Below are 288,358 nucleotides of genomic sequence, written 5' to 3'. Positions count from 1 at the left end.
TTATTGCACACATTAGAGATTCCAGATCATTAGAGATTCATTTTTAAATATTTTTATTCTTTAGACTTATATTGAATGCCTATAAAAGAATAGTAATAATAAATATTTGATGTTCAGTAGCTGTCTGTCAGGCACTTTATAAAACACTTTATGTAAATTAACTAATTTGATTTTTATAATCCAACTAAGAATAAAATTTTCCAAGGTCACATTATTTTTAAGAGGAGGAGAGGGACAGTATTCTGGGTGCTGATAATTGAGTAATGGGTGAAATGGAGAAGGTTCCTTTTATTAGAGAGTTTATGGTCCAGGAAGAAAGCAAATGTAAATAAATAACCATGATGCTGTCAGATGACAGGTACCGTGAAGAACACTAAACATGGGCATGTGGTAGAGAGTGACTGGGGGAAACAATAACCTTTATAAGGTGGTCAGGAAAGGCCTCTCTGGAGAGGTGACTTTGTTGACCAACCAGGCTGCTTTCAGCAGCAAGTCTGAGAAACTGAACACAAAATAGTTTAAACAACAGAGAATTGTGTTATTTTACATAAAAAGATGTCTTAGGTAGAAGGGCTCTAGGACTAGTTAACTAGAGTAATGGATGTGAGAGAATATTCGTTCTTACATGCCTGTCGCAGAATGCAGATGAGTTACCTCCTTGCTTGTAAGATTGTTGCATCACTTGTAGGTATTTCATCTTCCCACACCTTAGGCAAAGTTTCTAGGTAAAGAGAGACAGTGTTTTCCCCATAGATCTTTTATTTTGCCATCAAAAATCTCTGTTCCCAGCAGGCTTTACATTATATCATATTGACCAAAATTGTGTCACATGTATGGGAAATAAAATTACCATGATAGCCCTAAAGTCTAAGACTTAGATTGATAAATTCAGCCCCTTGAGCTTTGATTCTTAAGTATCAGGATGACCAAAGATTAAACAACCAAAACATTAGGGACAAAAGAAAGATAGGTTTGGATACAATGCCCTGTGTCCTGAGCAATGAGAAGTGAAACATATGAAGATATAGGGGAAGAATATTCTTGGGAAGGGAAAGGCAACAGCAGGTGCAAGTCCTTGAGAGCAGAAAGTAGCTCAGTATGTTTAAGAAACAGAAAGACGTGTTAGCAGTTGGAGCACAGTGTTATGAGAGGTAGTGGGTGGGAAGAGGTGTGAACGAGCAGGTGTAGGGTTTAAGAGTGCAGGCTGAGGACACTTTAGAAAAAACAGAAAAAACCTAGCCTCTAGTGCCTCGGTTCAAATGACAGACCTGACACTTAGTATCGGCTTTGCACAAATTACCTAACCTATCTGTGTTTCAGTTTCTATGTCCTCAAAAAGGTTGTAAATAATAATACACAACTCATGGAATTACTGAAAATTAAAAGAAAAACAAGACATAAACAACAATTAGAACCGGACCTGGGACATGTAGATGCTCAATAAATGTTGGCAATCATTATTATATTCTTTGTTTAGAGTGTAGGTCATGCAGGGTCTCATAGACCATAGTAAGATATATTGATTTTATTCAAAGTCAATTGTGAAGTATTGGAGTGTTCCATGAAGGGAGTGAGCTAAAGTGATTTGAATTTTTAAAGAATATTTTTCTCTGGCATGTATAGATTATAGTAAGCGGCTGGGGAAGAGCAGATGCAATATAGTTTGTAGGAATTTGCAGTGACTTAGATCAGGTAGATTTGACTAGGGTGAAAGCAATGGCGAGGGAGGTAGAGCTAACAGAACTTGTTGACAGCTTAGATCTGAGTTTGTAGCTAAGGGAAGCAAGGGATTCTGCATATTTGACTTGGAAAGTTGGGAAAATGATGATAGTCTTTGTTGAGATTTGGAAAGGAGCCCATAGGATTCACAAAACCATCAAAGGGATCTATGAAAAAAAATGCTGTGAACCTTGCCTTAATATTCTTTGTTCATCAATGTGTTCTTTCACATTTCTTTTTTTCCCCCTCACCTGAGAATATGTGTATTGATTTTTAGAGAGAAAGGAAGGGAGAGAGAGAGAAGCATCGATGTGAGAGAGAAATACTGATCAGTTGCCTTCTGTATGTGCCTTGATCCGGAATTAAGCCCATAACCCAGGTATGCTCCCCGACCGAAGATCGAACCTGCTATGTTTTGGTATATAGAATGATGTTCCAATCAACTGAGCCTCCTGGCCAGGGCTGTTCTTCCACATTTCCTAATGAGTTTTTTTTTTAAATCTTTTCTATCTTTTGGGGAACTCACTTTACATCAATTGATACACTTGATTTGTTAATAGACGATTTGTGAGGATGATCTTTGTCAAACTGGGTTATTACAAAGCAAAGTGGAGCATGACGAATTTATCACTCTCTTGTTTACTATGTCCCAAGACTTTCAAAGCCCAGCTCTTCAAGTTTAGTAAGTGATTCTCATGAAAAGTGACTTGTAGTTCATCTTCATTTTTATTTTCCCTACCCTTCCAGCTGCTAGAGCCTATTTATTTCCTGTAGGTAGATAATTTTATTTTATGTTCTGTTCTCAGAGTCATGTTGAATGGTTAGTTTTCACCATTTCAGTTTAGCTCTATTGCATTCCTTTGACACGGTCCAGTTGGCCCTCAATGATGGGTAGATACATTCCCCTTTCCCACACGTCCCTAGTCCCTAACAATGTCCTGTGAAAATACAATGTATGTAAGTGTCCAGCTTTGCAGATCATAAGGGTTTTTCTTTCTTACATGTGTTACTGAAAACTAGTAACACTTAAAAAAAAAAGTTCTTAAAGCTCTTACAAGTGACTCAAATCTTGTTGCATTTTGATGACAACTTAACAATAGCGAAACTGAAACCTTTTAAATATAATTGTTTACTGGCAAGGACCACTTGGTCTTTGTTTGGCTCAGCAAGTACTGTAGCTCAGAGTATATATGTAGTTGTATGAAATAACTAAAGATGGTATCATGGATGCCACCAGCATTCGGGCATTTAAGTTGTTTTTTCAGGAGTGATGTTGATAAGGTAAACCATCAAAGGGTAAACCCTTTCCAAATTTTCTTCCTTGTGGTTAAAATTACTATTTCAGTCAGGACTTTTGGGTTGTAAAATACAGAAAGCCAACTTGAACTTTATGGCAGAAAATCTAGGCTTAAGAATCCAAAGAACAGAACAGTTGAAGACATTTTTGCAAGGCAAGGCACAGTTCCAGGAATCTTAAGGACTGCCATTTGAACTCTGCCAGGGTTGCTTTTCTTTCTATTTCTCATCTTTTTTTCCCACCCCTCAGCAGAACGCTGTCTACCACTGACAACGTTAAGGCTGTATTTTTTCCAATTTGAGCATCATAAAAGAAATGATTCTACCTCCTAGATGTACATGGAAAAATACTAAAGAAGAACACTAGTCAGGTTAGGTCAGATGCCCACCATCATCAAATTGCTATGACAAGGGAGTCAAGGATACATAGTATGAGAGTGGCCCCCAGATAGGGAATCTAGACAGGGTGAAGGGGCAGCTCCCCCAAAGAATGGGGGATGCTGTTCTCAGAAGAAGAGAAGACTACTAGACAAAAGCAAAACAAAACAATCAAGAAAAAACACAGCAGGGGTTCACTAAAAGAATTCATTTGCAAGATGGCTAGTGAGAATTGGATGGTAACTCAGCAACTAGGGAATAGAGATTTACTGGTTCAGGGGTGGCTCACGCCTCTTCTTAGTCTTCAGTCCCAGACAGTTAAACTCACTGGGTGATTTTATTAACTGAGATATCTAATTCAAGATCAACACTTTTTCAGCAATCAAATCCCATTGAATTGTTTTGCTTTCTTTAAGTCTTTGTTTTAATTTAGAGAATTTACTTTTTTTCTTTGTCTATTGTGCTTCAGGGACTTTCATTTCAAAGGAGTTGTTTAGTATATAACTTATCTCAACGACTTTGGGGGTTAACCAGTATTTTCTTTCTATACCAATAATTGGGAGATTGAAACAAATTTATCTGGAATACACACCAGGCATATTTATATTTGGGGTAATTCCCATTTTGTAGACAAAATTATATTCACAGAAGGTAAGTTATTTGTCCAAGGTCACACACTTATTACCCAAAAGTCTAGTATTAAAATCCCCATACCGCTAGACATCCTTAGTTTTGTCATTTCCACTGCATCAGGCTTGGTGAAGAAAACGTGAGAATAAATTTAATAATAACCAAGGCAAAGATCAGATTGGATCATCCCGGTTTACTTTAAAGAACACTTTCTGCCCCTGGGACTTAGAATATGAAGTTGGCCTGATCCTTAAGAGGCCAGGAGGAGCTGCCTAGAAGGGAGATGCTTGTCTCCCTCCCACAGGCAGGATCCTCAGGGTTGGGAATGTTTAGGCAGCATAGGAGAGCTCTCAGAGGAGAGAGGTTCATAGATTCTTTTCTCTCCTTTCAATCAAGGTTCAATCAGATTCTACTCATCATGTACCTCTCCAAGCAACCCTTTTTTTGCTCTGCCACGGCTGCAGCTGTACTTCTGGTCCCTTGTTTTCCCTGCTTCTCAAACAGCCCCCTTCTAACTCCTCATCACCATAGTGATCTGTCTGGATCACATCATGCTCCAGATTAAAATAGTTTAAGGCTTATCCCTTCGTCTGACCACACAGAATAAAGTTCATTTCCTTCACCCTGATATTCCTCTTGGACCCTTCAACTTCAGTTCCTGCCAACATTGGTCCTTGACCAGTCAAGATTTTGAACTGACCTAATAATTAGAACTTCTAGAGGTTAGAGCTGTGAAGCCTTATTTATCTTCATGTATCTATTAATGCACAAATATTTATTGAACTGAATAAATAAACTGAATATTTATTCTCTTTAGAATCTAGGTCTAAACATCAGACAAAACAAATCTACTTAGTGCATAAGTTGACGTTTTGTAGACAAAACTGTAAATATAAGTCATTGCCCTTGTATTTTACTTCTTTGGTCTCCTGAAACTAGATTCATCGCTATTGTAATATTACAAGCAACTGATTCAGTAACAGCATTTGAATTTTGCAATCTGATTGAGGTTTGAGGGAATAGCTGGGCACTTCAGGCAAGGCTAAACTCTAACTAAATCCAGGCACAGAATTTTTCTTATTTGATTTTTGAAGACTTTTTTGCCTTTTTGAATCTCTTCTTATGTATTTCTGTTCCAACTTCAGTTTTGAAAAAGAGTGAATGAAATGAGAAAAGAGACAATGCAGAAGACAATAACGGGCAGAAGACTATAGCCCTGATAAACAAACAAATCACTCCTGGAGGACAGATGTGGTTCTCTTAGTGCTAAAATGCAAAGTCTTTGTGCCTTGCTCAGTTGTCCATTAGCAAGTTCAAGCTGAGGCTACCCTTTCCTTTGAAAGAGTGGTGATTATTTTGAGATTGTTAGTGAATGTGTTTCTTGAGATATATGAGAAATTGGAGAAATTTTGTATCACTGTCCTCTTCTTAGATCCCCCTTAAAATAGTATCCATTAAAGATTTATCTGAGTGGTTATATGTAGGGAAGTTAAGAAAAAAAAGATGGGCATACTTAGTGACATTAACTCAGCTCTAGGAAGGCTGAATTCAGGAAAGTTCAGCAGCTGTCCAAACTGCAGTGTCCTCAGGAGACCCATGTTTGGTCATAATCGAAAAACGCAGTGGAGGTAAACTTGGAAACCTGGGTGGAAGTTTTGACTGTGGACATATCTCGGTATCAATGTCAAAACATCAGGTATCAGCTTTCCCACAGCAAGAATGATCCTGGGTCCTGCCTCCCTGATACTAGTTTCATTGGTCTAGATGTCTCTGGACTTGGGCAGAGTTGGGCTGTCATTGTCAAGCATTAGTGACTCTGAACAGGTAGGTAGGAGGCAAAGACAGGTCCTTATTTCCTTTTCTCTGTCCCAGTTCCTGGACTATGCCTGGCATACAAGGACACATTATAAAAATTTATTGCATAAATCATAACCATTTTTGTCATGTATGTAGTTTGGAAAACAGGTAGAGCTTGCTTTATAGAGATGGTTTCTGAGAAATTTTTTGTTTTAAGGCCTTTCCTCCTTTTCCTGAACCTGCCCCCATGGGCTTCTGTTGGTTTAATGTCTTCTGGTTGTGAGCACTTCTAAGCTCTAGTCCTTGTCCTCCGACTCTCTAGATGCTTCTACCCTGATGACTCCCACACACATCAAGGTTGGTGGTGCTGAAATTTGCTCCATTCCTCATGTTTCCACAGGCACACGCATATCTCAACCTGTTCTGTGTAATTTTCATCTGGCTCTCCTCTTCCTGGACCATTCTCTACACTTCTGGACTGTTTTTGTTGGGACCCATGGTTCTTTTCAAGCATCCAGGCTTAACCTTGGAATCTTTTTCCTCATTAGACATTTATATTTTCCTATATCCAGGAAGTTAATATGTCTTGCCCATCTTCTTTCAGACTCTTTCTCATTACTTTTTTTCATTTTTATTCCTCTGTAATTACCAATGCCCAAACCCTCTGAGCCTCATTATTGTCATGTTTATAGATTATTACAGCCTCTTATAAGTTTTTCCTGTCTGCAGTTCTCCATCCACACTTCATCTGGCATTTTGATGTAGACTAATTTTTTCTAAACAGGTTTTCTCAGGTACCAGCTTGCTGATTTATATACAGTTTTAGAACTCACTATTTGGTAAAATGTTTTTCAAGCTAATGGCCTCATTGTTCCTGAAAACATGTAAAGGAATCCTTTACATGTTCGCAGGATCCTTTTTCCATAACTTGGTTTTTGATAAAGCTCTGGGTCTGGAAACTCTTACCTTTGCACTCTGCCACCTGTCAGCGCTCAGCTCAAGCATGTCATACCACTTTCATAAAATTTTATGTGGCTCTTCCACTCTTAACTGATATCATTTTTAACTAACTGCAGCCTTTAGAAGCTGTGCTGGGTTTTTTGGGATGGTTTACTCTTGTCTTACCTGCAGTAATATGCTGTAAGTTTCTTGACATTAGAGATCTTGCCTTGCATGTTATTGGTTATCTCCTCAGGTCAAGTCTAAGTATATACAACATCCTATGAGCTTAATAAATATACCCTCTGCTTAAAACAATGCTATTAGTAAATTTATTTTGGTTTGTCATTTGTCGTTATCAAGTACTAGGTATTGAAAACCCTAACAATGTACTCACTTGTTGTTTGTTATTGCTTTGTAGTCCTCGATTTTCAGGGTATGTTTGGGTCAGCTTCCCGAAGGACAGAATGGCTAAAAAGAAGGGATTTTCTATGTGTTGTAAGAAACTATTCTGTAAGCATGCCAGGTTAATATTAATTCTATAATGGCTGCTAGAGAGAAAAGTTTAGTAAGGATAAGTCAATATGCAGAATATTTATAGTCATCACTTTTATCTTGTATTTCTATGATTGAAAATGAACTTGTTATTGATGTCATATGTGGAGTTTATATTGCTCATCTTTGGTCACTTACTGGTTGAAGTAAGGAAGGAATAGTAACAGTAAAATTAGTAGATGCAATAGCACTAGTAGAAATAGCAGTAAATATCTACCATTTATGTATGTATTGTGTACCAGACACTGTGCTAGGTATGATACATACCTTGTTTCATTTATCTTTATAAAACTTTATGGGGCATTATTAGTCACCATTACAGAGTCACTAACTTTGCTCAAAGAGGCTAATAATTTGTCTAAAGACTATAGTTAGTAAATGCTAGGCCTGGAAACCAAGCTCAAATCTGTCTAATTTCAAAGCCAGATTGCTGTCATATTACTTAACTTAGTGAATCAATGGAAAAAGTTTTGTTTTTTAATAAAAACTGTACTATAGAGGCTTTTACACACATTGGTTGGAGCCTTCTTTTATGATGTGTCTACATGAGATTAGTTGAATCCTGAGTGTATGAGGGACAAATGTACAGTCTAAGCAAACTTGGGAGAGTGAATTTGAGCAATTTAAAGATCCACTACAGGAAAATCAGCTCTTAAACTCCATTACCCCTTTATCAGACATTTAGGCTTCAGTTTTTAGATATTTCTACTCATGTAAACCAAATGTGTAATATTCTTGAGTTTATATTAATCTTGACTTTCTCGGTCTGAAATAATAAGTTCACTCAAAAAATTATGTGAAATTCCTGGGCATTCATGATATAAAGAATTTACTACTTTTTTTTTTTTGCTCATATTAAAGACTGAGACAGTGCAACTCACGTTATTTTATTGGGTTAATTCTAGTATTAATTTTCCAATCTCCCTTTATTTAAGATTTTAGTCATAATGCTCTCTTTGCAGTGCAGCTGCTGTGTATGTTGAAGTTGTAATGTGTGAGGCTGGTCTATAGTTGAACCAGTTGCTGTCTGACAAGTCTTAAGTTATTTGTGGTTTATATTGTAGTTCTATATGATGTGTGAATGATTTGCCCTTGGCATTGATTCAAAGGATAAAAAACAGGAACATTTAACATATAAATAAAAGCGTATTTTGTATTTGCCTTTTGCAAGCTTTAAACTTGCTTAGCTTTTTAAGTAATATGTACATTTTGTTTTCCACCAGACAACACTGGTTAAGAGTTGATCGGGTACGATGATAGAATTAGTGTTTCTCTGACTTCACCTCCCTATAATTGTGAAGCCTTCAATTCCCCTTAAACAATTTTCTAGGTGGTATCTCATGATAGTTAAGAACAATCTCTCTTTTGAGTGTTGGTGCCATGATGCTGGGGATGGTTCTAGAGAACACCTGCGAATGGATCATTGCCATTGCCAAAACTACAGCTTCCAATATTTGTGGATGCCAAAGCCACAGCTATGAGGAAGTCAGGAGCTGTTCCAGTTTTTCAAAGCAGAGCTTCTCATGCCCTTCCATTGTGCCATGTGTCCTACTAAGTGGAGAGGCATCGTCTTCTGGGATACACACTCCCCAGTCTCAGATCAGAGCCATTTGTATTCCTGATGGCTCACAGACACTTCAGTTTAGTCACAGTCATTTATCTTAGACTTGGGCCAAGTTCATGGGCTCTGGGGCTGAGGACATATCTGCATTTGAAATTGCTCCTCTTCTTCAGCCTGAGGGTGGCTCCCTCCCAAGAGGCATTAGGTCTTCCTGCAAATTAACCCCTGGATGACAGTTCCAGAATCCTCCAGATTTGTCCTTTGGATATAGCTGTCATAATGCATTTACAAGTTATGTCTGAACTATTTTTATATGTTATTGTCAGCTAAGCATTCCCGTGCCTTATATATGTTAGCAAAAAGTATGTTTTTTTGTGAAATATGTAGTCATATGTTCTAGTTATTGCAAGGAGAAAATTTTAAGTATATTTTATTGATTATGTTATTACAGTTGTCCCAATTTTTCCTCCTTTGCCCCCCGCCATCCAGTTCCCCCTTCCCTCCAGCAATCCTCCTCTTACTTCATGTCCATGGGACATGTATATAAGTTATTCGGCTTCTCCATTATCTATATTATTCATAACATCTCCCTGTCTATTTTGTACCTACAATTTATGCTTTCTAATCCCTGTACATTTTCCCCCATTCTCCCCCTTTGCCCTCCCAGCTGATAACCCTCCAAATGGTGTCCATACCTATGATTCTGTTCCTGTTCTGGTTGTTTGCTTAGTTAGTTTGTTTGTAGATTCAGTTTTTGATAGTTCTGAATTTGCTGCCTTTTTAATGTTCATAGTTTTGATCATTTTTTTCTTAAATAAGTTCCTTTAATATTTCATATAATATAGGCTTGGTGATGATGGAGTCCATTAGCTTTACCTTGTCTGGGAAGCACTTTGTCTATCCTTCCATTCTAAATGATAGCTTTGCTGGATAGAGTAATCCAGATTGTAGATCCTTGCTTTTCATTACTTTGAATACTTCTTGCCAGTCTCTTCTTGCCTGCAAAGTTTCTTTTGAGAAATCAGCTGACAGTCTTATGGGAACTCCTTTTTGGGTAACTGTGCTTTTTTCTTGCTGTTTTTAAGATTCTCTCTTTATCTTTAACCTTTGGCATTTTAATTATGATGTGTCTTCGTGTGGTCCTCTTTGGGTCCAACTTGTTTGGGACTCTCTGTGCTTCCTGGACTTGTATGTCTATTTCCTTTGCCAGATTAGGGAAGTTTTCTTTCATTATTTTTTTTTCAAATAAGTTTTCAATTTCTTGTTCTTCCTCTTCTCCTTCTGGCATCTCTATGATTCGGATGCTGACACATCCCACAGACATCTTACACTATCTTCATTTTGTTAAATTCTTGTTTCTTATTTCTGTTCTGGTTGAACGTTTTTCTTCCTTATGTTCCAAATCACTGATTTGAATCCTGACTTCCTTCCCTTCCCTGTTGGTTCCCTGTAGATTTTTCTTTATTTCACTTAGTGTAACTTTCATTTCTTCCTTTATGTTGTTGTTGCACTCAATGTGTTTTTTGAGCAACCTGATCACCAGTGTTTTGAACTCTGTGTCTGATGGGCTGGCTATCTCTGTTTCATTTAGTACTTTTTCTGGGGTTTTGTTCTGTTCTTTCATTTGTGCCATATTTTTTGTTTCCTCATTTTGGCAGCCTCCCTGTGTTTGTTTCTATGTATTAGGTAGAGCTGCTTTGACCCCCTGTAAAAGGCACCTGTAAAGTGTGTGGGGTGGAGCTGTAGGTAATCACCAGGGTGAAGCAACCCACTTCACTGATTTGTGGCTCTGTGTTGAGGGGTGGGCTTGGAGAAGGGACTATACCACTGCCTGGCTTCTGGGGGGTTGCCCAGCAGTCACCCTTTTTCTAGTCACTTCACCCACTCCCTGTATGGGACTGGCACCTTTCCAGCTGTTGCCCTGGTGCTGAATCCTAAAGTGGGTGTACATTTGTGTATGTTTTAATACCACGAGGGCCCTTTAAATGGAGTTTCCTGAAAATGTTGCAGTTCCACCACTCCAGCCGCCACTGGTTTTTATAAGCAGAAGTTATAGGGATTTATCTTCTCAGAGCCGGAACCCTGGGCTGAGTGGCCTGGCCTAGGGCTGGGATCGCTCACTCCTAAAGTATCCCTCCCAGTTTTTATTTACCACATGTGAATGTGGGACTGCCCTTGCCCATTCCACCACTGCCACTGCCTCTCCATGCCACATGGTGTCTGCTCATCTCTCTGCCCTGTCTCTGTGTCTCTGCCCCTCCTACCAGTTTGGATGAATTTGGCTTCTTTAAATCTTTGGTTGTCAGACTTCCATACAGTTTGATTTTCTGACAGTTCTGGGTGTTGTTTTGAGATTTAGTTGCAATTCTTTTTGTGGTTGTGTGAGGAGGTGAAGTGGGTCTACCTATGCCTCCATCTTGACCAGAAGTTGCAAGAAGAATTTAAGGTAAATTTGTTTTAAGTGGCCTTAACAATAGCTTCCCCCGCTTCCTTCCCTCCCTCCTCTTTTCTCCTTCTTTATTTTCCTCCCTTTCTTCCTCTGTCCCTTCTTTCCTCTCTCTCTTTCATTCTTCCCTTTCCTCTTCCCGTCCCTTCTCTCCTTTACTGCCTTCCTTCCTTCCTTCTTTCCTTCCACTCTCCTTCCCTCCTTTCCTGTGTTAACTTGGTTTCCTTATGTGGGAATTGGGGTAAGCTTTCAGTATGTCCTAGTTTATCTGCCTGCTTTGCACACAGAGCATTGCTGTATTAGAGCTCTTGTGATCTTTGACTTTTGCTTGGCATCTGGTGATGACTTACACTGTTATTGTTTCATATCTATGACAATCAGCTTTGTAAAAAATACTGTCCATGCTCTGTGAGTTATTATAGGTCAATATTACTTTCCAGTTAAGGTTGATCCATCCTTGTTTTTCATTGTAGTCAGGTCACACACCACATTATGCATTCATGTTTTTCTCTGGTGATAATATTTGGTATTGTGATATGCTGCTTTACCACTAATCTTTATTTCAGTCAAAAATCGTCATTGGGAATCTGAAGAGTCTGAGTTATGGCATTTGGTGAATATTTATCTACAAATTTAGAATGTTTTTGACAGACAATTGACTTAACTGAACATTTGCTATTGAGTAATGAGCCAACTTCATGTGCAGACAAAAACTTATGTGTCAGGTGCTGTTCTGGATGCTGGTGCACAGTGGGGAGCAGATGAGCCCCAGAGCTCACAGGGCAGCAGGGAAGACATTCATTGGACAGGTAGCTACCAGCACTGTACGTCTTGTGTGCACAGAGCTGGAGGACCTAATAGAAAACTTGTCCCCTTCTTGTGAAACCTTAAGGGAGAAATAATGTGGACATACTAACTTTTATCTAGTGGCAAATATAAATGTTTGGATACATGTAGAATATCTGAATCATAAGTACCATGAAATATAAATTATTTTCAGATTGAAATGCAATATTTTCCTGAAAGTACCTTAAATTTTCTGTATTAATTAATCTATCCTTTTTAGATGGGCAACCACATCATAAAAAACAGCAAAACATGAAGAGATGAAAAAAGAAAAATAAAACTAACTATAGAATGAGCTATGGGAGAATAATTTTGTAAAGGCTTATTATCTAGTCTCATCTCTGCCCCCACTTTCCATGCTCAGTGGCTTATTTTGGTTGCCTGGTATTTAGTGAGCTCTGAGAGAAACTTAAAAATGATAATATAATCCTTATTAAATACACCTAATTTACAACTAGAAAGGGAGCAAGCTTAGGTATCTATGTGAGTACCATATACGTATGGCTGGTACAACCCGATCAAGTCTTAAGTTTTGGTGGTGTTTAGTGTAGCCTGCCACCCCAGTGTAGCATTGTCCCCTGGGAAAGAAGCAGGAATGGGTCTGGCTATTTGAGAAAGCCATTGAAAACTTGGTGGTGGTCAGGTGGAATATGGGAAGAATAGGAATAGCCTACTGAAAGAAGGTATTATTCTTTGGCAATTCAAATACAGACTATTGTACAGCTTGGAGGTAGGGGTGCCACCCCCTGTGCAGTCAAACATGCATGTATAATTTTTGACTCCCCCAAAGCTTAACTACTAATAGCCTATTGTTGACTAGAAGCCTTACTGATAATGGAAACATTTGATTAACACATATTTGTATGTTACATGTATTATATACTATATTCTTACAATAAAATAAGCTAAATAAAAGGTTATGAAGAAAGTCATAGGGAAGAGAAAATACATTTACAGTACTTTATGCATTTATTTAAAAGCACACACACAAAGTTCAAACCTTTGTTGTTCAAGGGTCACCTGTATAGCCAGCATGGCTCAGTTTCAGACTCTTTTACCAGGACTACTTAAAAAAATCCCTGCAAGAGAACAGTACAATTTTTGCCTTCTTTTGGAAAAATGCCTTACAAAAGAGATGGACTTTGCCTAATGCCCTAGACTGCCAGCTCATTCGATGTTTTGGACCAGAAGAGAAAGGATTTCAGAGTCCTACTACCTTTACAGAAGAAACACTGTTTATAACCTTCTACATCCAATTCTAGAAATGTTCATCATGTACAGGGAGGAGAGCATTGCAAGGTCAGCAGATTCCAGTCTCGTCAGGACTGCACAGGTTCATGAGTAATACTTGGAAGTGCACCTGGAGGGAAATTTTTGGCAGGCTGTAGGGCACAGGTGTGAAGCCAATACACTACACTAATTTAAACCTTTCAGAGTTATTTTCAAACACGCTGCAAATTTGAACATTTTATCACATCAGACCATTGCCACTTATATTAAATGATATAATAGATGTAAAGATTTTCCAAAACAAACAGCACTAAACAATTAGGGGCTATTATGATTGCTATCTTTGTGTAGGTAATTCAAATATTAGTTGCAATTGTTTATGTCTAGGAAGAAGCAACATGAGAAGGTAATGTTCTTATAGTACAAGAGTGCATTTGCCTGATTAAATTAATTTGTGGGTTAAATTAATTTCCCCCACCCCAGCTCTTTCAGAAGCTTGGATTGCATTAATTGCTAGTGACTGCAACTGTAAAATTTTTATGTATCAGGATGAACCACATTTGGTAATCTGGGAAAAATGTGGGAGTATATGAAATTAGTTTTTTTAGATGGGGCAACTGTGTCTAAGAACGAATGTGTAATTTCCGTGTGTTCCCTTCCCCAGGGAACAGTCAAGTAGGAAATGGCTCTTTCTGGGACCTTCCTATCCCGTATCTTATGAAAGTTTGCAACATCACTGTGACAGGCAATGGCTTGGATGTGAGAGACAATGGAGTTTAGTTTACAGCTCTGTCAGCTCTGTCAACTATTGTGTCTTTTGGTAAGTTATTAACCTTTCTGGGCGAGTTGACTACTGTATATAATGGAGCCTGAGAAGGAGCTGCCAGATGCGTAGGAGGAAAAGTGAGACAGGATGGTGTCCCAGAAGCCCTAGCAGACTGTCTCCTTGAGAGTTGAATCCTGCATCTTGACTTTCTTAAAGATGCTAATGTCTGCTCTATACAAATTGTGTCAAATGCTGCCAATTGGTTGAGGAAGCATCAATCAAATGCTTGATCATTGAGGAATGAAAGACAGAAATGAGATGAATGCTGCTAGGTAGGAGGAGCCAAAGGAAGTGGGTCCCCCCTCTTATGATTGAGTAAAAATGGCTTCATTATATTGTACTCAGAATCAATCAATAAACAGGGAGGAAATAATTGGTGATACCAGAGAGAAGTGGACAAAATCCTGGAATAACATTCTTGAATAAGATGTTAGAGGTAGGGGAGATAAGATATAATGTTCAAGAGAAAGTGGAAGTCTTTGCCTACATTTTTCACAATCTGTCCTGAAGTAAACTTACCTTTCTTATATCTAAAGCACAGTTTCACCTCCATGCTTCTGTGGTCCCCATTTCCCATGTGTAGAATATTTCTAAGGTTCATTCTTGAGGGGTTACTATGCTTTCAAAACCAGTACTAAGTTTTCTCCTCTTAACGAAGTTTTTTCCAACTGCCAGAGACCCTCTAGAATGAACAGCAGGTAAATGCTACCAGACCCCTCTGATGATAACATTGGAAATGAATTTGATTTTAGATACTTGTCAGTGAAGGTGACTAGGATGTCATACTCACATAATTTGTTTCTGTTACAAGAAACCTCTTAAACTCCACTATTTATATTTAGATTTATTAAAATGAAATAAAATTAAATGCTCATTTCTTTAGTCACACCAGTCACAAAAACACCACAAATAGATAGTGTCTACCATTTTAGGGAGTGCTGATTAATAACGTTTCTATTTATTGGAGAAGATGCTGATGGACAGCACTAGGATTGACTTCAAAATAGTCCACACTGCTGTTTCACAGTGATGCAGAAACAGACCCTGTTCTTGCCCTCAGGGAGCATATAGTTCACTAACGGAGCTAGACATGTAAGCATGATATAGACATAAACATAGACATGTGTGAACACAGGGCTGCCTCTAACTGGGAAACTAGAAACTTCATAGAGAATGCATTTGAGCAGAATTGTTACGAAAAATAAACTTAAATTGTTGAAGGGAGAAAGAATTCCTAATTGAGGAAATAGCATGAGCAAAACATGAGAACGCACATGAGGAAGTGAATGTGCATAGCATTCAAGGTGGTCGTCTGCTGCTATTGAGCTGCATTACGCAAAAAACAAAAACAAACAAACAAACAAACCAGCAACCCTCCTCCCCCCACAAAAAAGGAAAATGCCCATATTCAGTCTCAATTGGTTATCCTTTCCCCTTGAAATTCCAAATGGGATAAACAGGATGCAAGATGTCATTTATTAGTTGGGTTACTGCCAATGCTTCTTGTGCTGACTTCTGATGAGGCTCATTTTACAAAACAGCTGTCCTGAGTATGGAAATGTCCCCATATTTGGACTTGTGCAGAGAAAACAAGCAAAAAGGCCAAGGATAATCTAGCTTGTTTTCTCTGCAGAAGTCCAAATATGGGGACATTTTCATACCCAGGCCAGATGTTCTGTAAAATGAGCTGAAGCGATGCCAGCCTCGTTAAGCACACAGGGAGATGAGCTAGTTGGTCAGTCTCAGCACAGGAAGGAAATCGGAAGCAGACAAGTGGGTTGTACCTGGGTGATGTTCTTTTCCCTCATGCAGCGACCTCACCCATTTGAAATCATGACGCAAGCAGTGTTCTAGCATTTGTATATGTTTTTTTATATATCAACAACCTCGTTGAAGTCTCATAAACTCTGTAACGACTAATCATCTATTTACTCATGTTTTTGTGTAGGTGATTGTACAACCTAAAAGGGGAAGAAAAGAAATTTGTATCTTTCTCTTCAGTCTTTCTATCCTTACTTCTTTTTTTACAGTATTGTTGTATTGGCTAGAACATCCAGTACAATACTGCATAGCAGAAGTGATAACGCAGGCTTTGGGTTTTTTTGTTTGTTTGTTTGTTTTGTTATAGCTGAAATGTTTTTAAAGTTCCATCTTTAAGTATGATGCAGGGGGAGAAAGGAATTTGTATCTTTCTCTTCGGTCTTTCTATCTTTACCTCTTTTTTATGGTATTATTCTATCAGCTAGAACATCCAGTACAATACAGGACAGCAGAAGTAATAACACAGGCTTCAGGGGATTTTTGCTGTTGTTGTTGCTGTTATAGCTGAAGTGCTTTTAAAGTTCCATGTTTAAGAATGACATTTGTAAGTACATTTTCTCAGGTAAAGACAGTTTCCTTTTAATCCTAATTTCACACCTTTTTATAAACCAGGGACGAATAATGAATCTCATGCTTTTGGTCTTTAAAAGTATATTTAGGTGTTAAGATGACTTATCTCCCTCAATCTATTGATATAGTGAATTTTATTGATAGATTCTTCTGATTGCTTAATCACTCATATCTTCCAAAAATTACATGTTTATAAGTATATTTTTAACATGACTTTATTGGATTTGATCTGCAAGCTTTATTTGGCTACTCAGGTATATTTTATTGGCTGGTGTGTGTGTGTACTCTGATTATTTAAATATCAGGGATTTGTTGGCCTAATAAAATAGGGTGAGTGGTTTTTATTATTTCTTATTTCTCTGAAACAGTTACTATGAGGTTGAGATCCTCTGTTTCTTGGAGGTTTGTCAATTATGTTTTTTGAACCTGCTTTCTTAGTGAGAAGATACAGACAATGAGGTGTTAGGAGAAAGGGAATATTTGCTTCAATTTACTTATTTGGTTATTGGTATGTAGATTTTCTATAGCTTTTGGAGGCAGTTTTGGTAATTTTTGTTGGTTGACATAAAAATTGGTATCACTGGCTTTCTTTAGTTACTCATTGCCTAGTACCTCTTTCTTTTTCTGACTTTAAAACATTCTGTGTCATTTTATGTCACTTGTGACTCATAAATGAAACATAATCAGATATTTTGAATACAAGTTAAGAATACCTATATTTTCATATGTTCCTGGGCCCTCTGTACATCCTCTTTGGAGAAGTGTCTGTTCAAGTCCTTTGACCATTTTTTTTGATTGTGTTGTATGTCTTCCTGGAGTGGAATTATGTGAGTTCTTTATATATTTTGGAGATCAAACCCTTGTCTAAGGTATCACTGGCAAATATGTTTTCCCATATGGTGGGTTCTATTCTCATTTTAATGCTGTTTTCTTTATCCGTGCAGAAGCTTTTTATTTTGATGAGACCCCATTTGTTTATTCTTTCCTTTATGTCCCTTGCTCAGCATCACTAGCCATCAGAGAGATGCAAATTAAAACCACAATGAGATACACTTCACATCAGTGAGAATAGCCATCATAAACAAATCAACAAACAAGAAGTGTTGGAGAGGATGTGGAGAAAAGGAACCCTAGTGCACTGTTGGTGGAATGCAGACTGGTGCACCCACTGTGGAAAACAGTACGGAATTTCCTCAGAAAACTAAAAATGGAACTGCCTTTTGATCTGGAAATTCCACTGCTAGGATTATATCCTAATAACCCTGAAACACCAATCCAAAAGAAACTATGCACCCCAGTGTTCATAGCAGCACAACTTATAATAGCCAAGTGCTGGAAGCAACCTAAGTGCCCATCAGCAAATAAGTGGATCAAAAAACAATGGTACATCTACATGATGAAATAGTATACAGCAGAAAGAAAGAAGGAGCTCCTGCCCTTTGAGACAGCATGGGTGGAACTGGAGAGTATTATGCTAAGTGAAGTAAGCCAGGCAGAGAAAGACAAATACCATATGATCTCACCTTTAAGTGGAACCTAATTAGCAAAACAAACAAGCAAGCAAAATATAACCAGAGACATTGAAATTAAGAACAACTGACAGTAACCACAGGGGAGATGGGAGGGGATAATGGGGGAAAAGGAGGGAAGGGTTTTCAGGAACAACTATAAAGGACATATGGACAAAACCAAGGGGGGGTGTTATCAGGGGTGGTAGGAGGGATGGCTGGGGTGGGGGGAAAATGGGGACAACTGTACTTGAACAACAATAAAAAATAAATAAAAAAGAATACCTATATTTTAATCCAAAACTTTTAACCCCCTCCTTTAAACGTTATGTCCAAGATATCTGGGAACTCCTCAACTGTACTTTATCTGCCTTGGACATCATTTTTCTATGGTTTATATTAAAGTTCTTATTTACATATTAAAATGAACAATGACAAATGATTACTACCATAATTAATACTACTTCTACAGCTATAATTCTAGCCTCTATCACATCTTACTGCTCTATATAAATTCATTCATCTAATTTCACAGTATGTGAAATATGTACCCCGAACCTTATTTTACAGATGAGAAAACCGAGCCATAGAAAAGTTAGACAGATTGAACAAAATTACAGTGATAGCTTATCTTATATTTGAACTATCTGTCTTAAGTTTCATGCTTTCATGATCCAGATGATTAACTAAGCCCAGAGGCTAATGATTTTCTGAGAACACTGAGGACAGAGCCCGGATGTTCCTGAAACACTTTAGCCTCTCCTTACTGAGGGACATTTCTTCTACAGATGACCAATCTCTTTAATTACACTTCGCCCAATTTCATTCTCAGCATGCAGATTTAAAGTCATGTGGAGTATCTTTCTTCTGACATCCCCATCTGCCTTACCAGAATACCTCTGTAAGCACAAGAGGCTCTTGCTCTGAAACAGGAGTCTGGAGGGAAAGAGATGAAATGGGTGTACTAGTGAGAAATTGGCAAGTGACAAGAGGTCAGGCAAGGAAGTTTATATGCAGTAACTGATATATTCTTAGTGAAGTAGTAGCAAAAGTCATCCTTTTTGCTCTGACAGTGAAAATCCCGTTTTAAAATCAGTGTCTTTAGTGGGTGGTGTCGATGAAATTTAGATGAAGCAATGACATTTGTAGAGATCCAAGAAACATTCACAAAATCTACTTCAGTAATTCTTAGTGGCTGAGAAAGTTGGGAGAATACCAGTGAGTTTATGAAGATAGAGGTGTCCAATATGCAATAGATATTTGTCCTTTGGTTCAGAACAGATAATTGGACTGAATGTGTTTGAGAATCATCTGCTTGACCAGTACTCGATACTTGAAGAAAATATAATGTGTGAAGACAAGTCAGAGTGTGTAGATCAAGAAAGCAATAGGGCAGAGTGGAATCCTGGGGATGGGTAAGGGTTGGACAGGGAATGAGTGGAGCACGTGAAGATTAAGAAGGACCAGTGAGAAAGAGGGAGGAGCTGCCACATGGGAAGACTAGGAAATCAGTGTTTAAGTTGTTGTGCGTGGTCTGTGTGTGTCTGATTCATCATTTTATGCACCTTTTAAACTGCACACACACCTAGTAAATACTGGGGAAATAATAATATTTTCTAATGCATTCTTTAAGATTTTTAAGAGGCAGTTTGGTAAACATGTATAACGTGTATAAAACGCTGAGTTTTACAGGTAGGAGCCCTAGGTTTACTCTTAGTTATTAAATATTCTGTATGACTTTGTGACCTACTTTCTCTGAGCATCAATGCTTGTGAAAGTTTTTTTTATACACAGAATGGCACTTTTAAAAAGGGGATTATTGTTTTCTAAAGTTGTTTAATGTAATAAGCTTAACTACTTATATTTAAACTGCATTATTTAAAAATTATAACTTGCGATGGGGGAAGATTTTTTAAACTGTTGTCTCCTAGGCTAACATGTGGTATAAATAAAATGACAGTGGCGATAAGTTCTGTCCTAAAATCCTAACTAATTTTCACATCTATAAAAGTTTACTTCATATATAAATTATATTTAAGAGAATATTTTATTCATCACTATCAGGATATTTCTTAATGAATTTCTGTCTATTTTTGGCCTATATTTAAGGCAATATTATGAGGTACATTCTGGAGTATAGTCCTGGGGAACTATCCTACATTAATTAAAAGTAGTTTTCTTTATCTGTAACACGGCTTTTGCCTAAAATCTCTTTGGCCTGATATTAATATTGCAACAGTAGCTTTTGTTCCTTTAGCGTTATCTTTATCTTTGAATACTTACTAAATGTAATGTTTCTATATATTTGAGTATTAAATATGTTTTGTGTAAACAGTAAATAACTTATTTTTTATTCTATGTCAGATCTGTTTTCTTAGGGTTGAGATTAAGCCTTTTATATTTCTTGCGATTGATCATTTGGATTCATTTTGACTATCTTTATCTCTTCTATTTGTTTGTTTTTGCTTCTCTGTTTTTTTGAAAATTTGCTTTTAAATAATTATTTAGCTTGTATAAAACTGTAGACTAAACTGTAGACTATTTTTACCTTGTCTCTGGCCTCTATTTTTGTTGATGTGATATCTACAATCCTTCTAATTGTTATTTCTTTATAGATGATCTCCAAATTGTGTTTTGGATTTTCTCTTTGTCTTTGTATTCTAAAGTTTTATTCTGATGTAACTTGATGTAAATTTATTTTTTTATTCCTGTTCAGAGTTAACTATTTTTACTTAAATTATGGACTGATTTTTGTTCTGGAAACTCTCCACTATTATTTCAATGTCTGTGTTGCCACCATTTTCTTTATTATTCTTAATGAAACTCCTATTGGAACTATGTTAGACTTTTTCAAGTTATCTTCATGTTTTAACTTGATATTCATATTTTCTATTTTTTATAGCTCTGGGTAATATTTTCCAGTTCATGTATCTTCTCTTTGGCTGTGCTGATGTACTGTTTTACCCATTTCTTGTGTTTTTGATTTTGGTAATTTGTTTTGTTAATTTCTGGAAAAGTTTGATTCTTTTTCTAATATACCTTTTCAAATAGTGTCACTAATTTTGTTAGTGCTTTATTTCACATTCTTATATTTTTAATCACTTACACTTATTTTGAAGTCTTTGAATACTATTCTAAGAGTTTAGTTAGCATGCTAATTATCCTCTTCTATTTGCTGACTTTCTCATAGTGATCTATTTCCTCATATGGCTGCAGTTTCTTGGGTTAAATTCACCTTCGCACTTACTTACTTGTGGGAGTTGTATATGATCTGGGTTGTGTGTGGTATCCTTGATGTTTGTCTTTTTACTTCTGTGAGAAATACTAGTTTGCATTGATCTGGGATCAGTTTTTGCTTTTTAAAGTTTATTTCCCAGGTTGAGTGTCCTGCACCAGTTGGATAGTACACATTTAGATCGCACACCTAATTAGACATACAATTTAATTGCTCTTGGAAATTAACTCACCTAACCAATGCTTTCAATAGACTACAGGCTGCCTTAACAAATCTAGTCCTTTTTTCATAGAAAACATGGCTACTTTATTCTCCTAGATTTATTCAAGTACTTTATTTCCATACCTCATGTTCCTGGACAGGAGTTAAAAACCTAAGCTTTCACTGCCAATATCTATATTAGGATCTGATGAGTTGTTTTCTTCTCAGCAACAGAAGTATGAACTCTTTTATTTAGTCTTTCATTTATGAACCTACTGTTTTCTTTCCTTTTCTTTAAGATGAGTTTTGTATTTTTTTATTTCATTTTTTCTATAACAAATAATTTTATTTCAGAATGTGAAATGTATTTGCAAAAGTATAGTTTATGGCCACTTTTAACCTGACATTGTGTACCTGAGAAAATATTTAAAATGTGAGAAATTCACTTTGGTGTATATTATATGACTCATTATCTCTATATGTCTATTTCTAGTCACATTTAATGCCTTGAAGAAGTCTTGATATCTTTAGATAATGAATTTTCTGAACATTGAGGAACCGCTTTCATGCAGAGACAAAATGGTTGGTTTCTGTTTAATACAATACTATTAAAATTAATTATCTCTGAATTAGGAGGGGTTTTTTAACTTTTTTTTTTTATCATTGTTCAAGTACAGTTGTCTCCATTCTACCCCCACTCCCCGGACCCCAGCCATTCCCACTTCCCACCCATGATCCCATCCCCCTTTGGTTTTGTCCATGTGTCCTTTACAGATGTTTCCGAAAACCCTTCCCCCCTTTCCCCCATAGCTTTGTATTTTAAAAATGTTATGTTGATGAAGCATCCCTCTGTATGTATTTGGAGTGGAAGTAGAATCTGTGTCATGGAGCCTGTCCTATTCCCAAAAGAGACAATATACATTATGTAAATTTTAATTCATTATCTTTAAAAATAGATATATTTTCAAATATTTTATAATTCACTACCTGTATGTAGGTAATTTTTCTTTCCAGCCCAGGAAAGAAAACATAATGTAGCTTAAGAATTTTGGAGTTGGTTTCAGAATTACATACATGGCATTATTTTAAAGCAAAAATTTCCTCCTTGATAGAATGTTACAAATCTTACATTAAAATTATATACCTTAGCGACCCCATGTGAGAGAAGGTATCATAATCCTTCTGCTATTGTTTTTCAGGTCTTATCTCATTGGTCCTTACTGGGAAGTTGACATTGCTACTTACTCCCTTTTCTGTTTTATACTTGTAACACAAAATCGATAGGTCATATTCGTCTCATTTTACTGTTTGTCACGTACTTGACTGTTGCTGTTCCATCTGATTGGACTTTTGTCCAGCCTTGGTGTCCTAAACACTTGTACCCGGCTCCACCCCCTGGTGTATGGAGCTGTCTTCAGAGGGTCAGCAGACATAGCTCAGGTAATTTCCTTCAGAGGGTAAATGAATGGATAGAAAATGTGAACATGAGCAGTTGGGATTCCTTGGAAAGATATGTTGAAGTCTTAGCCCCCGGTATTTGTGAATGTGACCTAATTTGGAAATGAGTTCTTTGTAGAGTTAAAATAAGGTCATTAGGGTAGGTCTTAATCCAATAGGACTGTTGTCATTCTAAAAAAAGGAAAACGCCATGTAATGACAGAGACACATAGGAAGAATGCCCTGGGATGACAGAGGCAGAGACTGGAACGATGCAGTTACAATGTGGCAAAGAATGCTAAGGATTGATGGCTACTTCCAGAACCTATGAAGAAGCCAGGAAGGATTTTCTCCCTTAGGCTTCAGAGGGAGCACAGCCCTGCTGACACCTTCATTCAGTCTTCTGGCTTCAAGAACTGAGACACGATAAATTTCTGTTGTCTTAAGCCACCTGGTTCATCGTACTTTGTTATCTAAGACCTGGGAAACTAATACAGGTTCCTTTAGGGAAAGCCTTCATTTTCTGCATTCATGAGTATTGGATTCTTCCTGAAGCTTTTGCACATGGTCAAGATCACAAAATGTAGTCATCAGACTTGAAAACCCATTAAGATTAATACGTATCAACTTCTACTTTTGTTTCCTTTTTGCTCATCACTGGTCATCTTTTCTTTTGCTGTATGAGGAAATGAAATGCCCACACTTCCCTCACTCAGTCTAGACCACTGCCAAGGAGTTACTTTGGGTTGCTGCTCCACCTGCCCCACTGTAGCATCTCTCTACCTTGCAGCCCTGGACTTTAGCCTGAAATAAAATGCTGAGACTGTCAGAAAAGATGAAGCATGTTATTATTTTCTTCCTATCAAGTTCCGCCTTAGATATTCCCTAAGATATTTTCCCCTGTCTAGGCTATATCCATGATGAGTCAACAAGAATAAACACCTGCATTTTACTTAGATTCCACCACCCCTATACTTTAAAAAAAGAAAGGATACACTGACCTTTCTGAAACTCTTTTTGTAGATAACAGCTGTATTATAGCATCTCCCTACCCTCTGGTAAAAGTGAGCCCTTACAGATTGCTTTAAAATGACTTGGAGTGGGAGAAAAGTAGATTCATCCTGCTCTATTGTAAAGGTCAAACTGACTGACTGCCTCGAATGATAACAGTTATTTTACTTACTCATTTTTTTCAAGCAGGTATGAATATATTTCTGATTTCTTTTTTTCTCCAGTGACCCCCACCCACCCACTTTCCATCTTTTCTCCCAGCGTTTTCTCTATGCTGCGTTACCCACCTCCCTACCTCCAATTAATTTCCAAGAGAAAGCTTTGCATAAAGGAGGTGCCTGTTAATAATTACACGAATTGCACATGATGACATGTATGGGAGGAAATGAAAGCTATTTGTCAAATACGAGTCTTTTGGGGGTGCCAGAGAGGAAGAGTAAGTGCCCTTATATCTCAGCGCATGTACCTTCTCTGCCTTTAAAAAAAAAAAGATGTTATGTATTTATTTTTACAGAGCAGGGAAGGGAGGGAGAAAGAGAGGGAGAGAAACATCAATGTGTGGTTGCTTCTCATGCATCCCCTACTGGGGACCTGGCCTGCAACCCTGGCATATGCCATAGGCTGGGAAACCAACCAGTGATCATTTGGTTTGCAGGCCCACACTCAATCCACGGAGCTACTCCAGCCAGGACACCTTCTCTGCCTTCACTTTACTTCAGTCCTTCCCACTTAATGCCTTGGCAAGGGCTCATGGCCTTAGAACGAAAAAGTTAGAGTCAGGCTCCCCTACTTCTTACATTTTCTTCTGATGCAACCTGTTCCCATTATCCTTTTTGAGAAGTGTGTATTAGTCTTTTATTCTGTGTCCCATGTGCTAAATGATAAACAAATTTATAGGGTCTGCTTCTTTCACATGAGTTCAAATTCTGACTCTATTAGCTGTACACAAGTACGTAACTTCTTTGAGCTCCAGTCAATTTTGTATGTGAAAAATAGGAGTAATGATACTTACCTTGTTGAGTTGCTATAAAAATTAAATGACATAATATTCATTCTTGGCCTTGAACCAGCATTTAATAAAACAAATATCGATGGTACTGATGTCATTTGGCTTTGTGCTCATTTCCAATTTCCAGCTGGCTGTCAATATTCCCCTGTGGAACAGGTTCTTATGTAGGTCCATCAGGAAATGGAAATCTTTGTCTGCATATGAAGAATTGTGCTGCTGCTGTCTGAGATTTCTTAGGCACCACCCTCCTTGAAGCATTGAAGGAATGGATGACAGCTGGTTCCTTCTGTGGCCTCTTGGTCTGGGAGCCTTTGTTGAAATGGGAGTGCAAATACCACCCTGGCAGGCAAGGAGGAATCAGGCTGAGATGGGCCTGGGGTCGAGGGCAATGAGAGTGTAACCATGAGAAGGCCTTACTGAGGAGCCTTGGGAACACACAGCACAAGGGCTTGTGTAGCAGGGCTTTGAAGCCAGTTGCTTATTAATGCATTTTTCCCCAACTCTTTCTTGAAGTTGATATTAAACTAATTTTACAGATGGAGACCCAAGGTGCTGAGCTTGCGTCCTCCAAGGTCAGTCAGCCAGCTAGAGGGATGGAAAAGGTAATACCTAAGGCATTTCTTCCATCTTTTCCCATAAGGGCAAATGCTAATGGTGCTTAAATAAATGACTCTTTCTAAGTAGCAGCAAATTGAATTGAATAAGATTTTCATTTATACTGAAGTGGGGGAAAAATCTGTCCCTTTAAATTGGAAATTGAGAAAATGATAGAGATTCATGAAATAAGTTTCATGTGTTATTTATTAGTTGGTAAGGAAAAATGACAATTAAATAAATTAGTTTGTATGGCCCATAGTTTATTATTCAGTAATTTTTTTCTTTTCTTTTTACATTCCCTTTTCAACATTTGTTAGCAGACTCTCAATGACTTTCTCCCATCCCCCCCTTTAATAATACTGTTTTGGAAACAAATTAGAGGAAAAAGCAAGTAAAAATTTCATTTTCATATGTTTTCTTTCTGCCTCTATTTAATCAGTGGTTTGCTGGTTTATTAATTTCATCTTGTCATGGAATAAAAGTGAAGTAATTCTTTATAAAATATATTATCGATTTTACCTAGCTCTAAAAGTGAATGTGAAAAATTTGATAACCCTTAAATGTCCTGGGCTTGGAGAAATGCCAGGGGAAAATTCACGAGGAACAAGGGATATATTGAATTCCTCAATCTCACTGTCTCTCTCTAGGGCACTGTGGCCAAAAGAGCGTGCAGTTTGGAGATAATTGCCCTGAGTTTCAGAGCCACCCCCTGCCAGCTATGAGAAATTGGGAGTCATTTAACTTCTCCAGATTTCAGCCTCTTTCAGCCAAAATATGGTAGAAGATCTAACTTCTATCTAATTGGCTTATGAGGATGAACAAAAGAGATAACATATGTATTAGAACTTTGTAGATTGAATACTGTTACAGTTAATTTTGTGTGTTGAACTAGCTAGGCCACTGTACCCAGATGTTTGGTCAAACAGTATTCTAGATATTTCTGTGAAGGTATGTTTTAGATGAGATTGACACTTAAATCAGTGAACTTTGAGTAAATTCTATTACCCTTCATAATGTGGTTGGGCCTTATTCATTCAGTTAAGGCATTAACAGCTGTCCCCAACTTTTTTGGCATTAGGGACCTGTTTTGTGGAAGACATTTTTCCACAGACCAGTGTTGGAAGAGGTGGGAGACAGGAGGCGGAGCTCAGGTGCTAATACAGGGGTGTCCATGGATGGGGAGGAGTGAGGCTGGGGACCCCTACCTTAATACAAAGAGTGACTTCTGAGGAAGAAGAGGAAATTCTAACAGCCAACTTCCTTCAGATTTGAACTGCAGTTCTTCCCTGGCTCCCAGCCTGCTGGTCTACCTTGCAGATTTTGGACTTGCTAAGTTTCCCAATCTATGGGCCAACTCCTTAAATCCCTCTCTCTACCTGTAATATACACACATTCTGTGGGTTCTGTTTCTCTGGAACCCTGACTAATATACACACCATTATACAAACGGAAAATATGTTTGATAAACATTTTTTAAAAATTTTTGAAAAAACATTTAATTTTCTTCTATTTCTTATTTTCTACTTCTGGAAAGGGCATAACTTCTTGGTGAAGAGAGCTTTTATATTTTTGGTTGCTTTACTGATTAACATACAATAAGCTTCATCAATTTTGTGTCCGATTTGATAAAATTTGATCATTTTTACAGTAACACCACCCACCAGCATTGTTACATAGGATGTTTCTATCATATCAATATTTATAGCTGTCCTTTTGGACTCAGGCAACCATTGGCTGGATGTAACAGTATCAGTACAATTGTGTTTTTTCTAGGATTTAATAAAAAATGAGTTCACAGAGTGCATAATCTTTGTGTTAATGTAATGCTTTTGAGAGACATCAATATTGTTGCATGCATTGACACCTTGTTCCTTTTTCATTGCTGAGTAGTATTTTATTGTAGGAGAATCATCCCATTTTGTTTATTCACACATCAGCGGCTGGATATTTAGATTCTTTCCATTTTGGGCTATTGTGAAAGAAGCTGCTATGAATATTTGCATACAAATCTTTGTGTGCATGCTTTCATTTTTCTGGGTAAATGTAGGAGAGGAATTGTTAGGCCATAAAATATGTGTATATTTGTTTTTATAAGAGATGGTCACACTTTTTAAAGTGTGTTGCCATATACAATGTATGATGGTTTAAATTGCCTCATGTTCTTTCAAGTACCTGGCAATTTTAGCAATTCTAGTGACTGTGTAGTATCTCATTGTGGTTATAATTTGCATTTACTAATGGTTAATCACATTGAACATTTTTTCTCGTACTTGTACCTCTCTGTTGCTTTCTCTTTTAAAACCTCTTACTCATTTAAAAAATGGGTTGTTTTCTTTCTTCTTATTAAATGTATATGGAACCACAAAAGGTCATCAGTAGCCTATGCAATCTTGAGAAAGAACAAGAAAGCTGGAGGCATCATCCCTCCTGATTTCAAACACTATTACAAAGAATAGTAGTGAAAACAATATGCTATTGGCATAAAAACAGACGTAAAGGTCAATGGAACAGAGTAGAGAGCCCAGATATAAACCATGCATGCATACAGGTCAATTAATTTTTACAAAAGAACCAGGAATATACCATGGGGAAATGGTAATCTCTTCAGTGATAGACATTTTTCCAAAAAAGACATATAAATGCACCAAAGGTACATGAAAGGATGCTTACCGTTACTAATCAACAGGGAAATGCAAATGAAAATCACAATGAAATATCCCCTCACACTTGTTAGGATGTCTATTATAAGAAAGATATAAGATGAATGTTCGCAAGGATGTGGAGGACAGGGAAGCTTTGTTCACTGCTGGTGGGAATGTAAACTAGAAAACAGAGGTTCCTTAAGAAATTAAAAATAGAACTTCCATAGGATCTAGCAATCCCACTTCGGGGTGTGTATTCAAAGAATACCAAGTCATTACCTCAAGGAGGTATCTGTACTTGTGTCTTCAGAGCAGCACTGTTCAAATGGCTAAAGTATGAAAACAACCTGAGTGGTCGTCAACAGATGAATGGCTAAAGAAGATGAGATGTGACATATACACAGAGACACAAAATGGAATATTATTCAGCCATGATCAGTTATGAGAAAGAAGGGAAATTCTGCCATTTATGACAACACAGATGAGCCTGGTGGGCATCATGGTACATATAAACCAGACAGAGAAAGACCAGTACTACAAGGTATCATTTATATGAGGAATCTTAAAAAGAAACAGTTGAACTGATAGAAACAGAGAGTAGAAAAGTGGTTGTCAGGGGATGCGGTAGGAAAAATAGGGAGAAGTTGATAAAAGAGCATAAACTTTCAGCATACGATAGATAAAGCCTGAGGATCTAATGTATACATAATATGGTGACTATAGTTCATAATACTGTACTATTGAATCTTGCTGAGAGAATGGAACTTAAATGTTCTCACGTGAGCACACACAAGAGGTAAGTATGTGAAGGACAGATGTCTTCATTAACTTGATGGAGGGGACCCTTTCCCAGCACGCATGTATATCAAATAAAGCATCACCTTGTTCACTTTAAATAACTTACAAATTTATTTAGTCATGCATACTTTGTTAAATTTAATATTTTTTTATTTTATTGCAAATGCTATTTTAAAATAAACTTTATTTTTAGAACAGTTTTTGACTTAAGGAAAAGGTGAAGATAATACAGAGTCCCCTTCAAGCTGACTTTTCTCAAGCAGTATCTAAACTGTTGCTAATTTCATTCAGTGTATATTTTTATTCCAGATGTTGTCTTTTTCATCTTCAGACATTTTATTTGAGCCTTTTAAAACCAATCTCTTTCTTTTCTTTCCTATATGTATTGTATTTTATACTTTCTTGAACATGTGGATAATATTTTTAATAGTTTTAATATTTCCATCTGGTTATTCTATTATCTGTTTTATTTCTGGGTCTCTTTTTATTGATTGATTACTCTCCTGGTTATGGGTAATATTTTTTGCTTCTTGGCATATCTGATACTTTTTTATTAGGTAGCAGACACTGTGAATTTTATATTACTGGGTGCCACATTTGTTGTATCTCTTTAAATAACATGGGGCTTATTCTAACATTCAATTAGGTTTACTGGAAATCGCTTAGATCATTTCAAGGGTGCCTTTAATTTGCTATGGAGGGTCCTCAGCAGCTTACAGTCTCGGGTTAAATGTCCTCACCACTGAGGCAACATCCACCTGAGGGATGAGCCTACCATCCTGTGTATCAGAGGTCTTTCCTTTCCAGCTGGCGGGAGCTCACATGGTTCCTAGGCTTTGTGAGATTTGGTTACTGTTCTTCCTACTCCATCCAGTGATTCTTTTCCCAGTTAGTTTCTTCACATAAATGGGCTGATGAGAGCTTAGCTGAAGTTTGGAGGGCTCCCCTCTGTATATCTCTGGAACTTTCTTTGTAATTTCCTACTGTTCAGCATCCTTGTCCACAAGTGCTAGCTGCTATAGCTTTCCTTAACTCCAAACTTGATCCCCTCAGTTCTGCAAGGCAACTGGGTTCTTTTGCAGTGCCCCTCCCCTCCATGGCTTGGAAATTCTTTTGAGACTATAAGTTAGAGCTATGGTGCTGTTTACTTCATAATCCCATGGTGCCTATTGTCTAATGTCTAAAACACTCATTTTATGTATTTCACTCAATTTGCTAGTTTCTTAATGTGGGAAGATGAATCTAGTCCTTGTTATCCCAATATGGCCGGATGTGGAAGTTCCTAATCATGCTTTTCTGACATTCAGTATTCAAGAGTGTCAGCTTACAGCCATAAAGGAACAAACAGACAAGCTTACCGCAGTGTCAGTGTGCTTGAATTCCAGTCTTGGTTTCTCTATTAATAGCTGTGCAATCTTGGGTAAATTAGTACCCCTGTCTGAACTTCAATATTTTCTTCTATGTAAGGACATATTTCAATGTGACGCTTTTCAGATCACCTCCGTGTGGTTCTAAAGATACTCCAAAGCAGAGCCTGCAGTCTGAGGACACAGGAGTTACTGGGCTCTAGGAGGCATCCTGAGAGTTAGAGGGGACAGGATATTTCTCAGTTGATGTGGAGAATCTCTGCAGAAGACACAGGGAGGGCACAGAATAAAGTCCTTTGCTTTAGTGACTTATGCAAGGGTCCAACTCTTAGTGTCACTCATGTTCACAATTCAGCTTCAGAAGAGGCTATTCAATCAAAACTATGTTTGTTATTTTTGGATTGGTGCAGCACAACCCCTACTGTATTGCATGGCAGACCTGAGGACACTGGGCCTCAATGAAGCAAAATTCTCATTCAGTTGGTTAGAACCTGGACACAAAACTGGAGGCAACTCCCATCTCAATGAGCATGAGCAAGCTGAAAAGTCATTATCCTTGTTTCCTCTGGGATAATCAGCCAAACTCAAGATCACTGAGGTTCGAGAGTTAAAATGCAGAAGGAGGGGCATTCTTTGGAAGTGCTGGCAGAGAACTGAGCTAATTGTCTACCTCTTTGGAAGATGAACCATTGTCTGAGGTCAGCACAGGCCTTAGAGTCCAACCGTACAGATCTGACTCTTGGCTTTGCTCTTTTCTCACTGGGTGGTCTTAATTCCTCTATGCCTCAGTTTCCTCATTGGTGACATGGGTATAAAAATAACACTTTCACCATGTAGTTGTTGTAAGGAATATGTATATGAGTTAATATATAAAGGAATAAATAAATATATAAAATGAGCTAATACATAAAATAAGACTTGAAAGAGTATCTGGCACTCCCAATACATTCAAATGTTAGCCTTTTTATAGTTATCTTTATTTAAAAACTACTGATCATCTATTAGGTAGGTCCTGTGTGACCTCAGGAAGTAAGGAAGTTTTCCCTTGGTTAAATCTTGGTTTACCTCCATTATCTGGGCCCAACCCTACAAAGCTTCACTGTTAGCTAAGCTTCTAAACTGCACATTGAATTAGTGAAATAATCCCTCACTATTGCTTAAGATGTTTCTCCTCCTAGGAACATTTGCATTTTTATAGGAGACTCTGGAAGGTACCAAAACTTCCTAGATCTAATAAATGCTGTTTCAGTCCATTCAGGCATGGCTGTTATACTGAACAACTCCAGGGGGTGCCATCCTCAGCAGCCAATGAAGAACATAATTTGGTATAGTGCTTTTTAAACCTTGTTCACTGCAATCTCTGGAATTATGGAGGGAATAGAGAAAAAGAACTCAGAGAACCCTACCTCACCTAATAATCTGTAGGACCTTTTATCTAATTTCCATATTGGACACTGACTGTCTACTCTATAAAGAAAGATTGAAGTCCAAAGGTTTTGAGTAGAATACTTAAAAAAAAAAATAAATGTATTGATAGAATAGAAAAAATATTTCTCACCAGGAAAGTATCTAAATCCCTGTGGCTTTGACAAAACCAGCTTGAGTTGGGGTAATGAATGAGGTTTTTGTGATCAAGTAACCTGTTATGTTCACAACGCACACCTTCACCTCACCTTGGGCAGGTGATTGTAGCCGATGAGGCCAGGTAAAAAACAAATGTCATTGTGTGACGGACACAGTAAATATTGAGACAGCTGAATTCCTCAAATGCCAAGGTCTCTTGAACTTTTTATGCACAAATATGTTTATAGGAAATCCAAAGGGGTTTACATAAACATTTTTATCCGATTATGGAAACAATAAAACGAAATTTCTTATAGTCTCTTTATTCTTTTCTTTTGACATTTAGGATCTTACCCTTCGATCTTTTTAGGGTCTTACCTTTCCATCTTTTTTCTACATTCCCACAACATGCACAGCTTTTAAATATGATCACTCACTATTATACCTGGAAGAGGCCTTATAAAAGGCATCTTGAGTAATCTTCTACCAGGGACAGATTTCTCTTTATCATATGTCATAGAAGCAAACATTTTAAAATGTTACAAATGGAAATATTTTATAAAATGTCTTTCAAATACAAAGCACATCCTATAGGGGCTGGCATCTGAAAATTGCTGGAGTTAAGTTACATAAAATGCATGAGGTGGTATAAGGTAAAGGTTGGGTCCGCAAGTGAAAGTGAAAGAAATACCAGCAGTGGAAAGATGGCAGAGTGCTACCTGGTATATTTTTCCTTCCTGTGTGAGTAGAACTAATCCCCATCTGCTTTTCTCATTCAACCAATTATGTTTACTGCTTCTGATATTTTCTGTGCTTTACTGGCTTCTAGTCATGAACCATTGACATGGAATGCAATGAGCCCCAATTCATACCTGGGGACAGGTGGGCAAAGAGCTGAGTAGGTCATTGGTTGTGCTTTAAGGTGGAAAGAGATCAAGAACTGGCTGTGATCTGGTCCAAAACTGGCCCAAACCCGATCAATCTGCTAAACAGATTCAAAAGGAAGATACACAACGGGGATATTTGGGGTAGTGAATTAGGTTGGAGTGTGCATGGGCTATAGGACATTTTTTGTCTGTTCTCCCAGTCTTTGACTAAGAGTGGGACATTTGGGCCCCTTACTCTTAGATACACACTTTAGTTTGATCTTTTAGCTAAGTCCATAAGAGATGGCTCCTTTGAATTGGAGATGGCCCTGGGTTTATCTTAATAAATATTCTCCATGGTGTTACCAAGAAAGAAGCAATCCAGAGTGGGGCAGTTGTCTGAGATGAAGGCCAAGAAGAATAGACAACCTGGACACTTTTGCTGTGACAGTTTTTGTTCTTTACTCTAAACCTCTACCATAGAGTACAGGGGCTGAAGTGACTCTTTGCCTTGACCCAAGACAGTATCCTCTTTCAAAATGGCACAAGAATGAGGCTATTTGGCCTAAAGGCCTAGAGGGTGAAATGTGCAGCCACCATAGATCAAGTTTGTGTTCATATACAAACTCAAGGCAGTATGGTCAGATAAAGGAGATGGCCGAACTTGGACTATACTTCGGTGCCTTCCTCCTTGGGGCTCCTGGCCCTTTTCCACCCACCTTGCAGGCATTTCAGCACTCTCACACACTCTCCCTCTTGCTCTTTGTTTGGTTCTATTAGCTTAAGTCAATTTGTTATCTGTTGCTCTTAGTTTACAAGTGAGTTTTGCCATGAAAATCACACACAGAGAGGGCCTTCACAGTTATTCTTTGTAACACTTTTGAAAAAAGATTAGTCTTCCACAAGTTATTAATAAGTGTTCTAAGAAAGAGGGCTCTGTGGTCAAATGTGTTCAACAAAGCTACATTCTACATCTCTCCATGCTTTTTACTGTTAAAAACAATTAGGACCCATCTCACACAAACTTAAGCAGAAGAAGGAAAAAAGGAGTCGTGGGTAATTGTTTGACATAACTGGGAAGGGCAGACTGGGGAGCTGGCCTCAGGGACTCCACCAGGAACAAGCTATGTCATCAGGTCTTCTTTTGTCTCTTCACTGGCACTCGTACCCGTGAATCTTGCAGTTGTGCGTGTATCTGTGAATTTTGTCATTTTCTTGTGTGGAAGGCTGTCTACTTTGCACTGGAGTGGAGGTGATGATGGGGCATGGAAAGGAGGACATTCACAGATTTTCAGGCTAACACCATCCCAGTTTCATGACTTTCTAGATGAAGTACAAAGCCTTTCTAACCACAAATATGTATGTAAAATCCCACAACATGTTCTCATTGGCCTGAGTTGAACTGTAGTCTAAACCCAAGTCAATCAGCCCAGCCAGCATTAATGGGGTATTGTGATTTGCCACAATATGGATCCAAGGCCACCTCTTGTGATCAGGGAGTCAACTTATTATGATTGACAACTCTACCAGGATTGGGTAGAAAGGATAAGGGCAGTTTCTCAGGGGAAAGAGTTTACTGTTGACAGAAGTGGGAGAAGGGATGCTGTGCACATAAAAACAGTGGCTGTCCCTAAAGACCTTTGCACATTGGAATCACTGGGGAGATTTAAAAAATACTGTACTGACGTCTTCCACCCCCAGTGAGTCTGATTCAGTTTACCTGGTATATGGAGTGGGCATTGGGGTTTTAAAAGTGTCCCAGGTTATTCTAATGTGCAGCCATAGTTGAGAAATCCTTGCCCAGTTGCTTTTCCAAGTCATCATTTCACAACATTACCAAAGATTAATCCTTCTAAATCTCAGCCCTCTGTTCTAAACGAAGCCCAGATTCCACATTAATGTATTCAAGATTCATTCCTACCCTATGATCCAGGAAGTGTGGGGTTTTGCTGGTTCCCAAACATCTGTAAAAGACCTCTTGTTTCTCATATATGGTTACCCCATCTCTTCCACTGAGATCAGAGTTGTCCAATGAATTTTTTCCAGTGATGGAAATGTTCTCCCACTCTGTCTAATATGGCAGCCACTAGACACAGATGGCTATTGACCACTCAACATTGTGGCGAGCGTGAGTGAAATTTTATTTCGGTGTACTTAAATTTAAGTAGCTGCATGTGGCTAGTGGCTGATCAGACAGGTAGAATGTTTTATTCAGTGCATCTCGGTCAACCCTCTGTTTAAATTTACATTTTGCGTAACCACCCTGTCCTAAAGTTTTCCCTGAAGTGTCCAGGTGAAAGATGTCTCTTCCTCCTGCTAATTACTGTACACTCTATTGGCCCCCGTAAGTGGCACTTAACCTATCCTGTCACATATTGTTCTTTCCGTCACCCCTGCTCCCACTCCAGATTTTAGAATTTTGTTTGAGAGACAGGAATGATTAGAGGGCTTGTGTTTAATAAAAATTCAGTGAGCACGTGCTAGGTAAGTGCAGGCAAAATCGCACCAGCCACAACTGGCTGTATGTACATAAACCGCAGAAACACAAAGGCAGACTCATCACGAGGCAACAGATACACACACGTTGAGTTTCACAAGTGAGAAGGCACATGCCCTGGCTGTGTGTGAAAAACTGGGTCAGTAGAATAGGTGGGAGAGGATGACTAATCCCAAAAGTGACCACAGGTGTTAGCCTATTTCTGTGGCTTGGAGGCACAACTAATGGCGAAGATCGGAAGTCCTAATGATGTTTATTAAAGTAAATGAGGAAGCGCAGCCGCTCAGGGTGCCTTCTAAACTAACCCTTCATGAAAAATTCTGCAAACAGTTCTACAAAGTAGTTAAAATTCATCCTGAGCCATGCTTTTTTTTTTTTCCCCCAGAATTGGTTTATAAGATGATGAGCTCTCACTTCCTAAATTTTCTACAAATGCTCCTGTTGCTGAGGAAATGCCACTGTTAGAGAATAGAAAATTATTATTCCAAAGAGTTTTAAGAACTGACTGAATCAGGTCTGGGACATTATGGAAATGGTAAGATAAACTCAAGTACTTTCTGATAAAAGAAAAATTATTTTTAAAAAATATGGTCCCTTCTGAATTCTAGCCAAATGCCACTGAATCATTTTCAATGAAACTTTATCTATTAACAGCGAGGAAATGGGATGAGGCTCGGAGCTCCTCCCGGGGGCCCTGCAGCTGAGGTTTCTCTCCCTTGAGATCACTGGGAATGGAAGCTGCTGAAGCTGGAGGTCATTAACATTTTGAGAACACGGCAAACTGACACTGTGTAATGTTATGACATTTCATCTGAAGACATTTAATCTCTTTTAATCAGTGTTTACGTTGGTGATTCTTCATAGTTCTTAGCTTCCGCATAAAAATGGAATGCTTTGGCAAGTTATTAACAAGAGACTAATTTACTTATTACTCATTGCAATTGTTTCCTTCCTCCTGTCCTTTCCCCTTCTCTCCTTCCAGTCTCTTTTTTCTCTCTTCATTGTTTCTGGGGTTTGCTTTCATTTGTGCTATTTTTCAAAAGTGCTTTCAATTTTTCCTTTTGCTGATATTCTTCCTGGCAAGTAGGTGGTCTTGGGATTCTCAGGCTACCTTCTTAGTAAACTTTAAGTAGAGAGTCTGGAAGAAAAACAGTTTCACCTTTCTGAAAATTTCTCATAGTCCCCATTGTCCCTGGTTAGATAAACAGCTTACTCTCCTCTGAATGTTGCTCCATGGATGACTTACCTGCAGAGTTTTCTCCCCTGCTGTCATTTACTTTGGATATTGTTGCAGGCTTTGTCAACAAAAGTGCGCTGCCACCAATCTAATGTCAACAAAGTTTCCAAATCCGGGGTATGGAAAGAGGACAAGCTTTATTCAAGAGAAAAGTTTGCAAACTGGAGAAACAGCATCTAGTGGAAACTGAACTTACGTTCCTCTGTGACAAAGGGGAGGCTCCTTTTTATAGAGAAAGTTCCCACCCTGGTTCCTGAGTGGCCTATTTTATGCAGATGAGGAATCTAAATTTGCACAGTCTGATTGGTCAAAATAGCACTGTCCTGACTGGTCACTTTCATGCATTCTCATTGGTCACATGGTCTGTGTAGATGCAATTGAGGACATAGCTGCACAGTTCCAATTGGATGGTGTGGGTCTCAGCCCATTGGTTGAAAGATGAGTTCAGGTACTCCTTTATAAGTGTTAGCTCCACCACCAGGAGCACAGTTTAGGAAGCTTGGCAGCTCAGCCTATGACTTCCCTGCATTGCACTGTGCATGCAAGTCCTCTATCAGAAATGGCTGCTAGGTTCGTTATGAATTTGAACTCAACCATGAGGAGTACTTCTTGGCAGATATATTCCTTCTTGAGGTTCACAGCTTCTAGCATCTGTCTTCATGCCTTCACTACTCTCTCCTCTTATGTGGAGGACACTTTAAAGCTACTTAAACTTTTCTTTCCCTCTCAAAACCTTTTTATTACATTGTTGATTATTTTATATTAGAGATAGAATATATTCCTTAGCATTACCAAGTATGTTTCACATTTCAATAAATAAACAATTTCTACTATTAGTTTCTTCTTATGCCAAGTGGTCAAAACCTAATCTTAGTTGAGGGAAGTATTTCTCAACCTTGACACTACTGATATTTTGGGTTGGGTAATTCTTTGTTTTGGGGGGCTGTTCTGTGCACTGTAGAATATTCAGCAGCATCCCTGACCTCTGCCTGCCAGGTACCACCGGCACTTCCCAGCTATGACAACGAAAGGTATATCCAGACATTGCCAAATGTCTGCTGGGGACAAAATAGCCCCACATGAGAGGTACTGGTTTAGTGGAATACCCCTCCCTTGCTCTGGGATTATGTCTAAGTTCTAGGGCAGAGATTTAAGGAGGGGAATACCTTTCCTTGAAATCATTTTTCACTCACATAGACTAATTTGAGGGGTCCTTATTCTCATTGAAACTTTGAGCCCCTGGTGCATCTAACACAATCTGATGAAGGGATCTCTGAGTGGCTGTCTCTATTCTTTTCTCTCAGGCACAAAGGCCATTCCTCCATTATTGAAAGATGCTCTGTGAGGTGGCCCCAAGCCTGTCGTGGGAGCCAGGCCGAAGGACAGAAACAAAGGGATATTGCTGGCTCCAATCTCTCCTCGGGGGCTAGGAGCTCCATTCTGTCAGATCTTGTATTTCCTCTGCAGAGAACTTCCAATAGGACACTGAGCTCAACTTTGTGTAGTCTGAGGATGTGCTGGCCTGGCTCTTAATCTGCTTTTCCAAATACGATGTTTTATGGCCTAAAAGTTACATACTTATGCTTTCAACACCAAAAAGATTTTCTCTGCTTCCTGCTATATTATCCCTTCCCTAAGGCAATTCTGCTGGATGAATTGATAGAAAAAGATACAACAAAATGAGAGGGGAAAAGTCTATATTAAAATGTCAATTTATTAAAATATTGTATAGGAGGATGATTAGAACTATGGGAACCAAGAGATTTTCAGGGAAACAGAGAGCTTAGGTGATGGTGGGCTCCAGCGCTGGGTGTCCTGTGGGCAGGACTTCCAAGATGGGATTGGAATCTGAGATGACATAGTATAATTCCATCCATGGACTATGGCTTTGCTTTGTTAGCCGAGGGATCCTTAGTAACCCTCTGCCTTTCCGGTTATCTGGGGGTCACTGGGTGTTGTACGACCTCTTGTCCACTCCTCTCTCTCAATTTCCCAACATATTTTTGGTTTGTATTCTTCTCTCTTAAAGCATTAATGTAAACTATGTTGTGTAGTTTTAATATGTATGCATGGTATTGTGTTTTTTTTTTCCACTCAGTACTATATTTAGGGTCTGATTGGCCTAAAGAGCTATCTCTGTTTTGTTTTAAATTGCATTTCTCTGATTACTAATGACTTTGGGCACCAATAGTGTATTTTTTAAAACCTTGGAACTTCTTTGGCTAATAATTGACTCAAATATTCTTTACCAAGTTTTAAAATTTGGAATTTTTATGATTTTTTTCATATTCATGGGTTACTTGTATGTTCTAGATAATAATTCTGTTGTGTTTTTTTAGATATGGCAAATATCATATCTCTGCAACATCTTTATGTTAACTTTATTTGAAAAGATTCTTAATTTGTAGTGGCTCCTATAGACCCCTCTCCCCACTTAATTTGATGTAATTAAATCCATTAGTGATACTTTGGAATTTTGTTTAAGAAGTTCTTCCCTTACCTTAAGGCACATTATCTTCTACCCTTGTTGTTTTATTTGGTTTACTTCTTTAATACATCTAGATTTCATCTTTGTATGTGGTAATAGGCATGGGTTTTCCTCCATAATGATCAGTTTTCTTATCGTTTACTAAACAATCTGATTTGCGGTTCCATCTTTTTTATGTAATAAATTCTGAGATATAAGTCTATCTCACAGAAATCCTGGTCTGTAGTCAATTTGTCTCTTCTTTGTATTGATGTCACACTGTTTTAATATAACAATCATGTAGTAAATGTCAGTAATTTTTAGTCCAAATGTCCATCTCATTTTCCTAGTATGGTGATACTGTCTAGAATCGTAACTCAGGGTTGCCTGTAAGCACAAAACACACTGACAATCCAGTGAGTATTCCAGTGGGAAACCAATGGAAGGAGAAGTAGCAGGAGGTGCTGAGCCTATTGCATTCTGGGGAAGAGCACAGAACTTCAGTAGCAATCAACATGAGACTTGGGGAGGGGACTCTACTTTAGGCTACATGGTTTTTAAGCCACATGTTTAAAAAAGCACTATTTTCTATAAATTCTAGGAAAAAACATAATAAATTAGTTTAAAGCTTAATGAAAACACTTTATTGGGTAATAGAAGCAAATAAATAGAAATCAGTGAACTGTGATATAGATCTTTAAATATCCTACAAAGCACAGAAGACAGAGAGGGAAAACATGAGATGTTGATAAACGTGGAACCTGGATAACAGGGGCCAACATGTATCTAATAAGTGTTCCTAAAGGATAAACTTCATATAATGTTGCCTATATAAAATAATAATCATACTAATAACAATGTCCTATGTGTGGGATAAAAACAAAGCAACAAAGAAGTAATTGGGTAACAATAGCTATAAACTGGGAGGAAGTGATTGGAATGATGTCTGAAGGTCCTTGTATTGTTGAACAGAGGGTAAAAATACTGATTACTGTTCAACTTTGCCAAATACGCATATTCAAATTTCTAGATAATCACTAAACAAGAGAAGTTGAATATGTGTATTCTGAAGATGTAAAAGGAAAAATGGAAAGCCACAGGGAAAAAATTTAATCTAATAGAAGTCATGAAAAAGTGTCAAAAGTTTGAGAGAAATAGAAAGTACAAAATAAAGTAATAGAAATAAATCCCTGTATGAGGTCTGTCTGGAAAAATTCAACCATTGTTAATATATGGTTTATGTGACATTAATATAACCTGGCAGGCAAGGAGAGTGGACTAGAATGTGCAAGAATGAACAATGACAACTTCACCATACTAAGCAGTTGGGGGAGGGGGTGGGGATGGTAGATGTCTTTGAGTGAGCGTGTGTACTGTGTGGCCAACACATGAAAAATGACTGAGCAAATAGAGCAACAGATCTGCATCAAATTTTGCATTAAGCTTGAACATTCCTCCGTGGAAACTATTTGGATGATTCAGCTATGGGCAACTGGTGATTGGCAGCTTCATCACAATAATGCACCCGCTCATGCATCACGTCTTATGCAGAGTTTTTTGGTGAAACATCAGATCACCCAGGTGACTCAGCCCCACTACAGCCCAGATTTGGTGCCCTGTAACTTCTGGCTTTTCCCAAAACTAAAAACACCTTTGACAGGGAAGAGATTACAGACCACTGATGAGATTCAGGAAAATATGATGGGGCAGCTGATGGTGACTGGGAGAATTGTGTGAGGTCCCAAGGTGCCTATTTTCAGCAACTTTGATGTCTGGTGAGATCCCACTCCTTCACAGATGGCCTTCTTCTCTCTGTAACCTCATGTGGTAGAAGCGGTGAGGGAGCTGTCTGGGAATTCTTTTAAAAGGCTAATAACCCCATATATGACCCAATTATCTTCCAAAGGCCCTACCTCTTAACACCATCACTTTGGGCCTAGGATTTCAACATAAGAGTTTTGGAAGATACACACATTCAACCTTGACTTACTTGCTGTCATATTCCAGCTGGATTTGGACAGTGGGAAGCCCTGGGAGGAGACTAGAGTGTGGGAGGAGAGAGATTGGGGAACTTCTGTTACCAGGGAGATCCAAGATAGGGGGCTCCACCTCCTCGGTTCTTGCCTTGCTTGCAAGAGAAGACTTCAGTAGAGAACATATACAGTGGAAATGAAACAGTAAGTTTATTTATGAAATACATGTGAGCATGAAGCTTCAAGTGGGCACCCATCTAGTCTGAGTGCCCCTTGTATAGTGGAAATAAGGTAGTAAGTTTACGTATGAGCATGAAGCTGCCAGCGGGCACCCACCTAGTCTAAGTGGTCTGACTGTTGGGGTTTTAAGGGTTTTATGCTTATAGCCACCTTCTAGATTCCCTCGCTTCCTCCCCTTTCCAGACAGTGGGATTGATGCACAGTTTCAAAGGCTTTCTTTCCCAAATAGTGGAAATGATACAAACAGAACTTCAAGGGCTCCCCTTCTCTTGTGCTAGCATGGCTTTTCCTGTGATGTTTGGAACACCTGAGAATCTCATCAGGCTGGGCTCAGGACTGCTGTGTTGATTGGTAAGACATGCCTCCCTTTTGTTTTCAGCCTCCTGTTTTAAGTTCTTTGTTAGATTGCAATGGGTGGGAGGTCCTGTTTATTTCCCCTCCAGCTACCCAGTCCTAGCTGCTACCTAACACTTCTTTCCTCAATTTCCTTGTCTTTGGCAGCATTTGTATCCCTAGTGACTATAGCTTCTTCCAGGAAGCTTTTCTTCCCTTTTTGAAAGTCTCGTTGGTTTTTGTAACATTATGCACCCCCTGCTCATTCAACATTAGATGTGGTAATGGCTTCGCACTGTCCCTGGTTTCAGGTACCTCACTCAGCTTCCCTGGTTTATGTCCTAAACATTTCGCAATATATTTAAGTAGCTTTTTCTTTATAACCACTTGATTTGTGCCATCTGGGGTAAATTTTTATTCCTGCCAGAACCTTAGTCACTGCTGTTTCCTCAACATCTAGGGTAATATAATACATAACAGAGTAGAAACAACAACAATGAAATCAGAATGACTCAGCAAGATAGACTCATGGTAACCTAGAGTTTGAAAGGACCTTAACAGGCAGGTGGTCCAATTTTTCTTGTTATAGATATGGAAATGGAGCCTTGAACAGGCCAAGTTTACCAGAGAGGAAGTCTTGGCTCTACCCACTGGGCAGTGTTAGATGCCTTCTTGAAGAACAACACACCACAATTATCATATGATTATGTTATGCAGCATCTGATTAAGCCAGGACCGGGAAATTAACTCCAGGATTATGGGTCCACCTATTGTCTAGTAGTAGCCCATGAGACATCTGGCGTGAGACTTCGCCCAAACAAAATGATCGTGACTAAATAATCCTCACCAGATTCTCTTCCTTGGAGAATTTGAATGTGAAATACAAGGAGCATATTTCATTTGTTAATGAAGGCTTGTGCTAAAAAATATACAGAAGTTAGGTATCAGAGACTACAATATGGCAGTGGTCACAAGAGACCATGAGTTGCTGAGGCTGTGAAATCATTCAAGTTCAAAGCACAGATGACATGACTCAACAGAAACTGAAGGGTATCCAGCATCAGAGATAGAAAGAAGAGCTAAGTAATAACACTGGGGTGAGATTGGCGAGAGATTGTCTAACTAGGGAGTGACAAGTTAATGGAGGGAGTACAGTGCTTTTGGATTTTAAATCATCTTCTAACTCTAAAAATGTGTTCCTCTCCTTTGAAGTCCAGAATACACCTATTACTGGGTTAGCAAAAAGTTCCTTAGTTCTTTTTTCCCATAGATATTCTTGTAACACACCCTCATTACCTGAAGTTCTAGCAAATGCAAAGGTAGAAACACCAAAGCTATGGCTGCCAATTTGGTATTCTTTCCATCACATGGCTCTCACTGAGTTAGTTATCAACCAGATTGGAATCTCATCTATGATTCCTTCCAATTCCAGCCTAGTTCAGAGAAAGTTCAAAAAACCATTCTTTGATAATTTTATCACCCTCTGATGGCTGCCTAATGTTTTTCTTTTGCATTATTTGTGTGAGTTTTGGAATATATTGACAACAGCCAGAAAGTAATCCAGAGGGTAAGCTCAAATTTCAAACATTATTATATGTATTTTTTACAGATGATCTAAATTGTAAGTGGACAAATAAGAAAATAGAAATGTCTGGGAGATGACAGTGAGAAGGATTGTGTAAAAGATCAGCAGTTTCGTTCTTCTACAAGTTCACTCCTAATATCCGAAATCCCAAGCAGTGCTGCTCTGAGCATAGGGTCTCCAGGGGGAGGCAGCTCAGCAGGGACGTAGGGCAGGGAGTGAAGCGGTAACGCGAGGGTAACTCGAGGGCAGATTGAGCCCTGGGGGAGCAGACAGAGCACGCAGGGCAAGTGCATTGGGTGTATGAGGAGCAGCCTGGCACAGAGGAATGCGTTCTTTTGAATGATTCTGAAAGGGGTGATTAGTATGAGAGAAATGTAGGGGTGTCATTTATCTTGATTGTTCCAAAGCTTTTGACAGAATATTTTCTTGAAGATTCTTTCACAAAAAGTGAATTCAAATTGCTTTGAAAATTGGCTGAGTCCAAAATAAAGAAAAGTGATAAATAGCAAATGCATCCAGTTTAAGGAAAGTAGTTGAAAATGACAAAGAAATTGATATCATTTTTTTTAGTCTTTCCACATTTTGAAAAGTTACCTGAAGGTAGTTTTAGAAAACTGTGTTCTGAGTTTAACTTACTGTGTGTTAGGGCTGTGAGTACAGTGGCTACACATTCTGAGCCAAAACGAGGAAGGGTTTAAGTCGCTTCTAGGTGCAACAGGTGGTGAGATGCTGTTCGGAGGGCAAATTTATTAGGAAGTCTGGCATGTTCATTATTGTACATAGAAATTTTAGAACAAACTTTTAAATCAAGATAATTCTAGGAAATTCTGGATATATACTATCAAGCAGGAAGTTCTGTGATTCCTGATAATAAGGAGCTTAGAATCTAGGACAAGGGAGTTGAGTCATACTCCCACACACCTTGTACAGGATACGAGGGATCTGGAATCTAGAGCCAGCCGAGTATATCAACACCATGTCTGGTTTCTTCGATTCCCTTTTTCTCACCATTCTAACATTTTGTAACCCCTTTTCTCTTCTCATAACTTGAGGTTTTAAAATATAAATTGGATTATGTCAACCTCAAAACCCTTCAAGGACCTTCCATTCCACTCTGCAAATAATACAGAGATCATGTTAATCAGTATTTTTGACCTGCTCCATCACATATGGGTCTGGCATGTTGTAGAAACTCAATGTCTGCTGGAAAAAAAAATAGAATGACTGTGTAAAAATATTGCTAAATATTTAACTTGAGTTTTCTTCTGTGGTGCTTCTTTCTAACACAGTTACAGAGATGCAGTGACAATTCCTATCAATAAAATGATGTGGCTGACATAAGCATGGACTTTACAACATCACAACACATTTTTAGTGTCTGTGTCTGATTGGCTCACCAAACCAAGGATGCATTTCATTTTGAACACATTATTATATCCAGCAGCACACTATAAAAAAGGTTATGCAAATTGTGATCTGTAGGGTATTCACGGGGGTTCTGAGAACTTTCACATATGTAAGAAACCTGTGAGTTTTTAGCACCTTGGAAGTAGGTATTTAACTTCTTTTATTCTCCACAGTGTCTATTATTATACTGAAGACTGAGTTGGGAATTAACCCATATTTATTGGTTTAACAGAATTTAAAAATAATTCTGTCTTCTCATGTTTTAATTTTGAAATAACTGCAGTTTGCAAACTACTATTTTAATAATGCATAATCAGTCAGTTTATTTTAAAAAGTCAAACAGAATCATAAAAGTGATTTCAGTATACCTTAAAAATTTTAACTTTTAAGACATGCAGTGTACATTTACCCAATTCACTTTTCAATCTTTTGAGATAAGGCCAAGACCTGTGGCCGTTCAACCATATTCTTGGGCTTACTTATAAGAGTCATAATTTATCTTTATTACATTACCACAGCATAAAGTATGACTCTAAATTTCCATACTCTTGAAAGTAGAGGGAGAAGTTAGATACTTCTGACACAGTATCAATTCAGAATCTTTTTAGGTTTTTTATCTTCTTTCCCCTTCACCTTATACAATTGTCCACACTCATTCGAAAGTGCAGTCTTAAGTGAGTCGCCTAGTTTTGAATCTCTCCAAACCATTCAACTTTACATTGATGGAAACAACAATTCTGTTTTTCCCAGTTACATTTAATTAGTTTATTCAATAGTAAATTAAATTGTATGTTTAATTAACCATATAACCAACATAGATAGAATGGGAATTGATATTAACTCTTAGTAAGCATATCACAGAGAATGGATATGTTACACTATTTATATTAATCTTAGTAGATATTGAATCCATCTTGTTACTCTAACCTGATTTTTCTCTTGCATCTAGAGCTTGAATGTTAAAAGCTTTTTAACCCTGGCTGGTGGGGCTCAGTGGATTGAGTGCCAGCCTGGAACCAAAGGGTCACTGGTTCAATTCCCAGTCAGGGCACATGCCTGGGTTTCAGGCCAGGTCCCAAGTAGGGGGCACGTGACAGGCAACCACACATTGGTGTTTCCCTCCCTCTCTTCCTCCTTGCCTTTCCTTCTCTCTAAAAATAAATTTAAAAAAATTTTATAAAAGTTTTTAAAAGTTTTTTTTTAGTATACTTTACAGTTCCCGAGATTCCATTCCTGTATGAACCTAGGAAGTGGCCTGCCCCAAGACCCTGGTTCAAGGTCATATGTGAAACCCCAGATGGTCAACTCAAGAATGGTGACCATAAAGATCCATATCAAGTCCTACAGGAAGACGTCCTCCACAGCCTACACAGCCTGTGCATCCTACACGTCTGGCACACCCTATATGTCCTGCACATGCTCTATTTTCTCTCCCCCTCTTTCAGCCCAATAAAATCTCCTCGACCAGAGCTGTTAAGATGGGTTGTGGGACAAGAGTCCTCCATCTTATCAAGTGGCTGACACTTGAAAGAATCGCTTTACTTCACACCAGCACCTGTCTCACAACTTTGGCTTTTATTGAGACAAGCAGCGGAACGGGTATTTGGTTACAGTAAGAACAGAATGCCAACATTCCAGAGATGTTATTAGTGTGACCATTTATCTTGCAACAAAAAGTTGTTGGGTCAGCAGAATCTGTTAACCTGAGGACAGTTGGGAGAACATCTATTGCTTTGTAATAGCAATTAGATTGTAATTACATGATTAACAAATAATGTCTAATAATGCATGTAGTCTGAAAGAATAATCACAGCATATCCTAAAGAGCTTTAATATTTAGGCTACAAAGGACTTGACATTCTGATCTTAACTAATTTAGGGTATGACTATGGCTTTAATATAAAAGAGAGCAGCTATTATCTTTGTGAATCAAGATCCTCTGTATACCATTCACTTAAGAAAGTGTTGATTTCAAAAAGTGGTAACTGGACATGGTTTTCTAGAGCAAAGAGTGGAAGTGTAAAATTCAAATATACTTGTGAAATTCACAATCGTTTACACTTTGATGCTAATGGTGTTAATGAAATGACTTTTGCACATAGCACATTTAAAAGGGTTTTCAGGAACATTATCTCATTGGAACCTCACACCGCGTGAGCTCAGTACCCTAGCTTCTGAGATGAGGGAGCTGATGCTCAAGGAGATCAAGTGATCTGCCTGAGTTTTACAATATTCATACACAACTGTGACTCAAGTCACATCAGCTGAACTCTTGTTTTTACTTGCTAAAGCTTGTTGTATAATAAATTGTTTAGAGCAGAATAGATTGTCTTTCTTCAATAGCAAAAGTAAGCAATTCATTATTATTATTCTTTCCTTAACTCAATTACTACATGCTTACTACCATAAAAGTGCATTTCTCTGTAATAGTTTGTCTTCCCTACTAGACTGAGTAGTGATCGACTCCTGTCTGAACGTCAGTTCTCCTTGTCCAGCACGTGTCTGGTGACATAGTGATTTGGCTAAGCTGAATTCAAAGAGATGTAGCTTTATCCATTTTAGGAAGAACAATATATTTTCTGAGCATGTTGTATTATTTCTAAAGAAAATTTGGTGTCTTGTTTTGTTTTGTTTTGTTTTGTTTTTTTAAGAAAAAAAGCCTTGAAGATATTGGGGGTGTTGGGAATACTTGAGTGCAAAGTGAATGTGTTTCTTCTTCCAAAAATTCCTTTTGCAGGAGTATGTCCTACAGAAATGATAAAAGTTACAGAAACACTTGAAGAAACATGCAAAGATGTACGTCTCAGGGATGACCACTGAAGCATTATTTGCAATAGTGGAAATCTGGAAACTAAATAAGAGTCTTTCAAGAAGAGTTTAATTTTTAAAGGTTTTGTATGAGGGGGACCCCTCAAAAACTAGCATTGTCTCCTGGATGGTGGGTCCTTTGTAGTATAGGCTTCCCCTATACTACTAGGTGAGTGTTCTAGGAACTTACCTGTATCAGTGTACCAGCTGGCATTGTTGTGAGAGGCTGTGTTCAACTTCAGTGAAATTTTTTTAAAGACTATTTGAACACATTTGTCTGGTTCATGATGGGTGATTTACAAGTGTACCTGCCCCCCACACCACGCTGAGTGTTCAGCAGTTTTTGACCAAAAATGGCATGGCACAGTGCCCCATCCTCCCTATTCACTGGATCTCAACTCTAGTGTCTATTTTTTTGTTTCCCCAGATGAAAAAAGTCCTCAAAGGGAAATATAAACATTTTGCCAATGTGGAAGAGGGGAAACAAAAAACGGCAGAAGCACGAAAAGGCATCAAAACTGATTAGTGCAAAAACTATTTTAAGCAGTGGAAAAAATGTCCCGATAGGTATATTGCATCAAATGGAGAGTACTTTGAAGGTGACTGAGATTTAAACATGTAAGGATAAATACACAACATTTTATAAATAAACCCTTGTTTTTTTAGGTCCCCCTCATATAGTCATATGTTACCTGTTAAAAGCCATTTTAGAAAATAAGATAGATTATCTATACTTATAAGAAATTATATCAATGTATTATTGACTAAAAAATATTTGGCAATGTTTAACAGAAATCTTTATTTATGTATGGCTTTAAGTATGTCTTAGTTGTTTTTTTTTTTAAATCCTCTCCCAAGGATATTTTTTTCACTGCTTTTAGAGAGACAGGAAGGGAGAGAAACATTGATGTGAGAGAAAAGCATTGGTTGGTTGCCTCCCATAAGAGTCTGGACCTAGGGCCAGGGATAGTACATGACTGGACTGGGGGTCAAAGTCCCAACCTAGGCATGTGCCCTGACCTAATTGAACCTGCAACCTTTGGTTATAGGATGGCATTCCAACTTTGATTTATTCTTTTAATTGTAAATTTTCTGAGAGGGAGTGTTTGCATGTTTAAAAGTCTGGCTTGTTTGCTTTATATTTCAATTTTATTTATGTTATAAATAAGTCAGATCATTAGGAAAGATAGTCAGATCTTTCCTAATGATCTTTCCTAATGATCTGATTTATAAATTTGCTAGGGTATTGAATTCTAGATCAAGAAAACTTATCTGAATTATTTGTCCCTTTTGATATCTGTTGATATTTTTCTTGAAGCTTAATATAGGCTCAACTTTACAAATGATCTACAGATATTGCACGATGAATTCTCTATTTTTATAGCAGTGTGCATAATATGTACCGTATATATTATACATTTATATACCCACATACTTTTATTTATATCTGTATATCTATATATACCTATATATCTATGTCTGTTATATTTTGTCATAAAATAAATGTAAACACATATTATCTGTATATATATTGCCATAGATAAATATATATATGCACATATAAGAGAATTACTATGTTACTCAACCTAACCCTTGAATTCCTGTTATGTGAAGCTCCCAAGATACTATTAAAGCAGATTCCTTGGCCCCATTCTTAAAAATCCTTGTTGGATGAGTCTAAACCCAAAGCCCCTCTATGGTGAGCATGCCCTCTGTTGAGTGGGAGATTGAAGTGACTTGGAGGGAAGCCCTTGTGCATTCCGATTCCTTGTTTGACATTTGGTGATGACTTACTCAGCTCAGTTAACTTTTTTTAACAACAACACAACTGACTGCATCCTCTTTCCTCCTCATTTCTGATCTCGAGGCTGTTTGTCAGACTTATAGGTGTTATGATATGTTAGCACTCTGTGCTCTGTCTTAATTTAGTTAAAAACTTACTCTTATGTCATTGACCATCTGTGTGTCTTCTTTGGAGAAGTATCTATTCAGATCTTCTGACCTTTTTTAAATTGGGGTTTTTTTTTTTTTGCATTGAATTATCTTTATAAATTTATTGGATGTGTCATTGATAAATATCTTCTATTCAGTGGATTGTATTGACAACATGGATGGACCTAGAGGGAATTATGCTAAATAAAATAAGTCAGATAAAGACAAATATCATATGACTTCATTTATATGTGGAATCTAAAGAACATAATAAACAAACAAAATAGAAGCAGACTCATAGATACAGAGAACAGACTGACAGTTGACAGAAGGGAGCAGGTTTGGTGGGCGGGGTGAAAAAGGTGAAGGGGTTGGGAAGGACCATATGGGAGTTACAGAAGAGCCACAGAGACATAAAGTACAGCATAGGGAACACAGTCAATAATAGTGTAATGACTATGTACAGTCCCAGGTGGGCACTCGAAGTATTGGGGTGACCACGCTGTGAAGTTCATGACTGTCTTACATTATGCTGTACTCCTGAAACTAGACAGAGTAATACTGAAGTAATCCTAACTGGAAAAATGAGATACAAAAATAGTTAGTCAAATTTTAAAAAAATCGTTGTTTGTGTTGTAACCGTTTCCTAGTTTGATTGGGCATAGAATTTTCTCTGTTTGGCACTATTTTGCTGTTTCCATGGTTATAAATAGAGATCATTTGCCCATCTTTTGCAGAAGTTCTTCATTAAAATTTTCTTCAATTCTGTAATTTATCCTATGCAGCCAGTGGTTTTATCTTATTGTTATCTATTGCCTTACAAAGTCTCTATTTGCTGGGAATCCAGAGTCCTGAACTGGCAGGACGTAATAATACAATTTCAGGAAAAGCATGGAGTTTTTTAGATCTACAGGTAATACATAAGCCTCATTTAGCCAAAGTGCTTACTATTCCTTGCTTTTATGGGTCCCTCAATTTGTAAGCTTGCAAATTTCTCTCCCTGCACCTTCTCTGGGGGAAGTGCACACGGACACCATAATAGCCAAAAGGCACTCAGCCAGAGAGAGCAGAAGGAGAACAGAGATATGAACTATCCACAAATGGAACAATCAACCTCTGGACAATTGAAGATTAAGTAGTATCATGATTTCTTTGTTCATTTTCTAGGAAATGTACCCAAGGCTTTCTAGGAATAATCTAAGGTAGGGTAATTGCTTTGTAGCTTTTGTTACAGACCTACTCTTTTAGGTGCCCGCTAAAAATATGATTAATTGATCAAACATTCTGTTCAATTTTTCCTTTTCCATCTAACTGAAGTTGATATTTTACCAGGGCACAAGTAGGATCATGTTTCAATTGGCTCAGGGAAGCAAACAGAGCGTTTTGCTTCCCTTTGACTCAGTCAAAGGTCAGTTGTTAGGATTTTTTGTTCATCCCCATATAGTAAGGTATTTTTCTGCCTCTTTTCTTTTCTTTTTTTGTTAACGATTTTGTATTTATTTATTTTTAGAGAGAGGAGAAGGGAGGGAGAAAGAGAGAGAGAAATATCAATGTGTGGTTGCCTCTCATGTGGCCCCCACTGGGGACCTGGCCTGCAACCCAAGCATGTGCCCTGACTGGGAATCGAACTGGCAACCCTTTGGTTTGCAGCCCATGCTCAATCCACTGAGCTATGCCAGCCAGGGCTCTGCCTCTTTTCTTTAAGCTTTTTTTAACCAATATGAGACAGCTCAAGTTCCATAAGCTATTTTGCAGTGATAGATTTTTGTAACAGGGAAACATTTTTTCACTGCATGAAGATTTGAATTTACTCAGGCTTGTGGGGCACCAAACATTGGTCTCGAATTTTGTTTGAGAGAGACTTGGGAAAAATTTAAAAACCTACTCATATAACTGCAAATACAGCCTAATACTCGCAGACAGCCAGGGTTGGCAGATACAGGGTGTCCAACCCTGAAACCTGACATGGCCCATTGGTGAGGCTCTCTTCACCATGCAGTGCTCACAGCAAACATCCAACTTTCAAATTCTTTTCAAAATTCCACAGGCTAATAGCATACTCCATACGGGCAAAATCAAACAATCCAATAATGCAAGTAAGCAAGCAAAAGACCTTGAATAGAGCAACAAACCCACCAGATAGGACTTACACTTCTTGACTTTTCCTGTCACGTACACCAGAGCTCTCCACCACCCTGAACTTTGCCACATCGTTTAGCCTCTTCCTTTATTACACGCACAAAACTTAAATAGTTGTAACTGTACTGTTTAGAATACTGAACAGAAGTAGAGTATAGGGTGTGTCGACCTGTCTTGAATTTGGCTTCCTGATTTTGGTTGATTTGTCTGATTTCTATTATTCCATTTAGATTTCTTTTGGCCTCCTGGTCCTTGTCCTCCACTATGGGGATGCTATACTATAAAAGCAACTACTATTTATTGAGAATCCACTATGTTTATAGGCATATTAGATCATTATCTTTAATCCTCCCAAGCACCTCAACAGGAATTTATAATGTTCCAGAAATAAGTTGACGTTAACTAGAAAGTCATGGAACCTCTACAGGAACCTGTGATTTGACTCAAAGGCCCATGTTCCTTTCAGTACTCTCTCAATCAAAGTAACCACGGAAGTGTCACTTTATATAAAAAGAAGGATCTTTATGCAAATAAAAGTTTCCAGGGTGGGTTTCGACAGAATACCCATAAAACTACCCCACACAATTTCATTTTAATATTTTTTCATATAGGTTCACATTGGTTTTTGTCAGCTTCTCTTGCTTAGGTGTTTGCTTTGTGTACCACCTGTTTCTGTGTAGCACGGCATGAACAGAGCAAATTAATATTCAAAACTCAGTAACTCCTCTATCAATATCTGGAGATATCATCTCCAGATAATACAGGCCCCTATGATTTTAGAAAGGAGAAACAGTGAAGCAAAGTTTATGTAAAGAGAGTTAAAGAAAGTTCCCTAACTTCAAAAGCAGAAGGGCTCTCTCTTATCTTTATAAACAAGAATAAAATGTTGAATAGTTCTTAAATTATAAATCTACTCTCTCCTGTTCCCAGAAAACACATGGATTCTCTTTCCAGTGGGTGACCAGCAATGCACAGATTAGTCAATGCTTCTTTTTCTTCTCCTTGTTTTCCATTTGTTTCTGCTAAGAAATTTACAGTTATTTGTATTTAGAGGTCTTCCCTGGAATGATGTGATATCTGACATGGGGAGTTAATAGGGAAAATAAAATTAACATTGAGAGCAAGTGAAAGGATTTGCAGAAAAGTGAAAGAACTACAAGTGGCTTTATATCCCTACAGTCAAAGATCATTTTAAGAAGGGGTGATTAGTGGAGTCAGATGCTCTGTAGAATAACAAGAACTGAGAAAAGGGCCATTGGTTTGCATAGTTGGGAGGGCAATAATCCTTTTAAACAATAATTTTAGTATTTGGTGATGGAGCCAAAAACTGGATTCAAAGGGTTAAGAAGAGAGAAGAAAAAGGGTCCACCCATGTGGACTATGGTTATATTTGTTCTATTATTTTATTGTCCTGAAATTCTTTCCTAATGATCTGAGTTAACATCTGATCCAAAGCTGATTTATGAACATATGTGGTTACTGACACAGAGATGATTTAAAATGAGTTATGGAAATGCCTTTTCTACTAAGGTTAATTTTCCCCCCTCGAAGCTAAAAAGGTTGAATTAGGACCATTTTGCTGAGAATTTATTATACATGACACAGTCTCGCTGGGTTTGCTGACTCAGTAACCTTGTTTAGAAGGAAATAGATGTCAGTTCAGATACAAGTGGTGGACTGGAAGTAAAGAAAACAGCAAATTACAAATAAGATGCATTAGCTACTTTGTATTTTTTTCTTTTTCTTCCTCCCTATATCTATAAATATCTATAAATATCTTCCCCAAATATTTATAAAACACAATGCGCATAATAAGATTAGGTATTCATAGTTCCCCGTTATGGACTATCAAACAGACCAGACCTAGAAGTTCTGTAGCTGTGGACTGATGCTTCCGAATAAGGTGGCTGCATTTCTACAGGAGACAGTACTGATCACACCGCCTGGAAATGCCACGTGAACCGCTTCAGGGAGGTGGCAGTCAGACCCCCAGAGCATCCACTGTGGAATCACCTAGTTAGAAGTAGGATAACAACAGATAGAGAAATAAAAATGAACTAAAATTGAGACTTTCTGAGGGCTAGGAGAAATTATTACAAATCAGCAGGGAGTATTAAATCTAAATCAGATCTGAGTTCAAGTCATGATGTCACCGGTGTGATTTTGAACATGTTACTTTGCCTCTTTGTGGGTTTTTTCCTTACACAGAAACACAAGGACATAGGACATCTGGACTGCCACCTTACAGAGTCTAGAGAGGGCCAATGTCAGTCCTCAAGCAACTACACATCAAGATTCTTATTTTTGATATTTATCTTTTCATTTTCTCAAAGCTTGCATTTATATTTGGCATTACAAATATGTTCTGCATAGGTCTGCAAACCCAGAAAATGTTAGTGCCTGAGAATTCTTTAGAGGTCATCCTTTCAACAAATACATCAGAAACAGAAACAAAAACCAGAAACACAACAAACCCACAAGCAAATTTAAAAAGCGAATTAAGAAAGAGATCATTTGTACAAGTAGTAATTTGTACAACAGAAAACCATATATAAAACCACATTTTTGGACTTAAAGATTTTTGCACAGTTATATAGTATCACCAAAGCAGGTACTTATTATTAGTTATTTTACAAGAAAATAAAAATAAAGGCCATATTTTTCAAATTATGTCAGAACCATCTTTCTGTGAAATGGACCCACCTTCTTATGTGTTGTTCAGAGTGGTAGTAGCCCCCTGCCCCCCTTTCTCTTCTCTGAAGACGACTATCCAGCTGCAGCAGGAAGAGCCAGATTGTGCCCTTTTCCTGCCCCTAGAATAGGTCCCCAGAGGAGTGGATGCTAAGAAATGCCCTGGGCATTTACTGTCTGGATTCCTAGGGTGTGAAATGGTGCACTTGTCAATGGCCCTGTTGCCTGCCTTAAATTTCTAAAGACCTAGAGAGGTGATTTGGATTCCCCGCTTGACACGTTGGTTAGTATGTGGGCTTTGGGGTCAGCTGAACTGAACTTGAATTCTAGACCTCCATTCTCTGGCTGGGTGATTCCAGGAAAATGATTTAAAGTCCAGAGTTTCAGGTATGTAATCTGTATAATGGGATGCATAGTCCTTAAAAGGTCTTTCTAGAGCTTAGGTAAGACTCTGGGATAAATGCTTACACCAGGGCCTGTACACATTAGACTTAGTAAATAGTAGCTGCTAGGATCTCATAGATTTGTGGATTTAGGGGGAGCTGGAGAAGAAAGTATTCTTTCTTGGGTACTACCTGGCCCGTTTATTTTCCTGAGATCTTTTGGAGGCTTAAGTGCTTTGTAAAGGCATTGGGAGGGGGCAGGTAATACGGGGACAGAGAGGGGCTCTGCGCCTCCACCCCTGCTTCAAACAGAATGCCTCTTTCCTCTGTCATATTATTGGCTTCCTGGTGTTAAAAATAATATAAGGAAATAATTCTGAAAAAGAAAAATAAGAAAAATAATTTTAGTACAAGTTTACAATTTTATAAATGAGGAAACTGAGACAGTGAGTCAGGTGATTTGCTCCATCGCCCATTTATTAGATGCTTCTGGTGGGTACACAAATTCCTTGTTACTATCAGCAAGACTGCTGGGTGTTTGTTTCAGGTCATTGGGTCACCTTCACAGGTAATTCCCCCAGATACAAGCTATAGCCCAGAGTTGCTCCAGTTTGCTTTGCCCATTCTGAACACCAGAATTCGACTGAAGTTGCTAAGGGAGTCCCCCGTCAGATGCATTATCTGAAAATATGAAGACAATGTATAGATAATAAAACAGGGCGAATGGCCATACCCGTCCTGTGAAATAAAACTCTGTACTGTTCTTGCAAGTTAATTTCAGAATAATTAAAAACTAGGAACTCTGAAGGATATAAAGCAGGTTTTGAAATTAATTTCCCATTCTTACTGGAAATTGGTAAAATCCTGAGTCATGTGCCATTAAGGGAATTGTCTCTGTTATGGTCCAGTCTAGATGTCTCTCATCATTCATGTTCTGCTGATATAGTTCATATCCTACCCCAGACTGAGATGACATTTTCACTTTCTCCAATCAAGCTTTAGTCATAATTACAGTGAAATCTTAGTCTCTGCATCTGCAATTGCTCAAAGATTATACTGTAAATCAACTGATTTCTAAGAGAGCTTCGATTGTGAAAAATGCCTGTTGCCGGTTAGGAAATGATCACGATGAAGATGACATTAACAGGCACTGTTTATTGAGCACTGCATGCTGCAGCCAGGTTACAGACTGACAGGAAGGGGCCATGCCCAGCACACTTATTGCAAGGTTTGATTAAGCTCCTGATTCAATTAGCCAAGGATGTAAACCTAATCAGAAGGGAGGTGGCCACCCAGGATAAGAACAGAGGCAGCACATCTCAGCAGAGCTTCCTTGGCTCCCCCAAATCTAACAGGATCCCATAGCTGCCTGAGGCAGTGCCCATACAACAAGGACAAATTGTCATTTGTGCCATGCCACTGCCCTTTAATAGTCAGGATTTATATCATTTTCTGGAAGGACTTATGTAACAACCTATTTGCCTCTTGAACTCAACTCAGTGTCTGCAAGATTTCATCCCCCACCAGGGAGTGAGGAGAGCCAGAGGCTGGATGCTCTGGAACACAATCTCTGACTGAGTCTCTAGGATGCTGGGAAGGCCCATTTTCCAGTGACTGTTCATCAGGTGCCCCCACTCTGTGATGCACTTTCATGCAGTGCCTCATTAAAGTCCCAACAAGAACTATTATAAGTTCACAGTCATTATCCAAAGCCTTTAGGTTCATATATGTTTTTGAATCCCAAACTTTCAGATTTCAGATAGGCTATCGGGTGCATATGACATAGCTTTAAGCTGTACCACCCCCAATGGGATCTGGGGCAGCACCACATAAGTAATCACATTATACACTGGGTAAATAAAGGCTGTGCATTGTCTTATCTCAGTTCAGTCAGGATTTGCTGCAAATTAGTTTTTGCCCAACATATGAAGAATCATTTGGTTCTCAGAACATCTTGGATATTGCAATGTAGATTAGGCTTTGTTTACCTATATTATTATCTTCATCTTGCTATAAGGGAATTGAGGCTTAGAGAGTTTAAGAAACTCGCCCAAGGTCACAGCTAGTAAGTAGGAAGGTGAAAATTCAAACTTAAGTCTGGTAAATTCCAAGCATGCTTCTTTAATAAGAATACCATAACTCAGCATTGGCTCTCTTTCAATTTGAGACGCTCTTTTATGTTCTGACTTTTTTCAGTAAGGCCTGGAGTAAGTGGAGAAGAGTGAGGCACTCACCTGGGTGCAAAAATGTAGGGGGCACTCAGTAATCAAGATGAGGAATTTTTAAATGCAATATATTTACAATGAAAAGTAATACAAAAAAATCTCTGATGAACAAAATATTAAAAAATTTAGATGAAGATAGCGCTGGTGTTACCCCAGTTTCCTCTGGTGGCCCATTTTCCAATTGCTGTGTGAGTGGTGCTCATTCTCATCTGTTCTCACTGCACTGAGAGAAGTATGATGTCCCATTCCTTTTGGGTGACTGCAGAGTGGGGCCCAGGGGAAGCAGTTCTCCAGTGTACAACATTCATGGACATCACTATGTTTCCTGATTACCAGGATTAAAGATGCCATCTGGCTACAGAAACGTGGATATTGTTTCATCCCAGCCACAATAACACTAAGAGAAGGGACATTTTTATAGATATTTCAACAGCATCAAGGTATTGGCATGGCAAAAGTCCAAGCTGGTGTAATTTCAAGTTCCAAATTAACTCATTGGAAAAATGATGTTAGAGGAGAGCTCTATGGGTACCCTGGACCACTAAAAAAAAAAAAAAAAAAAAAAGGAATATGTGGGTCTTAGAACAAATTAAGCCTGAAATATCACTGGAGACAAAAATGACAAAAATGAACTTCTCCTACTTGGGCACATCATGAGAAGGCAGGGTTCTTTGGAAAAGACAATACTGCTGGAAAAACAAGTCAGTATAAAAAGAGGAAGGCCATAAATGAGTAGGATTGATCCCATAAAAGAAGCCATAAACATGAGTCTCTACAAGCTGAGCAGGGCTACTGGGGACAGGACATGGTGGACATCACTCATCATAGGGTCACCAGGAGCTGACTCAACAGCATGTAACACATACATGTTCAAGTTCACAATTATATCAGTCAAGAACCAGGAAGAAACAGAATTCACTCAAGAAAGAAAATTTAGTGAAGGGGTGACTTCCTCAGTTTGGGAACAAAATCTGTATTAGTTACCAAGAGAGAAGCAACAGCAAAAGCCAGTATTGCTCTCTGGTCTACAGGGAAAGAGAAAAAAACAGGGTTTTTGGAGTCAAAGAACTTGAACATGGAGGGGGGACTTCCAGGCAAGACCTGTAATTGTAGAAGATGCCATCCCTAGGCAAGAAGAAGGCACGTTTTCCCTAACTTTTCACTCCCCCCATCTCCTTCAGCCTCTTGAAGAGAGGGCCTCCCACTGGCTACACTGACAAGGAATAGCTTGAAGAGAGCTTGGCTGGGGCAGTGGGCAGGGAACAGTCTCTTTGGGCACAGGGGAAAGGCATCAAAGGGTCAAACAATAGCCTACTTTTCAAACTCCCTTTTGGTAGGGTTGAATACAATACCTGAAGTCAATATAAGGCCTTATGTAGACAACACTATTCTCTTTTTTTAAAATAAATTATATCAGATAAAGAACATACGTATTTAAAAAGTAGTTTGCAGGCTATCTACCTTCTTGGTAAGGTTAGTTTTATACTGATACCACTATTTGCTCCTTTGCATGGATGCTTAACCATATTTTAATGTTTAGTTTCTTTTTCTGTCTTTGCTTTTCTCTTTCCACTTTAATAGAGAGAGAATCTAGGACAGGAATAAGCTGGAAAAAAACCACACACACAATGAGTTTTGTTCATTGATTTTTACAAGCTAAGATATCTATCAAGGTACTTCAGTCTGTTTAGTTACACGGCTAAAGGAGCTATATAAGGAAAGCAGGAGGAATGAAGATAGTTACCACTTAATGTTATCACTATCACTTAAAATTAAAATAAATACTCTCATAAAATTGTTATTGATTACACAGTATTCTTCCCATTGTACAAGAGAGATAATGATTTCATCCTCCTTTTTTTTTAAATCATAAGAACATTTAAATTGCATACTAAAGAGAAATGCTAATGTTGGTCCTTGGCAATGTCTTAGATTTCTTTATTCTCATATCCAAAATAATAAGACAAAGATGAGAAAAGAAGGCATTAAAGATTTTAAACACAAAACAATCCTGAATCAGCATTCAAAGGCAATAGAAGGACTCTGGGGATTTAAGTAAATTAGTTATTGTTGTGAATAGTTGTAAGAACATGGTTCAGGGGTGATGGTCATTTATTTGGCATGACTCATGGCCACTGACGTGGACACATTCTTTGAATACATGAGAAATCTAACCTGGGAAAACAACTGATTCATTTTCTATACACATAACCACACTAGGGCATTATTTACTCTAGGATTTCAATGCGTAAGTGGGGTGAGGAGAATGAGAACAAGTCTATTTTCCCCTGAGGACCACCAAGGAGAGAGATTTTGCAATGGCATCAGAACCCTTGGCTTTGGCCTCTTTTCACATTTTCAAGTTTTCATATCATAATTCAAGGCCAAACTACCTGGTTGGTGTGTTGTATGGCCATGCTCCTTTAGCTGCTGCTAGACTCAGTGTCCCTCCCGGGTCATCTGCCGAATCTTAACCATCGCCCACTTTTCAACGCAAATTCTCTTTTGGTAGAGTTGGTTAAAGTACTTGAATTCGATACGTCATCGTGTAGAAATCACTGTTAAATTTATTTCCCGTACATTATATCAAACAAAGAACCTACATATTTTAAAAAGTAGTTTTCAGGCTACCCATCTTACTGGTAAGGTTTAGTTTCATACTGATACTGCTATTTCTTCCTTTGCAAGGATGCTTAACCACATTTTACATATTCAGTTTCTTCTTCTGCCTCAGCTTTTCCCTTGCCACTTTAATGGAATGAAACATTAGCATTTTTTTATCTTTGTTTTACTTTCAAAGACTCACAAGGAAGAGATACCAAGTCAAATTTTCAAGATAAATTGGTTTGGGGAGGATAGTTATTCATTCAATTATATATAGCCACTTTTTCTCATTTATTCTGTAAATAACATTGGGTTATGTGCCAGGAATTTAAAGATAAATAAGGCTTAGTTGCTTATTTTCAGAAATGTCAAGTCTAATGAGGGAAACAGACCTATAATGATGATTTTATCTAATGTGTTAAGAATAATAATGGAAGTATAAATACATTTTCCTAGATACAGGCTTTTTGAGCCAACATTCATAAATAATTGGTAAGATAAATTTAAGTACTTGTTTCTTTCTTACTTTTCCCAAAGCATTTATTTCTAAAGCTACTTTTTTTAACCTACTTTATCAGTTGTGCAGTGTGGTGTTATAGAACGAATCTTCGTGTTAGGGACACTTGGGCTGACAACAAAATGATGTGTCATTTCTGTGACATAGAGATGGACACTTGTGATTGCCATGTACATTTAAAAGATAAAACTTTGTGGCTGCTTTGGAATTTAACTCAGAGGTGATGTAGTTCAATGCTCAGGTTTGGAAGTCTGAGAGTCCGAGGTTTGAATATATTGGTTCTGCTTTTACTAACTATGTGCCTGGGCAGGTTATATGAACCCTTTGAGGATAGATCTTTTAATGTTCAAAATAGGGATGAAATACCTATAAAACAGCATAGGAGTGGTGATTAGGTAATATAACATACATAACATAACATAATGCCTATCACAAAAAAATCCGATAAATTATTATTATTATTTATTGACTCCAAAATATTATTTGCACTATATAATTCTTCCTTCTAAATTTTTCTTTTAGGGCACCACAAGGATCATCATTGCTCAATTAAATGGAGTTTATAAAATTACAAACTCAATGTAAACAAGGGTGCAATTACATAATCATCGATTTTTTAATAGTGAAACTGACCCTGTTTTGAAGATAAAAATGCTAAGATTTAGATGGTTGAGTCAGTTCCTTAGAGAAGGCATGTCTGCTAATCCTACACAGTGCCTTGCACTTCAGCTGTCCTCTCTCATCACCTCCGCCCATGATTCATGTGCATCGTAAACATCCCTCCTCACAAACATTTCTGATCCCTGTTCCTTTGACAGTGAGGCTGCGTTGTTCCATCACTGATGAAGTGTGAATGAGATACTGTTACCAATACAAACAGAGGCACGCTCTGGGTATTATGCATTTTTCAGGTCACGCATCGAAATGTGAAACTACGAAAACAACCAATGAAAAACAAGATGAATATTGTGAGCTAAATCAATGCTGTCATCTTCCCCAAGTGTGTCTGCCACACGGAACGGTCCAACGGCAAAAATAGAACAAGTTGGGAACACGCGGTTCCACAGTATAGAGGATTTGAAGCATAGACTTATTTTCCGATGTGTTAAATTGCTCAACTGTCAGTGGTGAATGATGATTAGCCTGTGATGACCCCAGAAAAATACACTATTCTCCTTCCCAGTGTTTCTAATAGAATTACACCATAAAGCCACACTAGCCACATCAACAAAATGAATCTGCGTTTTGGAGCCTAACCCAAGATATTCTCTTGGCCTCCTGCTCGCCCACTGGCTCTAAGAGTTTCAAAGCCATCATCTCTTTTCAGTGCCCAAATATTTGTTTTAGCTGCCTCCTCAACTGTGCTTCAGATGGAGCTGAAATACCAAATCAAGAAAATATACTGCTATGCAATATCGTTGACACTAAATAATGCTCTTGAGAGTACTAGAATTAGTATCTGTACCTGCTAAATTCATTTTACCTCCTCCTTAAGTTAATGCCATCTTTTTAAGTGGTTCATGCCATTGTGGTCAATGCTTCCATAAAGAAACACTCTAGAAATTCTGTGTGCTGGCAGCATGGCGGTGAGTAATGGTTTGCTCAGTCACCTGGAAAGTTGCTTTGGCTTGAGGGCAGCGGTGATTCGACTACTGTTGATCGAAGGTAGTTTTGCCATAAAAAAGTGGGTGGGAAAGGGCTGTCGATGATCCATCCCTTTTTGTTCTCTACTGTCTAACATGTGTCAGTGAGGCTGAGATTCTGCTAGACAAAATCTGGGTGAGAATAGAATATCTTATGTTCCTAAGATCAATGTACTTGGTTACCCAAGCTGATAAGCCAGCTTCTCCTGGAAATTCTGTCCCCACCACACATGCAGAGAATTCTGGCCAATGAGATTAACCCAGATGCCAGAAAATGCACAGTGACCACGACATGCTGACTGGCTGAGACATTCTGTCACTCAGGTCACAGTGATATTTTGCTTGACATTCAGGACTGCAGAGTATAGATTCCATAAAAGAGAAGCTTTGTTTAAGCAACTGATGTGAAGACATTTCAATGTTAGTTGGCTTACTATTTTAAATTCCAAACATTTTTAACACTTTATTTGATTTGCACTCAAACTTTGGAGGTAAATAAGATATAGTCTCTGGCATCCCGATAGTCACAGTGTAACAGGCAAGATATGGACAGGAATTGACTGAGTGAGAGATACTATAAGGTCTGAGGGGAGAGAGAAAAGGATTCCTTAGTGAAGGTTGCAGGGGCCGAGTGGGGAGGTACCTCAGAGCAGGTAAGACGGTGATTGGCATTTGAGCTAATCCTTGAAGAATGAGTAGGAATGCTCAGAACCGGGTGGAAAGGTCTTAGAAACAGAGAGAATAATACATAAAATGGAGGCTATAAATGGAGGCTCTGATGAAAATGGTTGCTTTGAGGGCTTTTGAAAAATTTAAGGTTGGCCATTTTACTATGTGGTATTCTTCATTTATTTTACATAGAAGAAAAGGAATTACTACTAGCATGTGAAAAATAAGAAAAATAAAACACAGCAAAACATATGTTCCTTCAGTCCTTTGGGCTTACATATGCCATCATAAAATCTTTACATTCAGGCTTGAACTTGAAAAATGACTGAGACATTTTCTGAAACTGTTGAAATATTGCAGAAATCTCATTGACAATTACCATTAAGTCATGATTGGAGATTAAAATTTATAAAGAGACTTTTATATTCTGATAAAAGCATAGATGTTTATGCTACCTCGCAACTGCACCACCTTTTCAAATACTATTCCATTACTGTTATTTCTTAGGTGACTTTGTGCTGGATATAATGGATATGACATTTCAAGCTGAAACTCCCTGATGTGCTTCTCATATAACATGTGAGGTGCCTCAGAAGGAGTTTCTAGTCAGTAAGCCTGCAAACTTATATATTGCAGAAATGAAAAGACCAGCTATTCTCATAGATGATATTTTTAATAAGGAGAAATAGAGTTAAGTCCTGGGTCAGTGGAGTACAGGGAATATAAATTCTGGGAAATTTCTCTGATAAGATACAGATACCCAGCCTTAGAAAATTTTATTGAAAAAAACTAGCTATAAATGCAAAGATAAAGTGTAGGTTCTACATAAATAAGGGTCATAATGAGAAGGTTCCCCATTCACAAATCCTGAAAATGAAGCCTTCCAATGGGGCCTCTCAGCTGTTCACATCAGTTGGCATTAGACATCCTGATCATTAACAGGGAAGCCTAGGAACTGCTTAGCTAACAGCGTTAGGGTGTTGCGCTGTTGGTGAACACATCTATAAATAGCATGGGAGTATGGATATTCAGTACGGTATATCATTACTTTTTAGAGATATCTTTCACAGCATTTCTAACAAGACTATTTGCCAAAATTATTGGAAGAACTATGTGTTCTTCAGCAATTTAGCACCTACTGAACATTTTTCATTTTGTTCTATATGTTAGGTACTGCATTAGCTTCAGCACTGCAAAGGACAAAAAGAGATACCGTCTTTGTTCTGCGCAGAGTTGCTGAGCGCAAGTTCCTGAGGCCAGAACTGTGTTTTGGGGGGCTCTTTTTACAACCAAGTTTCCCCCTGTCATCATAAATGAATGGGAAAGAAGGAGAGGATTCAAAGATGAAACCACTGCTTTAGGGGAAAGAATCTGGAAGGATGGAGATGCTGTTAAATGAGAGGAAGACAATAGCAGAGCAGGCGTGAGGTGAAGATGGGCTATTTGTTTGATCATGTTACGTTTGCAATGTCTAGTGCATGTCTGTGTGGAGATGTGAGGTGGGAAATTGCATATGGGTCTGTGTTTCAAGGGAGAAGGCTTTGCTGGACATATTAACCTTCCTGGTTACAACACAGACGAGGTTCTTTAAAGCCACAGGACTAAAAGTGATCACCAAAGAATTAAATATTGGAGCATTCCAGTATTTAGATGTTGCAGGAATGAGATAAAAAAAATTGTTATACACAATTGAAGTAGTGTTCCTAACTATGTCCACTGGCATCAAGTAAAAGAAACCAAAGAGAGTAGAAAACTTCTAATGAGCTGAGTGGTAAGGTGAAATACTTTTTGGTTACATGGCTAAATGATCTAACCTAAATAAGGAATCTATTTAATATCTGAACTGAACAGTAACTTTGCAAAAAGTATGTTGCTTTTAAAAATACTTAAAAACAGGCAGAGTGAGCCATAAAAAAATTCTTAAGTCCAAGCAACAATGATTATTTCCATAAGAAAATGGATTAGCCCTTGGACATAGACAATAATGTGGTGAAGGACAAGGGGGGATCATTTGTAATGGTTTCATCAAGATTAATAATAACAAAAAAAAGATTAGCCTAACTTACTACTATTGTGGCACATTAGAGATTAGCGTATAAGAAAAAATGAAAAATGTGCTTAACTATGTCTTTAATTTTGTCATTATAACTTGCCTGATCACAAAATTTTGTTAAGGACTTTTGCCTAATAATAAACCCATACACATACACACTTTGTGACCATGGATTAATCCTGGATTTTGTTTTTGCTCCACTCGTAGGTTTTTCACCCCATATCCAACTCTGTTATGCTAACTCTCCTGCAAGTTTTGATCTTAGAAGAAGCCCCTGATTTACCTCTTCAAAAGAAGCAAAGCCCTTCATTAACTGCATAGGATCCTAAGTTGACTTGTATCTCATGTTTTTAAGAGAAGGGTAGCTGGCAATGAGAAAGCCAGTCAATCTAAACCATTAATGATTTATTTTCTGCTCATCAAGAGTCTATTTTGACAGATCGATAGTGTTATTTATTACAGAGGGCAGTTGACACACTGTCTACGTGATGTGAACCTTTTCCTGCAGTAACTGGCCAGAGAGCTTTGGTGTAAATTATATTTAGTGGTCTAAAGCTATTTTAAAAATAAACACATGGCAGCGTATCCTCTGCCTGCCAGAAGACTAGGAATAAACCTTAGAAGCCAATTGCTGTTGCTGAGAAGTGACTAAGCAGGAACTTTTGAATTCTGATCATCTTCTGAGAGTAGTTGGGGACCCGTTGAGTCCTATCACAAATCTCACTGGCCTGCAAAACTCGAAGTCCTGTAGTCATTTATGAAAATCAATCACCAAATATTGTTTCTTTCTCGTTCTTTCAGTATTTATTTATTCATTTAACTTGCTTGAGTAAAGAGGTTACAAGCAGGAATCTTAGGCCCAACATTACCATCACATCTCCATCGAGAAAAGAAAATATATCTGAGAATGAGGGGCAGACAACTATAGCTGTCCTGCAATGGAGTGGTCCAAAGTTTCTTTCCATGTTCAGTGATAGGAATCAATCAGTCCTGCTGACTTTCTTATAGAGCTGTGTCTACAATGGACCACAGTAATCTCTAGCTCAAGCTTAGCATTGGTAGTAGAAATAAGACGTGACTTTGGGGCACCTATTCTTCACTCATTTTTACCACAGAGAGTTGGGGTTCACTGTTGAAATACTATTGTTTAATACTTCTATTAACTGAGGAGGAATGTGAGTCCACAGATTTTGTAGAAATAATACTGATAACCACCCTCTAATAAAATCCAACCTAGGTTTGCCCCAAGTTTTTTTTCATCTGTTTCCTGTTTCACTACTATCCAGCCCAAAATCTATGATAAGAGATTAGTATCCTCTAATATGGGGTTCCAATTTATACCCAATTTGTCCGCCACATAATATGTCTTAGACTTTACATATATTATCATTTTGGCAGTATGATCACTTCTTACACTTTTTCAATAATTATAGGCACTTAGGAATGGAAATATGTGAAGAGTTTGTCTAATTTCTCATAGTTTCAAGGACGGGTGGATTTAATTTTTTCTAGGGACACATCCAGAGGAATTCCCAGAACCTCAGCCAGTAACCCAATTTCCCTTAAAAACAAAAGACCCCTTATGTTAGAGAAATCTTCCTCATTGTTGGCTCCTTAGATAAGCTCTGATTGCCTTAACCCCAACCCCATTCAGTTCTAAAGAGGTGGCTGAGATGGTACAATGAAGGGCAAATACCAGACCACATTTCCAAGAAAGTAATTTCTTTTTGCATATCATGGGATTTATTTATTTTCATTTATAGGAAATTACTCATTACTAAGTTGAAGTGCTGATTATATTTTAAAAATATATATTGAAATAAATGTATAAATATTAAAATATACTTCTGCCTTTGTACCACCTAAAATTGTCTTGCATAATGGAAAACAGATCTATAAAGTGTTAGTCTGGCCATGCCCTCTGTGCATCGATCTTTGTAGGATCGCTGTGGATTGCCAAGTTCAATTTTTTAGCCCCTAAGTGTTATATCTTAACCGTAAATGTCTTAGTTATAAAGTGAGCATGTTGGACCAGATAAACTGTAAAGTCCCTTCAATCAGTAAGATGTTCAGGTTTTCTATTTAGTTTAGTCTTAACTGAAAACAGTGTTCAGCAGGGCTGGCAGGCATGTGCACAGATCTGAATTCCATGAATGTGCCTTCTCTTTAGCCTTCTCTCCCCTAGGCTAGGTGTCCCAGTTAGCACTTTGTTTTGTCTTTCACATATGGTGTCCCAGCTTTCCCCGTGACACCTTTCTGGCTGTACTTGGAAAGGAATGGTGGTGCTGGAGTTGACGGCCAGCATGGTGTAATCACCTGGGCTGAGACCCACACAGCATCTGTGAATGGAGAGCAGAATGAGCAGGTAGATGTAACTGAAAGGATGGAAAAACCCCAAACGGGTTAATCTCCAGCCTTTCTTTTCCTACTTTAGGGTTCCTTTTATTATTTATCTTTCTTCCCCATATATTTATCTTTATGTTCCAAGATGTGTGGGATTCTTTGGCAATTATGGAACATGCTTTTTTGAGTCTGCCAGAAAATATCTTCTGAATTAATTTTAAAAATCTGAAAGGTGGACCCTATCCATCCAGAATGCCTTATTAGCATCATGAAATCCTCAGCAAGATCCTTGGAGCAGGTCTGATAAAAAGAATAGGGGATGTGGATTACACGATTAGTTTGGACCAATGGAGTCAACCTCACTTAAACTTTTGGACTTAGGCCAGGCTAAAAGCAAGCAGGATAAACAGGAAAATCAAGTTCCTTGTTTTAGATCATGAATTACTTGGCTAGAAAGTTGTCTTGTTAAGATGTGTTTACATCATCTAGTTTTTAAACTGATCTCACACAAAAGGGAAAGCTGTAGAACTCCAACATTTTCAGCAAAAGAGAGAGAAATGAAGGTGTTACCATAACGACAGATCCCATGCCTAATTGGTTAAGACCTAACACTTAGTGGAGGACTATATTTTCTCATGGACCTGGCACATTGCATGCTTTTCTCCACAAGTGGGGTATGTTAGACCAATTATCTCCAACCAGGGAGATGTCCGTGGTGTTTAGAGCTAAGCAGGTAAGTGCATCATGTTCAGACACATGTCCCACGGGAGTGTGAGTTCAATGTTCTTACCGAAATTCACTTCTGCCCTTTGTCAGCCCATACACACTGACCTCCTTGGTTACTGCAACTTGCTGCATATAAATAAGGATTTTCAGCAACTGGAAACCACTGTGATTTTTCAATGTTTAAGCAATTATAAATTCTTTTCTAAAGGGGAAATATTCACCTAAAGTCCTGCCCAAATTGGCTATTGTTTCCATATCAAATGTACGCAGTCAAATTTATGTTTTCTCTTCTTCCAAAATATATCTCCTCTATATTGCTCTACTACAAAGGAATTTAAAAGGAAGGAAATTATTCCCCACCTAATATTTTTAGATAATTTATTTATTCATTTCTTAAACAAATATATTTTTTAAAAACCAGTTACTATAAGTCAAGCACTGTTCTAGACATTGAACAGGCAGTGGTGAACAAGAACAAGCATTCCTTACCTATAGGCCTTAATTATCATTTGGGGACTCAGGTCATTAACGATTGTTCTGAGTATTGCAATTAAGCTAGCCTTCATTTATTTCTAAACACAACTACCTATGAGGATATTAATGGGCACTGATTGTTCAAAACATAATTTTCTACCATGCAGGATGCTATTATTTATAATCTTATGGTGTGTGTGTGTCTGTCTGAGAGTTTAAAAGGAACCGAACTGTGTGGCATATATTATCAACTATATTCACAAGACTATGAATTTAGGTGAGGATGTTCTACTACCCTTAAATTCCAGCAATAAATTCATCTCAGAAGCCCAGAAGATGCAATATATACATTCATTTTATGAGAACCTTCAAGAATTATATGAGTAATGGAATTAGGTGAGAAAACAATAACTTCTAAGTAGTGAATGAAGTGGATTTCAGCCAGCAAGAATGGCAGAAGAGAAATTTTATGTTTAGCTTTAAATTTATTGTAGGAAGCCAAGAACTCACAGTTTACATAGCTTTCCTTTATAATTTTATTGGAATAACTGAGAAGTCACTTGTATATTTGACTATCCCAGGGGAAAGACATTTATTAGATGGTAACATTATAGTTGGACATCAACTGAATTTCTTCAAATTTTAGAGAAAAGGAAATAACTACCAGACTAATAAAAAAATACCCTGACATTTTAGCTCTTGGGAAATCTCAAGTGAACTATGAGACCATAAACATTCACTAAAGTTGGTAATTCAGCAAGTCTGCCTGTATAGATTTGTGTCAAAAGCATCTCCTTTGAATTAAAACACTGACTGGAATCACATTTATTTATGAACTTTAGGACTAATACTGATTCCTGCATAAACTGGGCTTGTGTGTAGTAAAAATGTGCAAAGCACAACATTAGAGGAAAGAAGGGGGCTCCTGGCTTTTATGTGCATATGGAACTGTTTTCAGGTGAAACATTTAAACATCCGAGATATCTTTGGGTGAAATGGCCAAGTTTGAGAGTGTTTTCTCATGTCCTCAACTGAGAATGCAAACTTTGCTTTAACTGGGTAGAGGCAGGAGGATGCAATTCAATGTGCAGTAACCGTTTAAGTATGGAATAGAATTAAATATTTGCCTGAAATGAGCTATATTTGTATTATTAATTATTATATTAATTGAGTTACTTATAGACTATGCAATTGTGATTACCTTTCTAAAAGCTGTGCTTTTGGGAAAAGATTATCAGATAGGTGTACTAACCCTTTGTGATCCCAAGTTGCAAAGAAAAAAATAGGTGCAGTAATCACTTAAGTATGGAATAGAATCAAATATTTGCCTGAAATGAGCTATACTAGTACTATTAATTATTATACTGAGTTACTTAAAGAATATGCAGTTGTGATTACCCTCCTAAAAGCTGTGCTTTTGGAAAAAGATGATTATCAGATGGGTGATAAACCCCATCTGTGATCCCAAGTTGCAAAGAAAAAAATAGGTTGATCGTATTCAGTGTTATTACAGGAGAATGATCTGGTGACTGTGGTAGTCAGATTCGGATGGGAATGACAGCTACCACCGAATGCAAGGCTGGCAAATTTAAAATTGATGACCACATTACATATTATACAGAAAGTCATACATTATACTCAGTGAAAGGAACCATGCAATACAAATAGGAAAGCCACAGTTTCTGCTGACTCCTCATTATATCTCTTTTTTTCCATCTGTTCCTATTCTAGCACCTTAACTCATTCTAATAGAATGAGAGAGACAGGTTTCTATAGGACTTAGGAGTCAACTTCAGGGCTTCTAAAGCTATAAAGTGCAACACATACATGAGATAGAAAATTTGACCACTGTTTATTGAAGGGTCACAAGGCCCATGGAAATATGAGATGTGAAGGCTAGTGCAATGTAAGAAGAAAATATATTTCCTGCTCCAAGATGTTAACATGAGATTTTTGGTTTTGATATGCCAAACACTGTTAGGAAATGGTGAGTTTGGAGTAGAGACAAAATTAACTCTTCACTCAAGAATGGAAAATGGTAAGCTCAAATATTTTCTGCAAAAGGAACAATATTTTTTCCAAGTCCAAAGCAAATAATCAGATGGCTAGACCAGGCACTACAGATAGGAATCAATGACATCACACAATAGCTAGTGCTTGCTGGGCAAAGAAGGGCACCTATGGCTTGGGTATCAAGGACAAATAAGCTTTGTGAAGACCTAGTGTTAAAGAAAATGAGAAACTGTACAGAATCATTGGTTGATATTACCCTAAAATGTTTTGCTCTAAAGAGGAGCCCTTGGAAGGTCATAGTATTCTCTGTGCTATTTGCCAAGATTTTCTGTAGGGCAGGGTTCATGTCCTTAATCTCTCCTCAACCCTTGCACCACAAACATACACACTTCTTTCCAAATATTTTAATGATTTTTTTCTTCGTATGGTATTCCTTAGCTTTCCCTTTATTCTGGGACTTTTTAGGTATCAAATCTGGCCCCTTTCGCCTTTTCAACCTTCCTTTACCTTCACATCAGTTGTGCTTATAGTTGTAGAATAATCTTGTGTTTTCTGCCCAGAACACCTCTTCTACCTCTTCTGTCTGACCGCCCTGTCTTTCAAAGTCCACTGCGAATGGTCCCTCCTCTGTGCAAGTCTTCCCCTCTTGGTTCATGTAGGCGATGGTCACCTTCCCCGTAGCCCCCCATGGCTCTTCGTAAACACTTCTTTTATAACACTTACCACGGTTTGTTGAAATTCTGTTTACATTCCTCTTTCTCTACCTAGATGATAGCTCTATCGTTGGCGAGAGGAATCTTCTCCCAGCACCTGATTCAGTGCATAATATGTAGTAAGCTCTTATTAAGCAGGAAATATTTATTGACTAAAATTTCAGCATTCGCTGACTAAAAGAGTGCATGACAGTAAAAAGGGTTGATTTTGTGATAGCTCCAGGGCCATACTGATTAACCTAACTAGCCGAACTCCATTAATAACTGGGATATTCATGAGAATTGCTATCACATTTTTCAAGTAGGTAATCTCCTTAGAAATTTGAGGAATAAAAGCAGCAAATCAACATTTGAGAAGGGGTAGAGGCTACAATTTCTTCATAGTAGAATGCATATAAGTCTGAGTCAGAAAAAAAGTTATAAAATTAAAGAAGTGACCTGAGAATACATTTAGCTAAACTTGCAGAGAAGATGTAAATGAACTTTCCCGTGGCCTCCCACAGGGTCACTGGCAGAGCACCAAAATCCAAGCCTCCAAACCCCCGATCCTGGGGCATTTCCTCTGCTGTCGTGGTTGTGACAACTCCATTTTCAATGCTGGCATCCAGCACAAATGCAGATGATGTGTCTCTCTTCTTTTTTGCTCTCATGAATAATTTTCAGCAGCTCCCCTCTGCCGATTGCTTTCTGTTGCCCTGCTGGTTTCACCTTTGAAAAGGACATCTGATCATATAGCGAAGAGAATTACCCAGTATCTGTTTCAATATCCCTTCAGTCAATCAGCCAACAAGTTATTTATTGAGCAGTTGCTGATGTGACCAACACAGGGCTAATATGATAGAGTTGGCTGCTTTTAAGCTCAGTGCATCAATTAAATAGCACTTTGCATGATTTTGACTTGGCATCCCTCGAAGGACAATATTTTTCAAGGCCACTGTGAACTCAGTAGTGGGAAGGTCACCCAGTAATTAATTTTACATGGAATCATGCATTTTGGCCTGATCCTCGGTATAGGCTTTAAGGCAATCAGATACGGAGATTCCAGGAAAAAATTCTGTCTTCAGATGTTCAAAGACTATGTCTATCTGGTCTTCATATTTTACAGTGGAAACTGAATACCCAGAAAACAATACAATGAGAAAGACATTCTTCTTTATATGAAGTTTTGAATGTCTTATTGCACTGATGATTGGAAACCAGGAGTATGGTGGGAGTGAGAATGACCCTTAGGAGGTTGTGACAATTTTTACTGATACTTTGATGGTTTTTGCTGAGATGTAACTCAGGCTTCAGTTGACATATAAAGTGATGGATTAAACCATTTGGAGTGGAGGCTTTCCTGTAAATCAGTCCATTACATCACACTTAGACACTGGACCTGAGGAGTTGCTACCGCAGGGACGCTGGCTGGCTGAGGAGCAGCAGGGACAGAGGAAGGGAACGATTTCACAATCTTGTAACTCTGGAGTCTGAGCAATTCTTGGGATCACACTGGTGATTAAAATGGGCTCTCGACTTTGCATAAGGTTGTTCCCTTCCTGTTCAGTGGACAGCGTTAGAGAAAGAATTAAACTCAAGAGGGAGTTGACAGAGAATATACAGCACACTCAGTTAAATTTGAATTTTAGATAAATAACACGTAGGTTTTTAGTGTAAGTATGTCCAAGATATTACATGGAATGTACTTTTATTTTAAAAGACTGGGTTTACCTAAAGTTCAAATTTACCTGAACATCCTATATTTTTATTTGCTAAATCTGGCATTTATAAATCAGGACTTTGAGTACTTTCAGGCCAACCAAGAAGGAGCTTTGGGTGTTGCAAAACTGTAGATTCCATCCTGCAAAGCTATGTGAATTAGTCATACCTGATCTGACAGTAGAAGTTTAGCAAGGTCAGTCTCTTGGGTAATACATGGTGGGAAACTGCCTGGAAATAAGCAGTAGCGACACGATTGCATACTTGTTACGAAAAATAATTCGGAGTCAGGTGACATGTGTTTGAATCCTGATGCTGTCACTACTAGTTATATGACTTTGGATAAATTACTTAACCTCCCAATACCTTAACTTCTTTATCTGCGAAATGGAGATAATAATACCCAAGTTAAAGTTGTTGCAAAGATTAAGTAGATTGATAAACATGAAGTGTTTGGCACATCAAAACTGTATAAATATTAATTATTGATTATAAAACCCATGTAAATGGGTATGTTTTAAAAATTAATCTTAGACCTCTTATACATAATGTAAGGTTAAACTTGCCACCCATTTAAATTAATTTAGTGTATAAAAAGGATACTTGACTTAATTACATGTTCTTGAGCATTTATTTGTTTAATCAACAATGTTATGTGTATTTTAGTTGCATGACTCTGTACATGGAATCACTGGAGTCTCCATGTCAATCAAGTTTTGTCAACTTCTACTATAATAACACACTAGAGGAATTAAATTGTTCCATGGCAAAGATCCAGGGACATAAAGTAATTATACTAGGTGTGTGCCTTCCTGCTGTCCAAATAAAGCTTATATCCAACAAGGTTATCCTAAAAGGAGTAGTTACCTCCTCAAATTGTCAAGAAAATGTGTGATTAGTATGACATCAATGTAGGATTAGAATAAAAAAGTGAAATAATAAGTTCATGAGCTTTTAATAAGGAAAGTACACCCAAAATTTCCTAGGAAAACTCTAGACATTTTAGATAATGTCACAACTCTGATTAAATATAACTATGTCATTCAATTGAAAAGTAGAAATATAATTTAGAATTCTATCTTTGGTCTGTGTAAGAAAACTCATTTTACTCAATCTTTTTGTTTTTAATGAGTCAGACAGGGTGGCTTTTTCATCTTCAATTGAAACAAATAAAAATGAAAGTAGATTTCATTTACATAAAATGAAATTATATCCAATTATAGAGTGGTTGCCTCTTGATATTGGGAAAAATAAGTCATTTCAAAGGTTTTTAATAAGAGAATTTTGAAGACGACCTATTTGGAATTAAGGTACAATAACCACTGCTGAATGCTTTTATAGGTTCGGTCTGATGTTTGTTGCGTGGTTTGAAACAACTTTTCTGAACTTGGCCCCTTGTGATGGTGTTTGCAAAAGCCCTCTCAGCATCGTGTGAGGGGACTGTTGAAGTCCTGAGATCCCTGGTGGAATCCCTAGTGATAATTCATCTGAGATGGCTGGGCTTCCTGGTGCTACTCTAAGAGCATCCAGGCAAATATGTAGGGAAGCTGGAGTTGTCCTTCCCCACTTCCAGAGCACCTTTTAGATGCTGAGTCCCATGCTAATCACCCAAGAGGCAGAGTTGCTTGGATTGAGAAACTAACCACTTAAAAGGGGGTAAGGTTGAGATAAATACAAATGAAAACACACACATCACATCAAAGAGCTCATTGAAAATCTGCCTGGTACTTTATTCAGTGCCTCACTGTAGAATTATGTAACCCTTTATTTTCCATTGAAATTAGTTTGAATATTTTCCCTAATAGGTACTTTATTTGTTTCAACTCAGTTCTTGAACAGAAAACAACAACAAAGAACCTTAACATATATAGGTAAAGTTTCCTTTGACCCTTGAATAAAAAGTTTGACCTATTTTAGGTGTTAAGAGAGAAAAGAATGAATAGTTAATAAATTCCTTTTTTGTCAGTTCTGATATTTGGAATAGACTGGAAAACAAAGTTTTAGCAAGTTATCGCTTATAGGTGGATAAATGCAACAATCTAATTATTTGGTTTTATCAAGGTTCATAGAAAATAAAGATGATTATCTTCTGATACTCTCTGGAAAACTTAGACAAGTTCATTGTTTAATTTCTTTTTCCAAAGCTCATGGAAACTATATGTACATTTGCTTATGACCTTGTATAGCTTGTATGCAAAGACGATGACTAAAGCAAGAGGCAGATGCTGCAGGCCAGACAGCTAGGAAACAGAGCAATGTGGCGCAAGTAGAGGAGAGGGCTCAGAAGGAACTAAAGCTGGCATGGTTGTTCTAGTTGATCTTAGTGAAACGCTCCAAGAGATGGCCTTCAGAATCTAATGCATTTCTTATAGTTCACTATACATAAGACTGTTAGGAAACATCTCTTTTGTTCCATTCTGTAGAACAGGGGTGTCAAACTCATTTTCAGTGGGGGCCACATCAGCCTTGCAGTTGCCTTCAAAGGGCCGAATGTAAGATCACCTCCTTAACAGTTAAGGAGTAGTTACATTTATACAGTCCTAAAATTATTTCAGCCCTGAAATAATAATTACTTCAGACTGAAATATTTTCAGTCAGGTATATTTAGGGACTGTTGGCTAAAATATAATTAGGAATAATTGCTTAGCAATTGAAAATAGAGGTAAGTGTACAATATATTTATACCATAGATTTATAGTCCAAAGGAAAATTATGGCACTTTCACTCAAAATCTCCAGTAGAGAAAAACACAAATTATACTCCTCATAACTTTTACAAAACTACCTGCCATATTTAATATTAAAAATGACAAACTAGTACAAGTGTTAGTGACATATGACAAAGGGTTAATAGTCTTAATATATAAAGAGATTACATACAGAGACTTCTGGCCAAGATGGAGTCATAGGTAGACACACTGTGCCTCCTCGCACAACCAAAAGAAGGACAACAATTTAAAAACAAAAAACAACCAGAACTGACAGAAAATTGAACTGTAGGAAAGTCTGACAACCAAGGAGATAAAGAAGACACACTCACCTAGACTGGTAGGAGGGGCAGAGAGGGGCGGCTGATGGAGAGGACTCTTGGCAAGGTGGCAGCTGGCAGACTCATTGAGGTAGCAGATTGTAGAGCAGGGTGGGCAAAGTTGCAGCTGGCCAGTGAGGCAGCAGCTGGTGAACTGGGAGACAGATCCACAACCCAGGGCTCCAGCACGGGGAAATAAAGCCTCAAACCTCTGACTGAAAACACCTGTGGGGGTTGAGGCAGCAGCAGGAGAAACTCCCAGCCTCACAGGAGAGTTTGCTGGAGAGACCCACAGGGGCCTAGAGCATGCACAAGCCCATCTACCCGGGAAGCAGCACCAGAAAGGCCCAATTTGCTTGTGGGTAGCGGGAGGGAGTGACTGAAAACCGGCAGAGACTGGAGCAAGCGCTATTGCTCCCTCTCAGACCCCTCCCCACATACAGCGTCACAGGGCAGCGACCAGTGTTACCCCGCCTCGGTGAACACCTAAGGCTCCTCCCCTTTAGGTAACAGGCACGCCAAGACAAAAAAAAAAAAAAGGCCCAAATGAAAGAACAGATCAAAGCTCCAGAAAAAATACAACTAAGCAGCGAACAGATAACCAACCTATCAGATGCACAGTTCAAATCACTGGTAATCAGGATGCTCACAGAATTGATTGAATTTGGTCGCAAATTAGATGAAAAAATGAAGGCTATGCTAAGAGAAACAAAGGAAAATATACAGGGAACCAACAGTGATGGGAAGGAAACTGGAACTCAAATCAGCAGTGTGGACCAGAAGGAAGAAAGAAACATTCAACCAGAAAAGAAGGAAGAAACAAGAATTCGGAAAAATGAGGAGAGGCTTAGGAACCTCCAGGACATCTTTGAACGTTCCAACATCCAAATTATAGGGGTACCAGAAGAAGAAGAGGAAGCAAAAAATTGAAAACTTATTTGAAAAAATAATGAAGGGGAACTTCCCTAATCTGGCAAAGGAAATAGACTTCCAGGAAGTCCAGGAAGCTCAGAGAGTCCCAAAGAAGCTGGACCCAAGGAGGAACACACCAAGGCACATCATAATTACATTACCTAAGATTAAAGATAAGGAGAGAATCTTACAAGCAGCAAGAGAAAAGGACACAGTTACCTACAAAGGAGTTCCCGTAAGACTGTCAGCTGATTTCTCCAAAGAGACCTTACAGGCAAGAAGCGGCTGGAGAGAAGTATTCCAAGTCATGAAAGGCAAAGACCTACATCCAAGATTGCTCTATCCAGCAAAGCTATCATTTAGAATGGAAGGGCAGATAAAGTGCTTCTCAGATAAGGTCAAGTTAAAGGAGTTCATTATCACCAAGCCCTTATTATATGAAATGTTAAAGGGATTTATCTAAGAAAAAGGAGATAAAAATAGGAACAGTAAAAATGACAGCAAACTCACAGTTATTAACAACCACACCTAAGACAAAAACAAAAGCAAACTAAGCAAACAACTAGAACAGGAACAGAACCACAGAATGGAGATCACATGGAGGGTTATCAACAGGGGAGTGGGAGGAGGAGAGAGGGGGAAAAGGTACAGAGAATAAGTAGCATAAATGGTAGGTAGAAAATAGGGGGAAGGTAAGAATAGTATAGGAAATTTAGAAGCCGAAGAACTTATATGTATGACCCATGGAATGAACTATAAGGGAGGAATTTGGGAGGGAGGGTGTGTGCAGGATGGAGTGGAGTGAAGGGGGGGGAATGGGACAACTGTAATAGCATAATCAATAAAATATATTAAAAAAACAAAAATAAATAAATAAACACTGAAAAAAGAAAAAGAGAGATTGCATACAATTTCCTTGTTAACCCCCAACCGTTTTCCCCAACTCCAGCCCACTGTCTGGCACATTGCAGACAACTAAAATTTGTTGAATGAAAAACTATATTATTGAAAAGGTGAATATCCCAATACAAAGAAATGGTAAGGAATTTAAAGAGGCAATTACAAAAGAAGTGTAATAATTCATAAATATATGATGAGTCCCTAACTTCACTAATAATCAAAGAAATTCATATTAAAATACTATAGCTTTTTCTTCTAAGTTGGTCAAACTTGACATTTTCTAGTGTTTGAAGAGAATGACGAACCAGGTGGTGAGATGATAAATTGTTACACATCTAGAGGTTTAGTTATATGCATCAAAAACTTAAACATCTTTATCTTTTGATTAAGAAATGCATTTTAATGTAATAAGCAGAGAAATATGTTATACATTGCTTATAATTTTATCAAAAGTTAGACTCAGTCTATATGTTCATAATGTAGAACTATTTAAATTAATTGCAGTGCATCTATAATCTGAAATAAGCAGCAGCCATTAAAATTATTTTAGAGATTATTTAGTGAAATGAAGAAAAATTAGGATAGATGATGTGAAAAGAGCAAGTTAAAGAGAAATTCTAATCATTGAATATTGTTTTCAAGGGTGTTTATTATATCATAAAATTTAAATTTATGAGCTAATTCAGTTCTGTGCAGCTGAGTTGAGTTCCAAGGGGGCGGCAAAGCCATACATGCAATCTTACTCTGTCTAAAGAGTGCATTATGTATTTCACAGAGACAGGCTGTTGGGGAATTCACCTAAACAGTCACAGTGATTAGTTACCTCTATGGCATGAGATCAAGGGTGGTTTTATCTTTTTAATACTCTGATGTATTTTTTAAAAATCACCTTGTCGTGAAGTTTCTTCTCCTTTATAGAGTAAACAGCTTATTTTAAATAAAATTTGAGTTCCTCTAGGTTGCCTGAGTGCTTAGTGGAAGGTTGCAAAATCTTCCGGGGAGAAGTAAGGCACCTCAGAGATAGAGGCCCATTCCCCCAGAGAAGCAGGGAGACAGAGAAGGTGGGAGAGGAGCCAGTCCACCCGGGTGTTCACCTGAGAGGGAGCAGGGTTGATGTGGGGCAGGGCAGCAGGGTGGGGAAGACACCTGGCAGGGTGGGGGTGTTCTGTTCTGCATCAACCCAAGCTCCAGGCACCAGACTCCTTCCATTTCCTGTAAAAACAGGGGAGCAGGGCAGCTACAAGAGCAGCGAGAGCTGAGGGTCAACGGAAATGCAAATTCTTCTCCCAGCAGCCTCACCCAGGCAGAGGAACCAGATCCTGTGAAGTGGCTTGAATAGTGTTCACATTGCAAAAAATGTGTGTCTACCTTGACCCTCATCATTCAGCCTTATTTGGAAAGAAGTTATTTACAGATGTAATTACAGATCTAAATGATGACATCAGCAGAAGAAAAGGAGAGAGGAAATTGGATACAGAGGCATACAGGAAAGAAGGCCTTATGAAGATGAGGGTGGAGCTTGGAGTTATCCAGCCATGAGCCAAGGAATGCCTGGAGCCCCCAGAAGCTGAAAGAGGCAAGAATGGATCCTCCCTCGGGCTTTCAGAGGGAGCACAGCCCTGCTTAAGCCTTGATTTCTGGCTTCTGGTCTCCAGAACTGTGATAGAATTAATAAATGCCCAGTGTTCCGAGTCACCCAAGTTGTGGCGATTTGTTATGACAGACTCAAGAAACGAATGCATGCTGGTGAGATGTCGAGACCAGACAAAGTCTAAAAAATGGGGGGACACTCCTGAATCTGCTCATGGTGAAGTCCCTCATCATTACGGTTGACAAACAGGAGGGCTCTGCCCAGGGCTCGGCCTCTGCCTCCCTTTCTAATGTGTGTGGTGCTTTGTGGATGTTGTCTTCATAGGCCGCGAGTCTTAAATTTAGTGATCTCCCATGGCAGGTTAATGCGTGTTTCTGAATGCTTACCTCCTGCATGAATTTGAAAGATATTCATTCGAGACGTTTAAACTAGGCACCAGGCACAGAGATTGTCTCATGGTGTTTTTGCCCCAGGAGCTGGTTTTCCTGTTAGTTTTGGTGAAATGTTTCTATGTGGCCTTGGGGAAGAAGTAAAAGGGAAATCTCTGAAAGATTTTTGTCTTTACAGGAGTGGGGTGTGAATGGGAATTCTGAGGTCCACTGGCCTTTTCTGATGCTCTCTGACAAGGTATGCCAGTTGGTGAGAGAAAAAGACTGATGCTCCAGTGAATGTTATAAGACAAATTTCCATGCAATTGTAATACCTTGGAGAGAAGACTCTCTACATAGGAATTCTCCCTTCTCTGCAATGTTCTTCCCATTTTTCACAGTAAATTCCCAAACGAGACCTGACGTATTCTTTGGTTTGATTAACAATTCTAGCAATACAATATTTCAGAAAATTCTGATGTCTGTATTTAGGGTTCATCACCTTAAAAAAATCGTAGTGAAAAACATTGCTTATAGTATAACGGAACAGTAACACCTGTAACTTGGCCGTGGTGGTCACTGATACCCACTGGATCCTGCTGCTGGTAGTTTATTTTTGGCTGTGCTATCACTTAGGCAGAACACAGAGAAGGGGCTATTGCTGTTAGTTATTAGGCATCAGCACAAAGGGTTAGGAGCTTTGGGGGCATTACTCATTGACAATAATCTGTAGACCGCTGTGAATAGTGCTGCATGCTGTGCAAATATAGCAGGAGTGCTTTCATAAATAATTCCAGAAGCAGGAGCTGTGCCAAGGCAGCTAGAATATGTTGATGGCTGGCTGATGTGCAGGGCCCCTGGGTTTGCTTACATGTACGGGCTGACTTACCCTAAGCAAGTGAAGAGACTGCCTAGCTCAGAGCAGGGTTTGGGCTCCATCATCTTGGTCTTCTGTCCCCATCTCCTTTTCAAAAAGCAAAACAGAAGTTTATATGTGAATCATATTTGTAGGGGTTTGAAGCCTTTGTTTTACAGAACTGCTTGTTTGCTTCATCTGTCTCCTTCCCATCTTTGCTCCTAGAGAAGAGGGGGTCAACCATTTATAACTGTATACTGGCATCTGTTATAAGTGTGAAATATTTCTTTCCTCTGTTAAGATTCTGAGGAGTTATTTTTTTCTTTTATAATAAAAAAACCCTACCTTCATCCAGAAAAAAATAGATCCTTCTAATAATGATGCAATTGGCTTGATGCTCACTGAATTTTATCTTCTTACAATATACAGGGGCATTGTCCTATGTTGGTGATGAGAATGGAATATGTTTTCTCTTCTTGTAATTATCTTCTACCAGCAACAGAAATGGATTTTTAGCCTGTCCAGAGATGCCGATATCTACTTATTTTTAGGCTGTTTGCATGCGCAGACAGTGGCAGTCTAAACCCTTTGTGCTATTTATGCAAAATAATGCTATTCACACCCTCAGGCCAGAGCCCTGAGATGGGAACATGAAAGATAAGATTACTTATGGGGAATTTCTCTCCAGAATGTGACCAAGTAGCACATATTTGAGAGAGAAGGGGTTTCTATGGGATTATCCAGAAGAAGGGCAATTTGTCCCCAGAATCATACTAAATAACAAGGTGGGAGGCAGAGGAATGGCCCCCAAAGACACCCATGTGCTAATTTCTGGAGCCTGTGAATATTTTGCAGGTTACAGGGCAAAAGAGACTTTGCAGATGTGATTCCATAAGAATATTTAGATGAGATTATTCAGCTAGGCCTAATGTAAGCACAGGAGTCCATATGAGTGAACGAAGGAGGCAGGAGAATCAGTGTCGGACTGATATAGCAGGATAGAGACTCAACTGGCCATGTATGGCTTTGAAGATGGAATCGGGACCATGAGCCAAGGAATGCAGGCAGCCTACGCAAGGTGGAAAAGGCAAGGTAACAGATTCTCCCTTAGAAACTCCAGAATGAATGCAGTTCTCCCAATACCTTGATTTTAGTCTCCTGAGACTCCTGTTAGGCTTCTGACCCCAGAACTATAAAGTGATAACTGTGTTATTTTAAGTCACCAAGTTTGTGAAAATTTATGGCAGTGATAGGAAACTAATACAGAATAGATGGGAAATAATTCATACTGACAACTTTATAAAAAGGTGATAAAATTTCACTCATTCAATTACATTAAGAAAATATTTTTAAAACAATATTTACTGAATGTCTACTACATTGTCCTTTGGCATTAATGGTGCATCAGTGAATGATATGTGATCATTCATTTATTCTCAAAATACTTATTTACTACCTACTATTTGCCAGGCACTGTTCAAGGGGGCACATGGTGCAATAAGGCAACTTAGATTCCTGTCCTTCCATACTTGTGTTCTTATATAGAAGCAAGCAGATAAGAGCAAGTTGTATGAAGTGCTGCAGAGAAAGTTGAAACAGGGCAGGTGATAAAGATTAACTGGAGGAAAGCTCCCTTTGGTTATCCGGACAGGGAATGCCTCTCTAAGAAGGAGGAGGTGACATCTAAGATGAGACCGAAAGGTCAAGAAGGTGGCAGCCTTGATGAGCTTGGACATGGAACTGAGGATGTTTAGGGACAAGTTTGGGCAAAAGCCTTGAGACAGACATAGCTTACTTAGCAAGTGAGAAGGACGGAACCAGGCATGTGAACAGGGAGTGGTGTGAATGGAGAGCAGGTTGTGGAGAGAGACCACTCAGTGTTTTCTAGGCCCAGATAAAGAATTTGCATTCTATGCTAGGAGAAGTGGGAAGCCAGTGGAGGCATTTCAGCAGTGTGTGGCATGAGCGAATGAATGGTACAGCTTATTAGATGACCTTAACATAATTAAAGTGAATTTAGAAATCAGATAGCTCTATTCTTCTTTTTTTCTTTTTCTTTTTCTTTTTTTTTTTGCATTCTCTTTATGATCTACCTCTTAAGGTATTATTAATTTTTGAATTAGAGATTATATAGCTTAAGTCTCTCTTCTTAATGGAAACTGGTGCCTACATTGATTAATTCACTTGTCTAGAACACAAATCTGTCTCTCGTCTCTAGTTCATATGCTTTTCACTCTGCTACCCACCACCTACACACAATTCCAGTAATTTTTCTTCAGTATCAACTGTCTCCTGTCTTCTTCCTTTTAAGTGAAATCACGCAGGGACCAAGATCTGTTGTATAGATAATAAAGAAATTCTTACAGCTAGTGGAGCTGGACTCCGGAATTAAAAAGAAAACTTTATAAGAGATAGGCCCTTTACAGTGTTCTGCACTGTGACCTTAAATTCATGAATGGTTTATCCCAGGTCATTCATATTGTTTTATGAAATAAGTTATTTTTAGTAACAGCCTGCATAACCTCTTGATTTTTTTTCTTTTTATTTGCCAAAGAGAGAAAAGGATAGCGCTGAAAATTGGATGGTTGCAGTTGCTAGGCACCAAGCAGACATTCAGGAAGTGGCAACGAAACACAAGGAGATTTAAAAATAAACAACCATTTTAATCTTTAACCACAATTCCAATGAAGCAGACTAAGTTATCTGATCACTAGGAGTCTCCAAACAGACATTTGGTAAAAGAAATGGCGTAATAGTTTTGAACTTGCAGTGCTTTTGTCAGTGGTTTCTACCTAATACAGTTATTTTTCCTTCTAACATATATGTCAGGTTCACTAAAATTTATTTATAATTCTCAGGTTTAGCGGTTGGAAGGGTGGACAGTTGTGGGCAAAGCAAAGTAAAATTGATGCTGTTTAAATTTCAGTAGAGTTGGCTTGACTATTTCCCTAAGGAAATCCTTGTAATCTGGGTAGAAATGGAGTAAAAAATTTATTCATTTCATGATCCCTGGTGGTTTTTTTCTACCTTCATGTAGAGCTTCATGCAGAGAGGCACAACGTCTCTCCTAAATTCTGTGGGGCCCCTGTAATCGCTGTTGCAAATAGTGCAGCTTTGTGTACTGAATTTTGTATCATAAACTACAAGAATAAATGAGACAGACCCAACCCTACTGGAAAGAGCAGTAACACGATAATATGTTACTTTGCAGAATTAGCAACACATGCTGATGGATGACACAGGGCAACACTATGTATGGTTCAAGGAAAGCACGGCTTTCAAAGCCAGAGTGCCTGGGTTTGAATCTCGCTCTGCCATTTACATGCTGTGTAACCTTAGCCAAGCCGTTTTCTTTCTTTGTTCCTAGTTCCTCTTCTTTAAGAGGCAAAAATAACAATACTAGCTCATTGTTGTTAAGATGATTAAAAGGGATAATATTTGTAAAGCGCTGAGGAACATGTCTGGCATAGTACATAGTATGGAAGTTACTTGATAAAGTAAGATGCAGATATGTACATGGGAATGATCTCTCATTAGATCCTGGTATTTTGTCCACTTTTTTTCTGCCCATCTTCTTAAAGTACACCTAGGAAAAGGAGCTATTTGTTTCCAAAACACAGTCCTTACAAATAAAGAAATAAATACAACATCCTATTTAGAGCAAGTCAGTCTTTGCTTTGCACAGTTCCCATATACGTGAGCCTCGGTTACTGTGGTTCGGTTAATACCAGTCCTTCAAAATACTGTTCAAATTTTAGTTACCATGGCGTGTGAACTAAGTGCACAGAGTGCAAACTTCCTGCAAGCTCTGCATGCCACAATCACTGTGCCAGCCACAGATGCCTATCGTGAATCCTGCCACTTCTTTTAAAATTTGCCGGTGACTGGTCACGGCATACCTGTTATTGAGCATGCAGTTGAGTTGCTTCTGTGTCTCCCAGTGATAGATAGACCCACATGACATTGGACACAAACGGATAATCCAGAGATGAGCTGGTCCACAAAGATGGGAGTACCATGGGGAGACAAATGGTACAAAATTAAGGAACATAAACGGAGCTATCGAAGACACAGCTGACAGTGGGAACATTGACATTGACCCATTTGAGAGACTGTGAATATGTAGCCAGAGGAACTTAGTGAAGGTGAACTTATTTACATAAATTGGGCAAATGGTTGTGATAAAAAGGATAAAGCTGCCCTAGGGAAAGTGACTTCACATTAAAAGAACTCTTAGAGATGTCTTACAATATCTCTGAAAGCACAAAGACTAAAATGTGTGACGCTGATCAAAACTTAGAAAGCGCCATGACAATTCCCCAAAGCAAGAAAGATGCTCATTTTGTATCTTAAGTTCTACAATGCAAAGAGAAGGCAAACACTGCTCAAACTACTCTTGTTGAAAGTACAAAGAAATTGAATTCTCAGCCATTCTAATATTTTAAATTTCAATCTACAAAGTAACTATTTTTTTACTCTTTAAAAAATTTCCTTATACATGTATAGACTATGGGAAGAGAATTTTTTTTAATTTTGACAAACATTTTTAAAGGTCATGGAACAACTGTAATTTTCCCCATCACTTATTAAGACCACCTTGCTTGGTCGTTTGTATGGACCTGCACTGCCTTGCAAAGTGGGGACTACACGCACTATTTCAGAGGCAGTGCCAATCCAATAAGGGAGGCGGCAAAAAAATCACCTGAGCAAAATGATTCTGCTGATTGGACAAGAACCTTGAAAACAATAAATGTTTTATTTAAACACAGCAAATTATTTTATCCTTGGGGTTTTTTGACCCAGTGTTTAATCACCATTAAATAGTGTCACAAAACCTTATTTATATGGAGTACTCAGAAAGAAGGATTCTTTAAATAGATCAAAATACCTGAAGTCTGCATTTTCATTTCCTGGCTCTGTAGTTTTCATGGGGAAGGAGCAAAAGAAGTTTTTTTCTTTTTCCTTCAGCAGTTCAGGAGAGCGTGTCATTGGACATAAATTACACGCTCAATATAGAACTTGAATTGTGTAAGATCCCACACTAAAGGGCGCTGAATGTCAACGTTCGTCTGAAATAACAGAGGGAGCATTATAGCCATTTTATCCAACTTGAGAAAGAACCCCACAGTTAAGGTTTTGTAAGTAGGCATAACTATCATTTTGACATTTATAGACTTCTAATGTTTTTAGATTAAAAATAGGTCTAAATAGTTGGTTCCTCTTTTTGCCAATGATGCTTAACACTTACATATCATAAAATCTAATTGAAAACCTGTAGTTTAGAATTTCTGCACATTTTAAGGATTGCTGATATACCAGCATTCTTAAGAATATTTCTTTTGGGTACAGGATCATGTAATACTAACTCTGCCCTTGTCGAACTGAGCTGCAACCAAGGAGAAATTCCCTCTGCATTTCTTAGAAGGGAGCCTCTGTTTATGTGTTCTCTGCTAAGAGAGGAAGAGATAGTACTGGAGTCATAAGACGAACTTCATGATTATCACTTTTCAAGTTGGCAGCAAATGGTCAGCAAAATGTAGAAGAATCAGAGAACTGTAATAGTCTGAGGATCCACAACCCTGTTTATGAACTACCATTGCCTCACATTCTCTTTTCCTGATTCTTTGGCTTGAGAAGTTTCTCCAAATTTGTTCCACTTTGGAGGCATACTACTTGATTTCTTAAAAAGCCAGTAAAAAAAAATTGCCACAGTATTCTACATTCTAACATATAGCAAACGCCTATGATTGCAAGTAGCTCACAATCACAACACTCGTATTTCTGACCAGAGGAAGAGAAATGCAATGCAATCTATTTTATCATCAACTTAAAAGGCAAATCTCAAAAGGTAGACAGCATGCCTTGTTGGTGGTGGCGTAGGAAAACAGCCTCCCTTAATTTTTTGTTTCTGGGAGTGTAAATTGATGTAAACATGTACATGAGAGTATACGCCTGGGACAACATCAATTTGGCTATATCGCCAAAAGTCAAAATGGGGATCCTTTAGCCATTCATTCCAGTTCTTAGACCTAACATATTGAAATATATGAAGTAGTGTATGTACAAAAACTTTCACTGCAAAATCATTTGTAATACTAAACAACCGAAAATACCATGTAACAGGATGTTAAAAATGACATTATTATTAAAGTGTCAATAAAGTGAATTTCAAATATTAAGTCTTAAAATAGATTTCTTTTTAAAGGACTTACAAAGAATATGTTATGTATATGATTTTGTGACTCTTCAATCCATCAGCCCAGGTCAAGGATGATAAGGAAGGGCTAAAGATTGGCAAGGCTCTATAGGGGCATTATTTCTAAGAGACAGAAGGAAAGATATGAGAGCGCTCCAAGCTGGGTGCTCTGGGGAAGATGCTTCATAAATGTGTTCCTTGAAGTTGAATGTTGCAGAGAACTCGGTGTGTGATTTTACCGAAGAAACTGAAGTGCCCTGTGGTAGTGCGTTAAAGTGACTGAATTGAGATCAGCTAGCGCTCCATTTGTCAGTGCAAGAAAAGCATGGGTATTGCCTATGGACAGATGTGGCCTATTGGATAGTAGGTATAGTAGGCAGAGTAATGGCCTCTTAAACATGCCTATGTCCTAATCCTCAGTACCTGGGAATACGTTAGGTTACATGGCTAGACAATTAAAGCTGCAGATAGAATTAAAGTTGGTAACCAGTTGATCTTGAGGTGGAGAGATTATTTTGGATTATCCTGAGCCTGATGTGGTAGAGAGTGTGCTGAAATATAATGAGGCTCTGTGAAAAGAGAGTGAGTGTTTGGAGTATGCCTGGTTGTGTACTAGTCAGAATATTGTCACCCTCATCTACCAGGATTGGTGTTAGAACCTCAGAAAGAAGAGGGAGTAACAGCACAGTCTCAGACAGCTTGTTGCTAGTGTAAGGCATTCTAGCACTTCAACAGGGTGATTTGTTTGTGTCAAGGAGACAAGGCAAGAAAGCAGCAGGTGACATCGAGCAGTCAGTATCTGGAGCAAGAGACAGCTTGGTGACCTCAGCATGCTCAGAGCCCATAGCAGGGTAGCAGAAAGCTTTGGTGGCAAGCTGGGACTGGGAAACCATGGACAGAGGCAATAGAGGAAAAGGAAGGACATGAAAGCAGGGGCGGCCCTGGCAAAGGATCACCTTTGCCTACTCAAAGTCAAGAAATTCATCCATCCACAGATTCAGAAGTTTGGGGGAATTTGGAGTTGTTAGGTATGGCCTTCTGAAATTCTGCTGGAGAGGACCGAGTTAGAAAAATGTGTTTTAAACAATAATTCAAGCATTTACTTTGATTTGAAAAAATATAGGTAAAATTACATTAAAACCAATCCACACTTTATTTCTGTCTTCCCTAGCAGCAAAAATAATTTTCACATTAAGAAAAGTTGAGTCATTGTGGTTAAGAAAAATATCAAATAACAATATAGGAAAAGAGATGATTATAGCATATTTATCACATACTGAAGAAATTGCTGATAGGATTGTGGAGACTTTATAAACTATCTTTTAAAAATTATGAAAAGTAGAGACAGTTCCTTTTTCTTCTTTCTTTTAACTTTTCTAAGAGGAAACAAGTCTATTCTGGGGTCATAGATGTGACTTAAATGCTTAATACACTTTCAAAGAGGATTATGAGGATGTTTTTTAGATCAAAAAGAGCTAAGAGATTCACCAGGAATATGTAATGTGACTTGATATGCTTGGTTAGAGTATGTTTGTTAAAGTCTCTAATTTTTTTTCATTAATGAGATGGTGAAAATGACTTTAATCATAGCAATAGAATGTTTGCCCTCAAACTAAGTATATGACCCTGTGCTTTTCAACACTCTTTATCCATAACTTGAATGAAGATAAAGTCAGCCAATTTATCCAATTTTTGAGTGATACAAAGATCAGATTGTTAAAGATGAACATTCTCGAAAGGGTGAAATGATGGGTTAAAAATAATAAGATGCAAAGCAACAGAAAGGAATGTAAATTATATGTATGTTTAAAACAACAGTGCAAATTACAGATTTGGGGAACTTTTCTGTAATTAAAATTAATGTAAAGTTTTAATTGGCCAGTACAAATCGGAGTGGATGTGGATGATAAAAAGGCATATGAAAATTTTTTTCACATACATGTTAGTACCCAGAATGAGGAAAGTAAAACTCACTGTTCTCTGAAGAGAATAGACAATATCAAACACGGATTTAGTTTTTTCATGTTCTACCAACATACAGGCACATTAGGGCATAATTATGAAGGAATGGCCAGAATCAGAACAATTAACCTGGAAAACAGAAAACTGTGGTAATACACAGTAGCTGCATTTAAATATACGAGAGATGGTTGAGAAGAAGAATTATTAGATTTGTCCTCTAGACTTTCGATGGCAAAAATTGCAACATGGTGGTTAGTTGATGGCTAGGACCTGAGATAGTGAGAGATGAGGCCGGATGATAGAGTCCAAGGCATGAAGACACAAGCCAGGTTAAGGAGGGCAGAAGGTGAGGAAACACGGAGGGTCGTTGGCAATGGAGAAACAAGAGCCAGATTTTATTTTTGGAGACCTCCTGGGCTGCACCATGAAACCAGAAGCTGCCATCAAAAGAAAAGGTTTGAAGAGGGGAGGTCTGGGCGGGTAACTTTCAAGACTTGTGGATTTTACCTACAAAAGTACAACTTGGGAGAAAATCAAAATACTTCTTGATTTTCCAGAATTATCTTACAGTCACAGTCACTCTTATAATTAACTGATAGGCAAGGTTTATATTTCTTGAGAAAATTTCAAAATTTGAATCTAGAAATAGTTCATAGAAATACAGTGAATGAGAAAATAAACACTGTTATAAATTTTAAAATGGGATCTAATTAGCATACAACAGTTCAAAATTGGCTTTCTGGAGACAAGTTTCAGTTTCTGAAGCTCTAGAAAGTAAGGTTACTCATATATAGAAAAAAAATGGAGTTGAGATATTGTTACTACCATCATTGCCATCGACAAAAAGAATATAAACCCCCAAATTGCCATGAGCACTACCAATATGGTTTATATTGTTTTCTTTCAAGTAGATAACAATTAAAACTTAAGGGATGGTGGATTCAGAATCTCCAAGATCATGTCTTGGCAAAGGATGGGTCTGTTTGTTGCCTACTATAAGGAAGACTATTTTAGTCTCTGCTTAATAGACTGAAGAGCAGAGAATAAAAGACTAAAATTTGTTAAGTGGGTTCTACACTTCATTTCTCAATGAGAATCATATCCCTTGTTGGCTTGAAATAACCTCATTTTCTTTATTAACTTTATTAATGATATGAGTGAGTGTCTACATGTGTGTGATTTTTCTAAGCCTTTAATTTTATAGCAAGAATCTTGATTAGTCAATATTTTTATGCCCTATTGAGCTAACAAATGGAAATAGAAAGGCATGGTAGAATGAGGACAAGATTAATAGAAGGCCCAAGGGAATGAAGTCACGGTAAAGCACGGGTGCTCCGGAATCAGTGGGAGTGGACCAATCTTCATTCTGCTGCTTACAAAGCTATGTGACTTGGTATGAATTAATCTTTCTGTGTGACTCTCTCTTTCTGTCTAATCAGCTATTAAGACCTTCATAGGATTGTTAAAAGGTTACAAAAGTTGAAATAAGCCTTATCGTTGTGTCTTGTATATGATAGGTAGTCAAATGTTGTTAGCTATGAGTCCTGGCTCTGGCTCGACTAGTTATCATGGAGATCAAGATTATTAACTTCCTCAGATTTAGTTTCTTCACCTCTAAAATGAAAGTGTTGGACTAGATGCTGGCAAATGATCTCTTTAACTAATATGGTCATTATTTCTTTTTATTATTTTCATTTATCAGTTATATATTGATTGTCTATTGTGGACAAGGAATTATACCTTGGGTTAATGGGTTATATGGATATGATATTGGCCTTCAAGAGTTTACAATTTAAAGGAGATAAAATATAGAGGTGTAATCCGAATACAGATTCCATGGGGCAACTTGCTTGCACTCTATATTATGTATAAGGCTCAGAGAGAGCAAAAGAGTAGGAAATAAGGAGAAGAGTATTTGTTCAGAGGTAATAGAGAGAGTAAAAACATGTAGGTGGGAAAGGACAAAAAGTATTTAGGAATGGGGCATACACCAATTCAATGCAGTTCCTATAGTAAGAGTAGAAGACCAGGCTGGAAAGGGAAGTTGGGCTACATTGTAGAGCACATTGAATGCCTGCCTGAGAAGCGTGGATCATTATGTAAGCAGAAGGAAGCTGTTGAAAATTTTACAGCAGAATCATGGTTCTGCTCAAAGAAAAGAGAAGAAAGCTGGAGAAGGGAGAGTAGAAGCTTAGATGAAAGGTAGTACAACCAATCTACCCTTGACCTGGGGATTTGCATTCTTCTCATGGACTTTCTTGACATTTATCTAGATTTCTACTCAATATTGGTTTCTGTGTACACACATCCTTCATTTCTCTGATGTTCCATTTGGATAGGTTTTCTTTCCAAAGATCTGAACTTTCCATTACTCTGTTCCCCTTTCTGATGCTTGAAAGAATTGGGAAGACCGGCTACATGTATCTTTGCTGCTGCAACTGCTTCTGCCTCTGACGGTGTGCGTTGGTGAACCCTCGCCTCTACTGGACTTGTGCCTCATCCAAGGCACCTACCATTGTGCTTATGTGCTGATTCAAGTAAATTTACACCTTTTTCTACCTAAGGGCTTTGTTTTGAAACCTTGTTTGCTCTCTGCCCTGGAGAACTGAGTCAGGCAATAGAGAAACCCCAAGTTCTTTTTTCATTTCCCTTGAAGTCTTATGCATAGCTAAATTGTTTTTCATCTCTGGTCCTTGAGTAGTGTCAGACTTCCAGGGCCAAAGGCATATAGCAACAAAAGGGAACACCTTGCTCCAAATCTTACCAAGGGAAGACAACGCAGGAACAGAAAGGGTGATTTGGTAATTCCTTGATTCTTTCCTTCCAAGGTTCCAATGGCTAAGCCTGAGCAGGAGTTTGCTGAGCATTGCTGCTGAAGACTCTTTTAGGTTCTTGATGGAACTCTTATATCTATATATCCTGAAGAGATTAGAGTGGCAAGTCAGGTGAATGGAACAAATGACATTCTATTTAGGGCTTGAATTGAGGATTCAGACGCACCTGTCTGGATTCAGGTTTTAGATTTACCACTTACCTGGTAGCAAATACTTCTCTAGACCTCAGTGTTCTCATCTGTAAGTGGGCACAATGCCTCACAGGGTTGTTTTGAAAACTCAATATTTCTCATGACCCGTGGTGCCTCTGGTTGATTTATCAATTTTAACTTGTGGCAATCTGTTATCAGTTATTTTGATAAGGTCTTAAAAATAATATTTTAATAGTAAAATAAAATGTCTTATTCCTTATTTAAATGCTCCAAGCATCTTACCCTTTTAAAGGACTTTTGAACACTTTGGCAATCAAAGCATTCCAGTAATCACTCATTTTCTGCCTGGTGATCCGCCCATTCTTTAGGAGCTATCTTCTCAGGCATGTCTTTTCTCTGACCTCTCTCCTCACCCCTGGTAAGGTTAATCAGCATTTTTCTGAACCTTCTTTGAAGGATGCACACATTCTATTAGAACATGTGCCTCATGATAGTATGTTCATCTGTGATATGTCTGCCCCCTTCCCTACTGAGGCCTCTCTGTGGGATGTCCACTGAACATTGATTCTTCCTCTTGGGCTCTGATGTCCTCCTCTTCTGTCTCACACTAAGCATTCAGTGCCCCCATAACACTCTTTGGCTTCCAAGGTCTCCTCTATGACAGCCCTTCTACAGCCCTAATCTTGTAGAAGGTTCTGCATGCTTTTGATTATTCTACATTCTTTTTCCTTTACACTTCTGTCTTGTGACCCAGTTCTAATAGTCAAGCTATGTAACTAGCAACCAGCTAATTCAATTAAACAATTCATGCTACAATGTTATCAGGCATGTGTTTGAAATGTATATTGTATGTATTATATGATATATGCTAATATTTGCCTTAAAATGTAACTACTGGAGTCTGTATCAGACATGGAACCTGGCTAAGGAGACTCTCCATCTTAAACATCATCATATGATATAGGGCAAGATCTGAAGCCAAATTACCTCAAATTAAATATGTCCCTTTTTATTTGTACCACCTTGGACAAGTCATTTCACTTCTCTGTGCTTCATATATAGAGTGAACTTCCTCATACCTACAATGGGGATAGTAAGAGAAGTTAGTTTCTATGGTTGTCCTGATGTTCAATGATTCAATACACACAATGTGGTAACAAAGTACCTAGCATGTAACAGGCTCTATACAACTCTAAAGTCTAGCCTACTGCTTGCACATGAGCCCCTGACCACAGAGTGGTAATCTGATAGAGTGAGAGACTTCAGAAAATATTTCCCTAAATCCACTGTTCCATAACCATGAATTATATGGGACAGAGGACTGGAAAGGGAATGTATTTACACTGACCCCCTTTGCTACAATATACAGACACACGCTGGGCGTTGTGTTTGAAAGAACGCTGAGTTAGGAGTGAGGTGATGAATGGGCGTGTTTTGGTACATGCTCAGAACCACGGGTACAAACGTGAAGCTTTGGAGCTGCAGTGCATCTAGGAAAAAATAGAAAAGCCTGCTTGCTGAGCTCACAGGATGTTGTGGAGACCAAATGGGTTTAAGAAAATCTATCCTTTCCTAAATTGTAAAGCGCGGGGCCGACAGGAGGTGTGCTACCTACCATTAGACTGTGAGTTTTTCTAGGGGAGCGACAGCCCCTGTCACGGTGCCTGTCAGACGAAAAATGCTCGCTGGTTTGTGCAATACGAATTCTTGAGGAAAGGCCGTTTGTGCCAGACTAGGAGAATATTTAAAGTGTACAAAACTTGGCGTGAATATAAAACAGAACTGTTAAGATTTTATGCATTCTTTCTTTCCCTGGTGTTTGAAAGGAGTTGTTTTCAAGAATGGGGAAATGGTTTAAGGGGAGTTTTTACTTACAGTGTTACCTACGCAATGTCCTAGAGTCATGTGAACGCCTGTCCTTGTCGCCTTGCAGTGGCCTGGGGCTCTCATCCACCTCAAACCGCTGCAGCGCCCTGAGACAGCGACGCCAGCAGGTGCTTGCGGAGTGAACAGTGGAGTGAATATTTCCCACGTTCAGCTGAATGTACAAAATCCTGAAGTATTCAAACCTTCATCTCCTTACTATTCATTTTGTAATGATTTTTTTTTTGTTTTTATTTTTGTTTAAAGAAGTCCAGCATAGAAACAAAGTCTTTCCTTAGAGTGATTGCCATTAAAAGTCTTTTATATCAATTGTGATGTTAAATTCACAATGTTAATTGCTCATTCTTGTCTGCATAGTCCCCTAATGACCCCACCAGAAACACACAGAGGATTAGATGCTACCTTAGATATGCATGCGCACGAACCTTGGTAAACTGAGGGGAGAAAAATGCATCAGTTAAATTTCATGTTAAGAGCAAAAAAAAAATGAAACAAGGATAACATCAAATACATATGACTTAATCAGCATTGATTATTTTCAAATTCAATAGATAAGTCCATCTTCCTAAAATCAACTGAAAATCTAGTAAGTGCATACTACACATAAGTCAATTGTTTCCCTTTATAAATGTACTTGAACCTAGCTTCATATTTACAGATTGTGGGAGAGAGCTTCATGGTTTTTACCTAAAAATAATTTGCATGCCCAGATACTTGGAACAAAATTTTTAAATGCCATTTCAAACCAAGAACATGGCATCAATTCAAGTAATATTTATCTTCTCCTACAGGTAAGGTCATATTAGCAAAATTCTACCCCATATGAGATTCTTTCTAAGTTTAGAAATTACAGTCTGCATTAGCATATATATTTTTAATCTTCATACTTAGAAAATGTGATTAGGTGTGTGGCTGCTGTCTTCCCCGAGGCTGCCTCTGGGCACCGTGTCTTTCTTTCTATTTCCGAAGAACCACACCAGGCCATTGCAGGATTTCCCTGTCTCTGTCCCTAAACTTTATGCCCTCTGGTCCAACTAGCTCTTACGAGATCAAGATTCCCAAATCTATATTTGACTGTGCCAGTCCCATGCTCAAAGACTTTTATTGACTCTTCAACTGCTTAATAAAATCTGAACTCCGTCACTTGGCACTGGAGGGGCTCCAGGGTTGCGATATCGTCTGTGTTTTAAGCCCTAAAAGTCTCTGAAGTGAACCTGACATGTCACCCAGGGGTACTGTCTGTCCTATGCTCCTCCGCTTCCTTGCTTTCATATCATTTTATGCCATTTCTCCACATTACAATGGCCCTTTCCCCTCCTGTTGAAATCCCTTAAATAGGAGTTTAACCCTCAGATTCACGGTAGTTCTGCTCCTCACCGTAACATCCAGAAGAGATCTCTCTCTCCTGAGAAACTTGTTCTTCCAGAAGAACCTTCCATAAGATTCTTTGTTAAAATGATTGTCATTATCTTGGAATATTATTGTTGAGGAGTGTTCATGATTCCTCTATTTTCTTAAAGAATGTATGTGTGATTAGGGTGATTTCTTTTTCAAACGTCTGATAAAACTTTGTGAAGCCAGCTGGACCCAAAGTTTTTGTTTTGTGGTTAGATTTTAAATTAAGATTCAATTGCTGTGAGAGATTAGGTTTATTTGGATTTTCTATTTATTCTACTTATTCACATTTCATCTAAAGTATCAAACTTATTGGTATAAATTCATTTTCCCAGTATGTTTCTTTTTGGAGTCTATCTATTGTTTAAGTTCACTGATCTTTAATTGGCTTATAAGCTTATCCAGTAAATTTTTTATTTCAGATATTGCCCTTTTGATTCCAGAAATTTCATTTGGTTCTTTTTTTTTTAGGTTCAATTTCTCTTTTCATTTTGTTCATGATTTCCTCTAAATCCTTGAATATATTTATCATAGGTGTTTAAAAACCTTGTTTATTGATTCTACCAACTCAGGTAATTCTGGGCCTATTCTATTGATTGCTTTTCCTTATGTTTATAGGCCATATTCCCCTGCTTCTTTGCATATATAGTTATTTTTGTTAGATACTGAACATTTTGAATGTTTATCGTTGATACTAGGTATATTATTGTCTTCCTTTAAATAAAATATTGAGTTTGTTTTGGTTGGAAAACTACTTATATGGGAATCAGCTTGATGTTTTGGACATAAGATTTTTGGCTTAGTTAATGCTGGTCTAGAGCATCTTTTACTGCCCAGCTAAGTTAGGCCTTCTCCTGAGTCATGGCCTTTGTCTGATCTCTACTGAATATTCAGAGTGTTCACTGAGATCTCTTCACTCTGCGTGGTTGGAACTTGAACCTAGTCCATCTCTGTGCAAGCTCCAATAGTTGCTACATTTATAGTTCCCTGGTAGTTATCTCAACTTTGAAAAGTTTGCCTAGTGTTCCTAGGCATTGACAACTTTGTATTACACCAAAGAGTTTTAAAATTTTTTAAAAGATTTTATTTACTCATTTTTAGAGGGAGGGGAAAGGAGGAGAAAGAGAGACTGAGAAACATTGATGTGAGGGAGGAACATGGATAGGTTGCCTTTTGTAGGTTTCCTGGCCAGTCTTTGCCCTGGACAGGAATTGAACTTGTAACTTTTTGCTTCTAGGGATGATGCCCAACCAAGTGAGCCACACTGGTCTGGGCTATTACACCAAAGCTTTTTAGGGTAAGTCTGTGTACACTCTGCACTCCCTTCTCTCCCTTTCTGTGTTTTACTGTTCCAAACACCTCAGCCTCTCCAGACTCTGATTAGTGAGATCTCCATGCTCTGCATGGATTCCCCTCCTGCCTGTGCCTCTGCCAGAAATCCTGGGCCATCACAGGGATCGTCTTTTATATATAATTATATTATATTATATTAATTATATATTTTTTAGCTACTAACTGTGTACAGCAGGAAGACTAGTTCAGGATCAGTGGCTCCATAATAGCCAAGAGTGAGGCTTCATACTCCCCAAATACCATTATTTTAATCAGAATATTTTGAAGCAATATTCTTCTAGAAATGTAATTTCCGAATCAATATTTTTATTAGCACATGTGAACACTTCTTTATTTTTAAGTGAACTTATTCTTTTGAACAAGTTTTCTGTATAAATTTTAGAATTGATGAGCCGATCCGTTGATAAGATTGGTGCATATTAAATTTCACTGGTCATAGCTTCTGCAATCTACCATACTAATTTGCTCTGGCAAAGTTTACCAATGACATAATTAAGGGCAAAGACAATGTTATCATTTAGCCCTCATCTTATTTAATTTTGAAGTTATTTTTTGCCTTCCTTTCTGAATCATGACTCTCTCTTGGTAGTCTTCTTTCCTATTTGAAAATTCTCCTTTGCTAATTTTTCTCCTTCTAATGGTGCCTTAAGTGTTTGTGTTCTCCAGGCTCTGCTGTTGGGACTTTTTCCTCCAAACAGTCTCTTTCAGGACCAGCTCCTTACTCTCTGGGTTTCAACAACCACCTATGCGGATGACTCTCAAATCTGACAAATTCTTTTATCCATCTCAGGCCTCTCTCTCCTGAGCTTGAGACTTATGTATCGCAACTGTCGGCCAATGAGATGTGTCTCACATACCTTACGGCATCCCCAAAGCTGGCCTCAGCATCTTTCACAAACCCACCTTTACTTCTGCCATCTTCATTTTATCAGGCTGTTCAAACCAAAAAGCTAAGAGTCACCTGAAACTTGTATCTTTGTTTAGACTTGGATGGATCGCCATCACTAACTCCTAAAAATTATATCTTCTTAAATTTCTGCTTCTCCAGTCTTGATTCATGCCCTTCTCATCTCTCACCTTGACTGCAGCAAAGGTCTCCTGATAGGTATTTGTCTGCAGTTTCACGCTCTCTCATGACATCCCTCAGCTGCTGTCATCGAGAATATCTGAGGGAAGTGTGACTATCTATCTAAGGAATATGTGATACTCAACCTTTCAGAGTGTATAAGTTTTCCCCTCTACTTGTGGCAAAGGGACAGAATCCAAATTCCCGGGCAGGCCACAGAAAGCCGTCTACATTTTGTCTCCCCTCCTCTTCTTGTGCTGCAGAGAAACCAAGATAATCACCATAAATGGCAGGTTGTTTCACCTCTCCATTCATTGCTACTCTCTGCCTGAAGCATTCTTCCCATTTCTGTAATTTTCTTCTCTTTACCCTACTCCATCCCCAATACATACCGATAGTCCCAGCACACAAGGAGGTATGCAGGTGAGCGAATGAGAGAAGAGATGGTACGGTAGAATTATCATGAACATTCAAAATAGGCATTGAAACCTAAAGCCTTGCTTTTACGCTTTCTTACGTGTGAACATAAATATCTTAACATTCTTAAATGCTGTCAGATTTTTACTAGTAGTTCCACTGGCTTAGTCTCAATTTATCCTAATATTTTTATTAAATATTTGGACACTTCAAATAAATTTAGAAAGAATATTTTTCACCTACTATAAAATGCCATTTTGTTGGTTTTATACCAGAGTAGCAATGGGAAGAGAATCGTTTACCACATATCGCTTCTTACAATATCCATATGCATCACCACTTCTAATGAACACTTTGCAACCTCCGGTTTATTTAAAGTTTCTGGAATCATTCTGGAGCATTTACCTTCCACTTTAGAATTTAAAAAATTCTGCGCTTGTGGTACATGAGTACTTGGTTACACAGTAGCCAAATTGGTATTATAAAACTTTATTCAAAAGATTTGGCAGATGATTTGATCAGAAGAAATGAAAGAACATGTTAAACTTAGTACCTTTCTTTTCCCCATCTTTCCTTTCTCTTCATTTATTTATAGGCGCCTTGTTTACTTTCTCAGAAATGCTTTTAGAATAAATATCTGGCATTCCTCAACATGAAGCTTCAGGCCTTCATTTTAGAAGCTATCACATATGCTGGATGGAAAAGCCGGCTTAAATAATCAAATAATTTTTTAATGAAAGGCTTCCCTCCTCTTGATCCACAGACTGAGCATAAAGGAAATTCTAAAAGGGGAAAACAGAGAGAGATGCACAGAGGACTGACAATATCAAGGAATATTAGTATTCATTCTCAGAGAGCAGGAAACTAACTGCAAACAGACAGGTCAATTGCTCAGTCAGTTCTTGCTAGGAATATATTGGCTATTTGGAGATCAAACGTGAAGAGCAATGTACTCTCAGGGTCAGTGTGAGCCATCTGGAGAATCACCGATGTGCCCTGAGCACACTGGTTAATTATAATTAAAGCTGGTCCCACAAATACAGAGGGAGACAGAAAATGAGGGTGAGAGAGAAAGAGAAACAGGAGAACGCTCACCTCCTGTTAGTTATGTAAGAAAGATATTTGCCTGAGCATTTGGTTCTAGTGTGCAGTTGTGTGAAGGAAAGGAAGGGAAATTATGAGATTCTGGCGTGGCGATCATTCCACCACATTAGCTGAACTGAAAAGGAGGAGTGAAAGAGAACAGAATACCAGTCCCCTTCCTTTTAAAATGTGTTGATTTTTCAGAAACACATACACAATAACAGCAGGGTACTTTCTAAAATGAACAAAAAGACAACTTCTTATGTTAGCCTGGCTTACCCCGTGATGAGCCATAAAATTCTATATTAAAAATGAATAAAAGTCATGATACTAAATCAGATTCTCTGCAGTAGTGTTTTGTTTCTCAGACAGACATTTTTTTAAACAAATTACCAGAGTCCTCCAAGTGGGATAATATTTTCAAAACAGTCACTTCAAGTAAAAGAAAATATAAAAAACAAAAATACAGAAGTGAGGCTATAACCTTGACAATAATCCCCTGAACAAGACAGGTCTCCAAGCTTGCATGCCCCTGCCCTCACTTTACCTTTCAAACTAGACTCACTGTTAAATCTCAAGGGGATTAACCTCCAGCACAGGGAATAACTCTCACACTAACTTGTTAACTGCACAGCCAATAAATCTTTATAATGGTTATGATAGTTGCAACTTTTTTGCTTTGGTAAGGAAATCAGGAAAAAACATAAGGAGGTGACTACAAAACCAGCAGAATATGGTACAGTCTTTGAGCCATATGGACATTTGTAACTGTGGTTAGTGGGGAGAACAAAAACTATTATAACTTTGTAATAGTAGAAGCGATTCTCATTAATCGAGTCTATGTACTAAGCAACTGAACTGCATGCTTTGCATACATTATATCCTTTAATAGAGGTCGGCATTGTTATGGATGCTTAACAGATGAAGTAACAGGTTCAGAGAAGCTATATAGATAAGGGATCTTGGTCGATAAATTGGGTAACTGGGAATCAAGTTCAGCCGATTCAAGCCTTGAGTTCTTGCCTTTACAATACATTGCCTCTTCTCTGAATCTTGTAGAACACGCACAATGAACCAAGATGTCATATTACATGAACTTAAATATGATTATGAAATTAAACAAATTTTGAGGTCTAAAGGAAAACCAGTATTTTATATTAATATACCTTTGTACAGTTTCTGAAGACTTTAACAGAATTAATATTTTATCTTAATATATTATTTTACAGTTCTGAAACATTTTTACAGTCCTTAGATCATTTGATCTTTATAATATTCCAGTGATATGAGCAAAGCCATCGTTCTTTCTACTTTACAGAGGCAGCACCTGGAACTCAGGGAGATTGCATGGTTTTTTGGTGATTCTAAAACTTGCAAAATGAGATTTGGATGCAGGTCTTAAGATTCACAGCCAAGGGGCCTTCCCATTCTATTGGTGTCCTGGTTCACCACAGAGATTAGAGTTTTACAATAAATTCCCTAAAATGGCACTGCTAAGGTATTTAGTCTAAGTTTCCATTTTAGTATGTTCGGCTCATGTGTCCATCTCTCCTTAGCTAATCCAATTTTCTTCAAAGCTCAAATTGCAGCCTACATGATAGCACAGGGGTTGTAGTGAATTAAATTATTACTAATAATCATTACTAATTGATGACCTCTGGAAAGCATCGCCTGAGAAGCAGGAGTGCTGTATCTCCAATAAATGCAGAATCACTTAAGATCAAACCAAAAATTCCCTGGATATTACTGAATATCTTCAGTATCATTCTGTATATACTTAATGTGAAAGGGGTATTTCCAACATCATCAAATGGCTATCTCAACAAGAGGAGAAATTCCACTTTAGCTAGTAAAACCCAACTGTTGGTATATTGTGGACGCTCAGTAACAAATGATGCTGAATAAATTTAAAAAATAGATGTTAAAGTAGCCTATTGAAATCACTTCCTACACCACCGTTAGGAGTTTTGCTATTTTCCAATGAAGTAATTTACTCTATTTTTAATCTTATCAGAAGTCAGTACATTAATGAAGCTATTTGTATGTGTATGTGCAGGATATATTAGTGAAGGAAATGAAAGATATAAATCATTCATGTTATCGTGAGAATATTGATTATATAAAAAAATTGTGTGTAATATAAATAAACTACCAAAACACACAACAACGTAAATAACTTGAGAACAGATTATCTGGAAATTCCTTTACTTGAAATAAATAGGATAATGCAGAAGCGTGGAAATTTACAAAGTGATGTCACAACATTGTGTTTTTTCCAACCAAGCACTTCTAGGAAATAAGACACGTTGTAACAATACCGTTGGCCAACAGAGGGGAGGTTGGGCTGGGGAGGGGATGAGAATGGGAGATGTGCTTGAATGGGTTGCAGAGATGGGTCTGACCTGTACCTCTTCCCCAACTCCACTCAGAGAAGATGACTTTGCTTGTATTTTACTGTATTTAAAATTATAGATGTACTAATGGGAAATTTTGTTTCATTAAGTTGTGGCTTATGTATGATATGTTACGATCTTATAACAAAGATGTTAGTTAATTGGCACTTATTCTGAAATACTGGCCTACATATTCCATACATGCAGAAACTCCACTTACATCTTTATTAGTTGGAAACTAAAACCCACCCGGAAATGAATCTCAGTCCTTTCACTCACAACTGTACAATCTTGAGGAAGTAACAGAACCATCCTGTTTCTCAGTCTCTAGGAGAATTGGCATAGTTTCACCTCTCACACGGTTCTTAAAAGCCTTCAGTGAGAAAACAGGTAGACTTGCACAGAGTACTCGCTCAGTAAAACAGTGAAGCGCTGGCTCTGCCCCTCATCTCACTCGGTTGCCCATGTTTTAGTCATCTTTACTCAGTGGACAGTCGGTCGTTCCATTTCTGCATTTTGTTTACTGTTTAAGACCTGAGCTGGGGCTGGGGGTTCCTGAGCAGAGCTGACCCATGGCTTCTCTACTCTAATGGGAAAAAGAGCCTTCCAGGGAACAATACAGGCCCTGGAGCTGGCACAGAGGGTCACAACGTGGCTACTGTCAAGGGGAAGATCAGAGGTCAACACTCTTAGGCCAAGGCCAGGTCTGCTCTGCACGGCCTCATTGCCATCTTTTCCATATTTTGCTAATCTTTGCCATTATTACTTTTCTCTTCTCACATATTCTACCTGAAAACAAGCAGGTTCTCAATTCAGGACATTTTCCTTCCATTAGTCATTTTTTGTCTGTGAGAGTCATGCTGTTTTGACCATTTCCATGTTAAAGGGCCACTTGGGATATGGGCACACACTTGTGAAAGACTGAATTAGCCTTTCCTTTACCAGGGAAGAACAGAGAATTTAGTTCCCTTGCTAACCCAGCCACCTATTACAAGGAAATATATGTCAGGATCAACTTTTCATAATTTTGTTAAATGTCCTTGCTTTGAGTCAAATATTACTTTTTAAAGTAGACCTTGTTTCTTGATTCTTCCCTGGAGCCTATATCTGCTCCCCAATCTTCAAACAACAGGTCCTTGGAAGATTGCCCCTATTGTGTCAACTTGGATTTTTCTTTAACCTCAGAATTTAGCTTTTGTGCTTGTCTATCCAATTATCTACTTCATGTTTTACCTTCCTTGAAAGAAGCAGCGTGATCTGAGAGATGTCCAACTTTAGGCACAAGGGCAAAACTATTGATTCTAGTTCACTCCTTAGCTGTTGGGATGTGGAGATGTTACTGACTTGTTCTAAGCCTCCTTTTCCTTGTCGGTATAGGAAGGATAGTAATTTTAGTATAATTGCCTCCTTTTAAACTTCCAGCCTGGACACTTTCACTACAGTCCAATTGCAAGGGACATTCTGTCTGGGGCAGTGTGACTCTCAATACTCCTCATCTGGGTGGTGTTTGCAAGGTACATGGTGAGCAGCCTACAGATACTGCCCGTAGTACTGCTGAGTGACAGCCCTGGGAACCCAAAGGGATGGAGGTGGCTGAGTAAGTCCTGCTGTCTCCTCATTCAGTGAGGGCCCTGGGGCTAATCTGACCACCAGAACCACAAACAGGAAGGGTCTATGGGTAGATTGTTGGCTCTGGATCACTTCAAAAGATAAAGTAGGAATTTAGTTGTTTGGATGATATTAAGACTTGGCATTCCAGAGTATAGAAGATAAAATGGCCATGTCTAGTAATTGCATTATAAAGTAGCAATAACCACCTCAAGATCGTTCTAGGTGTGAAACTGATTAAGGAAACAACCAGTTATAAGCAACTTATAAATACTTACACTATTATAGTCAACCTTTAATTCTCTGTATCTGTAAATGACCTCTTTCTCAGGACGTCGATATGAATCTTACTCCCCTGTAATGAAAAAATAAATCCTTGTCCTCATTCTGCTTTGTAAGGAACTTCTTCACCCTTGTCTATGTTCATCACTCTATCACCTTTGAAATCAGCTTCGCAGGACAACTGTGACCTTTCCAACTGAAGCCAAACATCTTCCTTTTTACCCACGAGATGTTGTGGCTTTTGGTATAAAATTAACCAAGGCAATATATTTATTAATTTTCACATCTTCAGACAGACTCACCCGAACCCACCTAACTGCCAAGTTCCCAGATAATAAAGAAAAGGCTCATTTCAGAATAAAAACAACTTCAGATGTAAGCTGAATGTGCTTAGAGAATGTTGATTGGTTCCTATCAGATCACTCACTTTACAGTGCCTTCCAAGTCTGTGGTCAGAAAGTATGGTGGCCTCAGTCAGATAGAAGAGAACCGTAAAAAAACAGGGGCCGCCAGCCCTGGCATTCCACTCAGCAGCGCAGAGAACACAGGCACTAATAAACCGGCTTTGGAATTGTCTTTCTGGGAGTATCTGTGTGCTGCAGAAGGCTCGTTCTTGCTGCAGAATCTTCTGTGCTTTCCTGTGAGACGGCGATTGAAGCAGGGCCTGCTGTGTTCTTGTGCTTTAATCACTTGTGCAGCAACACAGGGTAATATTATTGTATCATCCAGCCAGCTGACAAGAAGAGATTAAACATTATTTCAATAGCAATACATTAAAACTCCAAATGACTCCATGGAACGAGGCTGACCTCCAATGAACCTTCGCTATATGACTCAGAAGCAAGACGCGGCCAGGTTGTGGCCAAGATGGATTTGGAGAAAAGGCAAATCTCGACTTTTTCTGCCTCACTGGATTCAGCATACGCTGCTGACCCAGAGCTATTCAACACAGAGAGAAAAACTACCAGAGTCTCTTAAAACGAGGTTACTAAAAGGGCTGAGAGGACACTTATTTTAAATGGAAAGAATTACTGCTCACAGTGATTTAAAGTCCTAGTGGTCACCATGGGTCCCTCCTGAATACCACTTCTTTTGTGGATCATTTACTGTGAATTGTCAAAACGGAAATGGAAACCCAAGGCAAAAGGGCCACCTTGAAATCCTTTGTCCTTTGTCCTTCCAAGTGGCAGATCGTATTTTTGTAGTTTCAGCTCAAGTCTGCCAATTTGCATTAGCATATTATCTGCCTGGTTACCAAGAAAATGTGCCTGAAGAAAAAATCAGCGCATGTTCACGGTCATTAGGCTCGATCGTGAGCATGAATCAGCAGTTTTGAACCACTCAGCTGGGGAAGAAACAGGCCCATGAGCCAGTCGAGCACGCAGGAAAACTCTTCACTGCCTGGGCGAGCTTTGCCACATTCGTGGTGCATTGCATCCGCTCCTGACTGTGTCCCGGAGGGGCTGGGACACGCGTGGGGCAGAGCTCCTCGTGCCGGCAGGTCTGCATTTTCCTGACTCCTTTACCGAATACTGACCAACTGTAAGGACACAAAATGCATCTGACAGTAGTTATGTGGGAATCTATGTATTTAAAAGAAGCAAGTGAAGGCAAAAACGGTGAAAATCCATTTGCTCTGATTTGCTTTGCACATTTGATATCATTAGGTAGTGGAAAGCAATACTAGTAGTATGGCTGATTTGTGCCAAGCACAGTAAATGCCCAAGATATGTGAAATGATTTTAAACTCCCGTAATGCCAGCAATAAGGTAGTTTATGGATTATTTATTCCCTCACAGAACACCCTTGAAATCTTCATTTATTAGATGGGGAAACCAAGGGCCAGGCAGGTCAAGTGACTTATCCAACATGAGGAGTCACTTGATAGAAAGCGAGGTCCAGAAACTCATGATTTTTCAGAGCTTTCTCATCCTACCCCAGTAACAAGGCTATTGGTCAAAAACTCGATTGGCTACCTGTCAGCACTTTGGGCTAAGGCTGCTACAGGTTTGCATCTCCTGGAGAGTCTGTGATGAGGGGCACAAGATCATGTGACCCCATCATCAGTCTTGAACGTCTTAAAGAGTTTTTTATTTCATCAGACTTTTTTCTCAGGAGTCAGAAAGTTGCGAGCAATCACCTCTAGAAGTAGCATCTAAAGGAGGTGGGAAGGGCTGGAGCAGAACAACTAATACTATCAACCTCTAAGGGTAAGAGGGAGTGCAGAATGCCAGCTTGTGTGTGAAAGCCCTTTAGGAATGTAGAATGCTATGCAAACGTCAGCTGGCTTTTCTAAATAGGGGATGAAGAGGTTAGCATGGTCTTGGCGGTCTACCCTGCCCTGATGGAATACAATACTGGTCCAGGCATGAGAGAATTCTCAGCATGAAGATTAACTTAAACATACCTAATGTGCGTGCGTGATCTTCACATGATCTGTAGAACTATAGCAAAATTCTTTCACTTACGTGGTGGTTAATGAAAAAAATCAGAAAATCTTGGATACTGTCCATGTAATCTTAAGTCACACAGCTGTTCTAGGCCTTCTTTTCTTATTTATAAAATGTAACATTTATATTGGAGCACATTACAAGTTGTAAAAGTGTGAAACTAAAAGCAATGTGATGAGCCGACCTTCAAAAATTCAAAAGATAGCTTATTTGATATAGTTTAAGGTCTGATAATAATCAGAAGAAATAATTTAATTCTGCTATTAAAAAAATCAACGTTTTCAAATGAAGAATATGATCCTTCCAGAAGAAAGGAAGAAGCAGAAAAGGGACGTAGCACCTTGTCATGCAGTTCCTCAGGGAGGACATACATTTTGTCTGAAGAGACGAACGTTTAAATCAAACTGCACTGCATATCTTTGGAATAGTTACCTTGGTGAGGAGGATGAGAACAAGGTGATCTAGATTTTATCTTTAAAAAACAATTAGCTCTTGGAAAGGAATGTAACCTCCAGTTACGAAACATTAGACAGCATTTAACCGTTAAAAATGGAAGTGTGATTAAGTACCAATCATGATATGTGCCTCCTGTCTCACAATTCCTTCGGCTGAATTCAGCACCTCCCCTTGGAAGTCCATTTGTTTCCTGTCCCTCAGCTGTAGCTGAGCATGTGGGAAGAGTCAAGAAGAAAGACATGGGTCAGCCCACTGTGATGTGAAGACACAGGAAGAGCAGTTATTAACAATCCAATTATAAGACACACTTGGAGACAAAGTCTTAGAGATACATACTCACTGTTGAAAGGAGTTCGGGTAACATTCATCTTTTATTAACAGAGGTGGCTGTTCACACACAACTCCACACTATCTTTGTCTTTGTCTTCTGGATCATTAGAAAAATACAATATTCTAATCTGACTTGTTTAAATGTTTGTTTTGGTTTTGGGTTTTTCAGTGGAGGGAGGAATAATAAAGGGTAGGAAAGAAAAAAATAGTAAATTATTTAGAAAGAATGTGAAGGCTAGAAATAGTCTTTGTGGAAAGAACATCATATGATATGTTTACAAGAAGGTAAATCTTGTTGCAAGGGAAATGAGGAACAAATCAATAGGAGGCAAAAAAGGTGCCAAATCATAGGAAAGAGGAGAGCCGGGGTCATATTTTTGGACTTGTCAGAAAAAAACAACAACTCATTATTGTACTGTCTGTGCCAAAGTCTTAAGAGTCAGTGTATTTATTTATGTTTGCTCCTCAGAGCATTGCTATTTAGTCTCAGGATTCACCTCTCCCTACAGACAAGCATTGTTTTTGCTTCTAAAATAATTTTTATACATAATGCCCAGATTATATTATAACTGGGCATACTTTCCTATAAGTAACTGACTTTTTGGTTTCTCCAATCTTGTTTAAAACCTTTATTTTTCTAGCACGGACTTTGAATTTTTTCCCACGTATTTGGAGACCACACGTGCAATGCCACAGTGTACCAGTATACGGTATACTCAATGTCAATGCCCTGGCTGCCTGAGCCACTAGAGTTAAAAGAAACCGCACACAAAGGGCCGATGTAGGAGCGAATCTCCAGCTCGCTTCCCTTGAGAAGTACACTGCAGATAAACGGACAGTATTCTTCTCTACAAGTATAAATGGGCAAGGTGCTTCATCACCGGGCTGTTTTGTACTTTAGCAGGTCTGCGCCCAAAGATAGCTCTAAATGTACATAAATGACTCAGGCTCTATAAACCAGAGAGGATGACAGGACAGAGAGAGATCACTCACTGTCTCAGATAGTTGGTACCTAGAGGTTGGAAGTAAAAATTGAGAGAAATTATCTCTCTCCAGGTCTAGATTTAAAAAGAACATCAGTAAGAAAAGAAACACTGAAAATTCAGAGTGCACATGTTTAAGAGAAAACCATCTTGGCGGGAGGGGGGCATAAAGGGTAAATGAGAACAGTCATTTCTTTACATTTGTTGGTGTTACTACATTTTTTTTTTTATTGCAGATTGTCCCGAAGGAGCTAAACTATGTATCTTAACATCAAACGTTAAACAGTTAATAATAATCACGTCCTCTTGTGCATAGACAGACTGAGGTTACTCGCACTTAGTCAGACTACTCTGCAGGAAACAGTGTCTTCCAAATATCCTTCTTAGCTTCTTAAAAGAAATTTCTATAAAAAAGTAATGAAGTTACTGCTCAGAATCCCAAATTTTATAATGAGGTCTGCATTCCGTACTACTCATTCAAGAAATTTGCCCTGCCCAGGTGGCTGAGTTGGGTCAGCGTTGTCCCATACACCAAAAGGTGTGGTTCCATTCCCAGTCAGGACATGTACCTAGAGTGCAGGTTCCACCCCTGGAAGGGGTGTGTGTGAGAGGCAACCCATCAGTGTTTCTCTCTCACATTGACATTTCTCTCTCTCTCTCCTTTCCTTGCTCTTTCTCTAAAAGTCAATAAACATTTCCTTCAATGAAGATTAAGAGATAAATAAATAAAGTGAGTTTGAAAAAAAAATTTTTACCTCCTCTTGTGTGTTGAAAGGTTTCTAGTTTCTTGGACCTAGGACCCTCCAAGAAAAATACTACAGTTTTAGAGATTTCTTTTTTTTTTCCAATAGACTCTTCTCTATAGACCTTAGACACATAGCTGGCTGGCGAGATGTTTTAGTCAACACTGTATTTGTAATTTAAGTGTGATTAGTTTTTAGTTGACCCTCCCAAAGTTAGGCTGATTGTTCTCTGACTGACAGGTTACACCGAACACACTCAGGATACACCTCACTGACCTCAGGAGAAAGGGAACCCAGTGTCCTAATTCTAGGACAGCCTCAGGCAACAGAGAACACAGCACCACTAGTTCCTGTCTGCTCTCCAGATAAAAGGGAACTCCTCTTCCTCAAGGACCCATGAGTGTCCAAAGTATTCCACTCTCCTTTCTCAAATGTCAACAGCAGAGTCTTCCAGGGAGAGGTGAGGAACTTGAACACTTTTCTCTTTGACTAGAGAACTTACTTCTCTTTCAGGAGGCACATAAGTAGCGTTAAGGCTTACTTGTGTTTTATCCATTCCTTTTTGAATCTGAGTCTCTGTGTGAAGGGCCAATTGCTTAGGAAAAATGAAACCTGTTCTAGCTCTGTTTACTGAAATAGATCAAAGTTGTTAATTAAACCAATAGACAAGGAAATAGTACAAATTTCTAAAGAGAAAATAGGTCTGCTGCTTGAACAGAAACTTGCATACTCCATCTACTTTTAGGCACCAAAAAGGTTCTATTTCATCTTTCGCAGTCCCCAAACCCTCCAGTTTACACTACAAAGTATATGTTGGTTGGATGAAAAGTAAACTTTAAAAAATTGTGGTTTTCCATTGCCTTTTTTTGTCTGATTGAGGACAATTACCTCGTGTTTGATTCGCTCAGTTTATCTTTCAATGTGGGCTTCCATCCATATCGGTTGTTGTGAAATCTCCCAAGGTTATCAGCGGAGCCCAGCTTTAGAAGATGCTTCCTTGACTTAATAAAAAGGAGGAAAACAATCTGTGCTTAGGTATTTAATTCCGTTTTCACAGTGCACTTCTTTCAAAGATTTTGAAGTGGAGATAGGAGACTTGCAAAATAATTATTAAATCTGCAAATGTTCTTGGCCATGGGAAATAAAATTGCAGGAAAAGTATCCATGGAACACGGAAGGATAGGACAGAGGAGGTGTAATGGGACGAGGCTAAAGCATGGCATTCTTGAGTCTCCGCCCATGCCTGTATTCACCAAGCCACCTTAAGCAATCACAGCCTCTAAGGAAAATGAGCGGGCTTACTGTGCAAACGTGACTTCACGACAATGCCCAGCCTCGCTTCCAAGCATATGGCTGCCTTAAAGCCTATAACATGTAGAAATTCTTCATCTCTTTTCTTATGTTGTTGTCATGATAAATCTTGAACTCAAGCATTTATACGTGGATACTATTAGCAATGATCATAGTAACAATTGCACTGGCTAAGCACTTACTTATGTACTTCCTGTAAGTGCATTTAAGTACTTACTATAGGCCAGGTTTTGTTAAGGACTTTTTGTGCATTATCTCACTTGTTTCTCACAGCAGCACTTTCATGGAGTAGATACGGTTATTTTTCCCTTCAAAAGGGTTGAGAAAATGGAATCTCAGCATAAATAACTTGCTCTAAGCCCCACGGTGAGGGACAGAGCTAAGCGTGGCTGAAGGGAAAGCCCGAGTCCGTCCGTACCCACCATGCCATAGTACCAAAACAGCAAGGAATATTTGAGTTTTTAGGAGTCTGTACACACGTCAGTTGGATGGCTGCCGGGAAACAATATATGAAAATAGCTTGGCTTGTGCAGGGCAGAAAAATGTTCATTCCATTTCCTAGGATGTAGGCTGGTGACAGAAAGGACACCCTGGAGAATAGAAGCACTTGGTTTCAGATGAAATATCTGCATTAAATATTCAGCTTTCCTGCGGCTTTATGAGCACACTAGCAGAGGAATGGATAAGCTGGCAAGAGCTCAGGCTGGGCACGAACAAATCTCTACCTTGCCCCTAAGAAAGGCCTAATACATTACCAAGTGGTGGGGGCCAGAAGGGGGGCCAGGAGCACACAGTTGTTGGGGACCGTTGCTGGTTTGCGCGCGATGTCAGTCAGACCTGGGCTCTGGGTTGGTGTAAACTGATGTGGGTTAGTTTCATACAGCTTTCAAGGTGAGCTGAGTTCTGGCCCTGGGAGCTCAGCACCTTTGCTGTTGTTTGCATAGTAGCTGGGTTTATTTGCCCTGTGTTATCTGGGCAAGCGCCAAGGTCCAGGCCTCTGGCTAGAGAAACAGAGAGAGTCGAAGGGAAATTACCAAAAGGCTGGCTCCAGCGAATGGTTCCTGCCAGCAGATCCTTGATCATTCCAAACCTAAAGAGGACGAGAAGAGCCAAATTCACTTTGCAACTGGAGCTCTTTGGGTGTTCAGTCTCTTTGTAATATACTGTTAATATGATTAAAATGGAGGCATTTAGACTTAAATGGTTGTTGGAATAAATTAGAGACATCAAAATTGGCAGAGTTTAGGTTTTGAAGAACTCCATTCTGTCAGCTCTCCCTGAAATTTAATCACTCCAATATCAAGAAGGTTTTTTTTTTTTTTTTTTTTACCATATGAAGTTTGGCAGTGAGCAAAATCAACAGGGTCACAGCTCTAAAGACCAATCTGCTGCATTTTGGCAAAGAAATGAAGGAGTTTCTAGCGTGGAAGCAGGCTTCTTTCAAAGGACTAAGAGAAAGCAGCTGCTCACTCTTTAAATCACTGAAGAGGGGGTGAAAAAGACGTGTGTGCATGCACGCGTGTGTGTGCATCACTTAAGTGCATGGAAACAGAATCAGAGAGAGACAGAGAGCATGCAGAGAATGCGAATGTGAGCGATGCAGCTGTATTTCCATGCACACGTGGATGTGTGCACGCTGACGTTTCGGTTGCCTGGGAAGCAAGCAGAACGCGACTTGAAAGAGTGGAGTTAGCCATGGCCTGAGGATCTGACATGTCTCAGGCAGTCCTGAGTAGCTTAGAGCAAAATCTTTGAAAAAGGCAAACTTGAATGTTTCTTTGATAATATTTATACCTCAGACTTCAGGGTTTTTCTTGGTTTTTCTGTATGTCCTCAGACTCCTTAAATCGAGTAGGGAAAGGGCTAGAAAATAAAGGATTACTGGCTGGCCTAGAAATGAATGATTCTCTGGACCAGCCATTTCCCAAAGAACACATCTCCTGTCCCTCCCAATGCACGCACACCTACTCGGGTTATCCACTGTTCTCTACATGTGTGTCTACCAGGTAGGAGATAGCACTCATTTTGGGGGCATTTTAAAGATTTCCCTGCAGGTTATCCAAACAACAGCTGTGGGGGGCAGGGGGGGGGGCGGTGCATAAATGACCTCAATTCAAGTTGTCTTTTGAATGATGCTCCGGATGGCCATGGAAATGAGCCTCTCCCCACATGCCTGGGGCAGTACTAAAAAAGAATCAGACAGTGACCTTAATGAAAATCCAGTTTGGGGACTAGGAGAAATTTAATATACGTGCCCTTTCTTCAAGGTCCTGACTCTATCCTCAAGAAGGTTATAGCAAATAATATTTAGGGGTAGAGAGCACCAGATATAAAATATCCCCTGGGAGGAGAGCTGTAACTCACACTACTCCTGCATCTGCTAGGGAAGAAAACAGAGCGTTAGTTCCCATGGTGTATCAATACTGGGGTTTTGACTTGATCAGACAAAAGGCAGAATGAGCTAGGGTCTGGGACCAGGTTCTCTCCCTTTTAGGCCTCCATTCTGTCTAGTTTGTGATTTCGGCTATTCAGGATTCTCATCCGTAAAATTAGGATGAATATATCATCTGCCATAGCACTTTCGTTGAGAGGAACAGAGAAGATTCTTAGATGTCAAAGAATTTTGGAATGAAGTGTTTTATAAATATAAGCCGTGATGGTAGGGATTTACACAGAGGAAAAAATAAAGCATGCAGGCAGAAAGTGCAGCGCTTTCTCCTAGTGAGGAAGAGGCCACGTGGGGAAGAGGCTCCTGGAAAGGCAGGCGGGCCTGGCTGACGTTGCTGAAGGTGTGTGGCACGAGAGAGTGCTACCAGGGCCTTTTCCATCTCTGTCTCCCAAGTGCCCACTTGGTCTGAGTACCTTCAAGGTCAATTTGAGTTGAATGCCCAGTTTCTTGATGTGTTTTGATGTCATCGTTGCTGAGAAATTTCTATTTCCCTCATTGATTATTTGATATGCTTTTCTATAGAGTCTGAGTTCCTGATTTTTCCCCCCTTTTAGTGCTAATGTGATAAAAACAAAATTATTTCAGCATGATTCAAAGCCCTCGTTGATTCTCCAGCTGACTCTAATTGTGAGTCTGACCTCAAAATCCAAACTGCAGTCTGTCATTGGTGGTGAATCCTAACAAGAGCAGAGGAGAATGGGAGGACTTCAAGTAAAGCAGACCTGACTTTAATTGCTATGAGGCCTTACTAACAAGGGAAAAGAGAGTTACTCCCAGACCTGAGATACTAATAGGAACAAGATTCTTCCTGGGGGGAGTGAACCTCAATGTTCTTTCTAAGAAGTTACCAGCTTTTTAAATTACTAGTTTGAAAACAATCTAGACAGCAGTGTTTCTATAAATAGCTAATCTCATTACACTCCTGTTCATTCTCTTTCTCTGTGGTCTTGTACTTTCTCCTCGCCTACTGTGCATGGATTCCTGGGCTCCGAGGCAGTCCTGCATTTTCATCCTTTGGCATAAGCAGAGCATAAGGTGGGAGGGAAGAGGATGAAAGTAATGACTCCTTCTCTCTACCCACCAACACAATGCCCTGCATACTAACTGTCCCGATGGCCCCAAGGGGCCCAGATAAATAACAATTTTGTCAAAAATGTAACTGAATTATTTAAAAAATGTGAACAACCTAGGTAAATTATAAAACTTAAATATGTATGTGTGTATATATGTATAATATGTACATTCTGCAATTATGAATCCATCAGAAACTTTAAATAAAAGGTGAGAAAGATAATGAGCACCACCTCGTGGAGATACCTACCATCACATTTCCCCCATTGTCTACTTCCAACCCTTTTTAACGCCAAACCAATATTCCTTGGAGTAAAAGTTTTCTTCCTACATTCCCAAGTTGTTCATCCAAATTGAAGTGTGTTCACGACATAAGCAATGTGTGCCAGGGTACCCCTTAGGGAGTGAGTTGTGCTCCTGGAGGTGGGTGTTGGTGAGTCAGTAGAAAATGCATCCACCACCGACCCCAGCTCAGGCACAATTTTCAAAATGACAATTATGATACATTCCAGGACTCACAGTGTGTGATCGGTGGTGCTGCCTGTGACCAGGTGATGATGTGCAGCCACCACTCCCCATAATGCAGTCATAGTTCATTGTTTATGCTCTGTCCACGCTCAAAAGCCCAGCCGATCACAAGAGAAACGTTTTTACTTTCTCTTAATAAACTAGCATCACAGTCTAGTAGCCTGTCTACATGGCTAGTCCTAGCAGCAGTAGTAATGCATGGTTGGGTCAGTTGCCCGAGATACAAGGGGAAATGCTTATTTCTTCTCTGTTGTACCTAGGTATGTAGAAGAAAGTGAGCTCTTTTTTAGTGCAAATGGTTATACGTTCCAGGGTTATAGGTTCACATATGGGAGTTGAAGGCCGTGAGAATCTATAAGGAGCAGGGTTTCTGCTAAATGTTACACGAACACAATGAACTAACAGAAACTCATCATTCAACAAAGGTGAAGGAAGTATTTTTGTAGGGAATGGACGAGGGTAGCCATATCAGGGTTTCTGAGAATGAAGGGGAAAGGGACTCTAACAGTAAGAGTAGTTTTTGTGTATCTTTTCATTCACCCACTCAGCGAAAATTATGGAGTAAGTTATGTGCGCCCAGTCTGCCCTACAGGTAATGCAAGAGACCAAATGGACAAGAATTGACACAAGTCCCTGCTCTCAAAGGACTTGCATTTGAGTAGGAAATAAAGATAATAAGTAAATAAAATATGCTCTTTGTTAGAGGGTGATAAAAAAGAAGGAGGAAAAGAAAGCAGGGAAGGGGAAGAGGGAACATTGAGGGGGAGAAGGTTGCAGCTTTACATAAAGTGTTAAGAAAGGCCACATTGAGAATGTGTCATTTGAGTCAAAACTTGAAGGAGGAAAGAGCAAGCTTTGCAACCAGGGGCAGAAGGGGCAGCAGAGCAACAATCCTGAGGCCGACCTGTGCCTGGCAAGTCAAACCAGATTTCCGAGCACCAGGGGCTGGGTTAGGTGCTTTTCCACATTTTGTCTCCATTAGGCTGTGAGGTAGAATCCGATATAAATTCCATGTAAAAATGAGAAAACCAGCACAGCAGGAGGTTGCCCAATGTGTCAAACCTATAAGTGGTGGGCTTGAGCTAAGACCCAGTCAAGTCCTGATTCTGAGGTTTGTGCCCACCAAGCCCAGTCGCAGATGAGATGGGTCTCCCCTGGCGATCAGAGAGAAGGGGTTGTGGTGGCTCAAAAGGAAAGGCTCTTGTTAGGAAGAGAGCCTGCAAATACCTAAGGAAATAGATTTTTAATTTTGCAAAAACCAACTGGTACTTCTCTTACAGATGTGTTTCTTTCATAAGTCCAGGTATAGAATTTCAGTGCCTAAGTACATCTGATTTTTTCACATTTTGTATTTAAGTTAGATCTTATAAATAAAATTAAATGCTCTAACAGCATATGGACCCTTCAATTACCAACTCAGTGATGGTCCACCTGGGTTCACGCAGTCCTTGAAGGAAAGGAATAGGGAAAATAAAGTAACTGTGCCTACCATACTACAGAAGGATTGACCCTTGCCCCACCACACCAGCTGGTCTGGGTATTAGATTTATGCTCAGTGTGGAGAAGAAACAAATGCCAGCCCAGCAGCACCTGCTCAGAGCAGAGACTCCACAGAGCAGCAATGGTCTCCACACTCCATTCACTGGTACTGTGTTGCCGCTCCCACACGGCTCACATTACAAGCCCTTTGGCTTCCAGGACAAACTGCACAGCCACCACCACCAAGCACTGCCTGCAGCTGTCCTGTCTCCTAGGAGGGATTTGCTTTTCCCAGGCCTGGGGGCCAAATAAAGAGGGTAGTGGCTGAAGTAGACCTTTCGTTTCATGTAGGTGCTGCCCAGTAAAGACTGCATGTGACACATCTCTGTTCCAGGGCAGGGCAGGGCCGAGGTCAGCTTTCTGTGGTGGGCGGGACCAACACAGATTAGAACTGCTTAAACGTGGATGCACATTTTTGGGTTTTTTTTCCCATCATCCTGCACTCACCATTGAATACTGTTCTCATTCCTTGGTAGTGTCACCTGGCTGGTTATCAATGGTATCAATGAACTCGCCTGCTGACAAAGTTACAACCAAAAATCACAGGTGAGAATCGATTCTAGGCTGGAGTCTCTCTGAGATGTAATAACCTTCTTGAGCTCCCATTTCAATATTTAAAACAGCAATTGAATGTTTCTTTGGAACCTAGCTTAGATTTCTTATGCTTTAAAATTTTTTTCTCCTATTTTCAAAAATAAAGAATGGTTATAATTTTTTAAGTTAATCCATTGGCTGCTTAAAACCCATTAAGTTGTCCTAAGGAATCTGGTTTCACCTCAAAGTGAGGTTGAGAAGTCACATTTAATGTTTCTGTTATAAAAGGTGATATATGTTATATATATCCTGTTCTTTCCTAGCTTCTCTTTGCCTTTTCTCCCCTGTGGTTCTCATCTAATTGGCTCCTTTCTATCTCTCATAAAAGAATCCTTTATTATTTAAAGAATAGACACCCATTTAAAGGCTCATCCAGAATTTTAGCATGGAAGATTCTACCATAAGTATACTTTCAGCCAAATGAGATGTGAGTCGCTTTAGAGATGGGACCTCAGAAAAGGCTATTGGTGGCCCCCTCCCCAAACTGAAGTAGCTTCTTTTGCCTCCCTTTCTGGGTGGCATGCTTTCCTGCTCCACTCCTCGGGGCCTCCTTTCCTCTGGTCTTTCTTTCCTTCCTCTCTCCAAATTTCCGATAGTAGTACTAATGCCAGCCACCATTACTTGAGCATGTTTGACAAACACATTCTATTATTAATCCTTATAAAAACTCCGCGTAGAAGAAAAGAAATGCGGAGATCAAGAGATCTGTCCAATTTACACAACCACCTAATGGCAGAGCTAGAAATTGCACTCAAATCGGGCAGAGTCTGAAGGCCGTCTTTCTTCCTTGCTGTGTGAGCACTCAGTGTCCTAGAGCCACTTGCATTTCATCATGGTCACTTTCAAACAGTGAAAGGGTAGATTCCAAAGTCAAACCTCCAGACCCTGGAGAGGACAGGTTGAGACAGGTCCCTAATGCAGTGTATCTGCCCTAAATCATGTCAGTTCAACCAGCGTTTATGATCATATATGTTCAACCAGCCCATGTCATCTGCCGGGTTCTATGCTAGGCTCTAGGAATGATAACATGATTGTCTTAAACCACACTTCCCTTTTCTCTTCCTTAACAATCTACCATTTTCTCTGGAAAGTTCAAGTTGTGGAGCAATGTCCTTAGGACCTAGTTCTTCTATTTTACATTAAAAATAATTCTCACCCTGCCTTGGCACAGTCGTATGATATTAGCTATGAGGGACGTTTAAAGTTTTCATTTCCTTTCATTGTGGACTGCATTTTTGAAATCTGCATTTGGTTTCTTTATTGTTTAGAAAACAGTAAACATCTGACAAATAGTATTAGCATGCCTGGTATTTAGCTTATATGGAATTAAAGAAAATGAGAGAGTCTGGAAATGTTCACCAAGCAAACCAGTAGAAGCCTGCAAAGGGTCACACACACACAAAAAAAAACCCACACTATATCTCTAATGTGGCAAAACTATTCCTTTTTCTATGGACATTGAGGCCATTACTAGGGCAGTTTTCTTGTCTTTCAACTTTGTAATTATTTTTAACCTAAAGGACACATACCCAATTTCTTCTTCTGTTCCCTGTGTGACTTTTAGACTCTCTACCTTTTCTGTGACTCCCCTGGGTGTAGTTTACTTGTATATTATTCTTCTCAAAATGCCGTGTTCAGAGTTAAAGACAGTGTCTCAACCAGGGAGCTACAAGACAAGAGTTCATGATTTTGTTTATCTGAAAACCAATTTTGTGCTGGCTTAGATGGCACCTATCTGTTTAGCAGTTCTCTCATGAAACTGGTTTATATTGAGCTAACCCACTCCGATCTTTTCCTCACAAATTCCTTTAAAACCAGTCCTTCTCCATCTTTAAAATTAAAATTAATCAAATTCAATTAAAAAGGCATACATTTAAAAATCCTCTAAAATAGAAATTTCTACTTGTGCAGATGAAATTTTATCTTGTTAATATCAATGTATCACCTTAGCCTCTTGAGATGTTTTGAATCTTGGTGGTGTGGGGGAAGCTAATGATACTGAAGAAACAAAATTGGTCATGTGATGAAAATGATGTTAAAAGACGGGTACATAGAGGCTCATTCTACCATTCTATGTTTTGCATGTGCTTGGAATTTTCCGAAAGAAAAGGTAGAAACAAAATTGCCCATGCATTATCTTCTCGTTCACTCTTATCCTTCCCCTTCTAATCTAACGGTACAGCAGAAAATTTGCCCAGTGTTCTGCTAACGTCAAAATACATTTGTCTAAAACACTCCTCTCAGATAATTGTCTAGCAAATGATCAGAATTTTTCTAGAAATTGTAATTAAGCATTACAAATTAAACAACAAAAAAAGAAACTTTCAAAAATATCAGAATCTCAGTTAGTTTTTTCCAATCTTGGCCATTAATCTGTTACAATATAATGATACTGTCTTGCTACTTCATCGCTACTGCTGCATCACAACCTGTCACTTATGTATATTTGGTACGTTAGTTATTAGCAGAGCTGAGTTAAAGGGCAGGCAGCCCAGGGCACCCATCTATGAGGACAGCTAATGTCACTGGGTGCACAGACATCAATAGGAATATAAGTAGAAGAAATCAAATTCACCAGAATTCCTCTAGGGAAAGGAATGGAAGGAATTACTTTGATAAGACTCTGAGGGCAAGAGTAGAGCCTTCCAAGACTCATGCTCAGGTTACAAAATGGAATTTCCAACCTGATTCTGAGGACAGCGAGTTGGCTAAGGGCAAGGTGTATGCTTGCCGAGCGATGGTTTAAAACATCTGGGATCTGGACGGAATCCCTCAGCACAGTTCAGCACAGCTAGCAGCAGCCCTCCTCCTCAGCTTTGCCCCCAGAACATACAATCTCTCTCCTTAATACATGCTGAACACATATTTTTAAACCATCGTTTTTGAAGGGGCAACAAATTACTAGGTCAGCCCTGAGGACTTCACTTGCAAAAGTTAAAGTTATAACCAGATTATTTGAAAGTGAAAGAATATTTTGCCATCACTTTCCTAAAGATTTACCTCTCAAGATGATTTTGCTTAATTTTGCTTTTGAGTGTTCCGTAAACAGAGTCAGACTGCCTTAACCCTTTGAAGTTCAAAGACTTGATGGCGGGAGTGGGGGTACAGAACATACACCTAAGAAGTGCAATGCCAAGGGAAATGGGCTGAGCCGCACGCAGCTCAGGAACACTACCGGGCACCCCCAGGACAAAGAGAGACTATGCCTAGGAGGACTTTCCAACCCCATGCTGCCCAAGTAGCTACAAGGACTGTTCCTACAGTTTTCCATGATCACTGTAGATATCATTGTTGCCGTAGAGAGCATCAAATTCAGCTAACCACCTGCAGGTTAAGAGCAGGGCAAAAACAGTCACAGCGGTGGTTAGTAAAGTTTAATGCAGTTTTTTCTTCCTTTTTTTCTTTTACCTTCCAGAAGGCAGAAAGGTGAAAGCCATGGCCTTGATGGATCTCCACCTCTTTTTCATCAGGCTGTGGAAAATTAGAGACTCCTCTTATTAAGTAGGAAAGGTCAGCATTCAATAATGAAGGGAAAGGAATGTTAATGAAGGGAAGGGACTCTGAACAGATAAGAGCCTTGTCCATACTGCCAGCATTTGGACCATCCCAAATTCTCTGATTGCTTCCCAGAAAGTCTGTTTGTGAGATATTGTTTTAAGCAGAGGGAGGACAGGGACAACCACACCGACCAAGAACCACTATCTCTTTGAAAGAATGCTAAAGCAATAAATGAAGAGGTGCTGCTTTGCAATTTTATGGGGTGTTACAACAACATACTATGTTTCCCCACCTGGGTTCGATATACTAATCCTCTGGTAGCTGAACTTTAAAACATTTATGCCATTGTGGACATTATCGTAAGATTCAGCTCTTTGCTGTTCGTGCTGCTGCTCTGTAATCTATATTGTTTTATGCCAAACCGGCTCATAGTACTCATATGGAGAAAAGCTCTGAGCTTAGTGAACTCCAGGAGGGAATGCAGAGAGGCTAAGCTTTTTCTGATGGAGGCATTCATTTAACATCTGTCTGGGTTCAGAGTTATTTCAGGCTGGACAGTTAAAAATCTATGTTGCCTATATTCAACATTTTCACCCCCTTTTATGTCTCTTCTCTTGGGAAAATCTTACCCAACATCTCCAATTCCGTAGGAAGTACCATCAACATAGGTCATGATTAACTTCTTTCATTGCTCCCTGACAACATCCCCTCCACATTTACTGGGCACAGATGTAATAAACGACTTCTACCCTTTTTATTTTGGTGATTGTCCAAACGGTGAGCTCTTCTTCCTCTGTCCTGTGCTTTCCCTCCTATTACTCAGCTTTTCCCTTCTCCCCTTGCTCCCCAACTTTACTCTGATGCATGTTCTTATTCTATATCCACAACTATGCCCTCAGCCTCTCTAGTGAATATTCCCAACACATTCTTGCCTTAGCTGATGCCCGACTCACCCTGAAGACACTGTTTTCCCCTAGTGGAGGTGGCCCAATTCTCCACCTCCAGCAACTTGGGCAGCATACTCCTCATCCTTAAATCTGCTTCCAAGCCCTGAGTACTCCTCTCTCTCATGTAAAAATCTTTATTCTTCTGAGACTTGGAACATCCAACTAACTCACCACCTCTCCCCATCTCACTTCTTCACAAATCCCTAGCTCTTCCCTTCATTCTTACCTGGCTTACAGCCTCGTGCTCTTCCCAAAGCCTCATCCCCGTTATGAATTACTCTCCTGTTTATGTGGGTCACCCACACAACACTGTCACCTCTTGAAGTTTTGATCTCCTCAGATCCAATGACCTCCCCCTTTCCCCGCTTCAGCTCCTAATTCTCATGACCCCACGCTCACCAAGAGCCTTCTCCAATCACACTGTTTTATACTTTCACCCACCTCAACCCATGAGATCCACGCCTTCTGTTCTTCAGCCTCATCAGGAGCTTCCATCCTTCCACTATTCCTCTTTATTCCTCTTTCTGTCCATCAACCTCCTCCCACCTTTACTGCTTTCTCATCCAACTTAGACTCCGTTGTACATCACTTCAGTCACTTCAGTTTGATGTTCTTGTCTGCCTGTCCTCCTATTTCACCTGCCCAGCTAAAGGCCAATCTTGGATCACCCTAGTTATAGAGCTTCTTAGTTCTTGCCTCTCACAACTGATGATTCTGGTGAATATTGTGCAGCCAAGTGTATTCATGTCACTCAAATCTCATGGCCTATACCCCTATTCTTGTCTTTTCAGTAGTTGTCCTAAATGTTGACTCTCTTACCTCTGACTTCATGGTAGGACATTCCTGCTTCTAATGAGCCTTTGCGGGGGCGGGAGTGGGGTGTTGATATGAGTCTATCCAGCATGCTTGTCAGTTCCTTTCACCCTTCATGAGAAGAGTCCCATTTAGAATTTCCCTCATGAAGGGTGGAAGGAACTGACAAGCATGCCAGACGGACTGATAAACAGGGAAGGCTGGGTCATCTCATCAGAAAAGAGGAAGTTTGGATGATACATAAGCACAAGACCACTGACTTGAAAGCATATTTTTGCTTAACAGGAAAGTTTTTGGAAGAGAAACACCATCCTATTTAATAGTTTTATTTCTTTTTGTAACAGAAAATATATTTAAACAAGCATTTATCAATTTAATCAAAAAAATCTGGAGTCTGTAACAACGCGTGGTGCACATCAGAATGCAACAAGACCAGCAGCATTTCTCACTTAAACAAAACGTACCGTCCTGATTTTAATGCCGCAGGTTTTAAGCAAAACGGGCTGTCTTAAATTAGAACTGCGTCTCTTATAAAAGAGCCATAAGACATCATTATCCACCTCTAAACTCTTGTATGCCAAATCCCTCACTTTGCTTCCAGAGTTATTTTTCTAAAGGAACTCTCCTCCTCAAAAACATTAAGTGGCTTCCCACTGCCTTGGGAGTAAATTTCTAGCAGTGTTCCAAATTCCCCACGATGTAGCATCTTTCTGTTTTTCTTGTTTTATCACCCAGAGCGCCAAATGAATTAATCATTAACCTCCTTCCAAAGCTTTGCTCAGTCTGTTCCTGCAGCTTGTTTTGCCCTTCCCTGCAGCTCTGCATTTGAAGATCCTTTACTCCTCATTCTATTGCACCTGCTCCCTGAATCCCCTATTAAGATGCCAACCTGCAGTCCTCTGTCCTTCTGTGGAACTTGTCAAGCTCTGTCACACTCAGCTACTACATACTGCTTTGGGTAGTAGCCATTTGAATTCTCATCTGATCTTCACTGCATTGCAATCAGCTTATTTAATACTTTCTTGATTCCCTACAGCAGTGATTCTCAGACTTTAGCAAGCATCAGAATCACCTGGTGGGCTAGTGAAAGCACAGATTGCTGGGACCCAGAGTTGTTGATTCAGTAGTTTGGGGAGGGACCCAAGAACCTACATTTCTAATCAGTTCCCACATGGAGCTGGTGCTGCTGATCAGGAAACCCTGTGCTGTAGGTTCTAGCACAGTACCCTAAACATAGTAAGCTCAACAAATACTGGATAATTAGGTAGGTGATACAGCCATACTTGTGGTTGAACATTAGGTGTTCTATTAAGACTTTTAGCAGGGTGTCTAAGGATATAAATACTATGGGTTTCCATTTAAGAATAGGTAGGAGAAGTGGAGTTTATATAATCTCTAAACGTTGACAGATTTACATTTAAGTGTTGTCCAAGCAGTTCTGCTATGTATTAGGACCTTGAAGTTGGGTGACAGAGCACATGGTGAATGAAGATGTATCTCTAGGAAACTGGAAGGAAAGGAAACTGCAGATTTCCCTCAGGGACTCACGGCAATCCATGTGATCTCATCACATTGACAAGGAAATGGGTGCGCACCAAGTTCACACCGCAAGGGTGCAGCAGAATTGGAGTTCCCTCTGGGCTTTAGTATTCCATGTTCCTGTGGCTCCTTCTCAGCAGCAGTAATATCCTTCAGTGAAACTGAATAACAAAATATTATGACTAGTAACAAAATATCAAGTTCGAGACCAGGACAACAACTGGAAAAAAACCCTAATTTATTTTGAGTGAGTTGTAATGAATAGGTGACAAATATGTGACACCAAGCACGTGCTGTATGTTTCTAGGTGGTCTCTAGATGCTACTCATTTCACGCTTCCTAAGCTATGACCTTCTCTCTTTGCCTGGCCAGATCTAAGGCTGGGTGGTACTAACTTTTTTTTTTTTTTCCCCAAACATGCACATGGCTTTTTTCTTCCCTTTTGGAAAATGGGAGAGATTAGAGTTGCTGCCACCCAGAGGTCAAAATAAGTCAATGAAACTGATAAGTTACCAGAGAATGAATCTGCACGTGGGTGTAGGGAGAAAGGTTTTAGAAGAGAATTATGAGTTTCTAAACATCATGTACCTGTTGTAAGAGATAACAAAAAAGGAAGATCTAATCTTCCTCTATGACAGTCACCTGGGTTATTCCTAAGTCCAGACATCCTTCTGGTGTGAAGGTGGTGTAGCGTGGAGGGCATATAGGGTGAAGGGAGACTTTTGTCCCTGGACCGAGAGCATCCGCATTATCTAGGAACATGTTGGAAATACGATTCTCAGTTTCTGTATCTACGACACACTGAATGAGAGACTCTGGAGCTGCTGTGTCGAAATCTTTATTTCAACAAGACTGCTAGGTGATTATGATGTAGGCTAAGGCTTAGAAGCACTGCTAGTGCTTGATTATCAATAAATTAGGCAATCCCGCAAACTTTAATGTTTTTTTTTCAGTGACTATCACCAAATCATAAGCAAGTAGTGCTTCAGGCCAAATTCTGTAGACATTCCAAAGGTGTTTTCACATTAAAGGGTCTTCATGTTTGGAAAGATTTTAGAAAATGCAAACGTTTGGGGGTGTATTGCTTGTGTTTTTCTTTAAAACTTTGTTTTGTATTGAATGTCCATTTGAGAACAAGCATTTAAACCATAAGAGGGAAAAAAGCTTTGTTATAGAAGTTTAGAGTTGAAAGATCACTTAAACATCAGACCTAATCCTTATTTCAGAGTTGAAAATGAGGCTTGAATGGTTGAATTCCTGGGACCCCAGAGCACTGTTCATCCTGTTTTCTCTGTCTTCCATGAGGCACCCCACTTGCCCTGGGATTGTGCATGAGGAAGAGAGGTTAAACAATAATAGTAGTATTAATAAGCAGTGTTTTTCATTTACCTGGTCACCACTTACCTTACCCTATAAAACAACACCTAGGTTTAAAGTCTCCATACAGTAATTTAGAGTCTCTTTCTCTTCGGATCTGTTTGGGTTTATAGTTTTTACTCAGTTTTATAAATATGTTGAAGTCATGAAGTATCCTTTGAGACTCCTATCCTGGAAATATTCTCCTCACCCAATACACACACCACATCCACGTACATTACGTGATTCTGTATCCAGTTGCAGAATTCCCCCCATGAACCCTCAGGTTCTACAGAGCCCAAGCAAGAAGTTCTGCTTTCACGGTTTCTCATTCAACACCAGGGGTGAAGAAACACCCTTCCCAAATTGTCCTTTGCAGGTAAAGACTTTCTCTAGGAATCCCGTGTAAATACTTGCCACCTTGTCATCTCTGAAGCCCCAAACTCAGCCCTGTGTCAGCAGCAGTGTCGAAGAGGCTGGTCCTCCAGCTTGCCCACCATAGACATTCTACCTCCTCTTGCAGAGGGACTCCTGTCCTGCCACCCCACACTGGCGCTGTCGGTATTATTGGAGGGTGGGGCAAGTTCCGAAGGCAGTTTTCTTATGCCTCAGTACACCAGAGGTAGGTGGAACCTAGGACTCACTGCTGCGGGCTGGACATACAGATGCAGCAGAAATTTTATGCACATTTGCAAAGCGTGCTTATTTTAGGATTTTATTTAGAAATGAGTCACTTGAGTTGTTCTTTCTTGCTCGCTTTCTCCTTTGCATCTGTCTCTCAGAATGATAAAATTTCCAGCTAGTCGCCACAGAGAGCAGGTTAGTTTAAAAAGTGTTCTACTAAAGAAGCTCGTCCACTCAAAAAATGCCAAGGGACGTGTCACAACAAATTTACAGTTTGCGCAATAAGGAAAGAGCTGAAGAGGCCAAACAGGCTGGAGGAGAGCATCGGGGATGCCCTGGAGCGGTGGGAACGGAGGGGCCGCAGAGTCAGTAAGTACGGAGAGGACAGTTAGAGAGCCGACAACCTCTGTTCCGTAGACAGATGAGGGGGTTCAGACATGGGTATCAAGAGGTCTCGGGTAAAAACGTGAAAGTCTTACTTAGGTGTACTTACTCTAGCATTCCTTAGCCTAGGTTGACTGAGCACGTAAACCGCAAGTCAAAATGAAACCCATTCATCGCGGATTCAGAGGTTTGAACTGGGGTGTGTTAGGCAGCTGAATGGAGGAAGGAGCCGCCTGCGGGGTGCGGCTGAGAGAGGCGCAGAGGCGGGCCCTCGGTTGGACCGGGTCAGAGGCGGTGGCAGGCGAACTCAGAGGTCCGATGAGTGAGCGGGGAGGACTCCCCAAGCCCGCTCTGTTTATTTTTTTCTAATGTTCTTCCAATTTCGTGAAACATTTTTTTAAGAAGAAAGTGCCATTGCTAGGTAGGTTGAGAAAAAGATCTGGTCCTCCTTGAAATCCTTTTGTGGAATGCTCAGAATGACCTGGCAGATCGTGAGTCAGTAGGTAAAGAGGGATTTTAAATGAAGTTAATAGTTTGAATATGAAAATTATTTAAAAATCTTATTGACAGCTAGAAGATCATTTTTTAAAAGGGCATTTTTTGAAACAGAGTTATCATCCAGAAAAATGGCACTGGTTCCAAACACAGGTAAGCGTCAGTACCTGTGTTTGGAGTAACGAATGGCTCGCGTGCTCATTATTCCTGACAACTGCGCACGCACCGTTTTAATCTTCATTACCCTCCACAGACATTAGCTAATTCATCTGCAGCCCGGCTCCTGAGCAGTGCGGTGTTGTTCTGTTGTTGGGCGGGCAGGGGAATTAATGCAAGGTGAAAGGCCTCGATGCTCCAGGGTCCCATTTCTGAACATTGATCCGGCTGAAATACCAGACAAATGGCTGCCGGTGAGCAAATACAAAAGTAAAGTGTTTGATTGAACAGCCTTCGCTGGTGTTTACTTACCCAGGAAGGGTTACGTGAAGGAGGGACCTGGAAACAATGAAGAGCCCCATCTGCATTTCCACTTGAATGCTCCAGTCCTAATGCCAGAATCTTTGCTACCTGTGGAGAGCACCAAGGAGTTCCCCCTATCCTTCCCCCTAGGGACACAGAGGCAGCTTGCCTTTCCTGAGAGATGCCCCATTCTCGTTCTACTTCAGTCCTAATGAGACCTCCTCAAAGTGAGCATTCTCAGCCTCAGGCAAGTTTGTGCTGCTGTCTCCCCAGCAAACAACTTTTAGTTGTTCTTTCCTCCCACCCCCGCAGGCATGCGAATCTCTTTTGTCAAATGCATTCAGGATAACGGAAGATCTGGCTAGCTTCCTAGCTTCCTAGGACCAGTAAAACTCTACTACCCTCTTTTGGTGATCTATTTTTGTACATTTTTATTTGGTTTGCCTACAAGTGGTGCTGGTTTGAGTCTTGGCTCTGATTTCTTAGCCAAAACTCAAGGGCCAAGGGCTCACATCTGGTGCCGTTAGCATTAACACTAGCAGAGAACTTAATGCTTACCCCATGCAAAGTATTAAACAATTGTGAACTATTAGTTCTTATTTCATAGCCATCATAATTTGATTAATAAATAAAAAACTGAATCTTTTTATCAGGCTAGCAGATTGCTTTGAAATTCATGGAAGAATGCCCACAATTTGTTTTATTTTCTACTCTTAGAAAAATATTAAAGAAACTGTAACCTTCCTTATTAACAAATAATGGCTTGCCTGTGGGTGCCTAGAACTACGGGAATTTTGATACCAGTGGTAAATCAGCATGTCTCCAGATTTATGCCACTTCTGCCTGTTCTTTCTTTTCTGAAATTCCCCTTCAAACAACTACTGCCACTTTCCTACATCTTCCCCTCCTCTTTCACGGTCATCTCTCTGGCTGACCCTGGACTTCATCACCACTGCCTTTCTGCCATTTGCTTATAGTCCATACAACTTCTGGATGCTAGAAGTGGATAAAAATGGAACAGGTCTATCCAACCAGAGATTATAATAATGATTAGAAGAGAAGGGGAGAAATAGTTCATTTTGATCCCGGCAAAAGAGAAACGATCTTCAAAAGACTACTACCTTAAATTTAGCTTAATTCTCCTCGGCTTTTCTTCTTTTTCCTCATAGGGATAATTCTTGTCTGAGTGATTTCTCTTGAAATGGTGTCAGCAAACAGGCACAGCTGTGGTGAGACTTTTATTGACTCTGGCATGGGCCTGTCCACAGGGCAGAAGACTCTTTCAAAGCTAGGAAGCAGTCAGTGGTTGGAAAAAATAGATATTAGATCTGGGAGGGGAGGGGAAGAGGGCAAGGGTATTGACAGCCTGCAGGAGACGCGGTGGAGTCAACTCCAAGTGACATCTTCCGGGGCAGTGCAGACACAACCAGGGACTTTGCCCTTTTTTATAAGTTGTGTTTGCTCTCCTGTGACAAGCTGCCAGAGTAGCCTATTGGGAAAGCTTCTGTATTCTCTTCCATTCCAAAAAAGAATATAGACATTGATATTGTTGTTCTCAACTTCAAAGCAGTAAAAGATCACTTGTGAAATGAGCTGGGTGCTCCGCAGCCTGTGCCCGGAAGTTGGACAGTATGGAAGAAGAGGCTGGATGGAGGGAGTAAGTGGCTGGTTGGGAAAGTTGGTTGTTTTGGGAATGAGTTCTGTTTGGGGGAACGATTTGCCAATATCATTTGAATAAAATATCCTTAAAGTTTACATTTGAGTGTTTTTACGATAGGAATGACAGAGAGATCATGTCATTGAGACATAGCCAAGAGATCAAACTTAATTTAATCATTGATGAGGGTGATAATGGTACAGAGATTTCATGGAAGAGCATCATGTTTTGGGGAGATGTACTCTGAAATATTTATAGGAGTAGTGTCATGATATCTCCAACTTACTTTAAAATGTACCATGTATATGTTATATATGCATGTATATGCACATATATACATATACAATGCCACATTATTTATATATACACACATATTTAATGTGTATATGTGTCTAACTCTATATATACATGTAAATATGAGTCTCTCTGCTGCTTTATATATGTGTGTATATATATACACATACACATATATACACATGTATATGTCTCTATATATCTTTATCGTTTACATAATCTCTTGTGTGTGTGTATGGCATGCAAATGGAGCAAATATTAAAAATCTGTGACTATAAGTGAAAAATGTATGAGAATTTACTGTACCATTCTTTCAAAATTTTCAAAATAAAATGTTTACTGTGTAAATAGTTTAAAGTAAAGTACTTATCGCATCACAATACTATGTCTATGCTTGCTCTTTCTTTTATTCTTTTTTCGATTATCTTTTCTTCTTTCTTCCTTTTTCCTCTGCTAAGGTTGTTCACTTTTCCCCAGTCATAATAACCCTCATTATAGTTAGTTAAATATACCTTGGGTCTAGTTACATGGCCCTAAAAAAATAGTTTCTGAAAAAGCATAAAGCACAAAAGGGCAGAGTGCTGTAAAAATGCCAGGGGTGGCGATAATTGGCTGAGCTCAGGAGGCTGGTCCGTTCTCTGCAACGGGCAGTGCATGGTGCCGCATGTTAAATATTTTGCAGACAGACTTAAGAGGAAGGAATCAGTAGTTACACAACAACAAAAACCAATGCCCAAAACTGGTATTGTCCATAAATGCCAAAATAGATAAATATTTTTATTTCAGAGTGCTGATTCAGTAATGCAAATACCAAGATTATCTTTTCTTAGGGCTTTCCTCCCCAAGGTGATAGTTTTAATGCCTGTGGAAATAATGAACATTTATTTGGAAGTTGCCTCAGGGGCCTGAATTATGGGCACAATTAATTATACACCATTGAAAGCTATTCCTGCCAAGCTTGCTGGTCACCTTACCCAGCAGCTAGTGTGTGTCTTGATTTTTAGGATAAAGAGCTCAGGGTTCTCGGGTATTTTTCCTTTTGCAGTGCTTACTTTACCAGTTGAAGTCTGGGATGGGTACAGGAAAGAGACAGGTCTGGGTGCCCCTTCCAGCCATTGTTCTCTTGAATTTCACTCCTCTTGGTGACTGTAAAATGAGTCCTTTTCAAATTCTATAAGTAATCTTCATAGTTTTCCTGATAGAAGGAAGGGAGTGGCAACTGTTTATCATCCCGAACTATAAGTCAAGAAAACTGGAGGTCTGATGGAGAAATTATTTTCTAAAATTATGCAATAAAAACTCTGTTTACGCATCTACCTTTTTCACTCCATGTTCATGAAACCCTAAATGAAATACAGGAAGACGTGAGGGAAACAAGGGTTCAGGATGTAGTTTCTGCTAATTAAATAACAACGACAATGTGAGAGTGTGAGTGTGTTAGATTGCTACGCAAACTTTTGCCCACGTGTGAGCTCTGATTACTATTTTATTCATCAAAGTTATCATCATCATTTTCTACTTCATCATCCTCTATATTTATAATAGCAGAGTTCTCAGGAATTGAGAAGGAAGAAGAAGAATGATTTACTGATCTTGGACAACTGATTATAAGCAAGTGTAGAGTGAAAGCCATCATTCTGAAGATTTTCAAAGACATCCTTGAGTAAGAAGCAGGGCAAGTGTATTCAAATGGAAGGTGTAGCATGAGCAAGGAGGTTTGAGGAAGAGGACGACAAATAAAACTCTTTGAAGGCAGCAGAGTGGTAAAGTAATAGGAAACATGACAGTCAGGGTCGAGATCAAATGTGGGAGGATGGGAAGTCCAGTAGCCGGGAGGCAATAAAGCCTGATGTCTTAGTTTGTTTGTTTTTTTTTAAGATTTTATTTATTTAATTCTAGAGAGGGGAAGGGAGGGAGCAAGAGAGGGAGAGAAACATCCATGTGTGGTTGCCTGTCACGTGCCCCCCACTGGGGACCTGGCCCACAACCCAGGCATGTGCCCTGACTGGGAATCACACCTAGTTACCCTTTGGTTCACAGGCCAGCACTCAATCCAATGGGCCACACCAGCCAGGGCCCAACATCTTAGGTTTTCATGGGATTCAGGATGCAGTAAAGAACAACTGTAAAATTCTATAAATGGAAATATTGTGACAAAGCACTGCTCAGGAAAATGAAGTCTTTTCAAGTGTTTTGAATAGACTGTGGACCATTGAAACCCAAAGAGGAAGGAGGTTTTTAAGATAGAGCAGATTCAAGGAAATAATGATCTTGCTTTGATTAGCCATGTTCAGGCCCAGACAGTAGATGTTTAGGGAGCACAGCTGGGACGTTCTCAAGAAGGAAGGTTTTGCTAGATGTTAGGTCTGTGCGGACAAAAGAGGCTAAAATGGTCCTAAAGTCAGAAAAGACCCCCCAGAAGGCCTGGGGAGAAAGCCGGACCTATGTGAGACTCAAGAGTGTTAGACAAGACCGAAGACCAGATTAGCATAAAAAACCGGGTCTGTGAAGATCTCGTCACCCCCAGTCACCATCAGAAAACTGATCACTGGCTTCTGCTCTTTAGTTTGCTCTCTTCCCAGAGTTGCTGTGAAAGAAACTTCTCTCCATCTCAGAGCAGCTGGGCTCTAAGCAACCTGCTGGTGTCACGGTTCTGGGCTGAGCACAAAGCCAGGGCCCGGGCTGCGATCGTCAGCTCACCGAGGCAGGCAATCCTGTGGTTCAGTTTGGGAGAGTTCCTAACAGGTGATTTTACAATCATCCGTACTGGCACACAGAGAAGATGCAGGGGCTGCTCTGACTCCCTGAAAGTGCTGTCCCTCTGTGGTGCTCACAGCCTCGACATGAGGTCCCACAGTTTTCCCTCCCTGACTCTCAGTGTTGTGGTGAGAAAGAAATTCTAAAGTCCATCACATAATCTTTTCCTCTTTATTATACTCTGTTAGCACCCAAACAGGACTCCCTATACCAACATATACATTCGTCATGAAATGACTGTTAGTGTTTTATTTAAGTCCATACATAAATCTGTGTGACATACAGTAACCTCTGCAGTTGCATGGAATCTTTGGAAATAAAAGATGCTATGCTTATTTAGCCATGTTTATATAGTTCTTATTATGTGCTATGCTCTGTTAAGTGCTTTATTTAAGTCTTGTAGCAACCCAAGGAGGGAGCTACAACTATTATCATCCTCACTGTTTTTACATGTGGAAACTGAGGCGCAGAGAAAAGTAAGTAACTTACTCTACATTAAATAGGTAATAAGTGGGGAAGCTGGGATTCATTTCCAAAGATTTGGTGCCAGATTTTTGGTCTTTTAACTCCTATGCTGTACTGTCTCTTGAAATGAAGATGCAGATATGTGTATCTCCAGGTGACATTACTTACATGCAGATTAAATCCTGTGATTTGTAAACTTGAAAAGAAGCCTCATATGTTGAAAGGCAGCGAGGCCTCTGTGCTCGCTCTATCTCCCCCATGTTCGCCCACTTCCACATTTCATCTGGCCACGGGGCTGGGGTAGCCGAGGCACTGTGGATATTCCTACACATTCCCAGGGCATGGGTAAGAGCTAACGCCCAAGGCCCTCCCCCACAACCCTGTCCTCCCTACTCATAGAGTATCCCCAGGATACTCTAGCTTGGCTTTTTGTGGATGTAAGGAAGAGAGACAAGATATAAGGGGAGTGGAAGAAGGGCCATCGTCCTGTATGGTTTCTCTGTCATATTGTCTTTGCTTCCTTTCGCTATCTCATGACCAATCTTCAACCCAGAGGTAGCTGGTATACATAATTTAGCGAAGGCAATTTATCTTGGCAGAGACTGTCATGCCAGGACACCATAGTGGAAATTGAGTGACTTTAGAGTCACTTTGCCAAATCCATTTTAACCAGTGGCTTACATCCATGCAATTTTTTTTTAAGTGGTGGCAGCGGGGATGGCATTGGGACTTTCTCCCTGAGCAGAAGCCTGTGAGCTGGGCAGTTCCAAAGGTGTCTCTGGATATGGCACACCCTTTGACCTACATTCCAAAACACCTCTATTTGAGCCAATATGTGTGCTTACTGCACGCCAAATCTACTTTACACTTTGTTACTCATTTTATTCTTTGGTTGATGCCTGCTCCGCCATTGGTGGTGTCTATTCCCTCACTTCAGTGGCCTCCATCCAACCTATCCCTGAAAACTCAATTGTCGTTGTCCAGGAGGGCTCCCATGCTTCTTCCAGCTGGAGGTGATTGCTGTCTGATTAGGTGCTCCCATGATGTTTTAATGCATGCATCATTTTTTGGTATTTATTATTTACTGCTTTCCATAGCCTACTCATGAGTCCATATATTATACACTCCTTAAGGCTACATAATATGTGGCTTAATAAAGTCCTGTTAATTGAGAGTCTTTCTCCTCTGAGAAATCACTGGGGTCTTGGTTACCCTTTGTAAATCAGTACCCTAAAGAGCTGCCCATTCCTCTGTGGCACAAGTGTTGTAGAAGCGTAGGAAGAGCAGCCCATGAGCAGAACCCTACATGTTAACCAGGGTGAAGGGGACAACATAAACAATTAAGGGAAAAATATATCAGAGGAGGCTTTAACACAGAGATACAATGACTTTAATTACCTAGTTTTATAGTGGGAGGACGTCAGACCCCCAGAATCCAAACCATTCCAAATCAAGTCACCAAAAGGCAATGGAGCTAGATGGGTGGATTATCAGAACTCTTCTGCATCCTGAAAGCAAATATAAAAAAAGACATTCACGAGCTAGAACTTCCATTTTAAATCTAAGGGGAAGCCAATGGTTATCTTAGTCTGACCTTTAGCACAAAGTCTATTTCAGACTAAATGTTATTGTGGGAGCACATTCTACAACATGCTTGTAGTAGAAAACAGAATCTAAGCAGAGCTGTCAGCAGCCCCTAGCTCCAGCAGAACTAACACCAGTCCGAGCGAGAACCTGGCTTGGCGGGCATGCAAAGGGAAGATGTGGTGGAACTGGAAGAAGAGAGAGCGCCCAGGGTAACTCAGGGAGTTGCCAGGCAGGCACGAGTTGGCTGCATGATGAGACTGACAGTGGTTAAGTGGTTGAATAACTCCCTGCATTGGCAGCGGGAGTTAAACAAATGCTGCTTTTGAAGCCTATCAACAAAAACGTAATGAGAACCCAAGTAGCTCAGTTATACTAACTCAAATCAGAGAAAACACAAGAGAAAGAAATGGTTTAAGAAAATAATTCTTTGAATTAAAAGGATTGACATTAAACTATTCTATTCTTTCCCTAAGGATCCTAAGAAACAATTTTTTGAACTGTAAGCACATTTGCTAATAAAACCCTTCAATTATGTGGTTTATTTTCATCATCACATTTGATAGGAAAAGAGGATAGGAGTCTTGCAGTCATTGTACAAAGAGTAAGATATAAAACTATAAAAAGATAAAACAACTTCCTCACAGTTAGGCAATGAGTCAGCATGGGTCCAAGTTTTGGAATATATAATAGATCTCTTGGCACCAACTCTGGGAAAATGCTTTCAAACTCTAACATCTTATAGAAACAAACAGAACAACTACCAATAAAGGCTGTTTGCCTTTCATGTAGTAAGCACTTCACTCATCATGTTCAATTGACTATACACAAAGAACTACTTTTATTTCTTTTTCTCTCTTTAATTATTTTATTATCTTTTTTCCCTTTGGGGAGCATCTGTGTTTCATATAAATTTCAAAGTTTCTCCATTTTTATGCCCATATTAACCATTTTGTTGATTTCTTATGTATCCCCCTTAGAGCTAATCTATGCACTGATAAGCTTATATGTACAAATACTTATATTTTGCACATTATTCTGCATTTTGGTTTTGTAATTAATCTTGTACCATATAAACTTGCACATAGTTGTCTGACATCTTGTCCTTCTTAGATGTCATGACATTTTATTGTACATATTTATAAGTTGAAGATATAGGTATATTTAATAGCCCTGTACTGATGCCCATTGAAATTGTTTGTTTTAATTTTTTTTTGCTATTACCCACAGTGCTTCAGTTAACAGCTTTATTCAAAGGCATTTTGCATGAATGGAAGTATATCAGTAGAATAATTTCCTAGAATTGGAATTTAGTGGGTGAAACAGTGAAGTGCATCTATAATTTTGATGGATATGACCAAATTACTTTCTAAAGAACTTTGACCAACTTATATGAACAACAACAAAGGATGAGAATGCCAGTTCCTCATGCTCTGGTCAAGGAGCACTATATTTAACATTTTAAAAAATTATTGCCAATTTAATTATGCAAAATGTTATTTTTCATTTTATTTTTTCCTTTTTCTTACTTTGAGTTAGAATGAGCATCTCATATTTATATTTAAAAGTCAGTTTTCTTTCTTTTCTTGAACAGCTAGCATCAGTTTTAAATATGTTCTCATGTCTTTTAATTATTTAAATTAATGAAAAATTAAGAAAATTAACAACAGTTCAAATAGATCCATAATTTATACCTTGGTGATATAAATTCTCACATTTGCCCTTGACATCTCATAGTTTCTTCTGGGCTTCTTCATTTTTCTCACCCAAAAGTAGAGAGGGCTGTGTGTGTGAATTGCATCGCCAAGGTGGCTTTTATCAGCATATCACTGTTGTGACTCCTTTGGCAAGCATATATATCTGTCCCTTTGTTATCTGTCTTTAAGTGTCAAAATATACATGAGTATAGCCTATATGGGTACTTTCACCAATGAATGACTGGATTGGCATCAATGAGGGGAAATGGCAGAATAAAGCCAAGAGTTACCCATTTTTTCCTTTGAAAAGGATTATAAAGAGATTAATAGAGATTTTTTTTCCTTGTGATGAACACACTTTACAAATTCTTTATGTGACTTCAATTCATGATTAAACCTAACTTCCCAATTTCATCATTGAGATTCTTCTCTAGTTTCACAAAGGGGAGGTAGATAGCTATCTGAATTTTTTAGGAGGTTCTGAGGTCGGTACGGGAAACCCCATGTCAAAGGAGACGGCTTTTACCAGAAAAGGAACTGACTTCATCTTTTCATGCGGGAAGTCTGCCCTATGAATGACAACGGCCTACAGGAGACGTACAGGCAAGTGATTGATGCCATCCCTCATGCGTGCTGAAATCTCCCCGGGTTAGTGCAGGCTCCATTTCTCTAATCTTATTTCGGAGAAAACGCCAGGAGGCAGTGATAGCCTCTATCTGGCAACACTCGTCTGTGTCACATGACTTAACGAGGCAGATGGGAGGTGGGCAAAGGAACTGGGCTGGTCTCTCTTGTCAGTTTTATTGACAGAAAAATGAGTCATTAAAAAAGGGCATCTGAAATTACAGACTTAATTTAGTTCCTGTGTATTAACCAGCAATTCAATAAAGCCTGGGAGCAGTCTTCACTCACCTGAAGTAGCTGAGTGTAACTGCCTTAAAAATCCGTTCAATTTATTCCCAGGAAAAGTCAGAACCTGCCAAATTTCCTCTCCCTCTCTGAAACATATTGTCTGCAAACCTGAAAAACACTCAGCCGTATGAAAGACGGTGCTAGCATTTCACTACCTTCTCAACCTCTTTCTTTAGGTGCAATTTTGGAAAAACAAGTAAATTAGAGTCTTTTGTTTCCCTATTTAAGGATTTGGTTTTATCCTTTGACATGTTGTATTAAAATCTTCAATTTTTTAACTTTTGATACCACTGTAGGAAAAGGAAATTTGTTTAAAAAGTCGCCCATTTGGCTTTAATTGTATTTTCTATTGTTACCACAAACACTGCTGGTGAAATTACTATTTAATGTGGAAATAATTAGGCAAAATTTAACAAATTTACAAAAAATAACCCTTAAATGCCTATAAATTGTAAAGCAACTATACTGGACATATCAGCCTTCACACTTTTTTTTTAAAGCATGGATGGAACTGGAGAGCATTATGCTAAGTGAAACAAGCCAGGCGGTGAGGGACAAATACCATATGATCTCACCTTTAACTGGAACCTAATCAACAGAAGAAAAAAGCAAACAAAATATAACCAGAGACACTGAAGTTAAGAACAATCTAACAATAGCCAGAAGGTAGCGGGGAAGGGACAGTGGGGAGAAGGGTTTTCAGGAACTACTATAAAGGACACCTGGACAAAACCAAGGGGGAGGGTGGAAGCAGGGGAGGGAGGTGGGTTTGGCTGGGGTGGGGTAGATGGGTGGGGAGAAAATGCAGACACCTGTGATTAAACAACAGTAAAATAATTTAAGAATTTAAAAATTTTAAAAAAAGAAAAGAATGTCTATTAGTAACATTTTTTAGATCTAAAGGCTAAAATCAAATTGAGAAAATGAGGAGTTTTTTCAATGGAATGCCTTTTATACAAATATATTTTAAAAAATAAGGAGTCATGCAATAACGTGGAATTACACTCTAAGTTTACGCTGCACATTTCCAAGACTGTGATCAGACTGATCTGTACCAGCCCTCCCTGCCTAACACTCGGAGGCCTTTTTTGTACCAAAGTTCCCTGTGCACTGTACCCCATCCCTTTTCATGGGTTTCTCCCTAGGAAACTTGGTATCTGTTCTTGCCAACAGATCTTTTGGTCCTTTAGGATGCAAGTTACCAAACTTCAAATATCAGCGTTCCTCAGTTCCTCAGGCTTCCCTGAAGCCTCTGGGATTTTCATGCAAATGAATACATCTTCTTTTCAGGACTTCGGGAAGGCGTCCTTCATCTCTGGTCTGTCCTCCCCCTCCACTGTCATCAGCTCTGTAGCTTACATAGGCACTAACAAAAGGGGTTTCATGTCACCTTGGGCAGAACCAGGGATGTGTGCCCCAAGGTACCTCAACACAGAAGAGGAAGGTATGCTTTTAAATGGATCCTATTCCACTCAACGCCTAGCAGCACTTGGCATTCCTTTGACTTGGGCAAACTCTGAAAGTCAAGGGTAGAACTATCCCTGGGACCTGTTTTTGCTCTACCTCCTGTTATTTTTGTGACCTTGGGCAAATCTCTGAATTTCTCTGTAGGAATGAACAAAGAATTTTCAAATTTCTCTGCTGAGTACATCAGAAGTTTTAAGAGTTTGTTTTAAGCCTTAGGATCTTTTTTTTTTTCACCCAAAGTTTTACAAGTGCAAACTTTAGAATGATATTCTCAGGCGTTACTGAACTATAGTTTATTTTCTAAAACTAACTTTAATACATGACTCTGAACTCCCAATTTGTCTTACGTAAAAGACTTAATTCAACCAATTCCATTTACATCTAATAAGATTTGATGATTTCTCAGTCACTCTGGGTTGAAACTTCAGACATATTCAAGACCTCTTACCTTTTTCTCCTTCCTCCTCTGGAGAGGAACACAGTAAAATCCAACATGGTAAAATTGAAGGCAGTGTTTCGGAGGAGAGGCAGGGTGCTTTACAGTTTCCCGTGTGTATCCGAGCCTTGGGAGTGCCCCAGGATTCATTCTCAGGGCCACCCTTTCCTCTGGACACATAAGGCCGCGATCGGCTCACTCTTCTCTGCTCCTTGACTCATCACTTTTCCACCTCAGAACCCAGGGCCCCACTCCCCACAAGAAGTACTGTGATGGTTAATTGTGTGGTACCCAGAGGAAACATCACTATTTCTGAATATGTCTTTAAGGGTGTTTCTGGGTGAGTTTAGCATTTGAATTGGTGGACTCAGTAGTGTAGGTTGCCATTCCCAACGAGAGTTGGCATCAGCCAATCTGTTGAGGGCCTGAATAGAACAAAAGGCAGAGGAAGCAAGTGTTTCAGTTTTTTCTTACCTGCCTCAGTGTTTGAGAGGAGACATCTCATCTCATCTTCTCTGGCCTTTAGATTTGCACCCTTGGCCTCCCTGGTTCTCAGGTCTCTGGACGCAGATTCAGACTGAATCCTGCCATCAGGTTTCCCAGGTTTCCAGCTACAATCGGTGGCAGATAGTGGGACTTCTCAGCCTCTGTAACCATGTGAGCCAAATCCATCCACCTAGTAAACACATCCCCATATACAATATATATTTATTTTACTTGTGAATATATAAATCTCATAGGAAATATATAAATGTCTCCATACATGGAGATTTTTATGTATACATATATACATATCTTGTTGGTTCTGTTTCTCTGGGGGAACCTTGACTAATAAAGTGGATTAAGACTAAAGTGATCTAACTCTTCTCCACTCCCTTCTCCATATGACCTTGGCAATTTACTTGACCTCTCTGAAAGCTGAAAGCTTCTCTCACTTCTGAAATTCTGTGACCTGTGAGTTGTGAATGCTCAAGGCTTCTGGACTCTCCCAAGTCCTTTAGAGCCACCCCTATAACTCCTCTCAAACAAACATTAGCCCCACCACAGCCATAAGCATTTCCGCAATTTGCATGCAGTTCAAGTAGCCCACGCACACTGGGCTCCTGGCCACTTCCTGTAACCTACTGTGCTCTCCAGACACAGGGGTTCTGCCTTACAGTCTGAAGTCAACAAGGTGAGCTGTTGCAGAACCGCAGGGTAACAACCTGAGCTTGAGAATGGAAGTAAGTACATTGGAACTCAGTCAAGTGAGGTTTGGATCCTAGTTCCAGCTCTGAAATCCGCCCTCTGAGTGCTCTTGGTTTAGTCACTCAAGTCTCCTGTGCCTCATTCTTACAATTAATACAATTCTTATTGTATGCTGGACATAACAATACCTTCACTACATACGTCGTAGGATTATTGTGAGGTGCTGAATCCGAGGTGACCACACTTATATTCACTTAGTCGCCTGCCATCAGACACCATAGCCATAAAGTTACCCCTTATTCCAGTTAGGAAGTTTGACTTCACAGAAAGTTTTTCTGATCAGCTTATCTTTGCAGCTTAATCCCTTGCTTACCTTGAAACATACTCCCTAGCATCCATTTGATCTGGTATATCCCTCAACACATACTATAATGTAAATTAGTTATTATTATTACAGTAATCATTTTAGAAGCTTTAATACATTTGTTTACGCCATTTGCTCTTCCTTTAAGACCTTTTGCTTCAATGCATAATTATCCAGCAAAATTCTAACATTTTTGTGGAAAACGAGAGGGTGTTTTGAGCTGGGACGAGTCCGTTAGTGGTTTTCACACCCACTTTTTTTTTTTTTTTTTTTTTTTTTAATTTATTTATTGTTATTTAATTACAGTTGTATGCCTTTTCCCCCATCCCTTCACCCCACCCCAGGTGAACCCACTTCCCTCCCCCCTCTCCACCCTCCCCCTTGGATTTGTTCATGTGTCCTTTATAGTAGTTCCTGTAATCCCCTCTACCTACTGTCCCCGCCCCCACCCCCCACCCCCGCCCTTGCTATTGTTACATTGTTCTTAACTTCAATGTCTCTGGTTATATTTTGTTTGCTTTTTCCTTCTATTGCTTATGTTCCAGTTAAAGGTGAGATCATATGGTATTTGTCCCTCACTTCCTGGCTTATTTCACTTAGCATAATGCTCTCCAGTTTCATCCATGCTGTTGCAAAGGGTATAAGCTCCTTCTTTCTCTCTGCTGCGTAGAATTCCATTGTGTAAATATACCATAGTTTTTGGATCCACTCGTTTGCTGATGGGCACTTCGGTTGCTTCCAGTATTTGGCTATTGTAAATTGTGCTGCTATGAACATTGGGGTGCACAGATTCTTTTGGATTGGTGTTTCAGTGTTCTTAGGGTATAATCCCAGCAGCGGAATTGCTGGGTCAAAGGGCAGTTCCATTTTTAGTTTTCTGAGGAAATTCCATATTGTTTTCCACAGTGGCCTCACCAGTCTGCATTCCCACCAACAGTGCACTAGGGTTCCCTTTTCTCCGCATCCTCTCCAACATTTGTTTGTGGATTTGTTTATGTTGGCCATTCTGACTGGTGTTTTCACACCCACTTTTATTGTGGTTATGTTTGCATGCCATCTTTTCTGATTACACACGTGCTCCCAGGGGTCACCAGGCTGTGTCATTTACATTTTTGTGCAGTCCCAAAGCAGCTGGCTTACACTCCTCACATACAGAATTCAAAATACTCGATACATAATTGATAAACAACTCATGAAAACAGACCCAAGAGACCAGAAGTCATTGCTTGGCTGTGGAACCTGCTGGATGTTGGCATCTTTTGGGTTCAGGCAGGGCAGAGGGCATTTTCAGATTTGCCTGCAGTGGGACTTTTGTACCTGGTGTCAAACCAATGGCCCCATTTCCCCAGAGTCCACTCCATCCCTCAGCCTGGCTGTTGGGCTGAAAGCAAAAGTCTTTGTAATAGGACTAGATATTCTATTAGCCCCCAGGAAAGAAAAGCACTTCTTGAAGGTTATGTTTTCCTGAGTAAAAGGCAGTCTATCCATAGAGGAGCTAGAAAATGTGCAGTCATTAGAAAAATATTATTCTGTTCCCTGAAATCATACTACTGACAAGAGATATGCATTGAATTTTTGTCATATGCCACTTTATCAGACACATTATCTCATTTAAGCCTCACCACCCTGATTACACAGATGAGGAAACTGTAAGTTGCTCCATGTGATACAACTAACAGTGATGGTGAACTTGGCCATGATGACAGTTCTCTATCTGGACATAAACATTTGAGGAATTTCAAAGAATAAAAGGTGGTTTCCCTATTCTGGGACTCTGGCCTCCAAGGTATCTGAACATGCAAATGGATAGGAATTTTCATGGGCACTGCACACCCTCTGTTGAATTAACCTTGAGAAGCTAATTTTTGTGTTCATTCTCTCTTCTTCCCTCCCTCCCTTCCTCTTTCTCCCCCTTCCCCCTTCCTCCCTCTCTCTCTCTCTCTCTCTCTCTCTCTCTCTCTCTTCCGGTCTGGTTTTCTTTGGAAAAAATGAAAATAAACTTCATTTCCTACGGTTGTCATTAGTGATCGCTGGAAGAGCTTTCTCCAATACTCAAAACACAGGTCCCTGGGATGTTTTTCCAGGGACGTTCTGTGCATGTCAGGTGTGAGTGGCAGTCAAAGCCCAGCAGCAGTGAGGGTGCCAGTTGTCAGGCTGTCTGCCTACCGACGAGCAGGAGCAGGGCCTCCTGGCTCTCCTGTCCCATTCTGCCAAATGCTTGAGGTACAGGCCCTTCATACCCCATTTACCCTCCAAGCTACATACCAGATGGCCCATTGGTGAGGCTACTGCCCAGCTAGGGAAGCTCAGGGGCAGCGCTTGACCAGCCAGGCTCCTGAGAGCGAGCAGCAAGGAGTTGAGGGCTGCCTGGAGGAGGGCGCATGCGGGGCTCCACTGGACAGGAAGGGAAGAAGGCCCTTCTTCCCAACCATGGCACACTTTCTATTAGAATAAACTGCAGACTGTGAATTCCTATTGACGGAAATGGCATACACATGGCACAGAAAACATTAAGCAGCTATTGAATCTTCCACAAAGGGACCTCAGTGTGGCTGAGTGACCTTTAAGCCATCAAACCATGAAAAACTGCTCGCGTCTTGTTTTCTCCCCTAGCCCGGCCCCGCCGAGCTGAAAGTTGAATGCTCTGGAGAATCACGTAAATTACAATTGATTTTCCCTTTTACCATTACTTGACAGCTCCATCTGTTACTTATCCATAAAAGATACAGATTTTTGTGCATTTCATCCATTTTATAGACATGGGCAGCGCCCGGCATTTTCCTGTCCAAGCCCTTGTCAGGGACTTTTGTTCTCACTCCAGGTCCTAGACAGATTTCCCTTTCTTCTAGTATCACAAGTGAGGCACGCAATATTGATCTGACTGCAGCATGGAACCCTCCTGAAAGGCTGAAAGCCAGTGACCTCATACTGCACTGCGCAGTAAAATTTAGGATAGCCTTAGCAAAAAGAGTGAGTCAAGTGTTTTATAAGAGAAGAAACTATAAACCAAGTGTTCTTCAGATGTTTCTCTTGCTATTACCCAGCTAGGTCATATTTTATTGGTGCTCATTATCCCGGTAGAGAGTGATAAGTGTGGAAACCATGGAAACATATTATGGTCAAATCAATGTTGCTTCGAAACCCAGGCTGGGGAACACTCCACGTTATCCATTAAGGTGCCTCCTGGACTTTCCTCAGGAGGGCCTTTTACATGCCCATTCTAAGTTCAAGTTCAGTGACAGACTCACTGGGAGAGTGTGTGCCCTCTGGAGTAAGAGGTAGTGCAAGTCACCAGGCTTTTTTCAGAACTCAGGAAAAGATCCACATAAATAAAGTATCACTCCACTTTTATTCAATTTAATGCCTTGAGTCAAAGAAATATCTAAATATTCCTAAATGTTTAAGACATTTGCAGCATGCTCATGTTCTCTCTCTCTCTGAAACCCAATTATTTGACTCTACCCTTTAAATCTTCAAATAAGAATTAGCATTGCCAATGTCATTATATGCATGAAAATGTTGGATTTCGATATTCTACAATACAATCTAAAATTAAATAAATAAATCTCAGGAGGTCATGAAATTGTCTAAGTTCTCCAAAACTACAAGCACACAAAGCCACACCCCACTGCAGAGTGCCGCCCAAATGGGTTAGATCAAGTATTTCCCCTTTTATGTATAGTCCTGAAAGTTAAATTTATTTCTTAACTTAATCTATAAAATTAAAATAGAGCACCGAATAAACACACACTTTCAGGTAGTTTACACATAAGTGATAGTTTTGAAATTTTTCGATTGCCATTTTTGTCAGGATAAAGGATGCAAGATTTCTGCAATGTAAGTGAGCAACAGTAGGAATTTTCAAAGACATCATCAAATATTTATTGGCTGGGGACAAGGCACTTTTATTCAGGGGATGCATTTCAGTGGGATGCAGAGCAAAGCCAGAATTGAAGAGTTGGCTGGGGAACCAGTCCCACGGAATATTTCCACTCCCACCTCATCATCCCGTCTTGTAAGATGTGCCAATCTTCTGTGATTACAGAAAATCAATAATCAGAAGATTATTCTCCCCGTGGATGGGAACCCTGCTATGTGACCGAAGTCTGAATTATTCATTTACATCATGCTTCTATAAGCATAATTGAAGTGCAACAACCTTTTTCACTTTTTGTATTTCAATACCATGTTTCTTTTTAAAATATTTCCAGAAGGAATACATGTTCAGTGCAGATAGCTTAAAATACAGAAAAATCACAGAGAAGAAACAGTAGTTACCCGTAATCCGGCACTGAAAAAAAAATCAATTACATTTTGTTGTGTACTGTTTTTTTCACTTGTTTATATGTTGTTTTTCAAAAATATCATACACCATGCATTTAATTACTTGGATCTATTTTGTGAATATTTTTTCTTATCAGTATGTATTTTCAGCCCTATTTTATTCCTCTTCACACATCCTTCCATGACTACATAGCACTCTATAGAAAATATATAACAGAAATTATATAATTCCCTACTTAAACAACTTTTAGATTTTTAAAAGTTGTCCCTTTTATAAATTTTGCTGATTGCATATGTTTTTAACTTTGACTCCATCTTTAATTATTTACTTAGAATAGATCTCCAAAACGACTAGATGAACACTTAAAAAACTTAGGAAATCTCTTTCTAAGTGACCTTTAAATGTTTGTCTCCATTCCCTTACTCCTCAGCAGTGAATGAAAGTGCTTTGGCGCCAATCCACCTAGCCAGCCATGGGCATCCTGGGTCTTTTTGTCTTTGTGAACCTCACTATTTTTTTCCGTTTGCATCTCTTTCTTATTAATGATCTTTAACATGCTTTCATAAGTTTGATGTTTTTTCAAAGTCACCTCTATGAATGCCTGTTCATGCCTTTTGCTTTTTAAAGTATGTCGAATATTTATCTTTTCCTTGTCAATTTGCAGGAGGCTTGCATTTCTTCAGCCCTGTCTGACATACATGCCCCAGTCTGTCACTTGCCCTTTAATTCTGCTAACATTCTACTGTTGAGGTAGGGCAATTTTCAATTTAGCTCATCACATCTCATTTGTTTTCCTTTGCAATGTCTGTCTTCTGTCCTTTTCTGCCAAAGGCCTTCCTGAACTTAAGATATTTCCTCATATTTTCTGGCAGTTCTTTTACAGTTTTGTTTCCACTTAGTTTTAAATTCCTTTAAAATGTAGTTTGGTACATAATGAAAGACAGCACTTTCTATCAGGTTTTGCATCATAATGCACATAGAAAATGGTTATTTTCATGGCACCTTGGGGTTAATATGAAGCTGTTCCCACAGTTTATCAGCTATCCCAGTCACTGAAGGAATCACATTCCCACTCATCTGTAACCCGCTCCCAACACACCATTGGCACTTCTGTTCTGGTATAAGACATGGAAGCACATACTTTTCAAAAAGTAATGAATAAATCATCCAAGTTAATGAATAATTCATCACGTTCCCACTCAGTCGAAGTGTCATCGTAATTATATAGTAAAAAATTCTGTGCACGGGCCTTTCTCTAGTGTTCATCCCGTCTCATTGATCTGATACCTGGTGTGATACTGGTCCCATCCTGTTTCACATTTTGAAGCTTTGTCATGTGTTCAAATCTTTGGCGATGCAGATCATAGAGATCCCTTGGTCAAAATCTTTTTTACCCGATGCACACAGGTTTTTTGCCATTTCTCTGTGTGTAGACAGTATAAATAAATCGGGGTCAATGTTAAAGTTTAAACTTTGGTCATTGGCAGAATATTGGCAGAAAGATCCTTTCTGATGAATGAAGATCTCCTGAGCAATCATTAATTTACTTTATTCCCAAGCTTACCTTTAAATGGCAAAAAAAAAAGAGAGAGAGAAAGAAATGACCATTTTGGACTTAAATCTGGGAAACTGGGAAGACATGCAAGGTGAAGTGAAATAGTAAAGAACATCGAGAGAAAGTAACCATGTCATTTTTGTGTTTATAATAAACTAGGAGGGAAATTCAGTGAATAAATAATACAGTTCACACCTTGACTAGAGCTTTTAAAAAATAAAGAGAGCCTAAAAGGAACATTCTAGTAATAGAATCTTGAAAGATACTGATAATAAGACAGTTCGAGGAACTAGTGTAACAGGAGTGTGCTCAGTGTCTACTTTCGGGAGGATTTTGATCTGAAAAAGGAAGATTTGGAGCATAAAGAAAAACCCTCATTTACAGACCCATAAGGGGCAGCGTTCCTAAAAAAAAACAATAGCATGGCCCTATTTTATTCATCTTCACACATCCAGCACCTACTATACTTCTACGGCTACCATATTTCTTCCACTGATCTGACAGTTTGGAGAAATTTTATCCCAGGTTCGTGTAGTAACTTGCCAATGTAATCCCATCATCACGGTTGATAAAATGCAGATGTGGAGAATGAGCAAGTTGTCAAAAGATGCAAAAATATTTAGTTGCTTACCCCAATCGCTAGTCCTCTTTCTTCATCGGTAGTATAACTCCGATTTCATTTGCCAGTCAATGCTTCTGATGCAAAGCATGCATTTCCCAGCCTCTCTTCTGCTTCACTGTGGCCTCACGACTGTTTTTTGGTAAATTAAAGAGCAGGTGCTAATGTAACTTCTGGGTTGACTGAGATCAATGATCTGGGAAGAGAGGTCCTGTGGTCTCTTGGCTGTTCTGATGACTGTCGCCCTGTGATGAAGCCGTCTTAGACCAGGCCACAGTCTACAGGGGGAAAGGTACATGCTGAGAACAGCAAAACATAAAGATTGAATCCTGGTTTCTTGATGGTTCCGTGGAGCCATCATACCCACCTCTGAACAGTCTATCCCCAGATGTTTTTTATTTTAGAGAAAAAAAAACCCTTTTATTTGACTAAGATGTTTTGGAGTATCTGTTATACAGCTGAACGTAATCCTAACTGATAACATTTCTAAAGACCGCTGATGGATTTCAGAGACTAGAAATAAGTGTGTGTAAATCTCAGGACAAACCCTTAAAAAATTCTAAGTCACCTTGAAAGTATTTAGGGAAGGAAATGGTAATTTTTAGGAGATGAGACACATTCAATAAGAATAATTTTTGACAAATGGCCTCAATCTTTTGGAACCTAATTATTAGATTAATAGTTTTTGTTTAAGAACAACCATCTCTGGAAGACATGCTACTTTCCAGGTGATACTTTAAATACTTTATATGTTATATTTTGTATAATCATCACAACAGGTACTATTAAAATCCCTACATAGCACAGAGGTTTAAACACCTGATCCAATAGAATAGTTATTATCTTAACTAGTATATCCACTGTCTTTTAGGGGAAAGACATAGACAATGAGTATATTTTAATTTTCATTTCACTGGATACAATGTCATAATAATAGAAGGATGCAGAAATTATAAATAGACTATAGATAAATTCAAGATACTCAACTAATGTCTTCTTGAAGGAAGTGTTCTAGTACTCGTCATTAATTCGTTCCGGAACTCGGGCCAGTACCGAAACCGAGTACCAAATGATGAAGCATCTTCTCTCGTGGGGCAGCGTTGTGACTCATACAAGTTCTAGCCAGTGTGAAGGGTCCTGAGCAAGTGCAGAGCGCTGAAACATTTTTTTCTCATCAAAATGCGATGAGTGCAGGGTTCGAAGACTTCTGAAGCTGACGAGTGCCGAGGTATGACTGTACTTGTCCAGGTGTCTTAATCCACTCCTCTTTAAGAAATTTATTAATGGTTATAGATGCAGAAAGTTTATGAATCAAATGTGCAAGAAGCAGAATAAGCTAAACCTGGAAAAGAGAAAATTCATAAAAACATGGGAGGTCTCATCAAATACTTATTCTATTACATGAGATAGGGTGTGTTCAGGGTTGTATGACTGTGGACTAAAGGCTTTATTATTTGAGAGCTTTAGCAGCCTCCAACATCATCAATTTGATGCTCTTTATGGGTGGTGGGAGTGCAAAGTAGCAAGACCTATAGAGAAAATATGGCAATATTTTACAGTATTTTGATAAATTATATAGTCATTTACCTTTTGACCTAGAAATTCCACTTCTAGGACAGTAATGGGAAGCAACAAACCACAGAGCACAAATTTACAAGGTTGTCCACTGTGAGGTAGTTACATATAATTCAATTTTTAATAAATAAAATTGTAAGGAAAAAATAAAATGAACAGGGGCACCTATCAATTAAAGGAGACTTAACTAAATGTAATGGTGGCCTTTATTTGTGTGCATCCTGATTTAAACAAACAGAGAAAAACAGAGAGAGAGAGAGAATGGATGTTGGAGAAATAAATGTGAGCACAGCTGTATAGTTCAAGATATTTAGGAATTATTTTCCATTTGGAAGAGAATAAGGTTGGTATTGTGGTAGTTACAAAGTCAGAGTCCTTCTATTTTAGGGAAACTGTGAATCATTATAGATGATTTTGTACAGTATCTGGGATTTGCTTCAAAACAAATCCCAGGAGGAGGGAAACTGGATGAGGATAAAGACGAAACAAGATTGACCACAAGTTGACGTATTTGCAGCTGGCTGTTGACTGCAGGGACTTTCATTATTCTGTTACATCAACTCTTGTACATGTACGAAGTTTTCTGAAATAAAGAGTAAGAGTTAAACTCTATCTCCCAATTAAAAAAAAATCTTAGGAAAAGGCTAATTGAATTTAAGCACAGGTCACTTATTTGACTTGCAACAGAAGTAAGGAGCAAATTTGCGACTCGAAACTTATGCTCTATTTTATAGCTGACTTTTAGACAAAGGCTCTGATGTCAAAAGGAGCACATCTTTTTCTGTTTTCTAGGTCGCTAGAGGAAAACCAATTAACCGAAGTTATACAAAGGTAGAGATTTTTATTCAAAATAACAAGACCTTTTCCTACAATTGAGGCTATTGATCAGCACAATGGGCTTTTGTCTAGGTTTTAGACAGCCCAGGCCTACAGGGCCCTGAGCGGCAGGTCCTAAAGTGAATTCTTGCATCAGCTCGGAGGCTGCACGAGGTGACCTTGAAGCTTCCTTCCTATTGGATGATTCCATGATTCTACAATGAGATGATCCTACTGTTTCTACACAGGACTCAGAACTGTTGCTGGAGGGCTGGCATGCTCCACGGGCAGCATTAGTACCTGACTTGAAAGAAAAACACTTGATTGTCAGATACAAACTGACACTGTTTTTCACAAACTGAAACCTTACAGATTCATTGTTAATGCTAAAGAATTACAGTTTTATTAGTTTAGGCTCTAATATATATATCGAATTCCTAGAACATGTAAGGTGCCTGGACATAGATTCTAGAGAGCAAAGGAGGCCCGGGTGGGTGTGGTCCCTCCAGCTGCGACTCCCCTTCTCCCTGAGCTGCCCTTGACACACTGCCTTTGGACTCTTTTTCCCTGCATGGAAACCTGCTCCTGCGCAGATTCTGACACCACCTTGTACCACCAAGGGTGTGCTTAAACACACCACCATTCCCAGCCATTTTCCTTTAGGCTTTATTTCTAAGCAGAACAAAAAGATTTCTTCCTCTTAAAAAAAAAAAAGAATTCCTAATGCCAATACATAAATTCGGTAAGGGCTGGAGTGGGTGTTCTGAAATGACACAGTTTAACCAAACCAGGGGCTCTGCTGCCTGGGGTGGAGGTGACTGGCCATCGTGGGCCTCAGAATATAGTGTGTGTGTCTCTCTCTCTGTCTCTCTCTCCCTCTCTCTCTCTCTCTCTCTCATCATCATCATCAGTGACATGATTCTCAACTCCATTCCACATGGAATATTTCTATCTAATTCTAATAGTATCCCCCACATTTCAAGAGATGGATATAAACACCAGATGGATACTACAAGAAAATTGGATTGCTCTGCAGTAATCCAAATACACGCAAAGGCTTTTTTCCAAACAAGAAGTTGACAAAAGTATAAGAGTAAATTGTGTTTGAAGTAAAAATGGGTCCTAGATCAGAGGTGATGCCGCCTTTTTTAAAGCATGAAATTGTCCCATCTGTTGGGCAGAACAAGAATTTTTTTTAAAAAAAATGAACACAAATACTTTCTTTTCTATTTGTTATGTTATGATCTGCCTCAACTCACAATTCACAAATATCTACCTATACCTCTATCTATAAATATAGCAATAACATTCTTCAAAGCTATAGATTTAATATGCTTTCATGCTTGGTCTTGAGCAAATCTGCTTCATCCCCGTGGATGAATTCTCCCTGGCTCTAGAATTCTATGTGGTTGACTTTGAATAGGCACCAGCTAGATTCCCAACATGGTCAGTGAAACTGTTCCGGCTCCATTACTCAATTATAGCTCCCGTTTTATACTCCAGGCTGCCCGTTAACGTGCCCTTCACACTGTCTTCCAACTCACTCTTCCGTCTTGCTCGATCGTCTCAGCACTTGGCACACAGTTTCGCCTCTGGTGCCACCTCTGCCAACATCCTTTGTGTCCCAGTGAAGTTTATGACCATTTTGTTGCCTTACCATTTAGCACGTCCCACCTGGGACTGAAGACTTTGTGAACACACTCTACCCCCTGTACACTGCAACTATCACAAAGTTTACATTTCCCACACAGAGAGAATAATGGTGCGCTGCAAATAATGTGAGCTTAACCAATATTTGCTATGGCCCAACGTGTGGCAGGGACAGCTTTCATGTAGAATTCATCCTTCTCACCATCCCCATCATCTTAATAGTCCTGGAGTCCAACAGCTATCGAGGCTACCGTAGGAGAAGAGGGCTTTTAAAATGTGAGCAGGCTCAGAAGGAGATGTATTTTCATTTTAGGAAAACTTTTGAGAAGACTGGAAGGAAGCTAATCTCAGTGCAGAATGTCTTCTCATCCCTTTGTCTCTCCTCCATGGGCCAGATCACTATGAGGGACCCACCCTGTTCCCCCATCTCTCCGCTTTCAAAGGCATCTGTCCAGGGGTGGGTCAGACAGCCAGGAATTCACCCCAGGGGCAGAGGCAGATGGAGGCAGCAGGGACTGCTCTGACTGGTATTTATTGACATATTTTGATCTGTGAGTGCTGATCACAAAGGCTGTAAAACAACTGTAGGAAAGCATTTTCAGGGTGAGGAATGGAGGTGCTGGCTGTCCAACAATGGGGCTCAAGACTGTAGAAGGAGCTGGACATCAGGTAAGAATAGGTAAGAGTTGTTCCCAAATCATCATCACCTTGTGGACTTTGAATGTATTATCAGACATTATTAAAGGTTCTGTAGGATTCCACATAAACGTTTTGCTAGTGAACAGTTCAATCTTTGTGTCCCGAAGTAAGTGGTGAGTGTTAGGATTACACTGATAAACAGCACAATCTCAAGGTCTAGGTGAAGTACAACTTTGCAGGGAGAAGGACTGGGAAAGGAAAGGGAGACATTTCCAGAAAAAGGTGTCAATGCAGGGCCCCACGCCAATCTGTTGAAAGCCAAATTATTAAAATTAACTTCACGAGGGACCAATCTCTTAGTGCATTGAGGGGTTTGTTTAGAAGTTTTAGTTTAATTCCTGCCCTTACTTCTGCCTCCCCTTCTCCCTGCCTCTGAACTTGATCCGGCCTCTAACAAAACAACCTTGGCAAATCATTGAGATGGAACCATGGAAAGCACAGGGTGAGGATGAAACTAAAACTTTTTAAACATTTCTTCAATTTTGCAAATTGGGCACTTGGCAAAGTGTTTCTCAGTAAATTAGTGGTTCAGTAAATTTGACTTGTTTCCCCAAAGTAGAGCTCTCTCCTGATTGTCTTTCTTTCCTAGCACAGGCTCCTGTCTCTTTCACACTCAAAATAAGGAGGGATGACCCTCCGAGAAGCCATGCATATACCCGGCAACACACACATGCACACCACGCGATGACAGGTACACAACTACAAGCACACACCAGTTACAGAGTTTGAGTCACAAAGGTGAAGAAAGACTTCTCAAAGGCCACCTCCTTCCCCCACGGTACAGGGTTGCCTTATATTAGGCCACCTTTGGGTTCTTTTAGTTACTGAAGGTAAGTAAGCAAATTTAAGAATTATTCCCACCTAGATCTCCATGAACACTTCCTCTCTCAATTTCTTGATTGTGAATCTCTCCTGGTCCGGCTCCTGTAAAAACTATCAGTCTATTCAAGGGTCAAATACCTTAAAAGCAGCGCATCTCACCGCATGCCTCTTGTTTCTTTGGTTGCTACACACTCTTATCTTTTGCTCCTTTTGGTTGGAAAGGCTCTGAAAGGAAATCTGAGAAATTCAAGAGAAAATGATGCTGTAATACAAGTGAGAATGACAACAAAATATTATTATTAAAGGTATTATTTATTTATTTTTAGAGAGGAGAGAGCAAGGAAAAAGAGAGGGAGAGAAACATCAATGTGTGGTTGCCCTTCACGGCCCCCCTACTGGGGACCTGGCCTGAAACCCAGGCAGGTGCCCTAGACTGGGAATTGAACTGGAGACCCTGTGGTTCTCAGGCTAATGCCCAATCTACTGAGCCACACCAGCCAGGGCCAAAATATTATTTGTAACATATAAAACTTGCAAAGCATACAAAAAGAAATTATGCCAGTGTTGGCTTGTAATTGATGGTGAAAATAGAAATTGGCACAGCGCGTCTCGAAGGTCATTTGCAAAAACACACATCGAATATCTTAAAATTTCTATCGATCTTCTACTTCTCTTCTAGGATTTTTTCCAGAGGAAATACAAATGTACTGCTAGATTATTATCTCAGTGATGTTTACTGTTGTAAAAAAAATGGAAATAGTTTTAATGTCCATTCTTATGTGATTAACTGAATGTTTGCTATATTTATATAACATATCAAAGATACTATGCAGTCATTAAAAGTTATCAAAATATATTAAGTGAGGAAACCAGTATGTATAATACTATATAACACTTTGTAGCCTAGCATATGTAACATTAAAAGGAAAAAAAAGGCCATTAGTATATTAAGTAATAATTATCTCTAGGCTAAAGGATTATGGGTGAATTTTATCCTTTTTTTTCCAGATCTATATTTTCCAAATTTTCTACAGTTAACATGTCTCCAATGAAGTAAGCTTAGTTTTGACCTTTTTCTTATTTTTTAATAATTCATTATTTTCCTTATAAGAAAGAAAAAGGATAAAAATATCAGTCCCTTACCCCACCAGGAAAAAAACAAAACTCCATACTACCTTTTCTCTCCTTTCTAACCAGTATCTTTCCTTAGAACATTGTATCCAAAAAAGATCAACATTTTTGAGGGAAATTGAGAAAACAACACACACACACACACACACACACACACACCCTTAGCAGTTAAAACGCAGCAAGATGCAACTGATTTCAAAAGAAGAAAATCAAAGGATAAATAGTTTCCAGCTCATTCTGTAAACTCGAGCTCTTTGCTACATCTAGTACACCTGGGGAGGGACTGATTTCCTTCCCTTCTTCCTTTTAAAACAAGCTGTATTTAATGCTGCAGCCGGTCTGATGGAAAGTGCTGGTGGGACCCCTTGCTGCAGGCCTGGGGGACAGACAACGCAGACCAGAAAAGACACACTATGCACATCAAGCACCTAGTTGGTGAAGGCATACAGGGGCCGCTCAGGAAAGTGTGCCTGTAATAACTATTATTTAGTCTAGGAGAGTCAGAGCAGCCCCTTTTGGAAAACTGCGCTAGCGTCACCGGTCCACAGGCAGCTGACAGCTGTAGGCAGCAGCAAGTCAACCAGAACTACTGAGCCGTTTCCAGGGTTTCCCAGGAAGGATGCAGAGTCTTAATGGCCAGTCCTACCCTCTGGGGAAATGGGCCGCTCGGGCCCCCGAAGTGCCTCTCCCACCGACTCATACCTGCGTCAGCATCACCCCTGGAGGGAGGGAGGGGGGTGGTCACAGGGAGCGAGCATGCGCCCTGGGTGTTGCGTAATCATCCTCGCTGCCAGTCCCCGTGCGCTTGTCGTAGGCTCCCCCTGCTGGAAAAACAGAAGAATTCCGCTTTCGTTGACATCTGCTCCTTGTCCCAGGCCTTCTCCACTTAGTATATTTTCTCACTGTGCCACCACCAGAAGGGAATTTTCAGCAGAGAAAAAGATGAAATGAAGCTTAACCTCGTGGCACAAAACATCCACTATAGCATCAACCGGTATACAGTTTCCGTGAGATGAAGGGCTCATTCTTAGCAGTTTCCCCACAGGGCTGTTACTCTCACTTTAAACCTATACAGTGAAGGATGGAGGGGCCGAGCAGAGAAGCGACCAGACAGGATTTCTTAGGGCCTGAGGGGACGTGAAGGGTTTGCAGCCTTCTCTTGCCTTTAAGTCTGCAGCACAGTATCCTAGAAACGAAAGGACCCTCAGACCACGGGGATGTTCCCCACTTCTTTCCTTGCCCTTACTCCAGTATCGACAAATTGCATGTCGCTTGCACAGAACTGCAGTGATCTCCCTTGAAGTGTAAGCTGTTGTCCTCACGCAGCCATAAGAATATCAGAGGTACTCTGTCTTGACCCTCAGTAATCATCTTTTTCAAACTTTTACGACCCCTGAGCTTCCATAAGCTGTGGCATCACAATTCTCATACCACCGTGCGCTTGCCCTAGAGAAGGTGGCATCGTTATTGTTCAGCCGAGAAAAAGTCAACAATACTGTCACCTTCTCTTTGCTCAACTGGTGACAGATGGCACACATCTGTATGTAAAGGGTGGCCTGTCTGAGCAGAGACTCAGGGGTGGGCAGTGTGCTGTGCAGGCAAAGAATGGGGGCCCCAGAGTAGCCTCCCTGGATCTTCCCAGGAATCCTTGCCATTTAGTTTTGGTACAAGCTGTTTGTACTCCTGTCTTCTCATGGTTCTAAACCCTAGCTGCACTTTAAGATCACCAGGGAGCTTTTAAAAATTAGTGATGCTCAGGCTCTGCCTCTGAATAATTAAATCAGAACTTCTGGGGAGTGGAGCCAGGACATCTGTCCTTTTTTTTTTTTTTAAGATTCTCAGATGACTGCAAGGCTAAACCAAGAATTAGAACCAGTGTTCTGGTCTTGATCTATCCAGCATGTAGGGCATGACCTTGTACAAAAGAGGGGCCCAGCAATGTTTGATGAATGAGTGAATTAATTAATGACTGAGGTCTGAGAAGGGCAAAAATGAATGTATACATTCCTTATGACAAATAAAATATTGGAATGAATGAATGAATGAATGAATGAATGGCTAAGACAATAAAGGCAGTCCCCAAACTAGAAAAGGAAAGCTACAAGGACAGGCTTAAGATGGGTAAGATGGTTAGCGGTGGCAGGAGAAGGCCCCCAGGCAACCCGGGTTTGTTGTGGGCACTGGTCTAGTCAAAGTCTCCCTCCCTCGGAAGGCAGAATCGGAAGGCAAGAAAGAGAGCACAGCAAGACAGGAAGGGCTGGGGAGAAGGGAGGAATTTAAAGTCACCTGACTGGGAAGAAATCATGGCGTGCTGCCTGTGTTTCAGGGAGGCAGTCTGGCAGGGGGCCTTGCTGAGCACACAGAGCGTATGGAACTTGGGGTGCTCTGGGGTGGTTGAAGCAGAGGACCAAGGTGCCATGTGTTCAGAGGAGGCAGGACACAAATCCATCAAAGAGTCTCAGGAACAAGAATACACATTCAGGGAGTCTAGGCAAGTCTAATCTCCTGCCCAAACTAGAAGGGGAACTTCTTGAGATCTGGAGTAGTATCTTTCTCAGAGGTTTTCTAGAAAGCTTCTGCTTCCCCCATACACAGGGCTGGCCTGGCTTCTCAAGTGAGTACAGGCAATAGAATGGACAGCAAAATGAAGGGCAGAACTAAAATTAAACGGGATTGCAAATGGTAAAAATTCCTGCATTGGAGGACGTAACCAGATGGAATAAGGAAAGTAAGACACCCGTAAAGTCTCCATGGATTAACACAAAGCATTTATTTCTTGCTCCTGCAACTTCCACTGCAGGTTATCTGACTCCCCATGGCCGTCATCTCCCACACTCGACCCAGAGGCCCAGGCTGCGTGGGTCTTACAGCTCTGACGGTTCAATGCATGGCCTCACACTTGCTGCAGAGAGGGAAACAAAGGTGTGAAATCACAACGCGGCCGTTTTTTCGACTTTAGTATGGAAGCGACACCTGCATCACATCCACGACTGTCCGTTTGTCTCGGCTGCCTAGGGGCTGGGAGGTATCGTCTTCTGGAGGGATACCTACGTAGCAGATGAGAATTGGGTATTGGTGGCCCTAATTTTTGGATATGTTTAATATAAATTATATGTTGTAAGTATGGTAGGAAAAGTATTGGATGCTGTTTGTAATAAACTAATGGTGGATAAAACCTATTTAAGGAAGTTAAAGAATTCAGCTACCATAAAGAAAAAAATGACAAATTTAATTACAAAATATGTTAAAATGTTTGTGTCTTAATAAATATCAAATCAAATCTAAACAAATTAAATATAAGTAACAAAATATTAAATATTAATGTCCCCAATTTACAAATAAACTTCATTAAATGGATAATTTTTAAAAAATAGAAAAATGAAGAAAAGATACTTGTAGATAACTTATATGAGACACTTGAAGATTATTTATAAAAGTGGTAATCAAATTGATAATGACGCTTATACTGACTAGTAAGTAGTTAAAAGTTTTACCCATCTCAAATACAGAATTTGTTTAAATCGACAATTTTTAGTTCCAGTGAAGATATAAGGAATATGTATGTAATGTGTAAATATGATGTAAGGAATATTGAAGTAATGTGTAATATTATACATTTACATTTGTTTGACCTGTGACTCAGCAATTTCATATTGGGGAATTACATGAAGTTAGTTTAAGAATGGTCATTTAAACATAATAGTATATAAAATAAGTGCTGACTTAAATACTTACTAATAGGAAACTGGTTAAACAATTCATAATTTATTCATTATATGCAAGTCTATAAGCCACCGAAACTATAGCCTCACTTCACAACATGACAGTTTAATTACTAACTTTTCACCATAATGTCTTTTGAAAATTTATACCATTTGGGTGACTATTTTTTTTTTTGTAACAATGCTATCACCTAAAAACATACAGAATAAATATAATCTAAAAAGTGGTATTTGACTTTAGAATTTTAGAGAAGGGAACATTCCAAATTTACTCAACACAACAATTTCTTTGCAGAGAGGATACATGGAACACATTTGGACTGTCAGATTTCTCTGAAGCCAAGACGTCTTCCTTTACGTGTGTAAAGAAGTAGCAACTTCTGTGACTCTTGGTCTTTCAGGCACATGCACTCCTGTTTCCAAATGTTTCGACTCACTCAAATAATAGCAAAGTAAATGTTGCAGAAACAAAAGTGAGATGGATTTTAATCATGGAGCAAAGGATGGGTGTGATCAAAGAAGATCAAAGCGGGAGAAAGACATTAAGATCCTGCAACCTTTTAAGGTAGTTCCCTCTACTAATCTACGATATCGCATGCCTGGCTGCAAGTCAGTGGCCTACCCTTGTTCAGACGGCCTTCCAAAGCCTCCCTTGCGCCTCCCCTCCACCTGGCCATTCACTACCTCTTCCTCCTCACGAGTCCACTGACTTTTATGACATCATTGCATTTACTGCATTTATAAAAAACTGATTTTGCTTTTCCTCAAATTGTTTTTTATTGCTTATACAAATTTGATTTTATTGTCAATGAATCTATTTTTTTCTCTGTGAAAATCACTTTGGCATCTTAGGTTGGATTGAAAGGAATCGTAACTTTTTCCCATTAAAGTTGCTATAAATATTTCTTTTCAATTCAACGACTCTACACTTAGTCTCACCGTTTCAGGTACAAATTAAAGTTGTTAGGCAGAACATGAACGTACTGACGAAATTCAGCGTGATGATGTGCAAGGCTATCTGTGATTGGTGAGTGAAAAAACAAGTTGCTCAGTATTGTATGTTATGACTTCATTTTGGTAAGAATGGCCTGGGATGGCACTACTAATAGTGGTGACGGGCAGGCTCACAGAGCATGCTAGTTGTTAGTTAAGATCCGGAGACCCATGCTAAGGGTCGCATCCCAGCTCTACAACTTGTTGACTGTGAAACTTTGGGCAACATCACCCCTTTACTTACCTTTGCCTTGCCTTCTCCTTTTTTAATCCTGCATCCAAGGACAATAATCATTCTGCCTCCCAGCGTGGTTGTGATGATTAAATGAAATAATTAACTGTCAGATACAGAAGATAACCCACACATTGCAGCTATTGCAATTATCTCATGGACATCTGTATTGTTCAAGTTTATCGTTAAATGAGCATGTATTGACTTTGTTAAAAAATTGAAATGAATCTATAATGTGCTGAGCTTTTGGAATAGGGTTTCCTATACCACATATGACTGCTCTTTCCTTAAAATTTTGAATAAATGTGTAGATTTGAATAAATTTGAATAAATGTTTATATGAACCAACCATGGATTCTTGGGTCTAGTGCTGGGTTTACTCTGCACTCCAGCTACTGGCTGATAGAGACACTTCTCTAGTTTTAGACTCCTAGGGAAAGTAGGTCTTTTCATTTTGAGTATCGTAATTTTAAAAGATAAATGTAATAAGCTTTTTTCCTCACATGAGGTATAAAACACCAACCATTTATTAATTCTTGCCTCTGTCTCTTGCTTTTTGTGTCCATTTTTGGAGGGGAGAAAAGTCTTGATTATGAGAACATTTTAATAGGGAAACCTTGAATTCCCTCTCATCTGGTTTCCAGTTATCTGCCATCTGGGAAGATGGATTCCTAGGGGTGGGCAAGGAAGTTGGGGAGCTCTTGGAAACGTGATTACAAACCTTTGTCCTCTGTCCAGAGACAGAGGGACCTTGCAGGTACGGTGCTGAGGGTTAAGGGAAAGCAAGTGTAGAATGAGACCATTAAGCCAGTGACACCATTCTTTGGTAGGGGACAGTCTATGTACGAAATACTCAAAGGGCATGGAGCAAGCAGGCCTCCTATTCCTTGCAATACAAACAAAGGCATGTCTCTTGATGATGTGTAGAGGAGGAAGGATGGAAGATGAAAACTAAATAGGAAAGAATATGGAGAAAGTGAGGCAAGAACACTGAATCACTGCAGATTTATAAGGCTGTAGCTCTTCCTCCCTGCTTTGTTCATGAAAATATGTACACGATGAACTTTAATTTCACCGGGAATTGAAATAAATCAATTTGCAACCTCAAAGTTTCTTCTGCATGGCCTCCCTTGGTTTTGGTGCTCACAGGTGAGGAATTATTCTGGGGGCTCTATCACTCAGTCTTGTTTCTGAGGCTGGGGAATCATTTCACACTTCAACAAATGTTTAAATGTAGCATCAAATTATCTCATAATTGACTTGTCTCCACTCTGTTTCACCACGCAAAATTCCAGCCAAATTAAAGTAGGACAGATGGGAAAAGTCACTTGGAAAGTAACACTAATGAAGGAGCTCTGCTTTCTCTTTGAAAGCTAAGATTCGTGTACTGATTTCAGATAACAGGATACATTTCAAGTCCTTGGAGCTTGGGGACATAGGTATGTGGGTTGAAGATCTAAAAAGAATTAGTGCTTCTTTTGAGCCTATAAGGAAATCTCCTCATTTCAGCCTTTTTTTTTTTTATCATGGTCATGATGTGTCATCACCAACACCCCTGGTACCGAGCTCTTGCTTGGACACTGCCCTGTTCACTGCTGGTGACAGCAGATGGCACTACTAGTGTCAACATGGCCCTTGTCCACCCCATCCATATACAGGAAGAAAGCAAAAAAAAAAAAGAAAAGAAACCAAAAATCAATGCAAGTCAGGACCATTCTAAAAACAACTCCAACCCCCTCCAGGACATAGTTAGCCTTCTGCTATGTTATAAGGTCATATTCAGGGTATTGACCGGAACAAAATCCACCAATGTTTTTCAGATTTCCACAGTTTTATTTGTACTCATGTGTGTGTGTGTGTGCATGAAGTCCCATACCATTTTATCTCCAGGGGAGTGTGTGTGTGCATTCACGCATTCACTACCGAAGTCAAGAAGGCACCTTGTAGGACACAGCCTGGCTCCTCTTTCCGTACCCTGACCACCATGGGTCTGCCCTCCACTTCCGGAGTTTTGTCATTCCAACGGTACCATGCAAATGGAATTACACAGTACGTGACCTTCGCAGATGGCGTTTTTCACTGACTACAGTTCCCTGGAGAGGGACCCATGGCGTACCCATGGTGTGGATAGTTCATTCCTTTGTATTGCTGTTGTAGTCCATGGTATGTCTGCCACCATTCACGTAATCGTTCATCGATTGAAGTACATTCGGATTAATTCCAATTTTTGTCTCTTGTGAATAAAGCTACTATGGACATCCATGTAAAAATTTTGGGGTGAATCTACGTTTTCAGTTTCTGGGATAAATGTCCAAGGGTTCAATTGCTCGGTCACATGATTACATGTTTGGTTGTTTGGAGGAACTGCCAAATTGCTTACCAGAGTGGTTGTGCTTTTTTTCTTATTATCACCAATCATTTATGAATGATCTAATTTCTCTTTACCCTTACTGGCACTTGATGTATATTTTTATTTTAACCATTCTGACAGGTGTGAGTGATATCTCATTGCAGTTTTAATCCACATTTCCCCAATTACAAATGATATTAAACATCTTTTGTTGTACTTATTTGCCATCTCTCTATTCTCTTCACGATATCTCTTCTTGTCATTTGCTCATTTTCCAACTGTATTGCTTGTTAACTGTTGAGTTTTGAGAGTTACGTGTAACATTAGATACTAGCTCTCTGACAGGTATGTGGTTTGCAGATGTTTCTTCCCAGTGTGTAGCTTGATTTTTTTTTTCTTTTCACATGAAGTTTCACAGGGTGAATTTTTCATTTTGATAAAGCCCAATTTATCAACTTTTTTCTTTTATGGATTGCAATTTTAATGTCAAGTCTAAGAATTCTTTGCCAGAAATCCCAAAGATTTTATCCTATTTTTTCTAAAAGTTTTATGGTTTTATGTTTCCAATTAAAATCTGTGATTCATTTTGAGTTAAATTTTATCTGAGGGGAAATGTTTGAGTCGAGCTTCTTTTATTTTTTTCCCTCTCCTCCTCCCTCTCTCTTTCCCTCCCTCCTTTCTTCCTTCCTTCCCTCCCTCCTTCCTTCCTCCACCCCCCCTTTTTTAATCATAGATGTCCAGTTGCTCTGGCATGTTTGTTGCAAGGCTACCTTTCTTCCACTGAAGTTGTTTTGTAATTTGTTCCAAACTCAGTGGGCGTGTTTGTGCAGCTCTACCTCCAGGTTCTGTACTCTGTTCTTTTGAACTGTGGTCCACATGCTGCCGGTGCCACGTCGCTCTGATGAAAAAGGCTAGATAGTGAGCCTCCATATTGGGTGAGCCATTCTCCCTTCGTCAGTGTTGTTTTAGCTATTCTAGCGCTTGTACCCTAGAGAATCTTGGGCCTATGGGAACAAAGATTCTTCCCTGACCATGTCCCTCCTGCCAACTCCACTGATCTGCCTGCATATTTCAGGGAAAAGGGGGAACAGGCCTAGCAAGGAAGGATAATGCTTTCTCTAGCCGCTTACTCATGGTGGGGTTCCCGAATGATCATTCTTGCCCCGGGTGTCAGTTCACCTGATGTTCTCAGGTCTCCCATTCTGCCCCAGGGGAGAATAATGAATCTGCCTTGATGGCCTTCTCTTGCTAGCTGGGTGATCTGAAGACAATGGGTCTGGGTGGTCTTCCTCTGCTGTGTGGGGGGAGGAAAGACGCCCCACTGCTGAGCTGTTTCTCCAGTCCCAGGCCCCAAACCAGTTCCCCTTCTTACCACTTCGTTGTTGAGGCATCATTTCCACAGTTTATAGTTGTGCTAAATGGGGAGGAACAAAGACAAGCCTAGCAGTAAGGGTCTACTGAATAGATATTTAAAAAAAACAGATAGGTAAGCCACTGCTTATTTAAACAAAAGAATGTTGACATAACAAGAGCAGCATATGACCTGTATGCAGAATGGAACAGAAATTTCCGAGTCTGGAAAATGTGTGCCCCAACCCAAGTTAACCAACGCTCTTGTGCTTTATTAAAATGCTTAAACTTTGTTCTTTTTTTTTTTTTCCCTTGGACAAAAATAGGGTCTGGGCTAAACTCCAATTCCAGTAAGTATACTGATCTTCCAAATTCCCTGGGCAGCAGTGTAAATCACATGCAGTTCTCTTCATGTTCTGTCTTTGACTAGTGGGACGGGATGGCTGTGCATAATGAGACAGATGTTGAGTTCTGCTGAGAGCTGCCTGGAGATGAAGCACCTTTCAGTTAATTATCCCACCAGATTTACAATAACACCAAGGCCTGCCGTGCTGTCTACTTGAATCAGCACTGTTTTTCTCCCTAATTGAAGCCCTTTATTTTCTTTGCGATTGTTTTTGTATCTGTTTAATTCTTCTGTAAAAATATAGAGATCTGCTTACTGAATGAAAATCATGTTGGCATTTCCAAGTGCAACATTTGGGCGAGCGCACTAACTTGCTCCAATGAATCTGTACACACCTCTTTACGTGACCCTCCCACGTGATAGTTCTGTTGCAGAAAGTGTCTCCACTTTTATGTCTCAACTGAACACCTTCCAGTTAAATCTATTAACTCTTATTTCCTTCTTAAAAACTTCTGGCCCAGAGCTCTGACACCATGCAGTATTTTCTATTTAGATGCCATTCTATTTTTTCCCCAAAAGGCAGAATCTTAAAAACATAGGACTGAAAAGATTTCAAAATTCACAAGATGTCCAGCTTGATCTTTTTCAGGAGAAAAAATTTAAACCAAACAATTTACAGTATATTTAAGAACCTTCTGAGAAATAACATTCATGTTACCTTTTGCAGACAGATTCCAATATTTAGTAGCTTCATTTGCAAGTAAATTTCTTCAAATCATTAAGTATGAAGCCATTCTCCAAACAAAATAATAATTTATACTAGAAGAAAATATTTTACCATTTTATTTAACCTTGTGCAAATTGAAAACTGAAAATAAATTCTAGTGCAGTAGTCGTTGTAATTGTATCGGTTATGGACTCATTTAATGATCTAATTAAAGCTATAAATTTTGACCCAAAGCATACATCTATCTGTCTACATACATGTATCTCTATATCTCTATATCTGTCTATCTATCTATCTATGTATCTATCTATCATCATTGCAGAAGGCTCAGACATCACCTACAGCTCACTGAAAGCCCCCAGGTTAAGATCCTCTACCTGGAGAATGGGCAATTTTCTGAGGACTTCATAATTTCTGAAGTGTCCCTTCATAATTTCAGAATTTCTCAAATAGAAACAAATTCAGGAAGTAGAATCCAAAATGATGCTTGAGTATATCAGTAATGAGTCTTTGGTTATATGTAACAGAAACAAACTCTGGCTAATGGAAGGGGAAAAGTCACTGCTATGTTTGAGTACCCACAGGCTTGAAAAAAAAAACTTTACACTGGAAAGGACACAAGAGGAAGATACTAATGGAATGGGGAATCTCTTGGAGATGTTCAAAATGACTCAGCTTCAGCTCTTTCACTGCTGCTACCAAAAAATGGTAGAGGGGATCCAGGGCAGGCAGAACCAGAAATGTCCACTAGAGTACCCATGGACTTCCGAGAAGGTAAGAATGGACACTATTGCTATCCGTTATTTTAACTGCCTTTTGTGTTTGTATCCAGGGGACAGATTCTCTTATTACTTTATGTGTACACACGACATGTCTATATGACATTTTAGAAACCAGGAAATAAACACTGACCAGCCTCCAAGAAGGATGTATTTTCAAACAGCTACTTCAGATGTGGCCAAAGAGTATAACAGACAAGAAGTCTCAGAAGACAGAACCGGGGGTCGTGGAGTTCAATTGAACAGAGAGGTGCTACAGCGCCACGTCTACCTTGAGGGGTTTCAAAATTGCTGTGTAGCAGTGATGGCCTGTGTCTCCTGTTGTTCTCCTTTCTGAATGAAAGTGTTTCTTGCTTGTTACCTGATTCACAATTATTTCATGGACTTGTGGAGGGGCAGGCAGAAACAAACACAGGAATGCTCTTCTGGCCAGAGACATCAGTAAAAGACATCCTGAGATCAATTTGTGGCATCCTCACTCACGGCATGGATATGAGTTCCCTGGTTGCTCTAAGGGGTGTGTGATTTAAGATCCCGTTTGGAAAAGGAAGCTGTCTCGCCTAGACTGTGACACACGTCTTCTGTGAGCATTGTGAAATACCATTGTTAACAGCCTGCCATCTGGTGTTATCTCAGTCGCTTGAGGATGTGAATCTTTTTTTTTTTTTTGAAGTTCTGTAAACTGTACTTTTCAATATTTTCACTTGAATGCCAATCTGATGCATTTTTGAAAATTATCATAAGCTTGTATGTAGACCCGTTGTAACATCAGCCCAATAGTGCAAATAATACAAATAGTGTAGTTTATTCCACTGTAATCTACTGAAAGCCTACTCAGTGAGGGTTTAGGCTATGATTTGTGGGTAATTAAAGTGCTCAGTATGTGACAATTATGATATAGTCCTTGCACTTAGGAGCATATAACCCATTATATAACAGAGAAATAAAATCTTTACACAAAGTATTATAAATGACCTTAATGTGACACATTAGTTAAACATTAGTGGCACAACTGAAGAAATAAAGCTCGTAAAACAAACTTGAAGCATCCCGGGTCCTTGAGGTGAAGCGTTATTGAAATCTGCAAATGATACATGAGCAGCTCAAGATGACTTTTAACTTCCTCTCGGGATTGTTTTTTTTATCATATTTGCAAACCACAAATTAAACTCTCTAGATTTTACCCTGTTTTCTTTCTTTTTGTATTTATGAAGCCACAGATGACTTCAATGTTCATAAATGAAAAAAAAGGGATAACTATAACAAGTTTATTTACATCATAACCGGAAAACAGCTTTTGAATTCAAGCTACTATTCTAAAACTAATTTTATAGTCTTATTTTAATAGCTTATTGACTTCAGATGCTTTGCTATGGAAATGATGGTCCTTAGAAAAATGTTAATATTATTTGCCCAAGGGTTTTTTTTTTCCAGATATCGTGGAGTAAAATATGCAGACTTTGGTGTATGCCATTCCAGAAGCAACTGATTTAAAACTGGGCTAAGTTCTAGGAGAAATACACAAAAATATCAAAGTCCTTGAGGAAAATACACAAGGTAACAATTTTGTATTATACTATTATTAATCAATGAAATGGTCTTTGGTCAGGTTATCACATTTAATATGATTTTGGCCATTTGGACAAGTTTAAACTAATCTTCCTAGTGAAAATAACATGTATATTTTCTTTTCAAACCTGTAAAATGTTAACCAACTTAGTCCAGTTTCACTAATGATCTATAATCATGATTTATATTATTTAGCCATTTAAATATTAGCTGATAAGCTTTTACTGTGTAAAACATTAATTTGAAATCTTTTCCACAAAGGCAGATATCATTTTTTTATTAGTTTTCTTTGTATCTGTCTAAATGTGTTAGCCACCTACAGGAGAATGAAAAAGTCACCCATATGCTTATCTGAATTGTTGATTCTGAAATCAAGAGTATGATAAACACTGAAAATAAAGAGTGTCATAATATTATATACCAGATGGAAAAGGCTTTTACAGATTAGGTAAGTGAAATTTTATAATACACAAAATGTATTAAAAGTGGCATATTTGAATAAAGTTAGGATTGTTTAAAGTCATTGATTGAATATACTGAAGTCTGTCTAGAAACTACCCATCCACGTAATATGAAAAATAGAGACATTTATTGAGGAAGATACAAGAAACATTGTACATAGGACAATGATGACTCAGTCCCCTTCAAAGTAGGCACTTTGGGGCCTCACAGAGTTCTCCTAATTGCCATCAGCTGCCCTGTCATATTTTCCTGAATATCATGAAGGGTCTGAAATCTCTTCCTTTTCAAAGGTGATTTTAGTTTTGGGAAGTGCCACAAGTCACAGGGTGCCAAATCTGGGCTGTAGGGGGGCAGAGTCACCTGGGAGATTTGATGTTTCACCAAAACACTGCACCAGCCATGTTGTCTCAGTGAAGTTGCCAATCACCAGTTGCCAGTAGCTGTGGTCTCCTGAATCATCCAAACAGTCTCTTCACAGGAATGTTCAAGCTTAACTCAAAATGCGATGCAGATTTATTGCTCTACTTGGTCAGTCATTTTGAATGTGACAGCCACACAGTCCACAGGCTCACTCAATGACTTTCAGAAGTCGTCATTGTTCGTGCATGTGCATTCCAGTCCACTCGCCTTGGCTGCCAGGTTACATCCATGTCATGCAATCTGTTCTCATTATATTAACAATGGCTGGGCTTTTCCCGGACAGACCTCACACATACACATGGCAGAGTGATTTGTTATGTAGGTTTACTTCAGTAATAAATCACACTGTGCGGTGATGCCACCATCTGTGCCCATGCCCAAAACAAGGATGTTTACCCTAAAGTTCTAAATGCATGCAAAGTCTTCAAAATGTAATGGAACCGTTCCATGAAAACACACCTGTGGTTGAAAACTGTTTTATCTAAATTAAGATGAATAACATCTTTTATAATTTACTAGACAAAAAAAGTTATAACAATGGCTTGAAACAAAGTTTCTTCATAATGTTAATTTCAGAAATGTTCCGTGAAGGTCATTGGAAACATTCGTTGATCTGGTATAAATAATCCCATCTGGGACTTGGCCCAAGCTGGGAATTGGTTGGGGTGGGATAGTGGGGCACACAGTTTCCTCTCTGAGGCAAATTCCAGTGCTCCGTGGCTCTCTTTGCTGCTTCTCCCTCTATTTTCCTCTTGTCCAATGGCAATGGATGCAAAGGTTTCTTTCAAAGGTATATATTGGTTAACATATTAGAATACTATGTAACTTTTTAACGTGTACAAGTAGTCTACACATAACAGGGGGGCTCAGAGACTAGACCCCCCCCCTAATTTTTGTTTGTTTTTGAGAACTTGATTTCAAGAAGCCAGTTAAAGTTTATTGAAGTTGTCATCGATTTTCTGATTCATTTAACTGAAGACTTCCATTTGTTACTATTCAAAAAGCACTTAGTGGACACTGATTTTGCAAGAAGGAAAGCCACAATCCTTTCTTCAGTGGAGATGTTGGAGGCACTGAGGAATTAAATTGCTCTTGTAATGATGCTTCGTGATCATCAGAGTTGCACCCTGTTGTGTTAACTCAGAGGCAGGCCTGGGACTGCAGCCTGCAGAGAAACTGTCTTGTCTGCTCTTGTAAGAATGCTGAAAAGGAAGGGGTTGACCTTGAAGTATTTGGGAGGTGGGGAGTGGATGTAAGAAGTAAATGATAGCAGCCTAAGGAGGAAGACACTGAATGGTAAGCCATACACCACCCTTTATAGATACACCCTGGTTAACTCAATCAACCCAGTGGAGGGTATTTTATGGCTCTGTTCTAAGAGTCATTGAGTAACTAAGGCAGGCAGACATTACAGTCTTTAGCTTCTCATCGGTCTTTACTATTACGTGGCAATGATCTCATGTGGAGAGTGCCACCACTAAAGAATATTTAGGAAATGTGAGTGGACATTTTGGGTTGTCCCCAAATGGGAGAGAAGTACCATTCATTAGAGGTTGAAGGTTGAGAATGTTAGATACCCCTTAATTTTTGAAAGAGTCACATGCAGCAAAGAATTACCTTACTTGCTATATGATTTCAATGGCCCATTAGTCACAGTCTAAAAGCAAGTTGCTGATCCAAGAACCTAACTCTCTAAGATATATAAAACCAAAGTATTTTAAACTCAATTTTAAGTTAGAGATACAATTTTCTCTAAGAACAATAGATATTTTTCTCATGGTTGAATTTTTCAAATGTAATCCTGTTGGCTCATTTATGATCTTGCTTTAGTATTAACTAAACATGCAGCAATTCAGAGTGAGACACACACATTTTATTACATTCTATATATTTGAGGCATTTTTATTGAAATTAGAAAAACGTAAACTCCAATAGCTTCAAATAAAGCTTTCTGAGAAATACAAATTAACATTAAAGCACAAAAACTATTTTTAAGATAGGAAAACTTCTATTTTTAAATTCTTTTTTTTTTTAATCAACAGACAAAGTTATAGATAATCAAAAATAGATTTTTCTTGTTCCGAAGAAAAGTAGTATTGGGCATCTTGTTACTTTTTTTTTTCTTTCTTTTTTTTGTCTTTATCAGGGCTTAAGATTTTCTTCTCTGGCTCTACCCGGGGGGCTTCCTCTTCTGCAGCCAGAGCCTCCAACCTTAGGCGTTCAGCTTCCAGCAACTTGTTCCTATACTCTTCCCGGATGCTGAATATCTTTTGACGAGCTTCATCTAAGGAGTCCTATTTCACAACAAAATTCAAATCAAATAAGGTCCACTGATAAAAGCTTATGGTCCCAGACCAGGAAAAAAACCCCAAAAAACCCTGCAAGACCTTTATCTTTTTCTCATGCCAGCAGATTCATGGGGGAAATCATTGAGGAAAGATGAAAATTAAGCAATGGTCTCAAATGTTTATCAATACATACAACATAAGATAGGAAAGGGTGCATGAAATTTTAACAGAATAGTAAATAAAAGCATCAGTAGGAGAAAAATAAAGAGAAGAGTTAAGAAATAGGCAGAAATATTAGCAAAGCAACTACGTACTTTAAAAGAGTTCAGATATCATCTGTGTAAGATATACATACAGCTCACTCAGTGGGTCTCTCCCAGGGACTGCGCTCAGTAAGTTACTAGTTCCCCACACATTCTAGTCCCTACAAAACATATCTGAGTTGTATTTCCAAATAATACTGCCTCATCCATTGGTCATCTTTGTTATTGTCAGTTTGTCTTTCCACTCCCAAAATAAACTGTATTCATCAAAGACACCAAAGACCTATATGCAGCTAAATCTAAGATCACTCCCTGGTCCTGTTCTTACTCAACCATACTTTCTCCTCCTGAGTCAACTGACTTCACTCGCCTTCTTGGGCATCACACCCTGATTTCCTTTCACTTCACGATCTGCTCCTTGTCAGTCGCCTGTCCTGATTTTCCTTTTTCTTCATCATCTCTTGATGTGAAAATGGCCACATCTTAGATCTTAGGTCTCACTCCTTGATAACCTCAACTAACCCTATGGCTTTAAATTCTATTTATACATTGATGGGCCCCATTTTTAAAAAAAAATCTGCAGCCCAGATCTCCCTCCCAAATCCCAGAATCACACATCTAACTTCAATTCAATTCTTACATGACTGTTTAATAGATAAATAAAAATGTATGTTTTGATACAACAGATATAACAAAAAAAGTTCCAAATTGAAATCCTTATCTTTACTCCCAAACCATCAAATCTGATAGCAATTCAATCCTTTCAGTTCTTTTGGCAACTCTTTCTCTTCTAATACTCTCACAATCCATCAGGAAATCCTGTTGACTACTTTGAAAATACATCCAGAATTCAGAATTCAGTTGCTTCTCACCACCGCCACCCCACCCGTTGGTGAGAACCACGTTACCTCTCACGTGCTCAGTGAGCATCTCCTAAGCAGACCTGTCTTTCGTGCGTGCCCCTTTCTGTACTTAATCTGCTTCCCACAGTGTCTGGAGCAATCCTTTCAAAACCTAAGTCCGATCATGTTACTCCCCTGCAGTTTGGAGTCTTGTCATGGTTCCATATTTCCCTCAGAATAAAAGCTAAAGTTTTTATGGTGGCCTTCCCAGTCCTACAGGACAACCTTCCCTGTCCCCATGTCCCCATTTGTCTCTGACCTCTGGCCCCCGCATTTACCTCTGCTCACTGGTGCAGCACAGGCTCCCCACTGTGCTTCCTGTAATACACCAAGTACACGCTTGTCTCTTCCGAATCATCGCGCTCTGATCCTAGTCTACTTCTCTTTTATTGACACTGTCCCTTTCTGTCACATTATACAATGCATTTATGTGTTCTGTTTATATTTATCATCTATTTCCTCACAGAATTTAAACTCTGCAGAGCAGGGAGGTGTTTATGTCCTTTGGTCAGGCTTAGGAGAGCTTCTGGTACAAAAATGCCCAGAAATATCTGTTGAGTAAATAAATTGTGGAAATGGAAAGTATCAGAAGAGTATAAAGAAGTAAACATTAAAATATTTAAAGTAAATATTTTTTAAAAGAGAGTAATTTTCAAAACTGTAGACAAGATTACTTAATGTTGATTTCAGGCAACATTCTAGAAATGGGTCATGAAATGGCTTCTCTGAAAATGTATCTAAGCAAGGCAGCCATAGCTATCGGTGTGGGTTCACTGTGCTGACTGTTTACTGTTTCAAAATGATGGGAAAGAATAAGGAGTAATGAACTGATGCTGGCTGGAAGAAAAGCTTCTACAAATGTTGTGTCTTCACCACTGAATTCTTCAAGAGATTTTCCATGGTTTTAGAACTTGCCTGACTCTGACTGAGATGACGAAACAGCTGGATGTCAGAACCACACTTCCCAAAGCTTTTGATGAAAGAAAAATACTGTATCTATCATAATAAAACTGGCTTCATTAAACTATTTGCACAAATACAGAATGATAGAAGTGACATATGTATAAAAAATAGAGACAGAGCCATCTCAAGGGTTCAGTATAAAATAAATTTAACATGTGGTGTGTTTTCTCTCATATGATGAGAACTATGCTACTGATCATATTTCTTTTCTATTGCCAGCTTAAATGTTGGCTGCCTCAAGTCTGTTAATGCGATCATCATCCAGCTACTTTCCAATTTCACAAATATTTTGTTATCTTCTCTCCTATTCTTCCCACTTTGTGGATTGATTCCCAAAACTGCATTTTAGAAGGATTTTAGGGAGTAGTTAAAATTAGTATGTAGAATCAATTTGCCATCTTTTCTAAGAAGTTGGGAACCAAATGTTGTCATGGCTTCTTTCTACTCAGGTGCTATATGATTCTGACATCTTTTTTAATTGAATTTTTTTGGGTGGCATCGGTCCAGAAGACCATACAGGTTTTAAATGCACAGCCCAATAAAACATCGTGTGTTCACTGCATTGTGTGCCCATTGTACCAAGCAAAGTCTTCCTGTTCCCCACTCCCCAACCCCTTTGCCCACCTTCAGCTACCCCCAACCCCTCTTTGCCTCTGGCTATGGCCACTCTGTTTGTGTCTTTGTGTGTGCTTGTATATGTATATTTTTGGCTTCATCCCTTCACCTTCTTTCATAAGGGCACCTATAGGGAACCGATCCGAGGGGCAGTGGCAAATGTAGCCCAGCCCCTGATTTGGAAAGCTGGTGGGGGCAAGGCAGCACACAGGACCCACGCCCAAAGATTGGTTTTTCCAGTGGGGAACCAGGCCTGCATTGTACCTAGGCTGCTTTGAGGCTTGTTTTTTGGTAAAACTCCCTCACCCTGAATTGAGGCAGCAAATGCTTACTGCATATCTTTAAAGTAACTTCCTGAAGTCTGTGCTAAACCTCCCAAGGATGGAGTGTAACCAGTTCAACAACTTTTCCCCTTGCATTTGCAACAACCTTTTCTTTGTAGTAATCAGCAACATCCTCTCCTTTGTTATCTGTAAAAGGTAATCACCTACAGTGAACCCGTGCATAGTAAATTAGGACCATCCTCGATGTAATGGGCCCAGAAAAGTAATAAAAGCCTGTCCAAGCAAGGCTGTGCAGTCCCTTTTTCTCCACAGAACTTCTTTGTTCCATGTGAATTTGCTCGTTGTCGCAGCCACAACACACGGACTGCTGGTTGGAGTCAGCCTCAGGCACCAGTACCCCTCCCCTCTGACAGCTGTCAGTCTGCTCCCTGTGTCGATGCCTGCATTTCTGTTTTGTTTGTCAGCTTATTCTGTTCATTAGATTCCACACATAAGTGAGATCATATGGTATTTGTCTTTCTCTGAGTAGCTTATTTCACATAGCATATGTGTCAGCTGTGATCCACGCATACACTGTTAGACTCACCCGCATTCCTGCGTACATCTCCAGGACTTTATCCTGTACTTTAAGTCGCTCCTCTTGGTCTACGTCTCGAATGCTGAGGATTCTGGTCCTGTACTGTCGAAACTGATGAATCTCCTCTGCCTTTTGCATTGCCTGCTGCTGACTCAGTTCATCCGTTTGAAACAGAGGCTCAATGTTTGTTTTCCTTGATATAGAAACATCAAAAGAGAGATTTAAATCACTTCGGAACTCTGGAGTGAGCTTTACTTTAGAAGTCAAATAATTTAATATCATATCAACAATATGGTGGTCTGAATAAAATCAAATATTAGGAATAGAAAGAATAAGCCATTATTTTTAGATGGGTTATGCTCCATCCATTGAATCAATGATATTTTAGAAAGTTATTTTAGAAAAATATCAATAAAATTAGATGTGCCATTTGATGAGATTGTGGAATTGGTGTTTGAAACTGTGAGCCTGTTTTGTAGGTCTTCCTTTTTAATTTAAGCAGCTAAATAATTTTGAAGTTGCTTCCAAATTTAAAAGAAAATTTAATCTAACTAAATAATGGCAGCAGTTACAGTGAGAATTTTCTGTAACAACTCACCTTAATCAAGCTACACATTAAATCTTTACAAAAAATATTTAAACATTTTCATGACTGATTCAATAAAACATTTGTTAAACTTGAGATGTAAAATCATGTATTTCTAAACATTCAAATACACTGAATATTAAGCATTTAATTTCAAATTCCACTTGTTTAGCAACTGCTTATTAGCAATGTATCCAAAATTCTAGGTACACAGATGTATACATTAACCACATTAACTAAAACTTACCGTACATATTGAGTTACATCTACACATTCTAGTGCTTTTCGAATAAGTCGTGGAGACATTTCCAAAATTGCTGGGGATCGTGAACGTGGCCCTGTTGAAATAAAAAGTCCTAAGTTTCTCCCCCCAAAAATCAACAATGACTAACTAAATGACTGTTATATCTCATTTTAATGGAAGATAATTTTTTTCTGTTAAGAAAACCACCATTGAATAGACTTGCCTAATTTAATGATTTTAATGTGATTTAATATGACTTAAAATATAACTATATGTATCTTCTACCTTTTATTACTATACTTATAGTTAAATGAAAGAGATGATAAAAAGAGCACAGTCTTTAAAAAATATAACAAAATGTTATTCTAGTTATAGTTAAATCAAGGCAGAAGCAAAGAAGTCATATTTTAAGTTACAAAACTATATTATAAACAAATTATATGTGAAGATTACATGAAACAGTACAGGGTTGGAATACAAAAATGTTCAAGACACAGTATTCTACCTTCAAGAAACATTTCGTCCAGTGGAATAGGCAACATATAATAGATAAACACTGAATACCACATTAGCAGGAGCTTTTTATTCCACAAGCTTATATGAACCCATAAGAACAGATTTAAGAAACATTTTAGAATCTAAGACACTATCCACTCAGCCTTTCCAGATCATTTTGTAAAATTTTACTTATTTTTAAATTATAGTTGACATACAGTATTATATTAGTTTCAGGTGTTCAACATTCATCTATCTTACAAAGTTATCACCACAATAAGTCTAGTACCCATCTGACACCGTACGTAGTTATCACCATGTCACTGACTATGTCCTCTAGCTGTACATTACATTCCTGTGACTTATTTTATAAGGGGAAGTTTTCAGCCATTCCCCCACCCTGCTCCCCTCCAACAACCATCAGTTTGTTCTTTGTTATGTGTGAGTGTGTTTGGTTTGTTTGTTTGTTTTGCTCCTTAGATTCCGCATAGAAGTGAAATGATATGGTATTTGTCTTAACTCTGACTTATTTCGCTTAGCATAATATCCTCTAGGTCCATCCATACTGTTGTGAATGGCAAGATTTTAATATTTTTATGGCTGACTAACATTTTGTCTTTCTGGACCATTTAGTCTCTTTTTTAAAAAAATTACTAAAGTATATTGAGAAATTTGCTTATTTAAAAAGTACAATTCAATACTTTTTAGCAAATTTATAGAGCTGTGTAACCAGCACAAAAATCCAGGTTCTACCCATTTCCATTATCCAAGTAACATCCCTCACACCCTTTCACAGCCCTTTTCCCATTCTCTCCACAAGCCCCAGGCAATCATTAACCTTCTTTGTGTCTCTATCGATTTCGCTTTCTTGAAAATTTCATGTAAGTAGGAATAGTAAAAATCTGTTTAACTTTTCAAGAAACTGTCAAATCATACTGTTTTGATCATTGTTGGCCTCATAATAAACTTTGAAATCACAAAGTAAAAATCCTCCCCCTTGGTTCTTTATCAAAATTATTTTGGTCATTCTGGACCTTTTGCATTTTCATATACATTTGGAGATCATCTTATCGAATTGTGTAAAATGTCTAGTAGGACTTTGACGGGGATTGTACTAAACTTACAGATCAATTGGTAGAGAATTGAGTATGAATATGCTATGCTACTAAATTGACTCCTCCAGTCCAGACCATAAACCTCTCTTTGGACTGGTTCATCTTCCAGTCCAAAGATAAACCTAGTTTGATCTTTGAAATTTTTTTCTGTGATGTTTTGTAGTTTGAAGTATACAAGTCTTCACTTCTTAAAATTTATTTCCATATATTTATTAGTGATGCTATTGCGAATAAAACTGTCTTAATTTTATTTTTGATTGCTCATTGATGATATATAGAAATAAAAGCAAATTTTGTAGAGTAATCTTGTAACATGTGACTTCAGGAACCTCACTTATTAGTTGCAGATAATAATCTTGGTTCTTTTCCCTTGGTCCCTTAGTATTTTCAGTATCCAGGATGAGTGTGTCTGAGGATACAGTTTTCTTTCTTTCTTTCTGATATGGATGTGTTTCATTCGTTTTTTATCGAAAGGGCTAGAAGAACCTCCTGTAATGTGTTGAGTATAAGTGGTTTAAGTGGACACTCAGCCTTGTTCTTGACCTTGGGTTGAAATCACGGGGTTGTTTTGTTACCCAGATCTCCCTGTTCGCTTTTTGGGGGATTTGTCGCTTGCCTCGAACAGCATCACAGCTCCCAGACAGAAACAGATTCCTTCCTAGAGCCTGCAGCGGGAATGTGGCCTTGCCAACACCTCAATTTTAGAATTTCTTCCTTCCAGAGCTCTAAGAAATGAATTTGTGTTGTTTTGAGTCACTAGGTTTGTGGTTGTTACAGTAGCAATAGAAAACTCATACAATTGACAATTTATTTCTATTGTTCTTAGTTTTAATAAGTATTTTTTTCATTTAGTTGTGTGCCTTAGGAGTTTTTAAATGTTTTTTTAATCTTTATTTTTATCATGGCTTTCTGGGGAGAGGATATATCAAGTCCTCACTCTACCGTTCAAGGAGTCTCACTGCCTCCCCCACCCCCTGCCACTATTTATTCTTGCTTTTTAACATGTGGTTATCATAGTCTCCAAGATTATTGTAAAGTGCTTAATTTTGAACAAGTTCTTAAAAGTGATCATTCATTTGAAAATACAATCTAATGTAAATATTTAAAAATATAAAAATAGCCCTGACTGTTGTGGCTCAGTAGGTTGGGTGCTGTCCCACAAACCAGGAGGTCCCGGTCCGGGCGCCTGCTGGGTGGCAGGTCGGGGCCCTGGTTGGGGGGTGTGCGAGAGGAAACAGATGGAAGTTTCTGTCGCACATCAGTGTTTCTCTCCCTCTCCCTCCCTTTCACCCTCCTCTAAAAAGGAATACATAAAATCTTAAAAATATATATAAATAATATCCAAATTAATCTTTAAAAAATACATAAAGTCATGATACGCATGAGAAAATAAAATATAGTAATACAAATCTCAACCCTGCTCCATCATTCAAACATACATTCAATCATGTTTCTCATTTTGTCACATTAAATAAACATTTCTGAAGTATCAAAATTTTATTATATGAGTCTTTTAGAAACCAGTAGCCAATAATTTTTCTTTTTTCCTCACAGCTACTATGGGCTCTTAGATTTCTAAAGTGCATTTGCTTTTCTTACGAACATCTCTACTTCAGTTGGGGATATTTTTGGCATTTCTAACTTAAATTGTTTCTGTAAGATATAGACTCTGCTGATTTTGGCTGGAAAGGAACCATTTTCTGAGTAGTGAGATGTTTGTGCTTTCTTACATCCAGCCAAACAATATATATTGAACAGAGAGGGTGGGGGAGGGGCAGAGTAATCTCTGTGCTCGTCTGAAAGACTCCGTTGAGTAGGGTGTGAGTGTGGGGGTGGCAGTTTTAGACCCTTAACAGTGTGGCTCAGCGTGTGTGTGCCTGCCATTCTTCATCTGCAAACTGGTCTTCTATGGGGTACATTCTGAAAATGAGAGTATGAACTGAGTAATATTTTTACAGTGACTGGTCATCACTGGGTCATTTTACTGTGTTTTACAAAGTTTTGGTTTGCAACAGACTGGGAGAGAACTTCTGTCATCACTGGTGGTATGAGAATTGCTATTTAAAGGACATGGCAAAGAATAGTTTGATGGCGCACCTAGGGAAAAGATTTTGGAATAAAAACAATGATCACCCCCAGCGTCTGGAAGCAGCACTTTCCAGAGGTTCCCTAGAAATAAAAGGAGAGTTGAAAGCAGTGTTTGCACTCTTGACCGTGATGATGGCTTGGCTTGGAGGGAGAATACTTAGGATTGAATGCATAATGATATTGTTCACATGACCTCTCGCATTGTGAAGGAAGTTGTTCTAAGTTACCTACTCAATGAAAATAGAAGTAACAAGACTAATATTGCTTGGGGGGAGTCACAAGTATTGATGGGAGGATAGAGGCCCCACCACGTGAAGCTCTCAGGAGTCAATAACCTCTTAGGGGCCATGCTTCTGCAGGAGTAAGGGCCTACTTTGTGCTGCACCAACAGCAGAGGTGGGAGCAGCAGAGTCCCAGACAGCGCTGACAGTCAGCCCCGTGGTCTCAAGCAGGACCCTTCTCGGGCCGCAGTACCTGGGGCACATGGCAGAGTGTCCCAGAATAGAGTGTATTTTTCTTGAGGATGCGTAAACAAATTTACCATTTTATATTAAATTAAAATGGCAGTAACATGTATTTAAGAATGGTTTAAAGAAATTTTTGCTTGAGGACAGGCTGTGTTGGTCCTGCTTCCCCCTGTTCCCTGTTTGCTGTAACATATTAGCATGTAAACAATTTAATTTCAGAATTTAATTCTGTCTTGAAGGAAGATGGCGGCAACATAGGTGGGAGCGGAATCCACTTCCCCTCAGCGCCAGGGAAATACCTAGCTGATCTGAGGAGCAGGGCAAACAGCCAACAGTATTCCAGCATATACGAAGATCAGAGACCAAAGATAGAGGACATTGAAAGATCTGACGGTGAGACAACAAAACCTGGAGTGCTGAAAAGACTAGAGTTAGACCGTGTTAAACACATAAACGTCAGCTCAAGACCAGTGAGCACAGGAGAGTAAGGAGACAGCACCACCAAATCCCACTGGCATTCTACCATAGAAGTTCATATCATAAATCCAGGGAGTCAGAACAAAGCAATTTAAGAAGCAGAGGCCAACAAGAAGAGCCTCACAAACAATGGGAAGACAAAGAAACAATTCCCAAATGAAAGGAAAGAATTTAATTCTGTCTTTATTTTATAGCTCTTTGAATTAACTGTGGAGAAAAGTTTGTGTTTGATTAAAGAATACAATGTGTAGAGTCAAAAGAAAAACTAAGGTTTGAAAAGTGCTGCTTCTACCCCAACTCTATCAGCTTCCTCTCCTTGGGTGAGTCATCATTTATCAATTGCCTCATTTCTGAGGCAGAGATACCATATTTCTAGTTCACAGGGGCTCAACAGATAAATACGCCAAAGCGCTCTATGAATTGAATAACATGGTAGATATGGATAGATGTGTTTCAGTGCTGATACCATGTGCACTATCTTTTAGACAAATGCTTACTTTCAAAATACTGGTTTAAAAATATCAGTATCTATTTTTAGTGTAGTAAAAGAGCCCTTTGAATTTTCCTTTCACAGTGGAACTCAAGGACATGCTTTAGCCATAAACGGTTTTTAATTTTAAAATTCTCATACTGGTTTAGCAATTTTGAAGAGAACCATTGTTGACATTTCTGAAGATATTTCCTTCTAAAATATTCTTCTCTCCTGCTTGGGCTCTGAACAAGTTGAGAACAAAGGCTAAGATTGTGCTCTTGATAGAGGTGTGATTGGAGCATGTAGCCTGATGGGAGAGGCCAATGGGCCATGATCAGAGAGCCCTGGAGCTCACTGCAGGTCAGCACCCCTCACTCATAGGCAGTGCTCCCAATTCAGGAAGGAGCAGTGAACTTGGGCTCGCTAGGTACAGCCCAATTGATTCTTGCCAAAGATATCAACCAGATGAGATGATAAGTCCCTTTAGAGACAGAAAGTCTAAGAGTTGCTTAGGGGAAATCCTTCTTTCTGGAAACCAGGAGTGTGCAAAGATGTTTCTCTGTAATGCCTTCCACGAAGGGTGTATGTTCATTTTAGTAAATAAATGCAAATCCGTACTACACAAAAATGAACCAAGTCACTATGGCTTGTGCACCACAGAAAACTGCTTTCTTCCTACCCTTTCAAAGCCAAATATTTAAAATTTGTTGTAAAAGGAAAAGAAGAAAATCTATCATGTAGTATACTATAGATAAAACAAAAAGAATCTGTGACAATTGTAAATGTGATCGTTGCAGTTTTACTTTTAGGTATAACTATACAAATTATACCTCCTACTTTTTAAAACAAAATTGCCCACTTTTATCTTTGGGATAAGTTCTTAATAATCAGGTTCTTGCGCAGATTATCAACTCTGATAAGTCAAACAAAGACCTATGAATTCAAAATACAAATTGTTCTATGGTATAATCCTTGATGTCACATTTGTTTAAGTTAGTATATTTTCCAGGATTTTTACTTCAAAATACATATTTCTCTTACCCTTGAGAGGAATACTTACTGATATTCTCCTTCTGCGCGGTCTGCTCCTGCTCCTCCTTCCCCGCCAGGGCTCCCCTGTTCTCACTGCTCACTGACTTGTCCAGGTCCTTTAAGGCCTTGGTCATTTGCCACTTCTTCCACAGCATACTTCCTGATTGTTTTATCTCTTTGTTGTCTAAACTCCTAGAACTCTTTGATTCTGTCACTTTTGTGGAACTTGCAGATGATTCTATTACAACATGGCATGTGCATTACTGAAAAAACTTGCATTCTATGAAATCACATGCAAAAAGTAACAGGGCTATGAGAACACAGATTTGGAGCAAAGACTCGTAAGCTTTGCAACTTCTAACCAGAACACTAGCCAAAACAGTCCTTGGTACCTCAGAAGATGACGTCGATGGTCCAGGCACCCAGTGGGTCTAGAAGCTGCCTCAGGATAGGAAAAGGTCACGTAAAAATAGAGGCTTTTTGGAGGTGAGCCATTACAAATGGAAAGGGGAGTTCTGAACCACTGGGGCTGCTGTTCACGTGGGCTCTGGACGACGGGCTGCTTGCCCCAGGTGAGAATTGTGAAAAGACAGGAGCCTCCTCTCTGGGGAGCAAGCTCTGAGTGCAGACACTTGTCTAAAACTGTCTTCAAACAAAGCTGAGAAGGCATCTTGCTTAGGAAGCAGCAAAGCTGGAAGAGTTTTTTCTTCCAGCTTTGATTCTTCAAGCTATGATTCTACTCCCACTGTTCCAGACCTCCATGCCTTGAAAAAAATGTAAAACGTACACAATTCCACATCACACAGACATTTCCCCTCTATTTGTCAGTTGCACATGTTCTAATTGGCATTTTGCTCTGCATTGAGTAAAATAGGTCAGTGCAACTTTATTCTTATTTTGAATAAAATAAGAGTATGGAGAAATGTTGAAATAAAAGGGAGACATTCAGCCATCAATGATGGTTCTTTACAAATATTAAAATTGATGCAACCCAACGGCAAGATGGATCAGAAAAAAAATTAAAAATTTTTCCCCCCAGGAAGTTTAACTTATGTAAAATAGACAAATTTCTTATAAAACACTACTTACTAACCTTGACACAAGAAGAAATAGAATGGATAAATAATGAGACATATAGGGCACATTTACTGTATGAGTTCAATATATGAAGTTCAAGAACAAGCAAAAATCATTTATGGTGATAGAGGTCAGACTAGTAGTTACTTTGAGGAAGGAGATGACTGGGGGGGGGGATATATTAAAGACATGTTAAGTATTTTATACCATGATCTAAAATGTCTCACATATGTGAAATTTCATCAAGCTGTAAAAGAGAGATTTGTACCTTTGTTGGATGACAAGGTCAGTCTCTTCTGACCCTGTTTCCTATTCCAGTTTTAGTAAAGAATCCGGGTAAACCAGTTGATTGGGAATCTGCACCCCCCACCTTGATATCCAATCAAGCTTCTCTTTCTCCCATCCTTGATATTTAATCAAGTTCCCCTCCCTTGACCCTTGATACCTAACCAACTTCCTCTGCATGATTTTCTCTCCACTCCTTGCTCGTTGGCTCCTGCGGCACTCTGAGTTTAACTCAGTCTGTCTCCCAGGTGCAGCCATCCTGACTCCTATCGCAATAGTCTTGAGTAAGGTCCTCCTTGTCATTTTTAACAAATGTCCAGTGAAATAGTTTTTCTTTTACATACAGCTTAATGCATTTTAAACATAATAATAAAATCCAGAGCTAAAGGACAAAAACTATATTCTATTCTATATATTTCCTAATATTATTTAATTCTATCAATTAGAAGAGAAAGTACTTTAGGAGTCAGAAATAGTTCAGTCCCAGTGTTCTCACTACTTGGATGTATGTGACTTAGGAAGAGTAAGGGGACTCTCTGAGCTTTGGTCTCTTTGTCTGTAAAGTAGGAATAGTAACATCTATGACAGAATTGCTGTGGGTTAAAATGAGATAATAAACATGAAGCATTCTAAACAGGGCTCATCCCAGGAGAACAGGATTGGGGTGATATTTAGTGTTTAGATTGTTTATGTGAAAAGTTAAGGGATGCTATTTTTATAACAATTATCAAATTATTCCCTTGAAGCTGTGAAGGTAGAAAAGCATGTTTCAGGCTGTGCGAGTCTTCGGCCTCTGCAGACAGCCCAGTGTGGTGACAGGTGCGAGCACCTGAGCATCGGGGAGAAGACCTCGGGACGAGGAGAGCTCTGACTGCGTGCTGGGCTCGTTCCCGGCTGTCTCGTGTATTTAGCAAATTACCGGGGAAATTACCCTGGGCCTTTGTCCTTCCTTATTGGTGACTCGAAAACAATATTATACACCCATGGGCTGATGTGAATATTAAATAAAATAATTAGTATTTCACAGTTCCAGGCCCAAGGCAATCACTCAGTAAATGTAGTTAACTTTATTACTATGATTCTTATTTTTTTCAATCCTCACCTGAGGATAGGGTCATTGATTTTTAGAGGGGGTGGAATAGGGATGTGAGAAAGAAACACGGATTGGTGGCCTCCTGTGTGCACCCCAACTGGGGATGGAACCTGCAACCTAGGAATGTGCCCTGACCTGGGACGGAGACTGCAACCATGTGATGTATGGGACAACACGTCAACCAACTGAGCCAAGGTTATCACTATGGTTCCTATTGCCGTTATTTATTTTTATGGTGATCAGAAAGGTGCCATATTTATAGTAGGAAGTCTGCCTTCAAGTTCACATGCTGCTACCTTCTAGCCAGGTCATACCCTTATTTCTGGTTTCGTCTCTTCTTAAATGGGGGAAATCACATCTACCTGATAGAAGAAGTAAGCCTATGCTTGGTTCCAAAAAAATTCAGCATATACTTTTTATAGGATCGTATGAGACTTTTTACAATCCTAGGAAAATAGATTCTAAAATGTTTTCTTTTTACTAATGTGATGTGCTGACTATCTCTTAAGAGGCACAATTAGCAGCTCTGTGCTCTGAGGGCAGGGTTCACCGACCTTCATCCTCTGCTCTCGATTGGCTTTCTGACAGCGGCACCAGCATGCTCTGGGCATCGGCTGTTTTCTTAATGAATGGGCTGAGGTAACGCAGACGGGCCTGAGAAGCCTAAGGAACAAACATTGTCAACTAATAGTACAGGCAACATCTTAATAGTACAAAAGAAAAAAAACACATGAAAATGTGAATAAATAAGGCAGTTTGAACAAGGTCAGGAGCTATTAATTATCAAATAAACTCAAATCCTGGACCATCCATGTTTCTGACAGTTATTTCTGAGAACTCAAAGAAGTGGCCCTAAATTTAATGCACATGGATCCAGTGTCTCCTGAGCCTTTTTCACCTGGCTCAGTTGGGACATGAACACACATATAGAAAATAATGTTTCTCTATGGCAATGACTCATTTAAAATGGAGGGCGAGGGAGACAAGGTATGGTGCATGAGTGTGTATCACCAGGGAGGGCACACACTTCTCATCTATCTAAGGGCTTTCAAAGCACATGAAAACACGTATGAAGCCGTGTTCGGCTTTCTGACTTGTGAGTGCTAAGGACTGATAGTGTAAGCCTCACTTATGTAAAAGAATGAGGTGACCCACGGCTGGGGGCAATAAGCAGCCCCACTATGTGCTTTGCTTTTGCAAGTCATCAGGGTATCATGAGGGTGACATTCCACATTATGTCCAAGTGTGGCCTTCAGATGTACTCAGTCAAGGTCTGAGAAAGCTCCAGATACCATCCCTAGAGGAAAGGCTATGTGGTCCCACCTACGTGGCTCGTCCTTCCGACCACACCTAGGAGTGAAAGGACAAGAACAACTTTTCAAACTCAAGTTTGATCAACCTTGATTGCTCTTCCTGGCTCAGCCATCTCCCAGGCTTGCTTCATGGCTCGGATCTCATCTGCTCGTTCTGTATCTTTTTTGACTTCAAGAAAGTCTGCTTCATTGTATTCAGTGACCAACCTCAAAATCCAGGCGGGTTTATTTGGGTCTTCTTGTTGAAAGTGAACAGCGGACATCTGATAAAACAAAATAACAACCTTTGGGTCAGAATTCAAATTCAAATTCAAATGACTTATTTTATAGCAGAGAATGAAAAACTAGAGCTGTATCTTGAAGTTAACACAGAGCATTATCCTGAAGTTTCAAGGGGAAGAAGTGGTTGATTGGAACTTCACCAATGTTTCAAAACCACACAACGTTGAAGCAAGCAAATTTCGAACAGAAAACTGTATCTGATTTTTCATGTTTTGAATGTAATCGTCCTTTGATAGACAAAATTCCATTTTCCCACATCTGTTTAGATAATATTACAGGAAAAGGCAGCATTTGGATTGTAGAATATAGCTAATGAAAACACAAGTAATGTAAATTTAAGAAGAAAGTAGCTTTTTCATGTGAAATAAAATTAATGGTCACATAAATTCAGCATGATTATAATGACTAAAGCAAAAATTACAAAATATAATATGTTAGTTTTCAGTTTCCTATTCAGATCATATATTAATAAACATTAAATCATCAAGCAATATAATACCAACATCTACTAAAACCAACTAGCAAACTATTACAATTACTAAAGCTTAGTTAATTATTAATGTAATAAACACCTAACTTCCATATGAAGTTTGGAGCCAAGCATATAATTTGTGCTGTGCAAGATGGTTCAAGCACTGGCTTTTCCTGGATTCCCCAAAATTCATGAGTATTTCAATGTTAACTCACGCTGAATCCCATAATTTCTTACTAAATTTGGTGGATCTTTTGAACAGGCATTCATTTTTGAGACAATATACATACATTCATCAGAATTTTGAAAAGAATGGAAGACTGTTATACATGTTAGGTTTTAGTTTTACCCAATCATCAATAATTTGCAGAATTGTTTTTTTCTTGGCTTAATATTTTTGCAAGTCTTTTCATTTTTTTCATTTCTTTCTACATACTTCAACAATTCAACAGCAGCTGATCCAGCTTATCATCTTGACTTTCATCCTACAGATATGTTTTCAATGTCACAGGATGGAATCTGAAATAGTTATCAGACTATTTCTGTATCTGTAGCAATGTTGATAACACCGGACATTTTGGTTTTCAGGCTTGTGTATGTCGCGGTGTTTCTTATGCCACTTGTCCAATGTCGAATGCTGAGGAATACGATGCACTCTGATGGGACGCCTGGCCAAAGACATTTAGGTCATGTATTGCTAATGCTGAGCGGTTGTTCAGAAGCAATCTTGATCCTGAGGAAGACCGTTTCCCAAACGCACCCTCTGCAGAGTAGCCTGGGGCAGCAGACGCGTCTCCAATGGCCTGCCATGTTTCATACCAGCAGCCTCTCGCATGGTAAGAGCTGATTCCAGGAAAATGCCCACAGTTTCTGTGCACAAAAGCTGTGGGCATCACCCCTCTGTTCACCGTAGTACTTACTGCAGCTGCCTTGGGATGTGCGGGATTTCTTCTGTTTTAATCACTGCTGTATATGCCTCTCTACCCTCAGAGCATTTCTCCACGTGTGACTGTCATAAATTGCATGGCTCCAGCTCCCTTTGACTGTCCCAGCATGCCACTCCGTGAAAAGGCCTCAGACCCTGACTTTCTATAAAGGTCCTCACATTTCTCAAGAGCACGTGACACAGTCCCAGCAGGAAAGCTCCCGTGGCACCTGGGCTCACACCACAGACGCAAGGAAAGAGCCGACGAACCGGCTCCGGGTAGGTCAAGTCCTTTTCGCATGACTGAAGAGCAACCATACCCCTGTTCCCATACCACCCACTGTTCAAATTAGGGTTCCTCTCCCTTTCCCTGGATTCACACAGCCAATTAAGGCCAAAGTTGCTCCAACTGCTGTCTGAAGAGCGTCATCCTTAATTTGTCTCATTCGTAGTAAGAATGAAGTAATTCTTTCCTTGGCAGTCACTCCTTTTCCCCCAGGAAACTCAGGAACATGAAAAGTCAGTCTTTCAACCCTATTAAAGCAGAGCTTGGAGTCAGTTGTTCTTAATGCTCGGACTAATGCCCACGCTCTGTTGTTGGTACTCAGCCCTGCCATCTCCTCTGGTTAAGGAGACAAATGCTCCTTCTCCTCTATGTTTCTGCCTTTGCTCGTGGCCTACTCAGCCTCATCGCCGCTTCCTGTTCTGACTGGCTCTTCTGCCTGATTCACCCTTTAATGTGGAGCAGAGTCCACCAACATAACCACCTGCTAAAGCTCGTACACCTTCAGTGGGATGAGGGAGGTGGCAGTACTTTGTTTAACAGAAACTAGAAGGGCCTCACATGTCTCACCGGGACTTGCCGGCTTGTCTTTGGTATATGAAGAAGATTCAGGGCCGAACTTCTTAGTCGGTCAGGATGTCTGTATCAACAGAACTGCATTTCCCTTCAGTGTTTTTATATTCCACTTCTCCTTTGTTCTGGAAATGTTTATACTTTCTTTTTCTATTGAGATATTTTATCCTCATGTGTGAAGTATGAATTGGTATGATTTGGTAAAAATGACTCCCCAAATTTTGTGGTTCAACTATTTGTGTAATGAAAAGAGGCTTTGTTTACCGTATCTTCGTCTTTATCTATAACGTGACTTCCCTGTCCCGGAAAACTCTTTTCTTCTGATTTAACACTACATCGTTTTAGAGATGTGATGGTTTATTTAACTATTTTCTGTTTTAACAGCCACTATTTGATTTTGATATTTGCGAACCAAACTTAAGTTGAACTACACGTGAAGTCATTTTATTCTGATTGCCAAAAAAGCCTTTGAAACAAAGTTCGCAGTGCTTTTAAAATAGGACATGAATGCTCACTTCTTGAGTCTCGTGGGAGCAGAAGGGCTAAGCTTCGAACTTCCCACATGTGAACCACGGTTGCCTGGAGAGTTCCAATGCTACTTCAAGTTCGTGCTTCAGTTTTGGTCCATTTACACATTGCTCGTATGAAATCCTCTTTGTAGACGGATGTGACTTACCATCCAATAATGCTTAGGTGAGCCCAGGAAGAGCAGTTGCTTGCTTCTCTGCTTCTCCAAAAGACTTTTGCTTTCAGGGAAGCAGGTTGCCACCCTTTCAGCAGCAGTGGTGACTTGCCTGTCCCCAGCTTCGACGTGGGCTGTGGATGACCTGCATCAGCTAGGCTTCTGATACCAACAGACGAGCAGTAGCCTCAGGGCACGCCCCCCAGTTCCTCCTGCCTCCCATGGAAATCAGAGTTACTCCTCAACGTTGACAAGGGCAGACTCTAACAGCTAAGAAATTAAATTTTGGAAATGCAAGTGGACAGGTTTTCCTATTACTGGAATCTGGGACAACTGAGTCATCATTTCCTAATTTATTCTTTTTTTTTTTTAGCATCTATTTTACTAGTGGTACCAACAACCTATTCAGTTAATCCAGCTAGAAACCTGGGAGAGAGTCTTTACTTCTTCTTGCTCCTTATCATCCACTTTGGATTAATAACTACGTATACCTTTTGTTTCCAAGATAACTTTTTGTTTGTCCTCATCTTCCTTTCTTTTGACCTGTACCTGGTACAACTGTACTCTCTTACCTGGGCTACTGCAGTACCTTTTAGAATGGTTTCCCCATCTCTGTTCTTTTCCCACTTACATTCATACCCACACAAGTCACCAAGGTATCTGCAATGCACGCCTGATCATGGCGGTACACTTTTAAAACCCCTGACCTCCCAGCCCTGCTTAGCTTAAGCAGTGATCACAAATGATGGAAAGAAATCTTCCTCATAGGTATTTTGTTTTGAGTTCAGTATTTGCAAATAACTTGAATTTTAATAGCTTTATGCCTGTGCTTGCACTCCTCAACTTTGCCACCCATGCCTTCTTTTTTACCCTTCATCATTATAATTATCTAACTGGCCTGGAAGGAATTTGGATTCAGGATCCCTGGGGTGTAGATTGAGACCCAGCTTCTAATGAGGCTTAAAGGCTTTCCTGCACCTGATACTTACCCCTTACCCCTCCAGCCTCATATCTCATGCTTTAAGGATTAAAAAAACCAAACAGATGATTGTGTCGAATTTTGCCTCAGCATGTCCTTGTTCATTGATTTAGTTCAAGACCCTGCTCCTCTAGGAAGAAGCTAGATTCGGTACCTATTCTTTCTACTACTGCACATTCAACCTCTAACATTTAAATTGCTTACCTTCACCCTCCTCCATCATACTGTGATCTTTTTTGAGAGTAGTATACACAGGTAACATGAATATTAGAAACTCAAATCCACCAAACAGTGTCTTTCGTATTAAAAGTTAAATTAATGCTTTCTGACACTAAATTAGGGAAGGCTGCTTGCAGGGAGATGGGCAAGTAGGGACCCAATGAACCTAAATATATTAAGTGACTCTAGTAAGAAGAAATCCCACACCCACCTGAGGCTCAAAGCGAGGTGCTTGTCTGTCTTTGGCGGACCTTTCTTTCTCAGAAGACTTTTCTTTGCCTTTCCTCACTGCTTTGGATGTTGCTAAAGATTTTGGCCCCTCACTAACAGCATGGGAATCTGGGCTTCCCAAGGAAATTGATTCCTCATGTTTCTCTCCATGAGCTAGAGAGACATAGAAAGGAAACCAGTAAGTCATATAACAATAAAATCATGCCATGAAGGTACAAGGGGAGCAATTCAAGAAAAAGTGGTTAGTCTAAGGCATTTAGGTTTTCCTTTATTTTTTTAAACAAGCCAACAAATTGATCTTTTTTTAAAAATCTGAGCCTCTTCTTTGTAAAATTGAGAAATAATTCATATACCATAAACGCGCCATTGAAGTGTATAAATCATTGGGTTCTAGAATATTCATATGGCTATGCAACCATCACTACTATCTAATTCAATGTATTAGATACATTGGATGTATTCAGTTCATTTTCTTGCCTAGTTGCCTTGTCTAGTATCTTCAGAACAATATTGAATTGATTCATCTAAGCTTTAATATTTACTATTGCCTTTGTTCTGCTTGCTTTGAGCTGATTTCTTCTTTCTTTTCTAGTTTTCTAATTTTTTAAGGTGGAAGTTTAAATTACTGATTTGAGATCATTCTTTTTTTTAATATAGGCATTTATAGCAAAAAATTTCCCTCAGCATTGGTGTCAATTGCATTGGTGTCAAGTCTTGTAAGACACCTCATTAGTAAGAGAAACTGGAATTGTAAAGAATCTAGATCTTTTACTTGGTGCCAGTTTTAGGTACTTTCAAAACGGGGGCAGGTCTTCCTGCATGGCTACAAAGGGACTGAGTGTAAGCACCCTGATTTTACAAGGGGCAACTTGCTTTGCTGCCAGCAATCCCAGCTGCTGAGAAGTGAGGTACTAGGGGAAATCTTTTGGTCAAATAATCTAATGACCTAAAGGTAAATCCTGGATCAGCCACTGGACAGGTTAACTTTGGCAGGTTCATTACATTCTTTAAGATTCCTCTGTTTGAGGGAAAATCTAACACCATGCTCATAGGGCTTAAAATAATCCACGTAGAGCACTGCAAGTAGGATCGAACCCAGTGTAGCCTGGTTTTTTAAGACGTTAACAATGTCAGATGAAATGGAACCTCGAGCTGTTCCACTAGGTATTTCTGGAGCTCTTTTTTCTTACCATCCATAGGTCTTAGTGTTTGAGGCATACCTTTAGGTGTACTGAATTCCATTCAAATGACCATATTCAAATATTAAAGTTTACGTAGGTGAGCACCTACTAGCATGTCCAGCACACAGCAGGTATGTACCATCCTCTTCACTTACATTGTTAACATATAGATTAAAGTAACTCCCATACTTTTAATGGCATGCAATATGGTACTCTTTCCTCTTATGAAATTACAAGTCTTCCAAAGGCCATAATATCATTATATACTTCAACTTAAATTTCTAGTTTCATTTAATATAATGCTGCTGAACTCATAGTATGTTCTTATCAGATAGTTTAACTTTTGTATCTAAAGCTTTGTAGGGAATCTGTATGTGTTGAGAACATATATATTAGCAAGATGTAAGACTAGATATCCTACTGATTCAAGAATTATGAAAAATGTCCCTGGCTGGGTGGCTCAGTTCCATAGCCTAGGTGTATCCTGACCAGGGATCCAACCCACAACCTTTCGGTGTACGGAACAATGCTCCAACCAACTGAGCCACCGGCCAGGGCGGTATGAGTTCTTTATATATTTGGATACTAACTGTTCCTCAGGTATATCATTCACAAATGTTTTCTCCCACTCCATGAGTTGCTTTTTCATTTCATCGGTGGTTTCCTTTGCTGTGCAAAAGCTTTTTAGTTCAATGTCGTCCCACTTGCTTATTTTTGCTTTTCCTTTTGGTGTTACATCCAAAAACTTATTGCCGAGACCAAACAACAAGCTTAGCCCCTAGGTCTTCTTCCAGGGGTTTTCTGGCTTCTGGTCTTATGATAACATCTTTAATCCATTTTGACTTGGCAATGTTTTAATGATTACATGATAAATTTACCATTAAATATTTATATAAAACACTAAGGGCATGAATAATATTTAGGGTGACATACCTTTGTTATCACTTTTCTCCAGGTCTTTCAGTGCTTGGACGAACATCTGCTGGCTTTCCGTGAGGGGCCAGCTGTTATACAATACCAGACACTGAATAATGTACTTGTAAACCTGAGAAATAGAGTGCAGTGATTAAGCAAAACCAATACAAATAAACATGATATTTGCCTATGAATTTATTATTTTAGGCATATAATAAGTGCATATTTGTTCTGGATCACACAGTCATAATTTAATGAAATATTATCAGATGCTCTCTAAAATTCTCTACCACCACAGTCTATAAAAGTTTATCCTCACATCCTCACCAAACCTGGCATGATATATACCAGTATTCATAATTTTTACATCCATATTTATAACTAAAATGTATGTACTTTACTTTTGTTACTTTCATCACTTTTGAATTTGAATTACATTAATCTCTGAGAAAACGTGCAATTTGTATTGTTTTTCTGTTTTCTAGAGCAATTTACCCTTGAAAGTCTGTTAGAGTTAGTCTGTGAAGTCAGCGGGGCCAATGGCTTTTTGGAAAGGGAAGATTTTGATGATTAGTTCAGCTTTTTCTTCTCCTTTATTATTATTATTATTATTATTATTATTATTACTATTATTACTACTACTACTACTACTACTACTACTACTACTATTATTTTCTATTTCCTAGTGAAGCAAATTCACCATTCCTCCCTTTTTCCTAGAAATGCATCATAGTGTTTTCAAGTTTGAAATTTGCTAGCATAGTTGTATATGATACTTTAATTGTTTTAAAAATCCTGTTGTTTCAAGCTGTACCTCCAGCCTACTTTTTTTGTTCTATGTTTGATGTGCTTATATTTTATGTCTTAATTGTTCCTATAAGAAGTATGTTTATTTTATCATTCTTTTCAAGATTGGGATTTATTAATATTTAAAAATTTTGTTCTCAATGTTATTAACATTTTTTCTTTTTCTTTGAGTTAATATTTTGTTCTGCTAATTATTGCTTTCATAGCTTACTTAATTTTTTTTATCATTCATACTTTCTGATGAATTAATTTAAAAGTCAACATTTCATTGACTATTACCCTAGATATGACTTACAAATTTTGATTTGAAGTTTTTTTTATTGTTTTGAGTTCTTTGTATTTCATAAATTCTTTTCTGTTCTTTTTAACTAAAAATTTATTTAGTATATTTCATTATATGTCTACTTTTATGAGATTTTAGGTTGTTTATTAATTTCCATGTTATTGTATTTTGTTCTGATCTATACAATATAGTTTGTTTTTTATTGAGGCTTCCTGTCTGTGCCATGAGAAGTATATTTCTTGTTTTTTAGGTAAGACATTTATATAAATATCTAAAGGATTAAGCATATACATTCCTAACTTTCTCAAATCCTAGCAATCATAAGTATTTTGTTTCTCACCTTAATCTATCAGTTCTGATAGGTGTGTGTTAAAATCTTCAACTATTAATTTTATTTCTTTATTTCTTTCTTTATTTATTTATATTGTTGTTCAGTTATAGTTGTCTGGATTTCCCCCAACCCCAGCCAAGTCCCTCTCCCTCCCTTGTTTCTACCCTTCCCCTTGGTTTTGTCCATGTGTCCTTTATAGTAGTTCCTGAAACCCCTTCCCTCCATTATCCCATCCCACCTCCCCTCTGGTTACTGTCAGATTGTTCTTAATTTCAATGTCTCTGGTTATATTTTGCTTGCTTGTTTGTTTTGTTGATTAGGTTTGAGTTAAAGGTGAGCTCATATGGCATTTGCCCCTCACCACCTGGCTTATTTCACTTAGCATAATGCTCTCCAGTTCCATCCATGCTGTCTCAAAGGGTATGAGCTCCTTCTTTCTCTCTGCTGCGTAGAATTCCATTGTGTAAATGTACCATAGTTTTTGATCCACTCATTTACTGATGGGCACTTAGGTTGCTTCCAGCACTTGGCTATTGTAAATTGTGCTGCTATGAACATTGTGGTGCACAGGTTCTTTTGGATTGGTGTTTCAGGGCTCTTAGGGTATAGTCCCAGGAGTGGAGTTGCTGGGTCAAAAGGTGGTTCCATTTTAGTTTTCTGAGGAAATTCCATACTGTTTTCCACAGTGGCCTCACCAGTCTGCATTCCCACCAACAGTGCACTAGGGTTTCCTTTTCTCCACATCCTCTCCAACACTTGTTTGTTGATTTGTTTATGATGGCCATTCTCACCAATGTGAAGTGGTATCTCATTGTGGTTTTAATTTGCATCTCTCTGATGGCTAGTGATGCTGAGCATCTTTTCATATATCTCTGGGCCCTCTGTATTTCCTCCTTGAAGTGTCTGTTCAGGTCTTTGGCCTATTTTTTTTAATTGAGTTTTTTGTCTTCCTGGAGTGGAGTTGTGTGAGTTCTTTATATATTTTGGAGATCAAACCCTTGTCCGAGGTATCATTGGCAAATATGTGTTCCCATATAGTTGGTTCTCTTTTCATTTTAATGCTGTTTTCTTTAGCCATGCAGAAGCTTTTTAATTTGATGAGGCCCCATTTGTTTATTCTTTCCTTTATGTCCCTTGCTTTAGGGGACACATCAGTGAAGAGGTTGCTGTGTGGAATATCTGAGATTTTCCTGCCGATGTTTTCCTCTAGGACTGTTATGGTTTCATAACTAATTTTTAACTTATTAATTTTTCTCTGTAGTTTTAATAGTTTTTGCTTTTTATTCATTGACTCTTGACAGTTAGATGCTTATATGTTTATTAGGAACATATGTATTTGTTTTATTCTTCCTTTTATTTTTATGTAATATCTCATGAATTCTATGTATTGAGATATTAAAATATTATCATAGTTTTATTTTGGTTCAACTTTAAACTTTCTGTGGATCCTGATTTTATATAACTTTAAAATTTTATTTTTAGTTGATTGAAAATACATTTGTATTTATTGTATTACTGTCAGATTAGGATTCATTTCTAGCATTTTATTTTCTTATTTTCTTATTTATTTTTCAAAGGATAGGTCCTGTTTACTTCTGTGGCTTTAAAGTACATGAACTTTTTATTTCTGTAACTTAAGATATACAAATAAGTTTTTATTAATATGTGACCCTTTTCAAAGTTATGTGTCCTTTTACATAAGAAAATCACCACAGTAGCATAAGATAATTACATTTACATTACAGAGTCAGTGTATAGATTGAGTTTGCCACATATTTGAAAATTTTTGGAATAGGGAAACTGTTTAATAATGTCCAGTTCCTCAATTCTGGTTATGCATTGAATGCGTTGCGTGTGTAGAGAAGCGTACAGGAGTGGGCAAAAGTAGGCTTACAGTTGCTGGTGTGGTAAAAGACATACAGGCTACATTTATTCCAATAGCTTGATTAACTATGTTTTGTGTACTCACAACTGCCCACCCCTGTATGTTGACCATTTTTAGGAAGAGAATTTATGTGAGATTTTTAAAAGTAGTACCACTAAATAATTCTTTTAAATGTAAATATACCTGCAGGGGTGTGCTAGTATTTTCTTCTATAGTGGAGGTGGCAGTTTCCTCTTCCAAAATCAGCTGACCGGTGTCTACTAATGCACTTCCAGGTCTGCCTTTATTCGATTTCTGACTTCCCTGGACAGATTTCTTCTTGGTATATGACTCCTGATCTTTCTTGGATGGAGCATGAATTGAAAGTATTTGCTTGCTGGCTGTATAGGAAAAATATACTGAAGTTAAAATGTGTGAAATGCGCAGTCATTACTGATTGTGTTATTTAGTTATATACCATCAGACGATACTGAAAAAGACAAGTCAATTTGTTTTGTTTTAATGAGATAAAAAAACACCACCCCTGGCTTCTTGGCAATATTCTGGTTTTAAAGAAACTTACTACAGTAGTATTTCAATATTTAAACATTGTTATGCAAATATATTCAGAAGAAACTTTGAAAGGTTAAAAGAATCCTGCAGATTCACTTAAAATACTGGATAAAACTGTCAGTTTTAAGTACAAATATATACATATATATAGTAAAAACAAAAAATAACCATTGAAATTATTAAAAAGCTAATTAAAACAATGAAAAATTTATCCCCTGAAGACATCAGACTTAGTTTTGAAGTCAAATCTAATAAACTTTTTAAAAAACCAAATGACTTCTGAAGTATTTAAATGGCTTCCAAATTACAAAGTTGCCAAGTTAATTTCAAGAAATTGTCATAATTCTAACTAGAGAATCTGTAAAGAGTGGTGTTTGGTGCACATACAGGAAAGGAAATTGAGACACATCCATTCAACAAATTTTATCAAATAGTATATTCCAATCATTGGAATATATTAAAACATTATAAACTGACAGGTTTTACCCCAGGAATGATTCCAATTTAAAAATTAATGTATACAATTTGAAAGGATACAATTTGATAATTTTTATAAACTGTAAAAATTAATAAAGTTCTAAACCCATTACATATTAAAATTCTTAGCTACCACTAAAATTTTTTTCTTAAATTTTATCAAGGGCAATTATTAGACAGGAACAGCAACCATAATACAAAATGGTACATGCTTGAAGCCTTCCAATTTAAGAAAAGGAAGTATATCATCATCATTCTATGTTCCTGGTTTAGAAGTCCCATCCAATGCCACAAATAAGCAAAAATTATAGTTCTAAGAAGAAATACCAAAGATCAAAATAGGAAAATTCCAGTTTTGTTTAAAATGTAAATGCAAAAATGAAAAATAGAGGAATAAAAGCTAAAATATTAACAGTACTTTTTCTGAGTAGCATGATTTAAAGGGAATTCATGTTCTCTTGTTCATAATTTTCTATTTTTCCAAATGTTCTACATTGAGCAGGTGTTATTTTTATACAAGTTACTAGAATAACTGAATGTATGTCTCACACTATTTTTGTTATCCATAATTTCAGAAATAATTTTATTTTATTAATTAATTGCTCCTGATTATTACATTGAAAGTACCATATTTTTCAGACTGTAAGATGCACCGGACCATAAGACGCACCTAGGTTTTAGAGGAGAAAAATAGGGGGAAAAAAATTGAAGCAAAAAATGTGGTCCTGCTCCTGCCTCCTGTGAACCCACTCCACCGCTGCAAACCCCTAGTGATCCAGGTAAGCTACATTTGGACTATAAGACACACCCCCATTTTCCTCCCAAATTTGAGGGAGGAAAATGTGTCTTATAGTCTGAAAAATAAGGTAATAACACTGAAGTTTTGTTAAGTTTAATAGAATATTTTCTGAAAATAATAACTTGGAAATTAAAGAGTAAAACATTCTTTCAAAATAATAAAAATATCCTTTTTCATTCAGAAATTTAAGAAGGTTCACATAAGAAAGTTTTTGAAGCACAACTATAAAAATCTATTGATCTCACGTGACACGAAAATGTAGTAGTTTTTAAAATATTTTACTATAATATCAAGCTTTATAGATTTAACTGTTTACTTACTATTTTAGCTTAAAGAAAACATTTTGAAAATCAGTTACATGAACATAAATATCTACTTATAAATCTAAATAACCAATTTTAAAAAGTCATACTTACACTGGGAGCTCAGAGCTTTTTCATTCCCCAAGAAGTAAAATGCCGGGATTAGAGCTTGGCCTTTCCCAATGGAGCTCACGGCAATTTCTTCATTTTCTAGGACCTGTAGCTTGACAAACACATCTGGCTTGGATGTGCGCACCTGAATGGTAACAGGATGTTGTAATGCAACTTTAACTGAATACCTATAAAGAAAAACACTCAAGTTTACATGCAAGTATATTGGCCTTTCCCCCAAATTAATAAAGGAAACTATAATTTGCTGATGTGATAATCTAAAAGTAAAACCACTTTGTAAAGTCGACTAAAATCTTGGAAATATTAGTGCAATTGCACACTTTGGCAAAATTCCCAATAAGCTATGGTAAAATGGAATGACTATAGGGCATTTATTACCATTAAATCTCAAACTGAAAATGTAAATTTTTGTTTAGATTTATAAAACTTGACCGATCTGCAAACTACTACCACGCACACCTGTCCTTGCATTGTCCCCTCTCGCAGACAGACAAAGACCGCAACCGGAAAACACAGGATCCCTCAAAACTTTGCTGTTGAAAATGTTCTCTGTGGTTCGCAAAATATAGAGAAATCCAAAGTAGCACCCTTGCCTGCACTGCCAGCCTTTACCGTGCAGGGTGGGAACCTCTTGCAAAAAAACTGGAACAAATAGTCTAACTCCATCCTAAATCCTCCCTTAAAGCAACTGAAGATATTTTTTTGTTTTGGGTTTTCCCCCCTGTTTTTGTTGAATCTTTGCAGATGTTCAGGCAGTATCATTTGGACATTTTCACTGGCCCACCATATTTCATACCTAGAAATGAATAAATTGTGTCCCTATGGCCCAACCTGCAAATGGGGTCCCCTCCCTTTCATCTGAATACATGATGCTTATTGTTTGACAGTTCCCCAAGTCAAATCCCAGGAGTCCCAGTAAACTTAGTCTGTCATTTTTACTGCCTCGATATTTTAAAATCCTTTCTCTTCTATCTAGATCCACTGTCACTAATGGTCATGGGTTAAATTGTATCCTTCTCAAACAAACAAACAAACAAACAACCCAAAAAACCTACGTTGGAATCCTAACCCCTAGCACCTCACAATGTCATCTTTTTATTGGCGATAGGGACGTTCAGAGGTAATGAAGGTTTTTTCCATTCATGCTTTGCAGACATAATGTTTTAACACAAGTTATTAATGCTGTTTTTCTTAAAATCCTTCTAAGTGTCTCATGGCTTCTAAGGTAAAGTATAAATCTCTTGCCTTATGAAGCCTTTAGGAAAGGTATCTGCCAACCTCTCCAGCCTTACCCCTTGCCACAACAGCCTGGGAGTTCACTCGGCAAACAAAACGAATATCTTCAGTTCCTTGAAAAGGTCGTTTGCTTTTTCATTTATGAACGTTCACAAATGCTAGTCAGGCAGTCCCCTCCACAGCACCCACTACTCAGCTTGACAGCTTTAGGACCAACTTCTAGGGGTAACCTAGACATTAGGTTCAATGTCACTTCTTAGTCTATTCGTGACCATGCTATTGCACAGAATGATTCCCTATCCAGTAGTTAAAATATCTTATTGCAGGGTTTTTTTCAGTCACTGCTATGTTTCCTTTCTTCTTTTTCTTGCTTTCTTTCCAATAGGCAATATGCAGATTTTTACCAGAAGCAGACAGATGAAAGAGAACCCTCCGCCCTTCAGATTGCCCTCGTTTTGTGCTTTCCTTCAGCATTTTCCAAACTTTTTCCTACATGTAAAATACTTAAACAAACATAAACATAAGTAAACATTCTTGGGACATACTATCTATATAGCTCTAAAATTTAATTTTATTGCTGATTATTTTTACAAGAAAAATGTATTATATTATATTTTATTACATTTTAATGTATTGTTACATTTTATTACATTTTCTCATAAAATAATCAGCAATAAAATTAAGGTACAGAGCTATATACACAATATATCCCAAGAATGTTTACTTATATTCAGTCCCCTAAACAATCAGTACCAAGGATTAATTCCCTTAAAACATTTATACTTCATATATAATACTTCCTGGAATGAATATATTGTAAGTAATTTTTAGATCAAATACCAGTGGTATAAATTTTAATTCTGCAGTTTGTAAACCTCAAAATAATTATTTTTTGATTATAAGAACTGGACAGAGATCTGTTCCAACACCTCTAATTCCCACTGAAGCTCCGCCAGTGCAGGAGAGGCATCGGCAGGGCGGCACCGGGTGGCTTCTGCCACTCTCCAGCTTACACGGGGCTCAAAGCCAGGTCACAGCACCAATAACACCTTTTAAAAAGTGTTTTTTAAAGCCTACCACTTGACTGTGTTCCTTAGAATAAATGAAAGATATTTTACAGATTAAAAAAAATATTATATTTTTAAAGGAAAAAACTTTAAAAGTATAAAAAAAAGTTATAGGAAAAATCAGCTAGAATACAATAAATTATTATTTGTTTATTTTGTCAAAAGACTTAGATTTTCTTTCTGGAAATTAATTTCCCAATATGTATGAAGTTTTTAAAGAACATAATCTCTTTCATATAATAAACCCTTAGATAATCAGGAATGTAATATTTACAGTAAAATATTCCCATCACATTTCTATTAATACTATAGAAAAAAAATTTGTAACAATGAGGAATAACCAATAACCAAGTAAATTATTATATAGTTATATGAGTGATGACTAAGCAATCATAAAAGAATATCTTAATGCCATTGAAAAATATTCATACTATAATGCTAAGTAAAAAGGTCAGATTAGAAAACTTTAATTATGTCATAATTTTAATAATGTTAAACTGAGACTAGAAAAAAAACACTATAAGAAAGTGCAACAGAATACTAATAATGATAATTTCTAGGTTGTTTGATTATGGGTTACTTTTATTTCTTTAATAATATATTTATATATTTTCCAAATTTTCTGTGTAGAATGACATATATTGACAAGAGATAAGTAGCCTAAGAACGCATTTAATAGCAGGCACTGTACTAGTTCCTATATTGATGAGATGTGATTTCTGACTTCAGTATATGTTCATTCTCACAGAGGTTGTTGTGAAATTAACAAGCTAAAATTTGATACGTCATATTTTCAGGAAGAGAAAAGGGCTATAAGAAATGACCAGAAGCAATTAATTACATTTGGAAGTTTAAGCATAGAGGGTTTGACAGTTGAAAATCGTCATTAATAGCGATGAATTTTGCCAGGTGGAAAACTGAAGACAGGCTAGCCCAGGACAAGAGGAGAGGCATGGGCAAAGTGAAATCACATGGCAGAAGCATCAGGAGTCGGTGCTTGGTTCCATCCAGAGAGGGCACCTTCTGTTTGGTGGCTGGGGAAGGGTGTTAAATATCATACACCATCTGGTTTGGATCTTATTCTTTAGTCAATGCCAAAGGTTTTAAAGAAGGAAATCACATTTTAAAATGTGTGTTGGAAAGGTAAGTACTCGAGTAGAGAAAGGAAGAAAGGGAGAGAGAGAGTAAAAAAGGAAGAATACAATGGAGACATGAATTCCAGAAAGTGGCATTTCTGCAGACAAAATATAACGAGGCCCTGAATCAGTGGACAGACATTGAGAATAGACAGGAGGGCATAGACATGAGAGGCAAGTCTGAAGAGGAATCAAAAGGACACCTTTTTTTAATTAATAAGAGGGTGGAGTCCATAAGAAGGCTTTTCAGGAAAGTATTTAGATAAGCATGGAAAGAAGTTTAGTTGGCAGATAAGGAGAAACCCACTGGTAAAAGAAGCAGCAGAACAAGGAGGAAGTACTGAGAGAGTGTTATGCAGGATGCTTAATAAAAGTCAAATGATACTAAGATAGTATCATCACCATTGTATGCAACCACATAAGTGTGATGTCTTGTATAACATCTGTATAGTCAAATTACTCCATAAATTGTTTCCAAGAGAGTTTAAAAATTGAAATTCCAAATGACTCAGGATTTTGCTACAAAATTTATTTTTAATGAATATGTAAAAATGTAATAAAAAGAATACTTTAAAAAGAACTATTCCCCCTTCTGTCATGTATTTATACCTGAATAAAATTTTCTTGTCATTGGGTATATAGTAATCTCTGATTTCTTTTATAGCAAAGCTGTTGCTTGGAAAATCTCGAGAGAGGCTCGGGAGTGGATTATAAGAACCGATGAGACGCAGTTTCCATCGTGAGGATGATACGTATGAGTCACCAGTATATGCTTCAGCCACAAATGTGTATCCTTTCTATAAGAAAACAGAGTTACATGGAACTTAGTTACATTGTTGCTAGTCTCCTCAATGTACAATACGAGGTTTTTCAGTACTAATCATTTTATTATCTTGATATACATAAAGATCTCAAGACCTTTTGATAAACATCAAATCACTAGCATTACTTTTTGTAATCACTCTTAGAAAGAGCCATCTTACATGTTTTCAGAGAAAAGGAATAACTCGACAGTTTGATTTGGGTGGTCCCCTAGCTCTAAGAGAGCCCGATAGCTTCCTACTTGATATTCCTGTCTTCTCAGAATAATCTTTCTAAATACGAGAAGAGAAAAGCAGAAAAGTTTATACCAATGTGTTTCCTTTGGGATGACAATTAGCAGGTCACAGCAGATCTGGTCACAATGACATCTATGACCTTGACAGAGTCTCCCCTTGAATGAAACTAACTTTTGCACCTGGACCTTTGCAATTTGTTATTTTCAATTACAAATCAATAAATTTTTCTGTTCAAAAGAAATCTAGGTCTCAATTTTTCTGTGAACCTAAAACTGCTCTAAAAAATAAAGTCTTATTTTAGAAATCCCTAAAACAATTCAAAAGAGCTATTAAGTTTTTTATGGAGCCATTGAGTTGTTTTATTTTTCTATAAATCAGTACTCATTAGATAGGTATGTCTTAATTTGTACAAAAAATGCATAGAATCATAGACTGAGGTGAAGCTCAGAAGTCAATTACAACCACAACTCAAAGAGAAAAATGAAGTTCATTGCCATACAGCTAAAAAATGGAAAATCACAGCTAAAACAGCCCACCCGGTTACCAGTGCAGGTGTACAGCTTTTTTGTCATGCTTCCCCATCAAAAGCAATGACCAGAAACACAAAGATGAGATTCAAATAGAGAGGCAGCATGATTTTAGTAAACGGCAGGGTCCTTCACTGAGCAGGAGTAATGTGACAAGAGCCACTATCCTTGGAAGGAATCAGTGGCCCTAGAAAAGATGGGGTGGCAGGTGCAGAATGGTTATGTAATCAGTCTTCTGAGATATTTAGGAATAGAGTAAAAACCTAGTGGGAAACTTGAGACAACCAGATGACTTGATAGGGACAGGACGGAATGAGCTCTTTAGCTCCATTTCTATTTTAGGGGTTTGTATGATTTTATGATTTTAATAATGAGAATTTCTATTGCTTTCCTTCTCTTATTTTCTTTGGAAAGAAGGAAGGAGAGGGCTGAGAGGCGAGTGTTCTAGCATTCACTTTCAGTACCTACTGCTGTCAAATAAATGGAACTTCTAACGAATAAGACCATGAGAGACCTTATCCCCCAGCAGGTGGATTGAAGGCATCTTTGCTCTGCCTCCTCATGGACCCCGACAAAGCGCAGGCACCTCACTGCCATTCTACCACGCAAGATGAGTACGTTTTACACCTACCTTATTCTTGGTGTAATAGTAAGGCGCCACTTTTTGGAATACCTTCGGCACCAGTTCCATTGTGTCGTTATTAACGACGTGGAGCATACAGACTGGAAGTGTAGTGTAGACTTTGGGAACCAAGATCATATCTTGATGAAACAAAAATATTTCTCTGTAATTACAGAAGCATGAATTTTTCCTTGACACGAACCATAAAGAAAGTTTGAAATTAGGTTTGATGCTAAGAAATAAAAACATACGTTTAAAGTTCCAAATAACTACAAGGTACACCTATTTTTTTTCCTTTAAAATTATGAAGACATTATTTTGTCATGCAAATGCAAACCCTTTACGAAATCCAATTTTGTAAGTAATTTGTGACTTTTACCTAATATGCTATTGCTTAGAAATTAAATGATTTCTTCCTATATTGAAGGCACATCAATTTTTACTACATTATGGCTATCATAAAGTTATAATAATTAACTTCAAATTTTCCATAGTTTAAGAAAACAGGTATGAACACTTCTATATTATCTCATATATGCATAGCAGAGGTAGAAGACATGTTAATGAAGTTGTGAAAACAACCTGAAAGTTCATACGTTTACTACTGTCACGAATACAGTTCTACATATACGGCCGATGGCATTTAAGGGAAACGTCATTTACCGATACAGACAGCCTCACCTGAAGACTATGAACCAGCTGCTCGGTGGCTGGTCTGCATAAGTTACAGTGTAGTCGGCAAAAGCGATCTTCGTCTCTTCATCCTGATAGCAGGGATAGGATTCAATAGACTTGCACTTGCTTTTAAACATCAGTCTAGAAATGTAAAAATGCTTTAAGTACCAATGGAAAAAGCAACTTTCAAACTATATTCTGATTACAAAAAAAAAGAAATTGGCAAAAATTGGCATAAAAAATTACAGTCCATGGTTGGCTGGACTGCGTCCTTGTTCAAAGCAGGGCTGTGGGGCACTAAGGTAGGAAGACCAGTTCAAGTCATCCGTGGAAGACGTCTCCCAAAGGGGCCCAAGACTATCTGAAGTTCTTAGTCGAGGGAGAACCAAATTCACGATCAAGGGAGCAACAATATTTATAGGTGGGAAATCAGTACCAAAGTTCAAGGTATTAAGGGTAGGAAAACTAGAAGCAGGCAAACTAGCAGTAAAACTGGGTGGCAGCTACGAAAATTTTGGAGTTAACATTGATCCTAGAAAGGAATGGATTTGGAATAATAGACTAAAAAACAGAACACTCGAATAAAGGAGGAGCACAGAATTTTCCTTTCACATGGTTTCTGTGGCATGAGAGAGAGGTGCATGCAACTGGTTAAAGAATCATGGGCTGGAGTTTCTCCAGGTTTGCCCCCTGGAAGGTTGTGGAATATTCCGGAACACAATGAGTGATGTGAGGGGTTCTCTGGGTCCTGCTCTTACCACTCCGCCAAGAACTGGATCTAGCACCAGGAATCTAGGGTCTTTCATATGCTGTCTCTGGTACGAGCTGGGAAGGAAGCCATGAAAACTGTAGAAGTGGCTCCCTGGTAGACAGAGGTCTAGACAGAGCTTGGGGTGCTCCTGGCTTCTGGATGGTTTATCGTACTGTCAGTGGGATGTAAACCATGGAGGTTCCCGTGGAGGATAGAATTCATATGCTCTCCACGTGTCAGGGCTTGGGCAGTGAGAGGAAATTGATAAATTTATTCTTGGAAGGGTTTTAAGCCTTTTAAAGAAGTCCCAAGAACAAAGACTGAGCACATACCCTGGTTTGTGCCCACAGTCCTGGCACAATGCTAAATAGTGCTCCCTCTGTCTGCGAAAGTGTCTTGTCCCACTTTGGATAATAAATAACCTGATCACCCTAACGAGGAATTAGAACGTCCCGGTATGGCAATGCAGAACCCCCTCATCCATCATGGCCTCTGGCCCAGTCACGGCTCCTGCCACAATTTCTACCCTTTTTCGTATACCTCAGGAACTTCTAATGTCTATAGGGCCATCAAAATCTTAATGTGCCACGGGGGATATCTTGAATGACCCAGAGAGATATCCCTGACAGACCTGACAGATTCTGTTTTGACCTTGCATCCTAAGACAGGGACAAAGCCATATTGATGAACTGGGCCTTGCTCAAAGTAGGCTTGGGGAAGTTCTGTCCCTTATGATTTAAGAATGAAAGGCTAGGCCCCTGAACCTCAAAGTCCCCCATATAGTAGTATTAATACTAGCAACATTTATAATAGTTAATGTTCAACATATAAAATTTAAAATAGTATTAGCTCAATATTAAGCATTGTGCTAAGTACATTTCCTATGTTACCTTATCTTTTTGAAGCTTTAGAGTTTTTTGGTTGGTCAGCATTTTTAAAAATTTTTATATTTCATTGTTTGTACTATTATGGTTGTTCCACATTTTCCCTCCTTGCCCCCCTCCACTGAACCCGTGCACCCCCCACTTCCATAGTCAGTCCCCACTCCATTGTCCATGTCCCTGGGTCTTTCATATATGTTCTTTGACTAATCCTTTCATTTTCTTTCAATCACTCCTTGGCTCCTGCCTCCCCTCTTACAGCTGTCAGTCTATTCCATGATTTTATGCCTCTGATTCTATTTTGCTCATCACTTTATATGAGGTCTGTCGGGAAAAAGTCCAACCATTGTTAATATAATGAGAACAGTTTTCATGACATTGATGTAAACTGGCAGCCAAGGAGAGTGGACTGGAATGCACATGAGTGAACAATGATGACTTCACTATACTAGTAAGTCAGTGGGGGCAGTAGACACTGTTGAGTGAGCATGTGTACTTTGTGACTGCCACATTCAAAGTGACTGAGCAAGTAGAGCAGTAAATCTTCATCAGATTTTGTGTTAAGTCTAAACATTCCTCCACGGAAACTATTCGGGTGATTCAGAAGGCTTTTGGCGAAGATGCAGTAAGTGATTGGCAGGTTCGTCATGACAATGCACCTGCTCGTTCATTGTGTCTCGTGCAGTTTTTTGGCAAAACATCAAATCACCAAGCTGACTCAGCCTCCCTACAGCCCAGATTTGGTGCCCTGAGACTTCTGGCTTTTCTCAAAACTAAAATCACCTTTGAAAAGGAAAATATTTCAAACCATCAATGAAATTCAGGAAAATACGACAGGGCAGCTGATGGTAATTCCAACAAAGGACTGTGCAGAGTGTTTTGAACAATCGAAGAGATGCTTAGGGAGCTGTGTGAGGTCCCAAGGTGCCTACTGTGAAGGGGACTGAGGTGTCATTGTCCAATATACAATATTTCTTGTATCTTGTATCTTCAATAAATGTTTCTATTTTTCATATTATATGGCTGGATACTTTCTGGGTACACTATGTATTTTATGTATATATTTCTCTTATTTTTGTTCAGATTATCCTGTTTTGGACATGGCTTGTGACCAGAATGCAGTTTTCCTAAGGTTCAATATACTCCTGATTTGTTCTACTTTCTAGAGTGTTGTTGCCCTCCAGAGATTCCAACTGACAACTTTGTTTGCTGGAGTTCCTTCCCTGGCAGGTCCTCAACTCTGACTTTTGTCTCCTCAGCACCACAAGACTTCAAGAAACTCTCACAGGTTTCTGCTTAGAATTTTAGGGAAGTTCAATTACAACAAGTAAAAAGCAATATGCACCATAACAGTCTTTCAGATAAAATATTGTGGAAGTGCAGAAACAGTGGTGTGTTTCTAGTCGTGGTGAGGAGGGAAAACTAATCCCTAGTTGCATTTGAACTAGAACTTGAAGGACACCAAGATACCGTGATAATGAGTCAGATGGAGAAAGACAAGCACCCTATGATTTTAACCTATTTGTGGGTCCTAAAAACAACCAAAATAAGCAAACCACCAAAACAGAAAACAAACTCACAGATAAAGATAACAAACTGATGGTTGACAGACTGGGGGGTTGGAGGCATGGGTGAAAAAGGGGAAGCTACGAGGAAGTACAAATTAGTAGTTACAAAACAGGGGATGCAAAGTACAGCATAGGGAATATAATCAATTATATTCTAATAACTACGTATGATGTAAGATGGGTACTAAGCTTATATGGGGATCATTTCATAAATTATACACATGTCTAATCACTATGTTGTACACCTAAAACTAATATAATATTGTATGTCAGCTATAATTAGAAATATTTTAAAGAAAGAAGAAATATCATTATATTACTTTACCTTAACAGAGAAATTGCATATTGTTCCATATTAATTTCCAGTACAACCCAAACTTTTTGAAGAGTATCTGCAGCACTGATATTTTCCTTTGTGTCTAAAAATAACAATGAAAGTAATAATATAAACGCTGTAAGATGTCCAAAAATTTATTATGTTCAAAGCTCTCCTTTTACAGAAGAAGCTGAAACTCATGAGTCAGGCATGACTAAAGTCATAGGCTTAATTAGCAGCAAAATTATTTTTAACATGTAGTTATATCCCTCTAGTTGAAAGCTTTGCTCACCATTTTATGCTTTTCCCTTTATTTTTAGTGTAAAAATTATAAAGTGTTCTTTGATCTAGTTGAAATACTCATTAGTGAGTTTACATTAGGTCTTTTTATCACACCAAAAATTCCTTATGAAAGTGCTTATGTCAGAAAAATTAATCCATCCACTTTTTCTAAAAAGCAGTGGCTAATAGGATTATGGTAAAGTCCAATCTAAAGCCTAATTCAGAAATGGCTTAAGAGTAAATGATTTGGCAAGAAAAATGCAAATCCATAGTAAATGCTTCAAAATTAATGTAAGAAACTGACATTTTTTCTAATTATTCAATATGAATTTCTTCATAGGACTTACCAGCATATGCAATTAATACCTCCACATACTCACTTGTGTATTGTATGCCTACCACAACTAGAACACAAGGTTCATCAGACGAGACACCTTGTCAGCTTTACCGATTTCTGTAAGGCCAGAATCTAGAGCAGTGCTGTGCATGCAAGAATTATTCAATAATTATGTGCTGAGTGAAAGACATACAAATACTATGAAAACATTTCTGAGCTGCTCAAATTTTTGTCTCCATAAAGAGAAAAAAATCATTGTGTGAATATAACTTCTGGAGCATATATGGACAAGAAAAAGTATATTTTACCTATAGTCATTTTGATAAATTTGTAATTATTTCTTCTAACAGAAAAAAAATAACAATCAGGCAAAAGTAATATTTTTTATCACAAAACTGCAATGTGGTTAGGTTGTTTTACATTTGTCTATGTGTAGTTTTCACTGCTTAGGTAAACATTTTGATGACTCCCATTAATGTTTCAAATAGAGATGTTTCTTACAACAAAATATTCCAATATGCTCAAAGATTTCTTCTAGAGATAAAGCTTCTCCTATGAACATGTCAACAAAAATTGGAGAATGAAAATAAGTAAATTTTTGCCTCTGCAGTGTTTTACTCTAGGCTGTTCAAACTTTTCACAAAAGAGTTTGTTTTATACGCGTAAATCCATCTGCTTTAATGAATATACTAATACACTTAAAATGCATTTTATGCCTTCTAAATGCATGTCACTGTGGACATACACGGAAGCCTCTTCATTCAGTGTATTCGCTTTTTCATTCGTTCATTCTTGCAGCAAGTGTCTGCCGTGTGCTCACTCTGTGCCAGGCACGGTGCTAAATTCTGGGAACAAGAGAGTGAGGGTACTGACAATGCACCTTGACCTCAGGGAATTTCAATATTTACGGAAGTTAAAATAACCAGCCTATCCATAAAGATGACTCAAATACTTGTCATTAATACACAAACCAATATTCATTTATGTACAGGCAAGTTCATTTTAGAAGTGACTGAAAATTTATACCTGGTGTTCTAGCTTTCATAAGCAATCTGACATAAGTCCCTCTCCACATGGCTTGAATTTTCACTGCTGCTGCTGTTATTTCTTCTTCGTCACTTACTGGCACACAGTATTTAACATCTACCCATTCTGCTGGAAAGAGTAAAACAGACTCTGTACTGAAAGTTGTATTTAACTTAACCCCTTCCCCAGTTTTCAATGCCCTTAGCTACTAAAGCCCTCTGACATGTGGAAGGCCACAACCGTAGATCTGCCCTTATATTTAACCTTGGCCTCTGGACGTGGCCTGTTTTAGAAAGGCAGCATTCTGGAGAAGGCAACACACTGATTGCTGACGTCCCAGCGAACTACTATTGGTGCTTCTGTGAAAGCAGCAAGAGGTTTCTCTCAACATTAAAAGAAAATGTTAAAATGGTAGAATGAGAGAAGAGGAAAGGACTATTGCTTGGATCAGAAGATCTTATCAGAATTCTTCAAATCACCCTGTATATTTTACTGAGTTTCATACTTTTTAAAGCCAGGAACAAATAAACCAGGGAAACTTCGGATGTACGTGGGGTGGGGGGCCCAAGGAGAGCCTTGGAGCATTTCCCAGAGCACAGCTTGAACTCCACAGCTGAAGGTGGGGACTGTTTAACTGCTCCACACACATTCTGAGTACACGCTTCTCACGTTATTTCTCTTACATAAGCCCAGAAGTTCCTTTGTCAAATAAGTATCTAAAACTAATCAGTACCTGAAGGAGCCTCTTCTGAGGAGGAGGAATCGAGTACATCCAAGTCCAAAGTCATAGCACGGAATGCAAATTTAAAGTTTGAAGGAAGTTTTGTTATTTGAGCTTTTTTCATTAAACGCCATAAGGAAAGATGAAAAACCTAAAACAATATGTTAGTGTATTTTTTAAAACTGAAAAATACTATTACCTGGTTAGAGAGGCTCTAAAAAACCTTAGAACTCTACAAATCGTAAAAATATATTTCTCAGTTATATACGCAATCTAAAAGAAGACTCTTCAGTGTTCTCACTCACCCAGTAGGAAACCAAAATAATCATTTGACAATTTTTAATTTCATTACATTTTATCGCAATAACAATGTTTATAATGTACACTCAATCAAAATATAACACTAAACTGGTTGAAAAGATACAGCATAAGATTCATAAATATGGTCCTTGAGCTTTAATAATTTAAATACAATATGTCATTGATTCTAAGATGCCATCCATTGTAAGACACACTAACATTTCGTGCACTACAGCAAAGCAGACTATTTAGAGGGTTTTTTTAAATCACTTTCCTATCATCTATGAGTATTTACTTCACATTGAAAAAGCTCTTTTAGATTTAGACACAGTCTTTCATCATGTATCACTCTTAAACCTATATGAAAAAGCAAGCTACATGAATTGGTTAAATATTCCAGAAACTTATTCACATTCAAACTATTACTTCTGCAAATCACTTTTTGAAAATACTTAACATCTGTTTTTCCTACATAATTTGTTGCTCAGGTTGTCAAAGGCTTTGAAGACGCATCAATGACTAAAAAATTTCCTGAACGCAGACCCCCATTCAGGGAGTGCTGGCGCTGGCTCATTCCTGATCTTACCGAGGAGGACTGACAGAAGGTTTTTAGACTACAACAAAAACACATACTCCTTCTTCTAACATTTTCCATGGCTTTATTCTGAAATGCTGAGCAATTCCATTTACCCACTCAGGCCACTGAGAATACCAGTGAAGCCAAAACACTTTTCTGCTGGCTCACTTTCAGCTCTTTACCTGTGAACACGCAGTGATGTGCTGGGTGGATTACTCAGAGTCCCCAGGGTACTGTTTGTGTGACTTTTGGCCAGTCACCTTTTTTTGTTTGTTTGAGCCCTGAGGGAGTCATTTTGGTGTGTGTGAGGAAAATCCCTCTCCCTTCATGTTTTTTTGAGTCTCTATCATGCCATTGAATTCTCTTCCCCAAAATATTAGGTGTTTGTTAAACAATACATATAAATACATGTATTTCTTTTAAAGCAGTGACAAAATAAACCCTTACGAACAAGTCCATGCACGCATGCACAGAGAATGCTGGAGGTCTCCTGACAATTATAAGGAACAATTATAAGGAACTACCAATTACAAGATACACTCTGATTTCACCCTGATGTTAAAGTGTGAAAAGAAATGTGCATCTTAGAATTGGTGAAATACAGTGCCTTTCAAAGGCAAATGACTAATACAGTTCCTGCTTAGTTCATATTTTCTGACAACTCCTCACCCCTCCCCATGTGTACACAGACAGACACTGAAAGGTATGGTTTTTCTCTCTGGAGCACATGCACCTTACCCCTCTCCTCTCCCCGGGCACACGCTCTCTGCCTTTCTTTCTCTCTAAGGTCCAAGGGCCCTGTGTTGCCTCTGTAACTTCTTTCCTAAGTTCCCCCCCCACCCCACCCAGGTGGCTCACTTGTTCCATGGCTCATTTTTGCCTCTGTCACTTTCTAAATAAGCTTTTGCTTGTATTTAAAATAAATAAGTAAGAATATAAAAAGATGCTCAGTTTCACTAGCCATCAGAAAGATGCAAATTAAAACCACAACGAGATACTACTTCACACCAGTGAGAATGGCCATCATAAACAAATCAACAAACAAGTGTAGGAGAGGATGTGGAGAAAAGGGAACCCTAGTGCACTGTTGGTGGGAATGCAGACTGGTGAGGCCACTGTGGAAAACAGTATGGAATTTCCTCAGAAAACTAAAATGGAACCACCTTTTGACCCAGCAACTCCACTCCTGGGACTATATCCTAAGAGCCCTGAAACACCAATCCAAAAGAACCTATGCACCCCAATGTTCATAGCAGCACAATTTACAATAGCCAAGCACTGGAAGCAACCTAAGTGCCCATCAGTAAATGAGTGGATCAAAAAACTGTGGTACATTTACACAATGGAATACTACGCAGCAGAGAGAAAGAAGGAGCTCATACCCTTTGAGACAGCATGGATGGAACTGGAGAGCATTATGCTAAGTGAAATAAGCCAAGCGGTGAGGGACAAATACCATATGATCTCACCTTCAAGTGAAACCTAATCAACAAAACAAACAAGCAAGTAAAATATAACCAGAGACATTGGAATTAAGAACAAACTGACAGTAACCAGAGGGGAGGTGGGAAGGGATAATGGCGGGATGGGGGGAAGGTTTTCAGGAACCACTATAAAGGACACATGGACAAAACCAAGGGGAAGGGTGGAAGCAAGGGAGAGAAGTGGGTTTGGCTGGGGTGGGGGGAAAATGCAGACAACTGTAATTGAACAACAATAAAATAATTTTAAAAAAAGAAAAGAAAAATAAAATATACAAGTAACTAAATAAAAATAGGTACCTAATCTTACAACCTGCATTTGTACTTGTCCCATCAGCTAGTAACAGCAGACAAGCCTCAGAGCAAGCTGTTCACCCAAGCTAAGCCAATCATTGTCACTTTGACCAATCACATAAAGTCAGGACCAAGACATTCTAAACCAGCCTCATATGGGAAAATGATGTAAAACTTAGGAGCCATATTTTCCATCATGTGAACTTAGGAGTAGAGAAAGCATGTATATAAATTAAAAAAAGAACAAGAAGATAAGTTCTAAGGTGTTAGGAACTACCCTGCCTGGTTTCAGAAGCTGTAACCTCCCAAGGCTAAGGCTGAGTAAAGAGACCTTGGGACCATAAGCCACTAAGGAGACAAAGCTTATCCTCCTGGCAGGGGCGCAGCCTCTGCCCCCTTTACTTCACCCTGCTTGGCCCCAAGTGGATGACTGGTTAGCCAATGATGGGTAAGATTCCTCAAGGGAGGGATGACCTAAGATAGGTATGGTCATAAAGGGACTATCAGGGAAGGACTTAGGGGTTGATAGAAAAGTGGTGATGGACCTTCACCCCTCGGCTTTGTCATAGCCTGAGTACTCATTCTATCTGTAAGAAGTCTCCTAATATCTTGGCTGCTCGTATCCCCAACCTGACTTAAGCCTGAAACAATACTGGAGGCAGATGTGGCCCTGTGCTGGAAAAGGTGAGTTTCCAGGGCAGTCAGGCCTAAGAAAAGAATGCATAAAATCCTGTGAAACCTGCTTTGCTAAGAATGACCTCAACTTAAATGATAAGGGTCCAAGCATTAAGTGAGTTGGTTTCCCAAAGTTTTATGGCCCTTTAGCTCTCTGACCCTGACTCAGAATAAGCCCTCAAAATTTTTTTAATGTTATCTATTGTTTGATCCTTACTGCCTGACAATGGTTGATGAACTTTACCTGTATTCCTGTGCAAATTGAACCCAATAAAAGCCCACTGAAGAACAGGCTCAAGGCCCTTCTCCTCTGAGAGACTGGCTACCTTTCCTCCCCAAGAAAATCATGTCTTGGTAGACTTATTCTCATCCACGACATGCAGGAGGGCTCTGCAGGAAGAGCCCCCCCACACTAGGGCCTTCTGCTCCCTCTAAAGTTCCTCGCTGAGGCACTCCTATCCTTGGGTGTGAAAAATATTTCCCTGTATACTTATAACAAATCAACACATTCACATCCAACTTCTGGATGTTTTCTGTGACATGCTATTGTAATGCTCTAAATATTTCAACATTTTAGACAAAAATTTTAAAAATCAATACTTGAGTATGTTAATCCCTTAACTCTATTACAACTGAGTGTGCAGAGTCCTTGATTCTTGACATTTCGTCGTGAATCACTTTGGTCTACAGGGGAATGTTGATGATTCAGTGAACACTTTCTGTGGGCAGGAAGCAGCCAGTTCTCTGAATCCCTGATCAAGACACATGCGTGCTAGAGAGTGAGGAATAAACCCTATTGAAATTCATGGATTTACCCTATCAATGGAGATATTAGGTGTCCAGAGGGCTGAGACATCCCCTCTAAGGTAAAGTATAAGACATTGCAATTAAGAAAGAGAACAGTGCTTGATGGTCCTCTCTGGATTATTCTGAGTTTGGAGATTTTGTTTTTAATTACCTTTCCCCAACGACACTCAATATCTAGTTTAACTGGAATAAGTCAAATAAACTTTTTGTATAAACAATTTTAACATAAGTCCGACCTATATATTGTTCATGCTGTTTGTTCACATAAAATTAAAATTTAACTTGGTGAAATGACTTGAGACAAAGACTTTACATGCTTCTCAAAAATTCACTCAGAATTCATTACAGACTGAAGTGTAAAATGCAAAGCTATAAAACTAAAAGATAGCCTAGGAGAAAACAGTGAGCTTGCTTATGGTAATGACTTTTTAGATACAACACAAGAGGAATGATTCATGAAAAAAATTTATTGACTAGACTTCATAAAATTAAAAATGCCTGCTCTGTAAAAGAAAATGTCTAGAGAATGTCAAGACAACCAGAGAATGAGAGAAAATATTTTCAAAAGATACATATGATAAAGAACTATCATCCAAGTTATACAAAGAACTCTTATAACTCAACAATAAAAACACAAACAACCTGATTTAAAAATACATCAAAGAGCTTAACATACACCTCACCCAAGAAGACATTCAGATGGTAAATACACCTATGAAAAGATGCTCCACATCATATGTCATTAGGGAAATGCAAATTAGAACAACAATGAGATACCACTACACACCTGTTAGAACAGCCAAACTCTGGGACACAAACAGCACCTAACGCTGGTGAGGATATGGAGCAACAGAAGCCTTCTTTCATTGCTGGGGGGAATGAAAAAGGGTGTAGGCACTTTGAAGGAAAGTTTGGTGGTTTCTTACAAAACAAAATATGCTCTTACTATAGGATCCAGCAGTCATCCCGAGTAGTTGAAAACTTATGCAAACACACCTAATACATGGATGTTTATAGCCACTTTATTCATAACTGCCAAAACTTGGAAGCAACCAAGATGTCCTTCAGCAGGTGAATGGATAAACTGGCCCATCCAGACAACACAATATTATTCAGTGCTAAAAAAAAAAGAGCTAGGAAAAGACATGGGGGAAACTTAAGGGCATATTACTAAGTAAAAAAAGTCAATTTGTAAAGGCTACATCCTGTATGATTCCAGCTGCATGGCATTACGGGAAAGGCAAAGCTATGGAGACAGTGAAAAAGCTCTCTAGTGGCCAGGAGCTGGGGTGAGGCGAGATTGAATAGTAAAGTACAGAGGGTTTTTAGGGCAGTGAAAATCTTCTGTATGCCACCATAATGATGGACACGTCATTACACCTTTGTGTGCATCTACAGGATGGAGAACACTAAGAATAATCGCTGACATGAGCTGTGGACTCTGAGAGAGAGTGATGTGTGAATGATCAGTTCTAACAAATGTCCCACTGTGCTGGGGAACACCGATAATGGGAGAGGCTGTCCCTGGGTGGGGGCAGGGGGCATGTGGGAAATCTGTACTTTCCTCTCAGTTTTGCTGTGAACCCAGAGCTGCACTAAAAAATAAAGTCTTTGTAAAAAAAATTAACCAGGTGCCATATATTTTTATTTGCTACATTGTCCGAGGGGACATTTCACAATGTCTGAAGTCATTTTGTAGTTGTCTAAACAGGATGCAGCTGGTGTCTCGAGGGTGAGGCCGGCCATGCTGCTATAGAGTCTATAGGGCACAGGTCAGCCCCACAGCAGAAATCGTCAGGCCCAAAATTTCAATAGTGTCTGGGCTGAAACGCCCAGACCTGGAAGGTACCACAAATCTCTCTGTTTCACTCCCTCAAGGCTTTCGGTGGAGCCAGAATTCTACTCAGCCCCAAGAGAAGGTTTAACCGTGGGGAAGTTAATGCCCCAGAGAGCAACCATCTGCAGTGGGAAAACGTTGGTGGCTGTGTCACAATCTCCCATCCATAAGCAGGACCCTTCTGAGGGATGCCCCACAGTTTATCAGAGTCCCCTGGACAATTTGGCCCCAGCAGCCCACATCAGCAAACTCCACATCCTGTAACCCAGATTTCCGTCTTTCTCATCTCATTCTGCCTACCCCAGCATTTCTGGTTCCCAATGCCACTTCCCCCTGAATCGTCTCCATCCAGAATACTTCCCAGGCTCTGATTTTGGGGGTCACTTTATGTAAGAAAGCATCCTCCTAAGAACATCACAGAGGGAGCATGCTTACCCTGAAGTGCTGTGCAGTTAGCTCCTTGTTGTGCAAGGGCACAGGGTAGTGGGCTGTCTGCAGGTCCTTCGTAGCTGCAGAAAGTTTATCCTTATCTTTGAAATTAGCAATCACATTTCCAACAGCCTTCAGAATTGTTAGCGCCTGCTCTGTGAACCGGTAGCTCTCCTGTGAAGACAGAGCATCATCGCAGTCAGCCCCACTTTCATTTAATTAAATGTAATTAGGTTTATAAAACTTTAATATCTGTTAACATATGAAACTTCACATGGATGATTCACTAGTTATTCATGGGGAGCTTCTTTCATCAAGGCAGTTTGCTCAGAGATATGAAACAAGGAACTGATTCCCACTGTAGCAAGAACACATAGGAAGATGACCTACCTGATATCGGGGACCCAGGGAAATTTCTCCATGGTATTAACAGCCAGGCTTAGACTGAAGGATGTTTACGGGTTATTCTGACAAAACTGTATGGGTTCTGAGGACAGATGGGCAGAGAGGAGCTCAGAAAAAGAGCAATGAAGATCAAAAAGACAAGAGAGTGAACTAGCTGGACCCATCCTGCTATCAAGTAGGAGGAAACTTTAAAAGCAAGAAAAAGATAGCGATATGGAAAACAGTATGGAGGTTACGCAAAAAGTTAAAAATAGAACTGCTGTATGATATTGTAATCCCACTTTTGGGTGTATATCCAAAGGAAATAAAAACAGGATATCGAAGAGATGTCTGCCCTCCATGTTCATTGTGGCATTATTCACAACAGCCCAGCTATGGAAACTAAGCATCCCTGAGTGTATGAGTGGATAAAGAAGAGACCACACACATGCACACACGCATGCACACACATACACACACAAGAAGAAAACCCTGCGATTGTGACCCCATGAAGGGACCTTGAGGAAATAAGTCAGACAGAGAAAGACAAATACTAATTCATGGTATCACTTACATGTAGAATCTAAAAAAAGTCAAACTTGAAGAGACAGAAGAAAAGTGGTTTCGAGGGGCTGGGAGAGGGGGAATAGAGAGGGGTTGGTAAGGGGTACAAACTTCCGGCTGTCAGATGAATCAGGTCTGAGGACCTAACGTGAAACACGGTGACTGCAGTTGATGACACTGTGTTGTAGAACTGGAATTTTCTAAGGGGGTAGAACTTAAATGTTCTTGCCCCCCAAAAGTAAAAGGTATGTATGTGAGTTGATGGATGTATTTATTAACTAGGTGGGGCAATCCTTTACAATGTAAATGTATATCAAATCACCAAGACGTACACTTTAACTATCTTATTATTTTATTTGTCAATTATACCTCAATAAAACTGGAGCAGGGTCAGGGGACAATGTCAGATCACAATAAGTCTGTAGTTTGGAACAAAAAAGGATTAAACCCTGAGGAGTTGGCTACTTATCTTGATGGTGTGTGGTGGGCAGTGGAGGAGTTGCCCAGAGCAGAGAGGGCTTGGAGGCAGCCCAGAGAGTGCAGTGGGAGGGAAACTTTGTAACACCTATTTTTGGTCTTTTCCTAGTGGGCACCACAGCGCAATCATTGTCCCATGGCTTCCTGCAGGAGTTTTGAGGAGTGGCCCAGCAGGAGGGCACCGATTCCCTGCTGGGGTGAGAAGCTGATGAAAACCAACGCCACCTGCCTGCCACTGAATGCATCCCTGGCTCCGTTACCTCCCTCCACCACACTCCCTAAAGCCTGGGGTGTTTCTCTGTGTGTGAAACTGTGACTATAAACATTGTCTGGTCAGCTGGCAGCACTGGGAGTGATCAACTATGGCTCTGCTTTTGGACCAGCCTGCCTCCTTTGCTTCTTCACTAGAACCAAAGAATACCCTGCCTGGCCGTGAGCCCCAGTAATTTTGTAAGATGGAGGAGTAGATAACCCCAGGGAAATATGAGTTCACAGACCAAAATGACTAAGCACCTAGGAAGTTAAAGCACCTAATGAAACACAGAAAGCAGATAACCCATGCAATCTAAAGTAGTTTGTTTTTAGAGAGAGAGAAGAAAAAGCAAGAATTTAAAATTGTGCAGGGTAACTGTAATTAAGGGAATGAGGGGCGTCTATTTAGACGGTGGGCTTGCTGATCTTCCTCTGTGTCCCCTCAGTAGGAGGGAGAGCCCTGGTGAGAGGTGGTGCAGCAAAGGCTGGAGGCGGCCATGGGGAGACCTGCACAGCCACTGGCCAGAAAGGCAGGAATACGTAACTCGAGCTTGCGTGGTCCATGACAATATAGCATAAGGGAGCTGGTCTTAAATCACCTTCTTGCTACCCTGACCAAGAGGTTTACTGCCTGGCTGAGAAAATCCCATCTCATTAATATGAAAGTGTGCTGTGTGGAGACGGGTCAGCAGTGGGGAGGGATAAATGCAGTGGGAAGGCCCTATGCAAATCCTCCCCCTCCCCCCGAATGTTCACACCTGCACATCTAGAGCGGATGCTGCTTAGAGGACATCTAAAACCACGACAGGCGCTCAGGGGAGGTGTTGGCCCCGTTTACCTCCTCTCTTCTCCCAGAAACTAAGGAGAGGCCAAGAGGAGACAGAAGAGATGAAGAAATGAAAGAACCTTCCATGGATGTTCTCTTCCCAAATCCCAGAGACACACACTTCAAATTCTTTAGGCCAAGGAAAAGGTATTATATCAAAATTTTAAACTGTGTTAAAAAGGACTGTGCTGATCCTTTATACCCCCAAACGACTACTAATACTAGGGAATCCATGTGGCATGTTAACAGGTGTGAAAGGGGATTCAACAGAGCAGAGGGGAAGATAGTTGTTTCAGAAAAACTAAAATTATTTTGTGTGTATCCTAAAGGGTTCAGAGTGTTTATTGTACATGTCATATTTGGGGATTTCTTGCAGAATATATTTAAGAGTCTTAAAAGGCAAAACGAAGTGGATAAGTTGAATACAAAATTGGAATATGATTGAGTTCCAATTATTTGAGGATAAGGCACACACGAAAAAGTCACAGGTGCTAAAGTATTTACCGGCTCGAAGTTGGGCAGCACCGCATCTTCATCCCCAACGACGAAAGGCACCATGCCACAGACGTGTAAGGAGTGCCCTACGGGGGCGTACACAGTGAGGAGCAGCAAGTGTCTCCTAGAGAGAACGGATGGTGGGTGAAAACAAGGGTTTTCTTTGTCGGAGTTGTTGCCTCTGCACCCAGATGACAAGTCAACAGTAGTACACGCTGAACTCTCTAACACAGATGTGGAATAAAGACCTTCACATTTTCACTGTAAAAAAACACTAGACATCATGGAATCTGCATTTCACTCACTGTCAGACAAAAACAGTTACACTAAATGACAAATCTGCATGCCTTGGACACATCTCCCACATACCACAGTCCCATTGTGGAAGAGTCCTCTTGATTTGCCCTAACAACGGTAATTCACCGTGGTGAAGGACTTTGCAGACCTCACGGTCTTTTCTCACAAATGCATGATGTCACACATATCGTCTAAGTCTCTCCTAGCAGCTGTAGTGTCCTTGAGAGAAGAGACATTCGTTTTCTCTCAGTTATGGGCCAGCTGCAGCATGTTCAATATAGACATGTTGGTAGGGTAAGCCCAGTGGAGGAAAACACGAGTATGAGATTCTTCCTTAGTCCCCTGCCCTCGGCTGTTTCCATGAAAGAGCACTCAGAAGGAGTGATGATTTCTGAGAGAATCTCACCCAACAGAGCTTTTAGGGCAGATGTGAGAAATACTGCAGCTTCAAAATGTATTATTATAAGAATATTAGGTGCTCGCCATAGATGATTTTATCATTTGATTTTGTTGCTGAAGCTTTTCTTTTGTTTTAGAGCCATAGCCTGGCAGGGACCTCATAGAATTGCCTTGATTGATCTTGGGAAATCCAGAAAAAAATATTTGTTTCATCTGAAATGTGAGGTAATATGTTAACTTTTATTTATTAAAATCAAGAAAAGTTTTTGATTATATGTATTTCTTTAAAATGGAAAATGTGAAGCAATTAGCCAACTTTTCCTTAATCAAAAATAAAACTACAAGTAAAATTAAAACAAACCACAGATAAAGTGACAGGTTGGTAGGGGAGAATACTCTGTTTCACAATTTGTTTTAAATAAAATTATGGTTTTTGCTAAGGAATAAAATGTGATTTACAAGAAAACTAAATGGAAGTTTTGACAAGTGCATTTTAGGTAATGCTGGTTGAACAAGTTTAAAGCATATGTTTTATTATGAAAGAAATTATCAGACTCTGACAAGTATGAATCTTCCAAAAGGGGATTTAGTGTACCGCATTGTTTTCCAATTTTTTTGTTCTCATGAATCATAATGATAGATCTGTTCTTTATCAAGTTACTTTAGGGAACAATTTCCAAGTTTCTGTATTGTTTACATAAATTACTTAGTAATTACTTAATCTTACAAGTCTTTAAAAAACTGTTAATATGAGAAAGATGAAGTCACTCCATACCCAACAGGCAGGCGAACCATAGCTGCCTTGGTAGCATAAGTATGAATCTTCAGAACAAGATCACGTGGCTTCAGAGACTTCCACGAAAATGTTTCCACTGTAAGGAGTCCAGGCTCTATGGGGGGGCTGTCTTTTGTTAAAGCTAGAAAAAGTGAAAAATATTAAACTCTTATTATGAGAATATAGCTGGTCTTTACCTCACAACATTAATAATAAAAGCAGGAAATAGAGATGTTATAAAATATGCATAAAACATTATAAATTACTCTGGGTAATTAATTATTGAAAATAATATTCAAGCGGAACCCAGATCTTCCTCCCTGTCCTATTTCCTCCTCAAAATCACCCCCTCAGGGGAAGAACCAGGAACGGAACGTTCAGACAAGAAGGGCGGACAAGGACATCCCACTGCAGTACACCATCACTTTCATTATCTCTGGCTGTAATTACAATATATCTCTAGATGTAATTAAAACAAAAAAGATACCACATCTGGGAAAATAAGAGATTTTCCTAAGATGGTGGCAAAGCAAGGCCATTATTTATCTAAGTTTTACTTTTGATTCTTAGCTTTGTGTGTAGGAAGAGCAAATAATTAACATGAAGTTAATTTTAATATTGAGTGTTTTATCTTGAAGTAAATCAATACTATTGACTATTCTTCATCCATAGCCGAGGGAAAAATACTTTCTAAATTAAAAATTACTGAGATAAAACTGACATAGAACATTACATTAGTTTAGGGTGAACAACAAAATGATTTGAAATGTGATACACTGTGAAATGATGATCACAGTAAGTTCGGTTATATCCATCACCACACATAACTTTTTTCATTGTTATGAGAACTTAAAATCTCTCTTAGCAACTTTCAAATATACAACACAGTATTTTTACCTATAGTCACCATGCTGTACAATAGACCTCTGGGACTTATGTTTTTACCCTATTTCCAGATAACACTCAAGTTGAGCATATAAAGTCCTAACATGACCCAAAATAACTCTGTGCACATGGAACTGAAACGTGGTAGGACATGGCATGGCTTAGGGGCTATCAGTGAGGTAGACACACTAAGCCTACACCACTAAAGTTTGAAAGTTTATTAAACAAGTATTTATTGACCTCCTGCTACATACTAGACACCCGTCAAAGCATTGGCTGTATTTTGGTTAAAAATCATAGTCTCTGCCCTCAAAGTGGACAAGACGTTCAATATTGACAACTCAAAAAATATTTATTGGACCTCTATAGTGCCAGAGGCTATTAGAGTTAGAGAGAAACTCTGTAAGAAAACAGGCCAAGTACGGCATATTTCATGCACTCGTGTATGTGTGTACAAGGGGCTGGTCTTAGAGGAGCAGGGACAGGCGGTCCATTAGAACAAGAGGAAGGCTGACTAGGGCTGGCGAGAGTCCGTTGTGGGAAGATGAAGGGGTCATTTCTGACCGCTCCCTGTCTCTGCAGTGAACACTGCAGGAAGGTCATCAGTTGAAAATGAGAAAGGATGAGAGTGGGTATTGGACATCTGAAGGGAGACATGTGAAGGTCTGGGGGAGCCCTGGGAAGAATGACAGTGGGAGAATGAGTGACCTGCGGAAATGTCATCAGTGCTGAGGGGTTTGTTTTGGTTTGTTTTTTTTTTTAGATCTGCAGTCCTCAGTTTAAAGCGGGGCTGGCTGATGATCATTTTCTGCAGTCACATTCAGCTGCTCTGATGCAACCATAGGTTTGGCGCAAAGTTCCACTGTAGAGCTCATCCGACCAATACTGTGGTTTTGCCAGGAAAGTGAGAGGAGAGGGTGAGAACGATTGTGTTGAGGTACCTGTGGGAATACAGTTACAGCGGTGGGGCATGGAAAGGTATGCTGGGAACGAGAGAAATAAAGACGTGAGGAGAGTGACGGAAAGAGGAGTGGTAGGGTCGATGGATGGGGGTTCCAGAGAATTGTAGGAGCCAGAGTTCCAGGGAGAGTGAACTAGAGTCAGGGGGTGGTGGTCAGAGAGCTTGAAATTGGAAGGGTCGAGATGATAGGGTTATTGGTACTATGAGTTATAAAGTATAATCACGAAAGTAGGGGCCTAATGATGGAGAAAAGATTTTCAGAATTGTCAAATTAAAGAAGAAAGGATTCACATTCTTCAGTAAGTTTTGAAAGGCTTGGGGACGGTGGCTTGTGCAGGTGGAAAGACAAACAGAGTGACTGGGTATGTCGAAGAGGTGACCAGATGACTGCAGGCAGAGGTGTGGGGGGGCACACGTGAGCACAAACCTTGACATCTGAGGAGTAAGAGGATCACGGGAAATGGGGTATGTGTGACTCCCCTAGAGTCTGAAGAGGAAATGAGTTACCTTCATCCAGAGCCTAAAAACCTCATTAGTGTATTTTCCCTGGACAGAACGAAAATGAGCTGGGCCGTAAGTCTGTAATTTCCTCAGAGCCCTCTCACCTCCAGATTCTCCCCAGCGCACCAACGCAGAGAAGCAAACCAGTAGTTCGGTAGGTTTGAGACTATCCACAAATAGATAGTAGGACACACGCTCATCTGAGAACTGCAAGAGATCAGAGCAACCACCGAACTTAACATCCATCTATAAACCCTGTATTCCCCACTTCTCACCATAACACTCACCATTTATAGAGAGCTTACTGTGTTCCTGACGCCAAAATTAAGCCCTTTACAGGTTTCGTGATAGGAAGACAATCACACCGAGTGCGTGTTGGCTGGGTCTGTAGGGCCTGCGTGGGACTGGCCCCCCACACCAGAAAGTGAAAGCCCATCGTCATGAGTAAAGAAAAAGGATGTTCTTGCCCCAGAAATAACAGAGAGGAGGAGCCTGAACCCTGGCCAAGCAGTGCGTGCTCAGAAAGTGGGTCCCTGATGGGCAGAGAGGCCATGGAATAACTTAGGCAGAGAGTGGAACTGTCCAGTGGGGACGTATTAAAGCACTTTACAGAGTGGTATGTGGAATAAACCCTCCCTCCCTTCTCTCTATAATAGCTTCAGAAATATACCCACTGCATGCTAATGCACCAGGCTGGATTTCTGTTTTGGAGATGGAAGAAAATACGGAGCAAGATCAAAACTTCCCTAAAAGGACAGCCACTTAGGAGTTACCCAGACATGATCCCAACCCCTCCCATAGGGCACTCCAGATAGCCAGCATTCTGGATGAGGAAACTGAAACACAGGGAGGGTAAGGGATTTTCCAACGGTCACAGAGCTGGCAAGTAGCAAAGCTGAGATTTAAAAGTAGCTCTTTCTCTCTACCAAACTCCAAGCCTAGGAATCTCGATTATTGTGCTGTTATTGTTGTGCGATTGTATATAGTAAATGTGTTATATGAATTTAACTGTCACTACACTTTCAAAGCTTTTCATATTATTTTACCACAATATTAAATAACCAGTTAAAATATGAAAGAAAAATCTCTAGTAATACTGTGAAGAAATGGAACCTGGTAATTGAATCAAATATGACAAAATCGCTAAAAAGGCCTGATAGAATATAACAACGGTTAAATGATTGCTTCCCCCAGTATTTTGCAATACTTAGCATTTGACACTTTATTTCTTTGTTTCTGTTCAGCTCCAACATGCTGTTGATAGAGACAGTCCTTTCAAATACTCACTGTCTAACCCTACGAAGGACCCAGGATTGGCCAGCCCCATGTGTATGCCTGAGTGAGTTTTCAAAGCAGTTGTAATTTGCTGTTATTTTTGAGTCTAAGAATTTGGGGGAGGGCTGGCCCTGGAGACCACATGAAAGGATTGCCCTGGTGCCACACAAGGCACCTTTGAGAGCCCGTTCCTCACCCCAGCAATGAGCACCGAGGGAACACCCAAGGCGCCCAGGAGAGGCCTCGGGCTCCACCACAGAACCCAGTTCAGCTAGCAGTGCTGTGACCACTAAAACCAGGAATCCTGGCCTCAGACCACAACCAAGCCTTCCTCTTAGGCCATATTAAAGGTCATTAAGTTTGGGTTCCAACAAACTCTAAGAAAAAGTTGTCATTTTCTCACATCACTGAGATGTGACATCAAGTAGGTAGGTAGCGGGATGGGCACCAAGAAGTGATCGGGCTGTTAGAATGGAGAGACGTCAGTCTCTGGGCAAAAATAGGTCATGCAGAGTGCGTGCAGCCAGGGAACTTGACCCAGATTTTATGGCCAGGGAAGGAGGTCGGACAAGGTGAAGGACATCCATGCTGTTCTGTAGGACTTGTAGGCAGTAGTTAGGTGAAGGCATTAAGAGTGAAGGGCACTGAACTCCAAGCAGAGGGAATCACATGGATGAAAATAACAGATGTGCTGGTGAAAAATGTGCTCTGTTTTAGGGACTGCACATGCTCCAGTAAACACTTAATCAAAATCAAGTGTAGTGAGTTTATTTGGTGACCCCTCATTTCCCTAATGTGAATTTATATAATAATAAACCACTACAATCAGATGGTTCACACGTGTGGATAAGAGGTAGCAGGATTTTACTATGATCAGGATAAGAGATGAGCATAAAACCTTCAGAATTTACCTTAAAATATAATTATGTTACAAGTTTAGAAATCCTTGATAAATTTGGAGGGTTTTTTTTTTTTTTACTAGCATGATTCAATCCAAGATTTAAGTGTAAGAAGAGAAAGAGAAGAAGAGATCATACCATATTTACCTTGAATTCTGTTTTTTGAAAGTTAACGCAATATGAACTTGGCTTGTGGAAAATACATATATTCCTGAAAAACATTATTTATAACAGGTTATTGTCATTATATGCAGCAGACTATTATTACATGGCAAATTTATTAGATTCAATTATATGCTGTACAAGGTAAAGACAAGTGAAAGTTAAAAAACAAGAACTTAGAGACAAGAAAAGTACTTACCTGGGCCTGAGGGATGGGAAAAATAGGGAGAGGTCGGTAAAAAGTTTCAAACTTTCAGTTCTAAGATAAATAAGGTTTGAAGACCTAATATGGAACATGATGACTATAGTTGATAACTCTGAATTATATAATTAAAATTTTCTAGGAGAGTAGAACTTAAATATTCTCATTAAAAAAGTAAATATGTGATGGATGTATTAATTAACTCAATGGGGGGAGTCTCTCGCAATGTATATGTATATCGATTCAAAACCATGTAAACTTTAAATACTGTAAAGTTTTATTTGTCAGTCATACCTTAATAAATCTAGGGAATAATGACAACTGTATGGAATTAGTTGCCTAAAAGAGGAAAAGACGATCTCTGCTTCCATCTTGATTAACAGATAAGTTTATGAAGATAAGCTAGAACCGGCCTAAGTTTTTTTTGTGAACAATCAACTCAGCCATTTTTCTTTCTAACAGTTTTGTTTGACATTATATCAATGCCAGACTAATACTAGCTTACCCACTTTAAATAATAGCTAAAAATTAATAGCTTATATAGCTGCTATGTTAAATGCACACACAAAAATATATACTCACTGAAAGCATACACAGAAGTCTTCAAAATCCAACCATATTTCTTTAGAAACAGTATTATTTATTGCTGTGAATTCCTCCTGAGATCTGTCCAGTGTTGTAGTGGTCACACTAATCAAATCTCTTTCCAAACCCAGGCTGTCAAGTGGAAGGGAGGAGTCATTCAGTCCAAAGTCCATGAGCTCATCTGTGTGTGGCAGAAAGCAACCATGTCAACACACCTGTGTCATTAAAATATCAACTCTCTAAGGCATGGAAAATTACAGAGGGGGGGTTCACATATCAAGGTCTATTTCTGAGAAAACATTTACTGAGATAATTATTTACATGCAGGCCTCAAATTTGCATACAGAGATACATTTTCATATTCTCAAGTTAATTTATTCATAAAGAGTCCATATAACATTCTCAATCGACTTTTGTAAATTTGTGCACACATTCCTTTTTTTAAAAAAAGGTTTTATTTATTTATTTTTAGAGAGAGAGGAAGGGAAGGAGAAAGAGAGGAAGAGAAACATCAATGTGTGGTTGCCTCTTGCATGCCCCCCACTGGGGACCTGGCCTGCAACACAGGCATGTACCCTGACTGGGAATCAAACCAGCAACCATTTGCTTCGCAGGCCTGAGCTCAATCCACTGAGCTACACCAGCCAGGGCTGTGCACACCTTCTTTAGATATTATAAAGTTACGACAGAAATTAGCTAGCTTATGTACTTAAAAATCTACAAATAAATATACTCATATGAGAGGGATGGCTCAGACAACAGAAGGAGAAAGGAAAACTTGAAAGATCTATTACAATGAATATATTTCAGTAAGTGACTACTTAATTTGCTTCCTCACAGTCCATGATTCCATTGTCTTATTTCATGTTCATCAAGTAATTCCATAAAACTCTCATAGACTGCTTGTACCTAAATCGCTACCCATCACTGTTTTGGGACTGGAGGTTTGGCCAGGTCTTCTTTCTTCGGGAACTAAAAACATGCGATAGTTTTAGTGCTTTGATTACAGCATGCGTGCATTAAAGTGCACGAACTTCACTCATGGGACTAATCAGGTTGCCCTTTATTTTGACCTTAAACTTGAATTGAACAAGTGAGATTAGCTGATTTTTCTCTCCCAGAGCAGATTAGCCTTATCACACCAGAGGGGACCGGGGAAAGAGGCTGCTGGGAGCCGGGAGCAGAGCTCGAGGCTGCCAAGAAGCAGAGGCCCCTTTCTGCTTTGATGTCTGTGAAAAAAAAATAGTCGTGGGAAGATTATTAATTTACCTTTTCCTTGTATAATTTGTGAAGCAATATTGCCCTGTGAATTGAAAGGGGGCACAGTAAGAAGCCATTTATAAATTTAACAAAACCTTACAGTTCTAAACCACCACAGTTTTTAAAAGTTAATACAGTCTTTTAAACATTGAAGAAACAGATTTCTGAAAATACTAAAGCATACAGTAGAACAGAGAATTTGTTTTTAACTTTAAAATTCAAAAGATGTGAATTAAATAATGTATTGGGGGTTTAAGTTTGATATTGAAATACAGAATATCTGAGTGTATTAAATGATTGAATTTTATAATAAAAGTTCAATTAAAACAATAATATCTCTAAGTAGACATATAACTTGGTATGAGTCACCTTTTTAAAAAAATACAGTTTGGATATAATAAGATTATGATTGGCAATCAACGGATAGAACTTAAAATGACTGGTTCCAAGTGATAAAAATAATTCCTCAAAATTTTAACAGGCAAATTAAGTCAAACTCACATTTACAACTCCGTTTTCTCTAGAACACAGTCAAAATAAGTATAAAATTTTAAATGGTATAAATTTGTACCTATTGATGATGGGTAATATCAGCAATACTTTGGATGATGTAAAGCAAATGGAGGTGATAATATAGTAGAGATGACTGAATCCTAAGTGCTAGTGAAAAGGAAGCCCATGCAAACCTTAAGAACCCAGAAACAGTTAGCAGGTATCTGAGAAATAGAGACTGAGATGTGGCCTGAACGCCCAGGGGTGGGTTGGATGTCTACATAAGGAGCAGATAAACCCCACTTCTCTTTAATGCATTTAGCATCTATCATTCTTCTGCCTAAACAGGACACGGGAAGTTGCTACGAGTGAAGAAATTACATGAGAAAGCTTCAGATCTGCGTTCACAGATGCTGTGGGAATCAGGAGTCTACCATACAGAGAGGAGAGGAACTGAGGGAATGTCCACTTGCTGAATCTTGGGCCTCTCAGCAACTTGGTCCCGCGTGGCTTCAGCAACACTGATGGAGAAGTGTGTGCTAACTCCTGCGACTCCATTCCACCCCGCTAGGGAGACTGGAGGACCCTCGGCGGGAAAAAATGACCATAGTCCAGGAAAAAGCCCCAGGGAATCTGACATTCGAAGCTAATCCCACCCCCGAAAGAAGCTTATTCATCCTCAATTATTCTGAATTAAAGCTACCAGTTCATGAGGTCTATAAATGTTATAAAGTTGCTTTCAATTAGTAGCTTTTTAATGCCATAAATCTCTTAAATGTGTATGTACAACGAAGTGTCACTAGACAACTGAAGAAATATATATATGTATGTATGACCATATAGATATACATGAGGTCTGTACAAAAAGTGTGCAGCCATGGAATATGAAAAATAGAGACATTTATTGAAGACGATACAAGGAACATTGTACATTATATATATAATGATGCCTCAGTCCCCTTCAAAGTAGGCACCTTGGGACCTCACACAGTTCTTCCAATCGCCATCAGCTGCCCTGTTATATTTTTGTGAATCTCATGCACAGTCCGAAAACCCTTCCCTTTCAAAGGTGATTTTAATTTTGGGAAAAGCCAGAAGTTGCAGGGTGCCAAATCTGGGTTGTAGGGGGCGCTGAGTCACCTGGGTGATTTGAGGTTTCGCCAAAACCCTGCAGGAGACTGGATGCACGAGCAGGTGTGTTGTGGTGATGAAGCTGCCAATCACCAGTGACCACAGCTGCGGCAGTTTTTGTCATATTGCATCTCTCAACCGACTGAGGTAGTACCCCTTATTAACTGCTTGTCCTGGAGAGGTGTGCTTGTGATGAACAACACCTTCCCAATCAAAAAACACAGTTGATCTTGCCATGACTCTGTCGTGCCTTCTTCGGGCACGGAGAACCAGGTGACTTCCATTGGCATGACTTGGCCTTTGATTTCAGACCACAGCCACTGACCCACGATTCACCTCTGCCTATGACCTACTTGAGGAAACCTGGTTCATTGGTAGTGGTTTGAATCAAGTCATCAGCAACTGCAGCTCCGTGTTCTTTCTGCCATGGTAGCAGAAGCCACAGAACAAGTTTTGCTACGACACGTTTCATGCCAATATCCTGCATCAAAATCTCAGACACAGTAGCTTTTGGAATCCCCAGATCAGCTTCTAGTTCTTGCACTGTCGGTCGCTGATCTTGTGGATTGCAGCTCATACACGTTCAACATTCTTATGTGTTCTGGAAGGCTTGTCACAGGCCTTCCAGAACACGGATCACTTTCAACAGATTCTTGACTGTATTTGAAATGTTTATGCCACACTTTTGTTTGTGTTGCACTCATTGCATTGTCCCCAAAAGCCTTCTGAATCATCTGAATGTTTTTCACGGAGGAATGGTCAAGCTTCACGCAAACAGATCCACTGCTGTACTCACTCAGTCATTTTGAATGCAACAGCCACACAGTACACACGCTCCCTCAAAGATGTCTACTGCCCCCACTGACTAGTGCAGTGAAGTTATTGCTCACAGACGTGCATTCCAGTCCAGTCTCCTTGGCTGCCAGATTACACTGATGTCCCACAAACTGTTATATTAACAATGGCTGGACTTTTTCTGGACAGACTTCATATATTTTTTGCAAAATTAGAAGTATATGGAATTAATTAATACCAAACTCTGAATGGCAGATAGGAAATACAACCCAGAAGAGAGACACACAGGTGACTTTTTGTAAGAGATGAGTATTCAATTTTCTAATATAGGTGATGGACATATAAGAAGTTTATTGTAATAATATTCTTTATTCTGTTAAGATTCATGTCATACATCATTTTATGTATATTTCACATTTGAAGAAAAATCTACTATAACTAAGAATCGGGTCAATACTAAGAATAACATAGTTACCTGAGATGCAGTTCTTGTCACCTGACTTAAATCCGGCTGGCTAAGGTCTTCAGTTTCATCATTTTCAGCAAGGGGAGATAAGCCAGATCTTGGAGGCATTCCTTTCTTAATCAGAGATCTTACAAAATGACTAATGGAAAACAAAAACAACCTTTGTTACCTTAATCTATTTTTATTTGTTATAGTATTTATATATTTTAGGCAAATGCATTCAAAGATAAAGTTACATTGTATGTGTACAGTCTCCCTAAACTTTCTGATTTCTTTTCCTTGCTTGTGTTGGGTAAAACTTAATTCACCTCAAACTAACCTTCTCTGATTTACTTTAAACTGCCACTAGAGGGTAGCACAACCACAGTTATGAGGCTTCCAATCAGTCCAGGGAAGCCTGGAGCTGTGAATGGGCACAGCTGGCCCTGGTTGCTAAAGTGGCTGCTGCAGCGAAAGGGAGTAGCGGGAGCAGTTGCTTTTGAGGGCTTGCCAAGAAAACGCTTGCTTTTATGTTGACCTGAGAACTGTGACTCCGCAGCAAAGCGAGAGAGGGGACATTTCTTTCACGTAGGATGAAATGTCATTCACATATCTTCGTGTTTGGCTCTGACAGATAAAACAAATATGCCAGCAAATTCATAACCGTATCAAGCAGTGAATAGATTATTTGAATTCAATGAACTGTTAAAGTCACTTGGACCTGGGCTATCGAAGTTAATCCACCTTAAATCAAGTAATAAAGCTGAAAGAAGACACGTGAAAATCAAGGGAAGAGAGTAAATTGGGGAGTTCAGGTTATAAAACCAACCATTTGTGGTCCCCATTGACACAGAGATTCTGGAAGTCTGGGGGGCATTTTAAATCATGAGAAAGTGTGTCCTGGTGGCTTCACTCTCGGTGCTGACAACCACAAAGCCTCTGCCTGATGCGTGACCTCAGTCAGCTGCGAGAAACTAAACGAGGATCTGAAACAGTAGGACCGTCACCTGAGTGGGTGACACTAAACATCTAATTAATTCGAAAACTAGGAATCATTAACATTTTATGTTATGTCTAGGAAAACTCTGTGTAGATGTGGTATAACATGTGAGAGAATTTAGCATGTTATATAACCCAACAAATTCGGCTTTAAAATGTATAACTTAATGTTCAATTTTTCGGTTTATGATCCAATTAAAACCTAAGAATATTTTGGTGTGTAAAGACTAATATGTATTAAAAATTAAGGTTCCACAAATACATGATTTTGGTTATTTGAGCTTTTAATGTGATTGAACACTTGGAGGGATATTGTTTGCTAAAATTTTTGGTATTTAAATTACTTAAAAAGTGAAATATACAGTGGTAATGCTGTCAATGCAATTAAATATGTTTAAATTCAGCTAACTGGATTTACTTAAAACTTTCATAGAAATTACTAGATGTGTATATGAAACAAGATGTATTGTAAATGAAAATGAGAGTTTGAGGAAAACTGGAGTTACAAATTTGTAACAGCAACAAATATCAAACACCGAAGTAGAGCTGCACGTGGTCTTTTCCGCTCGAGAAGCCGCCCCTCAAGGCCCGACGTCGCTAACGAGAAAGGCCTGCGTGTGTCTGCCGGTGCTCCTCCGGCTCCCTCCTCACCCTGAGATGGATACATCTCAGTGTCCAGTCGCCGATGCAAGGAAATAACAGGCGCCTTACAGGTGACAGATGTAAAGAACGTCACTGATATTTTCCATCGTAGTAGAGCCCATTGAAAGGTAAACTAACTAGCTCTAATGTAAAGAGGCTTTAAAGCGAGATCATACAATGAGGAGACCTCTGGTATCAATTTTGACTGCTTTTCTTCATCAGCTTATGCTCTTATCATGGATTTTAATATACCCAAGAGAAGGCTGAAACCATGTCTGATGGTCATTATAAGTGTGAACTATAATACAAGCCATTCAACAACTTTAATAAAGTTTTATTGTAGTCTAAAGTACATTCAGAAAGGTACACAATTCATAAATGTACACCTTGCCAGAAAATCGCTAAATAAATGTGGCCATATCACCATTATTTAGATCAAGGGATGTGAACATGACTTGTGCCCCCCAAGCCCTGCCAGATGCTGCTCCCAATCAGGGCCAACGCTCCTGCCCACAGAAAACCACGGCCATGACCTCCAACACCATACATTGCCTTCTAGTTTTCTTTTCTTAATGTGTGTCAGTAGAGTGATTCCAAACAAGCTGCGTACTTTTTGTACCAGACTTCTTTGATCTAATTTTGTGTGTGCCTAACATCCACCCATGTTGATTTTTGTAGCAGTATTTCTTTAACTTTAGAGTAATGCATAATATTGTAATATATTTTTCATTGGTTTACTGTGATGTATCTGGCTGGGGGATGTTTAAAAATATATTTACATTGTTTGAGATTTTTTCAGAACTCTGAATCTTACCTTGATTTTTTTTTCTTTTACTTTTGGGATTATGCACACACATACACACACACATAAAATTATTTCCTAATCTCTCTATCCTTTATTCCTGAGATCCACTTGGAAGTATATTGGCATTTTTCAACTTGTCCCATATGTCTTTTACTCCTTCCTTACTTCTTTCCTCCCTTCTTTCCTTCCTTCCTTCCTTTTCTCTTTTCCTACCTTCCTTCCTTTTCTTCCTTCCTTCCTTCCTTTTCTTCCTTCCTTCCTTTCTTCCTTTCTCTCTCTTTCTCTCTTTTTTGTTTATTTGTGTTTTTGTCTTGGTCTCCATGCTTCAGTCTGGATATTATATTTGGACCTATTTTCCATTTTTCCCATTCTCTTTTTTGCTATATCTAATCTATGATGAAAAATAATTATGTGTTCTTAATTTCAGTTATTGTATTCCTTGTTTCTAGAATTCTTATTTGATTTTTTAAACCATTTTACATACTATTAGCTATTTTTATATTTTTTCAACTTTATTAAGGGATACCTGAAGTACAACTAATTATACAAATTCAAGTGTAAACCTGATCCTCTTTGATGTAGTTACATATCCAGGTATTTGTTATCTATTGCTGCATAGAATTACCATAATTTTAGTGATAATCATCACAGGCACCACTCATATTGCCCACTATTCCTTTTTATTATTGCTACTTGCAGACTGCCTGGGGAATTCTCTGAACTATTAAAAACTTTCAACCCTGGATTATAGTCTTTCTTTCTATTCTTATGATCATATTCAGATATTATTAACTTTGGATTCCTCCTTATCCTCCTGTTCCTCTTCCTCCTCCTCTTTCTTCATTGTCTTTGTTTTTATATTCAGTTCTTTTCTTTTTCCTTTTAAGAATAACAAACTTCATCTCTCAGGTTTTTATAACAATCATCTGATCTTGTGATTTAATTATCAGGTAATAACCCAAAACATTCGTCAGTGCTAATGTTTATATAAAGCAAAAATTTTGTTGTTCTAAAGCAGTAAGCAAAGCTGAAAGGTCAGACAGATTTAGGCCTCATTTTAACCAATTCAGTATTTATCTTAACATATGTATTACTGTAAAATAGACCCATAATATGTTGTTTTTCTATAATCACTGCATTAGCACAAGCTTTAGTACATTCTTCACCAAATCATACATTTCTATTTGTAAAATAAAGTTGATTGAAATGTTTTAACTACCATATTAGGACACTTAAATTCAATTGGCTTTTTTAGTAGAACAAGGAAATTCCACCTAGTTATGAAATAAAAATGAGTTGGGTTTTCTTATGTTAATTTAAAAATAGAAATACAGGTCAAATTGTAAAAGCCAAAATATAATAATAGTGCCACAATAAAACCCTACAATTATAGGCAACTTACTAATTCACTTCTTTTAACATTTAAAAAGACTTTATGCAATAATGAAAATGTTGTTTTAGAATATTTGATTACTGAGAACTTAAAATGTGGCTGGTGCAGCTGAAGAATTTATTTCTAAAATTGTATTAATATCAATTATCTGAAATTTACATAGTCACACATGTTAGTGGCTACTATATTGGATAGAATATAGTAAAAAGATCTGAGTAACTTTGATGCCTCAAATATTTTAAAATTTATTAGCATTTACTGAGCATGTGTTATATCCTAGGTACTATTTGAACATCACAGTGTTACGCTGTAAATGTAGAGCCTATATATAATCCTTCAGGTCCTTATTCTAATTGTATATAAGCCATTAACTAATTTTTAAAATGTGCTGATGTTTCTCACTGCCCCCAGAATTCAGGAGCAAATTTAGAGGAGACAAAGTTTTCACCCCCCTCCCCTTGATCTCTGTTCTGCTTTCCCTCTTCCTCCTTATAAAAAGCTCTGCCTTTGCTGAGATGTTAAGATGGGTTTTGAGGCATGAGCCTGCTGTCTTCTCAGATTGCTGGCACCTGAAATCAAACCACTTTCCTTCTCACACACAAAAAACTGGTTAGAAGCAGACAATATTGAACATTAATAAAGAAATACTGGAACTCCAAAAGCAGAACTAAAACTACAACTAAACCAATCAAACAAACCCATTCCAGAAAAGGCCAGTAGTCTGGGGCCATTGAATATTAAGTTAAGGACAGTTTCTTGAAGTCCCTCGGACATAAGAAAACAGCAGAGCAAGAACGTTCAGTATGATTCATCTAGGAAATAACAGAACATGTGAGTACACTCTATTTAGGAAGAAAAATATTGTTAACATATTCATAACATATACAAGTAGTTGACCTAACACTTTTTACCAAATTAATGACAACAGTGATGATAGAGTTAATGTCATTCATTGATATATTATATTGCAGCAAGAGTTAGGACTCTTCCTGCAATAGCAGAAAGTGGAATTCATTGGAGAGCTAATAGACAAAGAATTGGCTTTGTGACTGCAAAGTCTAACACCAAAGGGACATAATTTACACACTATTTATTACCTAACTAGAAGCCTAAGAGGTACATGATTGTTGGGAAGTATTTGAAGATGTGACATGTAGAAAGAATGAAAAACTGAGCTATATTATTTTAACAGCTTCACAGGCTACTCCTTTTAGGGCAAGAACTGCATTCATTTAGGAAACTTCGTGGCAGAACATGTCACTTGCTAGGTCAAGGAGTGAGGGAGGGGTAAGGAGAGAAGTGCTTTGAGGACACAGCCTGTGAGCAGGCAGCACAAAACCAAAATGGGGGACTAGCCTGCCCTGTGAACGAGAACTAGAGAGGTGAGGATGGAGCAGCCTGAAGAAAAGAGGGACAAGACTATCCAACACGGCAACGAGCTTGGAGACTAATGGTGGCCAATGGGAATTCCCAAGAGTAGAGTGGCTGAATGATGTAAAAGCGGAAGTATCTAGTCCTCTCTTTTAATTAACTGGGTTACTAAAATATGACCAAAATATAATATCTCCCTCAACCTTTCCATACTTTTCTTGAAACCATTAAAAAAAAGTCTATTGTATACACAAATATTTTGGGTATTTTTCTTGTTGTCTTGGTTTTGCTTGCTCACTTGGTTCTAAGGAATAGGAAGTAGAGAGGAATAAAGGCAAAATGAGTTCTGGGTCCAATGGGTAAGGAACAGAGAAGAGCTATGGCATGTGAATTGAGGATGAGGTGGCAGGAGAAGCGGGAAATCACAAAGAGATGCACACCCAGTTCAAGACCAGACTGAATACAAGTGCATTGCATTGTAGGTCTCCTCCCTCCTACAATCCCATCGGGGCCTCAGCAGAAACAAAAAGAAGTAACGGCAAAATCATACTGAACTAGCAAAATGCAGGTGTCATAATTAAAGCAGTAACACATCTCTTGGAGACAGATGGGAACCAATTGATAGCAAAATCCAGCAAAGCCTAGAAACTAAAATCCCACTGTGACACAAAAAAGGGGGCATATGAAGTCCGTGGGGTGACCCTGAAGCCTTACTGATGAACCTTAAAGGAGCAGAGGCCAGGGAGAGACATGGCAGCTCAGCATGAAAGGACAGAGAGGGCAGGTGAGCTAACTATCCAATCACCTTCACAGCAACTGATTAGAACTTTTTTCAATAGTTTATTTTTTATTGTATTTTTTTCATTTATCTCCTCTATGCCCTCTTCCACCTCTACCCACCCCTTCGCCCCATAATCAACACCTCACTTTTTCTTTTTTTACTCCATTCCTGCACCCTAAACCCCACCCCCCAGAGCTATCAGCCTGCTCCCTATCTCTGAGTCGGCCTCTATTTTGCTTATTGGTTCAGTTTGTTCATTAGATTCCATGTATGAGTGAAATCAGATGGTATTTGTCTTTCTCTGACAGGCTTATTTCATAATTCAAGAGAACATAAGCACCCCTGTGTTCATTGCAGCATTGTTTACAATAGCCAAGATTTGGAAGCAGCCCAAGTGTCCATCAGTAGATGAGAGGATAAAACAACTATGGGACGTTTACACAATGGAATACTACTCAGCTGTACAAAAGGAGAAGACTTTCACCCTTTGTGACAGCATGGATGGACCTTGAGGACTCAGATTCTTGGCCTTAAATTGCAGCTTTAAATTAGGCTATCAGTCGGGGAGCTAGGAAGAGGAGTGGGCGGGGCCTCACACACTCACACACCTCCATGGGGAGGTGAGAAGGAGAGCCACCTGTATGTACCTCAGGCTGGTGACAAGTTCTACCACCACCTGCACAATCACCAACATCAGGGCTCCTGTACTTGGGCTTCTGATTATTTCTGCAAAACAAATTCTGTGAGGTACAGCTGCAGAATTTGGGGCATACCTTTGGGATGACAATTATTTTTTTATTGTAATTATTTACTGATACATCTGGCTTCCCCAGAAGCTAACACCTGCGGGGTAAGACAAATGTGTTATCTTTCTATCGCCAAGTGAGACACAGTGCTTTGTCTTCGTTTTCTAGGTTGTCTGGGTTGCCTAGACAATAGCAATTTGTTTTCTCAGAGTTCTGGAAGTTGTAGGTCTGAGATCAGAGTGCCAGCGTGGCCAATTTCTAGGGCGGACTCTCTTCCTGGGTTGCAGACAGCTATCTTCTCTGTGTCCTCACATGACCTCTCCTCGGTGATGGAGAGAGAGAGTGTAGGGGAGAGAGAGAGAGAGAGAGGAAGCGAGCATGCTCTGTCTCCTTCTGAGGGCACTAATCTTAGGATCTCATTTAACCAAACTTACTTCCTTAGAGGCTCTATCTCCAAAAACAGCCACACTGGGGCTAGTGCTTCAGCGTGTGAGTTTTGTAACACATAACATTCTGCCCATAACACTCACGCATAAAAGAGGAGCAAACCATGTTTGTTAATTAGGTGAATTAGTAAAATCATAAGCGATACAAGATCAAGGAAATGTCCTTTAATAGATTTTATACACACATTTCACCTTTTGATAAAATTATTATTTTTCAAAGTGTTCCAATTTAGTGTTATTTTAAACCACACAAACCACAAAATACTTTTTTTGAGAGCAAGACACATTTGTGGGAAAGAATGTAATGTACTTACGTTTCGGTTGGAATTGTAAGTGGAGTCATTCTATAATTCAAAAATGGACTTGATATCTCAAGAAACTGTTCAGGTTTCTTTATTATTATTTCTAAAAAGAAATGGCAGCGTGATGTACTTTTTATTCCATCTTCGAAGATTACATGCAATATTAATTAGATTACTATTTACCCAGCAAATTTCAATAGAGATAAACAGGAATGTCCTAGGATACATGTTTGTTTTTCTTTAATTGAAAAAGCTTATCAGCCATGCCAGTGTGAGATTTCTTTAGCTTACTCCTCAGCTGCTTTTCAGAGTTACAGCAAGGGACAATGAAGTATGGATGGAAATCATCAGCAATGTCTTGTGGAGTTATCTCCTGGCATTTCCTCCTATTTCATGGACTGAAATGACTGTTTGTAAGTCTTTTACTAAAAAACGGTGTTCACTTAGTTAATTCCTATGCAATTGCTCAGAACATAAAGAGAAAATGAGAACCAATACAGGGAAATAGCAGTGGAAGAACAGAAGTGTAACAAAGTAAAGGTCGTGAGTAGCAAAGAGAGCAGTAGGTCAAGGACATGTGGATATTCCTACAGGAGCCTGAAGCTGGTCTACAAGGAATTCTCTGACTACAGGACACAGCTCTTGCACTAACATGTGAACACTGACATTGAACACTCGGGAAGGTTATTTTAACAGAACTCCTGCAACGATGACCTTTAGAGAAAAACAGGTGTGGCGTTGACACGTGGACGTGAGTTTTCTGTGCTGGTTCTAGGGAAACCTCTAACATGACCTCTCTCTCCATTTCCTGTTAAGTTTCACTCTGAATAGGAAACCCAGTGTATAGAAGAGAGACAGTTATGCGGTGAGCCTCAAGGTGGGACACAACGGTTATGGAAACCCGCCCCTCCTTAGATCCTCTCGTCCAGCTTACTAAAGCAATCACACACAGAAAATCACACAGCGATCAAGAGTGAAATCTGAAAATATCTGCAAGTTTAATATTTTCCCTTGTGTTCAGCACTTCCTTGATGATATCTGAATGAACAATGACTTTAAATGTGTCTCCATGCTTTTAATTAAAATATTGTATTTAAAGGTAAAAAATTTTCTTTCCTTTCAAGTGTCTTTTGGCACTTTTTGACACCAGTAGCCCACTGAAGAAACACAAAGAATGTCAAAAAAATGTCGAAAATAATCTAGCAAAAGGGAGAGAGGCAGATAGGTCAAAATAAAGAACAAATTAACCATTTCTGCTCTACACCCAAACCAGATATTATTCTTTATTCTTTGTTCTTTTCTGGCAAGAACAAAACATTCTGTGCTAGAGAAATCTTTGCTACCAGCTGTCCTGGCCGTATGAATGTAGGCAGAAAGCGTGGTTACATGGTTATTAGTTGTTATTTCTATTTTAAAAATGGGGACATTATGGTTGGAAGGAGATTGTGAGGAGCAGGTATGTATTTCAGTGCATGTGGCTATTGCAGCTTTAGGCCCCTGGGTACCACTGAGACGTATGTATTACACTGTGTCCAAGAGATGCCTCTCTGCTCAGCTGCAATGAAGAGTCAGCCATGCTTGAGCTGGTAGCAGGGGCCACACCAAGCATCACCACCATGGGAGGTTCGAGCCATGGTTCATGAGACTGAATGTTCAAAGCATATTTACAAGCTTCACTGGGATGCCTTCAATAAACTGGCACTAGGTGTGTTCATTGTGGCTTTGTTTTCCTTGTTCATTCAGAGACAGGCTGTCAACACAGCCCCTAGTGCACGAACCCCTGGAACGTGAATACTCTTAGACAATAATGAGGTGTTAGAAAAGACAAAGTGAGAAAACACAAAAGCAAGAAAATGAACACCGAAAAATGACAAAAAGCTGTTGTTATTAAACATAATTTAAGTTTTTTGAAATATATATATATCATAGCACCCAGTTTTTTAGCATCCTTCATAAAAATATTACTAGTGCTAAAATAGCTATGGAAAGGCTACTTATGTTGAAACATAAACAAATGATGAGTTATTCTGCTAAGTCATAATTTTTAAATTGTTTGTGTTTTAATTTCATTCCTTATGTTTGTGCTTCTGCTGTAAAATTGATTTTTTATTTATGGTCGCATTCATTGCTTCTCTTGCCATCTCATTCTCTCTTCCATTCAAAGCTGGTGCTCATGAAAAATGGAGGAAGAATGAAGACTTTTAAAGACAAACACCACAGGACTGAAGATTTAGATACGCCCTGTAGGGAATCCCGAGATGAGCTGAGAGAATCACGTCAAGATGGGAACTGTCCCCCTGCCTCCCTCTCAGCCAGTGGGAATCTGTCGATCCCTGAGGATGCTGCCACTCGTGAAGTGGCCACACGACAATATTGACGTAGGAGGCCATCCAGGACAGAAGTTCTATTCGTAGTAGAAGCCAGTTATTTCAAAGGCTGTGTCCCCTATAGTATTTCCATATCAGAAGCTCGCACCCGTGGCTTAACCCATGCTACCCAAGTCTCCATATTATTTACTGCAAACCACTTCTCTACCACCGTATCTACCACAACAGTCATAATACCATCACCCAAAGAACGGCTTTGACATATCTGGTTGGTTTAGAAATGAGCCAAATTGCTCGTCTTCTGCGGAGAATTAATTCTTTTGAAGATATAAAATTTGGATGTAAATTTGTTTCCATTTAATCAAAAGTCCATGTATTTTCTTTTCCCATTCACTATTATCTGGTATCGGTTTCAGGTATACATCATGGTGGTTAGACAATCATGCACTTTTCAAAGCACACAGAAAGTTGAATGAAGGCTTTGGGTGTAATGCTGGGGGGTTTCATGACCAAGGAAAGTATGAGGCCTGCATAGGAAGGAGTATTGAGCAGAAAGATTTCCAGACCACACAAACCATACCTTGAGGTTCGTCTGTTATAACAGCTTCCCTTTTCTGACGGAAGAGTTTCCAGGGAGGCACGGGGGGTGGCTTTGGGGGAGCAATAAGAGGGCAGGACCTGGTTCTGGTCACCAGCATGGGATGGCTGCAGATGTGCGATAGGCCGTATTCTCTTAGCTTCTCGGCAGAAGAGGTCTGACGGGAGGAAAGCAGATTTGAAAGGATGCTTGCAATTGCCTCATGCATTTAAAACAATACTTTCTGTCGTTATACAAATACTATCACCACTATAGAGATGTAGCAGTAATAAAGGAAAAAATAACCAGCTATACTTCCACCTCTCTTACCATAAGCACTATCACCATTTGTATCTCCTAATATCTTTTCATTTTTTCTGGGGCCCCATTTCTTTATTTACAAAATGAGAGACTGGAACTATAAGCTACTTTTGAGTTCTAAAAGTTTGATTCTATGAGACTGTAAAACTCTTAGCGCATTCTTTTTGGTCCAAAATTAATCAGTCGTTATTTTTATGGGTTAAAACTTTGATACAGGTACTTAAGAAAAAGTTTGTGTGTGTGTGTGTGTGTGTTTTAATCTCTATCAGTTGCTAAATAATGTTGACAAAATCTGCTGCACTGAGCATGTCAGGTCGATGACATGAGAAGCTAAGCAGTTGCCTCATCTACAGCTTCCACCCTCACTTGCCAACAGCAGCTCCCCGCAGGAAATCCCCGGGTCCCGCCTGACAATGGAGCCATTCATGGAAGGACTGATAATACAGGCTGCCCTGGATCCTGCTTCCCCACATGTGCTTCCCATATCCCAGCGTTCAGATCTCCCAGGCCAGCAGGCTTTGGAGCCATCCAGAATAATACTGAGGCAGAACTTCAGTGAGTGACTGCTGGCTGAAGCACGCTGTAGGAAATCAAGAAGCATGTGAAAATTAAAGGAATCTATATTGTAATCAAATGCTGATGCTCAGTCTAAATGCTGAAACAGTTAAAATCAGATAAAATATCAACTACATTAAATGAGTTTTACCAATAATTATGTTTCTTCCTAGTGATTTTGCATCATTTCTCTTCACATTTCTTTGTCTTTGTTTTGCTTTTATATTTTAAATTGTATTTGTTTTTTTATTTTTTAAATATATTTTATTGATTATGCTATTATAGGTGCCCCAATTTTCCCCCTTGGCCCATGTCTACCCAGTACCCCTCTTCCCTCCAGAAATCCCTCCCTTATTTCATGTCCATGGGTTGTGCATATAAGTTCTTTGGCTTCTCCATTTCCAAAAACAAATTAAGTGAACAACCAGAACAGAAACAGAATCATAGGTATGGAGATCATTTGGAGGGTTATCCACTGGAAGGGTGAAGGGGGTGAATGGGGGAAAAGGTGCAGGGACTAAGAAGCATAAATTGGTAGGTACAGAATAGACAGGGGGAGCTATTCACATTCCTATGTGAATAGAAACACTTGAACAGGTAAATGTATAAAGCTGTCATTAGGACCAGAAAACCAGCCTTCAGCCTATTCCAAATTATTCTATGGCCTCGGCTAGAACATGCCTCACTCTTGGGACTTTTTCTATACTTCAGTCTAAACTTCAGGGAGGCACAAAATAGGAGTGGACATCTGTGAGAAAGGAGAGTTCTTCCTGAATCCAGGGATTAATTAATCATTATAACAATTAAAGATTATAAGAAGGAGTTAATCAGGGTGCCCCTGAGTCTAGATGAGCCATTTAAAAGTGTTGCAAATATTCAAAATAAAAGAGAGTGACTTAATGTTTAAAAAAGGGACTAATTGAAAAGTAGGTAAAATTGTCACATCCCCTTTATCCCTTTTGTGAATGTTAGTAATTTATTGAAAAAGATATCAGCAACTCTGAAATTATGCCTTATAGCAGCTTAAAAAATATTTTCATGGATGTTCTAAAGTTTAAACTTTTTTTCTACAGATTTAACCCTGTCAGATTTTAGAAATTTCCCAATATTTGAAAGTAATCCTTTTCATGGGAATTTATGATAGAATTTATTGGTGTTATTAAAAAAGACAATGCCTCAGTTACAGTAACAAAAATTGTATTGCAATAAAATTTACATGTAAGTAATTACAAAAATAAAAGTCATACTCTAAGTAGTACTTATAACCTGCATATTTTCCAGATAGTTTACTATTTATAAAATTAGTAAAAGCCTCGATTCCTTCTTACAATTGCAACCAAAGTTGTGGTCACTTAATTTCCACTTTTGAGCCATCAAGCATTGAAAAACAAAACAATTTACCATATTTTAAAAATGTAAGATATTGTGTGAAATAATTAAGATTGGTCTTAGTAACTACTGTGTTGTTTGAATAATCCACAAAATTACAAGACTGATTTAAGGTATGTGAGTCAATTTCTCATGCTTCATTTTATTTCTAACATGCAGCATTTCTGAACAATGTAAAGTAGTGCAACTAATAATAATTATAGTTTGATGTTGAGAAGCCTTGTTGAAGGATCTCAAGTTTCCTTAGATTAGAATTAGGAATAGAGGGGAATTTAGAGTAACGAATCATTCTAGTGAAATGCTTAGCAGGCACTCAAAAATATTTGAAAATAATTCATATGGTAAAGGCTCCTTGCCCAGACACCCTTTCACTCCTTCACCCTATCCCACCTCAAATACTCCAAAAGTAGGAGTTTGGGCAGGTGGGAAAGGGTCTTTTAGAACTCTCAGGTCAGCCATTTAAATACAACTAAACCCACTTAGAAGACTGAAAAACAAAAAGGATAGGGGAAATGTGGAGTAACTCGTGACATCTTTTTCTTCCCCAAGTTTTGTTTGTTTTGTTTTTTCTCGAATTCTGGACCGATTCTTTAAATCAATGTAAGGTAGTCTTTATTTTACATGTTGGTCTCATTGCCTTTGGGGCTCTAATTTTTATCAAATGGGAGGAGGCACCATTTAACAAAATTCCATTAGAACAGGTTTTTTCTGTAGATTTATCTTTAAAACACGATACCTCCATTATATTTTGACTTTTACCAGGATAACTAGATTGCCCTAATAGCTAATGAAAAGGAGTCAGCAGGCAAGTCAGCAGATCGTGACACCATAGTCAGTTCATTGCAGCCTTGACGTTTATTTAATTACTGCTACAAACCCTGAGCTAATTGCTGAGCCTCGGGCCCCTTAAGCCATTTCCAACCCCACTCGGGGGATTGATAATATTCTTTTTATGTCCTGACTTCCCTTTGACTTCTCAAGCTGCACCTAAGACTTCTTCCCTTGCAATTTATTTAACCTCTAGTGGTGCCCTGAAGCCAGTGGGTTCCCCTCCACCTCCAGGCTGCCCTCCGCTTTGGACAGGTTTTCCTATTTATTAGGTTAACTTCTTAAGGACGCTGCTCAAAGATTTCTTCCTTTGGGAAGAATTCCCAAGTCAACCATTAGACAGAAAGATGTGTCTTTGCTATGGGTCTCATCTTCATTGTTCCATTCATTCATTAATGCAATCACCCATCCAATAGACATTATTTGGACACTGCCTCTACCACATGCCAGGCACCCAGTACGCCTCCAGTACACTCGGTTTCAAACTGTCATTTGCTCTCTGCCTCCTCATTAAACGCTGAACTTTGGTAGGAGGCACCTTGTTAATCTTCGTCATTAAGTGTCCTCAGAGCCTAGATCATTGTTTAGCACATAATACCAGACAATCAATAAACAGCTGCTGTATTATGAATAAACATGTCATTTTTGTCTTTCAAATTCAAAATTTACTTTGCACTTCAATGTTAAAGTAGAAAGTTCACATGGATTATTTGGAGCCCTTTTCTTTTTGTACTGCATTCACCCCATCCTTACGTTTGCTGTCTGAGAAAGTGTTTAAGTAGTTCCTCTACATGAGACGATGGTACTCCACCAGGCACGTAGTCCATGGTGCTAGATTATTTGATCTCTCTGGATCATCTAAACTAGCACGAGGTCACTGACATGAAAACGAATGAAAAAAAATACTATGGCTGAGATGTCCTCCTCAAGTCCTCACAAGAGACTCAAGTTGGAGGGAGGCCTGGGGAGCACACTTAGACTTACTCATGTTAAAGTTAATTAACTTGGAATTAAAACAGAGAGACTGACTCTATGTATTCGTAATGGCACATTTGTCCTATTAGCTTGACGGTATTATCCCTGTTACATGGCAGCCTTATGCAGGTAGGAATAGTTCCTATCTAAAATAAAAGAAAGCTGGGGAGGACGACGTGGGGAAGGGAAGAAGAAATGATAGCATTATGCTCCTTGGGTAAATCTCTAGAAGACAAGTATAATGCAAAGTAAAGCACAATAATCACCCTATTGGGGTATTAACATTTCAACCAAATTCCCATTGAATTTTTAATACTTAGATGTTTCTAACTAACCAAATACACATTTACAGACATAATTACAGTTGGCTCTCCATATCTGTGGGTTCTGCATCAACAGATCCAACCTACCTGGCATTGAAATATTAGGGAAAAAGTTGCTTTGTTGCTAACATGCACTATAGACTTAGGCCTTGCCTGTGGCTGTGCTGAGCAGGTAAAGACTCTTCTTCCCCTTGTCATTATTCCCTTAACAATACAGTGTGACAACTATTTACATGGCCGTTATACAGGGCTGGGGGTTATGAGTAGTCTAGAGGTGATTTAAAATATGCAGGAGGATGTGCATAGATTATATGCAAATGCTACACCATTTTTATTTAAGGGGCATAAGCATCCTTGGAATTGGTATCTGTGGGAGTCCCAGAGCCAGTGCCCTGTGGATACTCCGAGCCAATGTACACCATTGCACTATCTAGTCTTACACTGTAATGTAGTGATTTCAGAACATAGGGAAGTTTGGAAACAAACAGCTAAATGTCTGGAAGTCTCCCAAAGGGTTAGGATTCAACAGGTCCCAAATGCAGTAGGGTGTTTGTCGAAGTAAACTGAAGAGTAATCTGGTGGTGTTTATTCTTTATAAGAGGAGAGAAATAATTTTTATGTCCAAGAACAAAACGTTAAATTTAAAAATATGAGAAACCTACACATCCCATGCAACTACTAAATATTGTGTTGCCAAATGTTTAACACTGTGGAAAAATGTTAATGATACAATGTCAAGTGAAAAAGCCAGTTTCCAAGCAGAACATAAAATTGAATTGTACTGTGCAAAAAAAAGTATACATATGTACACACAGACTATATGCATAATGAAAAAATCAAAGAATATGTACTAAAAATATCAATATTGCCTAGCTGTTGATACTATAAATATTTTAATTTCATTTCTTTGTACATATTTTCTATTCTACAAGCTGTCAAATTCATAAGGAAAAAGCAGTTACCTTTTTTTTGTGTATTATTTTAAGATACATTGTGGTAATAGCTGTGGTTTACCAGTTCTGGATGTGAATTAATTTCAATCATATGTTAAGAAAATATGTACAATCTGTTTACAAAAAGGTGATTTATAATTATTTAGAAGTGATATATGATTTTTACCAAAATATATAATTTACATCTTTTTTATTTTGCTTATACTGGAAAGAACTGATAAAATGTGTGTATTTTTAAAAGATGGAACCATCACAGTCATCAAAGATAATTTTGATGTTCTAAGTCCTCGTGTCCAAGTGCCCCATTTTAAAGATGAGGAGACTGAAATTCAGTAATAGAATTTTAATTAAATTCTGCTATACCTTTTATCACAAGAAGTAGTCATACACACACACACACACACACACACACACCATAAATGGCACTGTCCTTTCTGGCCTGGAGTACTTACCATCTCCTCTAATGAAAAGATCTTCTTCTCGAACAAATAGAGAGGTGTAAAGGTAGCATATACAACCATGTGGGGGGGCTGTATTGCTGAAGAACCTGCAAGAACAAACACATTGTGCCATGAAAATTTGAGTCAACATGGGTCTGTCAGTAGGACATTCCTTAAAGAATATTAAGACAGAATTAAAAGTTAGAATTAAATTCCTTATCTTTGCTGGTGAAAAAAAAAGTACATACTCTAAATGTATTTAATAAATGTTAAATCTCAAATGTGTATTCATGTCATAAAATATCTCATTAATTTTACCTGGATAACAGTACCACTTAATTGCTTAAAAATCATTTTATTTTATTGTAAAAATGTTATCACATACACTTAGTGATGACATCACATAGTCATCAGTCAATGTAACTTAGAATGGTCTACAAATAATTATGTTCAAAGGAATGAGTTTAACATTGTGACAATTCTTAGCTTTCATCGATAAAAATCTTTAGTTTGAACTTAATCAGGAGTTCTTATGTCATTTCAAGAATAAAGAAAACATATAAATGAATCGTCCCACAAAGGAGGAAAACATAAATGACTTAGTTTGGAATGTTTGATGCTTGTAGGGTTGGCTTCTGAGGATCACTTATTTATTTACATGTTCCTTAACACTCCTGATATTTCTATATTTAATTGGGCGTCCTTTTGTTCTTTAAAGATTCTGGCTAAAATATTATAATTTATTTTCCTTCATTATCTTTTTTAAATTAAAAACTAACAAGTTTTTTTATTCCTTTATAAACTCAAGCACTTATATGTAACTGTATTAGATATTTATTGAAGAACAGTATCTTCAGAGCCACGAAATATGAATTAGACATGAACCAGGATCTCTCTAGAATGGATTAATTATGAAATAAACAAAGTTATGAAAACATTTTTACATTAAAAATTAGACTTTGTGTGTCTTTAATGGAGCGGACAGCTGAACCAAGGCAGTTTTACCCCGCAGCCCAAGTTCTAAAGCATATTCTGTATCTTGAGATTGACCTTACCTATCAGTTTGGTAGAAAAAAAGGCATTGTTACCTTTATTTTCACAAAGAAAGAAACTCTGAGAAAGGTTTAGTCATTTTCACAATGATGATGAATTATCGGTAACTTTGGGAATGTTATGTCACCTGCTATCAAAAAAGATTGCTTAAGGCATCAATACAAGAAAACAATTTTTAATACAGAATTAAAAATGACTAGTGACCCTTTTCTCTAACAAACCACCAGACATGTTTCTGTAAAAATAAAAAGCCATAATTATTAAAATATTCTCACAAAAACATTAATACATTAAAGAAGACAAAAATGGAAAAAAAACCTCTAGATAAAAGACAGTGCTAGAGGCAAATGGAAGTGTTTCCAACTGTGTAATGACCGGCAAAGTGGGAATCATAACCTACATTCTAAAAGCACCAAGATAGATGACCCAAAGTTAGGATAGAAAGGCTTTACAAAATTATATATATATATAATATGTATTATATAGACTTAAAATATTATATATGTTATATTTATAATTTATTTATACAGAGGACATATACTAATATATATGCTGATATATAATTATGTATGTAATATCTGTATGTACTCATAAATATATTTATATAACTTGTATAATTGTATATTTATATATGTATATTATGTAGAATATGTAACATATTTTATTTACATAGAATAATATATTCTATGATATACTAATACATAACACAGATTTGCTAGTACATGCCTTCCTTCATACAAACTCTTCTCCTGTGACTGTTGGACAACCTTGGACAACCTTAGACAACCTTGGACAACCTTGGCTTTTGTCGCATATGGAGGGCCTTGCCCTGATATCTACACCCATGTGAGGCCCTAACTATGATGGGCAAACTTAAGCAAGCGTATTTAGACAAGTCTAAAAAGGAGATACATTTCAATGCTGCAGAGAGTTCCAGCATTTACGAAAGAGCTAAAATAGTTATTATCCCGGGGTGCTTACAGTCTGACAAAGATTGCTGAGAGTACTGCACATCGGATGAGGGTCTTGAACCGTGAAGTGACCATTTGAATTTTTCCTTTTCTTTGTCTCCATTTTTACTCCTCTTCTTCCCAACATCTTTTGCATCTGCTTTATCTAACATATTAAGAAATGCAATACATATTTTAACTATAAAAGCTCAAACTATATATCTTATTCAGTCATGGTATTGAAAAAAAGCAAAAATCATAGTATTTTTTTAAATGTAGAGCAATAGCCACAAATTTCCCCAAACACTCCTTACATCTAATCAGAAACATTAAAATGAGACAAAATTTAAAAATTAGTGCATAATGTGAAAGACCTGCAGCATTATTTATTTTTGACTACACAAAATTTCACGTTAAATTAGATGATCATCTGATAAGATTTATGTATATAAAATTATACTGTCAGGCTAATTTTATCATTTTAAAAACAAAAATTAAAGAACCTCACAGCATAAAGCTGAGTCCTAAAGGGGAGGCCTTTCCGATCTTCCGTATTTGGGGCCTCCTTCTCCTGGAAACACAGCGTGCTGTCTTCAGAGCTGACGTCTCCCGGTGGAAGCGGATGCCAAGGCAAGATCTCATTGCCGGCATGACTTGCTTATTCACACCCCCCACCAACCCATATTCACCCTTTGAATTTCCACTCATATTTCCATTTCTACGAGACATGTTCTGTTTCACCTAAAAAAAAAAAAAACATCTGGGGTACCTGTACACAGTGGAATATTACTCAGCCATAGAAAATGAAATCTTTTGTGACAGCATGGATGGACCTAGAGGATATTGTGCTAAGTGAAATAAGTCAGACAGAAAAATACAAATACCATATGATTTCACTTATATGTGGACTATAACGAACAAAATAAACAAATAACACAGGAACAGACTCTGACAGTTGTCAGAGGGCAGGGAGGTTGAGGAGTGGGGTGAGAAAGGTGAAGGATGAAGAAGCACCAATGGGCAGTGACAGACTGATCATGGAGATGTAGATTACAGCATGGGGAACACACTCAGTGACACTGTAATAAGCATGTGTGGGGCCAGGTGGGTGCCGGAAGCAGGGGGGACCACTCTGTAAAGTGTGTAATCTAACCACTGTGCTGTACACCTGGAACTAGGACAGAATAATATTGAATGTAAGCTGTGGTTGAAAAAAAATTTTAAATTAAAGAGATAAAAGTAGTATAAGGATTGAAAAATTTTAAAAGCCTGAGATTTTTTTATTCTTTAATGAAGATGATTCAGTTCTGAAAAAAAAAATTCAATTTCTGCCTTTTTATTCTTTTGCCATCTGCTAAATTTATAATCAGGTTGTTTTTTTCAGTTTGCATAAATAAAAACATTAACAACTTATAATGTTCCTTAGCCTATAATCTCGTATCTTAGCTTTTATAGCAGATTTAATACCTGTGCTAGCCACAAAAGTGAAGTCAACTGTTAACTTTAAGTGTAGGAGGAGACATATAACTGAGAAACTAAAGTATAAATACAGGTTAGCAAATTTTATTTTGTGGGTTTCCTAGAAATATTTGACTTCATTCAATAACATTAATTTCAGGTAGAAATATATTTCATGTATGATTTTAAAATAAAACTTTAAAAGCCTTCAAACTCCTACTCAGAATTCATAATTTATAAGTAATGTAATTTCTCATAAAAAAACTACAAATAGAAAAAATACACTCTTTCAATAGAAATTGGATACTATGCAGCAGTGTTTGCCAAAATGTGTTTTTGCCAATGGCCCTACGTACATGTGCTGCTCCCGTCATTTCATCCCGCCCATCTAGCGAACACCATTTTAAGTTAGCTAGCGCTGAGTCCTACTGGAGATTGCCTTTCCCTCCCTAGTCCTGCAAACCTCTGCTACATCAAATTTAAATCACCACGATAGCCTCATCTTCCACCTCCACCTCACTCTCAGTTCATCGATAGGCTGCTTATAAAGAGAGAAAGTAGAAGAAGCCTTTAGTCTGAAATACCCAGATTCTCCCTATGAAACCCATCCATCCACCAACATTTGCATCAATCCTCTCTCATGGCATGTGCCCACCTGGAAGAATGGTGGAGCCCGTGCTACCCCAGCTTGGTCCAACCTCTCCACCTGGGTGGGCTCTCTGGGTCCTCCTCTTCCTGCCTTCTCAGGAAACATACACTATTGCTGTAATCTCAGCTACATCCTCTCAATCATCACTTAAAGACACCCAGTTCTCCCTCAGTGATTTAAAACACAAGTACCCTGTGTGGGCCCACATATTCCCTGGCAGTATCCACTTTGTAGCTCTCCTGCTCATGAACTTCTAGATCTTATTGTTTAGTGATAATTTGTTTGTTTGTGCATTACTTTACTTTCCACTAACTTCCCAACATTCCCCAGTATGTCTTCCACTCCTCTTACGCACCAGTGCCCGATGACCTTCACATCACAACATTTGATAGAGAATTCGGAGTTCCCCCCATGTTTCAGCTCTCATTATTTGACACAGACTATGTCTTTGATTCCTGAAACTCCCTTCTTTTACTTCAGTAGCAACATGCTCTGCTGGTTTTCTTCTTGCTTCTCTGGCCACCCCTTAGCCTCCATTGCCAGGTCATAACTCTGTGCCTGGCTTTCAACTGTTTAGCATCATCTTTAAGGCTCAGTCTCAGGCAGCCTAGTCTTCCCACTCTATGCTGTCTCCTTGGGATCACCCATAGTTTAATGTAGTATGCATTTGTCAATGATTCCAAAATGTAAATCACCAGCCTGGAACTCCTGACATTTTCTCAAAAGGCACCTCACGTTCAATATGTTCAAAATTATTTTATGATCTTTCCTTACAAAGCTGTCTTTTTTCAGTATCCCCCATCTCAATGGGAGGTACCACATTTTTTTATTTTTTAAATATCTCTCAAATCATTCACCTTATCTGTGGCTCCACAGTTACTACCCTACTACTCTACTACCCTTCTTCCAGCTATCACTGTCTCTAATGTGAGCTGGTGCAAGAGTCTCCAAACCGTGTTTTCTCCAAACTGTGTTTTCTATGTAACTCATGTCACTGACCCCCAAGGTCCCCACCTCCACACTAAGGTCCTGTCTTTCCAGAGAACCAGAATATTCTTTTGAAAATGTGATTTAGATTCATGCATGACTCTAGTCTAAGTTCTTCATTAGCTGTCAATTTTTCTTATGATAAAGATCAATAATCTTAACATGACTTAGAAGACTTTATGTGATCATTCTCCTACCTACTTCTCTAGGTTTTCTTAAACCATCCTCTCTTCCTCACATCCTTTCCTCCAGCTAAACATCTTCTTCCCGGTCTTCCATCCTTCCTACTGCCTCACAGCTTTTATGTATCTGCTGTTCCTTCCACTTAAAATGCTATTCCCTCCACAGTCCCTCATGCTCACAGATGACAGGAATTGCAAAGATACTCCTGTCATCTTTGCAAACACAACTCAAAATTTCTTCAGGAATTCTTTCCTGATGCTCCAAACTAGGCCCCCCGTATGAACTCCCATAGTTTCCTTTATTTACACTTCAGGCTTATTTTGTAATAGATGATTATGATTGTTAAAATTAATTCTAATCTCTATCAATAGACAATAAGATCTAGGGGGTAACTTTCACATCTGATTTTGTTCAACAAGTTATCACTAATCCCTGGAACATTTACTGGAATTACACTCAGTAAATAATATATGGGAAGAATGGGTGGCTGGCTGGATAAATGTTAATTTGTGACACATGAGAAAGGGCTTCTAGGTTCAAAGTAATTGGGGGTCCTCCTGGATAAAACAAATTTTACCAGGCATTTTTTTTTTTGCTTTCTTTCACACTAGTGTATATTAGGTCATTTCAAAAAGGGACTGTGATAGACAGATATTGCTCACACATTTCATCTTGGTACATTTTTGAGGAACATTTATGGTAAAATTTCTATGCACTGTGCTGTGGATAAGATCTTGTTAAGGGATAATTGGGGAAAATGTCATTATTTTCTAAAACATAAATATTTGAAAGATCATAATAGATACTATCAAAGTATTCAAAAAGCTGAATATTTTATAGAATATTTACTTCTACTTTACTAAACAAGCATTAGTTTATTTGTATAACTATATAAAATATTTTTAAAATATAAATTAAAAAACTACTCAATACATTTCCCACCTTAAGAAGAGAAATAATCCTATACTTGTCAAATAACTAGAATTTTTTTCTTCTAAAATTTGAACTTTCTCTTTACAATAAATGATCAATAAATCACCATCTAGTCCCTGTCCCTTTCACATTTCCTGCAAAAATGAATGAGACTATTTTTGTCCTTGGCTATTTTGGTTCATTTCACCCTACATGGAGCATATAAGAAAGACATGTTTGGTGAAAACTGAAAACTTAATGCCTTATCCTATATTAACACTGTATTAATTTAGTATCATCAAAATGTATAGTTGCCTTTGATTTTTAAAGATAGTAAAATATGAAACAATAATTAACATGTGGTAAATACCATAAGAAGTTCTGAAATCCTAGCAAGGAAGGATCTTAATTATTTCCACAATATAATTCATGATAATAATAATAAAGCACCATTAAATTCAACACTGATTGTAAGCATTCACTCGTATATACAATACCAATCACTAATAATGTTGTGATATGAAATGGCTTACCCTTTGAAAATTTTTCACTTTTATCAAATGATTTCAGTGTCGTAATTGAACCTTCACGTTTGTATTCTTTGCCATCTTTCACTTCTTTGCTGTCTTTTACTTCTTTGCCATCTTTCATTTCTTTGCCGTCTTTCACTTCTTTGCCTGGTTCTTTTAATTTGGCATCTACCTCTGTTACTTTGCTCTCAGAGCTGGACTCATCTGATAGCTTAAATTCTGGCAATATTTCTTTCAAGAGCTCCCATAGTTCATCCTTACATCCTGGGCTTTGATAAAACACATCAACATTATTCAAATTCAGCTTTAAACTACACATCAAGAAATTACCGAGAGACAGATATCAACCTACTATTTCACAAGGCTAATTTCAATAGTTAGGTCAAATATTAGTTAACAACACCATTATGCACTCCTCTGGTCAACAAGGTTTGATGGGGTGCCCATGGTGTGCTGGGCTTCGCTGAGGGAAGGGCACCAAACAAGGGGTTCTGGATCAAGGTGGAGATGTGGACGACCCTGAGTTCATCAGTTCCCATTATCACACTGAATCTACAGGGATATAGAGAACAAGTGTCTCTGGAAACCAAAACCAAACCCAAAACCAAAAAGCCCCAAAACTAGCTGAGTGACTCCTGCACAGCTGGTAAATAAGGAAAAACTTGCATTGGTGCCGGTAGGAAAGACTGAGACATAATCTGGGCATAGCCCCGTGTAATGATCCGCACCTGAAGGATGCCCAGCACCCCGAGCTTCTCCTTTAAGAGGAAGGGGTTTGAAACCCACATCTGGCACCCCAACTTTTAAGACCTCCCCCTGAGAAATGAGCCCTCAAATGTCTAGCTTTGAAAGCCCATGGGGACTGCACCCAGGAAGACCCATGAAGCCACAGGAAACTCAGAAATGGTTCCTAAAGCACTAACCCAGTCTCACCCACTCCAAGCCCAGTGTGGAGGCAGCAGACTTTGTGGTCTTCTTTACTTATCTTAAAGCATTGGCCTGAGGGGTGGGCTTCTCATTAAAGACACATCTGAAGACCCTGAGGGTAGGTAGTATCTTCATGTGCCCCCTTTGCCATACACCATCCATTTAGGATACATACTTTCAACAACATGAGTTTAGAAAGAACATCCTACTCAATGCTGAAAAGCTGAAAGCTTTTCCTCCATTTTTTGGAGATGCCACATAACATTTTTTTCACGCTAACTGATCTTCGCATGGAAAAAAATCAGAAAATCAGAAGCTAGCACAGCTTTTTGACCTTTAATATTCTAATTCTCTTTGGCCTCTGCAAAAACATGGCTACAACTGGCCAAGACACTCAGAGGCTCACTCTAAACCTTCTTAGTAGTAGAAACATCCTGCTCTGGAACATACCATGGCCTTAATCCTATTGTTCTCCTGCTTTCAATAGCCTTCACCTCCCTGTCCTTCAAATCAAACGCAGCCAACTGTAAAGGTTCAGACTAAGTCAGAATTTTCTCCATGAAGCTCCCCCTGACTCCTGCCTGCACCATTGGCAGATGGTCATTGCACCCATATTTCAACTTAAATACTTCTTGACCATCATTTATGTATTATTTAATGACATTCTTTTCATTTAAAATTACATATATACACACATGAATTAATTTATGTCAATGGGGCAGAATGTAAGAAAAATTCTACAAGTCATAACATAAATCAAAGATAGTGTATAATTTTTTTACTTTTTGGTTACATTTTGAAGTAAACTGCGAAATTTGAATGTCTAGGTCATTCCTCACTTATGCTTTAGACTTCTTTTTTTGTTTCCAAAGGTTGATTTTCAACTATTATACATATTTCTAGATAATAATAACTAGTGGAAGTCATTAGAGAGCAAAAGAAACTTTCACTAATAATGTCTCTACCATACACTAGCAACTTTTTCTGACACTCTCACCTATTCACTTAATCTTCAGGCCACCGCATAGGGTGGGTCAATGTATCGCCATTTTACACAAGAAGAAACTGGGCCCAGAGAAGTTCGTTATTACAAAACTCACATAACTCAAAACTGGAAATGTAAGAACGTAAACCTAGCTATACAGTTCTGACTCCAAAGCTCAAGCTTTTCCCTCTTACATCATTTTCATAGATACTTCATAAGCAACCATAAACTGATGCAAATTAAACATTTAAAATCCTACAAATTTTCATTAATTATTAAAGTGATTTCCTTAAAATTATGAAAGTGTATCAATAGTAGTTTTATGTATGATTCTAAGCAGGAGACAATTTGCAATTTTTATGCAACTAATTTTATACTTGTAAATTATTCTGATCTATTTCTGAGAGATTTCTGATGATTTCATGTCTCTGGTGTATTTATTGACAACTATGCAGAAAAAACAAAGGCAAAATTGTAAGCATTCCATCAAAACAATACAAAAATTGAGAAAAGTTCATACTTCTAAATCCCATTGTCTCTCTAATTTTCTCCACCAGCATTGTCCATATTATATCAGTTAACATTCTCTTCTCTTAGGTATCAGAAAAGGACTTCCTATTAGAACACATGAAAGGGTACACCTGATTCTTTCCTAAGATAGAAACACAAGAGCACCTCTCCTCCAGGAAAGGGGTCTTTCGGGAAGGGTGTCTAGTCTTATATTTTACTCCTGAAAATATTTTTATTTGAACAAAGTACCAGCTAGTTTATCTTGCTGAACAGATGCTTTAGATGTAGAATCCAAGTTACTGGGGCCTGTCTCCAATCTCCTCTAACCTGGACCTTGGAAAGCGGTAGTTTCCCAAGATCAGCCAAAGATCAGTGACAATTCAAACTGGGAGCTGTACTGTAGCTTTGACCTTCTCATACAAGTTAACATCTGAATTGGTAAGTTCAGATTTATTTATATATTCTTTTCTCTGCACTTTAACCTAATTAATCTCCACTGTCAGTAATAACATGATCAGATTGTATGTGTATAACCTTTACGTGTAAAATAAAAATATTTACAAAACTTTAAGTAAGCATTACATTAAATGGCCTCTCTTGCATTATGCTAAGTGAAATAAGCCAAGTGGTGAAAGACAAATACCATATGATGTTACCTATAAGTGGAACCTAATTAACAAAACAAACAAGCAAGCAAAATATAACCAGAGACCTTGAAATTAAGAACAAACAGACAGTAACCAGAGGGAAGATGGGAGGGGATAATGGGGGGAAGAGGGGAAGGGTCATCAAGGAACATGTATAAAGGACACGTGGACAAAGTCAAAGGGGGGAAGATCAAGGGTGGAGGGGGGAAGGCTGTGATGGGGTGGAGTGGTGGGGGGGAAATGGAGACAACTGTACTTGAACACCAATAAAAAAAGAAAGAAAGAAAATGGTCTCTATTTGGACATGGATAAGCAACCTCTCTACAGATAGACTCATAGAGAAAGACAGTGGACTTTGGACCCAGAAAGACTTAGATTCAAATTCGGCTCCTCCAGGTACATTGTGGACAGGTTTGGGGATATGACCACGCTGAGCTTCAGTTTCCTCACTTGTAATGAATGACATATACCTAGTTGAATCCAGATACTTCAGGATTAAATTTACAATATATAAAGGAACACCTTTATATATTGATAAAGGATTGATTTATCCTGAAATTCTCAAGGAATTTTCTAGAAAATGTTATTCTCCCAAGTATTTTTGTAAAATGTAAAATTTTTTGAAATTTTCTTAAAAACTAAAAATGTTTTGGTTAAAGCAACTTTACACAGGAAGAAAAAATATATATATAAGTAATATAACAGTCAATGAAACCTACTGGAAAGAAATGACTTCTGGCAGCCATCCGGTGAGAGCATGAATGACTGTGAACTCTCCCAGCTCTCTCCTCTCGGCTACATGGATGCTAAAAACGCAAACGTGCAACAGTATAGTTAATGCAACTTGAAAACACAAAGAGGTATATAAGAAGTAGGAATCTCTAATAAACAGTGACATAATAATAAATGTAGGGGTATACTGGTCATACAGTACAGTGTAAGAAAATATTATTCCAATAGCCAAATGACTTGTTAAAGCAGGTCTAATAATAAAATGTCATGTCTATTTACAAAACATGTTTATAAGCTTTATTTTAAAAATATAGAAATTAACATTAATGCCATGTACATAAGACATATTCATACATGCTATATATTTTAAATATACATAGTAATCTATATTTTATATATTGAATAGATTATCATATTGTTCTTTTAAAAATAAAAGTGTCTTTTATGTTTCTGATTTCAGTAATTATTCTAAGATGCCTGTGAAGCTGTATATTTTCAGTTTCATACATGGCAGGTCAAGATGGGCATCAGACATTCTTAATTATCAGATAATTTCAGAGAAACCAGAAACATCGGTTCTATCCCGTACAAAAGAGTGGATTTGCCACCATAACATAAAGTCAAATGACATTGTGATTGACCAAACATCACTCTTCTCATTTTAGTTTTTAGAACTTTTTCTGAAGCAATTAGTCTGTTTGCATTAACACACATATCCCGTCCTGCCCAGGAGTGGCAGCTTCAGGTGACCACGGGCCAATGGTGGCCATTGAAGGATTGATATCTCAAAGATACCAGTATCTATTGGGATAATTCACAGTCTTGTCTAAATTCCTCTTTGGATAATCATATTTAAGAAGTGGCTGTACAAACCTCATAGAAATAATGCTATTTCCTTTGTATATCTCACAGTCATATCGAAATACTACTACATATTAATTTTAATGTAGAAAGCTAAAAAACACACGACAATAAGTAAAATCTGAGAAAAATGTATAGACATATATATTGTACCACATGTTGCAGGCTTCCCCTAGAAAGCCTAACAAATATCTTATGTTTAGTCTCATCATTTATTTCCAAGCTGCATTTATTTTTTAAATATAACAATAATTCTATTACTGAAGTTACATGAAATTCTACTGAACTATAGATTAAGAAAAACAAAATACAATTCCAATTGCTCTGGTCATGCTTTTAATGCCTTACTGGCCTTGCAGCTCTAATTCTCAGAACTTCAGATGAGGTTTGGCAATTAGGAACATTTTTTTTTTTTCAAAATAAACAACCATAGTTGTCACCAGTATCAATACCGAGTAGTGCTCAGCTACCTAAAAACATCTGGAATGAGTTATTTTTTTAATTCATTGAAATTCCATACAGGCTGCAAGTAGGTGAAACAAATTTCCAATAGGAAATTGAAGGTTAGTAAGCTAAAAGGGGGATGAAGAGGATGGCAGGAAGAGTGGTTGTTGGGTTGTGTAGCCTTGGGAGAGAAAAAGGAAGCTGAGCTAAAGAAAAGCCACAACAAGTGGCCCTGGCTTCTGACTAACATTGCTGTGTTTATGGAAGGAGAGGGGGCTGAGCTTTGAGCAAATGGCAGGCGTGATCTGCTAGTGTGGACGTGTGTTCTGTTCCACACTGAGATGCCATGACACACTGGGGGTGTGGGGGAAGGGCGTCAGATTCAAGCTGGTGCATTGTCTGTGAGCATTCTCCCCCCAAGCAGAGACACAAAGCTCCCATGCATTGGCAACTCAAGCATCTAAGCTTCTGTGCGTTGCTAGGGCCAGGATGGAATGACCACAGGCCTCTGCAAGTAGAATCGAAGAGAAGAAACATAGCAGAAGTTTCTCATCTGTGTTGGTGCACAAGTCATACAGGCATATAAGACACAAGAACATTTCATAAGAACGTTGAAGAAATATGAATGGTTTTCATCATCAATGTATTAAAAGGGACCAATGTTACCAAAAGCATGAGCAACACATTGGCATCCTTCAGAACAGTTCAGGGTTTTCAAGGTCAGCAAATTATTGTTGCATATACTGAATCTAAGCCCTTAACTGGGTTCCTATATCATTCAGTTTTTAGATGAACCAATATTTTCCCCTACAAAATAACTTCTTTCTCCCATTAAGATGAAATATTATGTTCTGGGATTGAATTTCCACTCATACAGAGCATTGAATATGGAATCGTTTTTTCAGTACTTTTACTAGGGGGACTTTTATTTGATTGCTGGCTAACCCAATACTTCAAATTAAAATTTGAAAATTTGGCATATTCATTTTATATAAGGAAATTTACATTGTTTGGAAAGAAAGGTTTTTAAATTGATTTAAAAAATAAAGCTATGGAATATAAATGTGGTATAGTTGCTTTTGCTGTGGTTTGCCTTTTTGCTTTTATACAAGTGAGTGATGATTCCACATTCTACATACTCAACATTCGCCAGCTTAATGATAGCTTTAGACAAAAGCATTGGCCAGAGTTCAAGGTCGTAAGTTGTAGCTGGAAGCAATAGCTTGTTATCTTCATCAAAAGGCAGAAAGTCATCAATGGTTATTTTTCTCCAGCAACCCTGAAAGTGAGAAGAAAGGAATACACTGTCAATGATTTATATTATTTTCACTAATACATTATTATACAGGAGGGCAAAGGTCGGTTTACAATTGTGAGTGTGTGAAACAACAGAGCTTATCTTGTATTATTACTTATTAATTATTATATTATTTTCCATACAAATAACCATAAACCTACTTTTGGCCCACCCTGTATACTGCTGACATTATTATTTACTGTGTTATAATTTTGTGTTTTATAATTTTATTTTAATTTCTTACATCTAAAAACTGACATTCGTGTCTTCAATACTATTCTTTCTAATAGTTCTAGCTTATTATTTTACTTAATATAATTATAGCACATCCAAATAAGGACAGAGATAAGCATCTATCTTTATTCATGAGGTCATGTAAGCACATTTTTAGGTGCCACCTCTTACATGAGGCAATAAATTAAACTGTTTCAAATAGCAGAACCAAAACCTTATATAATCATATAGGAGTTTGGGCATAATTAAATAATTTAATATAGTCACAATGAAAATTCTCCAAATATAACTTTAGTAATTATTATCCTAAAAAGCTCAATGATCTTATGCTTCCAATGATTATATTATTCCACTCATAATTAAATATCTGATTTTTAAATATAATGTTAATTAACACTTTATTTAATAACGTCATTATATATTAACCTGTATGCATATTACTTCATAGTTAAAAGCTTGAAACATGATAACATTAATTATTGTGAACTCAAAGTTTCTTTAGCTTTGGTTTTACAAACGAAGTTTATTATGAATTCATTCTTTTGCCCAATAAATATTTTCAGCAATGATACAAGCATTGTAAATCCAAAGACTGACATAACACACAGCTTATACCATTGAATTCTTAGAATCTAGTGAGGGAAGAGAAGACATTAATGCAAACGATATAACATACAATATTTTCAAATTGCTCTAGGACCAGGAAAGAAAGTGTAGCTAACTTTGTTAATGTCTTCACAAGAAGGTGGCATTTGAACTGAAGAGTCAAGGGACAGTATACTTTCCCCAGTTAGATAGGAGCAGTCCTGTGAAAGAAGTTTTCTTTGTATGACACTGCTTAACTCTAAACTGACCCTGCCTAATTTAGTGGTTATATGCGTATGTCTTTCTCTTTCTTCCCTAAAAGATGACAAATCAAAATGGAAACCTGTGAAATTCTCAGGAAACTCACAGGAGGACAGGAAAAGGGAAACAAAGACAAAAAATAGCAGATGTAACAGTAAATAATAAAATAGCAGACTTAAATGCTAATTTTATCAAATACAAATTATACACCAATCAAAATAAAAAAGTAACTAAATATATTTTTTGACTTTAAGAATTTGCATATACAGAAAAAGACAAGTACATATGATTTAACTCACATGTGGAACCTAATGAGCAAAATAAACTAATAAACAACAGAAAAATAATTTGCATATATTTTGACAAAAAATTAATTACAAATGTAGGAATCCTAGAAAAAATAGTCATGCAAATGGGCAAAAATATATATACAAAGATGAAATATTGCAGCATTATATGTATTAGTAAAGCACTAGTCTATAACTTAACTGTCTGTAAATATTAAATAGCAAAGTATGTGTAGCCATTCCTACATTCAAACAACAAAGTATAAAATAGATAAACAAGCATAAAAATGAGCATGGTTAGGGAAAAAATGCTAAATAGAACAATAACTACTACATGATCTTGCTGTTGCTACAAATGATATAAATAAGGTTTGCATATGGTTATAAGAAAAATGTTTAGGAGAATATGCAGAAATCATTTCCTGTGATTATCTATGTAGGTAGACTCAGGGAACTTCATCTTTCTCTACTTTGAACATTTTAAGAGTATTTCAGTTTGTTTTACTAAAAGCATGTAGAATGTTAATAAAATAAGAATAAAACATTTTGGAAAATAGTCATTGAATGTTTTAAAAATTTGTCACGGTATATATCTTTTTATATAGATTAAAGAACAACAAAAACGTCACTGGGTGGGAGAGAGCTTGTTTCAAATGCTGACTGCAGGCTCTGCCCAGGGACGGACTCAGAGAGTCTGCGGTGGGGCGTGGGAAGCACCTAAGCTTTTCTGCTCCCACAGGTTAAGAAACTCCAAATTCAGGCTGGGTGGCTCAGCAGCAGGTTGGAGCATTGTCCTGATACACCAAGAATGTGGGTTTGATCCCTGGTCAGGGCACATACAAGAATCAAGCAATGAATGTATAAATTATTGGGACAACAAATTCTTTCTCTCTCTCTCTCTCCCTCTCTACCCCCTCCCTCTATCTCTCTAAAATCAATGACAAAACAAGAAACTCTGAATTCTACAATAATATTGCCCTTAAAAAGTACAAAGTTTAATCAGAAATAAAATGTAATACATTTTTTATATCAATAGATTGATGGCAATTGGGAAAATTGCCATCAGTTGGTTCCAATGTGAGTGTTTTCTGTGTTAAGAGACAAATGAAAGCACTGGGGCAATCAGAGAAGGGCTGCCAAGGGCCATGTGTATTTCAAATGGAAAGCAACAACTTGTTTGTTTCACTCAAGGAGCCAAAGGAATGCCGACTTGGAAAGTACCTGAAAAGACCATCTGCACCAGTAGCCGCACCATCACTGCAGGTGGAAGAGGAGAAAGAACGGCTCTGTTTTGTAACACCGTTCTTTATGCTCCTCCGTACATTCGTGTCTGGCTGATGTCAAAGAACCTTGGTGCTATTTACTTAGAATCCTAACTGGAGATAAGGGGCATGCTTTTATGGGAAAAGCCGGTGTGAAAATCTGAATTTTAAATGTCATGTAGAGAAGCTCTGACAGGTAGGGTTGCCTCTAAGTAGTGATTAAGGTCATTGCTTCATGGGGACAAGAGGACAGGGGGACATGTGGAAAAGAAAATCCATGTCCAATCAGAAAAAAGGTTAAAAGGCACCAATAAATTCAAGGAAAAAAAAAACCAAAACAGTGAGGCAGAGACTCTGGGGAGCAAGATGTGACAGGGACAGGAAAATCAATGTAGGGAAAAGATGTGTTTCCAGTGCAATTATACTGAAGGGATTAGGCAGGAGAAGGAAACAAAGCATATTTTTATGAACATGTTTCTTAAATTTTTGCAGTGAAAAGCAAAAGTTAGACATTAAATACTGACCTAAAATTGGAAGAGGAAAAAAATCAAAAATTAAATTGTTTATGTCTGAAAATAGACAAAAAGAGGGAAAAAAATAACAGTATAGTTTTTCTTGTCAGAAAGCATTTACTCTGATTCTTCCCTACACCTGACATGTACATAGGTGTCAACTCCGCCCACCACCGGGATGGGATTCCAGGGGACTGAGCATTAAAGGGAAACAGGAACTAAGCAAGTTTGGGCACAGGAACCCTAGCAAGGCCACGTTGCTGAAACAATCACGCAGAACATCGCCAGCGATCACTGTGTAGCCCCTCCATCTTCACACTCTCACTGGAGAACCGCTGTTGGGTGAGCGAACACCTGCTTAGCTAATCACGTGCTTTTCCCTGGCTCTACTGAGGGCCAGGAAGAGACATGATCTGATCCTTTGGCTTCTATAGTAGGAGGTGGCAGAGAGAAGGAAGGCAAGCATAAATGGAAGAAGGAAGGAAACTAATAGTGTTGAGAAGCTACTATTCATCAAGGGCTTTGCTACGTCCATTTATATAACTATCACATTTTATCTTCACTTGTCCTTGACACGTTTTCTACTATCATGAGAAATGTGGACCCTTTGCCCCTGTGTGCACGGAACCCGGAAGGCCTCTCATGTCCCCAAAATAGATCTAGAAATGCTGAGGGCCAGCAAAGCTTTCTCTCTGTGTCAGTTGAGCAAGACTATGACCATGCTCTTCAGCCATGAGTGCCAGCAACTGCCTACCAAAATAATTCACATGGACCACATGTATCTCACTGCTCAGTAGCCTGGCAGCATCCCCACAAGCTGTGCCTTCCATGAGAGCAATGAGGGAATATAAGCCATTGCACATGAGGTTCAGTCTTCCTGACTGCCACACGCCTGGCCCTCTTCTCTCAAGGACTCATTATGTTATCTGGAGAGATAAGGGATGGAAGGAGACTTGACTTGGGGTGGTGCACACACAATACAATATATGGATGACATAGAAGTGTGCACCTGAGACCTATGTAATTGTATTAACCAGCGTCACCCCAATAAGTTCAATTAAGAAAATATTCAACAAAGAGGTAGGTTGGATGATTAGATAAGTTTGAGATTTCCGACTTGCACTAAAGACTTTTTTTAAAAGGTTTTCTGAATCTAAGTGTATTTGGGCTTGTGAGGAGATGGCATAGTTAAAGAGAAATACATCATATTTTCTTTGCCAAATGGAATGGAATGTTAATGAATGTTGACCCCTGTCTGGAAGGAAATTTGAAAAGAAGGAAAGATGTCAGAAAGCAGGGGGAGAGAGAGAAAAAGAGATTGAAACTCATAGGGTTGTTTAATGTTCGGCTGATGCTGTCTTGAAATTCTTCATAATGGTGAACTCCACCTCGATTCAGGTCTAGGTGAATGTGCAGAACTGAGGGCCGAATACCCAGGCAACTGACCTACTCACTCTTCCCTCGTTTACCTTTTCCTCTCATCCCTCAACTCTGTCCACTGGGTGTCCCACTTTCTCAATGCCATATCCTCCCTCTCACTCCTCTGCACAAATTTAAAACTCTGAAGTCCAGTCTGCCTAATCTGCATCCTGATTGGTAAATAAAGAAGATAAGGGAATTTAGGAAGTTACTTTCTCTTCTAATAAGATTTTGACTTTCCAGGTCTATTGTCTTGCTGTGAATATCAAAAACAAACCCTAAATCCTGCTGTGGATAACAGAGGCCAAGATTACTTTCTCTACCTCTACCTTCCCACTGGAATGATGCCATTAATTCCTAAGTATTGGCCTTTCAACATTCTACATTCTGGGCAGATGGATGGCTTAGGCTCATTAAGGGAAAAAAGTCATGTTCTTAGGCATATAGAATGGAATGGTTAATTTTGCATACTTTCCTCACCTTTCAAATGCTCAAGAACATTCTCAGTGACTAGGACCAGTTTCAGGGGTACTCAGAAGGACCTCATATTTGGTTTAAAGTACAGCTATCACTGTCTTGAAATTCCTAATAATTTTTGAACAAGAGGTTCTGCAAATTGTGTAGCTGGTCTAGCCTATGACTCTTGGTCTTTAGAAAGATCATTCCACCATTGAAAACCCAAAGGTGTCTAATATCATCAAGCATTGCTAAATGTGGTGTGAGTCCATATTGCCACATTCACTGAGGGGTCTTTAATTCTCTGTTTGTACTTCTTACTATCCCGTTTGCTTCCTTTTAGGCAGAGGTAAAACTTTCTGTGCTGGTGTGCAATGTGTTAATATGAAAACAAATCTCAAGTTTAGGATACGAAATGGTTGGGACCAGGTCAGCAGCAGCAAATGCCCTGAGAGGAGGAGCAGCCCACACTCAAGCACACCTTCTTGCTTGTGACGCTGACGTCACATCACAGAGAAAAGAGGAAGGGCAAGAGCCCTGTGCATCCACCGGCCTGCACAGCCCACCTGCCTGAGAGGGAGGGAGAGGCAGCAGAGAGCCGTGGTCCAGGAAGTACCAGTTTAAAAAGCACAGGGAAGTGGTATCACAGAATAAACAACTGTGCTTCTTAATAAGCCCAAATTACATATGCAGGACCCTTTCTCCAGTAGCTACCCGATTGATATCCTGCATAAACCCATCATTTTGCATTAGCCTAGGTTAGCCTGTAAGGAGAATATATTTCAATATTAAAGACAAATGAATTTTAATGCACATGAACATGACCTTACCATCCAGTAAAGTTTCACAACATACTTTCCATAGCTATTGAACAAAGGCATGTGACCCTTCACAGCCTTGCACAAAGAGTATATGTGTTCCCAGGGTTTCCAGACAAGGGGAGGAGGTTCCCCTGTATTCCCTTTAAAATAATTGCTCAAAGCATCCCCGTTGAATATCTTCCACACTGCATAGATTTCGCTGATAATCCATCTCATCAGCTAGAGAGAAAAAACATTAGTGTTACTTAGTTATTTTTCAGTTGTTGGCACTGTAAGTGAGGGGGGGAAATCAGTTGAGAACATACTTCCAACAGGAGTATTAAATTCTATAGATAATGTGTTCCATATTTTGACTTCTGACCTGCAGAATAAAGTCACAGACCTTGCTTTTGCTTTCAGGAAATATTACCATATTACAGGCTAAAAAGTGTAACATTAACCACACTCTTAGTTAGCTCAGATCTGTCCTCAGAGTAAACTGTCAATAACTTCTATTTGACATTGGCCTTCATTTGAATTCTGTGTGTGTGTGTGTGTGTGTGTGTGTGTGTGAGAGAGAGAGAGAGAGAGAGAGAGAGAGAGAGTGAGAAAGACTGAATGCTTCTGAGAACAATGAATTACTTTGCAATTAACTTATGAATGAGTACTCTTCTGTAAATGTTGAGAAGTTTGAGAAAATAAGATGATCTCTTTTTTGTCAGTAGGACCAATTAGACAAGGAATAAGATGTACAAAGAATTAAAATTGCATACATGCTGAAATATTCTCAAATTCATGTTTAATGTGTTGATCTGTAGGTGCAGAAACGCTCCAAGTAAAACTCCCACTTGAAGTATTAAAACTGACAGGAAGGCACGGCGGGGAGCAGAGCTTTGGAGCAGAAACAGAGACCATGCTTTAACCCTCCTTCAGGTCCTCCTGTTCTTGAGCAAGTCATTTCAGCCTCGTTAAATGGCAGTTTTTTATCATTAAATATAGATTAAGCTGTACTTCAGCATTTTGGGAATAGAAACAACGCATAAGAAATCTCTGGGTCACAGTGGGCATTAAATAAAACTATTATTACCCTCACTAGTAATGGATTTTCTAGAATACTCATCTCGTGTTTTACTGCCTGGCATGTAAGGAGATTAAATACTTGAGACTGACCTAAGATTTATGTTTTCCTAATTTGCTTTATCTAGGAACTTTCTTAAATTTTGGGTAAGTTGAAAAAAGCCAATGAAATACCCTCTTGTGTATCTGAAAATACCACACGTTACTTCATACTTTTCTTCCCTTGAAAAATAGGCTAAAGTCTATCTGTTTAGGATTCATAAATTTGAAGATAATTTTGTGCTAATATTGGTTAAGATAATAAACATAAGAAAGACAAAGGCTTTGAATCAGTAATGACTATGCTCCACTCCTCTAACCGATTGTAAAAGAAAATAATCAAAAAACCCCTGTGTCCAAAATAACTACCTTAGGGAGGCGGAACAAGTCTGCTGCTGGTGGAGAAAAGCCAGCTGAGAAGCACACTGCCACAGCAAGGGCTGCTGTGAGTATCTGGCTTCCTCAGAGGAGGTGTTGCAATCACACTGAACACCACGATTTCCCCCACATTAGCAAATCAAAGGGCCTAACACCCGACCCTTACAGAGCAACTTTAAGCCGTTTGCTGGGCACGTGGAACTGGAAGAGAAATACCTAGACGGTGAGAAACCAGTACCCCGGGCAGAAGAGGGGTACAAGCAATGCTGATACTGCCATTTTCTCACACTTTGCATGCTGAACGCAAAGGGGCTTCTCTTTCCCTCTGAATGTCTGCTCTCTTCAGGGCTCAGTTATACCAAAACTTAAAGGTGAGCAAGGGAGAAATGAAATTGGGAATTGGTAAGTCCGTCCGGAAGGCATTTCGCAATGAGGCTTTAGTTCATACTCCACATACCTCGCTGCAGAGCAAATGTTCATTTACCGAAAACAAGTCAAACAGGATTTCATTCTTCACAACTACTGGAGCCTGAGATAAAAAAATTAAAAAAACATATTATTTGCATATGATCTCACCTTTAAGTGGAATCTAATCAACAAAACAAGCAAGCAAGCAAAATATAACCAGAGACATTGAAATTAAGAACAATCTGACAGTAACCAGAGGGGAGGTGGGAGGGGATAATGGGCGGGGGGGGGGGGGGGGGGGGGGGGAAGGGTTTTCAGGAACAACTATAAAAGACACAGGGACAAAACCAAGGGGGGGTGGGATCAGGCGTGGGAGGTGGGGATGGCTGGGGGGGGAGTGGTAGCGGGTAAATGCAGACAACTGTACTTGAACAACAATAAAATAATAAAAAAGATATTATTCCTTAGGAAAAATAAAGGAAATGTAGCTCCTGTGCTGTACACAGGCCAAACCTTATTCTATTTCTCCCAACCAGAGAAATTGGAAGAAATACAAAGTGAGCACATTATTCTTGTTACAGGTGTAACATTAATTTAATAATATAACATCTATACAATATTTTAACATACAAATAAAGCGTTATAAGATATAATATATGCAGATAAACTTAGCATGCATAAACTGAGTTTAAAATTGGGACTTCAAATTTAAATTAATAGCTCAAAACTTAAGCTCAGTTAACATCTGGTAGCTGAAAAAATATCTTCATGTTGGATTAAAAAAAATCAATTGTGACAGTTTTTAAAATTCTTGCCCAACTTTAAATCTTGGGTTTTTTTAAAAAATTAACTTAATGGTCATTATTTAATTAGTATTTCCTACCAATAGTTGCTTTTATATATTTAGTCCAGTAAGGAATACACAATATGGAAAAACATGACTTGTAACTGTTTTTAAAAATTGGTTATTCATCCCTAAGAAAAAAATTAACTGCTGCCATTTATGGTAGCATGGATGGACTCTGAGAATATTATGCTGAGTGAAAACAGTCACTCATACACGGGATACAAAACTGAAACTCGTAGACAGACGACAGCATGATGGTTACCAGAGGGCAGGGAGTGGGGGTGTGAAGGCAGAAGGGGGCCAAATGTGTGGTGAGGGAAGACGGCCTGACTGGGCGTGGTGGGCACACAGTGCCGTGTACGGGGGACGTGTCACAGAAATGTACACTCAACACCTGTATCATCTTATTAATCAATGTCACCTCAGTAAATCTAATTTAAAAATGGAAAAATTAATTACAAGTCATATCAAGCTTATATATTTGATATTAAATTAATATAAAATGGTTTTGATTATTGAAGAAGATTTTTATGAAAACTAATGCCATCAATTACTCTAAATCATTGGTACACCCAGCATCTTGAAAACTCAATGAAATATTGTTTATGTGTGAGAAAAATTTACCTAAAATAACCTTAAAGTCCTGAATTGATTCTTATGCTCATAATTTATGAACATAGTAAGTTCTTATTTAATTAATTAACTCACTCTTGTTTGACAAATTACATAATAACACTTCTAAAATGGCCATACCTTTCAGCAAATACCAATGCTTATTAAAGTTGATTAACTAAATATTAATTATACTCATATAATGAATCAATTAATTCATTAATTATAAATTAAATGAGTATTGGATACCTAAAGTTTGGAGGGTCAGACTTAATAGTCACACACTGACTAATGAAAAGGAGGAGCTAACAGTTTGTAAGAGATGCAGATACTAAGGCAGACATCTCTACAATGGTATTTTAGCATCTCTATCCCCAGTGCCTATATCTGGGGCAACACATCTTATATCTGTTCAGTATAATCAACACTCAAGGGCCGGGGCCACCAATACCTGGCCCTTCAAAATAAACAGATCTGCTTATTCACTCTGTGATCAGGGCATAAACCATATGGTTTATAAGCCTTCTTGACTAGAATGGCCTGTGTTGACTCTGATATCTTAAATCCAGGCTCTTGATTTTTTCAATAATTTAGCTACCCTCTGATTTAAAACATGCTCTCTGACTTCATCTTTTGCTTAGAAAATTCTGGTGTATATTTCTAGGCTGTACTATGCTTTTTAAATTGTGGGTTGCAATTATTTACTGATTCATGATATCATTCTAATGAGTCAGGAATATATATGTAATTGTCAGGACTATCTATGTATCTACAGAAGGAAATAGTTTAGAATAGTAAATCTTATATAGAAAGGTCATTACTATTTTGCAAAATTTTTGTCTAAACTTTATTTATGTGTATACTGAATGAGTCTCAAAGTAAAATGCATTTATCATGGCGGACCTAGCCATTAAAACTTGAAAAACACTATCCTAAGACTCTCCTACATCTCTAGACTTTCAGTCGGGTTGTTCTGGTTCACACACCAACAGGATGGATCAGGAGAGGGAGCCAGTGCGCTGGGGAGCAGAGGGAGGAGGGGTGGCAGCATTATAATAACTGTTGGTGGAGGTATCATCAACAAAAATGATTAAGTTTCTTATCAGTATAAGTGTATCTCTCAGAACTAAGTTATGATAAAAAGAAAAATACATGGTTTATAAACTTTCTACTTATTCAAGTTACAACACTCCTGTTCATGGAATTCACATCCTTTAATTAAGTGGAGCTTGAAATTATTAATAATACATTTATATTAAGTGCATATTACCATCATAAAGTTGTATTCTTTACATCAATGATACCTAACATTGTAAGTTAAAGGCATGCTTCAGTATATTTGATTTCTTGTATTTAAAATGTCTTACAAGTAGGCATTTCATAAATACTCTGATGAAGAGAGATGTATCTTTTTATTTTCTTAGTTTACTATTTTTGAATTTAGGATTATCTAACTTTCTCAACAAATAACAGTAATTGGAAAATATGATCAATAAATCATATTTTCTTGCATTTGTAGCAGTACTTATAAAGGATAAAACTTTCAGGAATAAAATCACTCTGTGTAGAAACAGAGATTCAATGGATTCCATAATGTATGGAAGAATCAGGTCCATTATAACCATTCACCTAGCTAATAGTAACGAATGAAGCATACTCATTTTCTATGTGTTAAATGAAAATAATAAATGATCCAAGAAGGAAGGGGGAAAAGACATTAGTGATAATTAAGCCCTTGGAAACACCAAATATATTTAAGTAAACATAGCTATTAAGAAGATAGACCAGTGGGACTAAAGTTTTAATGTACATAAGTGCTATTTAAAATGGAGGTTTCTCAGGTGATATCCCAGTCAATATGATTCAGGTGGCTGGGCATGGGGTTCAGAAATGAAGGTGGCCCCTGGAAAATGCTTCAACAGTCCCTAAAATAGAGAGATTCAAGTGCAAGTCTCTGGGCTGGAAAATTAACGCCAATAAACACTAAAGTAAACAGAACTTCATGCCTTATAAGTTCCTGCTAAAAAACAAAAAGGAGGAAGTCTGTCAGAAATTGAGGAATACCTTCTCACAACATTTTAGTCTATAATTTGACATCATGGAGAGAAGAAAAAGACAACTTGAGGCCCTAAACAAAATTTTAATATTCTGTTGGAAATCAGTACAAGATACATTAAACTGTACCAGTAAACAGTTATCACTGAATTCCACAGGAAAAAAAATACCCTAGGCTGTTTAAAATGTAGATTTTCATAATTAGTATATTGCATCCCATTGTTAATAAATATTGTTTAATAATAAAAATATGTCTTACCCGATTAATTAAAAAATCCTGTGGACGTTTCCAGGAATAAATTTTCAATGATGGTGGTAACTCAATCTTGCCTTCAGGGTCTTCAAAAAAATGCTACACAAAGATACATTGAGCTTTATCTCCATAGGGTTTTATAAAAATCAAAACAACTCAATCTTAATAAAATTAGTAACTGCATAGTTTACTAAACAGGCATTTAGAGAGAACTGTGTGAGTGTTCAGACCCTTATAGGACATAACATGAAAAGGTCTAGGAGTCCAAACAAAGTGCTCAGGAAATATGATCTGTACAGAAGAAAAAAGGTAACTAATTTCACCAGAGTGAACAGGGATGGGGGAAAACAAACCCTGTTCTGTGATTTTCAGAGTAATCGCATTTTTACCCCAGTGCTGGTGTGTCCTGAGAAATGGGTTATAGTTGAGGGCACTGTCTGAGCTTTAGTCCAAAGTGTCTGTGTGCACCTGGAACACAGGTTTTATTTTCACATTTAAGGCACTGGACTCATTTGGGTGAAGACAAAGGCAATCAGAACACGCAGTCAAAAATGATCTGTGGCCAGTCCTTGGACTCATTCCGTATTTGGGGTTCCCTCACCTGGTCTTGTTCTTTGCAAATATTAACTTAGTTACTGGTAAGTCCTCCCTCCACAATTAAAAGATCGGAGTCACCATGGTTCTGTTTATATCACCTGATTTTGTTTCTCGGTTTTCACTCCCTCAGTTCTGTTTCTCTCTCTGTCTGGTAAACTTGATCGCATGATATGCACTGAATATAAAAATGTGTACAGGCTCTAAATAATGATGCTTTCCTCCATAGAGCAGGATTTTATTCTCCTCCGGCAGGCAGAGTACAAAATAAAGGCTGGTGTAAATTTGGATTGCCCTTCACAGTACAGAATGTTATAGCCGTGGCGGAATGCTCCATGGCTGAAAGGCTGGAGTGTCTATCGGGGTCCCTTCCCTTGGAGTACCCTGAAGTCCAGTCTCTCACCATCACACCACAGACCCTTTTCTCAGTTATTTAGCCTTCAAGCTGCTGCTTTTCACTCATTTTCTCAGCAGCAAAAGCTTCACGCACATGGCCTTAGAAGATGGGCAAGTGTCTTCAAATAAAACTACACGTGAAACTTTCAGAGCACTTCCACTTTGGCAGTCCTTGATGGTATCCTGACTCCCTTCTGATGCTAATCCTGAGACATTACTCTCTACTTGGCCTCTAATTACCATGTTTTAAAATTAATAAACGCCCTTGAGAGACACAAATAAAACCAAAGCCAATGTGTGGCTGATCCTGGTATGATTGATTCCCTTTTCTCTAGGATCTGAGCCCCTCACATTAAGTTAGTGGTAATATTCCCCTGTCATTTTGCTTTTGGTCTAGTTCTTATGTCCAGTTACAATGCTTCATCATAGACTTCCCAGTGCGGTTCACCCTTCATTTCCTTTCATTGCCATCACTTAGCTGAAGAAGGGAGACCTGGCCCTGGACTTGCAGGGAAGGTTTAGTTCATCGGAGGCTGATATCCTGAACACTCGCCTCACATTGAAAGAACTGGCCTTCTGTAAAATTCCAAGGACATCTGCTATGGTTCGATGCGAAGGCAATGAATCCTGGTAAAACATCAATTGTGCAAATCATGCCTAAGAGCTACTGTGCCAGTATATTATAGAAATGTAGTCACAAGGCCTGGGGGTCCACCACTCTCTCCGGCGGATGGAATGCTGCTTGAGCAGACACAAATGTTGAGGCTGAGGAGCAGGACTGGGGGTGGGCAGCAAGGTTCTGACCCAGATGGTTCCACCTAGCACTGCTGTAATAACCAGGGCGTGAGCCGGTGCTCAACCTCTGCCCTGAGCATTTGCACAAAAAGCTGCACTTCCTGATGTGAATTCACACACAATCTCCCTAAGTTTTGAATTGCTCTTCAAAGATGTAAAATATGACCATTTTCACTGGAACCCAGAGAGTTCAAAAGCACCCTGCATCTGGAAGTGCCATAATCCCCCTGGGTATGGTACAAAGAATGCATTTCTGCACACATTGCTCATGTGAAGTTGTTCAAATACTGAGAGGCAGAAATTAGTTATATGTATTGAACACCCTTTGTAAACAAATTATTGATATGAATCATACAGTTTGTGATTCTGCATTTTGTGAACAAAATACCAATGCTATTAAGTACTATTATTTAAGAATGCTCTATGCATATAAAGACAGCAGAGTTCAACCCAGCTATTGTGTAACATAACTTTTTATTATTAAAAATGATCTTTCCTATAATCTCTAAATGACAGCTTACAAGTCTACAGAGTTCTTTTATTTTTTTAAAGTAACTTTTAAAACAGATTTTACTTATTTATTTTTAGAGAGAGGGGAAGGGAAGGAGAAAGAGAGGGAGAGAAACATGAGAGTATGGTTGCCTTTCACATGCTCCCCTGCAGGGGACCTGGCCTGCAACCCAGGTATATGCCCTGACTGGGAATCGAACCAGTGACCTTTTGGTTTGCAGGCTGGCACTCAATCCACTGAGCCCCACCAGCCAGGGCCAGAGTTCTTTTATTTTTTTAAACCACCATTTTTAAATGTCAGGTTCCCAACTCTGTCCACATCCTAACAATTTCCCCTTTATTTCATTATGATGTTTTGGTCATCTCCCTCCTCCCATTCACTCAAATTTGATTCACCAAACCTCAGGACTTATGCTTGGAAAGACAAGGTAGGACGAGGGAGCAAAGAACACAAGAGTCCTCTTCTGAATGGAGGCTGAGGAACAGAACGAGTACACTCACAGGTGAACAAATCTTATCCCACTGTAAAGGTAGAGATTGAAATGAGATCTAGCCACATTCAAGTTTACTTACAAATGTAGGGCTTTTTCCGATTTTGTCCTTGTCTTTTCCACCTTTGCCTGTGTCCCACTTTTCTGCATTTACGTCAGCTTCACTCCATTCTGGCCAGATTGGGAACTTCCTCTTCCTCTGTTCAACAGAACTAGCTTGTGTATTACTACCAAAAGAGTACTGGCTGGAAACAGAGGGGGGGGGGCGGAGTTTTAGTTACACCTCGGAGGCAAAGCGTCAGATTAACTGCACAGCACAAATTTAACTCTATTGTCAGCAGTCACGTGAAGCGCATCTTTCAGTGTAGTAGAACCTGCCGCCAGGCAGCTTCCACGTGTTGACTTTCTACAGACTGAAATAGCTAAAGCAGGCCGTTCCATAAATAAATGTTGAACGTTTGTCCCTACTTACTAAGGCAGGACATTCATCACAAACGTGCAAGATGTCACATAGGGAAGTAGTTATACACATTCCCACTTAAAGAAAATCCTTTATGTGTAGAATACTAGTAGCTTTGTGAACATCAGTAGAAACTTAATTTTGATGTTTCCCGGTGTAAAAGTGCTATGTGATCATTTCTTAAAAAGAAAATTCAAAACTACAAATCACATAAATAAGAAAGGCACACCCAACCCATTCTAGAAGCCACGCTAACTGTTCATCCTCTCAGACTAGTACATCTCGTCTTCAAAAGTGATGTCATTCAGCATACTCTTCCTATAGACTGCTTTTCTCCACCTATAAGTACGTTGTTCATAGTTTCCATGTCAATAAGTATTTACCTAAATATGAACTTAATGATTGCATAATATTTTGTTATGTGAATATACCACCTTTCACTTAGCTAAGTTTCTATTATGGAAATGTGACAGTTTGATTTAATTTTTTTTCACTATTAATAATAATGCTGTAATGGCTATTTTTATTGCTAAATATTTGCATATATTAGTAGTTATTTCCTTAGGATAGTTTTTAATAAAGAGACTTACTCTACTGAAATATATGCATATTTAAAATTTGTGATATATTTTGGCTAATTTTCTACAGAAAAGTTGGACTTGTGTTATACTGTCATTGTTAGTATATTACAGTTTTGTATCTTTAAACTTTGACCTTTTATGAATTTTAAAGTCTACACTAAGCAAGTTTTCATTGCACATGAGGCCAGACCCCACCCTGGACCCTGAGATAAGCAATAAACAAACCAGGCTAAATTCTCACCTTATGGAGTTCATATTCCAGTGGGTGCAAACAAAATAAACAGCACAAACTGAGTAAAACATACAGCATATTTAAAAGTGAGGAATGTTTAGGGAAATATAAAACAGGAGAAGGGAACTGAAGAGTTAAGATGCACAATTTTTAATACAGTGTTAAGGAAAGTGCTTGGCAATGGGGTAATGTTTAAGTAAATAGTGAAAAAAAAACCAATCAAACTGTATGGCTATCTGTGGAAAGAATGTTCTGGACACAAGGAACAGCAAGGAAGACAGATTCAGAGAGCATCTGGTTTATTTGAAGAATAATAAGGAGGTCAGCATAGCTGAAGGGGAGATTGAGGGAGATGATTTCAGGGAGGCAACAGGAGATCCAAAAATTGGACAGGTGACCCAAGCTAAGGGAAGGACGTTGGTGTCCAGTCTGAGTAATATGGAAAGCCAAAACAGGGTTTTGAGTGATGCGTAACATGACATGACTGAAATTTTATAATCATTTTTGATGCTGTGTTAAGAAGAGTCTAAGGAAGAGAAGTACTTTAGAAAGCTTTGAAATAACAGGTGAGAGCTAGGGGCGGTTGGATCAGCTGGTAACAGTAAAGGAGGCAAGAAATACTCCCCAGTATGTATGTTCAAGGTAAATAGGTTGCGTTGATATATCCCGATAGAAGAGTGTGGGATGAGCCAAATCTGAAACAGGGAATAAAGCAGCATTTCACTTTTGAATGAGTTGTGGTGTAGATGTTTATCTCACATCCATGAAGGTGTTGAAGAGGTAATTATAGAATTCTGGTGTTTGAGCGAAAAAAAGTTTAAACTAAAAGTGTGAATTTAAGTTATCAGCATTTGGATGATAGTTGAAGTCGTAAAACTAAATGAAATTGCAAAGAAAATGACTATACATAAGGAAGAGGCACTCCCAGAGACATATTCAAAACACGTATCAGTCGGTATGGAATGAGCTTTGGCCAATCTACATGGACCCTGGTCACAAGGCTAGGTCATGCCTTCAAAGCTCCCAGCTAAGCCAGACATTTATTCTTTGCTTTAAGTAGTGGGTCAGGTATGTGAGGTGCTCAGGGTTGGTCAGGACCCAGGGCAGGAAGCAGAAAAGTCTGGGGCTGAGGGCTAATGGTAAGGTTATTATTAATATAAAAATATCTCAGTATTATCACAATCAGTACTGCTGTATATCTGCCCTGGTATTTTATGTTAAAGGTCAGAGAGAGTAGGAAGAAAACTGAGAAAAGCAGTTAGTTTGGTAGACAAAATAATGCCCCCCTCTCCTGAAATATAGCTGCATCCTAATCCCCGGTAACAGAGGACACATTGCCTCCCATGGCAAAAGAGACTTTGCAGATATTTTTAAGTTAAGTATCTTGCAATGGGGTGATTACCCTGGATTATCTGGGTGGGAGCAATGTAATCCCAAGGGTCCTCAAACGTGGAAGAAAGAGACAGTAGTAGTGAGAGGGAGATGCAACTCCTGAAGAATGCAGAGAGAAATGCAAAACTTCTCGTTGTGGAGACAGAGGAACGAGGAGGCCCCAGCCAAGGAAGGTGGACCCCTTTCAGAAGCTGGAAAAGATTCTTTCCTTGAGCCTCCATAAAGGAATGCAGCCGTCCTGACATGTTGTCAGCTCAGGGAGACTGCCTTTGTTTTGTTTTGTTGAAGGGTAATTTATTTATTTATTTTATCTTTATTTTTTATTGAATTTATGGGGATGACGTTGGTTAATAAAATCATGTGGGTTTTGAGTATACAGTTTTACAATGCATCATCTGTATATTGTATTGTGTGTTTACTGCCCCCAGCTCAGTGAGCATCATTTTGGACTTCTGACCTCTACAAGTACAAAGTCATAAGCTCACATTGTTTCAAGTCATGGTGTGTGTGGTATTAGGTTAGAGCGGCAATAAGAAGCAGTGAAGCAGAAAACAAAACAGGAGGTGATGCCTTAGAAGTCTAATAAAGCCTTTTTTTTTTTTCAAAAATGAGAGAACGAGCAACGGGTCTAAATGCTAACGTCACAATCTGGAATTGGAAGAGGGAGGAACTTTCCTGAACACCCTGTTTTACATAACAGCTCTCACCTCTCTGCATCCTTTTATATTATTACTTCATTTCTATAGCACTTGATGATTCTCTAATTCTTATTTATGTACTTGTGTGTTTCCGCAGGTAGGGTTTGTGCTGTGTACCCCGGTAGGAACGTGGGCTGTTTTTGTTGACTCCCTCCATGGCCAACACTGGGAAGAGTATCTGGACAACATCGGCAGTCTCTTTGTCATCTATTTAAATAAAATAAAAGACTCGATGCCTTTATATTTCTATCATTTCTAATGAATATCATTTCAAATTTTTACCTATAGGCAGAGATCGAAGAGATGCTCACCAACCCTGTTTTCCATTTTCTACATTTCCCACCCTCCTTTACATGGTGTTTTGGAGAACAGCATGTGGGGAGGGGTGTTGTAACCCGCCTGTAGTCTCATAAAACACTCTGTAAGATGCTTCCTCACTATCTTCTGGCTTAATCCTCATGAGAAGACCTTCGAAAAGGTACTATCGTGAGATGGAAGAAGCAAAGAATGCACATTCATCATATTTCAGTGCGCCAATAAATTCCTAGTCACCTGCTGGTATGAGTAAGAAACATCCATTCTTGTTTAAGGTCACTGAGATCTGGAGGTTGTTTGACACCCTGAAGCCAGCATTGATTATTTCTTACTTGCTATTCTGATATTGTAGCTTGCCTTGACTTCCAGCATTGACTAATAGAAAGGATGTAATTATTTTATTAGGATTTGGATTTCTTCCTTTGTGCCTTTAATCATTTGAAAACACACACATGTTACATTACTTACAGATTATTTATTTTTCTTTTATTTCAAGTGTGACGCTTGATTCTCTGGTTGTGTCTTCTGCCTATCTTTTGTATATGCCTGTTTTAGGACACTTGTATTATGAGCTCATCCTTAACAGAGTTTTATTTCCCTGCAATCCCCTTCCCGTAAGGCAAACCTGTGTTAAAAGAGTATTTTTCATTGTAATATTGAATTTTCTTCTTTCAGAGATCCCAAATAAGTCAGCCACCTAGGAACCCATAGGGGCTTCAAAATCAGATCTCAAACCTATTTAAGTCTCATCCCAAGAGTTTCCATTTCTCAGGGAAGAATTTTTTTTCAGCCAGGCATCAAGTGGAGAAAAGCTACCTTTCTTATAATCTTTCTGTGCTTGGGTGTTTTTTTTTTCCTCTTTCATCTTTTTAAAGAGAATTAAACTCTTGGAAAGCCATGCCTTTATCTAAGGTTGGAGCACTCCCTTTCCTCATTTGTGCTCAAAACCTTGACCAAAAATGTTAAAAAAAAAAAAAAAGACTCCACTTTCATAAGACTGATAAGCCTTCCCCAGTTAAGCAGCAGCTTCAGCTCAGAGCCGTGACATTCTGACCTGCATTCCTGCCTCATTTCTACATTCTGGAGAGTTTTTTCTTTATGTAGGCATTACTAGGTATTGTTATTTTTAAAAAAATCTTAATCCATCATCTTGCTGGAGAAGAAAGCCTGAGAATACGTATATTATAAAGGACTGTTCCTAAGTAGCATGAAGGAAATATGGGAAAATAATGACTAGAATAGCTTCAAGAGGAAAGGGGAATTTTTTCATAATCCCGATAGAAAAATCAAGGCATAACATAGTACATTGTGGTGTCTCTGTTTTATTGAGTGCTGGTATACCAGACAAAAAGAAATTGGTGATTTTGTATCCATCCAAACCATGATGAGACTACTTCATTCAAAAAGCTCAAATTAAAGCTATTTTAAGAAAAAGATCTAATTCCTTTAAAAAGAAGGACCCTGCTGAGATTATATTTTGCTTTCCTCTTCATTCTGTCAAGTGTAAGTAAATTATCTGGCTTCCTCCCTTAAGCTATTAAGCTTTATCACTAATTGGCCTACTTTCCTTTTAACATGTCAAATTTGTTTGCATCTGTATTGAAGATCACTTAAAAAGACTCTCATTACAAGGCAGGATAGGAAGATGCCAAGAAAATTCCTCTGCAGGTGGAATGGGGAAACTGAGACATATAACTGATTCAGTCTGGCCTCATCCAGCACCCTGACTCACCTGCCTCTTTCTGCCTTGCAGGACCACTTTCTTAAGCATTAAACCCTCAGGACAATGAGGTTCTGATCAGCATCAAATAATCTTAGGAACAAAGCCTCAGGTCTATTCACCATAGAGACAGAGTTTTGATCAAACTAGAGATAACATTCCCAGTTGTGTTTCAGGCCCAGAAAAGCAACAAAACCAGATGAAGTGATGTCATTGCTGGCATCAGGACCAAATGCAATGATGCAATGACCGATGGCCCCCTACCCTAGTGCCAACCAATCAGTAGAGACCATGACCCTGACCTTATCCTCTCATTTTGATGAGTCAGCATATTAAAGAAGACATCTGGAAAGCCCATGAATATCCCATTGAGATCCTCCCCTAAGATCTCCTCTAAAATTCCTGCCTTTAGAAACTGGATAAAAACCCTTAAGACAAAGGACCCAGTGCACACTCTGTCTCTAGAGCACACCCACGCCTTTCTTCAGGTGTGTATCTTTGCTTTCTTTCTCCTAAACTTCAAGATTCCCCACAAGACTTACAACCAGGAAAGCAGCAGGTAGTAGCAGCTTGTCCCTTGCTAATCCCCTGAATCTATCTTTAAGGGCTCTTCTTTTGCTTCTGTAATTTGTCTCCGGAGTCCATACTCACTTATTTTGCCTCTGACTTTCTTTCTAAAAGGCCAAGGCAGCTCTCTGAGCAGTTGGCTTGTGCTTGAGTATACTTTCTCTTTGCATGCTAAATAAACTTCCTCTTGCACTAGAGTTCTTGGCTCTGAATTCTTTGTGGGCTGAACTCAAGAACCAAGGGCCAACATCACTGGTAACAATTAGAGGTATCTTGTATCAGACCAATAGCTCACTATAGTGCTATACACACAACATATACATTGGTCAAATAAGCTCAATATCATATATACTGCGAACTTCAAATGAACATGTAAAAGTGTTGGAGCTCTCAGTGCAGTATGCCTGTGAAGTTCACTGCCACAGTGTATCTACTGCTCTAATACAGTCAGGATCCTTTAAATATTTGAATCACATTGTTCCTGGTCTTATTAATTCTGAGAACAATATAATCTTTAAATACAAAGTACAAACTTTCAGTTATAAAATTTATAAGTCATAAGAATGTAATGTACAGCAAGTTGACTATAGTTGATAATACTGTATTATATATTTGAAAGTTGCTAGGACAGTAGACCTTAAAAGTTCTCACCACAAGAAAAATTTCTAACTATGTATGATGATGTATATTGACTACTTATTATGGTGATTATTTCACCTTATATACAAAGATCAAATCATTATGTTGTACACCTGAAACTAAGAAAGGTCAATGACTAATCATAGAAAGAACCTGTAGTTGTGAACTGGGAGCTAGAATAGTGAATGATATCCATAAGTAGGTACTAAGAATGAGATTTGAGAAGTGGCAGTCCAAGATTAAAAGTCCAGAATTCCATTTTGGAAAAGAAACGGAATATAACCTGTAAATGTCAGGACACCAGAAGTAGGCTTTGTGAGTGAGCAAGTGACTGCAGTTATTCATGAGCGCCTAGCTCCGGACTAAGGCTGTGGTATAACAGGAAATATACCGCTTTCCTGTGATTCTGTGAGGAAATAGGCTGGCTAAAAAAGAAAAACTGGGGCTAGGGGGTGGCCCTCTTCCACTATGGGTGTGCTATCCGGAATAGCACTTCCCACGTGGAAAAAAAGGCTCCAACCTCCCAGTGTTAGGACTTGGGTCGGGGTGAAGGTTACATAAAAATGCAGCCACCATTCAGGAAGTCCTTGCTCTTGTATTGGACCAGAGTGCCAGAGGCTCTCATTGGTCCCTTCATTACTTAATAACTGAATTGTAGATAGGTCCTGGGGTTTTCAAAGAGAGGTCAGAGTTCAAAGAAGAGAGACATTCTTCCGGGAGCTCAAAAAAACAGCTATTTGCCAGCTGATAAAGAAGTATTTTGGTATTGCAACAACTATCCTGCCCTTTTCAGTGGTGTATCCCAGCTGAATATCAGCGACTGGTAAGGAGCGAATCATCCTGGAAAACCACCCAAATACATGGCAGAGAACAGTGTGCATGAGTTCCAAATATCTATGAAATTTCAACAGAAAAAACTAACATTACAAAGCAAAAGAATAAAGAAAACCATGAGAAACAGTCAGTAAATATATCAAAAAAAAAAAAAGAAATCCCTCCCCAAGGTAAAAGAAATGCTGTAGCCAACTTAAAAGGTGTTTAAAGTGAATATGTTTCAGATTACTTAAGAGATAAAGGAGAGGAGGGTTTTGCTGTGTAATAAGAACAGAAAGATATGAACGAAACAAAGAAAAAATAGGACCGATATGAATAAAGAGACACTGGGAAAGTTTAGTGACAAAACGTTCAGATGTGGAAAGACTAAAGAAACCTGAAAAGAGGACTGGTGACTTAGAAGGTAGAGTTTTTAAAGTCAAGTGTTTGTTTTGGTAGACAGAAAATGTGAAGTAGACAAGTGAATAGATTGAAAATGCCAATGTATGCCTAATAGATGTCCCAGAAGGATAAAGTGGTTAAACGGGGTTGTGGTGGGGGATGAGAAAAATTATCAAAGATATGGCTGCTGAAAAATGTTTAGAACTGATGAAATGCATAGGTTCAGACTGGAAAAAGTACATCAAGCAATAACGAAGAATGGCTGAGAGATGGGGTATGGAGATCTACAAGTAGATCTATCAGCTGAAGCTGTAGATTAATGATAAAGGTGAAAATCTATCTACATGAAGAAAACACAAATTACCTAAAAATAAAAAGCAGTCACATTGGAGTAACAGGAGACACCATAAGGCAATGAAGTGATATCTTCAAAGCTGAGTAAAATAGCTGTCAATCTTGACATTGGGACCTAATTAAACTTATTCAAAACTGAGATATAAACATTTACTGAAAGCAAGTAAAAACACTTAAAGCTGAGCTTACCATAACAAATTCTTTCCCTCCCCCAAAAATTACCAAAGAATTTATCTCAGGAAAATAGGAAATGAACCCAGATGAAAGTGTGGCATACAAGGAACAATGGGAAACAATTGAATCAATATAACATTTTGCTAAAATTCCTTAAAGCATTTCCAAATAATGATAAAAATTAACTTTGCACTTTTAAAAGCTAAGAAGAGGGTGAAATATATGGGAATAGAAGGAGACCAGAATTTGGGTGGTGAGCACACATGAGAACATAATTATAAAGGTATACACCTGAAATTTACACAATGTTACTAATATTCCTCCCAACTAACTTAATAAAAAGTAAATGAAGGCTATCATAAATTAAAGAGACGGGTAAGGAAATTCCGATGGACACTACTGTGACTGTTTTTTCTTTAGGAATAATATTGACTGACTGTAGATTCTGTAGGAAAGTAAAGATTAAGTATTTTTTAAAATTAAGAATTGTCCTGTTTCAGGTTGTTATAACATAATACCATGAAGAGCGGGGCTTACAAACAACAGAAATTTATATCTCATAATTCTGGAGCCTAGAAGTCCAACATCAGGGTGCCTCCACGACCAGGTTCTGACGAGAGAGCCTCTTGTGGACTGCAGATGCTGGCCCCTCCATGTGCCCTCACCTGGTGAAAAGACAGCTGGCTAGCTCTCTGGTTTTTTCTTGTAAGGGCACTAATCCCCTGCATGACAGCCTCCCACTCATGACTTCATCGCCACCCCACAGCCTCACCTACAAATAGCATCACAGTGGGACTAGGGTTTCAGCATATGAGATACTGGGATACACAGACATTCAGTCCATCATAAGACTATTCCAAGAAATAAAATAGAGAACTTCCAAACTGAGAGAGAACAGAAAGAGGAGACCTGGCATCAGGGAACAGCTCACAGTAGCCTCTGCCTTAGGGAGAAGTAAAATTAGCAGGGGAGAATTCTTTTAATTAGAATCAAATCAACCCATATGCATGAAGGCTTAAACAGTTTAGAAACATACTGTTTCAGAATGAGAACGGTCTCTCACTCAACCAACAGTTCTCTTGTTTCTGACCAACACTTGTTGAACACCTGCTCTGTGACAGGCACTGTGCTGGATAATGGGGTTACAGACACACAGATATGTATCTCTGCCCTTCAGTTTATTTTAGAATGCATGCAGGGAAATGTAATTTTAATATAATATGGTATATGCAGGGGTCAAAGTGTTCATTGGTGGTAAAGTGGGGGGCACTTGGCCGAAGTGAGGCTGTTACGAGAAACTCCCTGCAATAAAAGGCATATAAATTGTTTTGGAGGATAACTGGCTATTTTCTAGGTGGAAAAATAAGAACAGGCATCACTAGGAAAACAGAATAGCACAAGAGGCGGTGCAGAGGCAAGAAACAACAGCTGCAGAGAATTATGAGCTCTTCAGGATGCGTGAGCATGTGGCATACATGACCTGTAGTGCAAGGTGGGAGGAAACGCGGCTGGACTGAAGCATGAGGTGGACCAGACAGCTCCCCACTGGGAGCCCTGCTGAGGACATTGCACCTTCTTTTCTAGTTACTGTTTTGACAAACATTTTATTCCTAGATCTATAATATTCAACATTTACCTATAATGAACAACTGGTTTAAAATAGGAAGTTTGAGAAACACTGAACTTTCAATACAACTCAAAAATGAGCACAGTAGTAATAATTATGAAAATTTGATTTAAGATAGTATTTATCAGATCTGGAAGTTACATTCTTTTAGTTAAAGTTATTGTATCAAGATGTCACTACTACCTCAAAAAACAATTTTTAAAAAGATAGTACGTACTGGCAATTATATCCCATGTGGGATCTTATTTTTAAGGCAGGAGTCCTATCCACATCTGCAATGTATTATTTGCAGATTATAGTTGTATATATTTTTAAAAATCTCATATTACTATTTAGAAATAAAATGCAAAATTTAAGGAATGAACCTGAGAGACGTCGCCTCCATCTCAGCTGGGGCGGCAAGGATTGGATTCGCCTTCCCACTGGCCGCGATCAAATTCCTGAGCAGACGTCAGGTGGTGAACTGCAGTGATTTCGGGGAGGCTGGGAACAAGTGCGGTGAGCCCTACTGCCTACGGGAGCTGTCAGCGGGTGCGGGAGAGCTCGCCAGAGGGAGGAGACCAGAGTCCGGGGAGACCGCTGGCAGCTAGAGTTTGCAGAACAGAGCACTAGAGGAGAGACCTTCACAGAGACTTCGAAGAAAAGAAAGAAAGAAAGGGAGCAGAATTTTATACCCCCCCCCCACACACTCTTCCCTATTCTTTAATTAGATTATTTTCACTGTGAGAATATTAAAATTTCAATAAAATGAGGCTCTGAAATTTTGCCACTGTTTTCCTCAAGCGTGCTTGCTGTTCAGGGTAAGGACATAATTGTATTCATAGTGGGAGGCAGTCTATTTATGCAATGTGCAACTGGCATGCCTTCGTAAGCAGTCTCAGCTCATACCCTGAAGTAATGAAAACACGAATACAATTACACGATTGAGTTAATTTGGGTTACGGCCACTCTGAGCCACACTCATCAGAAATATCAAACACGTAAGGAAATAAACTGCACTCTTAAAAAACATTAAAACATTAGAAATTATTAGAGCTGGACTTTAATGTTGAGCATTTATTCTCTTGGTTTTATTAGTATTATTTAATTGGGCATTTAACTTGAAAGGTTCGACATTATATTTTCAATATATCGTGCTCGTGAAAACACAAGGATCAATAAGACTCAATTTCTATTCTCAAATAACAAAATTAATAGGAATAAACACACACAGTAACAAAGAGTGCGAAGGCAAAAGTGGAAGGGTTTTAACAACGTTAAAAACAAAGTGCTTTATCAGCACAGAAGAGGCAGAAAAATGTCTTCCAACTTTGAAAATCAAAGGATGGCTTTATGGAAAAGGAGGTCTTAAATATGGACGGAATTGGGGGTTGGGCGAGAGAACTAGACGGAGGATGGGAAGAGTTAACAAGGCAGAAAAGTTGAAGAATGTGAATAGTATGCAAGTATTTGGTTGGGAGCTGAGGTTGGCTGGGGCCCTGACAGTTAACTATCTCTCTCTCTCTCCCTTCTTCTTTTTTTTTTTTCAAAGCAGGAATCGTGTATTAAGAAGATTACTAACAGTATTATATATCAAGTAATTTGGATAAGAAAAACCCTTGATTGAAGGCAAGAGAATTAGAATGTTTTCTCAGTGGTTCTACCTGGAATTAATAAAGGCCCAACTAGAGGATGTCAAGGGAGACAACGAATGCTGAGCCAGGGTAGAGAAGCAATTCGGAGGGAAAATTAAAAGAGCACAGAAACCAATGGGAAAGAATGAGCAGAGGAGCGGGGAGGTCAAAGATGACTGCCCTTTAGACTTGAGGTGTCAGGGAAGTGCTAGTAAGATTCTCTAAAATGAACTCAGAAAACACAGAGGTGGGCAAAATTAGGTTTACAGTTGTAATACAATAAATGATAATACAAGAATAAACTCATGTTTCACGTATTCACAACTATAAACCTACTTTTGCCCACCCCGGAATATACATTTGGGAGGCAAAATGATGACCTTCATTTTGGACATATTTAATTTGGAGTAGAGGAGCACATCCAAATGAACTTGAGCTCAATTACACGATACGAACCACAGATGCTAACTTAGTCATCTTTATCAGGAATGATTGTTTCACACAATCAAATGAAGAGAAGAGGACAAAGTAAGACCACTGGAGAATGACTTAATTTGGGGGAGTAGAAGACAGAAACAAAATGGGCAGAGAGAGAGGAAGGAGGACTCTAGGAAAGGACGGGTGAGAAGCGATCTGGCCCGAGTGGCACATGTTTCCTTGGAGGCAGCTAAACCCTCGTGAGAGACAGAAAGGAATGAACAAACTGGAGTGGCTTCTGCAGCTCTGGTCCCGTGTAGGAAGCTGCTAGGATCTTCAGCCTCTGCCATTTCTCAGGATACGACACCTCCAGCAGCAAAGCGGATATTTATAAAGAGGAAGCAGAAAACAGGGCACGCAAAAACATGCGTATCCACGGTGACTTGAACCAAAATCCATGAAAGAAACAACAGGTCCGCAGGACCCGGAGGCTAATACCTGCACAGGTTCCAATTAGCCACTTTTTTCTTTTTCCTTTTCCTCAGCTCCAGGCTATTTTCCTCATAAGCGTATTCTTTGCCTATGGTGCAACCAGTCCTGAATTCCCCCTAGACTTTGATCCAAGGTGGAGCAAACATGGTTTTGCCTCTAATTTCTAATTAATTCATTATAATAGTATGCGGAAAGGGCCCTGATGGCAGTGTGTGCAGTGCAGCCTTCACTTTTGAACTTGACCTTGCCTGGTTAAAGTCTCATTGTGCTTTTGACTCATACCTGATGCAAAAGCAGGCAAAACATTCACAATTCTTCCTGCTTTCTCTCCTTTTGCCATTGTATCCACAAGGTTTGATGCCCTGCAGCTGTTTTCATTAATTGCTGACTAACCTACATACATTTCCTCCACTCGGATTCAACAGGTAGCTCCTCTGAATACCCTCCTAAGCAGTGCTCCTCAGAAACAAATGCCTCCGAAAGCGAAGAGGAGAAGAACGGAGCTCTGAGTTTACCCTGACCTCTGAGGGCGTAGGAAGCTGTGGATGGAGGCCACATGCCCTGGACTGAAGAGTGAGAGGGAGGAAATGGGCGCAGAAAGGGCAGGTTGATCTTTTGTGGACTTGAACTGAAGTGACATATGTAACTCTGAAATTCATCACGCCAGAAAGATGGGATAAAGATAATTACAAAATATTTGGACCACTGCATTTTGACACCAGCCAAAAAAAAAAATATATATATATATTTGTTTAGTCTAAGAATGTACCGTACGTTAAGTCAGTCATACAAATTAGCATGGTTATAGCCCCAGAACTGGGAATTAATCAGCCTGGACCAACCCTCGTAGGGAATGTTATTAAAATTTCAAAGCACCTGGTTGGATACTTCTTGTGACAATATATGCATATCCTCTTTGTCAAGGGTGGAAGTGAGAAAGCTTAGTAATATTTCTATTATTTCCATTTAACCTTTCGCATTACATAAATTATTAAAATCATATCAAAGATACATTTTTAATTCATCTTGGATACAGTTTTTAATAATTTTATCTCACATTAAGCAGCACAACCAGTTTCTAGATTATTTAATCCCTTGATTTAAATAATCTGTCACCTAGAAATGTCCAAGAAATATTAAATATATTTTGAAGTAATTACTATTGATTGAGGCGATATTAATTTGCTCATCTAGAAGCATTAACAACAATGTTACTAGGTTCAAAGTATAAACTTGATTATCTTTTTAGGTAATAATGAAGTACAAACTCTATGAGTATATAAATTTAAATCTTTTCAATCTAACTTCTTTCTACTACTCTAGAAACGCTACTGAGTAAATTTGGAAACATTTTACCTCCAAAACTAAACAAACTAAAACCTGGGTGATTAAGAAAAAAAGATGTGACTGCCAGAGATGATTCTTAAACTATGTCAAATTTTAATGAATTGTTAAATGCTCAGATGAAGAAAATTTCAAGAGAACTGACAACAGACTCTACTAAGACTAACGGAAGACAACCATCCTCATTAATCAGGGCTAGATTTTTGGCTAGATTTTTATATTTAAAAATTGTGATATTTATGCAATGTCCGAACCCATGCCAAGTATTGCCCTGCCTTTGGGGGGTGACTGGCAGGGCCTCTTCTCTCTGGCTTTCGGTCTCTCTGGTTCTGAGTCAGGGCTTTGTGGCTGAGCTGCCACACCAGGTTTCCAGTTCAACTCAACTAAATTACACACACAGTATGCAACACCCATTGTGCCAGGCCCTGAAGGGAATGCAAGAATGCATAAGGCAAGGCACTCAGAACATTGTAATTAAATTTTATCCACACTTTTTTATTTCTTGTCTTCTCAGTCACGGTGGCATCATCACCAGGACATCAGAGCACATTTTGCCACTTTGACTGAAGATCAGAAATTTGGCTTTTGTAGGCTTTGACCACAATCACCTTACAGATCTGCTCTGTACCCATTCACCTCCCCCTTTTAAAAACAGTCCTCACTGTCATCGAGAGTTCCCGAACCAGGTGTTCCCCTGTTATCTCAGATTGCCACCTATTTCTTGCTAACTTGATCCTTAACCAGCATGAGTTCCACGCAGGCATTTTTCAAATTATACCTCATAAGTCATCATTTTGATATTTAAAACCATCTGTGTTTCTCTATGACATGTAGTTCAAAGTTTTAAATATTTAACTATGACAAAATTCCCTCACTTATTATGGACCCAGTCATGGTAAAAAAAAAAAAAATCTAATAAAGTCACAAAAGTTTGAGGAAAAAAATAAAGCAGAGAGGACAGAACATGTTGGGTTGGGGGTGATTTTAATCAGACAGCCCTTCATTTAAGGAAGAGAAAATCAAATGTCAAAATAGAAAAATGAAATGTCCAATATCACAACATTGGTGTCAGAGTGAAGCCTGTAAGAGAGATTTTATTCTTCCTGATAGAGAAATAGAGAATAAGTAGAAATATGACAATCTGATGTAAAAAAAAAACCTCTCAGTTACCTGGCATAATTTTTCTTGGGGATTCAAAGTCATATTTACTTACAAATTTGGCCACAACTGGACACAGGGGATTCTGCTTTCTTGGTTGTAACATCTCAGTTGTTTAACTCTGCCAACAGTGAATCAGATAAGAAAGGGAGGGAGGACTAGTCCTTCATCAAATTCAGAAGGAATGAAAACCACGATGGGAAACTAAACTGTAAACTCATTTAATAAACAAATAGTGACTGGTTATTAGGTGCTCTCCACCATGCTGGGCAGAAGCCAGACATGGTCCTTGTCCCCAGTCTGACACACAATTTTAGGGAATCAAAGCTATATCCTCTAGGAGAATAAGATTCTATGGGATGGCCATTTTCAAGGCTCTGAAGACTTCTTCCTTTCATGTCCAGGAACATGCATATGGGAAGTGTATCCAGCACCATGTCGGATAGAGTTAGTTGCATTTATTGGATGGATAACCACAAGGTGCTATAAAGTGGCACATAAAAATGTACTCTCTATGTTCCCACTACATTTAAGTGACAATTACAGTGGAGCCTTGCTAGACTTTGATTCCTAGGCCCCACGCTGGGGGACACCTTGTCTTTCATCTGTGACTTAGAGGATAAACTTGGTTTATGATAAATTTGACAACCTAGCATGTAATGCTGCCGAAAATCTAATGATTTGATGTTTAATGATCAGTAGATTGTTTCCAGCAAAGCCTGGGTTTTGTATAACTATTTCCCTTTACTGTTCCATTTTCATAAATATACACATATATACACATTTTCATTGACATAATTCAACACAGATATTTCCTGGAAAAGAAATAACATTATCATCTCAAAAAGAAATAGGAAGTACAGGCAAGGAAAGAGTTAGCCTCCTACCAGCAGGGACGTTATCATCCACCAGAGGACCGGCCACATACTGTGTTCTATGGTACCTGGTTGCCCAGTTTCTTACAGGAGTTAACAGTCTCATCTCTTTCAGGACATAAACTGTTTAAACAAAGTCAAAGATTTTCCCCAAGTTCCTTAAGAGTTGTAAGCCTTCAACGTGCACTAATTATAAACATTATTACTGTTTTTTAGTGTACTAAGATTTTTTTGCAATCATGTTGTAATCTCTTATTTAATCACTGTCATTCATTCACTAAATAAACATTTTGAGTGTTTCCTATGTATGACCCAGGAATCACTCGAGGTACTAAGGGTTCAATACTTCAGAAAAAGAAAAATCCCTGCCTTCCTGGAATTTACAGTCTACTAGGGAGACACATAAATACACAAATTTTTTTAAAAGGGAAACGCATAGCATGTTAAATGAGCCAAAAATTAATGAAGAAACATAAAGCAGCAAAGAAAACAGGGAATTTTTTAGTTTTGGCAGAAAAGTGGGGGTTGCGATTTTAAACCAATTGGCCAAAGCAGTTGACATGAGAAAAAATTGGCGTTTAGGTAAATACCTAATGGAAGTGAGGGAGAAAACCTCATGGACATCTGAAGGGAAGAGCTTTTCAGCAGAGGAAACAGCAAGTACAAAGGCCCTGAGGTAGGCACAGCCCCGGTGTTCCAGGGAGTGAAGAGGAAGCTAGTGTGTGAACAAGGGTGATATAAAGTTAGAAGACTAATAGGGGCCTGATTGTGTAGGGCCTTGTAGACTTGGACCTGTAAGAATGGAAGCCATTAGAAAATGTTGAAATGACCTCACTTACATTGGTATGCAGCCGGGGAATGAGCCTGTTAAAATCACCTATGCGTGTAATATAGTATGTGAAAATTAAGTTAATCAAATGAATGAATGGATTATCGGCCAGGGAGCTGGAAGTCTGCTTATGAGAGAGGGTGGCACTAGGAACTAGAGAATCAGGAATTGTGGGGGCGGAGATGAGCATGGGACAGGAGTTCATGGAGGGAAAAATACTAGGGATCAGAACAGAAGTCCAACACGGGATTTTTTTTCTTTAAGAAGAATCTCCTCTTTTTTTAGATTTTTCTTCTTTCTATTTTTATTTATTTATTTTTAGAGAGAGAGGGAGGGAGAGAAACATCAATGTGTGGTTGCCTCTCGTGTGGCCCCCATTGGGGACCTGGCCTGCAACCCAGGCATGTGCCCTGACTGGGAATGGACCCAGGGACCCTTTGGTTCACAGCCTAAAATCAATCCACTGAGCTACTCAGGCCAGGGCCAACATGGGATTTTTCAGGCAAGGAGGGAGATGAAGAAGTAAGCATCCAAGATGTGAGACTCTAGTTAAAAAGAATGTACTTCCTGCCTCCCCCACCCCCTACAAGCATAGCCAGGAGACCATGAATGGCCCCTTAGGCAGGTTTGGCAGCTGGTACTCTCTCATAGCTGGAATAAATATTAGCAATTTTGTTGAGTTCAAATAATAGCCCAAAGACCGTGCTATTAGTGACTGGGTATTTCTAGGGGGGAGGGGGGGGAAGACCAAAAGAAAAAATAATAATAAGGAACTACACATACAGACACCTCAGGATAGAGAGGCATATATAGTCTACGATCTCGGCTCTGTATAATTTCGTGGACTAAACATTAGTAACATAAACTACATATTTATACAGTTTTAACTTTTTGAACCCATTTTATGTCTGCTATCATTTGATTAAAGGTCTTTAGTTGTTAGACTGGGGCAGATCCAAACTAGGGAATCACCTTTTAAAATAAACGATTCATTCCCTCCCTCCCCTCCCACTCCGCCCCTCTTCAGAAACCTTTCTGAGTTTGGGAGTGACCCCTGAAGGAGGGGAGGGGCGGGCAAAACGGGTACAGTTGGAGCCAGAAGTGCAGCCCAGCAGGCTCAGCAGCGAAACCAGGGGCTCAAAAAAGGAGGTGGGTAGAAGCGGACGTGGGGGAGGAATGGACGCAAGAATCTCCCGTCTGAGTTCCCACAGAAGCTGAAAGAAGCTGCTCGGAGGCCAGTAAACTCCGGCGCTGGCAGTTTGCTACAGTGAAGCAGCCCCTGGACTAGTGGAAAGGCCAAGAGGTCAGGCTAGGGGTGGGGCGGGCCGGCAGCGGTCCTTACTCTTTAGATTTTTCCGAGCTGTGTGCCGAGTTGATACGATGCACCTCTTTCTTCTTAGTCTGTTTGGAGGTCATGGCAAAGGCGACCCAGTCTGGGCTTACCAGGGACTGGGAACAGTCTCCCCGACCCAGTCTCCGCGTCTGCCGTTGCCAGGAGACGGCGGCGCGCGTCGGGCGGACGTGGGCGCGACTCTGAGACCTCAAGCGCGGGAGCAAACGCCCAAGACCAGGTCTCTGCGTCCAGGGCTTGCGCGTCTGCGGAGGAATCCGGGCTTGACTGTAAGATTGATGGGTAGCTCTGACAAATCGGAGTTCTACCCGGTCTAGGCTGCCCGACTCCGACCTTTGGAACCGTGGACATATATGTGTGGACTCTCTCTTGGGTTTTCAGCTGTTTAAAGACGGATGTTGTGCGAGGTTCCCTCTCCCCCGGTCTTCTCACCGCTGACCAAGTTCCTTCCATAAATAACTAAAGACTTATTATGGGAACACTGAATTTGCCAATGGTTTGAATACAGTCGTTGCAAGGGGATGCCTGCAGATGAAGGCAAGACCGTGACACCCTTAGTTGCTTAAGGTTTGATGTCCGTGATTAAATAGTCCTGGTGTCGTCTTTGGTCATATGAAAAAATAAATCCAAGTCATGGAATCAAGGGGCCCTTGAGACATTCACACAAAAAGAGACTGGAGCCAAATGACACGATCCGAGCAAACCAAGACCTAATGGGCTCCAGCTTAATGCTCAGCCAACCCGTGGTGTACTTCTCAGTTATCTTACCGAGGCCAAGTTCTTTCTTTTGAGTCCCCGTTTACTCATTTGTAAACAGGAGATACTTACACCTAACTACCATTTTGGTTTTTTGGATAAATAAGATGTATGTAAAGTGTTTAGCACACGACGAAAGCCCAGCAAATGGGGGTCCCTGTTTCAGAGATGCCAGCTCCCATGTCTTTAGGGAGCAGGCAAATAAAATGAATGAATGAAGCTGAGCAATGCTCAGTCTTGGAAAATTTTCAAAACTCATTAAAACAAAACAAAATGTGCTGGCCCAACACAATCTCACTTCAGAGAGATTTGGCCACACCCACAGACGCCTGAGGTTTAAAGCCTCTGTCACGAATTGGCCTCTCCCATGAGCCTAGACA

At 38.8% G+C, this 288,358-nt stretch overlaps 1 protein-coding gene and 1 pseudogene across 7 annotated transcripts; both read right to left on the bottom strand.

Moving 5' to 3' along the window:
* Nucleotides 1–165,870: 165,870 nt before the first annotated feature.
* ADGB (androglobin) lies at nt 165,871–287,426 on the bottom strand. Of its 7 annotated transcripts, none has more exons than XM_045188874.2 (36): nt 287,214–287,426; nt 269,252–269,414; nt 266,390–266,482; nt 262,666–262,737; nt 260,745–260,954; nt 254,741–254,880; nt 252,284–252,370; nt 248,499–248,764; nt 243,808–243,942; nt 241,786–241,880; nt 235,993–236,167; nt 233,098–233,188; nt 225,631–225,760; nt 222,747–222,780; nt 221,475–221,658; nt 220,676–220,739; nt 218,459–218,561; nt 216,008–216,149; nt 214,546–214,660; nt 211,545–211,712; nt 205,151–205,289; nt 204,418–204,546; nt 202,782–202,875; nt 199,263–199,397; nt 198,591–198,744; nt 196,984–197,171; nt 192,918–193,102; nt 190,857–191,053; nt 187,386–187,497; nt 185,252–185,424; nt 180,712–180,888; nt 179,867–179,975; nt 176,886–177,095; nt 170,715–170,805; nt 169,891–170,074; nt 165,871–166,283 (listed from the first exon to the last, which is right to left on the bottom strand). In XM_045188874.2, exons 1-36 carry the CDS (start codon nt 287,285–287,287, stop codon nt 166,098–166,100), a joined length of 5,004 nt encoding a protein of 1,667 aa, XP_045044809.2. In that variant the 5' UTR covers nt 287,288–287,426; the 3' UTR covers nt 165,871–166,097. The 7 variants fall into 7 exon arrangements, with proteins under 7 accessions (XP_045044809.2, XP_045044810.2, XP_045044811.2 ...); XM_045188875.2 differs by having other exon boundaries at nt 204,418–204,543; XM_045188876.2 differs by lacking the exon at nt 176,886–177,095.
* LOC112297194 (calcium-independent phospholipase A2-gamma pseudogene) lies at nt 181,675–185,041 on the bottom strand (annotated as a pseudogene).
* Nucleotides 287,427–288,358: the final 932 nt, after the last annotated feature.

This window comes from Desmodus rotundus, chromosome 11 (genome assembly GCF_022682495.2).
Source record: "Desmodus rotundus isolate HL8 chromosome 11, HLdesRot8A.1, whole genome shotgun sequence".
NCBI classification, from domain to species: Eukaryota; Metazoa; Chordata; class Mammalia; order Chiroptera; family Phyllostomidae; genus Desmodus; species Desmodus rotundus.
This window is presented reverse-complemented; position numbering and strand designations above follow the sequence as displayed.

What these genes read in the sequence shown, in the direction of transcription:
- ADGB (XM_045188874.2), bottom strand. Translation starts at nt 287,287, where the DNA reads ATGACCTCCAAACAGACTAAGAAGAAAGAGGTGCATCGTATCAACTCG. An exon ending in TGCTGCCCAACTTCGAGCCG is followed by an intron (nt 211,713 to 214,545) that starts GTAAATACTTTA and finishes CTGTCTTCACAG; the next exon opens with GAGAGCTACCGGTTCACAGA. An exon ending in GGAGAAAAGTGATAACAAAG is followed by an intron (nt 185,425 to 187,385) that starts GTATGTCACCCT and finishes ATGTCTCTCTAG; the next exon opens with CTCATGGAGAGAAACATGAG.